Source organism: Oryx dammah, unplaced genomic scaffold (assembly GCF_014754425.2).
Source record: "Oryx dammah isolate SB20612 unplaced genomic scaffold, SCBI_Odam_1.1 HiC_scaffold_29, whole genome shotgun sequence".
In the NCBI taxonomy this organism is placed as follows: Eukaryota; Metazoa; Chordata; class Mammalia; order Artiodactyla; family Bovidae; genus Oryx; species Oryx dammah.
The window spans coordinates 51,118,625-51,406,982 of NW_024070213.1; the positions used below are offsets into that span (position 1 = coordinate 51,118,625).

General features: G+C 40.6%; 1 protein-coding gene and 2 non-coding genes across 3 annotated transcripts; all 3 read left to right on the forward strand.

The window, feature by feature from the left end:
- The first annotated feature begins 95,244 nt into the window (after nucleotides 1-95,244).
- CUNH12orf42 (chromosome unknown C12orf42 homolog) lies at nucleotides 95,245-219,714 on the forward strand. The gene is made up of 2 exons (XM_040233919.1): nucleotides 95,245-95,371; nucleotides 219,410-219,714. The coding sequence occupies exons 1-2, from the start codon at nucleotides 95,245-95,247 to the stop codon at nucleotides 219,712-219,714; spliced, it is 432 nt and encodes a 143-aa protein (XP_040089853.1).
- TRNAK-CUU lies at nucleotides 137,720-137,792 on the forward strand. The gene has a single exon. It is a non-coding gene; the product is annotated as a tRNA-Lys (tRNA).
- TRNAS-GGA lies at nucleotides 188,355-188,426 on the forward strand. The gene has a single exon. It is a non-coding gene; the product is annotated as a tRNA-Ser (tRNA).
- Nucleotides 219,715-288,358: the final 68,644 nt, after the last annotated feature.

The window sequence follows — 288,358 nt, forward strand, 5'->3', positions numbered from 1 at the left end:
ACTTTAGACTTTACAGTAAAGAACAACATGAGAAATAATGAAGGTTGCTATGCAATGAGAGAAGTTCCAGTTTATGAGAAGAATACAAAAATTCTAAAGATAATTTGCCTAGCAACCACACCCTCAAAATACATGAAACCAAAACTAGCTACAAGAAAAAACTGACAAATCTCTAGGGAGATTTTAGTATATCTTTCTCAGTAATGGATTGATCAAGGGGACAAAACTATGAAAGAGTTGAAAAGTGAAAAGAATGTATATGATCTCATGTTCAATAAAATATAAGGTGAAATACTGTTTCAGACATGTTTAGCATGTCAACTTTTAAATAATCCTACAATTTTAGGAATACACACATATGTCTTAAGACTGTATTTTAAAAAGTAAAGCTTTTGTGAAGACAAGATTCAATAAAACCATTTCAGATGGGGAGAGGTACGGGAACAGAATTGAGGATGCACATAGGTAAATGTAACTTGTTAGTATTCAAGTTCATGTCTTGGATTCTGGGTAGATAGGTGATTTTCCTTATTAAAGTAATAAACAAAAAGGAAAGATCATTTAAATAAAATTCAGGGAATTTCCCCAGTGGCTAAGACTGCATTCCTGATGCAAGGGGCCCAGGTTCCATCCTTGGTCAGGAAACCAGATCTCACATGCCACAGTTAAGATGGAAGTTCCCACATGCTGCAGCTAAGACCCAGCACAGTCAAATAAATAAGTAAATATTAAATCAAATTCAGTACAGCTGAGTATCTATGTCTGTATCTATATCTGTATCTATATATGTATATTTGGAGATGGACTTCCCAAGTTAAAATTCTGGCTCTGCAGTCAGTCTCTCTGTATCTTAGTTCCCTTCTGTGCAATATGGAAGTATAATAATTATATTTATTGCATCATGGTGAACACTGAATGAGCTAATAGATTTAAAGTCCTTAGATCATTATTTGACGTAGATTAAGGGAGCAATTGGAGAAGGCGATGGCACCCCACTCCAGTACTCTTGCCTGGAAAATCCCGTGGACAGAGGAGCCTGGTGGGCTGCCATCCATGGGGTCACGAAGAGTCGGACATGACTGAACGACTTCACTTTCACTTTTCACTTTCATGCATTGGAGAAGGAAATGGCAACCCACTCCAGTGTTCTTGCCTGGAGAATCCCAGGGACGGGGGAGCCTGGTGGGCTGCGGTCTATGGGATTGCACAGAGTCAGACACGACTGAAGCGACTTAGCAGCAGCAGCAGCAGCAGCAGGTGAGCAATACATGGTAGCAATTAATACTATTGCTCCTGAGAGAGAAATGACTTTCTGGATGTCCCACCCTTCTTTTCTCTCTGGTTTATTCATACTCACCCTTGTTTCTTTCTCTTCCGAGATAATTAAGATAGTTCTGATCTCTTTAAGGCCCACTCCTTTACTCAAACTCTGAATGCTATCCTTGTCTCCCCTGCCTCCCTGTCCTCTTCCCATAAACGATCCTGTCCTTTCTTGCTTCTCCAAGCTCTTTGTATCAGTAAGGTTTGGACCAGAAAAACAGAAACCACTCTAGGTATCTCAAACAGTGAGGGGTATAATATAAGGAGCTGGAGACTCTCAAAGCTGTTGGAAGAGCTGAGTGTGGGGTGAGCAAAGATCAGGAAAGTCATTTCTGGATTTCAGGAAAATGGAATATGCACACCATTCTTTCACCTGAAGCAACTTTCCTTCCCCTTTGATAAGTGAACTCTATCCAGCCTTCGGGACTTGGCTCCTCAATCCCTTCTTTTGGGAAGACGACTTGAAAATGTTAATAAATGTTAGCTTCCCCCAGTCTCCTAGCTTTTGGCAGAGGACACAGACTTCTGAGTCAAAGACAAAGGAAGGCTTATTACTCACAGCAGTAGCAGTTGCCAGAGTAGCATCATTTCTTGTATTGGCTCTCTGAGTTCGGTTTCTACAGAGTGAGGTAAGGAGGGCTGACACTTGCACTTGGTGGGTTACATTACAGCGGCGGGATCCTGGTAGAGAACCTGAAACTTTTCTAATGGGTTGCAAGAAAACCTGCCCAAAATTCATCCCAGGGAGAGCCTTTATCTTTATTTTACTGGACAGTAAAAAAAAAACTTGCTCTTTCTCTGAAGGGAAATACTATTTCTAGTTTCCAAGACTGTTTGCTCTGCAAATATCCATGAAAATTTCATCTTACCAAAAATGCAGTAAATGTTTCTGCTCACAAGTCAGGCAGAAATTTGAGAGACCATGGAAAATTTGTCTCATGCCACTTATTACAGTTTATTCTAAGTGCTTGTTCATTTGATATTTTCTCTAACTGTACTGTAAGTTGCTTGAGGGCAGGGTACAATCTCTTTTCATTGCTTTATCCCTAGGATAGTGACTGAGTGTGTGTGTGTAGTTGCTCTGTTGTGTCCAACTCTTGGCAATCCCATGGACTATAGTCCACCAAGCTCCTCTGTCCATGGAATATTTCAGGCACAAATACTGGGGCAGGTTGCCATTTCCCACTTCAGGGGATCTTCCTGACCTAGGGATCGAACTGGAGTCTCTTGCGTCTCCTGCGTTGGCAAGAGCCAATGAGCCACCTGGGAAGCCCAGGACAGTGACTAGTGCATGGTAAAGGAAGTAAATATTTGTGGAATGAATGAATGCCCTCAGTTCTATGTGTAACACAGGGTTGGGAATGGTGCTTCATGTCTAGCTCTTCTTATCTAAGGCTAGAGCAGTATCCGGGAAGCAGTGCTGGGATTCTCTGAAAGGGTCATAGCATCTCTGGATCATGCTTGGTCAACTATTTGGGAATGTAATTGCAGGAACAGGAGGATATGATTATGAGGTACCCCAACATTCTTCTCCTTTCCCCTCTTCCAGAGCATGTAAGTTGACTGTACAGAGCCTCAGGAAAATTGCTGTGATATTTATTTGAAATCTAATGCTATTTCTAGGCTGGTGAGTGAAGTGAAAGTCGCTCAGTCATGTCCAACTCTGTGCAACCTCATGGACTATACAGTCCATGGAATTCTCCAGGCCAGAGTACCGGAGTGGGTAGCCTTTCCCTTCTCCAGGGGATCTTCCCAACCTAGGGATTGAACCCAGGTCTCCCACATTGCAGGCAGATTCTTTACCAGCCTTGCCACAAGAAAAACCCTCTAGGCTGGTAACTGGCAGGTATTTCTGGTACCAGGAGAATCTTTAAACAATCCTCAAGGAATTTTGATAAAACAGTAACATCCACTGGAATGTAAGCTCCATGGGGGTATTTTGGAGATAATAGATCCTTAATATATTTTGTTGATTGCATTAAAGAAGTAAATGTATTGAGTGCTCACTATATGCCCAAACACGCAACCAGGCATGGAGCTAAGCATTTAATATATTTCGCTGGCACAGTGACACTATGAAGTAGGTCCTATATTAGCCCCATTTAGCTGACAAGGAAACTGAGGCTTAGAGAAATTAAGACTGACCCTGACCACGTTATTTGCAAGTGCTAGGCTGGTGTTCAGACCTAGGCATGACTCCATGCAATACGTCTTTACCCACAAAGTGCCAAGGTTGGAGAGTTATCATTTATGGAGGAGGGTGGTAGGATGTTAACACATACTATGTTTTTCACTGGATCATTTTCTGATCCTATGATTTGAAAATTGTAGCTTGACAAGTATTGTGCACTTGAATAAGATTAAATTGCTGATCTGTGAAACTTTTTGCCCTATAAAAATGGTATTTAATACTTTCACATATTTTCATCTCAACTGTGTGCTGTAAACATCTCAGAAAATGTGGTTTTCAAAAAGTAGCTTCAGAAACATTAATATTCTGAGTACAGGACATGCTTTGGTTCCCCAAACATGCCTGGCATCATAGTTTTACCTAGACCCTGAGGTCATCCAGAGGACGTTTTCATGGAAAATGGGGACCAGGGAGAGGATATTTCTCACCTAAGACCTGTGAGGACCAAAAAGCACAGTGGAACAATAAAGACAGCAGCTGCTGAAATCATTGAGCTAGCGAATTTGAGATTAGCCGGGCTCTGCCAAATATTAAAACTTTACACTGTCAGAGTGAACTCCTGGCTGGAAATCTGAAGGGACAATTTAAGAAAATTCAAGTTCCCCAAAACGAATTTGCTGCTTTCAGCCATGACAAATCACCACCGTATTCAACAAGCTCAGTGATTACTGAGTTAGAGGACATAACCAGCATTGTTACTCCAAGTTAATATCCGAGGCTAAATATTCATTTACATCGTTAGTGTTAGGAAACGCAGCCAGAAAATATTCAGGAGCCTGCTCTGTTGGCCGAGTCAGCCTGAAAGGAATCACATCCTGTCAAGGGCTGAACTGAAGGCTGGGTCTTTGTGTGATTGGCATTGGTTCCAGTCCTGCCAGCAGACACACAATTCCCCGTTGTCCCTGTGATCCAGGCTTCACCTTGCCTGTGGGGCAAGCGTGGTTTGATGTGACCTCTTTGAAGACTCAATGCTGTGCCTCACCCTGTTGTTCGGAGGAGGCTGGCAAGCCCGGAGACCACTGGAACTGGGACAGCAGTCATCCTCATTCTCCTGCATGCGGTCACATAGTTAGTAGGTCACATGTACTAATGATAATTTAATAAGCATAGCAGTCTGACGGCAGATGACAACGTTTGATTTTGCCATGGAGGTCGGAGATCTGAAAGCCAAGAAGTTTCCATGTCATTGTGTCAGGAGTTTGTGGAGAATGAAACAAAATTAGATACAGCTACTTTCCTTTCTTATGAAATTTTCTCTCATTGAGAACAAATACATATTTTTTCTCCCTGATAGACAAAATGACTGTTTTATGAGCTTATGGTATAAACTGTTTTAAATTCAAAGTAGAGATAGAAAAAAAAATCAGTGACAACCACAATGAATATTTTTAGTACATCTTTTTTTTTTCTTTTTAAGAGAGATCCTCTAATAACTGTGATTTTTATTATTTTTAGTTACTTTTTTCTATTCTTTTTTATTGGGGTATAGCCACTTCACAATGTTGTGTTAGCTTCCACTGCATAACAAAGTGACTCAGCCACATGTATACGTATACATGTATACATGTATACACACACACACACACACATATATATGTATATATACTCCCTTTCAGGCCCCTCTTTTTCCGCACGTAATCCCATCCATCTAGGTCACCAGAGAGTTGTTTAGTTGCTAAGTTGTGCCTGACTCTTTGGCAACCCCATGGACTGTAGCCTGCTAGGCTCCTCTGTCCACGGGATTTTCCAGGCAAGAATACTGGAGTTGGTTGCCATTTCCTTCTCCAAGGAATCTTCCTGACCCAGGGGTGGAACCTGTGTCTCCTGCACTGCAGGCAGATTTTTTAACCGCTGAGTCACCAGTGCTTCCCATTTCTAATTTAAGTATAAGTCCATTTTATAAAACAAGTTGGCCTCATACTAGACACACTTTTGGTATCGGTTTTTTTTTTTTCCATTTTGTATGCTGTAAATATTTTATTGGCTTTTAAAAAAAGGATTCATTGGAGTATAGATTTACAATGTTGTGTTAGTTTCAGGAGTACAGAAAAGTGAATCTGCTCTACCCATGTGTCTATTCACTCTCTTTTAGATTCTTTTTCCATACAGGCCGTTACACAGCACTGAGTACAGTTCCCTGTGCTGCACGGTAGGTCCTTATTATTTTGGGTAAATAATCATCTCTTACTTGTTTCTTTTTTTGTGGCTATTTTATATTCTGTGATGCAAATGGGCTTTTCATATACAGGGTGTGGAGGACAGACACAGGTTTAAATCATAGCTCTGTGAAGGCCTCAGTTTCCTCAGCTGTAAAATGGGAGTACGAACATTTGCCTGGCAGCCTTGGAGAGTTGTCATGACAGTTTAGTTTCTGTGAAGCCTAGAACATGCTAAGCTCATAAAGAATTCTTGTTTATAGATATGTTTATGGAACATTTGGGTAGCATTTCAGAGATAGACCATAACACTGGAATCTGTCTTCATCATTTGGTCTTAACCCACCAAACATCAGAACCCAAATTATGTCAAAACTATAATCCCTCAATTCTTCCTAAAGCAGATTTTAAAGTTTTGGGTAAAATAAAACTTTTAAGGAATCACCACACACTTTTATGAAGTTGTCTTCTTTTCAACAAAGAACTGGTGTGACTGACTCTGCTTTCCTTTGAAGGTCCTGTGAGGGCTTTAGCCTTCAAACAGAATCACTGATGGGCTTTGATGCGAAGTGAAAGTTGCTCAGTCCTGTCCGGCTCTTTGCGACCCCATGGACTATGCAGTCCATGGAATTCTCTAGGCCAGCGTACTGGAGTGGGTAGCCTTTCCGTTCTCCAGGGGCTCTTCCCAAGCCAGGGATCAAACTCAGGTCTCCCACATTGCAGGCGGATTCTTTACAATCTGAGCCACCAGGGAAGCCCAAGAATACTGGACTGGGTAGCCTATCCCTTCTCCAGCAGATCTTCCCAACTCAGGAATCGTTTGGGGTCTCCTGCATTGCGGGCAGATTCTTTACCAACTAAGCTACCAGGGAAGCCATGGACTTTGATACTGGGTGGGAGTTCAGGGGAGCCTCTCAGGGTCCAGGAATTAATATGTTTTCATGAATGCTAAGTTTTAGTAGTTCCCTGGTTAATATTCTTTTACTTAAAATATAATGATAAGAACTTGCCACTCAAACCACTGAAATCATGCGTGTGTGCGTGCACAGTCACTTCAGTTGTGTTGGACTCTTTGTGACCCTATATGCTGTAGCCCACCAGGCTCCTGTGTCCATGGGATTCTCCAGAGTTGCCATGCCCTCCTCCAGGGGATCTTCCCGACCCCGAGATGGAACTCTCATCTTTTACGTCTCCTGCATTGGAAGGCGGGTTCTTTGTCACTAGTGCCACCTGGGAAGCCCACTGAAATCCAGATCCTTCCATATTTCTGGTTCCAAGACCCAATTCTGCTTTCCTTTGACAACAGAAAACCCTGTTTAGACCAACTCCTTCCAAGATGAGTAGCCCTTGACTGTTCATGTCCTGCTGCTACAGAGGACCCTCCTGGGTTATCCTAACCTCCTGACAAGAGGGTAGGGCTGGCAAGCAGTTGTGCTCTCCTTCCTACAATATGCAGAGAAGGAAATGGCAACCCACTCCAGTATCCTTGCCTGGAGAATTCCATGAACAGGGGAGCCTGGAGGGCTACAGTCCATGGGGTGGCAAAGAGTTAGACTGAGCAACTGTTGCTCACTCACTCACTCCTACAGTGTGCAAAATGTTGATCACCATTGTTGTTGATCACCATTGTCATTCAAAATGTTGAAGCTTTAAAATGTCTCATGTTGATCACCACATGAGGTGAGGTGAGGCAGGGTTTATTTTGTTAAAAAAGGAAAACTAAAAGAATTCAACTTCATTGATTGCTGCCCAGACTAAACGTTAGCCACTGCACCGTTTTTCATGGTAAGGAGAAACTCTCTGATGGGGAATAAACATCTGATCAACTTGTGTTGCCGAGAGAGGGATGGTTTTAGGAAGAGGTTATACACATCCTTCCATTTGGAGGAAATGAACTTGGCGGATTGCGCCTCTTTATTGATACAGTTTTCTCCCCCCTTTTCTTTTCCTTTTCGAAATAAGTTCCCTGGAATGGTCGGGCGATGTGGGAAAATATTGTGACACTCAGGCCTGTTTACGTTTGCGGGGGGGTGGGGTGGGGGGCGGCTGTTTTGTTTGCATTGCTGGCCGCTGGGCCCCTCCTTTTCATGGTCGGCTGTCCCCCGACAGCTCGGATTCCTCCGCTGACATCTGCGATAATGAGAACCCTGACGGGAATAGATTTGCAAAATGATGGGCCCACAATAGGACGGCGCTGTCCCCCAAACTTCGCTGGAGATAAGCAGATGGGGTCTGAAAACAGAGCGTTTGAACCGATTAGGTCGAGGTGACCGCCTTTATTCAGCGCACACTGGAGCGCTATTCGGTGCCGGACCCCACCCCCCACCCCAACCCCGACTTCCCTGCCGACCCCCCTTCTCCCCCCAGCCCTCACCTCCCCTGGTTTGAAGCCGGGAGGGCCGCTGATGGCCGCCTTTCTCTGCCTCCCGCGCACTCGCCTGGAGCCCGGCCCTTCCCGTCCCCAAGCGGAAGCCTGCTGGGCACCCACCTCGTGCCAACCGACTGAACGAGAGAGAAAAGCCACCCCTCACGCCGCATAAAGAGAAGCTGGGGCAACACATGGGGCTTTCCCACTCGGCACAAATGATGGCTGTTTGTGCTAGTTAACCTTTTTCGGAGCCCGGGTCGCCCCTGCTGGGAGGCAGGGCCAGGCTGCAGGGAGCGCAAAGCCTGGCAGAGCCCGGCGTCGTCGCCAGCGCGCCGCCCCGGGCCCCCAGCACGCGCCGCCGCCTCCGCAGAATACCAAAGCCCCGGCCCCGCTCTCCATAAGTCAGCCGGCCCCATGTGCTGCTGACAGCTTGGATTCCAGAAGAGAAGGGCCTCCAGGAAAACTCCACACACAGTTCCTGGTGACTCGGATTGCCTGGCACGGTTTACCTTCCGAAGCCCTGAAAAGGAGAACATGGAAAGGTTCCCACCCCGGGCTTTGTGATGTTCAGTGTCTCCTCCACTAGCTGTGTCAGAGGCAACCTCCTTTGTACTGTGCAAGCCTAGAGTCAGGTCGTTAATACACTTTTTCTTTTCGCTGTATATTTGTATTTTTTAAAACCTTTTTTAAATCTTGTATTGGAATACAGACAGTTAACAATATGATAGTTTCAGGTGAATAGCAAAGGGACTCAGCCATACATATGTATGTATCCATTCTCCTCTAAACTCCCCTTCTGGTCCGAGTCCCTGTGCTATACCGTAGGACGCTGTTAGTTATCCGTTTTAAGTACAGCAGTGTGTACCTGCCCACCCCAAACTACCTAACTGTCCCTTCCTTTCACCATCCTCACCCCTCAACTGTAAGTTCTGTTCTCTAAGTCTGTGAGTCTGTTTCTGTTTTGTAATTTCATGCGCATTATTTCTTTTTAGTTTCCACATTATCTCTGTACTCATACTACTCTGTACACTCTGGATCTCCTCTGCTAATACTTTTTAATAACTTGTGCCCGGAGCTAATTGACTGAAGCAAAACCAAGACAGGGTGATTGTACAAATGTGTTTCTAAGACCCATTCTCTAGGTCTCTGGGGAGAATTTTGATGGTGTCAGAGCTGTAATGCTAGCTAAGGAAGAATGAGGACAAAAGGTGATCATTTTGTGAAGGAAATTTTTGGAAGTAGCTTTTCAGGGCAGGGGAAAGTGGGGGGAAGCAGAAGTTTAAAACCAATGGGAGTTCCATGCCCAGGTGGAGGGCTGGTAATGCTGCAACACTGAAATAGCCAAACGTAGTAAAGGGAATCAGATTTCTGCAAATTGCAGGTTGAACTAATCAGTGGAAATGCATTTATTCCAGCTGCCAGGGTTCTGAAGAGCGGGACTCCTACCCTCCAGTACACTCCAGAGAACAGTCTGTAGATGTCATGTTCTCAAACCCTCCATCCCTGACTATCTCCTGCTGCCAGCCCAGACCTGTGGGTTTTGTGCTAACTCAGTGCAGCTCGTTTATGAGGTGGTATTGTTCATAATTGGGTGTTCACCTCGCATTGACTTTCCTGAGAACGGAGGGTTTGCTCAGGCACAGTTGAAATAGTTCATTAACCAGGAAAGCCATCACAGCAGTTCCACAAATAGGTCAACAAAATCTAGCATGGTAGATATCACATTCTGAGGAAATCCACCTCAGAAACAAAGGTTTTAATAAACCTTTGTTTATCAAAAGAAATCATAGAGGATACACTAAAACATAATATTTGTGGCCACCAGTCGTGGTAAAGAGAAGAGGGAAATAAGAGGATGCAAAGGTTGGGACCTTGAGCTACTTTTTATTGGGAATGTTTGAGATGAAATAAAGGTTAAGGACATCAATCATCTCTATTTTTTAAGTCCTATCTTTCATGGAAGCTCTCAGGTACTTGGAGGATGGGCATGTTTTGATTTTCATAAAACCATAGGATGAAATATTACATTTAGCTTGCAGTGGTGCTTTTTTTTTTTTTAAAGGTGCAAGCTCTTATAATCCTTTAGAAACATAAATGGTTGAAAGAACATTTAGTTTTGGGTTCACAACATTTGAATTTTGTCTCTGCTAGTCATTGGTTGTGTGATTTTGAACACATTTGTTAACTTCAGTGAGTCTTGGTGCTGCTATGGACTAAATGTTGTGTCCCCCTAACATTCATTTAATTGAAGACCTAACCCCTATGCAATAGAAATCAGAGATGGGGCCTTTAGGAGGTAATAACGTCATGAAGGTGGAGGGCTTAAGGATGGAATTAGTGCCCTTAGAAGAAGAGACATGACAGAGATGAGCTCATCCTCCACCATGTGAGAATATATGGCAAGAAGCTGACTGTTCCAAGCCAGGAAGCCAGGTAGCTTCAGTTCAGTTCAGTTCAGTCACTCAGTCGTGTCCGACTCTTTGCGACCCCATGAATCCCAGCACGCCAGACCTCCCTGTCCATCACCAACTCCCGGAGTTCACTCAGACTCACGTCCATCGAGTCAGTGATGCCATCCAGCCATCTCATCCTTGGTCGTCCCCTTTTCCTCCTGCTCCCAATCCCTCCCAGCATCAGTCTTTTCCAATGAGTCAACTCTTTGCATGAGGTGGCCAAAGTACTGGAGCTTCAGCTTTAGCATCATTCCTTCCAAAGAAATCCCAGGGTTGATCTCCTTCAGAATGGACTGTTTGGATCTCCTTGCAGTCCAAGGGACTCTCAAGAGTCTTCTCCAACACCCCAGTTCAAAAGCAACAATACTTTGGCGCTCAGCCTTCTTCACAGTCCAACTCTCACATCCATACATGACCACTGGAAAAACCATAGCCTTGACTAGGCGGACCTTAGTTGGCGAAGTAATGTCTCTGCTTTTGAATATGCTATCTAGGTTGGTCATAGCTTTTCTTCTAAGGTGTAAGCGTCTTTTAATTTCATGGCTGCAATCACCATCTGCAGTGATTTTGGATCCCAGAAAAATAAAGTCTGACACTGTTTCCACTGTTTCTCCATCTATTTCCCATGGAGTGATGGGACCAGATGCCATGATCTTCATTTTCTGAATGTTGAGCTTTAAGCCAACTTTTTCGCTCTCCTCTTTCACTTTCATCAAGAGGCTTTTTAGTTCCTCTTCACTTTCTGCCATAAGGGTGGTGTCATCTCCTGGAATCAAGATTGCCGGGAGAAATATCAATAACCTCAGATATGCAAAGGTATCTTGGTAATTCTATTTTATTGTTGTTCTGTTGTCATTCAGTCACTAAGTTGTGCCTGACTCTTTGCAACCCCATGGACTGCAGCACACCAGACTCCCCTGTCCTTCATTTCTCCCAGAGTTTGCTCAAATTTGTGTCTATTGAGTCAATGATGCTGTCTGACCATCTCAACCTCTGCCACCTCTTTCTCCTTTTGCCTTCAGTCTTTCCCAGCATTGAGATCTTTTCCAATGAATTGGCTCTTTGCATCAGATGGCCAGAGTATTGAAGATTTAGCTAAGAATACTATTATGGATTCTTTATCATTCTTTGTTGAGGACTAAAAGATGTAAATTGGAAAGTTCTGCATGATTGAAAAATAAGACACACTAGGCTTCTTGCAAATAGCATAGCTGGTTGAGAGAGCAGTCTCTGAAGTTAGACTGCCAGGGCCACATGTCCAGCTCTGCTTCTTACTGGCTGTTTAATATTGAGAAATTAATTAACTGATGTTTCAGTTTCCTCATTTGTAAAGTGGTAACAATACAGCACTTACATGTGGGGTTGTTATGAAGATAAACTGAGTTAATATACAAGAAATGCATAGACCAGTGCCAAGATTGATCTCCTGTTTTCTCCATCATCATCATCATCATGGTCACATTTTGTAGTGAAATGTTTGCATGCATTAAGACAAATTCCTGCCGATTCTTTATTGTCTGAGCCAGTAGGAAAGCCCTAAGGTAAATTCCTAGAGGAGCTGAATTGCTGAGTCAAAGAGCATTTCCCACATGGCTCCTTTAAGACTCGAGTTCAGTTCAGTTCAGTCGCTCAGTCATGTCTGACTCTTTGCAACCCCATGAACTGCAGCGTGCCAGGCCTCCCTATCCATCACCAACTCCCGGAGTCCACCCAAACCCATGTCCATTGAGTTGGTGATGCCATCCAACCATCTCATCCTCTGTCGTCCCCTTCTCCTCCTGCCCTCAATCTTTCCCTGCATCAGGGTCTTTTCAAATGAGTCAGCTCTTCTAATCAGGTGGCCAAAATATTGGAGTTTCAGCTTCAACATCAGTCTTTCCAATGAACACCCAGGTCTGATCTCCTTTAGGATGGTCTGGTTGGATCTCCTTGCAGTCCAAGGGACTCTCAAGAGTCCAACACCACAGTTCAAAAGCATCAATTCTTCGTCACTCAGCTTTCTTCACAGTCCAACTCTCACATCCATACATGACCACTGGAAAAACCATAGCCTTGACTAGACGGACCTTTGTTGACAAAGTAACGTCTCTGCTTTTAAATATGCTGTCTAGGTTGGTCATAACTTTCCTTCCAAGGAGCAAGCGTCTTCCAATTTCATGGCTGCAGTCACCATCTACAGTGATTTTGGAGCCCAGAAAAATAAACTCAGCCACTGTTTCCACTGTTTCCCCATCTATTTGCCATGAAGTGATGGGACCAGCTGCCATGATCTTCGTTTTCTGAATGTTGCGCTTTAAGCCAACTTTTCCACTCTTCTCTTTCACTTTCATCAAGAGGCTCTTTAGCTCCTCTTCACTTTCTGCCATAAGGGTGGTGTCATCTGCATATCTGAGGTTATTGATATTTCTCCTGGCAGTCTTGATTCCAGCTTGTGCTCTTCCAGCCCAGCGTTTCTCATGATGAACTTTGCATAAAAGTTAAATAAGAAGGGTGACAATAGCCCCTCCCATCTAATAGGTCCAGTAGGAAATTTGGCAGCTGGGCTAGGTGTGCTTTGTCATTAGCCTTTCTTGGACACCGGAGGAGGCAACGCAGATCAAAACCAGATGCAGGTACTGCAATGCTGAGCTTCGCCAGTCACGGTGACAACATAGGTGTCCCTGAGAACATTTCCTGGAGGGTGTCTTGTGGGTTTCTTGGCACTTAGCTCACCCATGTCCTGTCTATTGATGGATCTGGGAACAGTTCTGTTGGTTATGCCCCTGAGCAGCCATTCATCATGAGACACCCTGTCAGGGAGTGATCAGAGCCACTGTGAGAAATAAATGTACTTAGTGAGTTATATGGTTCAAATAAATCAGAGTTGATTTGGTCTGGCCTCACTGTGTCACTGGGCTGACAGTCATTCTGATAAGTGGCAAGGTTGATGACCGTCTGGGTTTGCTGGGTTCGTTCATGGGTAGTGTTTTAAAGGGAGCATGTATCCAGGGTTAGCTGTTGCTTGGTGTGAATGGGGAGCATGCCTGGGGGAGGGGCAAGGGAAGCGTGTCTCCCTCATTTGGGCACATTGGGAAATGTGACTGGGCATGTCTCTCTTGTCCCCTCTCTGTGCCCCAAGGAAGCATGGCTGAACCCGAGGGGCCCTGTTCTCACCCACTTTTTGGTTCCTCGCTGTAGACCCAAGCTCTCCTCCCAGACAGAAGGAAGGAGTGGGGTGGTGGGAGAGACTCAAATCACTGGGCTGATTTCCTCTTTCATCTTCCTTTGTAGGTGAGCTAAAGGCCAGAGAACAAACAGATAATACAAGAACAAGAAATCCTTGAAAAAGGAGAGGCAGAGTGGGTCTTAGGGTTTGTGAAAATAAGCTGAAAGGGAAGATCAGATTCTGTTATCCTTTCAATCTGCTTAAGCTGAGTAAAAAGAATAATTGAATTAAATTGGCAGAAGGAACATTTTTGGAGGAGCAGGGGTTGAATAGGTTTCCCAGGTGGCGCTTGTGATAAAGAACCCACCTACCAATGCAGGAGCTGTTTAAGAGACTCAGGTTCTATCCCTGGGTCAGGAAGATCCTCTGGAGGAGGGCATGGCAAGCCACTCCAATATTCTTGGCCTGAAGAATCCCATGGACAGAGGAGCCTGGCAGGTTATGGTCCAGAGGATCACAAAGAGTTGGACATAACTGAAGCAACTTAGCACGCATGCACACAGGAGTTGAATAACCACTATGTTTACCCGAAGTTTATAGCACATGCCATGTACCCAAACATGCCTGTCACTTGAGTGGATGAATGAGTGATGGTAACAATAAGGTCTTGTAGACCTGGATTTTTATCTTAGATTCAGCAGTTATTTTCTCTGTGGCCTTAGGCAAGTCCTATACCCATTCTGACAAATCTAGACAGCATATTAAAAAGCTGAGACATCACTTTGCTGACAAAGGTCCATATAGTCAAAGCTATGGTTTTTTCCAATAGTCACGTACAGATGTGAGAGCTGGACCACAAAGAAAGCTGAGCACCGAAGAATTGATGCCTTCACACTGTGGCACTAGAGAAGACTTTTGAGAGTGCCTTGGGAAGCAAGGTGCTCAAACCAGTCAATCCTAAAAGAAATCAACCCTGAATATTCGTTGGAAGGACTGATGCTGAAGGTGAAGCTCCAATACTTTGGCCACTTGATGCAAAGAGCCGACTCACTGGAAAAGACCGCAATGCAGGGGAGGATTGAAGGCAAAAGGAGAATGGGGTGACAGAGAATGAGATGGTTAGATAGCCTCAGTGACTCAATGGACATGAGTTTGAGCAAACTCTGGGAGATAGTAAAGGACAGGGAAGCCTAGCATGCTGTAGTCCATGGGGTCACAAAGGAGTTGGACATGACTGAGCCACTGAACAATAGCAACATTGATACTGAGCCAAGTCAGATGTAGGAAATAATCTTGCTCTACAAAGATAGTCCTTCAGACTGACATATTTCAGAGCTGGGGTTATTTTCCTCTCTGGGAGTGAGAGGGGTGTGCTTATCCGGCCACAAGAGCCTGCTAGATGTCAGCTCTTTCCATCATCCTCTTGACAATGAGGCTTGTTTCCAAGCTGCCTTGCCCAGGAGTTGGGGGTAGTTTGTTTCCGTCATCAGGTGAACAGGACATCATGGTTTTCTGGTCTTTTGTGATCCCTACCCTGGGTCTTGTGTACTCCCCACTCACTCCCCTGGTTAGTCAAGCAGAGCTTGTCATTCGTCCCTTTGAAGGCTGTCTGGGCCACTTCAGTGGCCATGTCACTCCTTTCCACTGCCAGGTGGTCCTCTGTGGTGCCATCTCCTGCCACCAGAAGCCTGTGCAATGTCCTGTGCCTTCCGCCCTTCTCTTCCCATACCACTGCTCTCAGAATGGGAACTCATAACCCTCACTTCTGTCTCAAAGTAGGTTATTCAAATCCATGATCTTGTCAACCCCATTTCTTATGGTTGGACCCTGCTCCCCGACTTTATAGTCATCAATGAGCAGTTTGCGTGAGTGCACGTGTGTGTGTGTGTGTGTGTGTGTAGGGGGCCTGGATGAGGGCTGGAAGGGCTTTCTGGGACCCTCGTAATCATACAGATAGGCACCTACTTACTCCATTAAAGCATAATGCTTGTTTTTGTCTCCTTGATGTATGGACCTGATATTCATTGTGTCTATTCTAGTCCAAGTTTGTGCCCTGTTTCCAAAGATGTCATTGCATCAACTGCGTGAGAAACTCTCATCATTTCCACTTTGTGGACGAGGAGACAAATTCAGAGGGTTAAGTAATTTGCCCAAACATTACATAATTTCTAGGCGGCTGATCTAAGACTCAGTTGCAAGCATTAAAAATGTAACAGTTAAAAAAAAAGTAGCAGTTGAAGTGAATGAAATTGCTGTCTGCTTTGTATCTGGTACTAAGTAGTTAATACAGAGAACTTGGTATTTGGGAACAATTTGAAGAGTAGACTTTAAATTTACTCTTGGTACATGACAGAGGCAAACCTGGGATGTGAGAATAGACTTGGTTTCAAATCCAGATTTTTTTGCTTCATCATTGTGTGTTCTTAAATAAACCTCATATTCCAGAGCTGGGAAGTAGGATGTATGGGAAATAATAACGAGATCAGGCTGCCCAGAATGTGGGGTTTGGAGAGAAGAAATATGAATGAAAAAGGTAAATTGGGATTCATATTGGACTTTTGTCATTTGTGGCTGTCATTTGTTAAATGAATGACTTTGAATATTCTCTCTACATTTTGATGGTTTCTCACCTTGCAAGTCCAGGTTCCTGGACTCTCTGACACCTGGGATGCCTGTGTGTGGACAGGTTCTGTCAGATGGGACCACCACATGAAGTCTGATTTAGAAGACAGGAGTGAGAGGAGCTGGCCACACGTGGGGGTGAGTCAGTCTTTTGGGTTTGGTGGAGCAATGATACACTCTTCATCTGGGGCAACAGTGGGAGCTTCTGGTACTGGGTCCCAAGAGAGGATGTTGAGCAGAGTTGGCAGTAATATTTCTTTAGAGAATCCCGTGGGGTGGCTGCTTTACATACCTTTTAATAAATCTCTCTCTGCTTAAACCAGCCAAGGTAGATTCTGTTGTCATCAGGGACTCTGACAAATATGTCACACTGAAGCAAGCCTGTGAGCCAATTTATTGCTTAGAGTTCAAAAAAACATCTGTGCATCTCTCTCAAAAGTCAAAATTTCTTTAACCTTACTATCTAGACAGAAGTGTTTTTATTTCTGCTGGGCCTTCATAGGCATTAAAGTATTTCTATTGCCTTTGCAATGCTGCTTAATGTTTTTCTTTTTTTTCTTTCTGATTTATGGTGACAAAAAGGAAGAAAAAATATGGAGGTAAAATCTGCAGACATAGCATTATTTTACATCTTCTTTCAGAAGAAACTATTTAAAATGATGGTTCAATGAATTTTCTTTCAAATCCCAACTATGTCCTCTGTGGCTCTTAGTTCTTTCCCCTGAGCAGAATCTTGCTAAAGACTGTCTTTAAAAGCTAAATTCCAGGGGTAACAGAGATCCACTTTGCAAGAAAAGACATTACCATTAAAAATTTGATAGTTCAAAGCACAGCTCAAGTAATACAGTTCCCAGAGTCCAGCCTCTCTTGTGGCACTGGCCTATCTTAGGGGTATCTTGAAATCTGAAAATGCCAGAAAAGAAGTTTTAGCTCACTGAACTCTCTAACCACTCACCTGAAATCGTCTGTTTAATTTATGGGTCATCCATCAAGCGGATCACATCACTCTTGAACTTCAAGCAGGCTGATGCCATTTCCTGATTGACATCAGCAAAGACGTCCCAAAGCCCTCCTTCACATCCCACTCTCAGTGCTATAACCTTGACTGTGCTGTGCTTAGATTGCTCAGTCCTGTCTGACTCTTTGTGACCCCATGGACTATAGCCTGCCAGGCACCTCTGTCTATGCGGATTCTCCAGGCATGAATACTGGAGTGGGTTGCCATGCCCTCCTCCAGGGGATCTTCCCAACCCAGTGACCGAACCTAGGTCTCCAGCACTGCAGGCATATTCTTTACCATCTAAGCTACCAGGGAAACCCATGACCTTGACTACTTCTATCCAAATCTCTTGCTGCAGATTGCAAGCTTCCCAGTCCACAGTTTTGTTGGTACAGGAATGTTGGCTTGCAGTAAAGGCAGGGCAATATGGATATACAGCTCCATGATTAATTAATTATACTGTTTTGACAGGAGCCAGCAGAAGCAGCTACTTGCTTGTCTCACCCAGAGGATTCTTAAGCAAAAAGAGTTGGATGGATATATATTTACAAAAGGGACACACACATATATAGGGTCTGTCGTACTGTGTCACCAATCTGGTTTGCCCAAACTTCTTCCTTCCATTATTGTGTTACCACTGTATAGGGAACAGGCTGACTGGACAGCCTGGTCTTTCCTGGCGGTCCCTTCAGTAGATCTGTAACTGGTTGGTTCCTTCCAGGGGCTGTTGCACCATGGCATGTGCTTGGGGTCAAAGCTAAGCCAGAATCTGTGCTCTCTGTTAAATCTAGTAGATACTAGTTGTGTTAAATGGATGTGTGTTTTCTCACAGCTTCTGTCATTTGCTTACTCCTTTATCGTAGAGCCCTGTTTTTTTGTCAGATGTTTAGCTCTACCTATTTATAAAAATGGTGCTCGAACTTGAACGTACATTAGATTGTGTGTTTTGGTCCCTATCAGGCTTACCTCCTAAATTCTTTGTATGTGGAATTTTTGTTTTATCCCTTCTTTGAGAAAATACTAATTTGAATAGAAGTAAAAACAAATTTCCATCTCTTCCACCTTTATCCTATTTAAAAATGCATATATTTATTTATTTTTGGCTGCACTGGGTCTTCAAGGCTGCGCAGGCTTTCTCTTGTGGAGCATGGACTCCAGGTGTGAGGGTTTCAGTAGTTGCAGCCCGCTGGCTCACTAGTTGCGGCTCATAGGCTTTAGAGCATGGCTCAATAGCTGTGGTGCACAGGCTTAATTGCTCCAAGGTATGTGGGATATTTCCCAACCAGGGACTGAACTGATGTCCCCTGTATTGGTAGGCAGATTCTTAATCGCCAGACCGCCAGGGAAGTCCTAACTTTATGCTTGTTCATTTTTAAACCTCAGTATCAGGACCTCCCTGGCAGTCCGGTGGTTAAGACTCTGTTTCCACTGAAGGGAGCACGGGTTCTGTCTCTGTTTGGGGAAGATCCCACATGCCTAGAAGCACAGCCAAAAATAAGTAAATTTAAATGGTTAGTTCTTTAAAAAAAAAAACAAAACTCAAATGATACGGGCTCCCTTGAATGATTGCCTAGCCACAGGTTGCTATATTATGTTCTTTATGATGAGAAAATATTAAGTAGTTCATCAAGTCATGAATTTCTTATGTTTGCAGAACTTCTATTAAGGTTAATGTTTCTCCAATTTAGTTTAAAACAAGTTTCCAAGGACTAACTGCACAATGTTGCATTTCTATAACCTAGGAAAAAGCTTGTTCCAACACGCATATGTACTCTCACCTCTCACATATCTTTCTGATATATAATGCTGGCTAGAGCACAAATATAAAATTATTTAGTCTTTCTCTAGGTACACCCATCAGTGAGTTAAAAATCCAGAAAGTGTTTCTTCTCACCATATAAAATGGAATTTAAGAGCCTTCCTTTTATTTTAAGTAGATTATTGCTCCATTGTACATAAAACATCACATATGATAGTTCGCTTTCTTGTTCCAATGAAACATCTCTTTTTATTACATACAGTTAGCATATCATTAGAAAGCAGGCAGTTTGGAAACATCATATTTGTAGTTCACACTCTTTTCTGGAGCCACCGCTTCTGTAGCAGTTAAAGGCCTTGATTTGCACTTCACTGATGAGGGGCCAGAACACTGAGGGATTTAGCTTTTCAAGCTCAGATTCAACTCCAATGTGCTGGAATGGAATACAAAGTACAGCTCTGCATTCATTATCACTTAATTATGCAACTAGTTGGGTTTTCAAAGGCATTTTCCTCCCCAAAGCAAAATCTGTGCCAGGTACTTTTGTTTCTCTGGAATGACATTTTCATATTAAAAAAAAAAATTATGTTCTCTTCCATTGCAAATTTAGGAATACTCTTATGTCACTTTTACCCCCAATGGTCTATTTGAGAACATGGGCCACTGTTAATTTTTTTTTTAATAAGTTGTTCTTAAATGTAAAACAGCAACTATAATCTTTGCCTTTCAAATGATTTAGCCACGGAGGAAAATAATCAAATCCATCTTGTGCTTCTCTGATTTCATATTTATTGCCAGTTTAAGAGTCACTAACACAAAAACTAAGAACAATGAATCTTTACATCCTCCAGACTCGGGTTTTTCATCCTCAGCTCTATTGACATCTGGGGCTGGATAGTTCTTTGTCAGTGGGGGCCTGTGCTGGGCCTTATAGATGTTCAGCAGCCTCCCTGGCTTCTATCCACAAGCTTCCAGGAGCACTCTCTCCCCTCCTTGCCTGCTGCAAATCATGACAATCCCAAAGGTCTTCAGATATTGTCAAACGTTCCCTTGATTGAGAGCCACTGGTCTGGAACTGTGAGAGACTGAAATAATTATTTCTGCACTATGGCTTTGAACTCTTTACTGGCCGGTATAATTGTGAATCATTTTCAGTAGTCTTAATTTCTTCATTTTCATTTCATTCTTCATACCAACAAACTACTTGGATTTGGAGGTTTTTATACTATTTCTGTCTAAAAGCTTTAGTGGGATTACCTAGAGACTTATCTCTCAGCCTCTGTCTTACCCTGCCCTGCCCATCCCCTTACTCATTTTCTAAAGTGAAACTATTTGATTCTTTCTATGATGTCAGGTCATATCTCTTCTCTTCTCAAAACCCTCTAGTGGTTCCCATCTGAGCCAGAGTCAAAGTATAGTCTTTCCAATGCCTTGGGGGATCCCAGGATCTGGCCTCTCTCCTAACTCTGACTTTACTTTCTCTGGATCCCTCCTTACCTGTCTCAACCACATCAGTCTCCTGGCTGATTATGGGTACAGCCCAGCACATTCCCACCTTTGAGTTTTCCCTGGTGCTCCACCCTCTGACCTGAACCGTTTCCCCTCCCCCCACCTCCCCCCTCCACCCCCACACTCAAAGAGCTGTGTGTGTCCCTCCACAGTGTCTCCAGGTTTCTGCTCAGATGAGAGGCCTCTCCTATCAACCCATCCCCCATTCCCTACCATTTCCTATCCCCCCCACAATCCCCATCCAGCTTTATTTTTCTCCAAAACACCTGTCACCACGTGGCATAGTACTTACTCATATTCTGGCTTCCTCCCGGGACTGTGAGCAACAGGAGAGCAATGCTACCTCTCTTTCAGAGGCTGTCCCAGTGTTGGGCACAGTGACTTATCCAGCAAGCATTTAGTGCTCAATAAATGCTTGTTAAAGGACTGAATGCTCTTTCTGTTAATGCATTTAGTTCAAGTGGGTTTTGGTTCTGTTTTAATTTTCTTGCAAATTAGAGATCCAGATCCAGAGATGGACTGTTATCCATCCTCAGAGAAAGACCTCACCTCCTAATCTGAGCGTAAAATCTTAAAATAATTTTTTTTTGTTGTTATGGAGGGAAAGTCTGATTATAGAGCCTGCTTTTATTCAGACTTTTTTAGTTGCAAGGGACCAAAAACACCTAACTCAGATGGGTTTAAGCAAAGAAGGGAAGGTATTTGTTCGTATAATTGATATTCTGGGTCATAACTGGCCTTACACATGGCTAGATCAGTTATGAAGTCATGGCCTCAGAAATCCTTTTCTTTCTGGAATCTCTGCTCCCTCCCTGTGGCTTCATCTTTCTTTTCACATGGTGGCCGGAAATGGCCAGATGGAGCTCCAGGTTTCCCTTCTACCAGTTTTCCAAACCTCCTAGAAAGAATTCCCCTTTGCTGAGGGTTCATGCAAACATCCTGACCTCCCAATCGGTTACTGTGCCATTTTTGGGACACATGCCCCATTGGACAGATGAATTGAAAGTTGGGGGTGGGCATTTTCCTAAAGGACTGTTAGCAAACTCTTGCCTGAAGAAACTGGAATGGATGCTGGGCAGACAGCAGTAGGTGTTTTAGGTGTCTGTACACAGTCAAGGCCAGCGTCCTTCCCATCCCCAGCAACGACAGTCCCGAAAGTTTCCCAAAGTCTCACTGGAGGGCAGCCCACTTGGGCTCTTTGCTATAAATTCCATGAAAGGAGCCAAAATATTACTGAAAATGTAATGCGAGGGAGAAAATATGTACTTCCAGTTGAGAACCATCGTGATGGGAAAGAAAATATGGCTCATCTTCTTGGGAAGGGACCAAGATTCCCAAGGAGCAGGTGCAAATCTGAGCACTCACTTCTCAAACTGCTCTCAGGAGACTGGTCAGGGTGCCTCCTGGACTTCTGGTTTGCAGAGTAGATTAAAGCACATTTGAAGCAAGAGCATATAGGTAGCTTCCATTTCCTAACAGTGAAGCTAGGGCTTTAAATATGTAAATTTTAAAAGCATATTTGTATATTTCAAGACTTACACTAATGTAAAGAAATGTAAAAATTTAAATACTTAAGGAATAGCAGTTAGAACGGAGAAGGCAATGGCACCCCACTCCAGTACATTTGCCTGGAAAATCCCATGGACGGAGGAGCCTGGTAGGCTGCAGTCCATGGGGTCGCTAAGAGTCGGACATGACTGAGCGACGTCACTTTCATTTTTCACTTTCATGCATTGGAGAAGGAAATGGCAACCCACTCCAGGGTTCTTGCCTGGAGAATCCCAGGGACAGGGAAGCCTGATGGGCTGCCCTTTATGGGGTTGCACAGTCGGACACGACTGAAGCAACTTAACAGCAGCAGCAGCAGCAGCAGCAGTAGTTAGAAAGGCATCAACCCATTACTGAGTTCATCAGGGATGTTACATTATTGGCCAACTTAGAGACCAAGGGAAACGTGTCTACTTGCCCTGGTTTTAGCTGTACAAACTTTTTGAAGATGCACGAACACATCAGTGGCTCTTTTGAATAAGTGAATATATGTATGTCTCTAGAAAGTGTGAGAGCAAAGTTAGGAGAAACAAGAGAAAGGAGAGTTGAGTGATGGAGTGAACCAGTTTGAAATGCCTTACACCCCAAAGTGAGGATAAAAGGGTGTTTTTATAGTGATAATCTTTGTTACATCTCACATATGAGATGTATGTATATGTGTGTATACACATGCATGTCTATAATGCGTGTGTGCTTCACTGGTGGCTCAGCCGGTAGAGTCTGCCTGCAATGCAGGAGACCTGGGTTTGATCCCTGGGTTGGGGAGATCCCCTGGAGAAGGGAAAGGCTACCCACTCCAGTATTCTGGCCTGGAGAATTCCATGGATTGTATAGTCTATAGGGTCACAAAGAGTCAGACGTGACTGAGCAACTTAAAAAAAAAAAAAATATATATATATGTATATATACATATGCTATATATACATACATGTATTATGTAATTTTATTATACACATTTTATAATGTAGTTATATAAATGTATACTATTAGGGCTTCCCAGGTAGTGCTAGTGGTAAAGAACTTGCCTGCCAATGCAGGTGACCTAAGATACACGGGTGTGATCCCTGGGTGGGGAAAATCCCCTGAAGGAGGTCATGGCAACTCACTCTAGTATTCTTGCCTGAAGAATCCTAAGAACAAAGGAGCCTGGCAGGCTATGGTCCATAGAGTCACAGAGCCAGACATGACTGAAGTGACTTAGCCTGCATGCATACTATTATTGATATAAATTATATAAAATATAATTCTACTAAATATATATTAAACATATAAAATATTTGTTTTGGTTCTCTTTTACTTCAACTTTTTAAACCTCACTGGGGCTCCAACTGAAGGTCATAATGAGACTCACATCTTTGGTGAATGAAATTCTCTTTTCAAAGGCCTCTCTGCCATTTCTTCTTTGGGGGCTTTAAAAATTGGAACTCTCACCTGGGAGCCTCTTGAGAGTCAGGATGGAAAATTTTGTCACCCAGCCTCATGGAAGGGTACCTTGACATCTCTCCAAAGTGGCCAGGCAATGTCTGTCACTTCCTAGCTGCTTGGGAAGTGTTGGGAGAAGAGGGGGTTGGGCCTGATGTACAAGGACAGGATACAGAGGAGAAGCGCAGTGTGCAGAAGTGCAACAAGGACTAAATTAGATGGGCCGAAACCCAAATTGCAGTCGTTCATTAGAAAAGAGGGCAAACATACGATTATTGATTTCACATCAAAGTTTTCTGTCCTCGAATACTTATGACCCAGCTTCTTTTGAGTCTATTGCACAGAGGAGGGAGTGAGTGTGATACTGTAATTTTATCACAGATGAAAGGATTGCTTCAGAGGGATTTAAAGAAAATTATATCTCCATGTCAGAACTCCCTGGGTTCAGAAAGTTTAAAGGTCTAAGCTGAAACAGGATGTGGAAATTGTTATTATGTGTTTAGAGAAGAAAAGAGAAAATGTCTGTTAGGATTTATTATATACCACCTGTAGGTGTGACCTCTGAAATCTTGCCGGGTTATACTGCTCAAAACAGGAATTCAGAATAAAAACGTGAGTTGGTTAGAGTCAAGGTCCCCAGGTATAATATCCAGTACCTGGTCTGCTCAGAAGTGATGCTAAATTGGTTCAGGCTTGGAAACTCACTGTGATTTACCATTTTCGCTCCTTTGACAGTCTCATCTGTATTTTGTACAAGGATGCTTTTTTTGGTTATTGTTTAAATTGAATGTTCAAATCTGTCTACAGGTGTTCGGTCTTGGCTCAGGGGCTGAAATTTATTTATTTTTTCCTTTGAAAATGGCAGATTTGGAAATGTTCTGGGAAAATGGTTCTTCCTTGAACTTCTTAGTTGGGTGGTGATTAACTTCAGAAGGAGTGAGATACTTTATAGACTTACTCTTGTATCCTTCCCTGCCGGAGGCCACCATGGGAGATCCCACCCATGACAAAGGTCATGTGGAAGAGAACTGTTAAGCAAGGCTTCAGAACTCAAGGGGCTCCCTAGGCTTTCTCGAGCATCTACCCCAAAACCAGAATCTGTCTGTTTTACTGATTCATGACTTTCACCAACTCCTCTGACATTAACAGGGGGCTAACCCTGACCACTTTTCTCTGGAAAAAATCAACTTAGGGCTACAGCTAATAAGTCTCCTGGACATGAGAGGAATATTTCAAATCAAACCCCCTCTATTAGCATTCTAGCTTGCTTGGCAGGTTATCCAGACTCTTGCAGCTATACATACAATTATTTACAGCCTCCCAACTGTGAGAAGCACGGAAAGCCTAAAACATAGAGCCTTTGAAAGAGTTAAAAGTTATTAGAGTAGTGCTAGTGCTGATGTAGGATTTCATTATTGGGCCAATGCTTGTTGCTAAGTTCCCATATATCTTATCCACTGTACACCTGGGAATGCATTAGTTAACATAGTAAGAATGCAAGAAAAACACGTGTAGCCTTGAATTTAACCATATCAGACTTTTGAGCTAATTGGTTCTTTCTTGTAACTCACTGCACCTTTGCTCTGTGAAAAACCTAACTCTGTTTGGCATTTTCTGAGGCTGACATAGATTAGAAATATAAAGAAAAAACACTTTGAGGGAAAATAAGTTTTCTGGTTGAGCAGAGACGGTCATAAAATGTTCACAGGCCTCCAAGGCCAGAAGATACTGTACACAACATCTTTTGTGGAAAAGGTATGCAGAAAAATCATGGTTTCGATAAGGGCAATACTGCTGGAATGTTGGGCTGACTCTGTATGACCTTGCATCTTTCATTTCCCTCTATGTACAAAAAAGGTATATAAGTACCGTTTAAAAATAAAGCTATGGGTCTCGCTCATCAAAGCAGCTTGATCTCCTCGTGTCAATCATTTTCCTCCTTTTACTCTCTCTTTCAGGCTAGTTCCCATCTGGAATACAGAGATCCGCCGTGTCTACTTATTCGCCTGGGTTTCTAAGACCTGAACGGGAAGGTGCCCTGCGCCTTCACTCCCTTGGGAGACCGGGAGGGCACCTGTGGCCTCACGTAGACAGTGCAAGTCTCTTGTCTTGAGACTTTATTGATTTTCTGTATAAACCAAGGAACACCAGCCTCTTTTCTTCTCTCCTCTATTTTCTTGTCTACAACGTTCTTAACTATCTCTCCCTCTCTAAATCAATTGCAATTGCCGACGCTGTTTCTCCTTCGGGTTTCCCTGGATCTTGCGGGGACAGGACCCTGGCACTTCCCAATTCTTCAGCAATAAACATTGCATACTTTGGAGCATAAGGTAGTATAAGATTAATATCTACCAAATGGTGCAGATGGGGAGGGGCATGAGGAAACGCTAGTGTGAAAAGACCACTCGAAGCATTCATTGCTGAACTGAGTGCTTTACAAATTATTTCATTCTGGCATCAGATGGGCTAAATGTAAATAGCATCCTAATGAACAGTATGAAAAGGCAAAATGATAGGATACTGAAAGAAGAACTCCCCAGGTCATTAGGTGCCCAATATGCTACTGGAGGTCAGTGGAGAAATAACTCCAGAAAGAATGAAGAGATGGAGCCAAAGCAAAAACAATACCCAGTTGTGGATGTGACTGGTGATAGAAGCAAGGTACGATGCTGTAAAGAGCAATATTGCATAGGAACCTGGAATGTCAGGTCCATGAATCAAGGCAAATTGGAAGTGGTCAAACAAGAGATGACAAGAGTGAACATCGACATTCTAGGAATCAGTGAACTAAAATGGACTGGAATGGGTGAATTTAACTCAAATGACCATTATATCTACTACTGCGGGCAGGAATACCTCAGAAGAAATGGAGTAGCCATCATTGTCAACAGAAGAGTCCGAAATGCAGTACTTGGATGCAGTCTCAAAAACGACAGAATGATCTCTGTTCATCTCCAAGGCAAACCATTCAATATCACAGTTATCCAAGTCTATGCCCCAACCAGTAACGCTGAAGAAACTGAAGTTGAATGGTTCTATGAAGACCTACAAGACCTTTTAGAACTAACACCCAAAAAAGATGTCCTTTTCATTATAGGGGACTGGAATGCAAAAGTAGGAAGTCAAGAAACACCTGGGGTAACAGGCAAATTTGGCCTTGGAATGCAGAATGAAGCAGGGCAAAGACTAATAGAGTTTTGCCAAGAAAATGCACTGGTCATAGCAAACACCCTCTTCCAACAACACAAGAGAAGACTCTACCCATGGACATCACCAGATGGTCAACACAGAAATCAGATTGATTATATTCTTTGCAGCCAAAGATGGAGAAGCTCTATACAGTCACCAAAAACAAGACCAGGAGCTGACTGTGGCTCAGATCATGAACTCCTTATTACCAAATTCAGACTCAAATTGAAGAAAATAGGGAAAACCACTAGACCATTCAGGTATGACCTAAATCAAATCCCTTATGGTTATACAGTGGAAGTGAGAAATAGATTTAAGGGCCTAGATCTGATAGAGTACCTGATGAACTATGGAATGAGGTTCATGACATTGTACAGGAGACAGGGATCAAGAGCATCCCCATGGAAAAGAAATGCAAAAAAGCAAAGTGGCTGTATGAGGAGGCCTTACAAATAGCTGTGGAAAGAAGTGAAAAGCAAAGGAGAAAAGGAAAGATATAAGCATCTAAATGCAGAGTTCCAAAGAATAGCAAGGAGAGATAAGAAAGACTTCCTCAGAGATCAATGCAAAGAAATAGAAGAAAAGAACAGAATGGGAAAGACTAGAGATCTCTTCAAGAAAATTAGAGATACCAAGGGAACATTTCATGCAAAGATGAGCTCAATAAAGGACAGAAATGGTATGGACCTAACAGAAGCAGAAGATATTAAGAAGAGGTGGCAAGAATACACAGAAGAACTGTACAGAAAAGATCTTCAGACCCAGATAATCATGATGATGTGATCATTAATCTAGAGCCAGACATCTTGGAATGTGAAGTAAAGTGGGCCTTAGAAAGCATCACTACGAACAAAGCTAGTGGAGGTGATGGAATTCCAGTTGAGCTGTTTCAAATCCTGAAAGATGATGGTGTGAAAGTGCTGCCTCAATATGCCAGCAAATTTGGAAAACTCAGCAGTGGCCACAGGACTTGAAAAGGTCAGTTTTCATTCCAATCCCAAAGAAAGGCAATGCCAAAGAATGCTCAAACTTCCACACAATTGCACTCATCTCACACGCTACTAAAGTAATGCTCAAAATTCTCCAAGCCAGGCTTCAGCAATATGTGAACCATGAACTTCCTGATGTTCAAGCTGGTTTTAGAAAAGGCAGAGGAACTAGAGATCAAATTGCCAACATCTGCTCAATAATGGAAAAGGGAAGAGAGTTCCAGAAAAACATCTATTTCTGCTTTATTGACTATGCCGAAGTCTTTGGCTTTCCACAATAAACTGTGGAAAATTCTGAAAGAGATGGGAATACCAGACCACCTGACCTGCCTCTTGAGAAATCTGTATGCAGGTCAGGAAGCAACAGTTAGAACTGGACATGGAACAACAGACTGGTTCCAAATAGGAAAAGGAGTACGTCAAGGCTGTATATCGTCACCCTGCTTATATAACTTCTATGCAGAGGACATCATGAGAAATGCTGGGCTGGAAGAAGCACAAGCTGGAATCAAGATTGCTGGGAGAAATATCAATAACCTCAGATATGCAGATGACACCACCCTTAGGTAGAAAGTGAAGAGGAACTAAAGAGCCTCTTGATGAAAGTGAAAGAGGAGAGAGAAAAAGTTGGCTTAAAGCTCAACATTCAGAAAACGAAGATCATGGCATCCGGTCCCATCACTTCATGGGAAATAGATGGGGAAACAGTGGAAACAGTGTCAGACTTTATTTTTCTGGGCTCCAAAATCACTGCAGATGGTGATTGCAGCCATGAAATTACAAGACGCTTACTCCTTGGAAAAAAAGTTATGACCAACCTAGATAGTATATTCAAAAGCAGAGACATTACTTTGCCGACTAAGGTCCATCTAGTCAAGGCTTTTTCCTGTGGTCATGTATGGATGTGAGAGTTGGACTGTGAAGAAGGCTGAGCACTGAAGAATTGATGCTTTTGAACTGTGGTGTTGGAGAAGACTCTTGAGGGTCCCTTGGACTGCAAGGAGATCCAACCAGTCAAATCTGAAGGAGATCAGCCCTGAGATTTCTTTGGAAGGAATGATGCTAAAGCTGAAGCTCCAGTACTTTGGCCACCTCATGCGAAGAGTTAACTCATTGGAAAAGACTCTGATGCTGGGAGGGATTAGGGGCAGGAGGAGAAGGGAATGACCAAGGATGAGATGGCTGGATGGCATCACGGACTCGATGGACGTGAGTCTGAGTGAACTCCGGTAGAAGGTGATGGACAGGGAGGCCTGGGGTGCTGTGATTCATGGGGTCGCAAAGAGTCGGACATGACTGAGCGACTGAACTGAACTGAACTGAATCACCTTTTGCCTGTGTGGACTTGAGTAAATTACTTAACATCCTTAAGTCTCAGTTGACTTCATCCATAAAATGGGGAAAATATTGTAGCTACCTCAAAGGGTTCTTGTGAGGATTAACTAAAATATTGCATATATATATATATATATATATATATATATATGATCCTAGGAGAGATTCTATCAAATTGGGAAATGAGGGAACTTTCAGAGAAGAGTGATATTTCTTCTTAGCAGGAGGGTGGACAACTGCAATACTGTCAGTCTTATACTGACTGAATTGCATTTCCGGTTATTGTCTGTGGGCTTTCAGATTTGACTTGGGACATTTTTTTCCTATTTAAGTGTTAAATGGAAGCTTGTCATGGAAATGACATACCAAATGTCATCAATTTTGCTAAGAGAAACTCAAAAGCTTGCAAAGCTGCTGGGAAATAATTTTTCTGTGACTCTCATGTTCACCCTGGCAGCAAAACAGTCCCTCTACTCACAAGATTTATTCACATTTGCTAATCACATGGGCACTTTCCATATCTTTCTTTTCCTTTAGGCTTTGTATTTTCATCACCATTAAGTATGATTTTAATCGCACAATTCTTCGTGACATTAGACACTTTCCCGTCAATTCTTGAGCACCGGTGGATTCTGTGGCTTTCTTCCTAACACATGTCTGTGCTTATTTCATCCTATTAGCTTGCTGAGTTCACCTCTAGGTGTCCATCCTACACTCCATCCATTCCCTAGTATGATCATAACTGTTCTTCATGGGGACTGGAGGAATTTGTGGTTTTGTTTCTAGCAAGTTCTGTAGGATTTTGATGATGGAAGAATTAGAAATCACTAATAAACAGACAGGGAACTGATGATAATAAAAGCATGCTGGGTTTGTGGTATCATACCATCACTGCGGTACTGAACTACAAAAACTCAGAAGGAACAAATCACTAACAATGAGCCACAGCAATGCTCAACATGCTTGGTACTTTTTTTTCCCTCACCTATTATATTGGGTTGGCCAAAAAGTCAGTTCAGGTTTTTCCATAACTTTTTGGCCAGTTCACTTCAGTTCAGTTCAGTTGGTCAGTCATGTCCGACTCTTTGCGACCCCATGAATCGCAGCACCCCAGGCCTCCCTGTCTATCACCAACTCCTGGAGTTCACTCAGACTCACATCCATCGAGTCCGTGATGCCATCCAGCCATCTCATCCTCTGTCGTCCCCTTCTCCTCCTGCCCCCAATCCCTCCCAGCATCAGAGTCGTTTCCAGTGAGTCAACTCTTCGCATGAGGTGGCCAAAGTACTGGAGTTTCAGCTTTAGCATCATTCCTTCCAAAGAACACCCAGGACTGATCTCCTTTAGAATGGACTGGTTGGATCTCCTTGCAGTCCAAGGGACTCTCAAGCGTCTTCTCCAACAGCACAGTTCAAAAGCATCAATTCTTCAGTGCTCAGCTTTCTTCACAGTCCAACTCTCACATCCATACATGACTACTGGAAAAACCATAGCCTTGACTAGATGGAACTTTGTTGGCAAAGTAATGTCTCTGCTTTTCAATATGATGTCTGGGTTGGTCAAAACTTTCCTTTCAAGGAGTAAGCTTCTTGTAATTTCATGGCTGCAATCACCATCTGCAGTGATTTTGGAGCCCAAAAAATAAAGTCAGCCACTGTTTCCCCATCTATTTGCCATGAAGTGATGGGACCAGATGCCATGATCTTTGTTTTCTGAATGTTGAGCTTTAAGCCAACTTTTTCTCTCTCCTCTTTCATTTTCATCAAGAGGCTTTTGAGTTCCTCTTCACTTTCTGCCGTAAGGGTGGTGTCATCTGCATATCTGAGGTTATTGATATTTCTCCCGGCAATCTTGATTCCAGCCTGTGCTTCTTCCAGCCCAGCATTTCTCATGATGTCCTCTGCATAGAATTTAAATTAGCAGGGTGACAATATACAGTCTTGACGTACTCCTTTTCCTATTTGGAACCAGTCTGTTGTTCCATGTCCAGTTCTAATTGTTGCTTTCTGACCTGCATATAGGTTTCTCAAGAGGCAGGTCAGGTGGTCTGGTATTCCCATCTCTTTCAGAATTTTCCACAGTTTATTGGGATCCACACAGCCAAAGACTTTGGCATAGTCAATAAAGCAGAAATAGATGTTTTTCTGGAACTCTCTTCCCTTTTCCATTATTGAGCAGATGTTGGCAATTTGATCTCTGGTTCCTCTGCCTTTTCTAAAACCAGCTTGAACATCAGGGAGTTCATGGTTCACGTATTGCTGAAGCCTGCCTGGCTTGGAGAATTTTGAGCATTACTTTAGTAGTGTGTGAGATGAGTGCAATTGTGTGGAAGTTTGAGCATTCTTTGGCATTGTCTTTCTTTGGGATTGGAATGAAAACTGACCTTTTCAAGTCCTGTGGCCACTGCTGAGTTTTCCAAATTTGCTGGCATATTGAGGCAGCACTTTCACAGCGTCATCTTCCAGGATTTGAAACAGCTCAATCGGAATTCCATCACCTCCACTATAGCCCAGGCATCCCAAGTTGGTGAATCAGAACCATTCACAGCAGCTTAATACAAGTGCTGATCGACAGATCCACCACCAGGAGTTGTGATCTGGAGGTGCTGGGTGATATCTGAAAAATGCAACAAAGGGATGTCATGAAGAGTCATTGCAGGGAGGCTGGGAGGGAAGAGGGCTGCTCATTTATATAGATGACTGAGAAGCCTCTCTGAGAACATGCAGGTGATTGGCTCTGAGACCTGAATGATAGGAAGATATGGGCTCTATGAAGACTTGGGAAAGAGAATTCCAGGCAGAGGGGGCAGCCAGAGCACAAGTGCAGTGTGCTTGTGAAGGAGAAAGGGGAACAGTGTGACGAAGAATGGAGAGAGGTCCAAACCTCACAGTAATTTAAAGGTCATTTTAAGGAGTCTGTGTTTCACTATAATTGCACTGTGCTATGATATACATTTTAAAAAGGTCACTCCAAGTGCTCTGTGGCCCACGGCCTGGGTACAAGCAGGTTGGAAGCTGTTAGGAAGTCCCGGTGAGAGCTGATGGTAGAAATTGTGTCTAAATTGGAAAGGAAGGATGAGTAGGAACTGGCCAAGTGAAGAGGGTGGAGAGTGGAGAGTTTCAGAAAGAATGGCAGGTGCAAGGTGCCAAGGTGGAAAGACTATTCTAGAAACGGAATGAAGCTAAAAGAGGAGCTGCAGGGAAGAGAGAGTCCGGATGACATAGATTCCAATGGATTATTGTGGTAAAAGTGGTAAGTATTCAGGATGACTGAAGGATATTGATATCTTTTGAATGACAACCTTGTTTTAGATGTCAGAACTTTCCATATGTTAATAATAACAGCCTGCTCTCATTTTTTCAAGAGAACTTAGAAATTTGGGGACTTGTTTCTTTATTTTTAAATTTTAGCAAGGTAGTTAAAAAATAAAAGAAGCAAGCATTTTTTAAACCCAGCAAATCTGTGGGCTGGATTTGGCTTATGACTTGCGGTACGTGGTCTTCGAGCAGCACGAAAACCAAACGATGCCTTTGTGCAAATTAAGGAAGGCATCTTGCTCTATATTTCTCACTATCTGAAGGGTAACTGTCCTATTACACAGACATACCAGTGAGGACTGTGATGAACATGGCACTACCACGGTGTGCAGTGTGGAGTTTGCACAAGTTGGCAGCCTCATCTTTGAACAAGAATACAGGGTGGGAAGAAGAGACAGGAAAACATGAAATAGTAAGGGCAGTGGTGTTTGTGAGTCAACTTGCACTGACTCCTCAAAGCTGCTTGTGCATATCTTTCCCCAAATCTGCTCTCCCTAACGTCATGTTGGAAGCTGGAAATCAGTCGTGTTTGGTTGGAGTATCTACATCAAGGAAATTGGCAACAAATCAGGACTTTATCCTCCCAGAGAGCTGGTTGTTAAACACTGGTGAGGGCACAATGGGACAAGATCATATGGAGGGCTGAGATAACCCTGAAGGATGTGGATTTAGACTGTAGGCAAGTAAGAGACAACACAGTGACCTAATCAGAACTCCTCTGCATTCCTGGCCTCTTCATTCAAAGGTCCCTCCACTTCTGACCTATCTAAAACTTGTTTTCCTTTGACAGGATGACTTCCTTTGCACCCCCCTGGGGCAGAAACTGTTCACCCTCACTTATCTTTGATCAGACACAGAAGAAAGAAGGGAACAATATTCTTTTGTCCCCCTACTGGCTCTTTCAACCATTAACAATCCCCTCTTCTTTGACACACCTGGTATGTTGCCCAAACATCCTTTGCTTGACCACTGAAACTTAGTAGAGTTACTGTTCATTTTCCCAAATGAGAGCTTTGGTGCCTCCTTCCCACCCTTCTCCTCGACTCTAAGGTCATCAGTTTCCTGGGAGACTCAGTGCTCATGTGGGTGATCTGGCATTCTAATCTCATGATTGATGTGGGTGATCTGGCATTCTAATCTCATGATTGTAAACTTTGTCAGCGTCAGGGATATCTCACTTTAGCTCCACTTCAGACACACTCACCTGCAGCCATATCCTGGATTGCAAGGCCAACTTAGGAACTGCTGTATCTTTGAAATGTGGTTATGATGACACCTTGTCTGCAAGCTTGAATTAAAAGGATTAAGTGACATAATGTATGGAAAGCATCTAGAAGATACCTGGCATTTAACAGGTACCCAATGAATATTACTTTTCTTGCCTTTTCAAGACAGAAGCATAATTTTGAAACTCCGGTATTTCTTCTCCCTTTATTTTAGAGTGTTATTTGAATTTGACGTAAATGTCTGATGCTTATGTAGTAAATCCTCTGCTAGGTGACATCCTTAGAGATCTGTGTTCTAGCACTCAGGAGCTGCTGGCATCCAATATTATGGGTGGCAATTGTGCTAACATGCACAACACAATGCCCACTCTTTTAATTACAGAACATTCTTGCAGTAAAGTGACACTGATTCTCATCTGATTAATATTTATAGTTTTCAGTTTTGGCTAAATGCCAGCTATCTTCATCATGTGAATTTCCTCAGCTTCTCAGCTCCCCTTTGCTATGTCTTTTCCTTTAGCTTATTTGTGTGAGTATATATCTTTGTTCTTACCCAGTTCAAGAGTGCTGTGGATTCTTTAAATTGCAAGCTTTCTACCCATGAGGAATTTTTAATGTGCAGTTGTAGCTAAATTTAAGTAATCAGTGATGAATTTCATGTGACTTTTAAGAAGACCACTTGAATGCTTACATTTGTGGGGGTGCAGGGAAGTGTCACTATGCACCATAACTTTGATTGTTGCTCAGTAATTGGTTCTCCCGATTAATAAGTTAAAGGAGCATTAGATATTGCTCATCTCTACCCTCCTTTTGGTTATATTTACAAATCTTCCATTTGCTTATCTTAAGACTCAAAAATCTATATTCTGACATATGGGTCACATCTGAAGCAGCTAGTACTAAGGAATTTATATTTTTTCCAAAACTTCTGCAAGTGTGGGAATGTGTTGGACATAGTAATAGTTATGATGCACAGTTTGTTACATATTACTACTGAAAAATATCCAAATTCAGACTGTACCAGAGGTGAAATTATTTTCCCTGAAGCAGAAAGACCATTCATATTAAGGATTTCATCTTCAAAATCTCTTTATCATCCATTTCACTACCAGTGGCACCTATCTAATATGTCCTCATTATTTTGTGCTTTGACAATTTCAATAGCAACCTAAATGCTTTCCTAGACTCCTTTTCATCCAGACTCACACTCTCATGCTTAATGCTGTTCAGTGATAGCCCACTCCCCAGGGCACTTTTCTAAAAAAAAAAGTATTTCAAGGGGAAATAGTAGGGTTCCCCAGCAGTGCCTTGTGGGCAGGTTGTGAACAGGAAGCAGGATGTCAGATCCTATTCCTCTTTGAGCCAGGGCAGCTGTATTTTGGTCAATTTCATTGTATTTGAATTTCTTACAAGATTCTGCTTAGAACAAGTGTTCTGCTCCTAAAAAACTATTGGTCTTCAAGACAAAGTCCACATTCTTGGCGTGATATTCATGTCTCTTCTCCACATGCCTCCACACCACCGGTCCATCTTTCTCTTTCTTCTCCCTTGTTTTGCCCACAGTGAATTGTTCATTCATTCCTTAAACAATATGTCTTGAAGCCTTTGCTCATGCTGTGATTTCTTCCTCTGGAATTTCTTCCTTACTTGGAGAATACATCATTCATTTAACAACTATTTTAGAGCATCTGCTCTGTGCCAGGTCCTGATCTGGGTGCTGGGGATGCCTACTAACTCTTCATGGTCCAGTTTATGACATCTGTGCGGCTCTATCTACACAAAAATCATCTGATGCTGTCTCTATACTTCCATGACACTTTGTTCTACTGATAGTATTTTCTAATTAATTACATTATGCTCTGATTTTTTTTCTGTGTTTTTCTTTTTGAGAGAGATATCTTACTTGTGGGTATATTTTCCCCTATCTAAATTGTCAGTTAGGTGCTCAAGAACTGTTTGTTGGGGAAAAGAATAAAGAGTTAAAAAAAATCAATTTAGGACTTCCCTGGTGGTCCAGTGGTTATGAATCCGCCTGCCAGTGCAGGCGACACAGGTTTGATCCCTGCTCCAGGAAGTTTCCACATGTTGTGGGGCAACTGACCCCGTGTGCCACAGCTACTGAGCCTGCATGAGCTGCAACTAGAAAAAAGCCTGGGCGACACGGTGAAAGGTCCCACATATTGGAACTAAGACCTGATGCAGCCAAAAATAAATAAATATTAAAAAATATCTATGTACCCCTGTCAAATAGTGAGTACCATGAGCGAGGGGTCTTTGTCTAGTTTGCCTTACACATGGCAGGTGTTCAATGATTATTTGTTGAACTGGTGAAGGGTTCTCATCTCTGTCGTGAAGCCAGCAGCTGTTGAAGTGGGAATAGAGCAGATTAAGAGCATTTTGAGGTGCTCTTGGCGGGGGAAAGCTGCTCTGCTGGGTGGTTGGTGGGGTTGAAGGTGCCCTGAACATCCCCAGCCTCAGTCTATAACAATCTTGGGGTACTTATCTTTTGGTTTCAACTATCAGAATCCCAGGGAAGGGGTAGCCTGGTGGGCTGCCGTCTATGGGGTTGCACAGAGTCGGACATGACTGAAGTGACTTAGCATAGCATCTTTTCTATAGTGGGAATGATGCCATGATTCTGTCTATTTGGAAGTACCTTTTGAGTCAAAGAGCATGCCTTCTAAGAACTCTTACCTTTAATTCTGGAAAATTAAAAAAGCAGTTTTGGATGGGTAGATTTAAAAAAAATCTTTTAAGCAAGTTTATACATTACACACTTGTTTTTCTTTTTCCTTCATCTCATGAAAAACACATAGATATTTTTATGGTTGACTTTTTTCTCTTACATTAAATAATAGGAACAACAAATAAATGTAACAGTAAATTTTGAAATTTTAATCACAAAATTAGCCTAATTCATGGTGTTCATATCTAGAAATCATAAAAGTGTGGGAGAAACTTATTTGATGAATGAGATTTTAGTTGGAGAAATTATAGGGGGTCAATATCACAAACCTGATTTAGCCTAATTTAAAATATGGATTTTATTAAAGAAAAGAAAAATGTAGCAAAGGACTGGGGAAAATTTGAGATTAGTAGACAATGTAACAATTTCTTCAATACAAAGGGTTGACTTGAAAAGAAGACAAATTCTGTTTCTTCAGAAAGCAGAACTGCAGGAAGTGGGTTTGAATTACTGTTAGTCAAACAAAGACTGTTGGTCCCTCAAGGGTTGCCAGCTTCTGGAATGAGATCTATTCTAGAAAGATTTGGGGTATTCTTGACTCAGAAAGCTTTAGAAACATGCTGGGATTTTACCTGGCTGAAAGTGTTTTAGATGGTGGTCTGGGAGGGAATGGGGGCATCCAGCTTGGGACTCACTGAATCCCAACTTTCTACTGCTTCTGTTATTCTGCAAAGGAATAAAAGCAGCTGGCCTGCACAGAAAGAAGAAAGAAAAACAGATATGAGTTGTGATGAAAGCTGAACAACTCCTTGGCTCTTTGTGGGCCGGGTTGGGTTTAGGTGGGGCAGTCAACTGTCCCTTGTTTATGACTGACCTCTGTTGGTGCAGCTGGTGTCCTTGACCATTTGCGGGATGGTGTGGAGATGGGCAAGGACACAGCACAGATTTTCCTGGAAGTTTTTAAACCAGACAGCATGACTTGGATCAAATATAATCCCAGTGGCCCTGTTCTCATCTGCAGCCTAGCTCTGCCCCCTGCTGTCGGCTGCATCACTCACTAAGCTTCTGCTGTCTTCAAAAATTATGTTGAGTGCAAGGAATAGGAGTGGGTGGAAGAGGGATTTCAGGACTTCTTGGGGTTTTTATCTCCAGAACTATCCCCTCCATGGAAAAGCAGCCCATTCAGGTAAGCCCAAAGAGCAGGTATCACTCATATTCTGATCTCCAAAGCTCCCCCAGTCTTGGCGATGATTCGCAGACCAGACTGTCAGAAGAGGGGGCGAGGTGGGGGGAGTTATCTGTGACTTGGATGGTAGGCTGGAGCCCAGGAAGTTCTACCCGTGACACTGACCCCATTGTGGCTGCCCAGAAATTGCAGGGCTCTCTGAACTGCGCTGCGCCCGCAGGGACGGGCTGAGCGGGCCAGCTCCCAGGAAGAGGAGGAGGGCGGAGGGCGGCACTCACCGCCCCCCATTTCCCGCCCCCGGACCTGGCCCGCGCAGCTCCAGGTAGACGCGAGGGTCGCAGTTCTCGCCCTCTGGGTGAGTCTGCTCTCTGCCCCACCTCGAGATTCCCGCCACCTCCTCGAGTGGAGGCGGCTCGAGTGCCTTTGCAAAGCTCGAGGGGCAGCGGCGAGCGCTCGCGCCCGCCACGGTGATCGCCGGGCCCCTCCGCCGGGCGGACCTGTCCCAGGGCTGCCGGCAGCAGAGGAGCGGGCAGCAGAGGAGCGCCCAGCTCTCGCCCCCGCCGCCGCCGCCGTCGCGGCGGGGACGAGAAGCACACGCTCCTTAATCCCCCGCCCCCCGTTGCCCCGGCGACGGCCCAGACGAGCAGGTGATGCATTGACAGCGAGCAGATGGTCCCCCGCGGAGGCGAGCGCGGCCCACAATGAGCCCCGCGCGGCGATCCCACTGCTGCCCTCCCCCGCCCGGCCGGCCCGCTGCGGCCCGCATGCTAATGCGGGGGCTGGGGGTGCTGCGGGTGCTGCGGGGGCGGGGCCATGAGGCCGGCGGAGAGCACGCCCCACCCTGCTTTTGCAGGCTGGCTCACCTCATGTTTCTGAATGCCCTCCCCAAATCCCGTAGCCAGAATAGACAGGCTCCCCCGCCCAGCCCGCTCCAGCTCTCTTCTAATTCTCCCCAAGTGGTTAATTTCTACTGAACTAAACGCTTAACCCCCTCCTTCCGTGGCTCTTACCCCCATTCTGCAGCCCTACCCACATCTGCTCCCTGCTGGCATTTAATATTCAATTTTGGAAGACCAGAGGAATGGATTTAGCATCGCACCCCCTATCCCCACCCCGCGCCCGGCCCCTGATTCTAGAGTTGCCCTTGACACTTTCTAGATGTGTACAAACCTATCATTTATCTCACATCCTTCACCCTCGTGCTTCAGGACGTTTAGGCAGATTCTCTTGGCTTTTCTATCCGAAATTTCAAAAATAAATCACTCTTCTCTTGTAACTACCGTGCTGCTCCCTCTAGGGAAACCTTCCCCATTCACAATCCCTCCTCCTCCCATTCATTTGACACCCCGCCCTCCTCCCCCTATTCACCGCTGTGTGGCAAATTGAGGCGATCTCATAGTAAGTGCATGAAAACTGCTAGGCACTATTCACAATTTTAATACTAACTTCATAGCTGTCACATAAATTCATTCCCGAGCCTACTCTATAATGGCCAAGAAGGAACTCTGAGGGAAGAGGAAAAAAAAAAAAAATCTGAAGACCTTGTTCTGGTGTCTTTCTTTGATTTGCAGGTGTTTCTTGAAACCATTACTACAGTAACTGCAGATAGCTTTTTCTAGCTGCCACATAGGGTGCTGAAAGAAAACAACAACAAAAAACCAACGTCCTCCTTTTCATTTTACAGTAGATAAAAAAATGCCAATAAAGGCTTAAAAAAAGGGAGGGAGGGAGAAAGAGAAAAAGAGACTAGTGAATAAAGTTGGGACAATAAAGGGTCACAGAGCTGTCGAACCAATGTCATAGTGTGGCTGTCGGGCAGGAGTACAGAAAACTTCTTGTTTCTTGATTTTTATGGAGATTTGGTCTAAGGCATGTAGCACTCTCTTAACAGGTTTAGAACAAGTGGCAAAGAAAGAACTCTTCACAATAAACTCCCTTCTGATGGGCTTTATGCCCGCAAACACCTGGGATTTACAAAGAGGCATTGCAGAGGAAAAAAGGAGGCGAGAGGGCCAGGCTATTGTGGGGAAATGATGCCTCATGTACCCGTGGTCCTAAGAGAGGGTCGTTTTATTTTAAAACTTGTCTTGGATGCTCGCTGTGCAAACTTACAATGACAAAAGAAGCATTAGACTCTTCTAGTGGCTCATAATGACTTTTTCAAATGCTTCTAACTCATTTTGAGGCTTCATTTTGATAAGTTTTCAAATTAGAGAATTTTGTAGTCACCAGAATTCAAGGAAAATCGACTTATAGGATTTTGAAGGCAGAAAAGCTGGGAACCATTACATAAGACTTAGGGGGAAAAGTGGTTAGAATGTTCACTTGTGGCACATACAACCTTTACATTTATTTAAAAATTTTATGAGCTTTTTTTTCTCCAGGAAGGTTAATAATTTTATGCTTATTTCCTTCCAATTTCTTGCTTTTCCTTCATTTTTCTTTTTGAAGGTTTTTTTAATTGTTATTTTTGCTTCTGTTTTGGCTTTTTCTTTTCTTCTACTCTTTGTAGTTTCTTTTTCAATAATTTAGGGAGATAGGTTTAAAAAAATGAAAACATAAGGCAATAAAATAAAGAATTATAATGGGAGAAATTTCCTTTGGATAAGGTGGCCAAGTAAAGATATTTGGAGAAGATCTAACCTGTAAAGCAAGTGAAGGAGCAGACAGAAGGTCAAGCAAAAAGAAGCATGTGTGCAGAGATCCTAAGGCAGAGAAGAGCTTGAAGGGTCCTGGGTCTCTGAAAGAAGGTGTTGTGGCTGGAGTACTCTAAGTGGGAGAAGCATACATGAGATGACATAGAGAGTTTAGCCAGGACCAGATCATGGAGAGCTGTGTCAGGCATAGGAGAAGATTGTATTTTATCCGAGAAAAAATAGGGAGCTATTGAAGGCGTTTAAGTGAGGGGGCTCTTTGATTGAATTTATGTTTTTAGAAGGTCATTATTGCTGCTCTGTGGAGTATAGTGAGAAGAAAGGAAGGAATCGGGAGTGAGGTGACTGGTTAGGAAACTGTTAGGAGGCTGTTGTAATAATCCAGATAAAAAATAATGGTGTCTGGATGAAGATAGCATTAATGGAAATTAAGAGATTGGATGGATTTGGGATCTAGTTTGGGCAAACAACGATGGGGCTTGATGGATAGGAGCATGCAAGTGAGGTGATGAGAGAAAGGGAGGAACCAAGAGGAGAGGATGTAGGGCTGAAGAACTTGGAGACAGTGATCGTAGTGTGGAAACAGGGGAGAGAACAAAGATGGGAGACAGGCTTGAATAAGGGTGTGAGTCAAGAAATCTGTTTCAACATGTTTTTTTTCTGAGCTGTTATTGAGGAGGTCAAATCAAGATGATAGGCTTAGGGACAGACACTTAAGAGGCCCTAGGCCCCCTGTTGGGCTTCCCAAGTGGCAATAGTGGTAAAGAACCTGCCTTTCAATGTAGGAGACTTAAGAGACATGGGTTTGGTGTCTGGGTTGGGAAGATCCCTTGCAGGAGGGCATGGCAACCCACTCCAGTATTCTTGCCTGGAGAATCCCAGGGACAGAGGAGCTTGGGCTACAGTGCATAGGGTGGCAAAAAGCTGGACACAACTGAAGTGACTGAGCACGGGCCCCCTGTCATTCCTTAGCTTCCTTGGGATCTTTAATGTTTCTTGGCAGGAAGGCATGAGCTGAGCTGGGAAGATTCCCTACCTCCTGAATCTGAACTGGGAATACTGAGCATCAGAGGATGAGGTGAAAAGTATTGAGCTAGGGAAAGATCCATTAAAGATCATAATCAAATGGTGACTTGAATAAGCAGAAGCTATGAAACATACTTGAAGGGGAGAAAATTATTTGTTAGAGGAGAAAGTGACAGAGAGAAGTAAGTTTATGTAAAGAAAGTGTGCCATGTGACTACAGTAACATTTGAATGAAGATGTATAAAGTCATGAAGTTGAGGTCTTTACAGTCACTTTTGACTCAGACTGAATCTCTTAGTTTAGACTGTGAAATAACAATAGTGACATGCAAATTGCTGGAAAGCCTATTTAAGAAAAAAACAAAACAAAATCACAAACACATAAAATTGAGAATGAAAAGAGATGTATCTAAAAAATTAGGGGTTATGTTTAGAAAATCATTCCCTTCATTCCTTCATTCTCTTCAGTCCTGTTTCATAGGGTAAGGGCTGATGTTTTGCATCAAGCTAATCATTTATATTAACACAGGCCAAATTACTCTCTGAGTAAAGGGCTCCTGATAGAGATGAAATGGGGACTGAGGCTTGAGTTCAAACCAGAATGGAATTCCCACTCTCTCCAGTCTGAAATGACTGATTATAGCTCACAAGAAAAATAGTAATTGGCAGGCCCATTGCTAAGGTCTATGAGGTATGCTTATCATATTGACCCCAGGAACTTGGCTTGTAGAAACCATACCTGCTATGTCCAGGCACAGGAAGGCAGAAGAGGAAGCAAGGTGAAAACACAGAGTGAGAGATATACCTATATTACCTATATTACCTTTTTAATGGTGTAACTCTTGATAAATTTAGCCCTGTAGATATAAGCTTTTCTCCAATCTCACCAATTATCTCTTGAAGGGGGGACCATTTCTATATTTTCCCTTGAGGCATAAAACAGAAGCTAGTATACCTATAATTCCAAGGAAATAAAATCCATGAACCAGAGTTTCCTCTTAATTTAGTACATATAGAGATTTAAAATATAAGAAACCCCTATGTAGAAAAATTTGGGGGGGATACATTTAAAAACCTCAACAAAATTATCATATTGAAATGCAAAAACAAAATTCACTCAAGAGACATGGAGGGCTTAACTTAAACAGTAGTCATGAAAGAGATGAAAAATGCTTTCAAATAATTAACTCTAAAAAAGGATCTAAGTCCAGACAGTTTTAAAAGCAAGCTCTTTCAATGTTTTAAAGAAACAGAAGTTCCACATTATAGAAACTGTTATAGTACATATAAACTGGTGAAATTTTAAAAATACATATGACAGCCAAATGGACAAAAGTAGTGTAAAAAAACAAAGTCAATAAAATGTTTTACTTGTGAATATAGATGCCAATATCCTAAAATACCCATGAACAAGTGTTGACTATGGGAGGACTACACAGAAGAAATATATAAAAAGATCTTCATGACCCAGGTAACCATGATGGTGTGATCACTCACCTAGAGCCAGACATCCTGGAATGTGAAGTCAAGTGGGTCTTAGGAAGCATCACTGCAAACAAAGCTAGTGGAGGTGATGGAATTCCAGTAGAGCTATTTCAAATTCTAAAAGATGATGCTATGAAAGTGCTGCACTCAATATGCCAGCAAATTTGGAAAACTCAGCAATAGCCACAGGACTGAAAAGGTCAGTCTTCATTCCAATCCCAAAGAAAGGCATTGCCAAAGAATGCACAAACTACCGCATCATTGCACCCATCTCACATGCTAGTAAAGTAATGCTCAAAATTCTCCAAGCCAGGCTACAGCAATCGTGAACTGTGAACTTCCAGATGTTCAAGCTGTTTTAGAAAAGGCAGAGGAACCAGAGATCAAATTGCCAACATTTGCTGGATCATGGAAAAAGCAAGAGAGTTCCAGAAAAACATCTATTTCTGCTTTATTGACTATGCCAAAGCCTTTGACTGTGTGGATCACAATAAACTGTGGAAAATTCTGAGAGAGATGGGAATACCAGACCACCTGACCTGCCTCTTGAGAAACCTGTATGCAGGTCAGGAAGCAACAGTTAGAACTGGACATGGAACAACAGACTGGTTCCAAATAGGAAAAGGAGTATGTCAAGGCTGTATATTGTCACCCTGCTTATTTAACTTCTATGTAGAGTACATTATGAGAAACCTGGGCTGGAAGAAACACAAGCTGGAATCAAGATTGCCAGGAGAAATATCAATAACCTCAGATATGCAGATGACACCACCCTTATGGCAGAAAGTGAAGAGGAACAAAAGAGCCTCTTGATGAAAGTGAAAGAGGAGAGTGAAAAAGTTGGCTTAAAGCTCAACATTCAGAAAATGAAGATCATGGCATCTGGTCCCATCACTTCATGGGAAATAGAGGGGAAACAGTGGAAACAGTGGCTGACCTTATTTTGGGGGGCTCCAAAATCACTGCAGATGGTGATTGCAGCCATGAAATTAAAAGACGCTTACTCCTTGGAAGGAAAGTTATGACCAACCTTGATAGCATATTCAAGAGCAGAGACATTACTTTGCCAACAAAGGTCCGTTTAGTCAAGGCTATGGTTTTTCTAGTGCTCATGTATGGATGTGAAAGTTGGACTGTGAAGAAAGCTGAGTGCAGATGCTCTTGAACTGTGGTGTTGGAGAAGACTCTTGAGAGTCCCTTGGACTGCAAGGAGATCCAACCAGTCCATCCTAAAGGAGATCAGTCCTGGGTGGTCTTTGGAAGGACTGATATTGAAGCTGAAACTCCAATACTTTGGCCACCTGATGCGAAGAGCTGACTCATTTGAAAAGACCCTGACTCTGGGAAAGATTGAGGGAGGGAGGAGAAGGGGATGACAGAGGATGAGATGGTTGGATGGCATCACCGACTCAATGAACATGAGTTTGGGTGAACTCCGGGAGTTGGTGATGGACAGGGAGGCCTGGCGTGCTGTGATTCATGGGGTCACAAAGAGTCAGACATGACTGGGCGACTGAACTAAACTGAACTGAAGGGGATGTTCCAAACTATAAGACCAACAGCACTGAATCAAGAATCAAAACTGTTGGCTAAAATGAAGCAAACCTACTGACATAAAAATATGTAAGAAGATGCATTACCTCTCATACACTACCTGCATCCTGACTGCAAAGGGTCTGATTTAGAGTCAGTGAAAACGCTTCTTCTCCCATTGCTTCCTGCTATATCTCTTTAGACATTCGTTCCATGAGTTCAACTCCCTATAAACAGCGGATGGAGAAATAACAGCTTAACAGTGATGAGACAATGAGAAAAATGACATTTTTAAGATACTGAATCATCCTAACTATGAACATATTTCTTTTCGGTGACTGTCAATAAAATTGTATACTTTTCTACATAAAGTTCTTGATTGTCTTTTGTAAGATGTAACCTTAGGTACTAGTGGGATATTTTTTTGTTTGGTCAGTTTTACTTATTTTGCATTATAAATGGTATCTTTTAAATTACATGTTTTTCTAATTATGTTAAGGGTTAAAAAATGTGATTTAATTTTATATACAGTTTTAAAGCAGCAAGTTAGCTAAACTCTCATATTAATTCTCGAATATACATCTATAAATTATTTGGGGTTTTGGTGTGAACAACTGTATCACTTGCTAATAGTGACACTATGTTTGTTCCTTTCCATTTTTTTATTGTCTTATTGCACTAGCTTACATCTCTAAAATAGCACTGAACAGCTTAGTGATAGTAGGCACCCATGTTTTTCCCCAAAACAAATTTATTGTCGATATACTGAAATAAATAAAGCTTGCATGCACAGGCCCCTCTGAGTTCTAGGAATTACTAGGATTTGTACCATATTCAATGGCAACCCACTCCAGTACTCTTCCCTGGAGAGTCCCATGGGTGGAGGAGCCTGGTAGGCTGCTGTCCGTGGGGTCGTGAAGAGTGGGCTGCGACTGAGTGACTTCAATTTCACTTTCATGCATTGGAGAAGGAAATGGCAACCCACTCCAGTGTTCTTGCCTGGAGAATCCCAGGGACAGTGGAGCCTGGTGGGCTGCCGTCTATGGGGTCGCACAGAGTCGGACAGAACTGAAGCGACTTAGCAGCAGAAGCAGTACCATATTCTAGATAGAAAGGGCAAGGCTAGAGAAAGTGGGAGGCACTTCTGATAAATTGCTTTAAAAGGTCTCAAAGTGACAAAACTAAACACACTCTTCCCATATGATCCAGCAACCATGCTCTTTAGTATTTACCCAAAGGATGTGAAAACTTCAGTTCAGTTCAGTTCAGTCAGTCAGTCATGTCCGACTCTTTGCAACCCCATGAATTGCAGCATGCCAGGCCTCCCTGTCCATCACCAACTCCCGGAGTTCACCCAAACTCATGTCCATCAAGTCGGTGATGCCATCCAGACATCTCATTCTCTGTCGTCCTTTTCTCCTCCTGCCCCAATCCCTCCCAGCATCAGAGTCTTTTCCAATGAGTCAACTCTTCGCTGAGGTGGCCAAAGTATTGGAGTTTCAGCTTTAGCATCAGTCCTTCCAAAGAACACCCAGGACTGATCTCCTTTAGAATGGACTGTTTGGATCTCCTTGCAGTCCAAGGGACTCTCAAGAGTCTTCTCCAACACCACAGTTCAAAAGCATCAATTCTTCGGCGCTCAGCTTTCTTAACAGTCCAACTTTCACATCCATACATGACCACTAGAGAAACCATAGCCTTGACTAGATGGACCTTTGCTGGCAAAGTAATGTCTCTGCTTTTGAATATGCTGTCTAGGTTGGTCAAAACTTTCCTATCAAGGAGTAAGCTTCTTGTAATTTCATGGCTGCAATCACCATCTGCAGTGATTTTGGAGCCCAAAAAATAAAGTCAGCCACTGTTTCCACTGTTTCCCCATCTATTTGCCATGAAGTGAAGGGACCAGATGCTATGATCTTCATTTTCTGAATGTTGAGCTTTAAGCCAACTTTTTCACTCTCCTCTTTCACTTTCATCAAGAGGCTTTTGAGTTCCCCTTCACTTTCTGCCATAAGGGTTGTGTCATCTGCATATCTGAGGTTATTGATATTTCTCCTGGCAATCTTGATTCCAGCTTGTGCTTCTTCCAGCCCAGCGTTTCTCATGATTTACTCTGCATAGAAGTTAAATAAGCAGGGTGACAATATGCAGCCTTGACATACTCCTTTTCCTATTTGGAACCAGTCTGTTGTTATATGTCCAGTTCTAACTTTTGCTTCCTGACCTGCATACAGGTTTCTCAAGAGGCAGGTCAGGTGGTCTGGTATTCCCATCTCTCTCAGAATTTTCCACAGTTTATTGTGATCCACACAGTCAAAGGCTTTGGCATAGTCAATAAAGCAGAAATAGATGTTTTTCTGGAACTCTCTTGCTTTTTCTATGATCCAGCAAATGTTGGCAATTTGATCTCTGGTTATTTTAATCCCCTCGTAAAAATGTTTGCCCCCCTCAGGATACATTACATCTCTGCTAGGAAAACCTGGAGAGACAGCCCCTATTTTCTCTGCCATTCTTTCTTTTGTGCACTTATTATATGGCTCCAGATCATTAGGGTGGGGCTTATCTCCTCACTTCAAAGCAACTGGTTTACTCCTGATAAGTTGAGTAAGTCAAGGCTTTCAAGAAAAGACAGAGACTTTTCACTGACACATAACCATCTGGTAATGTTAAGAATGATACTATGTTCATTGCCTTTTGCTGCTGTAACAAATTATCACACACTGACTGGTTTTCTGCTGCTGCTGCTGCTAAGTCGCTTCAGTCGTGTCCGACTCTGTGCAACACTATAGACGGCAGCCCACCAGGCTCCGCCATCCCTGGGATTCTCCAGGCAACAGCACTGGAGTAGGTTGCCTTTTCCTTCTCCAATGCCTGAAAGTGAAAAGTGAAAGTGAAGTCGCTCAGTCGTGTCTGACTCTTTGCGACCCTGTGCACTGCAGCCTACCAGGCTCCTCTGTGGATGGGATGTTCCAGGCAAGAGTACTGGAGTGGGTTGCCACTGTCTTCTCTGACTTATTGGTTTAAAGCAACACAAATCTGTTATTTGTGGTTCTGCAGGTCTTATGTCTGATGTGGATCTCACTAGGAAATAAAGGTTGCGTTCCTTTCTGGAGTCTTTGGGGGAAGTTCTGTTTCCTTGCCTTTTCCAGCTTCTGGAAACTGCCTACATCCCTTGATTCCTGTCACCTTCACTCCAGTGACACTGGGTTGACTCTTTCTCATAGTGCATTTCTGACCTTCTCTTCTGCCTTCCTCTTCAACTTTTAGGGATCCTGGTAATGACGCTGGGCTCACCTGGATAATATAGGCCAAAGCCCTCACCTCAAGGTCCTTATATTAATCCCATCTGCAAAGTCCCTTTTGCCATGTAAAGTAACATGGTTGTAGGCCTCTTAGAGGGTGGCCAAGCTGTCTACCATCACTTCCTATCCCCATCACCTTGCTTGCTCTGCTCTGGGTACGTTGCCCCACATCCAGACTCAGTACTCACCATTCTCTCTTTTGCTTGGGGGAAAGCATTCTCATAGCTCCTTTACTTGGTTCATGTCTCTGTTCAGATGCCATTCCTCAGAGGGCCTGGCTCTATCTGAAATCCATTCTGTGCTTTTTTCCCCTTTTATGGTGCTTCATTTTCCCCTATAGCTTGTCTCTCTGGCTCCCCTGCTGGAAAGTCAGCTCCCTGAGGGCAGAGACTTGGTCAGTTTTGCTTCCCTGGGTCACCCAGCATCTAGCTCAGTGACTGACACATAGGAGTGCAAGTAAATGCATAAATAAATCACATTCTTAATTGCATTCTTTAACACAACCTTTTCTTCAGTGAGCTGGACCAAAGTGAAATCTCTGCAACTAGAATTAGCTAAATTTAAATTTAAGTATGATAAGTATGACCATTGCAGTTAGCTTTTTCACTGAGAATGCTATTTGGGCACACAATCTGAGTAGCCAGACTTAAAACTGACATCAGGAAGTGATGAACTCAGTACGAAGCATTAAATATCTTTCTGTGAATCACCCTCCTACTGATTGTACCTTTTGAGAATGGAGATTGATAATAATACCATCACTTTTGCTACCATCTATGGAATACTACTATGTACCAGTTACTAAGCTCTTTGCATGTATTATTTTATTTACTTTTTTCACTCCATGTGGTTTTAGAGCACGCATTTATTGTTTTGTCTATCCCAGGAAAGTATTTTCACCAATCAATACTTCTTTTGAGAAACTGCTCCTACCACTGTCACCGGGTGGTTCTCAGGATAGCCTGAGCACAGGACCTTGGCAGTTGACCCAGTCTGGACCAATCAGAGTCCCCACAGTGGGAGTCCAGTGAGTGACACAACTCAGTCAAGCCAATTAGAATTCTTTTTCTCAATTTTTAAACTCCAGGTGGGAAGAGAGGGTTCTTTTTCCTCTTGGGTCAAAAACTGCAAGGATATGAACCCAAAGATGCCTCTGGTCTGTGAAGTAAATAGCTGGAAAAAATGGAGCAGGGACCAGAGTTGAAAAGTCCTGACTTACGTATTATACAACCCGGTTTTCTGTATTTGATGGATGAACAAACATATCACAGAGCAGACTTATATACTTGCCAGAGATTGAGTAGCTAGTAAATAGTAAATGGGGGGAATTTGAACCCCAAGTCAGCCTGACTTCAACAGCCATATTTTCTTTCACTTTGTTGTACTACATCCCAGCCTCTCAGATGCATGAATGCCTCTACATATTCTTCCCATCCGGTGTGATTTCTGAAAACTCACAAGAGGGAAATGCATGCCCTGCGTTACTACCAGAGAATGTCTTGGACAGTTGTTGATCATCTACTCATCTTATATTCTGATGAGTTTGTTTACTTGATACTCCAGGGCTGGAATGACTTATTTGCTTCATCTTTTGTGCCAATCCTAACAGATTAAAAATGGCCACCTAGAGCTTTGTGTTGAGAAGGATTCTGAGGCTTCCTCTTGGCTAACAGAAAAGGAGGAAAGTGGAGTGAGGAAATGAGCTACTAAATTCACTTCAACTGTTTGATAATTTGGATTACATTTTGGAACTGTGGAGCTATAATATTTTAGTGTTCCAAGAGTGTTGTATCAACAATGAAATTTTCCATTTCAAAGAATGTTTCAGTTGTTAGCCAGAGGCTTACCTGTGTGCCAAACCAAATCTAGTAGTCCCATCACTAAGAGATGATGGCATCTCACTCAGAGCACCTTCCTCTCCAAAAACGCCCTGACAGTCCTATCCCACAGTGATAGGAACAGAGACATGACCTGAATTTAGATTCCAGAATGGAATGTCATTAATGAGACCACTTTTCTGGTGAGAGAGATGTTAAATCACAGCCACCCTGAAAAATTGTCATGCCCCAGTATTGTTGAACGTTTTCTAACAGCCAAATTGGGCCTCACATTTTGTGGGTTGGAAGTTCCATTTCTTCATCTTTGGCCCAAGTTACTTAGCAATGGCCAATCAAACTATGCGCCCACCATATTGTTTTGCGTGTTTGACTAGAACACTGACAGATTAATAGGAAGGGTAAATAGCAGAGCACAACTGCAGGGGCCCAGTGTGGGGCGGCAGGATTGACTGCTCTGGACTTTGTTGTGTTTGCTCAGAGGAAGCCGCAGCAAAAGCCTGCTGGGATGAGGTGACCTGGGTCACAAGCATTTGTTTCTTGTCTCTATAGAAAACAATTGTCTTCTCAATGGAAGATGACTTTTTCTGAATCTACATGGTTCCACTGATGAGGAAGCCTCTGCCATTCCATGGTGCTTGCAAAAACACACACATACGAATAAAAAGGCCACACAAAAGTTCACATTTACTGTATTCCCCGAGATGCCATTGATTTAGGTTAACCATGAGAGAAGCCTAACTTTGGAAAGTTTATCTTGAGGGTCTCTATAAACCTTCACTTCTTCATAGCTAACTTCCAATCTTTGATCTTTATGAAGTTTTTAAATGGTCCAGCTACCTCCCTGTACCCCTGGTTCATGAGGGCAGAATCCATTAACATTTAGCACTGTTGACTTTGTAAACTCCAGCTTTGGTGGAAAGACATTTTGATCTCAAAATTGCTCTACTCTGAATTGGTAGGAATGAAATATGTTAATAATGGAAAAAAAAAAAAAAAAACAAAAACCCCACATTGGGCAAGGTTTAATCGACCCAAAGTGATGGCTTTATCTCAAAGTGAGAAGTATGTCTTTAGTGGATAGATTGCTTTGAATTTTTTCTTTAGAATTACATTTAATTTTAATAAAAGACTTCAAAGAATTCTACACCAATTTTTTCACTAATCTTTCTTGATCTCTCTCTTTGCTTCTCTCTCTAATATATATATAGTGAATAATATTATATTAATAAATATGTGTATAATTAATTAGAAAATGTATTGAAGTGTTATTGGTAGTTGTGGGAGGAACCATTTTAGTTCCTGGGTCTCATTGTGTCTTATGCATTTCTTAAACTGAAAAAAATCACCATGGAGGGGGAACCCCACAAACACAAGGAATAAAAATCTCTCAGTGAACTAAAAACTAAGACCAACCTGAATGTTAAGAAAAATCAAGGCATTTGCATTGATATAAGAGCCTGGTGGTGCTAGTGGTCAAGGGCCTGCGTGCCAGTGCAGGAGACAGAAGAGATGTGAGTTTGATCCCTGGGTTGGGAAGATCCCCTGGAGGAGAGCATGGCAACTCACTTCAGTATTCTTACCAGAAGAATCCCATGGACAGAGGAGCCTGGCAGGCCACAGTCCATGGGGTCGCAAAGCATTGGACATGACTGAGCAACTAGCACACTGTGCTGCCCTGAGGAGAGTTCCTGTCCTTAGGGAGCTGACGGTCTTGGGTGAAGAATGGGGACTGAAAATTATTCAAGGAATTACAACACAGTGTGCCTAGCACCATGGTGTGGTAACCCTAGGAGGCTATAGATGGGTACAGGGGAGGAAACTCTATGATTTCTCAAGATAGCAGAAGATGCATGCCTTTCTAGTCTTGTGGCTTTTTCTTATTAGAGCTTAATTTAATCTTATTTGTAGAGTGTAAAAAAAGAACAACTCTCTAGTTTGATGCCTATATTATAGAAACATAAGATGTGGGGAAGGAATATTTTGCTGTAACTTTTCTGGAGGCAAGAAATGCATCTGTCTCATTCACTGTGATGGTGTGAGCCTCGCACTGATCCTCGACTCCATAAATATCTGTGGAATATTTATGGATGATGCGAAACCCAAAGACCTCTGTTATCACTTTTTAGCTGTGTAACCTTTAGCATGGTCTGAGGTTTCTGTGTGTGCCCATGTCTTCACCTGTCATATGTAATACCTTCCCATGTCATAGTATTTTCATAGATCAAGTCCTATTTACTGAGCATCAACTATGTGGAAAGTCTTAATTTAAGGACTTTTCTTGTGTTTGCTTATTTCACCTTCCACAAAAAATATGAAACAGGTAAAAATTATTATCCCACTTTACAGATTATTTTGTGGGATATAAAGTATTGTATGACTCAAATAAAAGGCATTGTAATGAAGATTTTTAATATTCCAGAAGACAAAAGCATAGGAATAGTCCTCTATAAATCTTGTGTCCATGAATCTCCTGTCTGCGACTCTGTGTTTGTCCCACTCTGCCCTTCTCTCAGATTCTTGCTGTGAGAATATTTCAAGAGCCCATTTAACTAAGGAACTTTGTGTTGTAAAGAACTAAATGCTTTACAAATTTCCAGAAAGAAAAATGTATGTTTTTGTTGTGAGTACACAGCACTGGATTTGAAACCAGAAAGCCCGTGGGACTTGTCCTGCCTAGAGCGAGCAACTCCTCTTTGTCTGGGGTCACAAGGCGTCTGTGTACTCCTCTTCACACGCACTCATCCTCCTCCTGCTTTGTGTGGCCTTTTTGGTATCATCATCGCTGTGGTATGCCCATCGTTAGCACGGCCTCTCCAGCCCCATCCTGCCACATGACCCTTCAGTGTCTACTCTCTCGACTCTTTGGATTATTTACCCATCATTCTCACTTTCATGGGCTTCCTAGGTGGCACTAGTGGTAAAGAACCCACATGCCAATGGAGGAGATGTAAGAGACGTGAGTTCAATCCCTGGGTCGATCCCCAGTTTGATCCCTGGATCCCTGCATGGCAGGGAGGGCATGGCAACCCACTGCAGTATTCTTGTCTGGAGAATCCTGTTGACAGAGGAGCTTGACGGGCTATGGTCCACAGGGTCACAAAGAGTCGGACATGACTGAAGGGACTTATCATGCCCTCACTTTCATTCCCCACATGGTCCAGCTCCTTTTCTCATGCCAGGCACATCATCATTCTCTACCCGGCTAATGGTCCAAATAGCAGAAGCAGAGGGGCAAATGGGATCCTGTGCTGTGGCGCCTGGTTGGGGCTGTGGCCCTTGGGAAGGGCTTTGAGCAATGAGGCAAATGCAGGGTGAATATCTTTCCTGTATCTTCTATTGCTGTCCAGAAACCAGATCTAGTATGGAACTGAGATATCAGTTTGTTTGTTAAATTTATCAAATAGAGGTTTTCATTAAATAGTCTCATGTTAAAAAAGAGAAGAGGTTGATAGAAATGATAAAGTTTCTTTCTAATTTTAAAAAAGGTTGTATTAAAACATTTTGTGTTTAGCTCTTTGGTGAGTAATCTTTATCTTTTTATTTTTTATTTTTTAATAATTTTTTAAATCCAACTTTATTTTAGAACAGTTTACATTTAATAAAAATTGCCAAGATCATACAGAGTTCCCAAGTACCCAAATATCCAATTTCCTACTATTGTTAATATCTTACTGTCATATGGTATGCCTGTTACAATTAAAGAGCCAATATTAATGCATTCTTGTTAACTAAAGTTCATACATCATTCAGATTTCCTTAGTTTTTACCTAATGTCCTTTTTCTTTTTATCTTTTGGTTACACTCCACAGCATTTGGCATCTTAGCTCCCCAACCAGGGATCAAAGCCACATTCCCCAAATTGGAGGGTGGATTCTCAACCACTAGACCACAGGGAAGTCTTCTACCTAAGATCCCAGGACAGAAAAAGGACGTTAGGTAGAAGACTTCCCTGTGGTGAGTAATCTTTAAAGCAGAAAAGGGTTTTGGAGTAATGACCTCCCAGATTATAAGTCAAGTTGGATAAGGAATGTAGTGATTTTTTTCAGTCTCTGTATTATGATCAATTAGCAAGAAGTTATGCAATCAATTTGATGGGCTACTAAGTACATTTTGTCACAAAGAGTTGGATATGACTGAGCGACTAACACACACACACACACCTTGGGCTTCCCTGGTAGCTCAGATGGTAAAGAATTTGTGTGCAATGCAGGAGACCTGGGTTCAGTCTCTAGGTCAGGAAGATTCCCTGGAGAAGGGAATGGCAACCCACTCCAGTATTCTTGCCTGGAGAATCCTCATGGACAGAGGAGCCAGTTCATGGGGTTGCAAAGAGTGGGACATGACTGAGCAACTTGAAGGTGGGAGGAGAAGGGGATGACAGAGGATGAGATGGTTGGATGGCATCACCGACTGAATGGACATGAATTTGCGTAAACTCCAGGAGTTGGTGATGGACTGGGAGGTGTGCTGCAGTCCATGGGGTTGCAAAGAGTGGGACACAACTGAGCAACTGAACTGAACTGGGCAACTAAGACACACAACTAAATTTTAAAAATGAGAACTAGACCAAAAAGAATAGAGAAGATCAATATGTTGTATACCTGGTAAGGTATTTATTGCTTTCCTGACACTAATTCATGTGTGTCGGTGTTCATTGGATATGACGTAAGATGCATTATTTTTTTTTCCCACCATGGGGCATGGCCTAAAGGCTTGAAAGCTACTCATGCAGGAGTTGAGAATTGGATTTGAAGTCATATGACCCTGGATTCAAATTCTAGCTTTACCATGCAGGAGCCGTGTTACTCTTTAAGTCACAGTTTCCCCTTCAGTAAAATGGGTTTAATAAGACTTACCTCGTATGGTTATGATGCTAAAAAAATGTGGTTAAAGTGCTTAGCACTACACTCAACAAATGGTAGCTTATTTTACTATTTTAACTGAAATTGACCTCTGTTAATTGTTTATTTGATTGAGTAATAGAATCTTCTGGGAATTCTTTACATTCAATATCTGGATTCACTTTGCTATACAGCAGAAAGTAAAGCAACATGGTTAACCAACTATCAGTTCAGTTCAGTTCAGTCACTCAGTCGTGTCTGACTCTTTGCAACCCCATAAATCACAGCACGCCAGGGCTCCCTGTCCATCACCAACTCTCGGAGTTTACTCAGACGCATGTTCATCGAGTCGGTGATGCCATCCAGCCATCTCATCCTCTGTTGTCCCCTTCTCCTCCTGCCCCCAATCCCTCCCAGCATCAGAATCTTTTCCAATGAGTTAACTCTTTGCATGAGGTGGCCAAAGTATTGGAGTTTCAGCTTGAGCATCAGTCTTTCCAAAGAACACTCAGGGCTGATCTCCTTTAGAATGGACTGGTTGGATCTCCTTGCAGTCCAAGGGACTCTCAAGACTCTTCTCCAACACCACAGTTCAAAAGCATCAATTCTTTGGCGCTCAGCCTTCTTCACAGTCCAACTGTCACATCCATACATGACCACAGGAAAAACCATAGCCTTGACTAGATGGACCTTTGTTGGCAAAGTAATATCTCTGTTTTTGAATATGCTGTCTAAGTGGGTCATAACTTTCCTTCCAAGGAGTAAGCGTCTTTTTAATTTCATGGCTACAGTCACCATCTGCAGTGATTTTGGAGCCCCCCAAAATAAAGTCAGCCACTGTTTCCACTGTTTCCCCATCTATTTGCCATGAAGTGATGGGAACAGATGCCATGATCTTCGTTTTCTGAATGTTGAGCTTTAAGCCAACTTTTTCACTCTCCTCTTTCACTTTCATCAAGAGACTTTTGAGTTCCTCTTCACTTTCTGCCGTAAGGGTGGTGTCATCTGCATATCTGAGGTTATTAATATTTCTCCTGGCAATCTTGATTCCAGCTTGTGCTTCCTCTAGCCCAGGTTTCTCATGATGTACTCTAAATAGAAGTTAAATAAGCAGGGTGACAATATACAGCCTTGACGTACTCCTTTTCCTATTTGGAACCAGTCTGTTGTTCCATGTCCAGTTCCAACTGTTGCTTCCTGACCTGCATATAGGTTTCTCAAGAGGCAGGTCAGGTGGTCTGGTATTCCCATCCCTTTCAGAATTTTCCACAGTTTATTGTGATCCACATAGTCAAAGGCTTTGGCATAGTCAATAAAGTAGAAATAGATGTTTTTCTGGAACTCTCTTGCTTTTTTGATGATCCAGCAAATGTTGGCAATTTGATCTCTGGTTCCTCTGCCTTTCCTAAAACCAGCTTGAACATCTAGAAGTTCACAGTTCACGTATTGCTGAAGCCTGGCTTGGAGAATTTTGAGAATAACTTTACTAGCATGTGAGATGAGTGCAATTGTGCAGTAATTTGAGCATTCTTTGGCATTGCCTTTTTTGGGGTTGGAATGAAAACTAACCTTTTCCAGTCCTGTGGACACTGCTGAGTTTTCTAGATTTGCTGGCATATTGAGGCAGCACTTTCACAGCATCATCTTTTAGGATTTGAAATAGCTCAACTGGGATTGCATCACCTCCTCTAGCTTTGTTTGTAGTGATGCTTTCTAAGGCCCACTTGACTTCACATTCCAGAATGTCTGGCTCTAGGTGAGTGATCACACCATCGTGATTATCTGGGTCATGAAAGTCTTTTTTGTACAGTTCTTCCATGTATTTTGCCACCTCTTCTTAATATCTTCTGCTTGTGTTAGGTCCATACCATTTCTGTCCTTTATCGAGCCCATCTTTGCATGAAATGTTCCCTTGGTATCTCTAATTTTCTTGAAGAGGTCTCTAGTCTTTCCCATTCTGTTCTTTTCCTCTATTTCTTTGCATTGATCTCTGAGGAAGGCTTTCTTATCTCTCCTTGCTATTCTTTGGAACTCTGCATTTAGATGCTTATATCTTTCCTTTTCTCCTTTGCTTTTTACTTCTCTTCTTTTCACAGCTATTTGTAAGTCCTCCTCATAGAGCCATTTTGCTTTTTTGCATTTCTTTTCCATGGGGATGATCTTGATCCCTGTCTCCTGTACAATGTCACAAACCTCCGTCCATAGTTCATCAGGCACTCTATCAGATCTAGGCCCTTAAATCTATTTCTCACTTCCACTATATAATCAGAAGGGATTTGATTTAGGTCATACCTGAATGGTCTAGTGGTTTTCCCTACTTTCTTCACTTTAAATCTGAATTTGGCAATAAGGAGTTCATGATCTGAGCCACAGTCAGCTCCCCGTCTTGTTTTTGCTGACTGTATAGAGCTTCTCCATCTTTGGCTGCAAAGAATATAATCAGTCTGATTTCGGTGTTGACCATCTGGTGGTGTCCATGTGTAGAGTCTTCTCTTGTGTTGTTGGAAGAGAGTGTTTGCTATGACCAGCGCGTTCTCTTGGCCAAACTATTAGCCTTTGCTTTGCTTCATTCCGTATTCCAAGGCCAAATTTGCCTGTTATCCCAGGTGTCTCTTGACTTCCTACTTTTGCATTCCAGTCCCCTATAATGAAAAGGACATCTTTTTTGGGTGTTAGTTCTAAAAGGTCTTGCAGGTCTTCATAGAACTGTTCAACTTCAGCTTCTTCAGTGTTACTGGTTGGGCATAGGCTTGGATTACTGTGATATTGAATGGTTTGCCTTGGAGACGAACAAGAGATCATTTTGTCGTTTTTGAGATTGCATCCAAGTACTGCATTTCGGACTCTTTTGTTGACAATGATGGCTACTCCATTTCTCCTAAGTGATTCCTGCCCGCAGTAGTAGATATAATGGTCATCTGAGTTAAGGTCACCCATTCCAGTCCATTTTAGTTCGCTGATTCCTAGAATGTCGATGTTCACTCTTGCCATCTCCTATTTGACCACTTCTAATTTGCCTTGATTCATGGACCTGACATTCCAGGTTCCTATGCAATATTGCTCTTTACAGCATCAGACTTTACTTCTATCACCAGTCACAACCATAACTGGGTATTGTTTTTGCTTTGGCTCCATCCCTTCATTCTTTCTGGAGTTATTTCTCCACTGATCTCCAGTAGCATATTGGGCACCTACCAACCTGGGGAGTTCTTCTTTCAGTATCCTATCATTTTGCCTTTTCATACTGTTCATGGGGTTCTCAAGGCAAGAATACTGAAGTAGTTTGCCATTCCTTTCTCCAGTGGGCCACATTCTGTCAGACCTCTCCACCATGACCTCTCTGTTCTGGGTGGGCCCACAGGGAATGGCTTAGTTTCATTGAGTTAGACAAGGCTGTGGTCCATGTGATCAGATTGGCTGGTTTTCTGTGATTATGGTTTCAGTGTGTCTGCCCTCTGATGCCCTCTTGCAACACCTAAAGTCTTACTTGGGTTTCTCTTACCTTGGGCGTGCGGTATCTCTTCAGAGCTGCTCCAGCAAAGCGTAGCCGCTGCTCCTTGCTTTGGATGAGGGGTGTCTCCTCATGGTCGCCCCTCCTGATCTTGAACGTGGAGTAGCTCTTCTCGGCCCTCCTGCGCCCACGCAGCCACCACTCCTTGGATGTGGGGTTGCTCCTCTAGGCAACTATACTCTAACAAAAATTAATTGAAAAAAGATGTGGCTCAGCAGCAGGATCTGGGATAGGAAATAGACACAAATGGAAAAGGGCAGAGAAAACATCACAGACATTTAAATGTCACTGAGAAATCCATTTCTAGATATTCTCATGTGCTCCGCAGTGACTTCCAAGTCTCTTTGTCAATGCAGTCCTCAAAAATATTAATATTCAATATTGTTATGAATGCCCCGATCCAATGTTCAGAGATTTTTGAAAGAAAAGTAGGAGACCTGGTAGCTCATGGGCTGAAGATGGAAAAGGAAAAGATGGAGAATAATTGTCTTAATCCATTCAGGCTGTTAAACAAAATACCATAATCTGGGTGGCTTATAAGCAGCAGAAATTTATTTCTCACAGTTCTGGAGCCTGGAATTCGGAGATCAGGCTGCCAGCATAGTCAGGTTCTGTGGAAAGCCCTCTTGTAGGTTGCAGACTGCTTACTTCTTGCTGTGTCCCCATAGGGTGGAAGAGGACCTCTCTGGGGCCTCTTTTATGAGGGCATTACTGCCATTCATGAAGCTTCACTCTGATGACCTAATCACCCCAAAGGCCTCACATCCTAAAACCATAATACGGGGCATTAGAATTTTAACATGTAATTTGGAGGTGGTGGTGGGACACAAAGATTAGATGATAGCAATAATGCAATGGAACAGGAAGGTGGAGAGGATGAGGGATAGGGGAGTGGAGAAGAGGTATTCCAGCTTATGACTGGAATTAAAAAAAAAAGATAGCAAAAAGATAGCATTAAGTGGTGTCCAACTCTTCGATCCCATGAACTGGAGCCCACCAGGCTTCTCTGTCCCTGGGTTTCTCCAGGCAAGAATACTGGAGCGGGTCACCATTTCCTTCTCTAAGGGAACTTCCTGACCCAGGACTTGAACCCAGGTCTCCTGCATTGCGGGCAGATACTTTACTGACTGAGCTATGCAAGCAGCCTCAATTATCTTATTACTGGAATAAGGTATGACTCATTGCTGTATAACCAACTGCCCTTAACACAATGAATAAAAGTGTCATTTTATTACACTCGTTGTGTGAGTCAGGAATTCAGCCGGAGCACAGTGGAGATGGCTTTCTTCTGCTCCATGAAGTTTGGGGCATTAGCGGAAAGTCATGAAGACTGTGATTGACTCAAATGGCTGGGGTCTTCAGTGGTCTGAAAGTTCCTCCCTCACATGCCTGGTGCCTGTCTGACTGGAAGACTGGGTTAATCAGGAACTGTCAATCAGTGCATCTCCCTGGGGCTTCTCAATAGGATGTAGACTTCCTCAATAGGGGTTCTGTGCAGTCAGGCTTCTTACATGATGGCTCCAAGAGTAAGTGTTCTCAGCAGACCAGGAAGTAGCTGTACAGCCTTTTATCAGTGGTAAAGAATCTGCCTGCCAATGAGGAGGGCATGGCTACCCACTCCAGTATTGTTACCTGGAGAATCTCATTCACAGAGGAGCCTGGCAGGTTACAGTCCATGGGGTTGCAAAGAGTCAGACGACTGAAGCTGTTTAATACACAAGCCAGTCAATGTAAAATGGTGCAAGAGATGTGGATTCAATCCCTGGGAAGATCCCCTGGAGAAGGAAATGGCAACCCACTCCAGTAATCTTGCCTGGAAAATTCCATGGACAGGAGAGCCTGGCAGGCTACAATCCATGAGGTCACCAAGAGATGGATATGACTGAACACGCATGCACAGAGGCAGAGAAGACTCATTTGTATTTGATTTTAGATTGTCATGAGGTATCTTCAGGCTAGACTGAGTTTCCTAATGACACTACTGTGCTTAATTCTGAGACATAAGATTTGCACTCTGTGACTCCTTTCCTCCCAAAGAACCCTCTCTGAGAGCTGAAAAGTGATGACTGGTGAACTGCTGGGTAGCAGGCTTGCTGGTCTGGGGCAGTGCTGCAAAGATATGAAAATTCAGAGAGGAAAAAGTTTATTTACCAAGCAAGAATAGCATTGAAACGTGTATATTACCATATGTAAAGATAAATGACCAGTGCAAGTTCGATGCATGAAGCAGGGCACTCAAAGCTGGTCCTCTGGGATAACCCAGAGGGGTGGGGTGGGGAGGAAGGAGGGAGGGGAGTTCAGGATGGGGGGACACATGTACACCTGTGGCTGATTCATGTTGATGTGTGGCAAAACCCACCACAATATTGTAAAGTAATTTGCCTCCAATTAAAATAAATAAGTTAATTAAAAAAATTATTTACCAAGCAGCAATGAAAAGTATCTCCTATTTCCCCATTCTCTCCACATGTTAAAATTGGTTTTATTTTTACTGAAAGTCGCTACTGCTTAGGAACTGGGTTGGGAATTAGAAGAATTCTTGGTTTTTAGTCCCAAATTCATGGTTAAATGGTCAGATGACCCCAGGCAAGCTGCTTTGCTTTCAGCATATTGTATGCTCTTGGAGGTCACTCTGTTTCATGTGGCTTTCCAAATACATTGACTTTATAGCAAACCAAAGCCATACGTAATGTATTGTGTATGCATAAAGTACAAAAGTGAGTTTTGACGTGAAATTACCACAGATTAAAAGCTGGAGGTTGATGAAAGTACATTAATATGAGACTCTTACTTTGCTGTTGAACAGATTGTCTAATTGTTACAGCTTTTCTGGAAAGCAATTTGGCTCAATTTTTATTATTTTTTATTTAATCTCGTTCAACTTTTAAGTTTTTAAAATTTATTTTTTAAATTTTTGGCTACTCCATGAGATTTGTGAAATGTTAGTTTCCTGACCTGGGTTTGAATCTGTCAGAAAATGAAAGCATGGCGTTCTAGCCACTGGACTGCCAGGGAATTTCTGTCTCAGTTTTATGTATCAATTATATTGAAATGTCCATATCCATCGATACCTTTCATTGCTTCTGAGAATCTTTCTTAAGAAAATAGAGTGTGAGACCAAGATTTCTGTACGAAGATTGTCACTATATTGTTATGTTTAATTATGCAGTAATTGAAACCACCTATATTGTCTAGTAATATGAACATTCTGTAACTTACAGGTGCCCAGAGATAGTGATATTCTGTGACTAGAAGAATCATGTTTTCAAAAAAGTACTTATATACAGTAAATTTGCATGTGTGCAAAGTTGCTTCAGTCGTGCCCAACTCTTTGTGACCCACTGAACTCCTCTGTCCAGGGGATTCTCCAGGCAAGAATACTGGAGTGGGTTGCCGTGCCTTCCTCCAGGCGATCTTCCCGACCCAGGGATTGAACCTATGTCTCTTATGGCTCCTACATTGACAGGCAGGTTCTTTACTCCTAGTGCCACCTGGGAAGCCCAAAAAGTTGCATAGAGTAATTAAAATCTGCATTGAGAAAAACTGGAAGGAACTGTATCTGGATAAAAGATACCTGGGTAAAAATATCTGGATAAAATTACTGATGATTGTGTCCCTTTTGAAGTCTTTCTGTTTTTTAAAAATCTATAATGAACGTGTATTTTCTTCAGAATCAGAAAAGGAAGTGAATGGTACTGATAGATGTCTTTTACAATTTGCTTTTTTGTTTTAGTCTGGTTTCTGCTCAGAAATATAGCTGTCAGGTTAAGGCCTCTCAGAGTTTGACAATCATTAATACTGTGTCTTCAGTCCCTTTCCTCCCCCATCTCACCACTCCCTCTAACCCCAGTTGGGCTTCCCATACTGGGCACTGGCTTTGAAATTGTGACATGGAAAAAGCAGGCCTGGATGTTCCAGGGGTTCAGTCCTAGACAATATATTAAAAAGCAGAGACATCACTTTGCCAACAAAGGTTCATATAGTTGGAGCTATGGTTTTTCCAATAGTCACGTATGGGTGTTCAGTTGGACCATAAAGAGGGCTGAGCACTGAAGAACTGATGTTTTCAAACTGTGGTGTTGGAAAAGACTCTTGAGAGTCCCTTGGGCTGCAAGGAGATCAAACCAGTCATTCCTAAAGGAAATCAGTCCTGAATACTTATTGGAAGGACTGATGCTGAAGCTGCAATACTTTGGCCACCTGATGTGAAGAGCTGACTCATTAGAAAAGACTCTGATGCTGGGAAAGATTGAAGGAGGAGAAGTGGACAACAGAGGATGAGATGGTTGGATGGCATCCCCGACTCGATGGACATGAGTTTGAGCAAACTCCGGGAAATAGTGATGGACAGGGAAGCCTGGCTTGCTGTAGTCCATGGGGTCACAAAGAGTCAGATGCAACTTAGTGACTGAACAACACAGTTCAGCTTGGAATTCTTGAGTGGTGATGGAGTCTGCAGGCACTAGACAGCAGGGTGGCGTGCATGTGGCCTCCTGGAAGAAGGCCTCAAATCTACAGGGCTATTAGCTGGATTTTGCTGGAGTAAATTACCATTGCTTTGCAAGAACATTGACGAATTACCATGAAAATGCTGTCATCATCAGCACAAATGTTTCTCAAAACCTCACTTCAGTGGGATTTTTTTGGTCCAGATTCATAAAATTCACTTATTAGTTCTCAGAAAAGGAAAGACTGGGCATTGAGGTTATTTGCACTTTCCTTGAATTCACTGGACTCTTTTTTCCTATAGGGCTTGTTTTGTATCCAGGCTTATGCACAACTTTTATAAAAGGCAGTAGCAGTTCTGTGTGCACTTGAAATGGGAGAGAATTCCCAAGCTGTTGCCTCCTGTTAAACACCGAGGAGATTACCTCCTAGTCAAGAGTAAAAGAGTCTGAATTAGGGACAATGGGGGGGAGGGATTTCACCTTTAAAAGTCTGATCCAGGAAACAACTGTGGGTTATAATTTGTATGCAGTTTGCAGTTTGAAGTTTAAGCTTCTGGTTAATAAAATGACATAAGCAAACTATAAATGTGACTGTCACATGCATTATGTTTGCAGTTCCTTGGATAATAAGTACCTTTCTTAAACCAGAGTCCTAAGAAACTGCATACAGGGGATTTAGAAGGGCAGGCCACCTTTATGAGGATGAAAACTGTATTTTGTCCATCGACTACTCTTTGAATGCTAGCATTTTATACTTGTCTGAACACTTTTTTGTTGTTGCTGTTTAGTCGCTAAGTCCTGTCTGACTCTGCCACCTTATGGACTGTAGCCTGCCAGGCTCCTCCGTCTATGAGGTTTCCCAGGCAAGAATACTGGAGTGGGTTGCTAGTCCATTCTCCAGGAAACCTTACCCACTCAGGGATTGAACCCATGTTTCCTGCATTGCAAATGGATTCATTCCTATCTCTGGTTAAAATTTAAAAGCAGGCTAAAATCAGAAGAGTGGTTAGCAAGTTTATTAAATAATATAGTATTCAACATAAATATTTATAGGCTGAATTTATACTACCAGTTAGAATTATAGAACTTATAGTAGAATTAGAACTTAAACTGCCAATTTTGTTCTTACAGTGTGATCACATTCAGAAATGTTATTTTTCCAAGGTGCATTGTATGAAACTTTACCCATTTTGTATTTACTAATTCAAGTTTGCTGTTGGTATTGATTTCATTTTAAAATGAGTGGACCTGGCTCAGGCAGACTGAGAGGGCCAGGTAGGAAAAAAAAAAAAATCTATCTTCCTGTTTTTTCCCCCTAATCTGCATATAGATAGATTACTTAACACAAGGGTTACATATATGCTTTTTCAACCAGCAAAGTAGACAGAAAAACAATCTCTCATTTCCTTGGGGAAAAAAAAAACAACTAAATAGAAATCCACTAAAATACAGAAAAGTTTGGCTTTTTGTATTTGGGTTGGCCAAAAAGTTCATTTGGGTTTTTCCATACCATCTTAGCAAAAACCTGAATGAACTATTAGGCCAACCCAATATTATATCAGGAAGTTTACAATCAGAATAGCAACATCCCAGCATACAAGACATTTTGTGTCATTAAAAAGCACATATTATTTTGAATTACATATGGCAGTGTTGATGCTCTGAGTATCAAAATATCTTTCTCCAATCCTGCCCAAATACACAATGTGAGTTTAAGCCCTTATGATATCTAGACTTTTAAAACAGAAGTCATTTTTTGCAGTGCAATGGCTGAATGGAAATACAGGAGGTATCCTATCACTGGAACTCTGCAGGCTCATGATCCCTTGGTTGCAGAAAAGAGCAGCTATGCTGAAATATACTTACTCAATCCAGCGTTTTCCCCCCTGATCATGGAGGGCCCCACAGTTACTCCTTCTGAGGAAGCACAGCAGAGGATGTTTACTTCTCAGCCAGGACAAGCCAGTGTCTTTGGCAAGTTAGGGAGAAATTCTCCATGTGAATTCCAGTTGCTTGATTCGGGATGCAGTTAGTGAAAGTGAACGTGAACTCGCTCAGTCCTGTCTGACTCTTTGCGACCCCATGGACACCAGGCTCCTCCGTCCATGGAATTTTCTAGGCAAGAGTACTGGAGTGGGTTGCCATTTCCTTCTCCAGTGAACTTCCCAACCCAGGGATCGAACCCAGGTTTCCCACATTGTAGACAGACGCTTTATATTCAGAGATGAGGAGCAGTCTCAGAATGCACTGTGAACAGAAATTGATATCCATCCAATCATTTAGCAGAAATCCCATTTCAGGGAGAAGACACCACCCATCCACCTTCATACTGTTTTCAGATAGGGACATACTAATTTATAATCTCACCAACAGTGTGTTGAGGGTTCCCCTTTTTCTATATTCTCATAAACATTATCATAAAGCCATTCTGACAGATGTGAGATGATATCTCACTGTTGTTTGGATTTCATTTTCCTGATGGTTAGTGATGTTGAGCATCTTTACATGTATCTGCTGGCCATCCATATATCTTCTTTGGAAAAATATTTGGTTAGGTACCCTGGTCATTTTTTAATCAGATTTTTTTTTAATATTGAGGTATATGAGTTCTTTGTATATTTTGTATATCAATCCTCAATAGGATATGTTGTTTGCAAATATCTCCTCTCATTCAATAGTCTGACTTTTTGTTTTGTTGATAGTTTCCTTCACTGTGCAAAAGTTTTATTTATTTATTTATTTTTTTAGTTTGATGTAGTCTCATTTGTTTAATTCTGCTTTTGTTTCACTTGCCTAAGGAAGACAGATCCAAAAATATATTGCTAAGACTGATGCCAAAAGAACCTACTGCCTGTTTTATTCTAGAAGTTTTATGATTTTAGGTCTTGAAGTCTTTAATCTATTTCGAGTTTTTTTTTGTGTATAGGTGGTCCAGTTTTTTTTATTTTTTGCATATAGCTCTATAGTTTTCCCTATACCATTTATTGAAAATGCTGTCTTTTCCCTATTGTATATTCTTGCCTCTGTTATTACAGATTTGTTTTTGTGTGTGTGCTCAGTTGTGTTTGACTCTTTGTGACCCCATGGGCTGTAGCCTGGCAGGCTCCACTGTCCATGAAATTTTCCAGGCAAGAATACTGGAGCGGGTTACCATTTCCTACTTCAGGGGAACTTCCTGACCCAGGGATCAAACTCATATCTCTGGCATCTCCTACATTGTCGGGTGGATTCTTTACCACTGCATCACCTGGGAAGCCCCTATTGTAGATTAATTGACCATATATGCACAGGTTTCTTCCTGGGCTTGCCATTGTATTCTGTTGATCTATGTGACTGTTTTTGTATAACATTTTTTTTTTGATTACTGTAGCTTTGGAGTATAGTTTAAAATCAGAGAGTATGATACCTCCAACTTTGTTCTTTTTTCTTAAGATTGTTTTGGATATTTGGGATCTTTTGTGGTTCCCTACCAACTTTAGGATTCTTGATTCTAGTTCTGTGAAAAATGCCATTGATATTTTGATAAGGATAGCATTGAGTCTCTAGATTGCCTTGAGTATTATGGCCATTTTAACAATGTTAATTCTTCCAATTCATGAACACAGTATATCTTTCCACCTGTTTATGTCATCTTCAGTTTCTTTTGTCAGTGCTTTATAGTTTTCAGTGCACAAGTTTTTCATCTCCTTGGCTAGGCTTATTCCTAGGTATTTACTTTTTTTGATGCAATTGTAAATGGGATTATTTTCTTAATTTTTCTTTCTGATAGTTTGTTATTAGTGTATAGAAATACAACTGATTTCTGTATATTAATTTTGTATCCTGAAAAGTTACTGAATTTATTTATTAGTTCTAATAGGTTTTTGATGATGTCTTTAGGATTTTTTCTATGTAGTGTCATGTCATCTACAAACAGTAGCAGTTACTTCTTCCTTTCCAATTTGCATTCTTTTTAATTTTTTGCTTGTCTGATTGCTCAGTCAGGACTTTCAATATTATGCTGAATAAAAGTGATGAGAGTTGTCATCCTTGTCTTGTTCCTGATCTTAGAGGCAATGCTTTAACTTTTTGACCATGGGGTATGATGTTGGCTGTGGGTTTTTCATATATGACCTTTATTATGTTACACACTTTGTTGAGAGTTTTTAGCTCATAAATAGATGTCAAATTTTGTGAAAAAATTTTCTATATCCGTTGAGATGATCATATGATTTTTAGTCTTCATTTTGTTACGGTGATGTTTCATATTGACTGATTTGCAGGTATTGAACCATCCTTGCATCCCTGGGATACATCCCTTTGATCATGATGAATAATCCTTTGAATATATTATTGAATTTGATTTCCTGATAATTTGTTGAGCATTTTTGTGTCTATGTTCATCAGTGATATTGGGCCTATAATTTTCTTTTCTGTGGTGTCATTGACTAATTTTGGAATCAGAGGTTGTGCTAGCTTTGTAGAATGAGTTCGGATATGGTCCTTCTTCAGTTTTCTGGAATAGTTCAAGAAGAGAGGTATTAACACTTCTTTACATGTTTGATATCAGATCTAATCCCTTGAATCCATTTGTCACTTCCACTGTATAATTGTAAGGGATTTGATTTAGGTCATACCTGAATGGTCTAGTGGTTTTCCCTACTTTCTTCCATTTCAGTCTGAGTTTGACAGCAAGGAGTTCATGATCTGAGCCACAGTCAGCTCCTGGTCTTGTTCTTGATGACTGTATAGAGCTTCTCCATCTTTGGCTGCAAAGAATATAATCAATCTGATTTTGGTATTGACCATCTGGTGATGTCCATGTGTAGAGTCTTCTCATGTGTTGTTGGAAGAGGGTGTTTGCTATGACCAGTGCGTTCTCTTGGCAAAATTCTATTAGCCTTTGCCCTGCTTCATTCAGTTCCTATTACTCTAGGCATTTCTTAACTTTCTACTTTATGCCAGTCAAGAAGCAACAGTTAGAACTGGACATGGAACAACAGACTGATTCCAAAGGGGGAAAGGAGTATGTCAAGGCTGTATACCATCACCCTGCTTATTTGACTTATATGCAGGGTACATCATGAGAAACACTGGGCTGGATGAAGTACAAGCTGGAATCAAGATTGTTGGGAGAAACATCAATAACCTCATATATGCAGATAACACCACCCTTATGGCAGAAAGCGAGGAAGAACCAAAGAACCTCTTGATGAAAGTGAAAGAGGAAAGTGTAAAAATTGGTTTAAAACTCAACATTCAGAAAACTAAGATTATGGCATCCAGTCCCATCACTTCATGGCAAATAGATGGGGAAACGGTGGAAAGAGTGACAGACTTTATATTTTTGGGCTCCAAAATCACTGCAGATTTCTAGGAATTTATCCATTCCTTCTGAAAGAAAGTGAAAGTGAAAGTGAAGTCGCTCAGTCGTATCCGACTCTTTGCGACCCCATGCAGCCTAAGAGGCTCCTCTGTCCATGGGATTTTCCAGGCAGGCGAGAATACTGGAGTGGGTTGTTATTTCCTTCTCCAGTAGACCTTCCCGACCCGGGGATCAAACCTGGGTCTCCCGCATTGCAGACAGACGCTTTACCATCTGAGTCACCAGGGAAGTCCATTCCTTCTACATTGTCCTATTTGTGGCATGTACGAGTCATAGTAATTTCTTATAATCTGTTGTATTTTAATGGTATAGGTTGTAACTTCTGTTGCACTTCTGATTTTATTTATTTGGGCTCTCTCTTTTTTTTTTTTTTTCCTTAATGAGGTTTGGCTAGAGGTTTGTAAACTTTGTCTTTTCAAAGAATCAGCTTTCAGCTTAATTAATCTTTCTTTTTTTTTCAAAAAAAGTCTTTATTAATTTATGCTCTCATCTTTATTATTTCCTTCCTTGTACTAAACTCTGGGCTTTGCTTTTTTTTTTATTTTAATCTTGTTTCTTTAGGTGTTAGGTTAGATTATTTAGTTAATATTTTCCTTATTTCCTGATGTGTGACTATGCCTTAAGTTTCCCTCTTAAAACTGCATTTGCGGTCCTGGCGGGGTCTTATGTTCCAGTTTTTTGAAGACATACGGATGGCCAACAAACACATGAAAAGATGCTCAACATCACTCATTATTAGAGAAATGCAAATCAAAACCACAATGAGGTACCACTTCACACCAGTCAGAATGTCTGCGATCCAAAAATCTGCAAGCAATAAATGCTGGAGAGGATGTGGAGAGAAGGGAACCCTCCTACACTGTTGGTGGGAATGCAAACTAGTACAGCCACTATGGAGAACAGTGTGGAGATTCCTTAAAAAATTGCAAATAGAAATGCCTTATGACCCAGCAATCCCACTGTTGGGCATACACACAGAGGAAACCAGAATTGAAAGAGACACATGTACCCCAATGTTCATTGCAGCACTGTTTATAATAGCCAGGACATGGAAACAACCTAGATGTCCATCAGTAGATGAATGGATAAGAAAGCAGTGGTACATATACACAATGGAGTATTACTCAGCCATTAAAAAGAATACATTTGAATCAGTTCTGATGAGATGGATGAAACTGGAGCCGATTTATACAGAGTGAAGTGAGCCAGAAAGAAAAACACCAATACAGTATACTAACACATATATATGGAATTTAGGAAGATGGCAATGATGACCCTGTATGCAGGACAGCAAAAAAGACGCAGATGTGTATAGTGGACTTTTGGACTCAGAGGGAGAGGGAGAGGGTGTGATGATTTGGGAGAATGGCATTGAAACATGTATAATATCATGTAAGAATCGAAATGCCAGTCTATGTCTGATGCAGGATATGACACGCTTGGGGCTGACGCACGGGGATGACCCAGAGAGATGTTGTGGGGAGGGGGGTGGGAGCGGGGGCTCATGTTTGGGAACGCATGTACACCTGTGGTGGATTCATGTCAATCTATGCCAAAACCAATACAGAATTGTAAAGTAAAAATTAAAAATAAATAAATTAATTAAAAAAAACTGCATTTGCCGCATCACATAGATTTTGGATCAAAGTGTCCCCATTTTCCTTTATCTCAAGGAATTTTAAAAATTTCCTTTTTGGACTTTTAGGCTGGAAGTACTAAAAGCTTGTCAAAAATGGAAATAACTCTCAATTTTCGAAATGATGAGTAGATGAATCAACATAGCTGAATCTTAAACTCCACTGTATTGATCCTTGGGTCTAGACTAAATAAGTTTGCAAGAGATTTGGGCATTACAAATGTGCTTATTTTTCTTTAAAACATTCTACATTTGCCTATCACTCTGTAATTTTCAAAGTTCTTATCCATATATTTTTTCTTTTATTCTTGAGAGAGCCCTAAGATGGAAAAAGTGTAGATAATTTTATAGGCAGTTTTCTATTTGTGGAAATGGAGACTCAGAAAGGTTAAAGATATACTGTATGTGGGGGAAGTCATTTAATTAAAATATCAGTTTTACAAAGGAGGAAACCAGAGCCCAGAGAAGTTAGGTAAGTTATTCAAAATTACACAGCTAGTAAATGCAGAGCTGAGTCAAGAATTTAAGAACTCTGGACTCCTAGATCAGAGCTCTTTCTACCACCCCCTGAAATTAATCTCTGATCCAATTTCATGAGAATAAATGCAGACATGGCAAATACAATATCATTTATGTCCATGTGTCTGTAAGTGTTATGGAAATATTTTGTAAATGCAAAGTACATCTGGAAGGCAGTCTTTGCATATTTCTCTAATCAGGATTGCATTGTTCATCTTCTTAGCAGACCTAAAATTTCCTGATTTTAATTTGTAAGCATACGGTATTGTCTATCCTCTAAAATGGACAAGGCAGTGAGGGGGAGTTCAGGAGGGAGGGGACACATGTATACCTATGGCTGGTTCATGTTGATGTATGGCAGAGGCCATCAGAATATTGTAAAGTAATTATCCTCCAATAAATATAAATAAATGGATTAAAAAATAAAATGGACAATGCAATGCAGGATTGTGTTGTTCAGAGATTATGAAAGCTGCTTGTCATCTTCAAAGTAAAAAGCTCTGATTCAGATTTTAAAAAAGATTCTATTGTTTGTTGTCTGAGCTAAGTGGCTAGACTGCCAGCAGTCTTTTGCCTTCTCTCCAAGCATATGTTCAAAATGGCATATTTGCATATGTGTAAGGACATGAAATAAAATTTTACCATAATGCAATAAATGGGGTCCAAAAATTTTATTCTCATAAAACATGTTGCCTCATTGGAGGTTAATGGAAGACAATATTTTTCGTCAGTCTGTACTGTTCCAAAGACCACTAAAGGTCAATGTCGTGGTGTTTTTAACAGATTGTATGTTGCACAAGAAAATCCCCAAATGACCATAGATAGTCACTTCCTAACATGTCTGTGAGCCACTCATCTTATGGTGAGAATTTAATCTTGCTAGAGGATGGGAACCAATTGCCTGGTATCCAGATTCACATTTAATAGATACTTAGAAAAGATATGACCAACCTAGATAGCATACTCAAAAGCAGAGACCTTACTTTGCTGACTAAGGTCCATCTAGTCAAGGCTATGGTCTCTCCTGTGGTCATGTATGGATGTGAGAGTTGGACTGTGAAGAAGGCTGAGCGCCAAAGAATTGATGCTCTTGAACTGTGGTGTTGGAGAAGACTCTTGAGAGTCCCTTGGACTGCAAGGAGATCCCACCAGTCCATTCTGAAGGAGATCAGCCCTGGGATTTCTTTGGAAGGAATGATGCTAAAGCTGAAACTCCAATACTTTGGCCACCTCATGTGAAGAGTTGACTCATTGGAAAAGACTTTGATGCTGGGAGGGATTGGGGGCAGGAGGAGAAGGGGACGACAGAGGATGAGATGGCTGGATGGCATCACCGACTTGATGGACGTGAGTTTGAGTGAACTCCGGGAGTTGGTGATGGACAGGGAGGGCTGGCGTGCTGCGATTCATGGTGTCGCAAAGAGTCGGACACGACTGAGTGACTGAACTGAACTGAACTGATGCTGACACATATATTTAACTCCTAGTTTACGGATAGACTTTCTTGTTTTGTTGATAAATAGGCTGTTTATAACCCCAAATCCACTTTCTTACAGGAATTTTCCACCTAACAACATTTACTAAGTGTCCAAGGCTGAGCCCCCAGGCAACTCACAGTCTTGTTAGGTTCTGAAGCCAACCTCTTGCATGTGCAGTTGCTTAGTTTTTTGCGACCCCAGGGACTGTAGCCCTCCAGGCTCCTCTGTCCATGGAATTTTCCAGGCAAGAATACTGGAGTGGGTTGCCATTTCCTCCTCCAGGGGATCTTCCCAAAGAAAAGCCAACCTCAGAAATCTTTTAAAGCAAATCTTTTAACTCAGTCCTGTTGCACAGATAGATAGTAGCTCAGTTAGCTGAGAGCCTAGTTCTCAGTTCCCAGTGTAGGACCTTAGCAGAAATGACTAGGGACTAACCAAATCTTCTTGATCTGGAGGATATAGATGAATCACAATTCCCAGCCTCCCTTGCAGCTGGATGTAGCTATGGGATTTGTTCTTGTCAATAGATATTTATGGAAGTGATAGGTCCCATGTCCAGGCTTTACCCATAAAAATTTTCCCCCAGTGATTCCAACATTCTCTTAATTTCTATTTACTGTTTGGAAGAGAAGATCCCCAGCCCCTAGGAGTTGACCAAGCAGAGGTCCCTGACTCATTGTGTTGAAGGCTACCTGCTAATTACCTGCATGGATTGTTGGATATACAAAAAATAAATTTCAACTGTGTGAAGCCACTGAGTTTAAACAATTTATCTATCATAGCAGTGAGGATTAACTTATACTGCTATGAGTCCAGTGTCCTTGAAGATAAATCACTTTGGTCTAAATTCTTTGATAAGATGGGATGGCAGCCAAGAGGAGGTTCAGGATACAAGGAGCTCTCAAGGTAGCTGAGGACGAAGGCTTCTTACAGAAAAGATATGGAGAAAGGCAAGGGTATGAGGGGCCTCAATAGTAGGTGTTTGCTCAGCCATGAAAGAATGTCTTCTAGCTGTTGCAAGTGTTCCAGACAGTGCAAAGGCAATGTCATCAGCAGCTCTGCTTGTGCATAGCTTGCTTCATACAAAAACTTTCTTAATTCAGAGATTGGCTTTATAAATATATCTAAGTAATCCTTCTTGAACCATCCAAGTTTTAATTTAAGGCTGTTCTACAGCTGGAGAAAATATGAAACCCAATTAGGGAGCTGTAGAAGTCACTAGATTTCCCCTCTCAGATATGTCATGAGGCCAGATATAGCCAGGATACTGAGATCCATCCTGGCAAATAAGAGACCTCCAATGGCTAATGGTTGAAATTAAAAGATGCTTACTCTTTGGAAGAAAAGCTATGACCAGCCTAGATGGCACATTAAAAAGCAGAGACATTACTTTCCCAACAAAGGTCTGTTTAGTCAAGGCTATGGTTTTTCTAGGAGTCATGTATGGGTATGAGAGTTGGACTATAAAGAAAGCTGAGCGCTGAAGTTGATGCTTTTGAACTGTGGTGTTAGAGAAGACTCTTGAGAGTCCCTTGGACAGCAAGGAGATCCAACCAGTCCATCCTAAAGGAGATCAGTCCTGGGTGTTCATTGGAAGGACTGATGCTGAAGCTGAAACTCCAATACTTTGGCCTCCGAATGCGAAGAACTGATTCATTGGAAAAGACCCTGATGCTGGTAAAGATTGAAGGCAGGAGAAGGGGACCACAGAGGATGAAATGGTTGGATGGCATCAGTGACTCGATGGGCATGAGTTTGAGTAAACTCCAGGAATTTGAGATTGACAGGGAGGCCTGGCATGCTGCAGTCCATGGGGTTGCAAAGAGTGGGACACAACTGAGTGACTGAACTGACTGGCTGACTTTGGCTTGAGAACTCCTTGAAGTTCTAGATGTACTTTCCTTGATTGCATGGCAATCTAGGAAGCTTCCACCCAAACTTCTTTCCTTCCTTCCTTTCCTCTCTCCTTCCCTTGAGGTCAGGCTCGTCCCGCCCCATTTTCCCACAGATATTTCCTTGAATAAACCTCTTCATGTTTAGTCTGTTCTGGTGTTCCCTACTCAGAGGACCTAAATTTAATCCAGAAATCATTCCCATCTTTTTGTTGGAAGTCTGATCCTGTTAAAATGTAAGGAATTTGTGGCTGTCTCATTTAGTTCCTTGATTGGGTGAGATTCCATTATAAACTATGAATATTTCCCCTTGAGCTGTACATGGAATCTTGGGTAAGGTATGGTTACAAAGATCCCAAGAAATGAGAAAATCAAGTTGCAAAAGTCACTAAGAAGATAGCTACTTGCTTTTAAACTCCAGGATTCCTAATAGAGATGGGAAAACAAAAAATGATGAACTAAAGGATTCACTAAAACCATACTAGGCTGAATGTTTCCATCTGGGATCTCACTGGATTATTAAATAAAAATCCATTTCAAGTAGACACTTTTTATCCCAAAGATGGGATAAAAAGGTGAGGTTCTGATAAGAGGCAGAGCTGATATTTGAACCCAGATCTTCTTTATTCTGTAACCCTTCATATTCTTTCTCCTTGACTACATGTTTCTTCAGAAAGCAGTTTTGCAGTGAAGTTTTAGAAAAGTACTTTCTGCTTTCTTCTTATAAGTTGGTGCTAGAAACTTACCAGTTTCAGAGTCCATGGAGGAGGAAAGGCCTCCTTCCACAGTTTGTTGGAGTTGCCCTCCCCAGCCCCCTACGTCTTCTTTTTGTGAAATGTCTCATAATTAAAAACTAAAGATTCTATACAGACACAGAGGCTTTTCAGTATGAACCCCATTTCCAAAAGTGGTTATTATGCATGGATGTGCTTAGAGAATTAGATTTCTGTAGTCTTGACTTTAATTGCCCTGTCTAGATATGCGATTAAGCTTTTGTTCTTTGTTTCAAAATGACCAGTCAATGGAGTTGTGTAGTTTTAATTTTATCTGAAGTGTAGTTAGAGAACAGGCAACAGAGCCTAAGGCTTTTTTTCCCCCTTATCCTTCTCAGTTACTATGGCTATTACTTCAATATTTTCAGATCTTATTAAACTCCAGGAGTGGTATGAAATAACATTATGTGACGGCCAAGTTTACAAGGACAATGTGGAATTTTTTTTTTATTAAAAAGATGTAATGCAAAGTGGGAACAAAGATTGAATCCTATTTGTGCCTTTACCACCCGACACCAGCTCCTTCCCCAAGACAAAGCATGTACATGTGAATCTTGTGGCAAGTTGAGGAAAACATAGTTTAATATAAAACTGTAGGTCCCTGTCTGGAACATCTGTTACCATGGCAACCGATTTAAAAGCCTGGAAGACTAAGCTATTTGGGCAACTTAACTATATGTTTTTGTAAGTATGGGAACTAAAAATATTTTAAAAACAGACACAAGTAGATCCCCATTCAGCTGACCTGGTTGACACTGAAGTAAGGCATTGCTGTGACAACTGGAGGGATTACACAAAAGAATGTGGTTAAGGAACAACAGCTTCTGCCAGGAGACAGTCTGGGTATCATGACTGTCATTTTCTTAACTGCCTTCAGGGAGATGGTCAGCTGGATGAAACTACAGCCCCCCTGCTAAACAAGTACAACGGTACCATTAGCTTCATCTTTTCTGCACCTGTCAACCACAGATAGAGGTGCAAACTAACCATTTCCAGGGTGCAAACACAGAAAAGAGAGAAGTGAATTTTCTCAGAGAAAGACGGGATGCCCGCTGCCAGTGGCTCCTATTCCTAAGTTTATTCAAAGTGAGTCTTTGGTGGGAAAGTGATCCAGAGATTTGGTCTTATGTGGCTCAGATGGTAAAGCGTCTGCCTGCAATGTGGGAGACCTGGGTTCGATCCCTGGGTTGGGAAGATCCTCTGGAGCAGGAAATGGCAACCCACTCCAGTACTCTTGCCTGGAAAATTCCATGGATGGAGGAGCCTGGTAGGTTACAGTCCATGGGGTCACAAAGAGTCGGACACGACTGAGTGACTTCACTTCACTTCACTTCACACATTCATTTGGAACTGCAAATTCCCCCAAATTATCTCCTTCTCATCAGAGGCAGTAGGTTTAAAGTAGGAAAGAAATAAAGGTTTCCAGTAACTTACAGCCAACAGGTTGAAATTCTATGAGCATTGTCGTTCTTCAACACATATTGGTGATCAAGTTAGCTGAGGAGAGATCACAAGAGGGAGATGAAGCATCAGGCTCAGGTGTCCTTCCTTCTGTGCCACGTGTGGACTATTTAATCTTCTACGAAATTGCATTTTCAGAACCAGCAGTTGGACCAGACAATCTCTTTCTTTGAGAAATCTTTTCATCATCCTGATGAACTTTTCAAAGAAGATTATATTACTTTAGAAATCAAAGAATACGTAAATAACCTGAATGGATAAAGGATTTTCCTAGATTATTAATTTATTCGATGTGTATGCATGAATGCTCAATAGAGTCTGACTTTTTGGAAGCCTGTGGACTGAAGCCCACCAGGCTCCTCTCTTCATGGGATTCTCCAGGCAAGAATGCTGGAATGGGTTGCTATGCCCTCCTCCAGAGGTCTTTCTGACCCAGGGATTGAACCTGAATCTCCTGCAGCTCCTGAACTGGCAGGCAGATTCTTTACCATGGAGCCACCAGGGAAGCCCCAATTTATTCGATAAAGAGATACATTAGAAACTGCCTTGAATCTGCGAGGAATTTCTAAATGAAGGAACGCCGATGGGTTCAGATTGAAGAGGGAAGTTGCAACCGAATCTACTGACAAACCTCCACCTTTAAGCAAGAATTTATTTTTTATGGGAATGCATGTAGTACTGTGTACCCAAGGAGATATCAGAGGAAATATTCAGTGTTCAATTTCCAAATGCTTATTTTATGTATTGGTCTTGTTTTTTTCTCATGTGCTGTGTTTCTGTTATTTGCGTAACAAGAATGGTGGATATTGAGTTGAAAGTCTACTTTTTCCTGGTCCAGAGAACACAGCAGTTTTAAAACTGGAGATTTGAGTCCAAACATTAGTGAACTAAGGCAGGGCTGAAAAGTCTTTGACTGACTTGAAAAACCCTGTTTGTTTCCAGTAAATGTCTTACAAATGCCAAAAGCCTTCATACTCAAAGGAGGCCTGTTCTAGAAACATCACTGATACCAACATCAAGTAGACAAAGAAGAATCTGTAGATCTTGGATTCTTAGTAAGTGAAGTTATTAGTATTGGAAAGTTAAAAGGAATATTGTACAAGTAGATGCTTGAAATGTCTCCAGTTTAACTCCTATTTATTCAGAGTTTGACAGGATCTCCTCTCTAAGGAGAGAAAAGGACAGAAAAGTTTATTTTTAAGAGGAAAATCAGTAAAAGTAGAAGAGGACTCTCATAGCTTAAGAGGGGACAAGTGGGAGAGAGATTTGACTTCTCAGTGTTGCGAGGACCAGAGGAAAGGCAACAGAGGAAAGGTGCTGAAGAGAGTTTATTTGAAGGAAAAGACTCCTTCAAAGACTTCTAGGAGAGCAGCAAAGGTAGGTCTTAATTTTTTTGTTTCATGTGTATAGCACAGTGATTCAGTTATACATATACATACATACGTATACATATATAATACACAGTTGGCAAGATCCCCTGGAGAAGGGAATGGCTACCCACTCCAGTATTCTTGCCTGGAGAATTCTATGGACAGAGGAGCCTGGTGGGCTACAGTCCATGGAGTCAGAGTCAGACACAGTTAGTGACTTTCACTTTATTTCACGTTTATATGTATTCTTTTTCAGATTCTTTCCTCATATATGTCATTACAAAATATTGAGTGCTATATAGTATGTCCTTGTTGGTTACCTGTTTTACATATAGTCGTGTGTATATGTTAATCCCAAACTACTAATTTATCCTCTCCAGCACTCCCATCCCCCTGCCCCATTTCCCCTTTGGTAACCATATGTTTGCTTTATATGTCTGTGAGTTTATTTCTGTTTTGTAAATGAATTCATTTGAATCTTTTCTTTTTAGATTCCACATATAAGTGATACCATATGATATTTGCCTTCCTCTGTCTGACTTACTTCACTTAGTATGATAATCTTAAATCCACCCATGTTGCTGCAAATGCCATTATTTCATTCTTTTTAATGGCTGAGTAATATTCCGTGTGTGTGTGTGTGTGTGTGTGTGTGTGTGTGTTACGCATGTGTGTGACCACATCTCCTTTATCCATTCACATGTCAACAGACATTTAGGCTGCTTCCATGTGTTGGCTATTGTAAATAGCGCTGCTATGAATATTCAGGTGCATGTATCTTTTTGAATTACAGTTTTCTTCAGATATATGCCCATTATAAAGGAAGAAACCAAACAACCCAGTCAAAGATATTTTCTAGATATATGCCCAGGAGTGGGATCGCTGGATCATATGGAAGTTCTCTTTTTAGCTTTTTTGTTCTCCATGGTAGCCGCATCAGTTCCCACCATCAGTGTATGAGGGTTCCCTTTTCTCTGCATCCTCAACTACATTTGTTATTTGTGTTCTCTTTGATTACAGTCACTATAGCAGGTGTGAGGTGGTATCTCATTTTGGTTTTGATTTGCATTTCTCTGGTGATTAACCATGGTAAGCATCTTTTTATGTGCCTGTTGGCCAGCAGCATATCCTTTTTGGAAAAATGTTTATTCAGGTCTGCCCAGTTTTTAATCGGTTATTTTTTGATGTTGAGTTGTATAAGCTGTTTATGTATTTTGGATATTGGATCTTATTGCTTATATAATTTGCAAATATTTTCTCCCATTCAGTATGTCATCTTTTTATTTTGTCAATAGTTTCCTTTGCTGTGCAAAAACTTTCAAGTTTAATTAAGTTCCATTTGTTTAATTTTGCTTTTATTTCCTTTGCTTTATGAGACGGATCCAAAAAAACATTGCTTTAATTTATGTCAAGGAGTGTTCTGCCTACGTTTTCCTCTAGGAGTCAACATGACTTCTTATGCTGCCTTAGTAGTCTTTAGGATACCCGTCTCTCTAGTTACCCAGTTGGGTAATTTCAGATGTGCAAAATGTTGCAGAACAGAGGTTTCAAATGGATGTCAGGATTTGATACAGATGTATTTAGTTTTACCCACATAGTGTTTTAAAAGTTTTTGAATTATTGCCAGTTTTAAAAATAATTCAAGGGATTTCACTTAGAAATCCATATTTCTGGCGTAGCTGAGGATTAGATGGGGTCCATGCTCTTCCATTTGCTGCAGTTCTTGTTTTAATCCTAACTCTGTTCCACCAGCAGGGTTGTTTTGGGAAAATTACTTAAACTCCAGAGCTGGTAGGTTTTCTGTTTTTTTTTTTTTTTTTGTAGAGTGGAGAGAATGTTGTGTTTATAAAATGATTGCTAAGGTTAGTGGATATCGACTAAGAATGAATGTGGAAACACCCAGCAGAATTGGAGGGTCCAGTAAAATATCAGTTTCCTCCTTTTACCTTCTGTTCTTTTTTTCTATTATATAAAATAGACACCTGTTACTCGGTCATAGAAACAAGGTGAGCAATACAGTTATCTTGACAACATGTTCAGTAATAACCAACATTCTCTGCTTTGATGTTTGATGTCAGTTCACTCTAAAGTACAGAAGTGCTAGCTAGCACCTTCTCGACAGCCTGTAAACAAACTCAAAACTTCAGTTTCTTTTTACAGGCTCCTTGTCTTCACTTGGCACCCCTCTCCATGGACTGTGAACTCTTTTTAGTCAGATTTAACACCTGCCCTGTTTACTCTTGTTCTTAACACTTAGGGCAACATATGCGCTAATAGGAATTAAGTACATATTTGCTGAATGAATGATTATATGAAAGATAATTATATATAGAGAGACAGATAATTATGCACATATAATTATAATATATCATTAAATATTATTGGTAATTATATAAAATTAAATATAAAGTTACATAAAATCAAATATCAAATATAGTCAATCTATCATATATTTATGTTATAGAGAATTTAAGTATATAATTAAACATAATTATAGAAACATAAAATATATATCTGGGAGAGAAGTAGTGCACATATAACTAGAAGGGCAATTTCCATTTTGAATTATATGAAAAATTGTTTTTTATTCTTTAATGTATTCATGATGCCTGAATTCATTTCTTTTTTATTTTTCTTTTTAAAAGAAAAGCATATAGGAAAGCATATAGGACAGTGTCTGACACATAGAAGATGTTTATTTGTTTATTCAAGAAATTGATCTACAGTGTTCTAATCACAAAGTGCTGTGATTCGAATGATTTGTTTAAAAAATGAAAATTCAATGTATACCAAGATGGAAATAAAAAATGTGCACCTAAAAATATAGTTACAGGATGGAGGGCTGATAGAGTTCGGCAGGAAGAAGCCAGAATGGAGCAGTCTAGGGCTCTGTTTGCCAGACTGGAATGTCAGCAACAGGGTTTTCCTGAGAGAACCTCCTCTTCCTCTGTCTGCTGAAGTTCTTGGGTGCCTCAACCAGCAATCTGTTAACTTGCCCGTCTGTGCTGTCCAGTGCGGGCCAGTGTGGCAGCTCACAGAGTTGTCATCCCGGTGTGACTGTGAGACCTGAAAAGTAGGTATGAGGTCATCAGTCAGTTCTCTCCTTGCTTTTGCAGAGAAATGGCAGTATGGATGCACATTTGTTATGGATAGTGGCTGGCATTACCTTCTTGTAAAAATCTAGCGGAAAATATGTACGCCAGATTTTATAGTATGGAATAGAGGTTAGAGGAGAGTTTTCAAAGTGAGGGAAGAGGAGCTGTGAAAATATGAGTGGAAGTTTTAAAGGTTACCATACAGATTCTTGATTTTTAAGAGGGAAGAATTTGTCTATAATGATTGGGTTTCCTTTAAAGTGGAATGACATTTCTCTCTTTCTCAACAGAAGGTTCTGGTTTTCTTTAGAGAAGACATTTCCTGGTGTCACAGAGGCCCATCTAAAAATTGTACCAGACCTGAAAGATGAAGGATGCTGCCATGTACGTCCTGAAAATGGGGTTTCTTGACATAGCACTTGGCCCTCAGCCCACTGCTATTGCTTCTGAGGACTCTTCTGTGATGAGTTTAATCATTCATTCCTGACTGAAGCTTTATCAGGGGCTTCTCACAGTCTCAGAAACTGTTGCTCCTGGGTGGCAGGTTCACAAAGATGTCTGAATCTGAGATTATGAAAACTTGGGACATCTAGGGGGGCTTCCCAGGTGGCAGAGTGGTATAGAATCACCCTACCAATGCAGAAGACCCCAGAGACCCAGGTTCGATCCCTGGGTTGGGAAGATTCCCTGGAGGAGGAAATGGCAACCCACTCCAATATTCCTGCCTGGAAAATTGCATGGATAGAGGAGCCTGGTGGGCTACAGTCCATGGGATCACAAAGAGTCAGACATTACTGAGTGCACACACACACACACTCACACACACACTCATACACAGGGACATATAGGGGACAGGAAGAGGTGATAAGTTTTTGGTTATGTGTAGAAAGCATTTCTTAAAACAGTTCACTTTGAAATTGTTGCCCCAATTTCCTTTTTCCTTTTCATGATCAAGTTTTAGTTCAAAGATTTCACATCTGAAGAAAAAAAATTAGCTCATTTCTGTAAGCCAAAATCTTTCAATTTGTATTAGTAGTAACTGACATCAAGATGTGTAGACATCTTTGAAAAATGGAAATTTCTTCTCCCTTTTCTATTTACCATTCAAGGAAGAAAATTTTCCAATAAGCTTGGGTTGGGGAAGAGATCCTAGACATCACGCGCTCTTTGGAGACTAAATACTTGGAAGGAAATAATACTGTTTTTGATAGAGTAAAGATAGTTGCTTACCAACAAAAAATGATACTGGTCACATATAATCTACTGTTTTCTTGCTAATGAAATGGATTTATTCCTTTTCCATTTAATGGTATGCATTCATATTCTCAAATTTAAAAAATTATAGCAATATAGTAACATTTCACCCACTGATAACATGGATCAATGTAGCATTTCTCAAAGTGTATTTTGTGGGCATACATGAGGTTAATAGATATTCAATGTAAAAAAGGGCTATGTTCAAAGTTTGGCTAAGGTTAAATGAGGTCATAATGGTGGATCCTAATACAATCTCATTGCTGTCCCTTATTCATGTTGATGTATGGAAAACCAATACAATATTGTAAAGTAATTAACCTCCAATTAAAATAAATAAATTTATATTAAAAAAAGAATAGAGTGGAACACAGGGAAGTACAGAGGGAAGAGCATGTGAGGACAGAGCAACAAGGAGCTGAAATCTAAGAAGAGGGGTCTCAGAAAATAACAACCCTGCTGCACCTTGATTTTGGACTTCTAACCTTCAGAACTTTGAGAAAACAAATTTCTGTTGTTTAATCCAACACTGGCTAAGCCAATGTACATTGCAACTCACCAAGAAGGAAGCTGCCACACTGATTTGGCTCCCTGACCAATGACCTGCAGTCTTCATTTGATTTGGAGGCAGACAAATCTGACTTGGAATACTTTGCTACCCTGGGCAACTCACATGACCTCTTTGAGTTCTGGTTCATCTGCAAAATATGTCTGACAGCACCTATTAAATGGTTTTGTGGTGAATATCAATGAGATAATACACATAGAACATCCAGCAAGAGTATTGCATTGAGACTAAATGGTAATTTAAAATTTATACCTTTACGAACAAAGCTAGTGGAGGTGATGGCATTCCAGTTGAGCTATTTCAAATCCTGAAAGATGATGCTGTCAAAGTGCTGCACTCAATATGCCAGCAAATTTGGAAAACTCAGCAGTGGCCACAGGACTGGAAAATGTCAGTTTTCATTCCAATCCCAAAGAAAGGCAATGCCAAAGAATGCTCAAACTACCGCACAATTGTACTCATCTCACATGCTCGTAAAGTAATGCTCAAAAATTCTCCAAGCCAGACTTCAGCAATACGTGAACCGTGAACTTCCAGATGTTCAAGCTGGTTTTAGAAAAGGCAGAGGAACCAGAGATCAAATTGCCAACATCTGCTGGATCATGGAAAAAGCAAGAGAGTTCCAGAAAAACATCTATTTCTGCTTTATTGACTATGCCAAAGCCTTTGACTGTGTGGATCACAATAAACTGTGGGAAATTCTAAAAGAGATGGGAATACCAGAGCACCTGACCTGCCTCTTGAGAAACATTTATGCAGGTCAGGAAGCAACAGTGAGAACTGGACATGGAACAACAGACTGGTTCCAAATAGGAAAAGGAGTATGTCAAGGCTGTATATTGTCACTGTGCTTATTTAACTTATATGCAGAGGACATCATGAGAAACCCTGGACTGGAAGAAACACAAGCTGGAATCAAGATTGCTGTGAGAAATATCAATAACCTCAGATATGCAGATGACACCACCCTTATGGCAGAAAGTGAAGAGGAAGTAAAAAGCCTCTTGATGAAAGTGAAAGAGGAGAGTGAAAAAGTTGGCTTAAAGATTAACATTCAGAAAATGAAGATCATGGCATTTGGTCCCATCACTTCATGGGAAATAGATGGGGAAACAGTGGAAACAGTGTCAGACTTTATTTTGGGGGGCTCCAAAATCACTGCAGATGGTGATTGCAGCCATGAAATTAAAAGATGCTTACTCCTCGGAAGGAAAGTTATGACTACCTAGATAGCATATTGAAAAGCAGAGACATTACTTTGCTGACTAAGGTCCTTCTAGTCAAGGCAATGGTTTTTCCAGTAGTCATGTATGGACGTGAGAGTTGGACTGTGAAGAAGGCTGAGCACCGAAGAATTGATGCTTTTGAACTGTGGTGTTGGAGAAGACTCTTGAGAGTCCCTTGGACTGCAAGGAGATCTAACCAGTCCATTCTGAAGGATATCAGCCCTGGGATTTCTTTGGAAGGAATGATGCTAAAGCTGAAACTCCAATACTTTGGCCACCTCATGTGAAGAGTTGACTCATTGGAAAAGATTTTGATGCTGGGAGGGATTGGGGGCAGGAGGAGAAGGGGACAACAGAGGATGAGATGACTGGATGGCATCACAGACTCGATGGACGTGAGTCTGAGTGAACTCCGGGAGTTGGTGATGGACAGAGAGGCCTGGCATGCTGAGATTCATGGGGTCACAAAGAGTCAGACATGACTGAGTGACTGAACTGAACTGATCCTGTGTCTTTGTAGTTAGAGGTTTATTGTGAAACACCCATGTGCACTGGAGTAGAACTTAGAAGAAGCAGGTAACCTGACTGAATAATCTTGGCCAACCTCTTAACCAAGAAAATTGTGTTCCCAATGTCTTCAGCTTCAACAACAATAACATCTTCCCTCTTCTGTAGAGCACTTGAGAATCAAGTTAATTTTAAAACTGTTATGGAAATTCTCAAACATCATGCTATTGTATCCATAGATTCTTCAGCGTGCATCATTCATTGTTAAGGATGTCCATATCTATACCTAAATTATATCTCTCTACATTTATACATCAGACCATACTATGATTCGTGGTGTTGTTATTTAGTCGCTAGCTAAGTAGAGTCAAACTCTTTGCAACCGCATGAACTATAGCCCACCAGATTCTTCTATCCATGGAGTTCTCCCAGCAACAATACTGGAATGGGTTGCTATTTCCTCCTCCAGGGGATCTTCCCAAAGGGATCAAACCCACATCTCCTGCATTGCAGACAGATTCTTTACTGCTGAGCCACCAGGGAAGCCCATACTATGATCATACATAACAAAATTAACAATAATTCATCAACAACAGTGAAATATTAGTTCCCATTTCTTTTTCTCAACTTGTCTTAAAAAAAGTCATTTTATGTTTAATAGGATTGAATCAAGATTCAAACAAATTGTACACTCTGAATATGCTGTTATTTCTTTTATGTTCTCTTTAATTTTGTGACACCCTCTCTTTCCTCTTCCCTCCAGCCCACGCCATTGCTTTATTAGAGAAAATAGGTCATATACTTGTAAAATGTCCCACATCCTGGATTTCAGTGATTGCTTCATTGATATACCTTTTAACTTGTTCTCTCAACCTCTATATTTTTAGGAACAGCTGGTGAGATCTAGAGGTTCCATTAGACATTGACACAATTTTTTAGGGAAGGTACTTCAAAGATGGTGCTATGTCCTTGTTATATCATATCATGAGGCATACTAGTCACCCCCTTTTTAGATATTTTAAGATTGATCAATGAACACAGATGGTGTTAACATGATCCTATCATTGTAAATTCCCCATCAGTCATTCACTAATAATTTTAACATCCATTTTTAGTCATTTTAGCATTAATTGTAAAAGCAATCAGCATAGCCCCATTTTTACATTGAGTAACAAGCTGGCAATTGCATAATTTTATCATTCCTTTGGTACTTATTGGCTACAATATTACTATAAAGAAGAACTTTCTGACATCAACTATTTGGTTATCCAAGACCACAGGAAAGGAAGGATAAAACATTTCCTCTGGTTTTACTCATTTAATGAATATCTATTGTGACCCAGAAATAGTGTTAAATGTTGAGGACACAACAGCAACCATATCTGCACTCTACTGTTAGGAAGCCTGAAGTGAAAGTTGCTCAATTGTGTCTGACTCTTTGCAACCCCATGGACTATACAGTCCATGGAATTCTCCAGGCCAGAATATTGGAGTTGGTAGCCCTTCTCTTCTCCAGGGGATCTTCCCAACCCAAGGATCAAATTCAGGTCTCCTGCACTGCGGGTGGATTCTTAACCATCTGAGCCACCAGGAAAGCTCTGGACCCAGTTAGGAAGCTTGTGAACCTAGTAATGCAGATGAGTAAATAAATGATTGCCTTATTGTGTGGAATATTATATAGTACTTGGTTCTGTGGGAATCCTTCTGGGATTGGGTCTTATATTATTGCTTTTAATCTATTTTTTACAGTGCATTAATTTGCTAGAGTTGCTATAACAAAATACTATAGACTGAATGGATTAAACAACATAAATTTGTTTTCTCAAAATACTGGAGATTAGAAGACCAATATCTAGGTGCCGCAGGGTTGTTATTTTCTGAGACCCCTCTTCTAAGCTTTCAGCTCTTTATTGCTGTGTTCTCACATGGTCTTCCCTTTGTAGCTCTCTGTGCCCTGATCTATTCTTAAAAGGACAGTAATGAGACTGGGTTAGGATCCACCATTATGACCTCATTTAACCTTAATTATGGGCTTCCCAAGTGGTGCTGGTGGTAAAGAACACTCCTGCTAATGCAGGAGACATAAGAGACAAGGGTTCAATTCCTGGATGGGGAAGATCCCCTGGAGGAGGGCATGGCAGTCACTCCAGTGCTCTTGCCTTGAGAATCCCATGGATAGAGGAGCCTGGTGGGCTATAGTCTGTAGGGCCGGAAAGAGTCGGACATGACTAAAGCAACTTAGCAAGTGCACAACCTTAATTATATCTTTAAAGGGATTATCTCCAAACACTGTCACATTCTGAGGTAATGGAGGCTAGGACTTCACCATATGAATTTTGTGGGGACACAGTTCAGCCCATAATATAAAGTTGTTGTTGTTCAGTCTCTGAATCGTGTCCAACTCTTTGCAAGCCCATGGACTGCAGCATGTCAGCCTTCCTGTCTTTCACTATCTCCTGGTGTTTGCTCAAACTCATGTTCATTGAGTTGGTGATGTCATATAACTATCTCATCCTCTGCCGTCCCCTTCTCCTCCTGCCTTCAATCTTTCCCACCATCAGGGTCTTTTCCAATGAATCAGCACTTCACATTAGGTAGCCAAAGTTCTGGAGCTTCAGCTCCAGCATCCATCCTTCTGATGAATATTCAGGGTTGATTTCCTTTAGGATTGACTGGTTTGATCTCTTTGCAGTCCAAGGGACTCTCAAGAATCTTCTCTAGCACCACAGTTTGAAAGCATCAATTCTTTGGCACTCAGTTTTCCTTATGGTCCAACTCTCATATCTGTACATGACTCCTGGAAAAACCATAGCTTTCACCATATGGATCTTTGTCGGCAAAGTGGTGTTTCTGCTTTTTAATATGCTGTGTTTGTCATAACATTCCTTCCAAGGAGAATAAGGTAAGGTTGAGTATGCATTGTCTCTTTCACTAGCTTCAAGCCTTTTTAGGGAGCAGGAACCTTCTATTACAACTCATAAATTCCTAATACAGTTCTAGTAAATTTCTAGTAAGAGGTTTCTAGAAAATTAAGTCACAATAGAAAACATTCATTGAAAGCTTGTGTGAAGGAGAAAATAGTATGACTCTTGTTTCCTGGGCACTTACTGTGGATTAGGCTGAGTAGTTTACATATGTTATTTCAGCTTCAAAAGAACCCTCAGTTAACTTTTAAGGGAGAGGAACTTGAGAGATAAGAGATGCTGACTTATCTGGGCAGTCAGAAGGACTAAGTATAGGATGCAAGATGTGAACCCACAGCTCATGGTTTTATCACAATATTATGCCACTCATGATATTTAGGAAAGTGTTTCATAAATGGCTGGCCTTCATAAAAGGTTAGATATAAATGCAGTTTGGTGGAAATAGCATGGACTCTAGGGTCAAAATGGCTTTTATTTAATTCTCAACTCCATCACTCCTCACTGTGTGGTCTTGGACCCTTAGTTTTTCTGAGTCAGAGTTTCCCAGCCTAGAAAATGGAAATAATGATAGTATGACTTAATGGATTGTTGTGAGCATTTGAGAGGCTGTCTACAAAGATCTTAGCACAATGTCTGAAAGATCAGATTCTGGGTGATAACTACTCTTCCAGTCTCCTTACCATCCTTCCTGTGTTTCTATGCTCAGTTATTTTTCTTATTTGGTGATAGGTAGTTACCACAAAGGAATGAAAATAAAGCGGGTTAAGTAACAGATTACATTATTACAGCTGACCTCAGAGCTGCAGATCAAGTTTGTAGATTCATTTATAAGTTCATACCCACAGTATGTATCTTGTGCCCTCTGTATGTGAGAAAATGGAAAAGGCCCTGTCAACAGGGAGCCTGACCTCAAAGGGCTTCACTTCTAGGTGAAGACCGATGTAGATGTGCTTCTTGCAAGTGAAGTGCCAGTGCTTTCCATCCATCTATTTTCCAAAATGGCCCCAATGTCATACAATACAAAGATTATCACAGAAGCATAAACCGGACAAACCACCAGTGCCACGTACTTCCTTTTAAATTCATCTTCCGTTAATAAAGTTGAGTGCATTTTTATGTTAAGCAGATAAAAAATTTCGTATATAAAAAATAGAAATAGAACTTTGAAATCTCAGTAGAATTACCTAGGAATATAATTTTCCACTTGTTATCTTCAGAAGAGTTGCTGAGAGTTTTGACTTCATTTGGAGTGTTCATTTGCTAGTTCTTTTTTGGCAACTCATTAAATTTTAACTAGATGCACACTCTTTCTGCTCAACTTGGGGGGAAAAGCGTAGTTTAACTATCTGTCACGTCCGTCATCCTTGCTCGTAGAAACGTGCCTAATTGTAAGCCTGGAAATGCTGACCTGCTGGGAGGAATGCCACAAATGTCACCCAGCGAACGGGCACATGTAGGAGGAGCCCAAATCTCCCCAGAAGTTTCCTGGTGCATTAATACAGAAGGGCTTGATTTGGAAATTTCCCATTCGACCCTACTAAAGAGCTGGGGGTGGGGTGGGGAGAGAAAACCCACTTATCTTAAAGATTCATGATTGAAGCGCCTGATAGAAGCTGCAGTTTCCATAGCGCTGGGCCCTAGATTTCCCTTTAATGTAATTAAGCCTCAAGATTTATGAATACAACAGGCCAGAACTTGATCCGTGTTCATTTTCAATTACTGCAGTGAAAGGGCTCCATCCAGATGTCTCTATTTACCGCGTTCAGGCAGGCCGGACCGAGGGCTGTGGGGGAGGGCCCACAAATTGTCACACTTGTTAATTCTTCACAGAGGATACTCAGCCGAGGTCCTGGCTTTGACCCTGTGACAAAAGGCCGGGGGCCCCCGGGGCAAGGGCGTCAATGCTTCCAGGGACAACACGGTGACCCACGGGGGTCACTCCCTCGGCTTTGTAGGTATTTGTGTAAGAATGGGGTCCAGTCCTTATTTTTATTTTTGTTACAGTTCTGGGAGCATCCAAAGGAAAAGCCTGGCTCTGATGTGAAAGACAAACACATATAATGAGAGCATCAAGTGTCCCCTGGCAACAGTAACCACGAGAAAATGCTACAGGGGAAATACACAGTATGCAGTGACCCACATAATCGGGCCTATTTGGGAAGCATTGTTTTATTTTTCTTTTGAAGGGTGATGTGTGTGTGTGTGTTTTCTTTTTAATGTTCCCAGGTCTGCAATTTAGTTTTGTTGGGAATATGGGAACACAATGTCTTTTGCTACAGTTACAGTCCTACTTGTTATATAACCACCGAATACCCACCTGCTAGCACAGCCTAAAATATTCCATTTTTTTCCCCTTTATTTTTTTCCTTGACAAAATTTCTGTGCTTTCCGTGACCATTCTACAGGTTTCTTAGGCGTGTGCTAAGTGCTTTCTTATACTAGTGTGGACGTTTGCATTGAGGTATCATTTTAAAAGGAAAATCCCACACAAAAGCCTGAGAAATAAGAGCCCAGCGGGAGACTCCGAACCTCTAATGAAATGTACTGCATCCGTAAAAAGCCCCAAATCCTACCCCACACTTTTCTTCTGCGGCGTGTGTCTAGCCCATCATTTTATTTTCTCAACTCACAGACCAGAGTCGTTACTTTGTGAACAAGAATGAATTGGGATATGGCTTTTGTTGAACAATAATTGGCTGTTATATTAACATGTGGCTCAGTAAAATGGAATTGTTGGCCAATTCTCTTCCATTTCAGAAGGTTGTTTCTTGAAAGTACTGCAAATCTCCTCCTTGATTAGCCCCTTTAAATCAATTTTGGGTTTTTCTTTTTTTGAATCATGGCCTTTACAGACCTTAAATTCATTTTGGTGAATTTAAAGAGATTTGAATAGAACAAGAGATTGTTCAAAAATAGAGCTTTCACTCAGACATATTCCATTCTTGTGCTTCAGAGCAACACTTCTTCTTTTTCCTTTTTAAAGAAATGATTTAATAATTCAACACCAAATCTAATCAAGTGCGTTATACATGAATTTTTCCCTCTGCCTCTAAGGCATGTATTTCAGGTACAAATAGCGTGTTTTCTGACCATCTTATTTTATTTAATTTTTTTGAAAAGTGAACAGACCAAGTATACAGGGCCAGAGAATAGGACTGAGGGTTTTGTGATTAGTCACTCCTCGAAGGCTCTTATACTGGCAATTTTAGCAATTAATTTGTACCTTTTGCAGAAACACTAGTGTAGACTTCAGGAAGCTCTGCAACCTTCAGTTGCTAGAGGGAATTAGAGCCAAGGGTATGTATTGGAACAGTTGTTTTGTAGCAGTATTTAGCCAGTGGCTACTGTACCAGAATATTAGTTCCGTCAAATTTTAGTTGGTTCTTTTGCTACTTCTGGCCAATAGATCATGTTGGTATCAGTATGTGTGTATGCTGTGTTAAGTTGCTTCAGTCGTGTCTGACTCTTTGCGACCCCATGGACTGTAGCCTGCCAGGCTCCTCTGTCTGTGGGATCCTCCAGGCAAGAATCCTGGAGTGGGCTGCCATGCACTCCTCCAGGGATCTTCCCAACCCAGGGATTGACCCCGTTCCTCTTATGTCTCCTGCACCAGCAGGTGGCTTCTTTTACTATCGCTAGTGCCACCTGGGAATCTGGTATCAGTACACTTTATTTTCTAAAGTATTTTTGAGTTTACCTTTATTTGGTCTTAATCTTCTCATTGCCTCTTTATCTCCCTTCTACCTTCTTTTCCTCCCTTCTCTCTTGTCTCATTTCTTATTAGTCTCAGGGGATTTTTCCCCCCGTACCTCTATATTTATGTTTATGGTGATAATGACCCAGTAAAATGTGTGTGTGTGCCCAGGACAATGTGACTTTTCCCCTTTCTAATATTTCCTTTGGATTTAAAAAATGCAACATTATATGAAATGCATATATAATTTTATACGGTTAATAATGATTATGGAAGTTTTTGTTGCAGAAGACTCTGTACAAGTTCAGTTTTGTGGCAGAGAACCGTCTGTGTAAAACCCCTGTAGATGGTAGGTTTGGGTTCTAGGTGGCAGAGCATGGTATCCCCAGAGGGGACAGAAATTGAAAATCCAAAGAACCAAAGGGTGATTCTCATCTGAGCTTCTCTGGAAAACCTGGAGAAGCCAAGTTCAATTACAGGAATGGACAGAAACAGGCCCAACAGACTAATGTGTGTACTGAGCAGAACTGGAGAATGTGGGAGTTCAGCCTGGAGAAGTCATGGAGGGGCCATTCGAACCCCCTGGGATCCTTACAGTCGTGAATGGCGTGGTCCCCTGTCATCACACTGCCCCTGGTCAATTTTAACCCACACAACCTCCAACCTGGGGCCAAGGTGACCCTTCTAAAATGTACTTTTACTTAAAAAAAAAAAAAATCACGCCTTGGCTTGAAACCTTCTTAGACCTCCTGCTCCATTGCCTCCAGAATAAATTCCAAACTCCTTTACAAATGTGCAAGGTCCTTTGCCATCTAAACTCAGTTTCTTCTCCAGCTTTTATCTGCCACCAAAGTCCCTTTCTTCTCTCGGCTGCCATCTCTCTGGACTACTCATGGTTCTCTGAAGTTACCATCATCTTCCCAGGTGTGTGATGTGCGCTGCCTTCCTGCTTATCCAACATTCAGGACCAAATTTGGATGGTGCTTTCCTTAGGAAGCCCTCTGTGATATCCCCGGACTGGCTTGGATGGCCCTCCTCTAATGAAGCTGTTTGAGACTCACCTGTTTAATTCTCTGTTTCACCAATAGACTCAGAGAACCAGAAGCACATGTGTAAAGAATGCCAGACTTTTGTCAGCAGTAGAGACAATATAAGTAAACTGTATGACATGGCTATCAACTCTACTCGCCCTACCCCACCCTCTCGTGCTTAATGACAGAAAGCAACAATAAATTTAATGGACTATTGCATATGAAAAATGAGCTTCCAAAAACAGTTTTTGGACACTCTGGTTAGCAACTGTCTACAAATTATTAGTTCTTACTTGAGTAAAGACACTGGTCTATGCCAGACCTTTTTGCCATATCCAAGTAGCTTCTTGCAGTCTTGTTGGAGATCAAATTATCTCAGCAGCACTGTGTGTTATGTAAGAGTCTGTGGACTTTCTGTGAAGACTGCACACTTCTATCTAAGAGGGGCACATGGCTGCTGGTATCAGACTTTTTCCTATCCTTGTTTTGAAAACTCAGAAAACCCGTGTCCAGAAACCTGAATTTTTCAGAGATGAAGATGATTGTGTTGAGAAAACAATATAAGTTCCCAGTCAGTGAAAGGAGGATCTGGTTAGGTAGTACTTTAGAAATAGATCTGGGTTGAAATTAATTTAAATATCATTCCCATGCTAGCTTTAGAAATAAATAGCTATTCTAAATAGCTCTTGGACGTAAATCAGAGCCCCAAAGTTATCTTTTAAAAATGTCTTTGTGAACAAAGTTGGATTAGATTAGAAACAGAGTTCAACTGCTGTTCTTTTGGAGAAGGCAATGGCACCCCACTCCAGTACTCTTGCCTGGAAAATCCCATGGACGGAGGAGCCTGGTAGGCTGCAGTCCATGGGGTCGCTAAGAGTCGGACACGGCTGAGCGACTTCGCTTTCCCTTTTCCCTTTCATGCACTGGAGAAGGAAATGGCACCCCACTCTATGGGGTCGCACAGAGTCAGACATGACTGAAGTGACTTAGCAGCAGCAGCAGCAGCAGCAGATGTTCTTGTCCAGACATTTTTTCAATTGATTTTATTTGTAACTGTTTTTCTATTTGAATCTCATGTATTATAATAAGATATACCTCATTGGCTTCCCTGGTGGCTCAGACAGTAAAGCATCTGCCTGCAATGTGGGAGACCCAGGTTCAATCCCTGGGTCGGGAAGATCCCTTGGAGAAGGAAATGGCAACCTACTCCAGTACTCTTGCCTGGAAAATCCCATGGATGGAGGAGCCTGGTAGGCTACAGTCCATAGGGTTGCAAAGAGTCGGACACGACTGAGTGACTTCACTTTTCACTTTCATTGGTTCATTTGTTCAACTGTTGAATCATTCATCCATTTATCCACTTATCTGTTCATTCCTCATCCTTCCCTCCACCCATCAGTCCAGTTGTTTCTTCTCCTACCTATGTCTGCATCCATCCATTTATCTACCCTGTAAAAGTTGTGTAAGCATCTACCCAGGATTAGGCATTCTTAGTCACTGAGGGGATTCAGAAATAATCAGGGCAGTCTTTCTTCTCAAAGTGCTAATTTACCATTAGTAAAATGGTCTCTTGAAAGCAAAAGTAAAAGTGTTAGTCACTCAGTCATGTTCGACTCTTTGAGACCCCGTGGAATCAGGCTCCTCAGTCCATGAAATTCTCCCGGCAAAAATATTCGAGTAGGTTGCCATCTCCTTCTCCAAGGGACCTTCCTGACCCAGGGATCGAACCTGACTCTCTTGCACTGCAGGTAGATTCTTTAACATCTGAGCCACCAGGGAAGCCCCAGACTCTAATGGTCTCTTAGAGCATTAAAATTAAGACCTAAATATGGAGGAAAGAGAGCCAAGGAAGAAGACAGAGTGTGATGCTGCTATGCAGCCGGAAAAGTGTGAAGGATGGTGGGGACCCTGAGGTTTGTGGAAGAGGAGCTGAGTGTGTCCAGGGGAGAACAGTGCCCGTGGTTGGAAAGGCAGTTCGGATAAAGGAGTTGCTGCAGCTAAGTCCCTTCAGTCGTGTCCGACTCTGCAACCCCATAGACGGCAGCCCACCAGGCTCTGCCGTCCGTGGGATTCTCCAGGCAAGAACACTAGAGTGGGTTGCCATTTCCTTCTCCAGTGCATGAAAGTGAAAAGTCAAAGTGAAGTTGCTCAGTCGTGTCCGCCTATTAGCGACCTCATGGACTGCAGCCTACCAGGCTGTGGGATTTTCCTGGCAAGAGTACTGGAGTGGGATGCCATTACCTTCCCTGGGATAAAGGGGCAGAGGGTCTTAAATGTCAAACAAAGGAGTGTGGAGAACCTGGGGTGATTTCTGAGCAGGGAAAATAACATGAAGGTTAACTATTCTTTAGGAAGATCAATCCAGGTCAATTTGGGAGATGGATTGGAGGAGCGGGATAAGAGAGAGATAAGAGGCAGAGAGACTGGTTAGTGCTTCGAGATAATTAGGTTTGCTCTGATCCGGGTCACTTACAACACATGGACTGTGTCACAGTTAACTTAGGGGACTTTCCCATTAAAACTCCTTGGGTACTGGTCATATTTCAGGAATAGAGGAGAGCAGTTATGTTTATGTGACTCTTTGGTTTACGTCCAATGTTGACTTTCTCCTAAGTGTTCAGGAGGGTAATTTGTACATTGAAAAGTACTGTTCTTGAGCTGAAACTTTCAGGTAGCTTTTGTTGGAGTGACAGATGAAGGCTTAGAGAAAAGATACAATTATCAAAGTCTAGGTTTGAGATTGGGGAAAAGAGGGGCCTCTTCTTTTAGTAAAATAACATCAGCATTAGAAACCTTTGTCCTACACATACTGGTTGTGATATCTTTTGTGTAACTATCGTGAAAACAAATATTTGACTCATTAGTGATATAGCTTGCTTTGAAACCAATGCTGGGGATATAGAAGACTAAGACAGATGAAGAATTCTAATTCTGTTCTCAAGGCCACCAATTTCAAAGGAAACAAAGTTAGAATCATGCAAAGTATGAACAGCCCATTCCTTTCTTACAGGGTGGATAGAGGGTTTGCAAAGTTGTTTGCTGTTGTTGCTATTTAGTTGCTAAATCATGCCTGACTCTTTTTGACCCCATGGCCTGTAGCCCATCAGGCTCCTCTGTCCATGGAATCCTCTAGTCAAGAATACTGGAGTGGGTAGCTATTCCCTTCTCCAGGGGATCTTCCTGACCCGGATCTCGAACCTGGGTCTCCTGCATTGCAGGTGGATTCTTTACCATCTGAGCCACCAGTTACTTAAGGGCAAGAATCTCTTTGTTTTCTCTGAAGTAAGCTCTGTTTTACCTGCCTGCATGCAGTTGTAATCAGAGCACAGATACAAATAAACTCCTTCATTTTGGGGGAGTGGGCTGCTTTAATGCTTTCTTCCATTTTAAGAGAATATCTTGTCCCTACCCATTGATCATTCCTGCTGAGCCTTGTTTAAAAACAGCCAACCAACCTAAAACTTCATTGCAGAAATGTGCCTTGGTTACCACTAGGTTTCCAGCCTCCCAGGAAAATGTGCCTGTTTCCCTTGTCTGTGGAGCTCTGCCCAGGGCCACACACTGTCAGCTCCCCTTTCCCCCAAAAGTAAACCTTTTGGTTCAGAGGATACTGTTGAATTCTGAGAACTTCAGCTCTTCAAATCAACTGAAAAGCTCTGGGAGTCGATACTTTTTTCTATCTTTCTTGTGTATCACTTTCTGTATTATTTTATATAAATGCACATGCCCCTGTTGAATAACATATATTTTAATTATAATATAAAAGGAACCAAAGCGACACCGTACCACATGTGTGCACACACACTGAGTTGCAAAAAGGCAAGTGAGAAACACTTGGAAACAAAGACAAGGGGGCCTCAGTCTTCACTGCTTGGTCATGTGGACCCATCTCAGATGAGGGGGAGACTGCATAAGAAGGCCAAGGGGTGTTCTCTTCCTGGAAATGGGGGGAAATGAATAAAATTTGGCACTTTCTCTGTAGCAGCTGCGCCTGTCTTCACAAGAAAGCACCATCATGCAATCCGTGAATTCATGTTAAATAATTGCTCTTTGTGTAAGGTGACTATTGTATGCTGTCCCTCATTATGAATTTCTTGCAGTCTAATTTTCAGCACATTTAATTCTGCTCAAAGTGAAATGAAACTCTGAAAGCGTATGTTACTGTAAAGCTCGAGTCACAGACTGTTGTCATATTTTGCAGATTATTCAGCAGCTGTCTTAAAAATTAAAGAGCAGAGAGGTACCTCGACTAAATGCTTATCACGTGGCAGAGGCTGTATTAATGGATTTGTGGACTGATTCAGGGAGGGTGGTGGGCGAGGCATAAGCTTTGCAGTCAAGGGCTTGAGGACTGGAACTCACAGTATCACCTCTTAACTGAGGAGCTGACCTGATGGGGGACAGCATCATTGTTCAGAAAATGCAGGCAAGAGCCAGTGTGGCCGAGCTGCCTCTGGGCAGGCCCTACACCCCTGGGTGGTGCAAGGTGAAGGGAAAGCCCTACCAACAGGCTGCCTTAGGTATGGTGTCACTCTGTGGCTTTCTCCCAGTAGCAGGTTGAGTAATTTGAGGGACAGGTGAGACTATGTGAATGTATAGGTTGTGGTAGTTTAGTCACTAAGCTGTGTCCAACTCTCGTGACCCCATGGACTGTAGTCTGCCAGGCTCTTCTGCCCATGGGATTTCCCAGGCGAGAAGACTAAGTGGACTGCCATTTCCTTCTCCAGGATATCTTCCCCACCCAGGGACTGAACTTGCATCTCTTGTGTCTCCTGCATTTCAGGCAATTCTTTACCACTGAGCAGCCAGGGAAGCCTGACTGTCTAAATAGATAGTGTATTAATTTCATTGACTTGCCCAGAATCCACAAGAAAAGGAAGGGGTCTCTGATACCCAGAAGTTTTCAGACACTCATGTTTGAATTGACAATTTAAACAAGTCACCCTCCTCTAAATATTTACTTTTCTTTTTTGCTTCTTTTGATTCCCACGAGGCACTCTTCCTCAGGGAGATCTGTGCCACATCCAGGGGAGTCTCACAGGGCTTCCTAACTCTCTGACCACAGTGGGCTTATCTATCACCACCTATATAATCATGTCATTACTGCATGCTAGCCCATCATGGGCCATGCTGTCCTGACTCAGCTATAACCAAGCACACACGGCCCTACCATGCCTCTGTGGTCGAGATCTTGCAACAATCATCACCTTAATTCATAATGTCTTATAGACCCATTTGGCAGTAAGCTGACATTCATAGGTTTCCACTGTCCTTTTATGTTTGGTTCTCATGTTTGGTGAAGGCTGGCTCTTCCTCAGATAGTTAAACTAGTTTATTTCTAGACTACAACTTTTCTTGACTATATATATGAACACCGTATATATGAAAGTGAAAGTTGCTCAGTAGTGAGTGTCTGACTCTTTGCAACCAATGGACTATACAGGCCATGGAATTCTCCAGGCCAGAATACTGGAGTTGGTAGTCTTTGCCTTCTTTAGGGGCTCTTCCCAACCCAGGGATCAAACCCAGGTCTCCCACATTGCAGGCAGATTCTTTACCAGCTGAGCCACCAGGGAAGCCCAAGAATACTGGCGTGGGTAGCTTATCCCTTCTCCAGGGAATCTTCCCAGCCCAGAAATTGAACTGGGGTCTCCTGCATTGCAGGCAGATTCTTTAGCAACTGAGCTATCAGAGAAACCATATATATATAAAACAATTAAGTGAAAGGTGACAGTACTAGTCACTCAGTTGTGTTCAACTCTTTCAACCTCATGGACTGTAGCCCACCAGGTTTCTCTGTCCGTGGGATTCTCTAGGCAAGAGTACTGGAGTGGGTAGCCATTCCCTTCTCCAGGGGAACTTTCCGACCCACGGATTGAACCTAGATGTCCTGTACTGCAGGCGGATTCTTCACCATCTGAACAACTAGGGAAGCCCATATAATTTGATTATATTTATATATAGGTATAGGTATCTTTATATCACATCATAAGTTTTACTCATCATTTGAGTCCTCTATTATCAATTGATACTTCATTAGACTGGTATTAGAAGAGCTAACACAGGTAAGATGCCTGGTGCAGGTAGGTGTTTGATAAATGATTGCTTTCGTGATTATCTCCACAGGTCCTGGAGCTAGCAGAGGAGGGATAGGCACAGCAACCCAGGCTGCAGAGCCCACATGTCACCCGCCTCGTTCATGGCACATCCTTCCATATGAAAAGGAAAGCCAAATTCGCTCTTTGGTATGGGAGATGAGTCTCTCTCTCTACCGTTTAATTCCAGTTCATTTGATAAACACTATAACATATGTTTGTGTTACAATTCTATCTGGTTATTACCATTTAGTGGAGGTCTAATAATCTTCATGTTCATCTGAAAGCCTGTTCATTAATAAAGGACCCAGTGTTCAATGTATTTCTCATTTTGATTCCAAAATCTGACATTTCAGTTGTGCTGTTTCAAATGTTAAAACTTGGGACCCAGTGAAAATGTTAGTTAACAGGATAAGCTCCAGAACATATGCCTAATGCTGGGGTATCAGATGGTGTTGCACTGACTTGGTAACCAGTCCAGATGTGGCACCTAAGTGTTTGCAGCATCTATTTAATTGCATCTACAAACTCAGAGCACTGGAGTTAGCTGCCAGTATTCACTGGTACTCATCTGTCACTCAGCCTGTTCCCAGGACTCTTTATGACTTATATTTAGAGTGGGGTTGAGGTGGGGAATTCAAGTCATCAGTTTTAAGTTTCTTGCTCTCTCTTTCTCTGTCTCTCTCTAATTGTCCCTATTTCAGATTTTCTTTCAGTGGTTTCACTTTTGAATAACTGTATTTTATAATACCCAATGATACTGCTGCTACTGCTAAGTTGCTTCAGTTGTGTCCAACTCTGTGCGACCCCATAGACGGTAGCCCACCAGGCTCCCCCGTCCCTGAGATTCTCTAGGCAAGAATACTGGAGTGGGTTGCCATTTCCTTCTCCAATGCATGAAAGTGAAAAGTGAAAGTGAAGTTGCTCAGTCATGTCCAACTCCTAGCAACCCCATGGACTGCAGCCTACCAGGCTCCTCCATCCATGGGATTTTCCAGGCAAGTGTACTGGAGTGGGTTGCCATTGCCTTCTCCGAATATCCAATGATACTATATCAAATAGAAATAGAGAGTTGCAAAAAGCTTAGGTTGCTACAGTTTTTCATATTAAAATTAACAGGAAGTCCTCCTTGATCATTACTTAGGTTAAAACTTTTGCATATTAAGAAAGGTTAATGGGGTTAAATATATAACCCCATTCAGTTCAGTTTAGTTCAGTCACTCAGTCATGTCCGACTCCTTGCAACCCTATGAGTCACAGCATGCCAGGCCTCCCTGTCCATCACCAAATCCCGGAGTTCACCCAAACTCATGTCCATCGAGTCAGTGATGCCATCCAGCCATCTCATCCTCTGTCGTCCCCTTCTCCTCCTGCCCCCAATCCCTCCCAGCATCAGAGTCTTTTCCAGTGAGTCAACTCTTCACATGAGGTGGCCAAAGTATTGGAGTTTCAGCTTCAGCATCATTCCTTCCAAAGAACACCCAGGACTGATCTCCTTTAGGATGGACTGGTGGGATCTCCTTGCAGTCCAAGGGACTCTCAAGAGTCTTCTCCAACACCACAGTTCAAAAGCATCAGTTCTTTGGTGCTCAGCTTTCTTCACAGTCCAACTTTCACATCCATACATGACTACTGGAAAAACCATAGCCTTGACTAGACAGACCTTTGTTGGCAAAGTAATATCTCTGCTTTTCAATATGCTATCTAGGTTTGTCATAAATTTCCTTCCAAGAAGTAGGCATCTTTTAATTTCATGGCTGCAGTCACCATCTGCAGTGATTTTGGAGCCCAAAATAAAAAGTCTGACACTGTTTCCACTGTTTCCCCATCTATTTCCCATGAAGTGATGGGACCGGATGCCATGATCTTCGTTTTCTGAATGTTGAGCTTTAAGCCAACTTTTTCACTCTCCTCTTTCACTTTCATCAAGAGGCTTTTGAGTTCCTCTTCACTTTCTGCCATAAGGGTGGTGTCATCTGCATATCTGAGGTTATTGATATTTCTCCCGGCAATCTTGATTCCAGGTTGTGCTTCTTCCAGCCCAGCATTTCTCATGATGTCCTCTGCATAGAAGTTAAATAAGCAGGGTGACAGTATACAGCCTTGACGTACTCCTTTTCCTATTTGGAACCAGCCTGTTGTTCCATGTCCAGTTCTAACTGTTGCTTCCTGACCTGCATAAAGGTTTCTCAAGAGGCAGGTCAGGTGGTCTGGTATTCCCATCTCTTTCAGAATTTTCCACAGTTTATTGTGATCCATATAAAAGGCTTTAGCATAGTCGATAAAGCAGAAAGAGATGTTTTTCTGGAACTCTCTTGCTTTTTTGATGATCCAGCGAATGTTGGCAATTTGATCTCTGGTTCCTCTGCCTTTTCGAAAACCAGCTTCAACATCTGGAAGTTCACGGTTCATGTATTGCTGAAGCCTGGCTTGGCGAATTTTGAGCATTACTTTACTAGCATGTGAGATGACCCCATTAGAATGATGTTATTACAATAGAAGGTTAATGATTGTTTTTAGAATATGTATATATATATATATATATATATATATACAGCAAATTAATTGCCTATTAGCTTGATGTAATGCAGAAAGCTGACAAGCAAATTGGGAGGTGTGCATTGTGTCAGAAGTGTCGGGGAGGATGGAAATCACTGGAGGGTAGTCTTTTTTTCTGTGCTGCTGTTTTGAAGGGAGTTAGAATAATGGTAAAAGTTATTGGCGTGCATTTGGCAGCATTCTGGGGACAGATTTAATTCAAATCCCCCTTGTTTAGTAGCCAGCAAAGTATCCTTGGGACTATCATTTAAGCTTCCAGGCAGCTTTCTCGCCTGAATAGAGACGAACTCCTCTTCAGAGCTGTTGAGATGTGCTCAGTAACTTCTTTCTCCCGACCCTGTGCTTGATTTTTCAAGAGAGCGGATGGACTTGAACTTACAGTCTATTTCTTTTAACCTGATTTGCTGATCTGAAAGGAGGTCAGTCTCCTCTGATCCCCAAGACTGGAATCATTTTGGAAATAGTTCCTATGTTCTCACCTGCCCCAATCTCCCAGCTGTTCTTGCTGAAGCAAAGTTTTGGTCTCAAGTGTCCTTCTTCTAGCCCTTTCCTAGGCATTACTCAGAGCAAAGGTGGCCAATATGGGAACATGTTCCTCCTCCACCCTGAGACAGGATGCTCTTTCCCATGAAACCTGGATGGTCTCAACGTCCTTCTTAATGCAGCATCCAGATAGCTGCCACCGATGCATCTGAGTTGGTATCCAAGTTGAAGCCAATTCTCTATCCTGACCCAACAGCTCTAGAGGAAGAAAATTTATAGCACACAGATTTGAATGCAAAGAACTTGACCCAAAGATGATCCCACAAATATTTTTACCTTCCTTTTTACACGAACACAGAGAGATTAAATGCAATGGCACCCCTCTCCAGTACTCTTGCCTGGAAAATCCCATGGACAGAGGAGCCTGGTAGGCTGCAGTCCATGGGGTCGCTAAGAGTCAGACACGACTGAGCGACTTCACTTTCCCTTTTCACTTTCATGCATTGGAGAAGGAAATGGCACCCCACTCCAGTGTTCTTGCCTGGAGAATCCCAGGGACGGGGGAGCCTGGTGGGCTGGCGTCTATGGGGTCGCACAGAGTCAGACACGACTGAAGCGACTTAGCAGCAGCAGCAGCAGCAGCAAGATCCTATTTTGGGTTCAGAGCCAGGATTCAAATATGGGGCTCTTGACCTCCAAATTAAGCCTCCTTTTAATCTAGGTGTTCGATTTTCACTTATGAAAGAAAGGGTTGTCTCCCTGGAAATGGGTGGCTGCAGGAAACAGTGAGTTTGAAGTCTTCGTGGAATTATCCAGCCACAGACTGGGTGACAGTGGGGTGGGAATGGGAGGCAGCCATTCACACATCCACTGGGATGTCAGATTAAATTATCTTTAAGATGTCTTCTGGGCCCCTGATTCTAAGATTCTCCTTACGATGTCACTCAAGAATGCAATTTCCTGAACTTCAGATATTTCAGGAAGTAAATTCCATGTCTGGTGCTCATTTGTTACTAGACATTCAAGACCCTAAATGACATTTCGGTTAATTAAGTTTTGTCTGGTTTCATACAACACACTTAGCACTTTTGATCATGTCAGTACATTTGCTGATTATAAGGTTATTGGTAGACTTGTAAAAATTGGGAAATTTGGAAAATAAGGATCGTTACATAAATACCTAATATTTTAAAGTCAAGACACTCCTAAATGCATGACTAGATATCACGTCTATTTTTTTCAGTAGGAAAGAAATCTTATTCATCTGAGCATCCTTTTAAAAAGGATCTGTAAGAGAGTTGATAATTTAAGAGAATTTTAGAATACGAAATTTCAAAAAATGCACATCTGTCCACTTCTGACAGCAATGAATGTTAAGTAGATTTTCAAGTTTTTTTTCTTTTTTAATGGGTATCAAAGTGATGTTCTTATTGAACGTTAAAAGCCATACTAAGCCTCTCTTGTCTCCTGCCTTCCCCTTGCAGAGCCGTAAATCTAACTTCTGCCTGTCCTATTGTTCAGAAAAAAGCAGACATATTGTGCTGATTGCTATTAAATTAAAGCAGAAAGAGAGAGACACAAATGTGGAAGGCCATCCTACCAGCGGGGCTACCTCTATCTTTTATTTTGCATTTTGGGAGGGTCAGAAAGTCATGACAGGCATCTGACCTCTGATAACCTCTTTGGTGCTTCTGTGTGCAGTTTTTTGGGGAAGAACTTAATTAAATACAATTGAATTTCCCTGCTAACACTGCCACTGAAAGGACTCCTTTTAGATGGCTTGGTGTTTGCTGGTGAGGAACAAACAAAGATGCTTCTTTTGTTCCTCAAAGAAAAGTTAGCATACGTTAGTTAAGGATTTGTGATTTCTTTTGACTAGACTGGCAGGTTCCTAAAAATTCAATGAGACTTCTGAAATGGTACCCACAATAAAAGAGGGAACATAACTGACTAAAAGCCTAACTTTTCTTATTCCTGATAATTATTGTTAAGGCTAATATTTTTTTAAAGAGTTTACTATATTTATTTGTCCTCAAGTAGAAATTAGGATTATAGATTTATAATGAGGTTACTAATATTTGACCACACAAAATAAAACTTGTCCATCTCCAGGAATCTCTGGTCACCAGAGGAAGAGAACTGGCAGCAGATGTAGTTTTAGTGCTTTTTTTTTGGAAACTATAATAAGCAGTGCTGACAAAGAATATATAGTTTTTGGTTATGAACCATTTATTATTATGCATATTGTTAAATATGAAGCCTAAGTTACAATTTTATTAAAAACAATAATTACATAAATATGTGGATTAGAAATCCGTTTTCCCATTGTTATTCTTGGGCTTCTGAAATCAGTAGCTGACTCTTAGAAACTGAGGAATCAATTTTATTATGGTGACATATGGAAAGAATAGGTTATTTTATTCAAGTTTAAGTCTTAGCGCCTATTTTAGGAGAAATTAGGTTTACATCTTCTTTGATTCAAAGAACCTTTTAATCCTGAGATGATTTTGTTTTCCTTGAAGAGAGGATTAGAAAAAGGAATGGATGCTTTTGAATTTAAAGTTGACTATTGTGTGTGTGAAGCCTGCTTCCTTGCTTCTTCACCTCCACACCCTTTCCCTCTATTTCTAAGCTTTCCCAGGTCTCTAATTATTTAGGGGAAAAGTCAACACTTGACCCCGTTGCCCTGTCTGGTTTTGGTCTCATCTCCTGTCTTCTATTCATGGCTAAACTCCTAAGGGTTGAGTGTTCTGCACTTAACGGCTCTTGTGTCTGCTTCGCTATCTTTCGGAAATCTAGTTTTTATGTTCACCCTTGTGTTGTGTACTGTGTACTCCAGATGAAGTCACCAGCATTAGGGCCACCATGTAAGAAGGCAGGAAGGGTGTACCCTACTCAAGGGCTCCAGTCCAAGGGGATAAAAATCAGGCTAAAATTCAGCCCCATTTGCTGGCGAAACCAAGTCCTGTCTTGGGACTGTATCTGCCCAGATGGGGCAGGTTTTTTTTTTTTGCAGTTTCCCCAAAGTCTCCATTGGGTTAGCTGTAGCTTCTTTGATGGTATTCTTGTTCCAGTCTCAGCCTTTGCTCCCTGATCTTATTCTTCAAAATCTAAACCTTTTAAAAGATAATAAATAAGCATGCAGTCAAGAGAGAAATCATTAGTTTTTAGAGTCCACAATTCTTTGCCAATTGGTGTCTGTCCAAAACAGTTAAAATCTTAAATCACTATGGGGTTGGGATGAATTATATTTTCTATTTATATAGCAAAATGCTAGTTGAAGGAAGGAAAATTCAAAGCTGGAATCCTTATGAGAAATTAATGTAAGCATCTTACCAGATCAGTCTCTGCCTCACACCCCTTAGCCCGGTCACACTGAAATATTCACGAAAGACTCCAGAACACAGAGAACTAACACAGACGTAGCTACTAGGCAGGTTTGTATTGGACTCTAGCTCCACCGCCTCCTGAATATTCATTGGAAGGACTGATTCTGAAGCTGAAACTTCAATACTTTGGCCACCTGATGGGAAGAACTGACTCATTGGAAAAGAGACATGGGAACGCTGGGAAAGATTGAAGGCGGGAGAAGGGGATGACAGAGGGTGAGATGGTTGGATGGCATCACTGACTTGAAGGACATGAGTTTGTGTAAGCTCCGGGAGTTGGCGATGGACAGGAAAGCCTGGCGTGCTGCAGTCCATGGGGTTGCAAAGAGTCGGACATGACTGAGCGACTGAACTGAACTGAACTCAGCGCCACCGCTTCCTTAGGGATTTTGCCATGCTGTTTCAGTCACTAAGCCACGTCTCACTGCTTTTTGATCCCATGAACTGTAGCCCACCAGGCTCCTCTGTCCATGGGATTTCCCAGACAGAAACACTGAAGTGGGTTGCCATTTCCTCCTCCAGGGATCTTTCAGACTCAGGGATTGAACCCACATCTCCTGAATTGGCAGATGGATTCTTTACCACTGAGCCACCAAGGAAGCCCGAGTCCTGATAGTACAACCTTTTAAAACCAACTACAAAGATTAGTAGATCACTACCTTGCTGTGTGGAAACCAGTGTCACCTGGTAGCTTGTTATATTAAAAACAGAATCTCAGGTCCCACTTGGGACCTTCTGAATTAGGATCTGCATTTTAACTAGTTTCCAAGGTGATGTGAACGCCTTATAAAATGTAAGAAGCACTGGATTAGTAGCAGGTGCCTTAAAGATTAGTCTATTCCCTGACTCTCCTGATATATAAAGAAACATGTTTGTTTATGAAGACTCAGGAAATGATATTGGGGCTGTTGCAAAGAGAATGAAATATTGATGAGGTCTTGGTCAAAACCAGAAAGTAATTTCCAGATGAAGAAAATTTCGAATGAAACACTCCACATTAGATTAGAACTAGGTAGATGATCTAAATATTTAAAATGGTTTTAAACAAGGGAGATAAATGTTTTTCAGTATAACACCTTGATCCTCTGCTTGGAAATAAAACATTTATCTTTTATTTCTTTTTAATTTAAATTTATTTATTTTAATTGGAGGCTAATTACTTTACAATATTGTATTGGTTTTGCCATACATCAACATGAATCCACCACAGGTGTACACGTGTTCCCAATCCTGAACCCCCCTGCCACCTCCCTCCCTACACCATCCCTCTGGGTCATCCCAGTGCACCAGCCCGAGCATTCTGTATCCTGCACTGAACCTGGACTGGTGATTCATGCTATTTTACATGTTTCAATGCCATTCTCCCAAATCATCCCACCCTCACCCTCTCCCACAGAGTCCAAAAGACTGTGCTATACATCTGTGTCTCTTTTGCTGTCTCGCATACAGGGTTATCATTACCATCTTTCTAAATTCCATATATATGTGTTAGTATACTGTATTGGTGTTTTTCTTTCTGGCTTACTTCACTCTGTATAATAGGCTCCAGTTTCATCCATCTCATTAGAACGGATTCAAATGTATTCTTTTTAATGGCTGAGTAATACTCTATTGTGTATATGTACCACAGCTTTCTTATCCATTCATCTGCTGATGGACATCTAGGTTGCTTCCATGTCCTGGCTATTATAAACAGTGCTATTATGAACATTGGGGTACATGTGTCTCTTTCAATTCTGGTTTCCTCGCTGTGTATGCCCAGCAGTGGGATTGCTGGGACATAAGGCAGTTCTATTTCCAGTTTTTTAAGGAATCTCCACACTGTTCTCCATAGTGGCTGTACTAGTTTGCATTCCTACCAACAGTGTAAGAGGGTTCCCTTTTCTCCACACCCTCTCCAGCATTTGTTGCTTGTAGACTTTTGGAACGCAGCCATTCTGACTGGGGTGAAATGGTACCTCATTGTGGTCTTGATTTGCATTTCTCTGATAATGAGTGATGTTGAGCATCTTTTCATGTGTTTGTTAGCCACCTCTATGTCTTCTTTGGAGAAATGTCAGTTTAGTTCTTTGGCCCATTTTTTGATTGGGTCATTTATTTTTCTGGAATTGAGCTGCAGGAGTTACTTGTATATTTTTGAGATTAGTTGTTTGTCAGTTGCTTCATTTGCTATTATTTTCTCCCATTCTGACGGCTGTCTTTTCACCTTGCTTATAGTTTCCTTTGTTGTGCAGAAGCTTTTAAGTTTAATTAGGTCCCTTTTGTTTATTTTTGCTTTTATTTCCAATATTCTGGGAGGTGGGTCATAGGGGATCCTGCTGTGATTTACGTCGGAGAGTGTTTTGCCTATGTTCTCCTCTAGGAGTTTTATAGTTTCTGGTCTTACGTTTAGATTTTTAATCCATTTTGAATTTATTTTTGTGTACTGCATTGTGATCAGAAAAGATGGTTGGAATAATTTCAATTTTTTTGAATTTACCAAGGCTAGGTTTATGGCCCAGGATGTGATCTATCCTGGAGAAGGTTCCGTGTGCGCTTGAGAAAAAGGTGAAATTCATTGTTTGGGGGTGAAATGTCCTATAGATATCAATTAGGTCTAACTGGTCTATTGTATCATTTAAAGTTTGTGTTTCCTTGTTAATTTTCTGTTTAGTTGATCTATCCATAGGTGTGAGTGGGGTATTAAAGTCTCCCACTATTACTGTGTTATTGTTAATTTCCTCTTTCATACTTGTTAGCATTTGTCTTACATATTGTGGTACTCTTATGTTGGGTGCATATATATTTATAATTGTTATGTCTTCTTCTTGGATTGATCCTTTGATCACTATGTAGTCCCTCTTTGTCTCTTTTCACAGCCTTTGTTTTAAAGTCTATTTTATCTGATATGAGTACTGCTGCTCTTGCTTTCTTTTGGTCTCTATTTGCATGGAATATCTTTTTCCAGCCCTTCACTTTCAGTCTGTATGTGTCCCCTGTTTTGAGGTGGGTCTTTTGTAGACAACATATATAGGGGTCTTGTTTTTGTATCCATTCAGCTAGTCTTTGTTTTTTGGTTGGGGCATTCAACCCATTTACATTTAAGGTAATTATTGATAAGTATGATCCCATTACCATTTACTTTATTGTTTTCGGTTCAAGTTTATATACCCTTTTTGTGTTTTCTGTCTAGAGAAGATCCTTTAGCATTTGTTGGAGAGCTGGTTTGATGGTGCTGAATTCTCTCAGCTTTTGCTTGTCTGTAAAGCTTTTGATTTCCCCTTCATATTTGAATGAGATCCTTGCTGGGTACAGTAATCTGGGCTGTAGTTTATTTTCTTTCATCACTTTAATTATGTCTTGCCATTCCCTCCTGGCCTGAAGAGTTTCTATTGAAAGATCAGCTGTCATTCTTATGGGAATCCCCTTGTGTGTTATTTGTTGTTTTTCCCTTGATGCTTTTAATATTTGTTCTTTGTGTTTGATCTTTGTTAATTTGATTAGTATGTGTCTTGGGGTGTTTCGCCTTGGGTTTATCCTGTTTGGGACTCTCTGGGTTTCTTGGACGTGGGTGATTATTTCCTTCCCCATTTTAGGGAAGTTTTCAACTATTATCTCCTCGAGTATTTTCTCATGGTCTTTCTTTTTGTCTTCTTATTCTGGGACTCCTATGATTTGAATGTTGGGGCATTTGATATTGTCCTGGAGGTCTCTGAGATTGTCCTCATTTCTTTTAATTTGTTTTTCTTTTTTCCTCTCTGCTTCATTTATTTCTACCATTCTATCTTCTACTTCACTAATCCTATCTTCTGCTTCCGTTATTCTACTATTTGTTGTCTCCAGAGTGTGTTTGATCTCATTTATTGCATCAATTCATTATATATTGACTCTTTTTTATTTCTTCTACATCCTTGTTAAACCTTTCTTGCATCTTCTCAATCCTTGTCTCCAGGCTATTTATCTGTGATTCCATTTTGATTTCAAGATTTTGGATCAGTTTCACTATCATTATTTGGAATTCTTTATCAGGTAGATTCCCTATCTCTTCCTCTTTTGTTTGGTTTGGTGGGCATTTATCCTGTTCCTTTACCTGCTGGGTATTCCTCTTTTTCCTCATCCTGTTTATATTGCTGCATTTGGGGTGGCCTTTCTGTATTCTGGTAGTTTGTGGAGTTCTCTTTATTGTGGAGTTTCCTTGCTGTGGGTGGGGTTGGATGGGTGGCTTGTCAAGGTTTCCTGGTTAGGGAAGCTTGTGTCGGTGTTCTGGTGGGTGGAACTAGATTTCTTCTTTCTGGAGTGCAATGAAGTGTCCAGTAATGAGTTATGAGATGTCAGTGGGTTTGGAGTAACTTTGGGCAGCCTGTATATTGAAGCTCAGGGCTGTGTTCCTGTGTTGTTGGAGAATTTGCATGGTATGTCTTGCTCTGGAACTTGTTGGCCCTTGGGTGGTGCTTGGTTTCAGTGTAGGTATGGAGGCATTTGATAAGCTCCTGTCCATTAATGTTCCGTGGAGTCAGGAGTTCTCTGGTGTTCTCAGGATTTGGACTTAAGCCTCCTGCTTCTGGTTTTCAGTCTTATTTTTACAGTAGTCTCAAGACTTCTCCATCTATACAGCACCATTGATAAAACATCTAGGTTAAAGATGAAAAGTTTCTCCACAGTGAGGGACACCCAGAGAGGTTCACCGAGTTACATGGAGAAGAGAAGAGGGAGGAGGGAGTTAGAGGTGACCCGAATGAGATGAGGTGGAATCAAAAGAGGAGAGAGCAAGCTAGCCAGTAATCACTTCCTTATGTGGGTTCCACAGTCTGGACTGCTCAGAGATGTTCATGGAGTTATACAGAGAAGAGAAGAAGGAGGAAGGAGACAGGTGACCAGGAATATAAAGGGGGCAATCAAAAGGAGAGAGATCCAGCCAGTAATCAGTTCCCTAAGTGTTCTCCACCGTCTGGAACACACAAAGAGATTCACAGAGTTGGTTAGAGAAGAGAAGGGGGAGGGAGGAGATAGAGGCAACCTGGTGGAGAAAAAGGAGAGCTCAAAGCGGGAGAGAGCAGTCAAGCCAGTAATCTCGCTCCCAAGTAAAAATGGGTACTGAAGATTGGGTTCTTAGAGGTACAAAATTGATAACAAATACCAAAAAGCAAAGATTAAAAATCTAGAGTAGAGGCTGAATTTTCAAGAATACAATATTAAAGAAAAGAAAAAAAAAGTCACAAAAATTATTTTAAAAAAATATATGTTTGCTTTAAAAAATAGGGTCTTTTTTTTTGCAAAATAATAATAGGTTATAAAAAAGAGAATTAAAGGAGTAATAGAGGACTTAAAAATTAAAAAAAAAAGAATGATCATAAAAATAGTAAAAAATATATCTAGGACTTTCTCTGGTGTTGTTGTGGGCAGTGTGGGGTCAGTTCATTTTTGGATAGTTCCTTGGTCTGGCTTATATATTTCTCAAGATCTATAGGCCCCTTCCTATGTAGTGAAGTGAAAGTGAAGTCACTCAGTCATGTCCGACTCTTTGTGACCCTATGGACTGTAGTCTACCAGGCTCCTCTGTCCATGGGATTTTCCAGGCAAGAGTACTGGAGTGGATTGCCATTTCCTTCTCCAAGGGATCTTCCCAACCCAGGGATTGAACCCAGGTCTCCTGCATTGTAGACAGACGCTTTACCGTCTGAGCCATGTAGTTTTAATCTATTGCACCTGTCACTTCCAAGGTGGTCCCCTCTGTTTTAGCTTCTGTTTGCTGGTCTTCAGTGTCTGATTTCTGCCCTGACACAAGCCGGGTGGTGGTGGACACTTTTTTAGGTTCACTTGTTCAGTCGTGCTGTGGGGAGGGACGGATGCTGCAAGCAAATAACACTGGCGTGTGCTCACAGTGTCTCAGCCATACTAGGCCTGCCCCTGCTCACACTACATGTGCCCTCCCTGCCCACACTCCTCAGGCTCTAGGTTGCTCCGCCAGGAACCGTCCGAGGCTGGCCCTGAGCTGCATGCACCTCCCAGGTCTAAGCCGCTCAGGTTCAGGCACTCGGGTAGTCCTCAGAGGTGCAGACTCAGTTGGGCCCGTGTTTTGTGCCCTTCCCAGGTCCAAGCAGCTCAGGTGATGAGGTGTTTGGAGAGCGCGGTCACTGCGACTTGTTGCCTCCTCCGTCCCTGCCGCTTGGTTTTCTGGGTGTACAATTGGCATGCCTTCTCAGGCGGATGTTGACTGTCCAAAACCCCAAGAAGTCTTAGTTAGCAAAGAAGCCTGCTTGCAGTTTGGTAGATAATGTCTCTTTGGGGCTGCGATTGCCCCCTTCCGACTGGCTGCCTGTCCCTGGAGGGGGATGGTCTGCAGCCGACTAGCTCTGTACAGTACTTTGTTCTGTGAGCGGGCCTGGCGGTGTCTTAAGTTAGGGCTTTTCTCGTGGCCCACAGTCTGGTTTCCTAGCCCAAGTTAGTTCCCTCAGATTGCCCTCGGGGCATTCAGGCCCGGTCCTTACTCTAAGCAATGCAGCCAGCGCCTCCCTGCCCAGCCCCCGCTTGCTACTGGCGGGTGCAGGCATCTGCGCTGCTTCTCTGTTGGGGGAGTTACCATTGGGCACGTGATCTGTGGGTTTTAATTATTTATTTATTTTTCCTCCCAGTTATGTTGCCCTCTGTGGTTCCAAGGCTTGCCACAGACTCAGCAGTGACAGTGTTTCCTGGTGTTTGGAAACTTCTTTCTTTTTAAGACTCCCTTCCCGGGACAGAGCTCCGTCCCTACCTCTTTTGTCTCTTTTTTTGTCTTTTATATTTTTTCCTACCTCCTTTTGAAGACAATGGGCTGCTTTTCTGGGTGCCTGATGTCCTCTGCTGGACTTCAGAAGTCGTTTTGTGGAATTTACTCAGCGTTTAAATGTTCTTTTGATGAATTTGTGGGGGAGAAGGTGGCCTCCCCGTCCTATTCCTCTGCCATCTTAGGACCCAACCAAACATTTATCTTTTAAAAGTGAGACCACATGTCTTGAAAGATATGTACACACCATGTCAGGGCAAATACATTTTAAAATTTGGTGTCAGTTAGATGACTATGTAAGGATTTCAAAAGCTTTTCCGTTCCAATCCCGGGGCAAAGCAAGTATTTGCTTTTACCATAGTGGACATCCAAGTTCTTGGGAAATGTTTCCACAAAGCCAGCTGCCCCTTAAGGATCCCCCTGGGAACCATTGTTTCGGTTACTAACTGTCAAGTGCCTACAACCCCCGTTTGCAAAGGTATTTGTCAGATGGGGAGGGCTTATGTGTCTTCAGCTCTTTTTGAGGAGGACACTCAAGACTCCTGTTTGGAAGACTTTGTCCCCTCTCAGACCTTTGGGCTCATCTGAAGACTCCAGCCCAGCCATCCTCTTGCAGCCTGAGGAAAGCAAAATAAATAAACACATCCAGCCAGCGCCTCTGTAATATTTCATGAATGACAATTGCTGGGTTGAAAATTCTGAAGTGCTTTTCACTTTGAAGGCTTCGCTGGATTAAATGTATTTTTGGAGCAAAGTTTCTGTTGATGAATGCTGGGACCACCTGGAATTTTGTCTTTTCCCCTTGCTCTCTAACCAGTTCCAGGATAGAGTTTTCCCTGGGCAGGTCACCTTTGTTTTCCCTACCACTACCCTTCTCTCCTCCTTTTTAAAAGGAGCCTTGCACGCATTTAATGGCTGACCTTTTATGCCATGGGCTTCCACAGTGGCTCAGTGGTAAAGAATCCACCTGCAGTGTAGGAGATATGGGTTTGATTCCTGGGTCAAGAAGATCCCCTGGAGGAGGGCATGGCAACCCACTCTAGTATTCTTGCCTGGAGAATCCCGTGGGCAGAGGAGCCTAGTGGGCTGTAGTCCGTGAGGGCACAAAGAGTCGGACACAACTGAAACAACTGAGCATGCACACCACTTCATGCCGTGTACTAACTTGAGTAAAAAGCTGTAGTCCAGCACTGATTTGGATACTCGAGTTAACAGAACTGCCAGGGACAGAGATCTGGTAACTACAAGCTGAGATGCAGGGGTTGGCCAAGGACTTCACTGAGGGTTCAGCTTTTATGCTTCACACATCTAATAGGTATCTCAAGAATGTAGAATCTGTGTGTGTGTGTGCAAGTGTGTGCACGCCTGTGTGCATAAGCAGAACAAAAACTTGAACTCTGTCACAGACCACCTGTTTTCACATCACTGTGGTCACAAAGGGTTTTTTTTTTTTTATTCTTTCTCTTTTTTAATTAGCTGAGCTGTCCTATTTTTCAGTAACTTGCCTCTTCTCTAACATATGGGCTGTAACCGTATTTCTTTTCATTAGACCTGGGCCTTATTTGTCATTTACACCATACTTTTGCCTTTCTCTTTCATTCTGAAAGAAAGGGAGGTTCTTCTATTATTTTAGAGCAAAGCACCTCTGGTTTATGTGGCGACTCTTGTGGCTTTCTAAATGCACTTGATTTAGCTTTCAATGTGTAATTACTGCCAAACAAGTTAATTGCTTTATAAGTGTCCAAAATCCCCTGGTTTAATTTTGCTTTCATTTACCAACCTTCATTATACATCCACTGTTCAACATAAACACAAATGATTGTTAATGAATGCCTAATGCCATATTCATTAGAAAATCAGGTTAATGACTGGCAATGAATATCCCAGCTACTTTATTCTTTCAAGCCTTTTTTTTTTTTGCTTGTTGATTACAATAGCTTTTTTGTTTATCAAAAAAGTCTACCTGCATTCTAGGCTTGCTTAAAAGTTCAGGATAGAGCTTTTCTAAGGAATCAGATAAGCCCATCTCTAAGTCTTCTTTCTTCTTACAGCTGCTTTTACCCTTTAGAGAGAGTCTCCTATTAAAATGAAACAGAATGCACAGGATTTCCTTGGACTGTTGACTACCATGATGGCTTATTGTTTGGAGAGCAGAAGTCTCAGGATGGCTGTGTATAGATGTTCAGGTGGTGCACTGAACAACCAAAGGGATGCATTGTTTGTATCGCACACTCTGTGAATGATAGTACTCAGTTGTTCCATCTACAACAGGCAGAGCTCTGAGTAGTGGTGTTGAGAAATCTTCATTGATTTAAGAGCAGTGTAGTTTGGGATAGCATCCAGTTCTTAGTGCTGACTGCCCTTGGCAAGAGTTACCTACTCAGAAGACAAGCAGATGTGTGAAGCAATGTGGTTGGAGTGAGTAGTAGGAAGTTCACTGAAGAGGACTGAGATGGAAGTTATGGAACTGAGCCTAACTCTCCATCTGGTGATTCTTGCTTTGTAACTGAGATTCCTTCTCCTTCCTGAAGACAAGGTGTTGCTTTCTCCATCAAACCTAATAGGTGGACTTTGAAGACCAGATGTGCTCATAACTGAATATAGGACTATAGGATAGACCTGGGAGTCCAGTCATTGAAATTTGACTGCTGGCTTGTCATTGCATGTGTGCGTGGTTTTGAGCATTTTTCTCATCTATTCAATGAGAATGTTGGTGATTTAGGATATCTTTCAGTTCTTACACTCTAGATTCTTTAATACATGGGAGAGGATCATGAGAGAGTTCACCTGTATTCTTTTAGGATCATGGGAGGATCCACCTGTGTTCTTTAAATACATTGATAGGATGCTTACCTGGTGCCCAGCACAAAGTTGATGTCAGGGAACAGATAACTCCAATCTCTGGTTCTTTTTTTGCTTTGTAAAAGTAGACTCTTCCTTTACTGTGTAAAAAACACATTTTCTGACCTCGTGAAGAGACAAGTAAGTGGTTTAAATGCCTCCAGCTGCACCTGCCAGGCAGTATCCGGTGGAGTGTCTATGGTACCACTGAGTCTCAGTGCTCTGAAAGCTTTCTAGGCACCTTCCTCCACCTCAGTGGTTTCCTCCTGTCGTTTTACTGTTCTTCTTCCAACTGGAAACTCCTTCTTCTCTTGTTATACTCTTTTAGTCTTGGTTACTTTGATTTCAGAGATGCCACTCTAAGATGTTCCTCCTTCCAGTTTTGTCTAAGTCAACATAATCCGTACTCCTTGGATCCCCACATGCCTGGATCCCATGTATCTCTCGTTTATAACATTTAGTATCATTGAAAATTTGCCTTTATTTATGTGATTCTTTTACCTACCATCTTCTGCTTTGGACTCTAATCACCTTGAGGAGAGGAAGTGGTGGAGTCACAGTTGCCTTCTTTGGTATTTCTTCATATGCTTATGTCCTGGTCATAGCTCGGTTGGGGTCTCTCCTTCTTAACGCCAGGTTATTTGGGCCAATAAAAGGCTGAGGCACAATATTAGCAAACATTGACCAACAAAAAGCCCAAGACTTTGAGGACTGGCTAACCAACAAAAAAGCAGCAAGTTGAAAAACAGAAATATGAAAATAAATCCTGAGATGGTCTTTTTAAGTTTTGGTATTTTAAGTAAAACTACAAGACTCCTTACCATTGTCACATACTCATGGGTGCCTTTCCTGACCTCCATGAATGAACTTACTGTATCTATTGTATATCTGTTTCAGTTATATTTCTGCAATAATGATTCTGCATAACAAGCACCTAAATCAGTAGCTTACCATCATCAGCAGCCATTTTTAATTCATGTTTGCAGGTCTGTGGGTTGGCTTTGTCTCTGCTAGCCACATCTGGGATTAGCTTGAGGCTGTGGGTTAGGTTTGAATCTGTTACATTTGTCTCCTCCTATCTGGGACCAGTAGCTGCCTAGGGCATTTTTTTTTCTCTTGTCAACATACAACTGCAGGAGGCAAAGCCCAACCCTGCACATATATTTAAAACCTCTTCTCAGGTCATGCTTACAAACATGTCATTGGCTGAAACAAGTCATAGGGCCTTTGTCAGCACCAGTGGGACAATGAAACATACTTCATTTACTCAAGTGGGAGATACTTCAAAGTCACATGGCAAAGGGTATACATGTATAATTCTATTTCATCCTAATACATCACTGTGCTCCCAAAATTCTTAGTCTCTCTCATTCATAATATCTGTCATTGTTGAAAATTTACATTTATTTGTATAATTCTTAATTACTACCCGTGTCTTCCTCTGGACTCTTGATGGTAGGAATTGTATCTGTTTGGCCTCACCATTGCTTCCTTAGCACCCTGGGCAATGTCCTGGCCAATGTCAGGCACTGAGTGAGTAAATAGCCATTGTCTGAATTTTTAAATTGAAGAATAATTGATTTACAATATTATATTAATTTTAGGTATACAACATAGGGATTCAGTATCTTTACACTTTATAATCCACTAAAAGTTATTGAGATGATGTCTATAATTACCTGTGCCATATTCCTGTTGCTTATCATTTTACACATAGTAGTTTGTATGTCTTAATCCTGTACAACTAATTTGCCTCTCCCCATTCCGTCTCCCTGTTGGTAACTGCTAGTTTGTTTTCTATATTTATGAATCTGTTTCTGTTTTGCATATGCATTCATTTATATTATTTTTTAGATTCTACATGTAAGTGATATATAGTATTTGTCTTTATCTGACTTACTAAGCATAGTATTTAGGTCCATCTGCATCACTGAAGATGGCAGAATTTCATTCTTCTTCATCACTGGGTGAAGTGAAGTGAACTCGATCAGTCGTGTCTGATTCTTTGTGACCCCATGGACTGTAGCCTGCCAGGCTCCTCTGTCCAAGGGATTCTCCAGGCAAGAATACTGGAGTGGGTTGCCATTTCCTTCATCACTGGGTAATATTCCCTTAAAAAAAAAAAAACGAAATGGTTTCTGATCTTCCCCCAGTTTAACTCAGGAATGGAAATATAGCTTTATAAGAATTATTAAAGTGTTTCAAATTTTTCAGAAATCCTCCAGCTATATTCCCATTGTGAGAAGTGCAACTCTGAGAGAACAGGGTGTCCCATGCACACATGAGTAAGCAAGGTGTCCTTGGCAGGACTGTATCCATTGTGTCATCATTTGGGGTTCAGTTGCTTGATACTGTTGACTTAAAAAATAGTCACAACCTAAAAGTTAAGAGTTATGTTTTATTTGGTGGGAATTTTTAAGACCTCAAGCCTGGGAAACAGCATCTCAAGTAATCTTGAGAGAACTGTTCTGAGGAGGTGTGGAGGGGGAGCAGCCAGGTTATATAGAAGTTTTGCAACAAAGGGCAGATAGTCTGAACATCAAAAGATTATTGTAAATTATAGAAAACCAGATATACCAAGTTAAAGAATTTTGTGCTTTTCTGTGTATGGGAAGATGCAAGAGTCTGGGCTCAGTAAAATCATTCCTTTCATATGCATCTCAGCTATCCTGGTCTGCTATCCTGTGCTTTTTCACATCCTGAGCTCCCTGGGGGCTCACCATACAGAGTGGCTGCAGCCTGATACCTGTTGGATCACAGGTATTCTTCTCCTTCCTGAGCCCTGAGGGCTCACCAGCTCACATTGGAGGGCTGCAATCTCTGATGACTCTGACATCCTTGTTTACTGATATGGCAGGAAAGAGTCCATTTCTCAGTACATAAAAGGATTTGTTCCTTCACTTAAAAAATGTATAACTGGAGAAAGATTTATTTTTTAGATTTCAAAATAAGGAGAGTGCTAAAAGACATTTCCCATAGTACTTTGGATCCCTGTTTGAAAATCATTCTACCCCTTTTTCCTTTACACACAGATATGTGCACTGAGGGGGAAAAAAAAGCAACATGTATCATGAATCAATCTGATGAGCAAGAGTAGAAAGGCAGTACTTGTATTGGTACAACATGCAGAAAAGAGGATAATGATGTTATCTTAGTATAATCAATAAAAAGAAATAACTGAGTTCATCAAGCAAAAGGCTGAGGTCTTAGTCGTGTTCTCCCCAGCCTACCTTGTACTCACAAGTTGCTAGTGATCCCCTCTTGGGAAGAGCATAAGTGACTGTTTGTCCTGCAGCGTGCATATGCATGTCTGCAAATGGCTGTGATGTGCACACGGAGATGGTCGCCATAGCTGGCCCAGCCAGTTGGCGTGGAGCTTTGGTAGCTCCTAGTTTTAGTCCTACCAGAGCTTTTCTTTTCTTTTCTTTTCTTTTTTTTTTTTTACGAAAGCAGGACCAGGGGGGGAAAAAAGAACCTTTCAGCCAACACTGAAATTTACATCCTAGGGCTCTAATTGCCTTCATTTCCTTCCTGTTTACCATGAAGAGAAAGGTAATGTTCTTTAGAGGTGACCACAGAGCTCAGGGGGCTTTAGAGATGACCAGAAGGGCTTCCCTGGTGGTTTAGCTGGTAAAGAATCTGCCTGCAATCCGGGAGACCTGGCTTCGATCCCTGAGTTGGGAAGATCCCCTGGAGAAGGGAAAGGCTACCCACTCCAGTATTCTGACCTGGAGAATTCCGTGGACTGCATGGTCCATGGGGTCGCAAAGAGTTGGACACGACTGAGTGACTTTCACTTACTTACTTACAGACCTCAGAGACACTGATGAAATCATAAAGTCCCAAACCTTAGGGGAGGAGGCAGTTCTAGTTTTATCATCAATTGTTTCCACTTTCCAAAAATTGTGGGCAAAATTGCTCCAAGTTACTGCTTGCTGAAAAGTAGCATATGGTGACTGGAAATAGAAATCAAGAGTAGAAATCAAGTGATGTGGAAAATCACATGTTTAAAGATGAAAGTAAAAGGCCAGCTGAGGGAAGATGCAAAACATAACCTGGTTAAAAAGCATGACCTGGTTTTCTAATTGCTAAAACCCAGGAATATATCTAAATAAGGCATCTATGATATGCTGTTTCATTAGTTATTTTTCCGTTTGGACTTTGAGTAACTCAAGGGGTTCCATGACTCTCAGCATGGACTGTGTTGTGGAGGAAAGAGACTCCAGCAAAATCCCCTGATTTTTGCCACTTCACTCTTCATGCACAGGCCCCGAGAGGTCAAGGCTTTATAAGAAGGGACCACAGGCCCATTCACTTGGCAGAGAGTAGTGCAGGTTGACAGTGAGAACCATGCATTGTAATTAGCTTTTGCTACAGCCATATACAACCTCTCAGGATTACAGACAGGTGCCACACGGATACCCATCACCCCTTTCCTCATGGCAAGGACTGGGAAACAAGTGCAGTCCTGTGAAAGCATCAGCATCAGCTGGGTCCTCTTTCAAACTGTTGAAATCGCCTCCCTTTTCTCCTCCATTCTCCACCTTTCTGCTCCTCTTCTTTCTCGTTCTCTGTGTGTGTGACTTTGGAGGAATTATAGAAGTAGGAATACAAAATTTTAAGATGTACATCTTTCAAAGGCTCTCATATTACTTGTCATTGTTTGTAGTAGATTGACTACTATAGATTTTATTACACAGTATATATTATACATTGTGTATCATGTGTGGTACCTTGTATATTATTGTATATAGAACATATTTCATGTAATATATTAGATGTCATATATAATACTACCATGTATTATGGGCTTCCCTAGTGGCTCAGATCATAAAGAATCTGCCTGCAATTCAGGAGACATGGGTTTGACCCTTGGGATGGGAATGGTTATCCACTCCCATATTCTTGTCTGGAGAATGCCATGGACAGAGGAGCCTGGAAGGCTACAGTCCATAGGGTTGCCAAACAGTTGGACACAACTTAATGACTAAACAACAACAACAATTATACCTCAAATAATTATATGGTGTGTGTTCCAATATTGTACATTATATGTTGTATTCTATTTACCGACACCAGTGGGGGTCAGCTGGCTGTTCTAAAAGCAACAGTAAAAGAAACATCTTTTCCTTCTAGAAACCCATCATAAAGTGAGAAACAGAAATAGTGGAAAATAAGCAGCACAAATCCATAAGGCAATTGAAACATAAGGTAACGAAAATACATAAGGTAATGAAAACTGCAATGGTGTAAAGAAGGTAAATTGGGGTACTGAGGTTGAGGGTGACTTATGGTGCCAGGCGGTTGCTGCTTTAGCTAGGGTGAGGTGGCCGGAGAGGCCCTTTCTGAAGAGGCAGTCTATAAGAGGAAGGCACTCAGGTAAAGCTCTGGTTGGCAGAAAGTCCTTGGAGGCAGACTGCACCTAGCAGAAAGAACATCCTGGAGATGGGCTGGGCTTAGCACATCTAAGAGCTGACAGAATGTCAGTGCAGCTGGAAGCAGATGGAGTAGTGGGCAGGGGCCAGATTATACAGGAACTTGTGTGATGAATTGTGGCCAATGAAGGGAGCTTGTACTTTTTTCTGCTTGTAAGGCAGAAGCCATATGAGAATTTATTCTATGGCTGGGGATGCAATGAACTGATTTGCTTTTTAAGTTTCTCTGGCTGTTTGCATATGATGAAGTGTTGGGGAAATAAGACACCTTGAGTCCCAGCAGAAAGTTACTAGAATACTCCAGTGGTGGTTGGGACTAGGTTCATAGCAGTTGAGTGAGTGAGATGTACAAGAATTGGAGAAAAAGGACAATATTGATATATACTTTGAAAATTATCTCCAAATTATTAACACCAAAGCTACCAATTAGATTGGAATAAATGTAGCAAAATATTTTTGAGACACATATGGAGAGAAGTACAAAATGTTATTAAATACTTAATGATCAAAGAAGGACCTGGATTAAGGAAGAGACACTAGGCTAAGGAATGAGAGATAATCACAGTGTTTTTGGTGAAACTAAAGAGCTGATCCTACAAGTTGTTTGGAAGATCAAAGACTAAGTATAAATAAAAGAGTTATGAAGAAGAAAATATGGGAACTTGTATTAGCTATAAACACTTTTCATAAAGATACAAGACAATGAGCTATTGGATCAAGTATAGACCAATGGAACAGAATAGAATATGTAAATCTTATATATGAGAAGGGACATTAGATACTGGTGGGGAAAGGAAGAATTTCCTAATGCATCTCTCATCTGTTCGGTTCAGGTCATTCACTCAGTTGTGTCCAACTCTTTGCAATCCCATGGATTGCAGCACATCAGCCTTCCCTGTCTATCACCAACTCCTGGATCTTGCTCAAACTCACGTCCATTGAGCTGGTGATGCTATTCAACCATCTCATCCTCTGTCGTCCCCTTCTCCTCCTGCCTTCAATCTTTCCCAGCATCAGGGTCTTTTCCAGTGATCATCTCTCATGGCATATAAAAAAGTAAATCTTGGGTGATTTTGTGACCCACATATGAAAGGAATAAATTTTAGAAGAAAATAAAAATATTTTGTGATATTAAATGCTTAGACAAGCTTTCTTCAGCAAGGAATGTAAATCACAAACTTTGAAATTATGTTGATAATGTATGGCAGAAATCAATACAATATTGTAAAGCAATTATCCTTCAATTAAAAATAAATAAATTAAAAAATAAAAACAGTATAATGATAAATTTACTACATTAAAATTAGAACTTTTTTTTCACCAAGATTTTTTTTTTACTCAGTCTGGAAAGATGAGTTAACAGTAAATATTCAGAAAGTAAATACTAACAAAGGATTGGTATCTTGAATATCCAGAGAATTCATAACAGTTGGTAAGAAAAAGATAAGTAATGGGGTAGAAAAATGAGCACAGAATAGAAACTGACAATTCACAAACAGGAAAGCTGAATATCCAATAAATGTGCTAATTGATGTTTGGGTTTATTTGTGTCCATCAGTTGACATAAATTATAAGATCTTAAGTTAACAAATGTTGGCAAATGTATAGAGAAATAAGAAGTCTTGTACTCACTGCTGTAGAATCATTTGGAGAGCATGTTCATGAGCTAACACAATAATAGAATGCAAACATTTGTCCCAACAATTCCCATCATCTGTGAATTTAGAGACTATGTGTACTCAGGGATACACACTGAAGAATGTTTTTGTTGCCTTAATTTTTGGTAATGACAAACTGAAAAGACATACCTGTCTATTAACAGGAGAATGGATAAATACATTGCAGCATATATATACAAGGGACTGTTGCACTGCTAGTGGGAATGTAAAACAAAATAGCCACTGTGGGGTATAGAACTGAAAACAGAGACTCAAACAGATACAATTATGCCAGTGTCCATAGCAACATTATTTACAATAGTAAAAATGTAGAAGTAACCCAGTGTCATTAACTGATGACTGGATAGTCATAATGTGGTATATCTATACAATGGAATATTACTTAGCTATAAAAAGGAATGAAATTTTGATGTTTGCTACAACATGAATGGACCTTGGAAACAGTGCTGCTGCTGCTGCTGCTGCTAAGTCACTTCAGTTGTGTCTGACTCTATGCGACCCCATAGACAGCAGCCCACCAGGGCTAGGATTCTCCAGGCAAGAACACTGGAGTGGGTTGCCATTTCCTTCTCCAATGCATGAAAGTGAAAAGTGAAAGTGAAGTTGCTCAGTCGTGTCCAACTCCTAGTGACCCCATGGACTGCAGCCTACCAGGCTCCTCTGTCCATGGGATTTTCCAGGCAAGAGTACTGGAGTGGGTGCCATTGCCTTTTCCTTTGCAAACAGTATTCTAGGTAAAAAAAAAAGATTGCATGATTCCACCTATATGCGATATTTAGAATGGGCAAATTCAGAGGGACACAAAGTAGAATTTGTCAGGGAATCTGAGGGAAGGAGTTAAAGGGAGGGCTATCCCTTATTGAATATAGAGCCCCTGTTTGAGATGATGAAAATTTTCTGGGATTAGTCATGATGAGTACTGCACAAAATTGTGAACCTACTTAATGCCACTGAATTATATACTCAAAAGTACCTAAAATGGTAAATTTTTAGTTTTGTATATTTCTGTAATTATAAAAATGATTATATTACAATATAATTATAATTTTTATAATTACAAAAAATTATAAAAATAATATTATTTGTAATCATAAAAAATAAAGATGAAATGATGCAAAGCACTTAAAACTATGCCGGGAACTTGGTAAGTGCTCTATAAGTGGCACAAATGTTAATTTTGTATGAGATACTGAGGATGCAGTTGTAAGAGTGAAAAGACATGTACAGAAGAATGAAAATCAGACTAGTAGTAGAGTGTCTAGCAGCAATGCTGGAGACCAAAGACATTGAAATAACATCTTTAATGTGGTGAGAATAAATTAACCTTGAGTCACTAGTGAAACGATTTTTCAAGGATGGGGATTAAATAAACAGAGTTAAAGTGAAAACAGAGAGATTTTACCACAAACAGACAATAATGAAAGGAATTTCTAAAACTGCTGTTTCAAGAAACAGCAGTATGGCCCCAGAGAGACCTGAGATGCAAGAAGATGTGAAAACAGGGCAGCTGGGAGTGCAGGTGAGTTCAGCATGTGCTGCCTGAGTTTAGACTGAACTTCACAGCCTCTCTGGGCCTCCTGTCTTCAGGGACAGTGGACTCCTCAGCAAAATCCCTGGATCTGAGGTCAACCTCTTCTGTGACCCCAGGGTTAGAAACCGGTTGGATGGCTTGACAAATGAATCCATGAAGATAGGATAGAAATAATGGGGGCCCTCAAGGGAAGGTCTATGACTTTCATTCCATGAAAGACATCCCTATTTGCCTAGGACAGTCCAGGTTTACACCTGTCATTGGTTCCAGAGTAATTCTTAGTAGGCTCCCCTTTCATGCTCAAAAATGTCTCAAATTGTTCAAAGCAGCCATGGTTGGGGGTGGGGGGTGGGGGTGGGAGGTGTTGGTCCTAGATCCTGTTCAGTCTACCAGGAAGTCATTGAGGATAGTACTCTGAATGAGATGAGGAGCCACTGGAGGGCTGTGAGTGGCTGGATGTGACTTAGGTTTAACAGGACCATTCCGGCTGACTTCTTGGAGCTGAAGAAAGAGCTAGCAGGTATGGATTTCCCCCAGGAGATCAGGGTTCTGGATAGGAGAGGTACCTGGGCAGCCCAGTCTGATCCTCAGGACTCCCTACAAGATCTAACATCTGGAGGCTCAGTCAACACTCCAACATGTGTGGAAGTTCAACTCACTTCAGAGCTGGTTCACTTCATGACAGCTGCAGCAAAAACAGCTGAAAATAGTGTGTGAGACTTCAGCTTATTCTGTGTCTTCTAAGTGGTCCCACACTGCAAGAGCGGTTGCCATATTTTGGATCATGCTAACCCTTTTTTGTGATAAACTTTATGCCTAAGGACCAAAGTCATATTCATGACAAGTTCAGGAAGATGATAAGTGGCAGGGACTTTGAACACTTTGCCAGTATTTGAGTAACCTCCCTTACTACAGTGTGTGTAACATTGATCAGATGAGTTTCAGGGCTTAGAGTATTGAGAAAGGAGGAGTAAGTCTGTATCAATAAGCCAGAGATAACCTGGGGTCAGGACAAGATGGAATTTCAAGAGGTCAATTCAGTTCTAGAGAAGAGTTTGGAACTACCACTGAGTTTTGGATTACTGTGTTCCGGATTACTGTGTTCCAGGTTACTTAGAAATGTGATGCTGAGGATACTGGTACCTGTTTTCAGACTGTGGCTTGAGTGAGTGTAAAACTGAATAAATTGTAAAGGATAATGCTTATATAGACAGATTCTGAAGGCAGACATCCTGAGTTCAAATTTGGCTTTGCTGCTTTTTGGCCTGTGACTTGAGAGATAGGTCTCATCTTTCTATGCCTCAACACCCTTGTCTGCAAGATGGGGAAATAATAGCACCAACCTCATAAGGTTATAGTAGGAGTTAAGTGAGCTCAATGTCAAATGCCTAGCACTGTGTCTGGCATGCATGGAAAGCCAGCTACATACATTAGCTTTTACTAGCATTTCTTCTGACTAGTGCGCTTTATATTTGAATCTCTCTTTTTCACAAGGCTGGTCCTTTTTGATCACAGTGATTGGTACATTGTCATCTTTCTGGCTTGAGAAGTAGGTGAATTATTTCCTCTGAGATTCTCTCTAAATCCATCAGCAAATGTTTTTAGTTTTAAACAAAGTCAGGCTTAACATGTATCTCAAGTTTTCATTTTCACTTCAAATATGAAAAAAATCAAGCTAAACTTCATTGGATTTCAAAGTAAAACTGCTTTTTTGGGGTGGCGGGGGATGTTTAAATCTGATTAGACAAATGAAATTTAGTACTGTGGTAAACAGAAATGATGAAATACATTGTCCTCAGAAAAATAAGTCCAGACTTCTCTAATGAAGAAGGTGACATCATTACAGCTAGTTTTAATCATTTAAAACCTTTATTGAGCATTATATGAATTTATTTATGAATCCAGTTTTACCTGTGTGGCTTTCATATTCTACCAACGGGTTACTTATATAACACAAGAGTGAGCACATCTCAAGGAAGAATATATTTGGGTTCATTACTCATCATAAGTGTAATTATTGTTTAACAATATTATGAAGGGTTGATGATGACATGCAGGTGTTTAAACATGCAGTGCCAATAGATTTGACACGGTATTCAGTTCTAGGCGTATACATTTTTAAAGGCTTCTATTCACTGGGGGGACAATAAAGCCCCACACAATGGCAAGTGTGTTTGCTAAAAACATGAAGTGACTGGTTAATTTTTAGTCTTTAGATTTTAAAATGGAGTTTTTTGGGGGGCAGTGATATGTGTTTCTTGACTTGCTGGTCTGTACATTATACTTTCCAACCAGTTTTTAGATGTAGAATTTGGGCTTGCTTTCTTGTGGTACCCACAATGAAGTGGACCATGAAATGATATAGCTTTATTTGGGTTGCACTGTGATCTCATCTGTGTAAAAAAAAAAAAAAAAAAAGAAAGAAAGAAAGTGTGTGTATAATGGCGCTATATACGCATCAAAATTTACTGAAAGCAACTCCAGAACATTTTTGTAGTGTTGCTTGGTTCTTGAGAGTGATAAAATCAGGATGCCCTTCTGTACTGTTTAAGACTTTTTGAGTCAGCATTCATTATTTTTATAGTTTAGAAAACAGATATATTTAGTGATACAGGTTGTCTTTCTTATAAATTGAATAGCAGTATTTCTCTTAAGTGGAGGACTTCCCTGGTGGCTCAGACTGTAAAGCGTCTGTCTACAATGCTGGAGACCTGAGTTTGATCCCTGGGTTGGAAAGTTTCCCTGGAAAAGGAAATGGCAACCCACTCCAGTACTCTTGCCTAGGAAATCCCATGGACAGAGGAGCTTGGTGCAGGCTACTGTTCATGGGGTCGCAAAGAGTCGGGCACGACTGAGTGACTTCACTTTCTTTCTTTCTTAAGTGGAAGAACTGTCCCAAGCAGCAGTTATGTTTCTAGCCTCAAAAGGCTTTAAAATGTAAGATTGTGGAGAAAACTGCTTCTAATGTAATGCCTAACAAGTTTAAATAATTACACTAAGGCTCTTGGAAACGGAATAGTGCACAGATGAAAGGGCAGATCAGGGTTAAGTCACTGCATGGTTTCATTCCTCACAAGCAGTCTAGGTGACATATCAGGGAGGGCTTTTCCATCTTCAAACTGCTGCTGCTGCTAAGTCGCTTCAGTACTGGAGTGGGTTGCCATTGCCTTCTCTGCTTCAAACTGCAGAATGGACATTAGGTCTTCATAGCGTCTGTATGAGTCTAGAGAGCTGGGTTTGGAAAATAGCAACTAAAGTATCTCTATAGGTTAGGAAAGAAAAACCTTTGCTTGGTACCATGTGGCTCAGTGGTAAAAGAATCTGCTTGCAATGCAGGAGATGCTCAGGAGACCCGGGTTCGATCCCTGGATTGGGAAGATCCCCTGGGGAAGAAAATGGCAACGTGCTCCAGTATTCTTGCCTGGAGAATCCCATGAAGAGTGAAGTCTGGTGGGCTACAGTCCATGGGGTCACAAAGAGTTGGATACAACTGAGCGACTAAACAACAAGCAAGGATTGGGCAGAAACTGGAGGGTTTGTCTGCCCCTTTGGTTTCTGCTGGGTGCTGCTTCCCAGTGGAGAATTTCTTCCCCACAATGTGAAGAATTGGTTTGATGCTGAATAGATCAGAAAACAAAAGTGAAAATAAAACCAGGTAAAATAAAACAAACACAAAACTCCAATCCAAACAAAACCAGACAAATGTTCCTACTGGGGGAATCAGAGGAATCAATTTTTTAAAAAATGTTTCCTTTTTAAAAAAATTTTTAATTGAAATTTATTTATTTTGATTGGAGGCTAATTACTTTACAATGTTGTATTGGTTCTGCCACACATTAACACAAATCTGCGAAGCAATGTATAAGTTCTTTTTTTTTTTTTTTTAACTCTTTGCATGAATTTTGAAGCAGGGAGAGAGACAGAAATATTTGCTAAAAGAGGTCAAAACACCAGATAGGGTAGGAATGTGATTTAAGTGTGTGCCAAAAATAGGCTTTGTCTTCAGATTTCCAGAATGGCCGGCTTGCCTGAGGCTCTGTGGTAGCACTTTAATATGACAGAATTTCCCTGTGGTGGGGGACAGCAGATGCTTTCTGAAAACTAACCTCATGTCTAAAGGTGCAGGGGAGCCACATGCATTCCATAGACCCCCAAAGATGAAGGAGGAGTGTTCACTGAGCCAAAGGTATTCAGTTGTTTCCTCCACATTCTCCAATCGGGCAAGGCATTCCACCCTCAGGGGATGAAGAGAGGCCAGGAGTGATTTGCAGGCAGGGTTTTCTCTTCAGGACAAAACAAAACTGGAGGGTATTTTTTGTAAAGAGGGTGAGAGTTTGTAGAAGGAGGACCAGACTCTTAGTATGGGAATTGGTGTCTTAGAATGAAGCCCTCCCGTTCTGACATTTGGAAGAGCTGCAGCCAGCTCACCCATACCGATAAAGAAGCCATTCAGTTCACATGCTTTGACAGTGTCTACTAAGATCATGGTCCTTGAGGGGTAGCCCTGAATCTTCTAATAAGAGAATAAACATTGGCAAAAAGAGAGAGGAAGCCCATTCACTAGGCTTTGAGCCATCATATCAAGGACTGCCAGATTTTAAGAAAAACCAATTGCACAAAGTGTTAGTTGTTCAGTCGTGCCTAACTCCTTGCGACCTCATGCCAGGCTCCTCTGTCCATGGGATTCTCCAGGCAAAAATACTGAAGTGGGTAGCCATTCCCTTCTTCAGGGAAAGATCCTGATGAGGGATCGAACCCTGGGTTGCAGGCAGGTTCATTACCAACTGAGCCACCAGGGAAGCCTGAATTGGAAGCACTGAGGCTGAAGGTGAAGTTCCAACACTTTGGCTGCCTGATGCGAAGAGCAAGCTCATTGGAAAAAACCCTGATTCTGGGAAAGATTGAGGGCAGGAAGAGAAGTGGGCAACAGAGGATAAGATAGTTGGATGGCATCACTGAGCTCAATGGACATGAGTTTGAACAAACTCAGGGAGACAGTGAAAGACAGGGAAGTTTGGCGTGCTGCAGTCCATGAGGCTGTGAAGAGTCAGGCACGACTTAGTGACTGAACAACAACAGCAGCAATTGCGCAAAAGGACCAAGAAGATTCAATAGAAAAATGGGCATTAGAAGACACAAGCATATTTCAGAAACCAGAAAAAAAATTTCACTCTAAAAAGATACCTGATTAATATCCTCTGGGAGATTCTGAGAAAATCCATAAAATACGAATAACTGCGTCTTGGAAAAATAAGCAGTCAGCAAGCAGAAAGAGTTCAAGAATCAAACATATATGTATTGAATGTCAATAATTTAACCGAAAATTGCGAAAAAGTTGTGGAAAATCTCCTAGAGTGTAAAGCAAAATGATAGGAACAAAAAAATGCAAGAGGAAAGCTAAAGTATGGGGAAATCGACTAAACATGACAGGTAAGAGAACTACTGGTGAATTTGCTCTGAACTACCTGTGCCTCCTTAATGGTGCATCACTGAAGCTTCTAGCCACACAATGAAGGGACCGCCATGCCTGGGCACTGATATTGGTCATCTGCTTCTTCAGTCACTGAATCTGAGTCACCCTCTCAACTACTTTCTATCCCATGCAACTGTGCATAGCCACATGACCCATTTTGAACCAGTTTCCCTAGCTTCTTTTTCTTCCTTCCTCTGTTCATTTTCTTTTCTTTCCTTCCTTCCTTCTTTCTCTCTCTCCTTCCTTCCTTCTTCATGTCACACTCATTGGGATGGCTGCCATGAAGGCTTAGGTGCATTTCTGCTATATTTATTCTTCTTCCTTATTTTATCTCTCTAGTGTCAGAGGAAGAGCAGAGGCCATGGGTTTGCGGGCAGGAGGCCCACTGCTCGTCTGTACCTTCTTTCCTCCTTCTTCATGGCCCCTAGTGACTTGACTATTTTCTCCTCTGCTACTTCTGCCTTAGTAACTTCATGAACACCATAAAGCAGTCCTCATGAAATCCTAAAGTCTCAATAGTCTAATATGATTCTACAGTGCTCAAAAGAACATTATGTTATTAAAATGTAAAAACAGAAGTAGATGAAATCAGCCACGTAAATCATGAAGCACAAGTTCCTGTGGTGGAAAAGGTGGAAAAAAAAATCACTAGCTTTTCATCAGGATAAAAAGTAGAAACAAAGAAAAGTCATGACTCTATCTTTTCACTTCCCAGTACAATAACCAATCAGTTGATGGCACCTGTCACTGAACAATTAGTTGTATTACTGCCCATAACTCTCCAATGTGTATAGGTATTAATACATGTTGATGACCCTCCATCTGGCTGTTAGAAATTCTCTATGAATATTGTCATTGAATTGTCATAAATATCAGATGAGAGTTGCTGTTATCCTTATTTTACAGGTGAGAAAATGAAGGCAAAGAAAAGGAAAGCACCTTGCCCAAGCGGTAGCTCCAGGATCTGGCCTGGGCACTTTGGCTCCAGGGTGCGTGCTGTGATCCACTGCACACATTGCTTCTTTGTGCTGATGAGCACTTCTCTTTCTTCTTGTTACACCTGTTGTCATTGTCAACATTGTTGTTACTCCGATTGTGCTTTTGCCTTCCTCCCACCCACCTCAAATATACCGAGATTGCAAGTGAGAGCTCAGGAGCAGAGTGGGGGAGTGCGGGGAATGTTCTAGATTCAGATTGTAAGAGCTTTGTCTTTGACTTTACCTTCACCTGTCATTATCCTGTCAATGACACTACTCCCATTGGACTTAGTTTCAGTAGAGAGTTGGGTGATTTGCTCAAGGATGGAGAGTTGGTGCTTGGAGCCTGAGCTAGCAGTGGAGCTACTCTGATGGGTCTTGACACACCATTTCCTTCAGGTTGGAATTAGAGTGAACATTGCTGTAAAATGCTGTAAAGTGAGCAGCCTGAGTATATATGGAGTTGGTCAAAAAATTTGTTTGGGTTTGCCCATACCAACTTACGGAAAAACCCAAACGACATTTCTGGCCAACCCAGTGTCACATGGAATAGATTTTGGGACCCTGAAGAGGAATATTTGTTTGAACTAGAGTTAGAAGTTTGATATATAAAGCCAAATCTAATTACCAGGATGGATTTCATCAACAAAAAGTTTTATGTAACTTTGAGAGTAGTGGAAGGCAGCTGGGAAATTTATTTAATCTCTTGGTGACTCATTTTCCTCCTTTGTAAAATGGGAAGGATAAAATAATGATGTCATTGGTTACTGGGAAGATTTGAGGCATTTAGGATGTTGAAAGTGTTTAGAACAGGGTAGTAGATACTCAATAAAGTGTTAGTTACTGGTGGCATATAATGAGTAGTAAACAAATTATAAAACATATTCCTAAAAAATAAACTACAGTTATGGAGAATCACACTATCTTTTTCTTCCAAAAGCAATTGTATCTTTATCCTTTGGTGGATCTCGGCATTCTTATTTTGGCAATTTCACAACTTGGTATTTTTTTCATCCTCATAATTAGATCTGCTTTTATCAAACTTTTAATCCCTAGTTCCAGTAACTTTCCGCCCCCTCTGGGTTTCCCAAATTTATTCTATGTGATGTGTACTCAAGTTGCTTGTAACACAGCACTACTCTCTGAGACACCATCCTCTTTGCCAAGAACTGTTTTACATCTTACACATCTTTTGGTGTTGTTTGGTAGGAAGCATTGCATTTATTATCAACAGCACAGGTTTAAGAAATTACACTTTATGAAAAAAGAAATCTCACTGCAGAAGCTTAACATCTGTTTGTGCAGTGACCTCAGTAGGTAACTCTGAATCCCCTTTTGTAAATTTCCTTTTAAAATTCTGGCTCTTCGACTTCTAATTCGGTATAAAAAACTTTCATCAGAGGAAATTGGGCAGAAAACCTTGCCAGCATAGCTAACTTCTTGTCCTTTAAGAAATTATACTTTGATTTTAGAGGTTTGACTGCTAGATAACAAAATTATCATGGTGGAACAAGCCATAGAAATAATAAATACAGTAATTCTTCTTTGCCTATTGTGTGCTTTTGCTATTCATAAATTTTAGGGCCCTAGATATTAGATACACTTACGTAAGGCCTCACGAACGGTAATTATCTTTGGCCAAAGAGAAAACCCAAACGAATGCTAAGCTGCATTATCGCTTGGCTTCTGACATGAGCTGATAATCAGATTTTCTTGCTTAAATCCATGGTGCTCCAACAATGCTACCCACTGTCTGTGCTTCCCGATATTACCCTTAATTAGAAAGAACAGAAACACAAATCTGAATTATTTCAAAATCTGGTTTCCATGGTCAGTGGTTTGAAGGGCTTAACTTTATTATAAATAAACCTGGCTTTATTGGCTAATGAAATCTGAAATGCGAAGCCTGGGATAGAGGGAGTGTAATACTCTGATGTTTACACATCAGAATAGCCAGTGTGGGCAAAGTGTTTTGTAATAAATCATTGGATAATTGAATTATGATTCCTTTGTCCAAGTACAATCTAAACCTCAAACACTAACAGGAACCTGGAAGGAACTTTATATTTTCTTGAGAAGCAATGTTCGTAGGTTTAATAACATATGTACTCATAGCTATCCAAAAGCCACTGACCTTTTATTTAGTGTCTCCTACTTTAGTAATTTTTTTGCTTTTACATACTGGAATATATAGTTACCAGTGTGTGATGGTCTGGCCCTTCACACATATACATCCCTCAACAATTTAATATTAAATATTCACATTGGACTTTTTTTCCACAGAGAATAATGTGTGGGCTGGCATCTGAGTGAGGCAGATGATAAGATGGGAGATGGGTTGTACTTTTATTTATAGTCTTGTAAAAAGAGAGCTAACAATAAGAGAGAATGCCTGACCTCATTTGAAGGGCTAATTAATAACCAAGTGGAGATAGTAAATTTGTTCCTCTCCTGAAAACAAGCTAACTCTTAGAACCTCTGTCACATAAAAGGAACTCAGATACTATTGACAAATATATATTTGTATGTAAGTGTGTGCAGTGGCTCAGTTGTATTCGACTCTTTGTGACCCCATGGACTGTAACCTTTCAGGCTCCGCTGTCCATGGAATTTTTCAGGCAAGAATACTGGAGTGGGTTGCCATTTCCTTCTCCATTATATATGTATATATTCTTTTTAATATATTATATATATATATTTATACACATATCCTGTTTTATATATTATATATCTCTATCCATCTGTTCTGTATTTTCATGGATGGTGGGGGCCTAAGGATCTATGTATTTGTAAACTGTGGCTCTGATCCCTTTTATTCTCTGTTTAATGTTTTTTCCCTAAGACTCTATCTTTTTTCTTTGTGAATGTTGTGTTTTTCATTTTAACCCTTATCAGTATTTCCTCCACTCATTATTTCACCAACTCTGTGCTAGGCACTTTGCAGTTACATTCTCCCTTAAACATTCATAGCAACAGGAGTTACTCTTAAATCCTGTTTTCCAGATGAGGGCATTGACATCAAGAGAGAGAGAACAATTTCCCTAGGATCAGAGATGCAGTAAAAAGTGGAGGGCAGGATTCCAGCTCAGGCACTATGGTCTTCAGTGCTGTGTTATACTGTCCTGTGTGTTAGTTGTGTGTTAGTTTCTTTTTAGATTATTCCCTTTGACTTCACTGCAATTTTGTTTCATTGGCTGGGGTAGATGCTCCTTTTTCTCCAGTCACCAGGGACCAGGATGAATGTGTCTGGGGTTCAAGCCTCTGTGACTTAAGTGACTCATTATGGAGGCATTCATCTTAGGTGGGGAGGATGAGGGTAAGAAGAGTTGCCTTTACTACTTTCCAACAAATGTTATATGTTTTTTTTGTCCCTTGTGACTTTGAAAAAATTGGGAAGTACTGCTTTAAAACAAAAACATTCACCCACAGGGATAAAAACAAAGACAAAGAGAGGAGACAATATCAAGTAAGCATTTTCAACAATTTTTTGAAAGCTGTGAAGCTGGTTAAAAAGTGGTCACAGGAGGAGTGATTTCCCAGTGCAAGTCTACACAGGGGTCCTACAAGGAGAAGTGAGTCAATTCATTTACCTCTGAGAAAACTGGAACTTGAAGGTTTCACATACTTTCTAAAGCAGGGCTAAAATAAGGGGCTGGTGACAGTCTGGATGCAGGGCTCCGCTTTTCCTTAGCTCAACCTCCAGAGTCAGGAGAGAGATTTTGTTGTTGTTCAGTCACTAAGTCGTGTCTGACTCTGAGACCCCATGGACTCTAACATGCCAGGATCCTCTGTCCCCAGCCATCTCCTGGAGCTTGCTCAAATTCATGTCCATTGAACCAGTGATGCTATCTTATCTCATTCTCTGCTGCCCCCTTCTCCTTTGTCTTCAATCTTTTCCAGCATCAGGGTCTTTTCTAGTGAGTCGACTCTTCACATCAGGTGCCCAAAGTATTATTGGAGCTTCAGCAACGGTCCTTCCAGTGAATATTCAGGGTTGATTTCCTTTAGGATTGACTGGTTTGATCTCCTTGCAGTCCAAGGAACTCTCAAGAGTTTTCTCCAACACCACAGTGCAAAAGCATCAATCCTTCTGCACTCAGCCTTCCTTATGGTCCAACTCTCATCAATGCATGACTGCTGGAAAAACCATAGCTTTGACTAGACAGACCTTTGTTGGCAAAGTGATCTCTCTTCTTTTTAAAATGCCATCTAGGTTTGTCATAGCTTTCCTTCCAAGGAGAAGAGATTTGTTATCCAGTAAAATTAAGTTAGAGAGGGACACTGGCCTCAGAGATAAAGTGGGATCTCCAAACAGGGGTTTCCTGAAATTTAGAAAGTGACACTTTCTCCTGTTCTGTTCCCTGAGTGCCATCAACCAAGCAACAATTTCCCAGGCTGGGATTTGGAGGACTCTTCCCTGGAGAAACCAGAGAAAAACCCTCACATTCTGACACTGAGGAGTCTTTCAAGGAAAGGGCAGGATAAATGACTCATGCCACAGTGAAGCCCAATAATCAACAAGGCTTCCAGTGAGTCCAGAGTTTGCAGTCAGCCTCTTAGTGCCTTACTATTAAATATGATTGGACAGCAAAGATTGCCAATAACTTTTGATAAATTTCGATTTTCAGGAGAGTTTTTCTGCTGATGCAGCTAACAACTGTGTATTTTATGGAGGGTGAAATACGAAGATACATTTATGATAGATTATTTTGAAACATAAATTTTAGTACATCTAGAGTTGATGATTTTTATAGAATAATTTTCCTAAAAATATTTGACTCTGTGCAAATCCATTCTATGTAAATCAGAATTTCATTTTAAATTTAAATTTAAATAGTGGCTTTGTCATGTTTCCTCTGATATTTCTTGTAATTTGTGGAGGCTTTATAAGAAAATGATGGAGAAAGCAATGGCAACCCACTCCAGTACTCTTGTCTGGAGAATCCCATGGATGGAGGAGCCTGGTAGGCTGCGGTCCATGGGGTCGCTAAGAGTCAGACACGACTGGGTGACTTCACTTTCACTTATAAGAAAATGAAAGTGGCTTAATGATTTTCGTATAATTCAGAACACTTGTTATGTAATTCTTTGGTGATCTTCCTAATCCAGCCCCCAAAAGGAGGCTGGTTTCAGCTCCTCTGTATGTTGCCAAGACCAAAATATCTTTTTATTTTAATTGTAAGGGCTTGTAGTTTATCTTTCACTTTTGGAATGAGTAACTTACCTAGGACTTTTTGGCTCAACTGGTTAGGGAATGTGTCAACAAGGTGAAGTGCACATCATTCTTTATTAGTACAACCCTTATCAGAACTGATCAGTTTTCCCCAAGGTGAAACAGACTATTCTATGACCACAGACTGCATTTTGATCCTCATATCACAAATACAAGTCTCTAAGAACCAGACAGAATTGGCAAAGTAGTAGAGCTCACACAACTCAAGCTGTCTCACCAAAAAGTAATTTAAAGTCAGCAGACACTTGTCTTGTGTTTATGAGATGGCTGCAGCCACTCCAGACCCTGCAGTCTCTTGCAGTCAAACCTTGACCCTGGTTGCCCCAGTGAAATCTCATTACATCACTTTGGTTCTGAACTTCAAACCCTGCAGCTCTAACAGCATTGTAATGTGCTGGTGTGTCAGATCTGAGCATTTGTTTTACCCCTGAAGTTTAGGGAAGCACTCACTTAACTGTATGGAACAAGATTTTGAGTTGTCAGTTTAGTTCAGTCACTCAGTTGTGTCCAACTCTGCGACCCCATAGACTGCAGCACGCCAGGCTTCCCTGTTCATCACCAATTCCTGGAGCTTGCTCAAACTCATGTCCATTGAGTTGGTGATGCCATCCAGCCATCTCATTCTCTGTCATCCCCTTCTCCTCCTGCCTTCAATCTTGCCCAGCATCAGGGTCTTTTCCAATGAATCAGTTCTTCGCATCAGGTGGCCAAAGTATTGGAGTTTCAGCTTCAGCAAGAGTTCTTCCAATGAATAATCAGGATTGATTTCCTTTAGGGTTGACTGGTTTGATCTCCTTGCAGTCCAGGGGACTTTCAAGAGCCTTCTCCAACACTACAGTTCGAAAGCATCAGTTCTTCGGTGCTCAGCTTTCTTTATAATCCAACTCTCACATCCGTACATGACTACTGAAAAAACCATAGCTTTGACTAGACGGATCTTTCTTGACAAAGTAATGTCTCTTTTTTAATACACTGTCTAGTTTGGTCATAATTTTTCTTCCAAGGAGCAAGTGTCTTTTAATTTCATGGTTGCAGTCACCATCTGCAGTGATTTTGGAGCCCAAGAATATAAAGCCTGTCACTGTTTCCATTGTTTTCCCATCTATTTGCAATGAAGCGATGGAACCAGATGTCATGATCTTAATTTTTTTAATGTTGAGCTGTGCAGATTCCCAATAATTGTTTCTGGAAGTAGAATAAAGATATATAGGGAATGAAAAGTAACAAATATCCTTCCCATTGTTAGTATTAACAGAGGCTGCAACACTTTGAGAAGTCGGCTTTGGGTAAGAGAAAAGCTAAAGCTTTACACCGACCATTTGTCCCTACATCCACTTTGTTATCAATGCTAACTTGATCACAAGGTTTGGTTGAAGTTTACTTAACTCTAATGCTACCTTGAAACGTAGCTCAGTGAAGAGAGATTAAGAGCAGCAATCAAGATCACATGGGGCATCATCCTACTCCATTGAATGGTGGGTGATGCTTAATGTCAAATAGTAGCTTTATTCAGTATTTGTATTTAGACACTTGGGGTAATATTCTAAGTGGCCACCCTCAGTCACAATTTGAATTTCTGCTTGCTGAAATTCCATACTTATTTCTGATTGCAAGTCTTCATGCTCAGTGGTTAAGAATTCTCTCTTCAATGCAAGGGATGTGGGTTTGATTCCTGGTCAGAGAACTACGACCCCACATACCTCAGAGCAACTAAACCTGCGTACCACAACTCCTGAGCCTCTGCACTCCAGAGCCCACAAGCCACAACTGGAGAGCTGGTGCACCATAACGGAAGATACCCATGACGCAGTGAAAGATCCCAAGTGCTGCAACTAAGACCCGATGAAACCAAAATAAACTCATTAATTAAAAAAAAAAAAGAACGGTTTTGGATTTCAGAAAAACCAGGTTTAAAAATTTCTCTGCCAAATACTAAGGCTATTGAGGAAATCCAGTCCTTTCTTTTTGATCTGCAACGGTGGCCCATTTCTCATCCTCCTAGGAGACAAGTGCTCAGACTGAGGAGTTCTAATTTTTGTATCCCTCTTCCCTTGCACTCTAATAATAGTTGCTGCTAGGTGTCCTGAAGCCCATGCTTCCCCTACAGATTGCCAGGAGAGAAAGAAAACACACCTTCATTGGCTACTGTACTTATAATGGTTCCTAAAACCAAGCAAGGAAACCACAGCGATCTTGGCAAGCAAACAATTGAAAGTCCAGGTGCTGGCAGTATGCAGAGCCCCAGAATCAACATGACTTGGGAGAAGAGGGGGTTGAAGAACAAAGAAAGGTGCTTTCATTCAGAGAAATTTATTTCTTTTAAATATTTGCGATCTGCAGTCGCTCAACACAGGAGGCCACTTGGCACGATTTCCCCACAAAGGGGAGGGCTGGGTGGTAACGAGCAGATGCTTGAGTGGCCTGTGGTGTGAGGTGTACCATCCGTCAAGAATATCAATATTTGTTGTTCTTGTATCTTTGTGGTGAAAGTTTGCTCTTCTTAAACAAAAGAAAGGTGGGGGTTGTGCTTTAATATATAGAGCACGGGTTTGACTTCAGGCAGTAAATTAACTGAGAGCAGCAAGGATTTCACAGGCAAGACCACGTCCCCCCCTCCCCTGGCCCATGATGCCCTCTTCCATGTTTGAAGCAGTAAGATGCCTCTAGGTCATGACACTGACTGTCTTTTCTCCTTGCATTGTTTCTTGTTCCGGTTAGACCATACCTGGATGAAAGATGCCATATGAATGTAGTACTGTATTATTTCAGAAATCTATGTTTTAAAGGGTTCATTGATCCAGTTCAGTTTGACTCAGCATGTGTCTTGTGAGGTAGGGACAGTGCTAAGCTCTAGGGTGGCCAGGATGGAGAAGATGGGGAATTGCCTCTTTAGATTTTTGATGCCTCAGGTTCCTTAATTTGTCAAACAGATCACAGAGAGAGCCTTGTGAGATCAGGGGTTGGGAAAGGGATAAATAGATGATGGGTCATGATCAGCCTCCTATACCATGGGAAAGATATTTTATTCTTTAGATAAAAGTGTGTTTTATGTCTTTATTGTATATACAAATCATCTGGGAATTTTTTAAATTAATTTTTATTGGAGTAGAGTTGCTTTACAATGTTGTGTTAGTTTCTACTGTACAGTAAAGTGAATCAGTTATATGTATACATATGTCCTCTGTGTTTTGGATTTACTTCCTATTTAGGTCACCACAGAGCACTGAGTTGAGTTCCCTGGGCTATACAGTATGCTCTCATTAGTTGTCTATTTTACGTGTGTGCTAAGTTGCCTCAGTTGTGTCCAACTCTATGCGATCCCATGGATGGTAGCCAAAATCAAAATCAGCCTTTGATTTTCCATTTCTGAAGCATGATCATGAGAGCAGATGCCAGGCCCAGGATGATGGTAGTGATGAAGAAAGAGTTTTTGGAGCCTCGACTGGCTTCCTGAGCAACTGGGACCTTGCCTCAGCTGACAGGTGGAGTGTTCCTCTTGCAGCGTGTGTTAACCCTTTGGTTAAAAGTAACAAATATACCTTTAGTTAAAATAACAAGGAAGGATTAGTTTGCTATTTTTGCCTTAAATAAACCAAACCCAAGTGGCATGAGGAGAAAAGACACTGGACTATCATAAAGCTAAACCAAATTTCTTATCAGCTGAGCAGAAGTAAACTCCAGGAGTAAACTCCGGGAGTTGGTGATGGACAGGGATGCCTGGCGTGCTGCGGTCCATGGGGTCGTAGAGTCTGACATGACTCAGCAACTGAACTGAACTGAGCGGAAGTTAGGAAAGGAGACCATTCTGCGCAATAGACCTTAGCAGATACAGATATTGATGTAGATCTGTATATAGAGCTTTTATTTGTTTGTGACCTAGAATAGAGGTCTGAGCTTGAGGAAAAGGTTACGGAGTCATACAGGGGTTGTAAGAAAGTCTTGAGAGTGGATGAGATGATAAAAAGAGGGGAAAAGAAATGAGAGCTGAGACTGGAACGCAGAGGGATAATATTTCAGGGACACGAAAGGAGGGGGAAACTGAGAAGGCATGCGACCAAGAAAGGTGAGAAAGAGGCAGGAGCTGACAATTGTGGAGGAGCAAGAGGAGGAGGAGACCAGATGATCTGTTCTCTGTTTTTGAATATTTTCAATCAACCGATGAGAACCCAGAGGTCAGTCAGCAGAATCTTATAGAAATATATACTAAAAAAAATTGCAGTTAGTAGGGTTGGTAAGTAGCCAAAACTTGTGGTCTCCCACTTCTCATTTTCCTTGGTACTTCCCAGCTGTGGTGGGAAGTACCCAATCCACAGGCTGACTTTTGAGTTTAAATTTCAAGTTAACCATGGATGAATTGTGTGACCTTGGCCAAGTTCATCATCCTCACTTCTCCTAGCATTCCTAAGTTAAAATAGGGACAATCATGGGACTTTCCTGGTGGTCCAGTGGTTAAGACTCTGCTCTCTTAATGCAAGGGGGCCAGGTTCAATCCCTGGTCAGGGAAGTAGGTCCCATGTTCTGCAACTAAGACCCAGCACAGCCAAATAAATTTTAAAAAATGAGGACAATCATATATCTGACTGCTAGAGTTCATTGTGGGGAATAAGGGTCACAAAATAGAGTTCTTGGAATGTGCTTGTTCCCCATCACATGGCCAATGACCATTAGCATGACTGTTAGCAGCGTTTAAAGGAGGTCATGGGTTTCAGCTGGAGGGAGAGTCTAGTTGGCATAAAATATTAAAGAAAGAAAAAAAGAAATGTACTAGGGATACTCATTTAATTTGACAACTAGGACCATTTGGTAACTTTAACAAAAGTAGGTTTTCAAGAGTCATAGAGCTCAAACTAGGCTGCTGAGACTCAAGGAGGTGAGACGATGTGAGGCCCTGGCTCCATCATCTGCTGTGTGACCTTGGGCAAGCTGTTTAACCTTTCTGGATCAGTCTCCTGAGCTATAAAGCAAGAGGAGAAGGAGACTGGATGATCTATTATCTGTTTTTGAATATTTTCAGTCAACTGATAAGAACCCAGAGGGTCAGTCAGCAGAATGTTATAGAAATATATATTTTTTTAAAATTGCAGATAGTAGGGTTGATAACTAGCCAAAACTTATGGCCTCCCACTTCTCACTTTCCTTGGTGCTGCTCCTTTCAGAGCAAGATATGTATATGATCTGATGGACTATAGCCCACCAGGTTCCTCTGTCCATGGAATTCTCCAGGCAGGAATACTGGAGTGGGTAGCCATTCCCTTCTCCAGGAGATCTTCCCGAACCAGGGATTGAACCCAGGGCTTCTGCAATCCAGGCAGATTCTTTACCATCTGAGCCACCAGGGAAACCCCACATGTACACCAATACAGATGTAAATGCAGACAAGAGTATGTGTCTGTCCATGCACACAAACACAAACACACACATGTGCAAACACAAGTCATGCTGTCCAGCGATCCCTATGACAAGACTGCATGTAAGGAGATTATGCCACAGACCACAGAGTCAACCACCACTTACTAAAACCTTACCATGTTCTGGATGTTCTGCTAGGTGTTGGCAGGGGAAGGGGGACACATGGATTAATCTGTCAATGTGATTATCCTTGAAGATCTTATAATTTAGTAGCGAGATTAGGAATTTATCAAAGGGCAAGAGAGCTGGCTGGTATGAGTTCTATGGCACAGTTCAAACATTTATTAAATGCTGACTCTGCACCAAGCACCATGCTGGGAACAGGGGAACAACAGTGAGAAAAGTCAGAGGAGTGTAAAATTATTTCTACCGATGAGGCCTCATAAACTTTAGCTTTTTTATGAACCCTGGTGGCTCAGATGGTAAAAAGTCTTCCCCACAATGCAGGAGACCTGGGTTCAATCCTTGGGTCAGGAAGATCCCCTGGATAAGGAAATGGCAGCCCACTCCAATATTCTTGCCTGAAGAATCCCATGGACAGAGGAGCCTGGTGGGCTATGTCCATGGGGTTGCAAAGAGTAGGACACAACTGAGTTACTAACACATTCACTTTCACACACTGACTAATAGTAGCTGGTTGACTTTGGCATTCAGCTGGGAGCTCTCCTTCTGCTGGCCTTAGTCTTGGCAGTAGCTTAGGGATCATGGCCTGGAGAACTATAAGAAGGGTCAGGAAGGGGAGAGCGAGAGCTGGGGTCTTGTTCTCCTCACTCAGGTCACTTCACTGGCAAACCATGGTTCTCTCTTTTTCTAGAACTGAGAGTGAAGTCCTTCTCTGTCCCTAAACATGCCCTGGGAAGCTTCCTGTGACTGCTACCTCTCACCACCATTCTGCTGCCACTGAGGGTGGCTTCAGCACAATCCACTGGCTGGAAAAGTCTTCCCAAGGTTGGAGACTCCTGTAACATAGACCCCAGAAGCTTCCAGGAAAAGACTTATGTTTGCTCCTCCCAAGTATAATTTGGCTTCCCTGATAGCTCAGTTGGTAAAGAATCCGCCTGCAATGCAGGAGGCCTGGGTTTGATCTTTGTGTTGGGAAGATGCCTTGGAGAAGGGAAAGGCTACCCACTCCAGTATTCTGGCTTGGAGAATTCCATGGACTGTGTATTCCATGGGGTTGCAAAGAGTCAGACACAACTGAGCCATTTTCACTTTCACTTTCCCAAGTATAATTAGGAGAGATGAAATGGCTTCAAAATATCATTGTTTGCTCAGATGTAGCTCACGTCAGTCTTCAGAATTACCTCATAGCCCACCAGAGGTGGATGAAGCCTGACTAGGCCTCGCCCAGATAAGTTTGCATTTCCTGGAGGCTTTCTTGCTCTTTCCCTGCCATTTCCAAAGGCTCCCGTTCTCGGCTTCTGACAGGATGCTTTCAGGCTACTTTCCCTCCTGAAGAAGCTGCGATTCCCACTGGAACCGTGAAAGCTTTTGCGCCATTCTTGCCGCTGTCTTGCAAAGAGCTTGGGGTGGGATCTGCCATCCACCCAGGCCTGGGTGAAAACCACTTTTCATGGGTTGACAGAAATCTGCACTTGGGTGGAGGAGGGGTGAAATTTTCAGTCGTTTGGCTTTTGGAGGAAATGATGCAAACACAATCCCTGAGCCTAGTTCTTGGGAAATTCAGGAAGGGTCTCCCAGAAGGGGTGGGGAAGAAGGACGTTTGTCAACGTGCCCTTGCTCCCCATGGTCACAGAAATGCTTCTTCCTTTGTTCCTACTGGACTCCGAAGAATACAGCTCTAGCACGAAACCAAGGAGGCACTGGCAAGTAAAAGCAACACTGTTTTCTAACCTCCCCGGATCAAAACCACACAAGTTTTGATTCTGTAAAGATTCTTCCTTAGCATGCTGGATTAATCACACGGATTAATATTACAAGTCGCTTTTACTCATGGTGCCTTGTAGGCTTTGTGCTGGGCCCCCTCCCTCTCTGGCCCCTCACTCCCGCCCCCACCTCCCGCCATTTAAATTCTGTGGAAGTTTGAGAGAACAGAAGGACTGGAATCTTCTATGAGTGCCCTGGCCATTGGGTCCATTGGCCCAGCCCCTCTGGAAGGTGGGCTCCTGTAATCTCTCAGTGTGCAAAGCACTTGTTTGTACATCTGTGCCCCAGGGGAAACTCATGGCGTCTTGTGGGCCCTACCTTCTGCATGCTTTCCTGTGAGTGAAAAGTTGCACGTTGCTGTCCTTCACATGTAAACCAGAGCAAAGACTGAATGAAAGCCAGTTAGGACATGTTGAGGGGTATCCGATAAGGCCTTTGGCTAGATAGATACGCAAATGTTGGTCCCAACCCTTTTTGGCCTGTTTGTCTTTCATTAACCCACACTTCCTTGTTTTCTGGGATAAGATCAGTCAGCCTATGTATGATTCAACAACAGCCATGACAACAGCTAAAGTTCGTTGAACTTGACTATCTGCCAGGTATTGATTTAACACTTCACCTGAAGTATTTATTCCACCCTCAGAGAACCCCTCTGGGGCAGCATATTATCCTTTGCATATCCCGACAGAGTAGCTGGCATCAGGGATGCTCAGCATCTGGATAGGGGCTTAGGCCACTGCTTAATGGTGGGACTGAAACAGCTCAGTCACTCTCCAGAGCCTAGGACCCTAACCTCTGCTGCTACTTTTTCATATATTGCAACTTGCCGGCTTTCTCTAGTTGCAGTGAATGGGGACTTCTCTCTAGTTGCAGTGTCCAGGTTTCTCATTGTGGTGACTTCTCTTGTTGCAGAGCACAGACTCTAGGGTGAGCAGCTGTTGCACATGGGCTCAGGGGTTGGGCTCCCAGGCTCTAGAGCACAGGCTCAGTAGTTGTGGTGCACAGGCTTAGCTGCTCCGTGGCATGTGGGATGTGAACCCATGTCCCCAGCTAAGGCAGATTCTTAACCACTGGGCCGCCAAGAGAAGCCCTCATTTAAGCTTTTTTAAACCATTACCTTCGACAGTGAGATAAATACTTCTAGGCTGTGTTTCAAGTTTCTTACTGACTTGTGCCTTCGTCAGAGTGAGGAAGTAAAATGGCAGTTTCTGTTCTGAGCCCATAGTGCATAGTTCTTATCATTCATAGGCTGGAAAACCCTGATTGAAACCTTATAGGACAAAACAACAGAGAGGGAGAAACGCATGGAGGACAGGGGAGTGGCTAGGGAGGGGAGAGAAAGCTGTGAAACGAACCGACGGGTACAGTTACAATGGCATCTTGTCCTTGTCTGTCCGAATGTCACTGTGAGGTGGGGAAGGGACTTGTTTTTGCTTCTTGTCACCTCCCTTTTACACGGCGTTCTCCCCTCTCCTCTTCCTTCCAGGGTGAGCATCCTTTCTTGTGCCTCCACCCACTTGGCCTCCTCTTCTAACTGACCAGCAAGGAAGATTCTGCCCTCTCCCGGGAGCTTCTTGGCCTTGTATATCAGAGCAGGGTGATGGGAGAGCAAAGAATCAGAAGGAAAAAAAAAAAAAGAATCCAAAATGTATGCAGAGCAAGAGAGGAAGAAAAATGACAATGTCAAGGAGGGCAGAGAAGAAAGGGCGAAGGAGCCTGTGGTGCCAGCTGGTGTGGAGGAGGGCTTTGGGGGCTTGTTGTGGGGAGAAATGGAGGACTGTGTTGCAATATAGGAGAGAGCAGGAAGGGGAGAGAGTAAGGAGAAGCGGAGAGGGAAGGGGAGAAGATGGGACAGGAAGTGAGGGGAAAAGGCTTTTAAGGAATTTGCTGTGTGAGATGATTAGTTAGCATCACTCAATGGGCAGGAGTTTGAGCAAACTCTAAGAGATAGTGAAGGGAAGCCTGGTGTACTACAGTCCATGGGGTTGCAAAGAGTTGGACACAACAACAGAAATGAATCTAAACCTTCTTCTGTCTTTCCTTAACAGACTGGAATTAAAGATTTGTGTGAATCTTTTAGTCTGAACAATTTTTGGATACCAGTTAAATTTGATTTTACTAAGACTTATAGGCATATCTGGGTAAGAAGGGGCCACAAGTGGGCTCCTGTTTTTGGAGGTTACATACCCCAGGAGGTTAAAATTCCCAGGTTGTGAACATAGGTGTTATCTTTTTCTTGGTCCAACTTCAGCCCCATCACTAAAATATTTGGACCTGCCAGTTATTTCTCCTTGGATATATAAGGGGTAGTAGATCTATTTATTCACTTTTTGTTCATAATGATATTTGCAGACAGCCAACTTTGTGCAAACCAGTAGTGAACAAGGTATGGTCCCTGCCCTTGAAAGCTGGCTCCCCAGGGAAGGAAGCAGAAAAGAAACCACTAAAAACCTATAAACAACATCAGTACAGATTGTGAAAAGATCAATAAAGGAAATAAAATTAGAGCTACTTCCTGCAAAAGTAACAGTTAAATCATGACAGGAAAATAAGAATCTAGTTGTATATATGGGGTCTCACAGAGTTGGACATGACTGAAGCAACTTAGAAGCAGCAGCAGCAGCAGTTGTATATAGAGCTTTGGAAGAAAAGTATGTTATGAATTTTCAGGGAAATGCCTCAGATATATATTTCTAATAAGATTTTTTCACATCTCTCTCTCTCTCTCTTTATTATTTATTTATTTATTTTTTATTTTACTTTGCAATACTGTATTGGTTTTGCCATACATTGACATGAATCCGCCACAGGTGTACATGAGTTCTCAATCCTGAACCCCCCTCCCACCTCTCTCCCCATATCATCTCTCTGGGTCATCCCAGTGCAATCTAAGTATTCAGACAGATCAACAGAATTTCCCCAGTCTGAACAAGGGAGAGAAAATGGACTGAAGAAAACAACAACAAACCTCTGGGGGACACACACGATGATAACCAAGGGTGGCTGGAGTCCCTGAAGGAGAAGAGACAGAGTAACACAGAGAACTATTTGAAGAGATAATGACTGGAAATTCCCCAAATTTGGTGAAAGACATAAACCCACATGTTCAAGAAGCTGAGAGAATCCCAGGTAGATAAACCCAAAGAAATCCAGGCTACAACACTTCCTAAAGAAATGTCTGAAAACACAAGATAAAATCAAGATATTCCATTAGTTGCCCTTAAAGTGCTGGTGTAAATTTTAAAAAGTGAAGATTTCGTGTTTTCAGGGCAGGGGAAAATATGATTGGAGAATCATATAGTGATAACTGGTCTTATAACTAGGATCCAGAAAGAAATATTTGGCACATTTAAAAGAGTCTCACAGGGACTTCCCTTCTGGTCCAGTGATTAAGACTCTGACCTTCCAATGCAGAGGCTTGGGTTCAGTCCCTGGTTGGGGAACTAGGATCTCTCAGTCAATAAATAAACAAGTAAAACATCAGGATATTTTAAGAAGTGGGTATCTCACAGAAAAGAATTCAGTAAAGGAGCAATATGCTGAGAAGTAGGGAGGATTTAGGCTCTATAACTTGAGGCATGAGGGAGTTAAGATAAGGAGGCGGGAAGGCAGTGACTATTTCTAGGTGATGTTACCAGCGCCTGGTGGAAGTTGGAGCCGTCTGCTGACAGAAATTATAATGTAGAAGGATGTGCTGGAGCTGTGGTGAAACACAGTGGGAGAATTAGACACCTTTCTCTTTCATCCCCTCAGTCTCTCAGTGCCTCCTGAAATCCAAACCCAACTGGGAGGCAAAAGAAGAGGAAGACTGGTGATACACTCAGTGGAGACAAGCCACCTGTGGCACAGATCTTGCCAGAAGAGAGAGGAAAGTAATTGTAGGTGGGGCGGAGGTAAATAGATAATAACCAGCACCCTGTATGTTGAAGTTGAATGATTCTATGAGATATACAAGACCTTCTAGAACTAACACCCAAAAAAGATGTCCTTTTCATTATAGGGGACTGGAATGCAAAAGTAGGAAGTCAAGAAACACCTAGAATAACAGGCAAATTTTGCCTTGGAGTACAGAATGAAGCAGGGCAAAGGCTAATAGAGTTTTGTCAAGAGAATGCACGGGTCATAGCAAACATCCTCTTCCAACAACACAAGAGAAGACTCTATACATGGACATCACCAGATGGCCAAGACCAAAATCAGACTGATTATATTCTTTGCAGCCAAACATGGAGAAGCTCTATACAGTCAGCAAAAACAAGACTGGGAGCTGACTGTGGCTCAGATCATGAACTCCTTATTGCCAAATTTAGGTTTAAATTGAAGAAAGTGGGGAAAACCACTAGACCATTCGGTTGTGACCGAAATCAAATTCCTTATGATTATACAGTGGAAGTGAGAAATAGATTTAAGGGACTAGATCTGATAGACAGAGTGCCTGATAAACTATGGACAGAGGTTCATGACATAGTACAGGAGACAGGGATCAAGACCATCCTCAAGCAAAAGAAATGCAAAAAGGCAAAATGGTTGTCTAAAGACGTGTTAAAATAGCTGTGAAAAGAAGAGAAGCAAAAAGCAGAGGAGAAAAGGAAAGATATAAGCATCTGAATGCAGAGTTCCAAATAATAGCAAGGAGAGATAAGAAAGCCTTCCTCAGTGATCAGTGCAAAGAAGTAGAGGAAAACAATAGAATGGGAAAGATTAGAGAGCTCTTCAAGAAAATTAGAGATACCAAGAGGACATTTCATGCAAAGATGGGCTCCATAAAGGACAGAAATGGTATGGATCTAACAGAAGCAGAAGATACTGAGACAAAGTGGCAAGAATATGCAGAAGAACTATTCATGACCCAGATAACCATGATGGTGTGATCACTCACCTGGAGCCAGACATCCTGGAATGTGAAGTCAAGTGGGCCTTAGGAAGCATTACTACGAACAAAGCTAGCAGGGGTGATGGAATTCTGGTTGAGCTAGTTCAAATCCTAAAAGATGATGCTGTGAAAGTGCTGCACTCAATATGCCAGCAAATTTGGAAAACTCAGCAGTGGCCACAGGATTGGAAATAGTTAGTTTTCATTCCAATCCCAAAGAAAGGCAATGCCAATGAATGCTCAAACTACTGCACAATTGCACTCATCTCACATACTAGTAAAGTAATGCTCAAAATTCTCCAAGCCAGGCTTCAGCACTATGTGAACTGTGAACTTCCAGATGTTCAAGCTGGTTTTAGAAAAGGCAAAGGAACCAGAGATCAATTGCCAACATCCTCTGGATCATAGAAAAAGCAAGAGAGTCCCAGAAAAACATCTATTTCTGCTTTATTGACTATGCCAAAGCCTTTGACTGTGTGGATCACAATCAACTGTGGAAAATTCTGAAAGAGAGGGGAATACCAGACCACCTGACCTGCCTCTTGAGAAATCTGTATGCAGGCCAGGAAGCAACAGTTAGAACTGGACATGGAACAACAGACTGGTTCCAAATAGGAAAAGGAGTACGTCAAGGCTGCATATTGTCACCCTGCTTATTTAACTTATATGCAGAGTACATCATGAGAAACGCTGGACTGGAAGAAGTACAAGCTGGAATCAAGATTGCCAGGAGAAATATTAATAACCTCAGATATGCAGATGACACCATCCTTCTGGCAGAAAGTGAAGAGGAACTAAAAAGCCTCTTGATGACAGTGAACAAGAAGAGTGAAAGAGTTGGCTTAAAGCTCAACATTCAGAAAACTAAGATCATGGCATCCAGTCCCATCACTTCATGGCAAATAGATGGGGAAACAGTGGCAGACTTTATTTTTTTTTTTGCTCCAATATCAGTACAGATGGTGATTGCAGCAATGAAATTAAAAGATGCTTACTCCTTGTAAGGAAATTTATGACCAACCTAGATAGCATTTAAAAACCAGACACATTATTTTGTCAACAAAGGTCCGTCTAGTCAAGGCTATGGTTTTTCCAGTAGTCATGTATAGATGTGAGAGTTGGACTATGGGGAATGCTGAGCGCCCAAGAATTGATGCTTTTGAACTGTGGTGTTGGAGAAGACTCTTGAGAGTCCCTTGGACTGCAAGGAGATCCAACCAGTGCATCCTAAAGGAGATTGGTCCTGGGTGTTCATTGGAAAGACTGATGTTGAAGCTGAAACTCCAATACTCTGGCCACCTCACACGAAGAGCTGACTCATTTGAAAAGACCCTGATGTTGGGAAAGATTGAGGGAAGGAAGAGAAGGGGACGACAGAGGATGAGATGGTTGGATGGCATCACCGACTCAATGGACTTGAGTTTGGGTAAACTCCGGGAGTTGGTGGTGGACAGGGAGGTCTGGCCTGCTGCGGTTCATGGGGTTGCAAAGAGTCAGACGTGACTGAGCAACTGAACTGAACTGAACTGTATGCTGACTCAGGAGTGAGGACTTTTGTTTTCACTATTAATCAGCTGAGTGAATTTGGAAAAGTCACCTGTATTCTTTGAGCTAAAATATACTTCTCTGTTACATAAAGGCTTGAGATTAGAAAATCTTGAACATTATCTTTCAGCTCTATGTCTTCTGTAAAAGTTCCATGTCACAGCTGCTGGCACATGCCATCTGGGTTTCAGTTATTCCAAAACTGAAGTATTTAAAGATTAAATACTCCCAGATGACAGTAAATATTCTCTTACAACCCCCAACTTAACTGACTTTCTACTTCCTCCAGATTCACCAACTTCCCCCATCTCCTTAGCAGGACATTATGTGGGTGTCTATTTTATCCATCTAGTTCTCTCACCGGTGAGCATTATGTTTGTCAAGAATCCATTGTCTTTTCTCTAACGTGTGTCTGCCAGTTGTATATGTATTATGATCCTGTGACAATTAAATATTACATGAGGGCAAAAGAGTTGTTTCTTTGAAAGTGCTAACTTGAATGCTTCAGAAATAGTTTTAAATTAGGCTTACAATTATTAATAGTAGTAAGAATATAAGAGGAAATTGCTAAATCTAGAATGAATTTGCATTTAGCTCATTCTAGAAGCATCCCACTCTACTTTAGGAAATGGAAACCAGAAACTGCAGGTAGGTAATTGTAGATGTATATTATGAATGCAGCCTATGCAAGAAAGGAAACTTGAAACTCCATCAGCTCTCTTAGACCCATGCTTAAAGAAAAGGCCTTGACCCTACATCAAAAGTTTGGTTAACAGTATGCAGACATATGCAGATGTATGTTTTTTTTTTTTTAAAAAACACAATATATAGGAAGAATATTTGGATTTCTTGCCTTTTTTTTATTAACTGATCATTTATTAGATATAATCAAATTGGATTAGAAGGCTTATACTATCCTTGATGTTTAGCATGTTTTTCTTCTGTAAGAAATAACTGTCACTAAACTTACTTCATAAGCTACTAAAAACAGCAGCCTGTGGATTAAGACTTCATAGACTGTTAGGTAGTTAATTAATACTTCTGAGTCTAGGCTAGTACCTTGTGAGATTAAACAATTTTCTTTGAAACCAATGCATGTGTCTTGAGATTGTGAAACTGTGTTTATCCAAGAAATGCTGGGTGGCCTGGGGGTATGAGTTATGAAATGGAAAGATATTTGCTATTGAATGACTTGCTGTTACCACTTGAGAGTTGAAATTCTATGGTGTCCTCTACAGACAAATGCTTTTTAAAAGGAACTCTTTTTTTCTTTTCTTTTTTTGGGAAATGGTGTGTGTACTCAGTTGTGTCTTGTGATACCATGGACAGCGCAGGATTTTCCTGGCAAGAATACTGGAGTTGCTGTTTCCTCCTCCAGGGGGTCTTCCCAACCCAGGGATCGAGCTGACATCTCTGGTATCTCCTGCATTGGCAGGTGCATTCTTTACCTCTGAGCACCTGGAAAGCCTTTTTGAGAAGAGTGAAGTCGCTCAGTCATGTCCGACTCTTTGCAACCCCGTGGACTGTAGCCCACCAAGCTCCTCCATCCATGGGATTCTCCAGGCAAGAATACTGGAGTGGGTTGCCATTTCCTTCTCCAGGGGATCTTCCCGACCCAGGGATTGAACCCAGGTCTCCCGCATTGGAGGCAGACGCTTTAACCTCTGAGCATAGTCCTTAATTTATTTCCAGTGTGTATGAGAACTAAAGTCCTTTGCTTGGTATCTGGCTGCTCCTTTGGAGACATAGCGTTGCTTCGTCATGACAAACAGTCACTTCAAGTGTCAAATACACTCCACTGTCTCTCCTGGAAGTAACAGAAGATCTCTAAGACCTGTCTCTCTACATGGTAGACAGTATGAGATGATTGATGTAAGACTGGATTTGATAGGAGACTGGAAGGAGAAGGAGAACATGGGAGACGGAAAGAGCTATGGCTAGTTGACAGTTATTACGAGTTATGATTTAAAAAAAAAACAAACCCATGTTCTGCAAAATCATATACCAAAATGGAAAAAATAAAGTTGGACTGATCACTCATAGCATATGCAGTTTTGGAAAGTTACAGAAATAGTAACAAGACAAAAATACTGATGCTGTTAAAAAGATATGTTGAATTTCTGCTAAAGAACCAGAGCACTAAATACAACATTTAAAAAACCTTTTAATTTTTGTTTATTGCATTCCCAAAGTATGGGAAATTCCCTAAATGGCTGAAGAGTACAAAGAACCATATGACCCATCAATCTCACTACAGGCATATACCCTGAGAAAACCGTAATTCAAGCAGACACATGTACCTCAGTGTTCATCACAGCACTATTTACAATAGCCAGGACATGGAAACAACCTAGATGTCCATCAACAGATGAATGGATAAAGATATGGTCCATATATACAATGGAATGCGACTCAGCTATAAAAAATGAATGAAATTGGGTCATTTGTAGAGACGTGGATGAACCCAGAGTCAGTTATATAGCATGAAGTAAGTCAGAAAGAGAAAAACAAATATTGTATATTAACACATGCATATGTATTTATCTATATCAATACTTATATGGAATCTAGAAAAAATGATCCAGATGAACCTATTTGCAGGGCAGGAATAAAGATGCAGATGTAGAGAATGAACTTGTGGACAGTGAATGAACAGTGGGGGAAGGTGCGACAAACTGAGATAGTAGTCCTGAAATATATATACTACCATGTGTAAATAACTAGCCAGTGAGGAGCTGCTATATAGCACAGATTGCTCAGCTCAACTGGGAGGGGATATATGTGTACTCATAGTGGGTTTACATTGTTGTACAGCAGAAATTAATACAACATTGTAAAGTAATTATACTCCAATTAACTGGGATGACCCAGAGAGGTGATATGGGGAGGGTGGTGGGACGGGAGTTCAGAGTTGGGAATTCATGTACACCTGTGGTGGATTCATGTCAATGTATGGCAAAACTAATACAGTATTGTAAAGTAAAAAATAAATAAATAAATAAATAAATAAATAAATAAATAAATAGCAAGTTTCCAGACCCAGCAAGGTAACCCCTTTTAACAGCTTTTTCTGTCATTTTTACAGCTTTTTAAAAAATGTAAAAGCAGGGCATAATTTTTAACTTTTTTCTCCTTTTTGGATGCAAAAGAGAGCACATTGTGCAAGGTGTCTGCATCTTTCATTTTTCAGTTAATAATCTATCTTGAAGTTCTTTCCACATCAGTACATTTCCTTTTTATTGCTAAATGTGACTCTTAAAGAATCTTAAGGTAGTTTAATGTCAGAAAATACAAGGAAGTGTTGAGGTCGCTAAATTTTGTAGGCAAGGGCAAATGCATAATGATTTGGGAGATTTCCATGATTAATTTTGCAGGACTGAGCTGCTGGTCAGACAGAGTAAGAAGGGTGTGATGGTGCATCCTCCGTAATTTGCTGTGTTCAGCTATATTGCTGTGCTGTGCTTAATTGCTCAAATAAGCATGAGCATGTCTGACTCTGCGGCCACATGGACTGTAGCCCACCAGGTTCCTCTGTTCATGGGGATTCTCCAGGTAAGAATACTGGCATGGGTTGCCATGCCCTTCTCCAGGGGATATTTTCAGCCCAGGGATTGAACTCAGGTCTCCTTCATTGCAGGTGGATTCTTTACCATCTGCTGCTGCTGCTAAGTTGCTTCAGTCGTGTCCGACTCTGTGCGACCCCATAGATGTCAGCCCACCAGGCTCCTCTGTCCCTCAGGTTCTCCAGGCAAGAATACTGGAGTGGGTTGCCATTTCCTTCTCAATTGCATGCAGGCATACTAAGTTGCTTCAGTCGTGTCCGACTCTGTGCGACCCTATGGTCAGCAGCCCACCAAGCTCCTCTGTCCACAAGATTCTTTAGGCAAGAATACTGGAGAGGGTTGCCATTTCCTTCTCCACTTTACTGTCTGAGCCACCAGGAAGCTATATTAGGGCAAGTTAAATTCAGCTGCTTTTACTAGTGGTTCAAACATTAACACATTGGCAAAGCTAAATATGAAAAAAAAATGTGATTTTCAAATGACTGCATTATATTGACCTCATCCCTTATTTACCAATGACAAATGAGCTAATTTTCTTTATAGAAATGCACACTGTAACAGGCCATATATGAAGAATTCGAGTAATATTTAATTGTTTATTATGATCCATCTGCTTCACAGATTATGCTTTTCAGGGAGAAATTAACTTCTTATTCCATAAGGTATTAATAGCAAAATAACAGAATAGTGTTATTACATTTTTTGGCCAACATATTTGAAAATTCTTCACATAAAACAGGGGCTATAATCTACATCTGGTGGGTAGCAATTTATTCCAATATTGGAAAGATTAGATAGAAGCAATAATAATTGTAGGTAACATTTATCAACCGTTTAGTGGTGTCATTAACTCTGCTTAGCATTTTGATATGTTATTTTATTTTAAGAACACACAGCTTGTCCACTGCAGAGCTAAAATTTCAAACCAGAGTTTGATTTCAGAACCTCCTCTTACCCGAACACTAACTATTGCCTTCCGTAATTGTTGCATATGATGTGTGAGACCATTTCGTGCAGTCCCTAAAGAGACTGGGCTTTTCACAGGGATGTGACAAGAAGACTTTATTCAAAAACCACAATTATCATGCCAAGAAAATCTTGCCCATCTTGAGATAAATGATACATTTATCTGTCTTTTCTTCTAAGGGTAGATACTAACTCTAACTTTTACTTCCACTGAAACATGTGGATAATAATACTGTCATTTCTTAGGGGTTACATTTAATAGTTTCAAATAAATCCTTCAATATGTATTTGTAGTTGAGAACATTTATGAAAAAATGTATTTGAAACAAGGAATTTAGCAAGCTATGCCCACATCCAGTACCTCTTAACTTTTCAGTCTTCGTTTATATAATCTAGGATTTGGGATATTCAGTTCAGATCAGTTCAGTCACTTAGTCATGTCCGACTATTTGTGATCCCATGGACTGCAGCATGCAGGCCTCCCTGTCCATCATCAACTCCCGGAGTTTACTCAAACTCATCCCCATTGAATCTTTGATGCCATCCAACCATCTCATCCTCTGTCGTACCCTTCTTCTCCTGCCTTTAATCTTTCTTAGCATCAGGGTCTTTTAAATGAGTCAGGTCTTCACAATAGTTGGCCAAAGTATTGGAGTTTTAGCTTCAGCATCAGTCCTTCCAATGAACACTCAGGACTGATTTCCTTTAGGATTAACTGTTGGATCTCCTTGCAGTCCAAAGGGACACTCAAGAGTCTTCTCCAGCACCACAGTCCAAAAGCATCAATTCTTCAGTGCTCAGCTTTCTTTATAGTCCAACTCTCACATCCATACATGACTACTGGAAAAACCATAGCTTTGACTAGATGGACTTTTGTTGGCAAAGTAATATCTCTGCTTTTTAATATGCTGTCTAGGTTGATCATAACATTCCTTCCAAGGAGTAAGCGTCTTAATTTTATGGCTGCAATCACCCTCTGCAGTGATTTTGGAGCCCCCCAAAATAAAGTCTGCCACTGTTTCCACTGTTTCTCCATCTTTTTGCCATGAAGTGATGGGACTGGATGCCATGATCTTAGTTTTCTGAATGTTGAGCTTTAAGCCAACTTTTTCATTCTCCTCTTTCACTTTCATCAAGAGGCTTTTTACTTCCTCTTCACTTTCTGCCATAAGAGTGGTGTCATCTGCATATCTGAGGTTACTGATATTTCTCCCAGCAATCTTGATTCCAGCTTGTGTTTCTTCCAGCCCAGCATTTCTGGGCTGGATGTACTCTGCATAGAAGTTAAATAAGCAGGGTGACAATATACAGCCTTGATGTACTCCTTTTCCTATTTGGAACCAGTCTGTTGTTCCATGTCCAGTTCCAACTATTGCTTCCTGACTTGCATACACGTTTCTCAAGAGGCAGGTCAGGTGGTCTGGTATTCCCCTCTCTTTCAGAATTTTCCACAGTTGATTGTGATCCATACAGTCAAAGGCTTTGGCATAGTCAATAAAGCAGAAATATATGTTTTTTTTCTGGAACTCTCTGGCTTTTTCCATGAGCCAGAGGATGTTGGCAATTTGATTTCTGGTTCCTCTGCCTTTTCTAAAACCAGCTTGAACATCAGGAAGTTCATAGTTCATATATTGCTGAAGCCTGGCTTGGAGAATTTTGAGCATTACTTTACTAGTATGTGAGATGAGTGCAATTGTGCGGTAGTTTGAGCATTCATTGGCACTGCCTTTCTTTGGGATTGGAATGAAAACTAACCATTTCTAGTCCTGTGGCCACTGCTGAGTTTTCCAAATTTGCTGGCATATTGAGTGCAGCACTTTCACAGCATCATCTATTAGGATTTGAAATAGTTCAACCGGAATTCCATCACCTCCACTAGCTTTGTTCGTAGTGATACTTCCTAAGGCCCACTTGACTTACATTCCAGGATGTCTGGCTCTAGGTGAGTGATCACACCATCGTGGTTATCTGGATCATGAAGATCTTTTTTGTATAGTTCTTTTGCGTATTCTTGCCACCTCTTCTTAATATCTTCTGCTTCTGTTAGGTCCATACCGTTTCTGTCCTTTATGGAGCCCATCTTTGCATGAAATGTTCTCTTGGTATCTCTAATTTTCTTGAAGAGATGTCTAGTCTTTCCCATTCCTTTGTTTTCCTCTATTTCCTTGCACTGATCACTGAGGGAGGCTTTATTATCTCTCCTTGCTATTCTTTGGAGCTCTGCATTCAAGTGGGTATATCTTTCCCTTTCTCCTCTGCTTTTTGCTTCTCTTCTTTTCACACCTATTTGTAAGGCATCCTCAGACAATCGTTTTGCTTTTTTGCATTTTTTTTGGTGGGGGGAGATGGTCTTAATCCCTGTCTCCTGTACAATGTCATGAACCTCTGTCCATAATTCATCAAGCACTCTGTCTATAAGATCTATTCCCTTAAATCTATTTCTCCCTTCCACTGTATAATCATAACAGATTTGATTTAGGTCACACCCGAATGGTCTAGTGATTTTCCCCACTTTCTTCAATTTAAGCCTGAATTTGGCAATAAGGAGTTCATGATCTGAGCCATAGTCAGCCTCTGGTCTTCTTTTTGCTGACTGTATAGAGCTTCTCCATCTTTGGCTGCAAAGAATATAATCAGTCTGATTTTGGTGTTGGCCATCTGGTGATGTCCATGTGTAGAGGCTTCTCTTGTGTTGTTGGAAGAGGGTGTTTGCTATGACCAGTGCATTCTCTTGACAAAACTCTATTAGCCTTTGCCCTGCTTCATTCTGTACTCCAAGGCCAAATTTGCCTGTTATTCCAGGTGTTTCTTGACTTCCTACTTTTGCATTCCAGTCCCCTATAATGAAAAGGACATCTTTTTTTTGGGGTGTTAGTTCTAGAAAGTCTTGTAGGTTTTCATAGAACCATTCAACTTCAGCTTCTTCAGCATTACTAGTTGGGGCATAAGCTTGGATTACCGTGATATTGAATGGTTTGCCTTGAAAACAGAGATCATTCTGTCGTTTTTGAGATTGCATCCAAGTACTGCACTTTGGATTATTTTGTTGCCTATGATGGCTACTCCATTTCTTCTAAGGGATTCCTGCCTGCAGTAGTAGATATAATGGTCATCTGAGTTATATTCACCCATTCCAGTCCACATGGATGTGACTGGTGATAGAAGCAAGATCCAATGCTGTAAAGAGCAATATTGCATAGGAACCTGGAATGTCAGGTCCATGAATCAAGGCAAATTGGAAGTGGTCAAACAAGAGATGGCAAGGGTGAATGTTGACATTCTAGGAATCAGCGAACTAAAATGGACTGGATGGGTGAATGTAACTCAGATGACCATTATATCTACTACTGCAGGCAGGAATCACTCAGAAAAAATGGAGTAGCCATCATGGTCAACAAAAGAGTCCAAAATGCAGTACTTGGATGCAATCTCAAAAACGACAAAATGATCTCTGTTCATCTCCAAGGCAAACCATTCAATATCACAGTTATCCAAGTCTATGCCCCAGCCAGTAACTCTGAAGAAACTGAAGTTGAACGGTGTTATGAAGACCTACAAGACCTTTTAGAACTAACATCCAAAAAAGACGTCCTTTTCATTATAGGGGACTGGAATGCAAAAGTAGGAAGTCAAGAAACACCTGGGGTAACAGGCAAATTTGGCCTTGGAATATGGAATGAAGCAGGCAAAGACTAATAGAGTTTTGCGAAGAAAATGCACTGGTCATAGCAAACACCCTCTTCCACAACACAAGAGAAGACTCTACCCATGGACATCACCAGATGGTCAACACAGAAATCAGATGGATTATATTCTTTGCAGCCAAAGATGGAGAAGCTCTATACAATCAACAAAAACAAGACCAGGAGCTGACTGTGGCTCAGATCATCAACTCCTTATTACCAAATTCAGACTCAAATGGAAGAAAGTAGGGAAAACCACTTGACCATTCAGGTATGACCTAAATCAAATCCCTTATGATTATACAGTGGAAGTGAGAAATAGATTTCAGGGCCTAGATCTGATAGATAGAGTGCCTGATGAACTGTGGACAGAGGTTCATGACATTGTACAGGAGACAGGGATCAAGACCATCCCCATGGAAAAGAAATGCAAAAAAGCAAAATGGCTGTCTGGGGAGGACTTACAAATAGCTGTGAAAAGAAGAGAGGAGAAAAGCAAAGGACAAAAGGAAAGATATAAGCATCTGAATGCAGAGTTCCAGAGAATAGCAAGAAGAGATAAGAAAGCCTTCTTCAGTGATCAATGCAAAGAAATAGAGGAAAAGAACAGAACGGGAAAGACTAGAGATCTCTTCAAGAAAATTGGAGATAGCAAAGGAACATTTCATGCAAAGATGGGCTCCATAAAGGACAGAAATGGTCTGAGACCTAACAGAAGCAGAAGATATTAAGAAGAGGTGGCAAGAATACACGGAAGAACTGTACAAAAAAGATCTTAACGACCCAGATAATCATGATGATGTGATCACTAATCTAGAGCCAGACACCTTGGAATGTGAAGTCAAGTGGGCCTTAGAAAGCATCATTACGAACAAAGCTAGGGGAGGTGATGGAATTCCAGTTGAGCTGTTTCAAATCCTGAAAGATGATGCTGTGAAAATGCTGCACTCAATAGGCCAGCAAATTTGGAAAACTCAGCAGTGGCCACAGGACTGGAAAAGGTCAGTTTTCATTCCAATTCCAAAGAAAGGCAATGCAAAAGAATGCTCAAACTACCACACAATTGCACGCATCTCACATACTAGTAAAGTAATGCTCAAAATTCTCCAAGCCAGACTTCAGCAATACGGGAACCGTGAACTTCCTGATGTACAAGCTGGTTTTAGAAAAGGCAGAGGAACCAGAGATCAAATTGCCAACATCCGCTGGATCATGGAAAAAGCAAGAGAGTTCCATAAAAACATCTGCTTTATTGACTATGCCAAAGCCTTTGACTGTGTGGATCACAATAAACTGTGGGAAATTCTGAAAGAGAGGGGAATACCAGACCACCTGACCTGCCTCTTGAGAAACCTATATGCTGGTCAGGAAGCAACAGTTAGAACTGGACATGGAACAACAGACTGGTTCCAAATAGGAAAAGGAGTACGTCAAGGCTGCATATTGTCACTCTGCTTCTTTAACTTCTATGCAGAGTACATCATGAGAAACGCTGGGCTGGAAGAAACACAAGCTGGAATCAAGATTGCCGGGAGAAATATCAATAACCTCAGATATGCAGATGACACCACCCTTATGGCAGAAAGTGAAGAGGAACTCAAAAGCCTTTTGATGAAAGTGAAAGAGGAGAGTGGAAGAGTTGGCTTAAAGCTCAACATTCAGAAAACTAAGATCATGGCATCCAGTCCCATCACTTCATGGGAAATAGCTGGGGAAACAGTGGAAATAGTGTCAGACTTTATTTTTTGGGGCTCCCAAATCACTGTAGATGGTGATTGCAGCCATGAAATTGAAAAACACTTACTCTTTGGAAGAAAAGTTATGACCAACCTAGACAGCATATTCAAAATCAGAGACATTACTTTGCTGATTAAGGTCCGTCTAGTTAAGGCTATGGTTTTTCCTGTGGTCATGTATGGATGTGAGAGTTGGGCTGTGAAGAAGGCTGAGTGCCGAAGAATTGATGCTTTTGAACTGTGGTGTTGGAGGAGACTCTTGAGAGTCCCTTGGACTGCAAGGAGATCCAACCAGTCCATTCTGAAGGAGATCAGCCCTGGGATTTCTTTGGAACGAATGATGCTAAAGTTGAAGCTCCAGTACTTTGTCCACCTCATGCGAAGAGTTGACTCATTGGAGAAGACTCTGATGCTAGGAGGCATTGGGGGTAGGAGGAGAAGGGGACAGCCCAGGATGAGATGGCTGGATGGCATCGCGGACTTGATGGACGTGAATCTGAGTGAACTGTGGGAGATGGTGATGGATAGGGAGGCCTGGTGTGCTGTGATTCATGGGGTCGCAAAGAGTCAGACATGACTGTACGACTGAACTGAGCTGAACTGAACTGAACTGATTCCTAAAATGTCGACGTTCACTCTTGCCATCTCCTGTTTGACCACTACCAATTGACCTTGATTCACGAACCTAACATTCCAGGTTCCTATGCAATATTGCTCTTTACAGCATTGGACCTTGTTTCCATCACCAGTTCCATCCACAAGTGGATGTTGTTTTTGTTTTGACTCCATTTCTTCATTCTTTCTGGAGTTTTTCTCCACTGATCTCCAGTAGCATATTGGGCACCTACCAACCTGGGGAGTTCACCTTTCAGTGTCCTATCTTTTTACCTATTCTTACTGTTCTTGGCGTTCTCAAGGTAAGAATACTGAAGTGGTTTGCTCTTCCCTTCTCTTGTGGACCACATTTTGACAGAACTCTCCACCATGATCCATCTGTCTTGGGTGGCCCTACACGGCATGGTTCATAGTTCCATTGAGTTAGATAAGGCTGTGGTCCATGTGATTAGATCGGTTAGTTTTCTGTGATTGTGCTTTTCACTCTCTCTGCCTGCTGATGGAGAAGGATAACAGGCTTATGGAACCTTCCTGGTGGGAGAGACTGACTGAGGGGAAACTGGGTCTTATTCTGATGGCCAGGGCCATGCTCAGTAATTTTTTAATCCAATTTTTCTATTGACAGTTGGAGCTGTGTTCCCTCCCTGCTATTTACCTGGGGCCAAACTATGGTGGAGGTAATAAAGATAATGGTGACCTTCTTCAAAAGATCCCATGCATGTACTTCTGCACTCAGTGCCCCCAACCCTGCACCAAGCCACGCCTCTGCTGGAGACTCCCAGACACCCACAGGCAAGTCCAGGGTCCTGTGCGGTCACTGCTCCTTTCTCCTGGGACCTGGTGCACAGGTTCTGTTGTGCCCTCCAAGAGACTATCTCCCAGTCCTGTGTAAGTTGTGGTAGCTCTATGGTGGGGGTAATGGTGACCTCCTCCAAGAGGGCTTATTCCATACCCAAGTCTGCTGCACCCAGAGGCCCTGCCCCTGTGGCAGGCCACTGCTGACCCGTACCTCCACAGGAGACACTCAAACACAGTTCTGTCTCAGTCTCTGTGGGGTCCCTGGTTCCTGGTGCGCACAAGGTTTGTTTGAGGCCTCTGAGCTATTGGGATTATTTTTAGTAAACCCTTAATTTAATTAATCATAGATCCATTGACTAATTATATAGCTCCTTTCATGTATTTGAATCATATTATTTATAATAATCATTTCAGGCAGGCCAATCTATGTTTAAATTTTTTCTATGTTTACCATGGCTTTTTATATTGATTAAACTTTCAGTTTATTAAGGACATTTTTAAGTAAATTTTAAAGATGCACATTTACTTGGTATATCTTCTGATCCCTTGCATATCTTAACAAAGCATTTTTTTTCTGTTGTCTTTTCATATGAATGAAAACTAAAAGTAAAATTATTTGGTGTTTGTAGATGATAATTCATTGTCTTTGGTATTTAAAATTGCATAAGAAGCAGGATACTAGCTTAATTCTGGTACTAAGGTGTATGGATGTCTGTTCTTTTTCTATGAAAATGCTTGCATAGTTTTTATTTATCCTTGAAATGAAAAACAAAATTTGCTATTATAAGCCTATATGACACCCTTAAAATTAATTTTATTTAAAACACAGTGAGTGCTTTGGTCTGAACTACCAGGATGTTTTCATCCCTGGATCATTTTTACTTTAATTAATTAATTAATTTTGGCTGTGCTGGGTCTTAATTGCTGTGCAGGCTTATCTCTAGTTGTGAGTGGGGGGCTGCTCTCTAGTTGCAGTGCACGGCCTTCTCATTATGGTCGCTTCTCTTGTTGTGGAAGAGCACGAACTCTGGGGTGTATAGGCTTCCGTAGTTGGGACTCCTGGACTCTGGAACACAGGTTCAATAGTTGTGGTGCCTGGGCTTAGTTGCTCCATGGTGTGTGGAATCTTCCCAGAACAGGGATCAAACCTGTGTCTCCTGCACTGGCAGGGTGATTCTTTACCACTGAGGCACCAGGGAAGCTCTCATTTTTCTTAAATTATATCTTTGCTCATTGCATGATTCAATTGTTCTCTAGTTTTACTTGGGAACTCCTTTAATTACTAGGTTTAATTTGTGTTATTTGTCTTTATCCCCCTTACTTACTATTCACTGATGGTTTTCATTTCTTTGTCCTTTCCCCCCGCCCCCCCCCCCAGAATGGGTGCACTTTTCAAGTTTGTCCTGCATATCAGGATTCTTTTAAATACACATAACAGAAGCCATGCCCAGGGTGGGGGCCCTGCCCTTGAGTTAGTAATGTAGTCTCGCATTCCAGAAGAAAATCACTGTATCTGCTGTGTCATCACCATCCCCAGTGAACTCTTCTCTGAAGCCCCCAGCAGACTTCCCTCAGGTCTCTTTGACTTTACCCAAGTCTGCCACTCTCCCCTGAACCAATCGTGGTAAAAGGAATGAGGCGCTCATTCACAGGGACTTCCCCCTGAACTGAAGAATTGGACTCTTTCTGAGCTGTGGGTACTTGAATCAAAGGTGGTTTCTGTTTGCAGAGATTATGGTTTCTGTTTGTACCAGCGGTGTCTGCTGCACCTTCCTTGCTAGTGAATTGATTTTCTTGCAGTGTTGCTCATTCCATTTACTCATCCATTTACTTGATGTTGCTATTGGACATTTAATTTCCGTGGAATTGTTCCTTATCTCGCTCTGCTCTGCTTTGTCTCTGCTTACGGGTCTTTGCTGGTCATCCTGATGTTTTTAAACCATCTAATGCTCTTGTCCTTTCATCTTATTCTGTTCTTTTGCAGGTTCCTGTTTCATAAAGCTCTGTCTTGTATCCTGTTAAGGATGCCAAACTGTTTTCTAGAATTTCCAAAATGCTTGGTTGCAGCAGGTTTTTCTGAGCTTTTGGGATGATGTGTTCTCTTCCTCAGTTGGCTCTATTGTGTGTAACTACTTATCCATTTATACATAGCATTGTATAAGTTCATATTTTTTCCATCTTTTTAAAAATTTGGCTGTACCTGGTCTTAGCTGTGGTGTGTAGGATCTAGTTCCCTGTACAGGGATCAAATCCCGGCCCTCTGCACTGGGAATGTAGTCAACCACCAGACCACCAGAGAAGTCCCTCATATTTTTTCATCTTTGAGTGGGCAGCAGTATATTTTCCTTGAGGCTTTCTAGAAGGCACAGCATGTGCTTTGCTTCTGTTCATTATCTACTTGGAAGTTATTTGTTCTTTTTTATGCTTGATGCTGGGAAGTAGGTTCTTAAGAGCCAAGTCTGTTCTCAGGGAACAGCCTAAATCCTTACCCTAACCCTCAGTTCAGTTCAGTTCAGTCACTCAGTCATGTCCGACTCTTTGCGACCCCATGAATCAAGGAATGCCAGGCCTCCCTGTCCATCACCAACACCTGGAGTTCACTCAGACTCACGTCCATTGAGTCAGTGATGCCATCCAGCCATCTCATCCTCGGTCGTCCCCTTCTCCTCCTGCCCCCAATCCCTCCCAGCATCAGGGTCTTTTCCAATGAGTCAACTCTTCGCATGAGGTGGCCAAAGTATTGGAGTTTCAGCTTTAGCATCAGTCCCTCCAATGAACACCCAGGAGTGATCTCCTTTAAAATGGACTGGTTGGATCTTCTTTCAGTCCAAGGGACTCTCAAGAGTCTTCTCCAACACCACAGTTCAAAAGAATCAATTCTTTGGGACTCAGCTTTCTTCACAGTCCAACTCTCACATCCATACGTGACCACTTAAAAAACCATAGCCTCGACTAGATGGACCTTTGTTGGCAAAGTAATGTCTCTGCTTTTGAATATATTGTCTAGGTTGGTCATAACTTTCCTTCCAAGGAGTAAGTGTCTTTTAATTTCATGGCTGCAATGACCATCCGCAGTGATTTTGGAGCCCCCCAAAATAAAGTCTGACACTGTTTCCACTGTTTCCCCATCTATTTCCCATGAAGTGATGAGACCAGATGCCATGATCTTCGTTTTCTGAATGTTGAGCTTTAAGCCAACTTTTTCACTCTCCTCTTTCACTTTCATCAAGAGGCTCTTTAGTTCTTCTTCACTTTCCGCTATAAGGGTGGTGTCATCTGCATATCTGAAGTTATTGATATTTCTCCCGGCAATCTTGATTCCAGCTTGTGCTTCCTCCAGCCCAGCATTTCTCATGATGTACTCTGCATAGGAGTTAAATAAGCAGGGTGACAATATGCAGCCTTGATGTACTCCTTTTCCTGTTTCGAACCTAACCCTCACCCAGCCCTAAGCCAGGCCTACCTTCACCTCTATCTCGTGCTGCTCTTCCTGATATAGTGAGACCTCCCTCTCACTGCCTGATTATCTGGTACTCATGGAATATAAGAGGGTTACAACTCCAGTAAGCACTGTTACCAGGAAACTTTTCTTTGATCTGACACTTGATGTGGAGGGTCTGTATTTTCTGGGATAGACTGCACAATTGCCACTCTCTCCTCTATATCCAGGCAGGGCTCTAGGGCAGGGAGTGGAGTACATGCCTTGCCTCAAGAATCAGTGTCTACAATATGTACAGGAGGCTCTGCCGTTTAAATTTTTTAATTTCTATTTTTGACCACAAACCTTGTTCACTGGGCCAGGAGGTAGAGAGGGGCAGAGGAAAAAGTCTCTTTCGTATTTTCCAATCAGCTTGGACTCCTTTGCTAATTATTTAGAGATTGATTGGATATGGCACTGATGACTGTTCTCATTCCATCTCATCTGGATATAAATGCCTCTTAAAATCTAGCCTAGGGTGTCTCTGAGGCTTAGATTTTAACAAAAAGTAAAGAGAGGCTGAGCCTGGAATGATGGCTAGACATTCACATTATTCTTCTAATAATGTTACTCTCTCTCTCTCTCTCTGGGTACCTGATCCTTCACTCTTCTCTTTCTGTAAACCAGCTTTCTCTTACTGCTTGCACTTAGACAATCATGGACCTCCCTAAATGTGCCTGTATTCCCTAGATCCACCAGAATTTTCCAGCCATTTGATTTATTCCCTGTGTCTGAATTTCAGGTTTCTGAGAATGGAGTGTCTGAGTGGTCCAATTTGGCCCAGGATTTATCTAAACACCTGTGGGGGTGTGTGTATGTGTATGTGTCTGTGTGACATGGTACCAGGCTGTGGGTAGTTCCCTTTCTCTAAGCAGGGGCTGACATATTTATTATTGATTGAAATGAAATAGGCAAAAACCTGAGCTCTCCCAGTAGAGGAAAGGGACAGTGTGCTCCTTGCCGCCTTGGAGAAGGCAATGGCACCCCACTCTAGTACTCTTGCCTGGGAAATCCCATGAATGGAGGAGCCTCGTAGGCTACAGTCCATGGGGTCGCTAAGAGTCAGACACGACTGAGTGACTTGACTTTCACTTTTCACTTTCATGCGTTGGAGAAGAAAATGGCAGCCCACCCCGGTGTTCTTGCCTGGAGAATCCCAGGGACGGGGGAGCCTGGTGGGCTGCCGTCTATGGGGTCACACAGAGTCGGACACAACTGACGTGACTTAGCAGCAGCAGCAGCAGCTCCTTGCCACCTACTAAGCCTTCACTGATCAGCTCATACACAGAATTCTCAAGTGAAATTCTGCATGGAGGGATTCAGTGTCCATTGGCCAACCCTCTGGTATCATTGTGGTCATTTCAGCAGCTGCCCCCTTTGTGCCATGAAAACACAGCCTCGAGAAGTTTGAATTAGACCAACTCTCATCTTTGTGGATGAGTGAGGAGGACTTCTTTATCTTGATCCAAGATGCAGCTGCCCCCCCCCTTTATTGTGTAACAAAGATGAAAATGGCTGAAAACCACTTAATTTTGCACAGATATAGGAGCGCCTTCAGATGCATGGCCTTTCCCTGTTTTGATCGCATTAGCTGACGTCTGGTAACGTGCGTGAGCTTGGCCACTGTTTCTGGTCTGGGTTAAAGATGACAAAGATAAAAATCTTTTTTTTTTTTGGATATATACATGCAGGGCATGTGGCTAGACTAATTGGTAGTGCTTATTATGGTAACAAGTCAATAAATTTGTACTATTAAAGCTAGCAGCCCTGGAGAAAAACGTTGGACTTTATCCCCATGTTTCAATTCAAGCATTACTAAAAATTCTGCCTTCTGAAATACCATTAAAAGGCATGTCAGGAGGTATTCCTCGGCTGACTGTATTGCTTCATTTAAGATTATTCAACTACATAATTCCTTTCATAAATATTCTTTAGGAAATGGAGAACTGTGTCCACAATTTTTCAAAAAATCATTGATTTTAGCATCCTTCTCTTTTTAAAGAAATCCTTTAATTTCACTTTCCTGAATTATTTTTTTTCTCAGGGTAAAAAGAACTCAAACTGAATCGATTTTTTGATTCAAATACCTATATAGAAATAAGCTAAAAGAGGATATTAAATATCTCAATTTCTGTGGGAAGACTTTGTGTGTATTTGGTATAGAAGAGTTTTGCTTTCCTTTGTGAACATTAGAATTTTTTAATTTTGTTAACTACATTGGCAGCAACATTTTTACTTTGAAAACAGATCATTCCAGTTGGATTTGTACTAAAACTCTAACATATACATATTTTTATTTTTATTTATTTATTTATTTTTATTGTATTGGTTTTGCCATACATCAACATGAATCCACCACAGGTGTACACGTGTTCCCCATCCTGAAACCCCCTCCCACCTCCCTCCCTGTACCATCCCTCTGGTTCATCCCAGTGCACCAGCCCCAAGCATCCTGTATCCTGCATCGAACCTGTACTGGCGATTCGTTTCTTATATGATATTATACATGTTTCAATGCCATTCTCCCAAATCATCCCACCCTCTCCCTTTCCCAGTACAGTATACTAATGCATATATATGGAATTTAGAAAGACAGTAACGATAACCCTGTATGCAAGAGAACAAAAGAGACACAGATGTATAGAACAGTCTTCTTTTTCTTTTCTTCAATGTTACAACAGCTCCGACAGGTCCTCACAATGCTCTGCATCCTGGATGTGGAGTGCAGGTTGTAAACAGGGTAAACAGGCAAAGGGTTCTTGAACAACACCCTTGAATTTACCCCTGTACTTGTCTGGTTATTTTCGTTCTGACATCTGGAAGGGCAACAGAGACCTGGTGACAGGACAATGAGGTTTTCCTATCAGTGCTGACCCTCAGAAACTGACATCATCTCTGTAATTTAATTCAGTCCCATCATCTCTGCATGTTGTAGCTTCTGTCACGGGGTTTTGTTTAAGAGTAGATTTGTTTTTCTAGAAAGAGAGGGGGGAAATGCATATGTAATCTTCGAATTTTTTTAACATAAAAAAGAGCTTGGATTTTTTGGTCATTTACAAGCTCTCTGATTAACTTGCTTAAACTTCTTAGAGAGTTTATAGGGTGAAGTCATGAAGCTATACTTGCGCAGATTGGAGGTCTAGAGGTTGTGCCAATAGGGCACCTACTACAGTGCTGATTTCACTTATGTGCAGAGTACATTATGTGAAATGCCAGGCTGGATGAAGCACAAGCTGGAATCAAGATTGCTGGGAGAAATATCAAGAAGTGAAAGAGGAGAGTGAAAAAGTTGGCTTAAAGCTCAACATTCAGAAAACTAGGATCATGGCATCCAGTCCCATCACTTCATGGCAAATAGATGGGGAAACAGTGGAAACAGTGGCTGACTTTATTTTCTTGGGGTCCAAAATCACTGCAGATGGTGACTGCAGCCATGAAATTAAAAGATGCTTGCTCCTTGGAAGAAAAGCTATGACCAACTTAGACAGCATATTAAAATGCAGAGACATTACTTTACCAACAAAAGTCCATCTAGTCAAAGCTATGGTTTTTCCAGTAGTCATGTATGGATGTGAGAATTGAACTATAAAGAAGTCTGAGTGCTGAAGAACTGATGCTTTTGAACTGTGATGTTAGAGAAGACTTGAGAGTCCCTTGGACAGCAAGGAGATCCAACCAGTGCATCCTAAAGGAAATCAGTCCTTAGTATTCATTGGAAGAACTGATGCTGAAGCTGAAACGCCAATACTTTGGCCACCTGATGTGAAGAATTTACTCATTTGAAAAAACCGGATGCTGGGAAAGATTGAAGGCGGGAGGAGAAGGGGGTGACAGAGGATGAGATGGTTGGATGGTATCACCGACTCAGTGGACATGAGTCTGAGTAAGCTCTGAGAGTTGGTGATGGACAGGGAGGCCTGGTGTGCTGCAGTCCGTGGGGTCACAAAGCGTCAGACAGAGCTGGGCGACTGAACTGACTGACTGACTGACTACAGTGCCTGATACACAATAGGAACTCAATACGTATTCATTCTCTTCTGCCACCTCTCTTAATGTGAACACCGTTTGTAATGAGATCCAAAAAGGCATCATTCCTTGCCTACATCTCTATTAGAGTAGCAGGTCATGTGTGAGTGCTTAGTTGCTCAGTCATGTCTGACTCTTTGCAACCCCATGAACGGCATGCAGGGCTCCTCTGTCTATGTGATTTTCCGGGTAAGAATACTGGAGAAGGTAGCCATTCACTTCTTCAGGGGCTCTCATCAACCCAGGGATTGGACACGGGTCTCCTGCATTGCAGGCAGATTCTTTACCATCTGAGCCACCAAGAAATCCCATAGAATGCCATATCCCAGACTTAATGGGAAGAGAGAGGAAGTCTGTTACTGTCTCTTGATATCCTTACAACCCTTTTAGTCTTCAAAAGTTGTTTCTTCAGTTAAAAGGAGAAGGTTGTGGAGGACTATCAATTAACTTGAGTATCTGCTGAGTCTTTGAGGCCCATCACATGCCAAGGGTGTCCAACCCAGTACCCCTCTACCTTGAAAGTCTGTAGAAATGCAATAAACATCCATCCTTGTCTGTCTATCTTTCTCCTCCTTCTCCATCAACATCATCACATATTATTTATTTGAAATATTGATTATACAACATACCCAGTGGATGCATTGTAGGTAAAGAATGTTATAGATAAGGAAGAAACTGAGAAATGATAGGCATATAACATCAAAGTGTACTTTCCCTCTAGTTCTAAGGGATCTTTCTTTCTTTTTAAAATGTAAAATAGACTTAAGCTAGGCAACTCTTTAATCAAGACATAATGGATATAAAATATACTGCTCATATTTAAGGGACACAAATACAAGATTTAACATATATACACCTGTGAAACCGTCACCACACTCACAATAGTGAACATAACAATTACCCCCCAAAGTTTCCTCATTTGCTTTTGTAATCCTTCCATCCTATCTCTCCATGCCTCTCATCCCTAGGCAACCACTCATTGGTTACTTTTTTGTCACTGTAGATTGGTTTGCATTTTCTAGAATTTTATGAACGTGAAATCATGCAGTATATACTCTTTTTTGGAGGGAGGGTCAGGCTTCTTTCAGAATGATTATTGTGAGATTTGTATATGCTGTTGCATATACCAACAGTTTGTTCCTTATCAGAGCTCAGTAGTATTCCACTGTATGAATACACCAGAGTGTGTTTATTCATTCACTTGTTGAGGGGCATTTGGATTGTTCCCAGCCTAGGGCTTTTATAAATAAAGTTGGTATAAACATTTGTGTACAAGTCTTCATATGGGCATATGTTTTCATTTCCCTTGGATTAATACCTAGGATGGAAATGGTTAGATCATCCCATAGTTTAACTTTCTTCTTAACAACTCTAACTTTTTTAGAAACCGCTAAATTGTTTCCATTGTGACCGATCTGCTTAAGTTCCCACCAGCAATGTCTGAGAGTTCCAGTTGCTCCATCATCTCAGCAACAGTTTAGTTGTTTTAATTAGCCATTATATTAGGTATGGAATGGTTTTAATTTGCTTGTTAATGACTAATGTTGAATATCTTTTTACACTCCAATTTGCTATTGACATATCTTTTCTGGAGAAGTGTTCAAATATTTTGCCAGGGTTGCCCTTCCCTGTGTCATGGCCAAGAATCTCTTAGAAGGTGGTGAGCTAGGCAGTCTTAGCGACCATCTCATTTTTCTCTTGTCTCTCTAAGTTCACTGTCCTTTTTGATTTCCATGTTAATTTTTTTCTAGGAAATTTTAAGAAGTTTTTCCCACTTTCTAAGAAACACTGTTAAATGCATTTCATAATAGATGATTTTATTTAAATTCTGAGTGAATTATTTGAGTACAGATGATCTTTTGAATATCACTGGAAATTCTGAAATACCATGACCTTACTAGCGTACAAGTAACATGTAAATGAAATATAAATTCAAATTTGAATTTACCCAATAATATATATATCTTAGTATGTCATCCTGTCTTCGACACCCAAAATGCAAATACAGCTGACCAACCCTTCTGCACAGTCTAAAATCCATGAATGACTAATAGCCCTCTGTATCCATAGTTCCCTCAGATTCATGGCACCTAATCTATGTATTCAACCAACCAAGAACTGTGAAGTACTGTAGTATTTACTCATGGAAAAAAAAAAAAAACTCGGTTTAAGCAGACCCATGCAGTTCAACTCTGTTGTTCAAGGATCCACTAGAATATTTATGTCTTGAATTATTTTTATTGTGAAAGTTAAGAAAAAAGTCATCTAAATGTAATCTGTTTATAGTTTAAAAATCAGTCAGATGATGAAACAGCATGTTTATGTTGAATGTGAATGAATATTCCAAGTTGTTTTTATAAAAATGTGCTTCTATGTATCTTCATGACAAAGGAGAGATAGATTCGTCCCTTGTGGCTCCATGGTTGTGTCTCTACGGAGTTGGATTCAGCTAATACGCTGGAAAAAACTGCTGAGATCAGTCTCAGGTTCTTGCCTTCTTCCTCCTCTCCTGCCCTCCCCCTGCTGCTCTGCTCCCCATTCCAGCCCCTTTCTGCCAGTTCATGGCTCACCAGCCCCTGTGAACCAGGAATCAGCAAGAAACCCCACAGAGCATCTCTTTCATTTGACAAGTGTCAAATCCTGGCAACAACAGGATGAAGCTGCAGTCTGAAAACTGAAAAGGATAAAAGTGTCGGGGGAAAATAAAAACCCTTCTGGAAGCTCATACCTTATGGAGAAATCTGGACTTGGAGGAGAGGATTATAAAAATTGAACACAACAGAACCATTTCAAGTGACCAGGAAACTTTTCTTCAGACCTCCTTAGAAGAGTTTGCTGTCCAGAAGCCAGATGCTACTGTGAGCTGTCCCTGGATGTCTTCCATTTCAAGTGTATCAGTATAGCAGTAAAACACAGAATCTGAAATGCTGAGTTCTAGATAGTGGTGAAGAATTCGTATAGATTTTCAAAAGGAACCTGGAAACATGGTCTGTTTCTTTGCCCTGTGAGGATGCTTTGGTTTTTCTCTGTGTAGGAAAGATAGGGCAGGTGCTGGGAGAGAGTTCCTTGAGAGAGGATGCACACAAGAAGTGACAAAACTTTATGTCTGCACTGCTTAGCATGCTAGCCGCCAGCCCCATGCAGCAGTTCAAATGTAAATTACTTAAAATATTAACTTTAGTTTTTCAGTTGCACTAGCCACATTTCAAATATTTACTAGCTACATCCTGACTGGTGGCCACTACCAAAGCACACATCTAGAACATTTCCATCTGTGTAGAAAGCTCTTAGTCAGTGCTGTTTAAAGGGATACTTACATTTTAGGGGGTTCCCTGGTGGCTCAGTTGGTAAATAGTCTGCCTGCAGTGCAGGAGACCTGGGTTCAATCCCTGGATTGGGAAGATCCTCTGGAGAATGGAATGGCAATCCACTCCGGTATTCTTGCCTGGGGAATCCTATGGACAGAGGAGCCTGTTGGGCTATAGACCATGGGGTCACAAAGAGCTTTCACCAGTTTACATTTTAGAGAGGTGGATGATTAAGCAGAGATGGTTAAGCAGTAGACAGAAAAGAAAATCAGAAATATGGATGGAGAGCCAGAGAGGGCAACATCTAAAGAGACAACGTGAGCTACAAAAGTAGGGAACATACCAAATAGAAATGCTGCCCAGCAGACAAGGAGGAAAAGGATTCAGAAGTAATTATTGGCTTAGGTGATTAAGGCTTGGTGCTGACTATGTGGAGAGCAGTTTCAGTAGTGGAGACAGAATTCAAATAGGAGTTTGGAACAAGAAAATAGAGGTGATCAGGGTAAACTATACTTACTTTTTCCAAAAGTTTGGCTGTGTAAAGGGAAAAGAAAAATAAGATAGAAATAGTAGAGCTAAAAGGTCTGACTCACTTTGGGGTATAGAAGAAGAGATGGAAATTCCCAACAGATACAGAAGCATGGACAATTACTACAAAGTTGTATGGGGAGAAGTGACAAGGGCTGAAACAAAGAGGCCAGGTCAAGGCTGGATTGAGTTTTTTGGTTTTTTTTGTGTGTGTGTTTTTATTTGTTGTTGTTGTTCTTTTTTTCTTTTTTATGTGGATCATTTTAAAAGTCTTTATTGAATTTGTTACAATATTGCTTCTGTTTCATGTTTTGGTGTTTTGGCCCCAAGGCATGTGGGATCTTAGGTCCCCAACCAGGAATCAAACCCATACCCTTGGCATTGAAAGGCAAAGTCTTAACTGCTGGACCACTGGGGAAGTCTCTGGATTGAATCTTAACAAAGGAAAGAGGACAGGAAAAGTTGGGTGAGTGGGAAGAGAGAGGAAGACCGTGAAGGAGTTCATGGTAGATGGCTGCATCAGCAGTGGTCATGCTGGGAATGGCTCCTGAGGTTGTGGAGATTGGAGAAGGTTCGTGTGGTTACCCTGGCAGGTCCACAGAGGTGAGGAAATGAGTGCTAAGGGAATTAATGTGGTATTCCCTTCTAAGTACCATGTAGGATTTTACATGGAGGACTTCTGGAGACAACATCTTAACACCAAATCATGACTACATGAAAGGGTAAGAATTTCTGGGTAACTTAGTAATGACATAAGTTGGGAAAGGAAGGGAGACTCTATGGCACACCTCAGCTCACTCCAAGGATGAGTCTATGCCACTCTCCACAGGATTAATATTGATTGCCACTTCCTGTTTGCCCAGCCAGCTGGAGAGTCACTTCAAGCTGTTTATTTTTCCCAGTAATGCATTTTTAGTGTTTTATGAATTGATATTTATGAGAAAATAATATTTTGCTCAAAATAAGAGGGTAGATCCATAATCAGCTCCTCTCATGTTCCAGGTTAGTGTTTATTAATGATTCCTTCAAATTGGATGCCCCAGGATTAAGTAGATTGGATAATTTGAGGATTTAGTCATTGATTGTAACTAAGAATAACCACATTTCATAGATGATAGACTTTGTTAAGAACCATATTAGACAGTTGCACAGCTTACCTTTTAATCCATAAAATGCTGCAAAGGAGATATTGTCCTTTCTCTTTCTCTTTACCTTTTATAAACACATGAGGGAACTGAGGCTTAAAGGAACCGGGTGGTGACTGGATGGTGACGTCTGGCATGAAGCTCGGGATGTAGGACTTCCAAATTATTCTGTTGCCCCTACCTTTTCTGGACAAAAGTACATGGAAAACACCATGGCAGGTGCTCTTTGACCAAAAATGGAAGTGTAGGAAAAAATGAAATGTTTTTCCTACAGTTACAATTTTAGAGTAGAGAGAAATGATGACAATTACAGGCCAGTGGCTGTCAAAAAGATAATTCTAATTAGAAGGAATGGAAGATGCCCCTAGTTACTATATTCAAGATCAACTTCCCGTGCCCATGGGCAGGAACTCTCAAACTATGATCTACCAAAGTTCTCATGGTTCCTAGACTGCTCTTGTGTAATATTCAAGGCAATTTAAAGTAGTTCCTTGACCTCTGCATGCTTTAAATTTATATTCTGTAGTTCCAACCATCTCAATGCTGCTAAGCTCTAGGTACTGAGGACACAGTAAATAGCAGATAGAATCCGCCCATGTCCTCAGTGAGTTGATAGTCTAGCTGGTGATGTAGGTATTTTCCTAAATGATTAAAAATATAAAATGAAAATGACAGTTGTTATTTTATGGCACTGACTCTCTTTTTGCTTGTGAGACCTCTCTTGACTGGCTCATTAAATCAGCTCCTCCTCTGCGGATTTATTCCAGTGAGGCAGTTCTTTTTCAGCCATGAATAGGAGGGAGGATCTTGGGGGACTTGGCTATGGTAAAATGGTCTGCAAACTAAAGATATTTGGGAACCACTGACCTATAGCAAGGCCCCAAGAATTGCATTAGAGAACATTTCAATTCCCCATCTCTCTTTCTCAGAGTTCATACATTTGCATGCAGAGAACATGAAGGCCAAGGTCAGAAAGCAGTTTGATGTAAAACCTCTCAGGAGCAAATCAGCATTGCCTTATCCTAGAAAATGCAAAAATAGATGCAAACTTAGGTATTTTTATCTTGTGCTGTATGTGGAATAAATGCTTATTTTCTGACTGCACAGAGATCTTTCCCTCTTTTGAGAGAAATTATCTGCTGATTAAGCCTTCTACTTTGGGGACAGTGAGCTTGAAATTTTGACTGGGTTTTTAAATCTTCATGCTAAGAATACCAAGCATATTTTCTGATGGAATGATAAGGTATTTATTTAAAGAGATCAAAAAGTTCATCCTGCTTGGGACAGCACTAACGGTACTCAGTACAAATTTATGTTCACCTCTTATGCATCAAGGGCAGAGAGCATCCTGGCACTTGGCTTTGACGAGCCATATTCACATGGATTAAGTCACTCATTTTGAGAAAAAGAAGATGGAAGCCAGTTTATTTAGAGAAATGCATTTGGTTGTGAAAACTGGGCATTTCACATTGGGTTGCAGCCTCTCAGAAGAAGAAAAAAATAATTACAGTTTGCTTTAAAATACTACGGACTCCCTATCATCACCTATCTGAAAGGAGGCAAAGAAAAAGGGACAGAGCTTGAAGCTGGCAAAGAAAAAAAAAAATCCTAACTTTTGTGAATGTATAGGCATTCAACTCACACTGTTCATTAACACACATATTGCTAACGTTTGGCAATGAAGCAGACATTTTTCTTGAGTAGGGTCGAAAAACTAATTATTCACCATATGGTGGTTGGCGCAGCAACAATTGCTAAAGTCGTGGAAGCAAAGGGAAGTTGGCTGAGTGATTTCTTTGGGCAGTTTGCACAGCTCTGACTCTCTTGACATATGCCATTCATGTGGCCTCTGGAGAACAGATGGGCCAGGGCTGGGAACGGAGGGGACGTCGTGGCTGGGATCTGGTGGCAGCCCTTGTCTCTTTATTCTTCAGAATGACTTGGAGTCACATGGCATGCGAAAATAACAAGTAGGGGATTGTACTCAGAGGATTTCCCTGCCTTCTTTTATAAAGCCACAGCGTAATTTTGACTGCCTTTTCGTATTTTGTTTATTAAAGGGATCAGGGTTTTAGATGAAAGAGATTCCTTGGTTGTGGGTAGAGTCTAGCCTGTGCCAGTGACCCTTGCTCATTGTCAGCAGGAAAAATGCTGGCAGTTTGATAAGGGATAAGAAAATAGAGGGTTTTTTAAAATTAAAATTTAAATTACTCCTTGTTTGTTCTCCCATTTGTAAATCTCACATCAGCAGGTTAAGATAAGAGCTGGTTCAGATAGGATACTCAAACCTTCTGAAGCGAGTTAGTATGGGTTATTATTATTATTATTTTCTCTTCAGAGGATCCCAGGCAGCAATGTTGAGAGTCAGATGGGCACTGAAGAGATACAGCTTGGGTGCTTTCTGGGTATTACATTGTCCAAAAGGAACAAGATAGAAGAAGGAGGAAAAAGTCACCAGTTACAGAGTAGCTGGGTATTAATATGCATAAAACAGATTAAACTGAAATTGTTCACTCAGTAACTTCAATTTTAATTAAGAAGCACTAGCAATTAGGGAGGGCCTGCAAGCTACAGCCTTGGGAAGGTACTTAGGCTGCCATTCTTGCTTTGCAATGATAGCCCTGGAACTCACACTAAGTATAGGCCTTTGTTCTTGGTCATAATTCTGGACTTTGACTTCCAAAGCTGACTCCTCACAGAGAGAGACATCTTGAATGACAACTACTGTGTTTCACATTTCAGAGCTTTTAAAAGCAAATTTTCTTGGTGGTTTGAAATGAAAGAATTACAGGCATTTTTTCTTGTCTTCCTACATTTTGAAATTTTATCATTGAAAATTTGATCCTAGTACAAGAAGACGATCTTGAAACCAGGTGGTTAAACAACAGAAAAGTATTTTCTCATAGTTCGGGAGCTGGAAGTCTGAAATCAAGCTGTGGGCAGGGCATGTTCCCTACAGGAGGGTTCTCCCTTGCCCCTCTTGTGTTGCTGGTCTTTGCCAGCAATCCTTTGTGTTCCTTAGTTTTCAGCTGCAGCATTTGATCATCATCAAATGATGTCTGCGTTGTCTCTGAGGCTCTTCTCCCCTTCTAAGTACACTGGTCATTCTAGACTCAGGGCCCACTACTATTCCAATTGGCTTCATCTTAACTTACACCTACATTTCATCCTTAAAGACTCTTTTCAAATCAGTCACTTTTACAGGTACATAGTTAGGACGTGAATAGCTCTTTCTGGGGACAAAATTCAACTCATAGCAGGTGCCTAGCATGGGACAGGCATGGCTGAGAAGACAGTAGCAACCAGCTAGACCTAATCCTGCCCCTGGGGAGCCTCCATGAAATAGACGGAAAGACAAGCACATACAGTATTTTTAGGTAGTTGTTGTTCAGTTGCTTGGTCATGTCTGACTCTTTCGATCCCAGACTGCCACACGACGGGCTTCTCTGTCCTTCCCCATCTCCTAGAGTTTGCTCAAACTCATGTCCAATGAGTTGGTGATGCCATCCAACCATCCCATTCTCTGTCATTCCTTTCTCCTCATGCCTTCAATCTTTCTCAGTATCAGGGTCTTTTCCAATGAGTCAGCTTTTTGTATTAGGTGGCCAGAATATCGGAGCTTTAGCTTCAGCATCAGTCCTTCCAATGAATATTCAGGGTTGATTTCCTTTAGGATTTTCAGGTAGGGATAAGTACTATTTAGAAAATCAGACAGGGTAAAAATATTAAAATACAGGTGGCTATTTTAACTGGAGCAGTCAGTAAAGGACTCCTTTCCGCCCCCTCAGATTTATTGAGGTGTGACTAACAAATAAAAATTGTATATACTTAAAGTGCAAAAGATGATATTTTGATATATGTGTACATTGTGAAATGATTCCCAAATTCAAACTAATTAACATATTCATCACTTCACATAGTTACCATATGTTTATTAACTTTTTTTGTGGTGAAGACACTTATGACCAACTCTTGTAGCAAATTTAAAGTATACAGTGCAGTATCCCAGGGGCAGGGGAGCCTGGTGGGCTGCCATCTGTGGGGTCGCACAGAGTCGGACACGACAGACGCGACTTAGCAGCAGCAGCAGCATTGTCAACTATAGTCACCCTTTAGTCTCCAGAATTTATTTATCTGATGACCAGAGTTTGTACCCTTGGACCAGCATCTCACCATATTTCCCCCCCACCTAGCCCTTAGTAACCATTTTTCCACTCTGTTTCTGTGTGTCCAACCTTATAGATTCCACATGTAAGTGAGATCACACAGTATTTGTCTTTCTGTGTCTGGCTTATTTCACTCAGCATAATGTTCCCCAGGTTTCCATGTTCATCTATGTTGTTGCAAATGGCAGATTTCCTTTTTTTTTTTAAGGCTTAATATTATTTATATTACATAATATTAATATTTCTATTCATATACATATATGCACTTTCCTATCATTCATCTGTTGATGAACACTTATTTCCATATTTTAGCTATTGTGAACAATGCTGTACTAAACGTGGGAGTGCAGATATCTCTGAGATAGTAATTTCCACTCTTTGGGTATATATCCAGAAGTGGGATTGCTGGATGACACAGTAGTTCTATTTTTTATTTTTTGAGGTTTATCCATTTTGTTTTCCATAATGACTATATAAATTTACATTATCACCAACCAGGTTTAAGAGTTGCCTTTTCTCTACATCCTTGCTGACACTTATCATTTGGCTTTTTGATAATAGCCATACTACCAGGTGTAGAGTGATATCTCATTGTGGTTTTTTTTTTTTAAATTTATTTATTTATTTTTAATTTTTACTTTACAATTCTGTATTGGTTTTGGCATAGATTGACATGAATCCACCACAGGTGTACATGCGTTCCCAAACATGAGCCCCCCTCCCACCCCCCTCCCCACAACATCTCTCTGGGTCATCCCCACGTGTCAGCCCCAAGCGTGTCATATCCTGCATCAGACATAGACTGGCATTTCGATTCTTACATGATAGTATACATGTTTCAATGCCATTCTCCCAAATCATCACACCCTCTCCCTCTCCCTCTGAGTCCAAAAGTTCGCTATACACATCTGTGTCTTTTTTGCTGTCCTGCACACAGGGTCATCATTGCCATCTTCCTAAATTCCATATATATGTGTTAGTATACTGTATTGGTGTTTTTCTTTCTGGCTCACTTCACTCTGTATAATCGGCTCCAGTTTCATCCATCTCAGCAGAACTGATTCAAATGTATTCTTTTTAACGGCTGAGTAATATTCCATTGTGTATATGTACCACAGCTTTCTTATCCATTCATCTACTGATGGACATCTAGGTTGTTTCCATGTCCTGGCTATTATAAACAGTGCTGCAATGAACATTGGGGTACATGTGTCTCTTTCAATTCTGGTTTCCTCTGTGTGTATGCCCAACAGTGGGATTGCTGGGTCATAAGGCAGTTCTATTTGCAATTTTTAAAGGAATCTCCACACTGTTCTCCATAGTGGCTGTACTAGTTTGCATTCCCACCAACAGTGTAGGAGGGTTCCCTTCTCTCCACATCCTCTCCAGCATTTATTGCTTGCAGATTTTTGGATCGCAGACATTCTGACTGGTGTGAAGTGGTACCTCATTGTGGTTTTGATTTGCATTTCTCTAATAATGAGTGATGTTGAGCATCTTTTCATGTGTTTGTTGGCCATCCGTATGTCTTCTTTGGAGAAATGTCTATTTAGTTCTTGGGCCCATTTTTTGATTGGGTCGTTTATTTTTCTGGAATTGAGCTGCAGGAGTTGCTTGTATATTTTTGAGATTAGTTGTTTGTCAGTTGCTTCATTTGCTATTATTTTCTCCCATTCGGAAGGCTGTCTTTTCACTTTGCTTATGTTTTCCTTTGTTGTGCAGAAGCTTTTAATTTTAATTAGATCCCATTTGTTTATTTTTGCTTTTATTTCCAGAATTTTGGGAGGTGGATCATAGAGGATCCTGCTGTGGTTTATGTCGGAGAGTGTTTTGCCTATGTTCTCCTCTAAGAGTTTTATAGTTTCTGGTCTTACATTTAGATCTTTAATCCATTTTGAGTTTATCTTTGTGTGCGGTGTTAGAAAGTGATCTAGTTTCATTCTTTTACAAGTGGTTGACCAGTTTTCCCAGCACCACTTGTTAAAGAGATTGTCTTTACTCCATTGTATATTCTTGCCTCCTTTGTCAAAGATAAGGTGTCCATATGTATGTGGATTTATCTCTGGGCTTTCTATTTTGTTCCATTGATCAATATGTCTGTCTTTGTGCCAATACCATACTGTCTTGATTACTGTGGCTTTGTAGTAGAGCCTGAAGTCAGGCAAATTGATTCCTCCAGTTCCATTCTTCTTTCTCAAGATTGCTTTGGCTATTCGTGGTTTTTTGTATTTCCATACAAATCTTGAAATTATTTGTTCTAGTTCTGCGAAAAATATCGCCGGTATCTTGATAGGGATTGCATTGAATTTGTAAATTGCTTTGGGTAATATACTCATTTTCACTATATTGATTCTTCCGATCCATGAGCATGGTATATTTCTCCATCTATTAGTGTCCTCTTTGATTTCTTTCATCAGTGTTTTATAGTTTTCTGTATATAGGTCTTTAGTTTCTTTAGGTAGATATATTCCTAAGTATTTTATTCTTTTTGTTGCAATGGTGAATGGAATTGTTTCCTTAATTTCTTCTTCTACTTTCTCATTATTAGTGTATAGGAATGCAAGGGATTTCTGTGTGTTGATTTTATATCCTGCAACTTTACTATATTCATTAATTAGCTCTAGTAATTTTCTGGTAGAGTCTTTAGTGTTTTCTATGTAGAGGATCATGTCATCTGCAAACAGTGAGAGTTTTACTTCTTCTTTTCCAATTTGGATTCCTTTTATTTCTTTTTCTGCTCTGATTGCTGTGGCTAAAACTCCAGAACTATGTTGAATAGTAGTGGTGAAAGTGGACACCCTTGTCTTGTTCCTGACTTAAGGGGAAATGCTTTCAATTTTTCACCATTGAGGATAATGTTTGCTGTGGGTTTGTCATATATAGCTTTTATTATATTGAGGTATGTTCCTTCTATTCCTGCTTTCTGGAGAGTTTTTATCATAAATGGATGTTGAATTTTGTCAAAGGCCTTCTCTGCATCTATTGAGATAATCATATGGTTTTTATTTTTCAATTTGTTAATGTGGTGAATTACATTGATTGATTTGCGGATGTTGAAGAATCCTTGCATCCCTGGGATAAAGCCCACTTGGTCATGGTGTACGATCTTTTTAATGTGTTGTTGGATTCTGATTGCTAGAATTTTGTTGAGGATTTTTGCATCTATGTTCATCAGTGATATTGGCCTGTAGTTTTCCTTTTTTGTAGTATCTTTGTCAGGTTTTGGTATTAGGGTGATGGTGGCCTCATAGAATGAGTTTGGAAGTTTCCCTTCCTCTGCGATTTTCTGGAAGAGTTTGAGTAGGATAGGTGTTAACTCTTCTCGAAATTTTTGGTAGAATTCAGCTGTGAAGCCGTCTGGACCTGGGCTTTTGTTTGCTGGAAGATTTCTGATTACAGTTTCAATTTCCGTGCTTGTGATGGGTCTGTTAAGATTGTCTATTTCTTCCTGGTTTAGTTTTGGAAAATTGTATTTTTCTAAGAATTTGTCCATTTCTTCCAGGTTGTCCATTTTATTGGCATATAATTGCTGATAGTAGTCTCTTATGATCCTTTGTATTTCTGTGTTGTCTGTTGTGATCTCTCCATTTTCATTTCTAATTTTATTGATTTGATTTTTCTCTCTTTGCTTCTTGATGAGTCTGGCTAATGGTCTGTCAATTTTATTTATCCTTTCAAAGAACCAGCTTTTGGCTTTGTTGATTTTTGCTATGGTCTCTTTTGTTTCTTTTGCATTTATTTCTGCCCTAATTTTTAAGATTTCTTTCCTTCTGCTAACTCTGGGGTTCTCTAATTCTTCCTTTTCTAGTTGCTTTAGGTGTAGAGTTAGGTTATTTATTTGACTTTTTTCTTGTTTCTTGAGGTATGCCTGTATTGCTATGAACTTTCCTCTTAGCACTGCTTTTATAGTGTCCCACAGGTTTTGGATTGTTGTGTTTTCATTTTCATTAGTTTCTATGCATATTTTGATTTCTTTTTTGATTTCTTCCGTGATTTGTTGGTTATTCAGAAGCGTGTTGTTCAGCCTCCATATGTTGGAATTTTTAATAGGTTTCCTCCTGTAATTGAGATCTAATCTTAGTGCATTATGGTCAGAAAAGATGCTTGGAATGATTTCGATTTTTTTGAATTTATCAAGGTTATATTTATGGCCCAGGATGTGATCTATCCTTGAGAAGGTTCCATGAGCACTTGAGAAAAAGGTGAAATTCATTGCTTTGGGGTGAAATGTCCTATAGATATCAATTAGGTCTAACTGGTCTAATGTATCATTTAAAGTTTGCGTTTCTTTGTTAATTTTCTGTTTAGTTGATCTGTCCATATGTGTGAGTGGGGTATTAAAGTCTCCCACTATTATTGTGTTGTTGTTAATTTCCTCTTTCATACTTGTTAGCATTTGTCCTACATATTGCGGTGCTCCTATATTGGGTGCATATATATTTATAATTGTTATATCTTCTTCTTGGATTGATCCTTTGATCATTATGTAGTGGCCTTCTTTGTCTCTTTTCACAGCCTTTGTTTTAAAGTCTATTTTATCGGATATGAGTATTGCCACTCCTGCTTTCTTTTGGTCTCTATTTGCATGGAATATCTTTTTCCAACCCTTCACTTTCAGTCTGTATGTGTCCCTTGTTTTGAGGTGGGTCTCTTGTAAGCAGCATATAGAGGGTTCTTGTTTTTGTATCCAATCGGCCAGTCTTTGCCTTTTGGTTGGGGCATTCAATCCATTTACGTTTAAGGTAATTATTGATAAGTATGATCCCGTTGCCATTTGTTTTATTATTTTGGGTTCGGGTTTATACTCCCTTTTTGTGTTTCCTGTCTAGAGAGTATCCTTTAGAATTTGTTGGAGAGCTGGTTTGGTGGTGCTGAATTCTCTCAGCTTTTGCTTGTCTGTAAAGCTTTTGATTTCTCCTTCGTATTTGAATGAGATCCTTGCTGGGTATAGTAATCTGGGCTGTAGGTTATTTTCTTTCATCACTTTAAGTATGTCTTGCCATTCCCTCCTGGCCTGAAGAGTTTCTATTGAGAGATCAGCTGTTATCCTTATGGGAATCCCCTTGTGTGTTATTTGTTGTTTTTCCCTTGCTGCTTTTAATAATTGTTCTTTGTGTTTGATCTTTGTTAATTTGATTAATATGTGTCTTGGGGTGTTTCGCCTTGGGTTTATCCTATTTGGGACTCTCTGGGTTTCTTGGACTTGGGTGATTATTTCCTTCCCCATTTTAGGGAAGTTTTCAACTATTATCTCCTCAAGGATTTTCTCATGGTCTTTCTTTTTGTCTTCTTCTTCTGGGACTCCTATAATTCGAATGTTGGAGCGTTTCATATTGTCCTGGAGGTCTCTGAGATTGTCCTCATTTCTTTTAATTCGTTTTTCTTTTTTCCTCTCTGATTCATTTATTTCTACCATTCTGTCTTCTATTTCACTAATCCTATCTTCTGCCTCCGTTATTCTATTATTTGTTGCCTCCAGAGTGTTTCTGATCTCATTTATTGCATTATTCATTGTATATTGACTCTTTTTTATTTCTTCTAGGTCCTTGTTGAACATTTCTTGCATCTTCTCAATCCTTGTCTCTAGGGTATTTATCTGTGATTCCATTTTGACTTCAAGGTTTTGGATCATTTTCACTATCAATATTCGGAATTCTTTCTCAGGTAGATTCCCTATCTCTTCCTCTTTTGTCTGGTTTGGTGGGCATTTCTCCTGCTCCTTTACCTGTTGGGTATTCCTCTGTCTCTTCATCTTGGTTATATTGCTGCGTTTGGAATGGCCTTTTTATATTCTGGTAATTTGTGGAGTTCTCTTTATTGTGGAGCTTCCTCACTGTGGGTGGGGTTGTATCAGTGGCTTGTCCAGGTTTCCTGGTTAGGGAAGCTTGTGTTGGAGGTCTGGTGGGTGGAGCTGGGTTTCTTCTCTCTGGAGTGCAGTGGAGTGACCAGTAATGGGTTATGAGATGTCTAAAGTTTTGGAGTAACTTTGAACTGCCTGTATATTGAAGCTCAGGGGTGTGTTCCTGTGTTGCTGGAGAATTTGTGTGATATGTCTTGCTCTGGAACTTGTTGGCCCTTGGGTGGAGCTTTGTTTCAGTGTAGGTTTGGAGGCATTTGATGAGCTCCTATTGCTTAATGTTCCCTGAATTCAGGAGTTCTCTGATGTTCTCAAGCTTTGGACTTAAGCCTCCTGCTTCTGGTTTTCGGTTTTATTTTTACGGTGGTCTCTAGACTTCTCCTTCTATACAGCACCAATGATATAGCATCTAGGCTAAAGATGAAAGGTTTCTCCACATTGAGGGGCACCCAGAGAGGTTCACTGGGTTACATGGAGAAGAGAAGAGGGAGGAGGTAGTTAGAGGTGACTGGGATGAGATGCGGTGAGATCAAAAGAGGAGAGAGCAAGCTAGTCAATAGTCACTTCTTTATGTGCGCTCCATAGTCTGGACCTCTCAGAGGTATTCACGGAGTTATACAGGGAAGAGGAGAGAGAGGAAGTAGACAGAGGTGGCCAGGAGGGTAAGAGAGAGGAATGAAAAGGAGAGAGACAGGTCCAGCCAGTAATCAGTTCCTTAGGTGCTCTCCACCATCTAGAACACACAGAGAATCACTGAGTTGGATATAGGAGAGATGGGGGGGGGGGAGAGACAGAGGCCACCTGGTGGAGAAAAAGGAGAGTCCAAAAGAAGGAGAGAGTGGTCACGCCAGTAATCTCGCTGTCAGGTAAGATTGGGTTATGAAATGTACAAGATTGACAACAAAAACCGAAAAGCAAAGATTAAAAACCTAGAGTAGAGGTTAGATTTTCAAAAATACAATGTTAAAGAGATGAAGCAGAAGGAAGAGAGAAAAAAAAGAGAAAAGATTAAAAAAAATAATAATGTTAAGAAAAAGAAATATGGAAAAAAAAATAAGGAAAAAAAATATATATATAAGAAAAAAAAAAAAAAACCAAGATTAAAAAAGAAATACCAACAACAACCACGCGAAGACTATATATGGTGTTTGCTTTAAAAAAGTAGAGTCTTTTTTTTTTTTTGAAAAGTAATAGTTATAGAAATATAAAGTATTGAAATAGAAGACTTAACAGTTAAAAAAAATTTGAGAAAAAAAAGAAAAAAAAGAAAGCAAAAAAAAGCAAAAAAAAAAAAAAGGGCAAAAAAAAAAAATGATTGTAAAAATCGTGAAGATATATCTGGCCCTTCTCTGATGTTGTGGGCCGTGTTGGTCACTTCCAAGGCATTTCCCTCTGTTTAACTTCTGTTTGCTGGTCTCTTCAGGGTCTGAATTCCGTCCTGACACATGGGGGCGGTGGTGGACACTTTTTTTTTTTTTTTTTTTTTTAGGCTCACTAGTTCAGTCGCGCTGTGGGGAGGGGGGAATGCTGCAAACAAATAGCACTGTCGTGGGCACACAGCGTCTCAACCCCGCTGGACCTGTCTCCCCCCACGACGCACAAACCGCTCCGGCTCCACGGAGCTCAGCCAGGAACCATCCAAGGCCGGCCCCAGGCTTCGCGCACCTCCCCGGTCCAAGCCGCTCGGTTTTGGCGCCCAGGTAACCCTCAGAGGCACAAACTTGTTTGGGACTGCGCTCTGCGCCCCTCCCGGGTCTGAGCAGCTTGGGAGCTTGGCGAGCGCGGTCGCCGGGACTTGTCCCCTTCTCTGTTTCTACTGCTCAGTTTTCTGGGTGTACTGCTGGCGCTCCTTGTGAGGCGGATGGTGACTGTCCTGCATCCCCTGAAGTCTCAGCTAAGAAGCCTGCCTGCCGCTTTTTAGGTAGTCTCTCCGGGGCTGCGATTGCCCCTTTCCAGCCCTTACAGCTCTGGCTGCCTGTCCCCGGCGGGGGATGGTCTGCAGCCGGCTATTTCCGTTCAGTCCTTTGTTCTGTGCGCGGTCCTGGCGGGGTCTTATGTTCCAGCTTTTCGCGTGGTAGCTATCCCCCAGCCTGGTTTGCTCGCCCAAGTTCGATCGCTCTGGTTACGCGTGGGGCGTTTCTGCCCGCTTCTTACCGAGCACGGCAGCCCGCGCCTCCCGCGCTTCCCTGCCCTGCCCCCACTTGCTAGCGGCGGCTGCAGGCGTCTGCGCGGCTTTTCCGCTGGGGGAGTTACTGTTGGGCTTGTAATCTGTTGGTTTTAATTATTTATTCGTTTTTCCTTCCTGTTATGTTGCCCTCTGTGTTTCCAAGGCTCGCCTTAGACTCGGCAGGTAGAGTGTTTCCTTGTGTTTGGAAACCTCTCTTCTTAGAATTCCCTTCCCGGGACGGGCTTCCCTTCCCGGGACGGAGCTCCCTCCCCACCTCCTTTGTCTCTTTTCTCGTCTTTTATATTTTTTCCTACCTGTTTTTGAAGACAATGATCTGCTTTTCTGGTTGCCTGATGTCCTCTGCCTGGATTCAGAGGTTGTTTTGTGGAGTTTGCTCCGCGTTGAAATGATCTTTTGAGGAATTTGTGAGGGAGAAAGTGGTCTTCCCTTCCTATTCCTCCGCCATCTTAGGACCGCCCCTCCCTCATTGTGGTTTTGATTTGCATTCTCTGATGATTAGTGATATTGAACACCTTTTCATATACCTCTTGGCCATTTATATGTTTTCTTTAGAAAAATATCTATTCAGGTCCTGTACCTATTTTTTTTAATAAGATGATTTCTTTTTTTTGTTATTGAATTATATGGGTTTTAGGTATTAGCCATTTTTCAGATATATGGTTTGCAAATATATTTTATCATTCTACAGGTTGCATTTTCATTTCACTGATTGTTTCCTTTGCTATGCAGAGGTTTTTTGTTTGTTTGATATAGCCCAACTTGTTTACTTTTGTGTTTTTTTTGTCTATGCTTCTGATATCATATCCAAAAAATAATTGCCAAGACCAATGTCATGGAGTTTTCCTCTGTTTTCTTCTAGATGTTTGACATTTAAGTCTTTAATCAATGTTGAGTTGGATTTTCTATATGGTGTAAAATACAGATTCAATTTCATTGTTTTTCATTTGGGAATCTAGTTTTCCCAACACTATTTGTTGAAGAGACTTTCTTTTCTCCTTTGCCTTTGTCCTGGTGCCTTGGTCAAAAATAAGTTGGCTGAATGTGCATGGGTTTACTTCTTTCTCTGCTCTCTGTTCTGTTTCATTGGCCTATATATCTGTTTTATGCCAATACCTACTGTTTTGGTCACTGTACCATTGTAATATAATTTGAAATCAGGAAATATGATACCTTTAGCTCTGTTTTTCTTTAGGTAGGCAGGGTATTTGGTAGCTCCATACAAATGTTAGGATTTTTTTTTTCTATTTCTGTAAAAAAATTCATTGAAATTTTGATAGAGATTGCATTGAATGTGGATTCATTGCAATAGAGATTGCACTGAATCTGAAGATCACTGAGGGCAGTGCTCTGAAGATCACTTTGTTGGAAGTTTGTTAGAACTGAAGATCAATTTGTTAGATAATAAGGACATTTTGACAATATTAATCCTAACTCATGAATACAGGATATCTTTTCATTTATTTGTGTCCTTATTTTCTTTCATCAATGTTTTATAGTGTTCAGTGTATAGATATTTAACCTCTTTGGTTCAATTTATTCTTAAGTATTTTATTTTTTGAATTTTTTTTAATAAATGGGATTGTTTTCTTAATTTTTTGGAAAGTTCATTATTAGTATATAGGAACATGTGGAATTTGTATGTTGACTCTTGTATTCTATAACTTCACTGAATTTATCTATTAGTTCTAACAGCTTTTTGGTGGAGCCTTTGGGCTTCCCTGGTGGCTCAGAGGTTAAAGCATCTGCCTCCAATGTGGGAGACTGGGCTTTGATCCCTGGGTTGGGAAGATACCCTGGAGAAGGAAATGGTAACCCACTCCAGTATTCTTGCCTGGAGAATCCCATGGACGGAGAAGCCTGTAGGCTACAGCCCACAGGGTTGCAAAGAGTGGGACAGGACTGAGCAACTTCACTTTCACTTTAGGATTTTCTATCATGTAATTTACATGTAAGATAAGATTGTGTAAACTACAAACAGAGAGAATTTTCCTTTTTCTTTTCTAATTTGGATTCCTTTAATTTCTTTTTCTTGCCTAATTGTTGTGACTTTCTAATACTGTGATTAACAACCTTGTCTTATTCCTAATCTTAGAGAAAAAGCTGAAAACCATTGTGTGTGATGTTAGCTATGGGTTTGTCTTGTATGGCCTTTGTTATGTTGAGGTGCATTCCTTCTATACCTAATTTATTGAAAGTTTTTATCATGAAAGAATGTAGAAGTTTGTCAGATTTTTTTTTCCTGCAGCTACTGAGATGATAATATTACTTTTATCCCTCATTATGTTAATGTGGAGTACCACATTTACTGATTTGTGTATGTTGAACTATCCTTGCAACCCAGGGATGGGTCCCATTTGATTGCAGTATATGATTCATTTATTGTGCTGCTGAATTCAGTTTGCTAGTTCTTTTTTTGGGGGGGGATTTTTTGCCATCTATGTTCATCAGTATTTTGGCCTGTGATTTTCTTTCCTTGTAGTGTCCTTACTTGATTTTGGTATCAGAGTACTGCTGGCTTTGTAAAATGAACTTAGAAGTGTTTCTTCCTTTTCAATTTTTTTGGGAGAGTTTGAGGAGGATTGGTATTAATTCTTCCTTAAATGTTTGGTAGAATTCACCAATAGAGCCAGCTGGTTCTGTACTTTTCTTTTGCGGGGGCGGGGGGGGGGAGATTTTGGATAGTTCAGGACTCTTAATGGCGAAGTCAGCAACTTCCCTGTGCTGTTCTTAGTCTTCCATTTCAAATTCACCTGCACTTCATGGCCTAAAGGGTTTTCCCCAAACACTGCTTTCACCACTCTGACTTGGTGCTTCTGGAACAGAAGAAAGTTACTTTAGAAGAACTCTTCAGTGCTGCTCTTAGTGGGATGAGATGATTGTGAGAGTGAAATGAGCTAGTTTTGAGGAAGGTACTAAGCTCAGTACCCAGCATACACACAGGTCCTTGAGAAGCAAATGCTCCAGTGTGTGAGGTTTTTCATTTTCTTCTTTTACTCCTTCTTTCTTTATACTTCTTTCGAACAAACTTTTTTTTTATTGTCATTCTCTTTTCTTCCTCTGTGTATTTCTTAGAACTTCCCCTTCCCAATTTCTGTTAATTGAAATCCTCACCATTTTCCAGAGCCCATTTCAAAGACTGTGCATCTCCCCACTGCATGGGGTGGGAAGGTTAGAACCCATCCACTTAAGACTTCTCTGTAGCACTTTACACCTCCAAGCCTACACTTCTACGCTGTGTCCTAACTCATCTCCCCTGGTTGGCAAGGACTATTTCTATGTCCAGCTCTTTTGTTTAATTCCTTATGTTTAGGATGCTGACACATTTAGCTGTTGTTCATAGTTTTTTTTAAGATAAATATTTATTTGTTAATGGACTTGAATTTTATTAACCTAAGATTTGCTGAGGGTCAGAACTGTATTTGGAGCAGTGGATTGGACATATGGGTCTTATGCTCTTTTCCTAAGAAAGGTACAGTTTAAGACAGCAGTTCTACAGGCCAGTCTGGCCTTCAGATGTGCACAGTTTTCCTTGGAAAGAAAATTAAAAAGAAAGAAAGAGAAAAAACTCACTAGAAAAAAGTATAAGGGGTGACAGAGGATGAGATGGTTGGATGACATCACTGACTCAATGGACATGGGTTTGGGTGGACTCCGGGAGTTGGTGATGGACAGGGAGGCCTGGCGTGCTGTGGTTCATGGGGTCGCAAAGAGTCAGACCAAATGAGTGACTGAACTGACTGACTGAACATCTGGTCTACAGGTAGGAATGTAATATTTGAAAATGAATCAATACGTGAGAGCAATGTGTTCCATGATTTATCAGGAACTTTCTTGCACATTGTAGTTGAATCTTGTATTAAGTTCCTGAGATAGAGGGAAATAGTTATCCTTGTTTTATGGGTGATATTACTAAGGTTCAGAGAGTTTGATTTCTGTTCACCTGCCATGAAAGAGCTAATGTTGCAGCTGTGTGTGTGCTTAGTCATTCTTTGAGACCCCATGGACCATAGCCCACCATTCTCCTCTGTTTATGGACTTTTCCAGCCAAGGATACTAGAATGGGTTGCCATTTTCTGCTCCAGGGGATCTGATCTTCCCATCCCAGGGGTCAAATCTGGGAATCTCTAACTTCTCCTGCATTGGGAGATGGGTTCTTTACCACTAGCACCATCTGAGAAGCCCAAATGAGCTAATATTCACCCCCAAATCTTCTGTCTCTACATTTAGTTGCACCTCTATAGTCATGAAAATAGTGCATTATTGTTCAAAACATTTATTGCCTTGAATTATGGGAGGATTTTACTTCTCTGCCTCATTGACATCAGGGTTGGCCATGTGACTTGTTTTGGCCAGTGAGGTATGAAGAGAAATGAATCACTTCTGTGCAGAAATTGTGAGAGCTGTGTCCTCTTTTCTCTTTGCTCTGATACCAGCAGTGTTCCACATAGAGCCTGCTCCTCTGCAGGAGACCCAGGATGAAGTTGATGTGGAGCAGAGCTAATGCCAACAGGTAGATGAACAGGAATAGAGAATGAGAATAATTCTTTATTTCTATTAACTACAAAATTAGTGGATTGTTTGTTACTGCAGCATAAGTGAGTCTTAAACTGACTCATTAATATAGCTTGAAACCAAGTGCTAGATGATTTCTTATGAGCAGCAGATCTAGAAGAGTGGTTCAGATAATCCTACTTACATGGCTGGAGCAATCAGTCGTAAACATAACACAATAATGGATGACTACTTTAATCATCCTAGCTTCCCTCCCCTTCTAGAAAAAGTCAGGTCTTGTGTTTCTGCAGAGGTACCATGCTGTAGACATGTAATAGACCTGAACCTTTTCTGATTCTAACTATCTTGTGCCATATGCCAGAGAAACAGGTTCAATCTCTAGGTCAGGAAGATCCCCTGGAGGTAGGCATGGCAACCCATTCCAGTATTTATGCCTGGAGGATTCCATGGACAGAGGAGCCTGGTGGGTTACAGTCCATAGAGTCACAAAGAGTCAGACACGAATGAATGGACTTAGCACAGCACAGCACAACCTTCAGGAACCTGATGTTTCTGAGCTTCAGTTATCTCATCTGTAAAATGGGAATATTAATGTTTACTAACCCTACATGCCAGAACTACTGTGAGATGCTCCTATCCCATTGGTGCAGGTTTCCATGACAGCTTTTGTTACACTATGTGGCAACAGTATGTTTACTTATTTTGCTCCTTCAGGACTGGAGTCTCTAGAAGGTAGAGATGGGATTTCATTTAGTTATTGCTATAAGACCACTCTTTGGGGCTTCCCTGGTGGCTCAGAGGTTAAAGTGTCTGCCTGGAATGCAGGAGACCCGGGTTCAATCCCTGGGTTGGGAAGATCCCCTGGAGAAGGAAATGGCAACCCACTCCAGTACTCTTGCCTGGAGAATCCCATGGATGGAGGAGCTTGGTAGGCTACAATGCCTTGCACAGAGTAGATGGTAACAATGAATTGTTAGGTGAAAGTTGTAAGTCTTCTTTGAGAGTGAATGATGCATGGAGCAAAGGCCTTTCCAAGAGGTGGTAGATGTCTTGTTGACTTTCATGAAATCATACCCAGTCATGTCTGCCTCTGTGCACTCTGGAGAAATGGGGGTGCTAAAAGTTTGTAGAAGAGTAGTCATTAATCCCTCCCCATCCAAGTGACAGTAGACATAAGAAGACAGAATAGAATCAAAGCCTAAATTTTACCAGCTAATGGTAAAGCTGGATGGAAGAAAGTGGCAGTTTTGCCTGGTGTGCTTATAGCATGAGCATTGAAAGGACCAGGTAAGTCCATCCTGCAGAAGAGCAGCAGGCATATAAGAAAACAGGAGCATGACAAAAGGAAAACATAATATTTTCCTGCTTTGGGGAACAGTGATTCCTGTAGCTGGCAATCTGGCCAGTCTGATCCTGGGAAGAGGAGGAAGCTTGGTGACGGGAGAGAGGACCAATGAGACCTGGACATTGAGCTCCTCCTACACTTAAATATAAACACATGGGAAAAAAATAGATGAGGAAGGCAGGTCATCTTTGCAAACAAAGGAGTCCAGTAAGGAACACAGATAGCTATAATTCATGATGATACAAGTGGCAAGAAATAAAGCCCAAGGAAGGTTAGAATAGAGAAAAATGATGAAAAAGGACACAACTAGAAAGCAAAAGATGAGGATTTAGGAATAGAAATGATAGACAAGCACAAAGTTGTGCTTGTCTTGGCCAACTATTGAAATAAATTCAGACCATATTGTGCCTCTATTCTGTGGGCTTGAGCAGCCAACCACTTCAGTTTAAAGTTAATGGTTACAGATTATCCAGAGTTTGACACCAAGAGACTTATTGATGCTAATGGGTCTAATCCTATTAGAACTCCCTGTGCACTCCTGGGAGCGATTCCTTTACCTCCAGTGGAACTACTTCCTCATTCTTGAATTTACAAAATAAGACAGTCTGAAAATCATTAGTAACATTAACACAGATATAGGTCTGCAAAATTAAGAACCACATCTGTGTATAGCTCGATCTTCAATAGGATTAACCCATTAAATTTTTAAATGGAGTATTAAAAGTATAATACTCATCCCAACCCAACAGTGTAAATAGAGAATGCTTTGATATTGGTCTGAGTGTAAGGGAGAGTATTATAAAATCACATGAGGGTTGTTTGTTACTTATATTTTGTCATTGCTTCTATCATTGGAAAGGTGAATGAGCAAAGGAAGTACAACAACATTTTATCTCTTTTAAAAGTTTATGGCACTTTAATTTTCTTAAATTTTGGAGTTATAAATCACAGTCTGTTTTGCAGTCTGACATCTTTGCCTGCCCAAATGAGTCATTTCGCTTGACAATTTCTTTTTATTGCCTTTGTCAAAAAGACTGTCCAGAATGAACAGTGATATTATCATACAGCAATATTAGAGTCATAAAAAAGTCTTCAAAGAATATTTATTGACATGGAAAATTTCTAACAGCGGAGAGTTAGGTTAAAGACACATAAACATAAAGTCATCTGTATTATTCTAGGTGTTATATATGTATGTGTATGTGTGTGTATATATATCTCCATGGCTACATATATACATTATACATTTTACATATATTATGGTAATATATATTACAATTATCTATTTGTAAAGAAAGAACAGAGAAAAACCACAATAAAAATAGCATGAAAATGCTGATAGTGATTATACATTTTTCCTTTTTAATACTTTATTTGCCAAATTTTGTGCCATGAGCATGTATGCTTTTATATTGGCAAATTGAAAGCCTTTCTGTTTTGAAAAGACCTATAGCATCATTTGGTTTAGTCTCTTTTGGACTATCTTAGTAGCCACTGAAAGAGCAAGGTGACAAACTAAAAGATGTTAAAAATTCTTACACACAAACCTGTGACCCCTTGTGAAAAGGCAGTGACAGGAGCCCTCTGTGTGTCTCTGTTGGGTTAAGTGGCACCTCCTGTGATGCCTCGGCCCCGAATGCCTATCTACCTCACTGTCCTCATCACATCATTTCACAGTCTCCTCTGCATTTTCCCCATCTCCCTAGGTCAGGATATTCTGAAGGGCACAAACCATGCTTTAGCTATCTTTGTATTCCTAGCTTTTGGCATGGTAGCTAGAACATACTAGGGGCTCCATAATTGTTTTCAACTCAGAAATGGTCAAGAAATACAGAGGAGGACCAGCTCCCTTTCCTTCCGAGGCACTGATTTCATAGTGTTGGAAGAATCTTTGGAATTGGAGTCCTCACCCAGGACGGACTGCCCCCTCCACATTCATTCCATTCTGTTAGCACAATGGCTTGCCTACTCCTGGAGCTAGGAAACCAGTGCTGGGAGAGGAAATGCATTCTGTCACGGCCTGCCTGTACTTATTGGAAAGGTGGTCCATCTAAGTGGTAGTGACTCAGTCATGTCCAACTCTTTGTGACACCGTGAGCTACAGCTCACAAGTTCCTCTGTCCATGGGATTCTCTAGGCAAGAATACTGGAGTGGGTTGCCATGCCCCCTTCCAGGGTATCTTTCCTGACCCAGGGATCAAACCAGGATCTCCCACCTTGCAGATTCTTTACTTCTGAGCCACCAGGGAAGCCTTCTAAAGAACTGAAATATTTTCAGTTCAATAATTGTTTCCACTAAATAGAACTGGACAGTGGGTAAAGGATTGGGTTTGCGGGAGGGGGAGAGATGCATTCTGGTATTGCTGTAGAAATACTGAAAGCATAGCTGGAAGAGGATGATTTTAATAAAAGCGTGTTAGGGTGTATGATACTTTTTATATAGCTGGCAGAGATTGAATTTGGAATATAAGACTCTGATGTTTTTATCTGCTCTGATTTCCCTTTTCTTCTGGTAAAATCACTGTCCCCCCCCCTGCTAGTAGTTTCCTACAACTTGGGTGGGGCGACCCTACTCCAAATTTCCAGGAATGAATGAGTCCATGATCGAAATGAGTTAAATACTCATCAGAGCATTTAATTCTGCTGGGCACTGTGAAGCGGGTTTGGGGACTGGCATCTGATACAAGGAGAGACCATGACATCATGTCCTGGTGATTTTACTGAAACTGATGAGAAAGAGGAATGCTTTCTCCTGGATGAGATTGCTAACCTGTTAGGATATCAGCCTGGAGCATGGGTGACCTACCTTATCCTTATCTCCACCAGAGGAGACTGCCTGAGAATGGAGCTGATGCAGGGAAAGTAGTGCCAGAGATGGATCTGAATTCTGAGGGCATCATTTCTACACACTTCAATTCAGTTATTCCTGAGTCAAGATCTTTTTTTTTTTTTTCACTGCAAAGTAATAAGTTCATTTTTTTTTTGCTTAAGCCTGTTTGAGTAGGTTCTAGTCCTTTGCAATGAATGGAAACCCATCTAATACAGAGGTCTGTTTTCATTCCTCTGTAGGATTGAATTTCTAGCACTGGAAGAATCTTTGGAACTGATCCACCCTCACCCAGACCACCTTTCTCAACATTCACTCAATTCTTTCAACAATATGGGAATGGAAAACCAGTGCTGGGAGAGATAAGCCATTGCACTCTTGCCTGCCTGTATCTACTGGAAAGACGTCTTAAACATCTGGTCTTCATCTGTCCTCTAGAGTAACAGAGGTTGTTTCCCTTCAGCTTGAAAACCAGGTTCCTTTCTCAATCAAACTTATCTTCTCCAGACTAAATATCATCTCTCACATTCAGTTTAGTTCAGTTCAGTCGCTCAGTCATGTCCGACTCTTTGCGACCCCATGGACTGCAGCGTGTCAGGCCTCCCTGTCCATCACCAACTCCTGGAGTTTACTCAAACTCATGTCCATTGAATCTGTGATGCCATCCAACCATCTCATCCTCTGTTGTCCCCTTCTCCTCCTGCCTTCAATCTTTCCCAGCATCAGGGTCTTTTCAAATGAGTCAGCTCTTCACATCAGATAGCCAAATTATTGGAGTTTCAGCTTCAACAGCTGTCCTTCTGATGAATATTCAGGACTGATTTCCTTTAGGATGGACTGTTTGGATCTCCTTGCAGTCCAAAGGACTCTCAAGAGTCTTCTCCAACACCACAGTTCAAAAGCATCAATTCTTTGGCACTCAACTTCCTTTATGGTCCAACTCTCACGTCCATATATGACCACTGGAAAAACCATAGCCTTGACTAGACCGACCTTTGTTGACAAAGTAATGTGTCTGCTTTTGAATATGCTGTCTAGGTTGGTCATAACTTTCCTTCCAGGGAGTAAGTGTCTTTTAATTTCATGGCTGCAGTCACCATCTGCAGTGATTCTGAAGCCTGGAAAAATAGTCTGTCACTGTTTCCACTGTTTCTCCATCTATTTGCCATGAAGTGATGGGACTGGATGCCATGATCTTAGTTTTCTGAATGTTGAGCTTTAGGCCAGCTTTTTCACTCTCCTCTTTCACTTTCATCAAGAGGCTCTTTAGTTCTTCTTCACTTTCTGCCATAAGGTTGGTGTCATCTGCATATCTGAGGTTATTGATATTTCTCCCAGCAATCTTGATTCCAGCTTGTGCTTCATCCAGCCCAGCCTTTCTCTTGATGTACTCTGCATATAAGTTAAATAAGCAGGGTGACAATATACAGCCTTGACGTACTCCTTTTCCTATTAGTACAAGGTTTTTCTCTAAGTGTGGTCTGCAGTGTTTTCAGATAGGATATAGGACACTCAGTTTATCCTTCAGATCATTTTTAGTGGTATGAGCATGTCCCATGCAATACATTTTTGTTTATCTGAAATTCAGGCCTACCTAGGCACCCTGGAGTTTTGTCTGTTAAATCTGACAACTCTAACCACAGAGAATCTGGGTCAGAATCACCTGGGTGCTCCCCACCCTAGAGGTCCCGATTCAAAAGGTATACACTTGTTCACTGAAGCTTAAGAATGACCACTTTATTTCTCATACTCCTACTTGTCTTTCTCAGGCATGCTCTTCTTGAATAATGTTCCACACTTTTGAAATGCTCAAAAGTAAAGCAATCTTAAGCAGCATCAAGGCTCTGGAGTATTTTGTGAAACATATCAAGTGCTTTTTATATACCAGACACAGGTCTAGGTAATGAGCAAGAGTACATAGGACCCTACCTTATGGAATGGACACTCCAGTAGGAGAGCAAGGCAGTAAGCAAGTGAACAAATAGATTTTTATATCACTTCAGGCAGTGATAAGTCCTATGTCATTTTCTTCATGTCATATTTCTCCAAGTCAAGATAAGGAAAAAGTACTGAGATTTGAGAGATGATATCTTAGATAATGTGATCAAAGAAGGCCTCTCAGAGGAGGTGAGATTTCTGCAGAGTCTGAAGGAGGCAAGAGGTTGAGCCAATGTCAATGTCCAGGGGAAATAACATTCTAAGCAGAGGCAAGAGCAAAGGCATGGGATCTAGGAGGGAATAATCTCAGGCAGAGCAAGAGGCTAGAGTGGACCTAAAAAGATGGAGTGTAGTAAGGTGGTAGGTTGGTATGGAGGTAAGAAGGAAGTAGACCACGTCAGATCTTATGACCGTGATTTGTTATTGTTTAGTTGCTCAGTCATGCTCGATTTTTTTGCAACCTCATTGACTGTAGCCTGCCAGGCTCCTTTGTCCATGAAATTTTCCAGGCAAGAATACTGGAGTGGGTTGCCATTTCCTTCTCCAGGGGATCTAAGTGGTTTTAATCTTTCCGTAAGTGCAGGGGGAAGTCATTGGAAGAGTTTGGACAAAGAAGATTTAATTTAATCTGATTTAATCTTTAAAAAGACGCCTCTGATGGCTCCATGGAGAATAGACTGAGGAGCACAAGGATGGACATTGACCCTGATGTTGAGCTTATTGCAGAGTCTTGGTTCCTGTCTTTGGCAACCTATTCTTGTCTTACTGACTTTCTCCCAGTCCTCTCTAGAGCTCCATAGCAAATCAGTGGAAGAATATGAGCTCCAACACCCAAGGGCCTTGGCCAGCTGTGCCAATTAGTATCTGTGGAATACTGGCCAAGACTCTTAACTACCCGGGGCCTTGTTTTCTTAATTAAAAAAAAAATGAGGATAATAATTATACCTACTTCATCAGGTTGTTGTGGGAAATTAAATTAGTAAGTACACGCAAAATGCTTGGAACAGGTCCTGGCGTATCACAGTAAATAATAAATGCCCAAATAAATATTAGATACTATGATGACTCAGCACAGCACTCTTGTTTCTTTCCTTAGGACAATATTGCCCACTTCCCCCTATTCATCTGGCTAATTTCTGCTCATCCTTTACACTTCCTGTTGTCATAAGAAGTCTTCCCTATCACCTTTGCCCCACTTAATTGGACCTAACAAGTCACAAGTCCAGGGGTAGGGAGACACACTCTCATTTTGTGATGGCGCAGAGTTGTATTCCAAAGGAAGGGTGGAGAATTAGGGCTATTTTTGGAATCTTCCACCACAGAAGCCAAGAGAAGCATTGCCAAAAGGTGCTGAAACACACACTTTTGGTCATTTAAGTACCCCAAGGGCCTTGATCCAAGATAACTTAAGCATCATGCTGTGACCTTCAAGGGTGATCTTATAAGAACCAGTTTCCCTGCTGCCCAGAGTGCTGGCTCTTCTCTTGGCTTGATTTGCTACTTTCTAAAGGGAAACGTTGCAAAAGGCAGTCTGGGGGGATGAGAGCCTGACAGGGCTGTGAAGGAGGAGGACCTGTGTGCCACTGGACACACACACTTTGAGCCATATAATGATCTTTCAGTGAAGACAACTCCAGTTGGATGGTAAAGCTTGGGGCCACGGGGCTCGGGGTCTATAAACATCAGATCCTGTTAACCCTGTTGTTCTGGCTTTGCCACAGAGTTGGTGCTCAGAAAGGGAGTCCCCACACTCTGCCCGTGAATGAGGCCTGCCTGCCAACACCAGTTCCAGCTGTGAACATGTAATCAGCTCTTCTACGGCCCCGAAAGGAGTCCCCGAGGCCTAAATTTAATTTTCATGCATATTTGTCATCTCGCTCTACTTTATGCAAACACAGTTCTGTCGCCAACACAGGCGCCAACTGTTTTGTTTGGATAATTGCTCCAAGTCAACCCCAAACTACAGGGAGCTCCCTTTTTCAGAAAAAACGTTTTGGTTAATTTTCCGTTCACCAAATGATACCTTCCTTTGGCACCTCCTTCAGGGGTTCAGCGATGATTTCTGTAGGCATTTTCTTCCTTTTGAAGCTGTTCAACGCCGTCAGGTTTATTATCCTCCGCGCTGGGTTGGTTGGAAGGAGCAAAGAAAACAGGGGCACCCCGGCACCGCGGATCATTTGCGGCTGCTGTTTTTCTTCCAAATAATTCTCTATTCATCTTGTCACAATTGGCTGGTCCTAGAGTGGCTGAACTAACCCGAGTAGAGGTTTATGGCCATAATAGAGATGAGGAGAGAGAGGAAAATGAACTCTTGGAAAACAAAGGTCTTATTTTCATGGAAATGAATAGAAACTCTGAAATAAGGATGAGACATATGGAAAAGCATAAAATATGAACAGAACATTTTAAAATAGAAGGTCCTCAGAAATGCTCCATATGGCCCAGCGGTATTTAAGGTAACAGAAAACAGTCCATGGTGCAGCTGCAAATGTTCATTCCTGGGGTGCAGGACTCAGTTCACAAAACTGTACTTTCCACTTTGTCTTGAAGAAGGCTTCCTTTGTCTAACTCCTGGGACTAATTCTTTTAGGGTTAGGGGGAGAGTTGAACTAATAAGTTATTAATTAAGATCTGCAATTTTAATTAATTGTATTTCACTCTTAATGAAGTGATACATTACTCATAAGTCATCATCATTTCTCATCCTTTCCTACTTAGAAGTCAATAGTTATGAAATAGTTATGAGTCAATAGTTATGAAAACTTCATGCAATTTTAGAGTTTATTGAAAGCTTATGGACTCTATATATTACAGCAGTAATACTGCAGGGTTTATAATTGAAACATCAATCTAAAAATGATACAGGACATTACAGTGACATCCCCTAAAAGCACCATTGACATACACCGTTAATGCTAGTGAATTATTACTATTCAAAGAGTCAACAGAGGATTTTCTGATTTTTGCCATAGTATTAAAAATGATTTGGGGAAATTGATGTGAACATCAAACAAGTTTTGTTATTTAGAATTCTCCGTAGACAGTATGCATTTCAGTATTCTTTTTGCCCTGTAGAAAATGAAGATAATATTTGATCTACCAAATATGAAGCTAGGCCACATAGAATGATCACATCAGAGTCTGTCATATGACAGACTTAGCAAAAGAGAGTGCTTCTTTTTAATATCCTTAGTTGGGGTGGAACTCAGATCTCTGGATACCAGCTTTGTTTTTTTTCTTGATTTGCATCTTAAGCTTGAATTTTGAAAATGAAATGTAATCAAGAGGAAAAAGAGAGAAATATATAACCCCATACAAAATTGATAAATCTGTTTTTGTATATTCAATAGCACCTCTATATTTCTGACAGTGAGCATCAAAAATCTTCCTCTTACTTATTATCCCTTTTAAGTCTATAATCTCCACCAGCGCTTTAACCATGCTATTGTACTGACCTTTGTTTCTTCATTTTATGTTGTCTGCACAGTCCTGATCAACTAATTTAATTTTTCCTGTTGCTAAACTGTATTTTTTTTTTTTTTTGGCTGAGTTGACTGGATGTTTGGCTTTGTGTAGACACAGCCTCACTGTAAGTTGGCCCCCTAATTCAATAATTCACCATGAAGACTGGTTTTTATCCTCAGTGTGTTGAACAGGCATCTAATCAACCATTAATTTCCTTTTTGTTGGATGAACATAATAACTATTTCTGTCTTTCTTTCTAATGGGAGACAGAGGCAAAGAGGCTTAGTGGCTGCCCTAAGTCAGAAATGACGGTTGTGGAATTCAGCTTTATGAATCCCTATAGTATTCGGGATTGATGTGGTGAGAAAAGGGGGAAAAAGAGATGGAAGAGAACTCATGGATATGTATACCTATTGGGTGCTAACCATTTTGCTAAGTACTTTAAGTCAAGCCTAGAGGATTGCTTCTGCCGATGAAGAGTTTGGAAGAGTTTGGGACAAGCCTCTTAATTTCACTAGGTCTATTTCTTCATTATCTGTAGAGTGCAACAGATAGAGTGGAACTGAGCAATATTTCATTTTTTCATGATACATAAATGCAATATTTCCAGTAGAAAATGAGCAATTATTATTGTTATCGGCAGCCTTGTCATTATTGTTCTTGTCTTTTGAATTTATTAAGAGGTGGTAATAAATGTTACTATATTTATGAGGATCAAAATTCTTCATAACTCATCTAAGTAACTTTTTAAAATAAATATCCCATTTATTTAAGAGAAACAGCAGATGAACTTAATAGCATTCTTATGAATTTATACATTTGTGATGGAGAGATCAGTTTAAACTTATAAAGAAGCACAGTTTCAGTTAACGTGATACAATAATAGTGACTAGTTTTATTAAAACTATTTGAATAGACATGGAGATCAGTCAGAATTGCATTGGTCAGAAAGAGAGGTATCTTATACATCTAAATTAAATGGAATTTGGGGGTGAGTCAGGCCTCAAGGAAAGTCTGAACCAGGGAATATGAGCTTCCTTAAGACCCTCCATCTTGTGCCTCTCATTCTCTCTGCATGTCGCCTTTATTTTCTCAGAGCAGCTTCTTCAGTGAAAGCTGAAAACATGGCCTCCAATAATTTTCATTTCACATGTCACAGCATCCCCTCTGGAAAGGAACTGAAATAGAGTCTCTTCAATTCAGTTCAGTTCAGTTCAGTTGCTCAGTCGTGTCCGACTCTTTGTGACCCCATGAATCGCAGCACGCCAGGCCTCCGTGTTCATCACCAACTCCCGGAGTTCACTCAGACTCACGTCCATCAAGTCCGTGATGCCATCCAGCCATCTCATCCTCTGTCGTCCCCTTCTCCTCCTGCCCCCAATCCCTCCCAGCATCAGAGTCTTTTCCAATGAGTCAACTCTTCTCATGAGGTGGCCAAAGTACTGGAGTTTCAGCTTTAGCATCATTCCTTAGGTCCTAAGAACAAAAACCCATCGAAACAGTCTTATTGTCCAAGCGTGCATCAATTGCATGAACCTGGACCCATCAACTCTGGAAAGAAAGTAGGGTACCATCTTGAGTGATTTTGTCATTGTAGTGAAATCTAATAATTACAAGACTCTCATTCAAACCACTTAGAGCCGTAGAATCATTGTCCCGAGTGTATGTCTGAGTGGTCAGACTAAAATATGATTATATGTAAACAAAACATTGCCAACAGAGATTTCTTTAGAATTTCCTTACATACTTAAATGCTTGTCCTTATAAGTTACTGCATTTATTTTGAAAATATTCACTCACAGAGTGCAACATGGTAGTCAGTGTGTTGAATTCAGAAAAGTATAACTATACAGATTCTTCCCTCAAATAATTTATATATTTTTTTGTTAAAAAATGCACAGTTAAAAAAAAAAATGCACAGTTATCTAAGACTTTCAATTACAGTGTGGTTCATGTCCATTGGGAATACAGAAAGAACTAGAGCCATTCAGGATTCAGGGAGAGGGCTGTGAGCATGAACAGCAGATGGTAAGCTTCATCAAAACAGTAGTACATATCCTGGGCCTTGAAGGCTAATACACTGTCAACAGGTGGACTGCATTCTACATGGAGGACCTGCTAAGTGGAATTGACACACAAAGGGGGAAAGAAGACCTTAATGCCAAAACATGTAGCTAAGTGTTGTCATTGATATATTATGTATGTAAGTACTTTGCCTAGCAAACACCCTTTACAAAGATGGTTTAAGCTGACTTTCTCCTATCTCTTATCTGGTTATGCTTTGTTCTAAAATAATGGATTATGAATTGGTGAGGCTTCACTGTAGTTGCTCAGTGTCTTCTCTATAGTACAATAAAGGTGAATTGCTCCAATGCTGAATCCTTCCTTCATGGGCACAAAAATTTCTTTTATTTAACAGAAACTTGTTATAAGTCAAGAGATGATAAATTCAGACTTTGTTACAGTTTTGTTATTGAAAGTTACTACTTATGTACAAAAGTTTGTGGAGCACCTATGAGGGTGAAATTGACATATCCTGTCTCTCTTCTTATGAAGTTTGGAGTAATTTTGAAGACAAGTTGATTCAATAAGCATTTTAAAGTGTTGAGTGTTATGATAAAGCAAGTCAGAAGAATGATGACAACATACAGCAGAAGGATCTGAGCAGACTGGGAGTTGTGAAAAACTATGGAGGGAGCAGAAAGAAACTAGCCAGAGGAACAGGGGCTGTGGAAAAACACCAGATAGAAAGAAACTGTCTAAATGTCAGGAGAGAGTATGAGAGTATGATGCATCCAAGGAACTAAACAGAATTCTCTCTTTTCTTTCTTTCCCTCTTTTCTTCCCTCCCTGACCCCTCACATGACTGTGATAGTAAGGTCAGAGTGAGGGAGCTGAGATATACACTTATTCACTAATCATTCTCTTGATTATATTCTTTCAGCTTTCTTAAATAATTTTCAACTTTTACTTTAAAATGACGTTTAATAAGCAGAACACCATATTTCTAGTATTGAACATAGAACAGTTTCTGATCAAGACCATCAAGTAAGAAAGCTTGCTACCTGCTCTTTGCTGTTGTTTAGTCACTCAGTTGTGTCCAACTCTTTTCGACCCCATGGACTGCAGCACACCAGGCTTCCCTGTCTTTCACTGTCTCCCAGAGTTTGCTCAAACTCACGTCCATCAAGTCAATGATGCCATGAAAGCATCTCATCCTCTGTTGTCCCCTTCTCCTCCTGCCTTCAATCTTTCCCAGCATCAGGGTCTTTTCCAATGAGTCAGCTATTTGCATCAGGTGGCCAAAGTATTGGAGCTTCAATATTTCGTAATGGTTACTAAACCTGCTCTTAGATTTAGTATTAAATGCATGTGCTACCATCTAGTTTTATTCAGTTCTGCTGTCATACTTTATGTAGGTTTTAACCAAGATGCAGTGTTGTCCTCATTCCCAGATCTTTGAGTTCTTTGGTGCCAATTGTATTAAACCTTATTGACAGAATTTTCATGAACTTGTTGGTCTTCACTATTAATAAGACCGTTCAAGACTCTAAGCTGTTAAACTATGTGATTTCTCTTCTTAGTGTGGAAAGTTATGCCTTTAAGAAGGAGATGCCATTTGGTCTAATGATTGCATGTTATTAAATTAATATTTTAATTGGGTTGCCTGATTATTCTAACCCCCTGCAGCCTCGAGGTATATTTCTTAAACACAATCTCTCGCCATAATGTCTACTGCTTCAAAGAAGTGAAAGGAGATTTGTTAAGAGAGGAGATCATCACTCAAGATCATTGCCTGTTGCTGTCACCTGTCAGACTAATACATTTATGTGGACAACAGTAGTTTCTGACAGTTTACAAAGTTCTCTTTCTTGGTTGTGAAATATGATGGATGTGCCATACCAGTGACCTTTACACAAGGCCACATGTTAATATTCAGGACCTTCCTTTTGTTGGCCTCAAACAAAGGCTGTCATTAAGAAAGCTTGGCTTGCCAATATGCCCTCTGTTAGGATGCTGGACTACTCCTGATTGGTCACTAGGAAGTATCATGTGCCTTTGATGGAAATGACATGGAAGATGTATGGTCGAAGTGCTGTGCTCAGCACCACTGCTGTGCAGGGGAGAAAACCACTATGACCCAAATAGCCCTGCCTTCAAACAATGTCGCACCAACCAAAGACAACATATTGGGAAGAAAAATGCTTGTAAACTGCGTGTGTTAGAAGATGTATTGGCCAGACGGCCATAGGGCAATCTTTGAACTATTGAAATCTTTAGAAATATTGTTTGGTTCTGAAACAATACTTACAAACCTAATTAATCAAGCATAGATGGTTTATTTTCAGGCTTTCCACAGTGTGTTGCTTTAATGCAAGAATAGGGTCTGTTGGGTTCTTTTTGCTGTTTCATAGAGGCATGCAAAAACTCAGCATGGGCATTCATGTTCATACAAGTTGAAGCTCTAAATTTCAAAATAATATCTACATAGATCTCTGGTGATCCCTTCAACAAAGGCCGGGGTTGGGGGTAGCCTGGATTCCTTTTTCAATTGTTTCTGATTCTATGTGTGACTTTTTCTTCCCACCCTTCTTAATGTTATTCATCAGCATCATTTAAGAAAGATCATCATTCCCATTGCATTCTTTGGCTTGAGGGGAAAACACTTTTGCCTTTTTTCTTATAGAATAAATACAATAAAAGTTTTCTTTCCTGAATATGTGCCGTTGAATGGTGTGATTTAAAATGTTTTCCAGTCTTAGTATCTCATTTTAAAAAGGGTCACAGAGAAACTGCACATTTTCAAGGGGGAAAGGGTGAGCAACTTAAAAACCATTTCATGTAAGAAGGCTGGGGTGCCATCTGGAGTGTTATAGATAGGCAGACAGGTAGCAGAAGCCCTTTGTGTCTCAAGCAAGCTGTGGCTGAAATAGCTCATCATTCAGATGAAAGAATTGTCCAAGTACTTGGTTGCATGCAAAACAATGCTTGGCCAGAGTTTTAGCAAAACATGAAATATTACACTGGGTCATGGCAGTTGAATTGCGTGAGTACAATCCCCAAGAGTCAACTCCTGGTTATTTATTTTGAGGCAAATTATTGACTTTGTGGATTATCCATGTGCTCCCCACTGTGTCCTCCAGGGCTATGCCGCTATGTATCAGCTGGTTAGAATATCACAGGCAGGAGAAAGGAAAGGGGTGGAAACTCAACCCACAGTCACATTGCTTGTAAGCAATTCAGATTAAAGATGTGGTGGGAGGAGAGATGCTATTGGGAAAATGAAAAATTAAAATCACTATGCAGTCCTGTTTTATACCCATCAGAATGGCACACACTGAAAAACACAATAAAGAAATAGCAAGTGTTGACAAGTATGTGGAATAATAGGAAGACTTATACACTGCTGGTAGGAGTGTCAGTTGGTAAAACCACTTTGGAAAACTGTAATATCGAAGACATGGATACCCTAGGACTTGGCCATTCTACTCCTAGAGAAACTAGAGTACATGCAACAGAGGACATGTATAAAAATGTTTATAGCAACCTTTTTTGTAATATTAAGACCAAAACAAAAGCAAATTTCTTGCATATACTCATCAGTAAGGGAATGGATGAATAATTTATGGATATTTGTATAATGAAATTGAGTTGGTCTATGGCTATTTGTTTCCTTTAAACAATATGTATATGTCATCTATGGGCTTCCTAGGTGGCTCACTGGTAAAGAATCCATTTGCCAAGCAGGAGACATGGATTTGATCCCTGGATTGGAAAGATCCCCTGGAGAAGGAAATGGCAACCCACTCCAGTACTCTTGCCTGGGAAATCCTACAGACAGAGGAGCCTGGTGGGCTACAGTCCTTGGGGCCACAAAGAGTCGGACACAATTTAACAACTAAACAGTAGCATATGTCACCTATACTCTTATAACCATGATATTAAGTTATAAAACTTGAAATTCCCTACATATAACAATTTTTATCCTACAAAACAGCAATTTTGTATGGTAACATAATGTTTCCAAAAATAAAGTAGTTAAATAAAAGATGTTTCATGCAATGAAAAATAACCTCAGAGACTCACAGAATTATTAGGGCTAGAGGATACTTTAAAGGTCATTTTAATTCTTCCATCACTGAAGAAATCAAGGCCTTCAGACAGTTATTTAATGGATCCACCAGAAACCAAATGTAGTGGCTCTTAAATTATATCTCATGTTTAAAAAATATAAAAACAAAATATTTGGACATGCATCTGTGTCCCTGGTCTGAAGACTCTGATTCAAATGCAACTGCAAAAGGTGGATGGTGTCATGGGAGAAGGGGAAGTGTATCTGGATGACCTGGGTGACCTTCCAGTGTTCTTTTACCTGAGGACTCTGATCCCTTGCATCCTTTTACTAGAGGAAGACAGGTGGTTGAGTGACCCAGGAGAAGGCACATCCCTCCCCCAGAAGGCAGGGAAGGCACCCTCTTACTTAGCAGAGTCCCTCAGCTGGGACAACTGCTGCCCCTCTTGTGGTCATTTCATCCTCCCAGATCCCTGGCAGACATCAGTAATTTCCCTTAGAGTGAGACACAGTCCTGGAACTCTTGAAAAAATTGAAGCACAAAGGGGTACTGGTGCCCAAAATGGAAGCTTCTTTGTATAGGATATGACACTAGAGCCAGAATGAATGATTGTGGTGAACTGAGCAACATGGACTAATCCTCCAGGAAAGACTTGCCTTGCTGCACCCAGGCAAGTCTGCAGAAAGGGAGGATGGAGGGGGATAAGGTGGACAGAATGAATAAAATGAGGTAAACTCTGGTTGAATGAAAAGGTATTATTTTCCACTTGAGTCCTTATTGCTGAAAGAGTCCATTTAGGAGCTACAGAAGGAGAGAAAGGAAGAACATTTTCCAACAACAGCAACAACAATAATAGCATCTAAGGCTTACTGAGTACCCCCTATCTGTCACACAGGGCTCTAAACTCTTGTTTATTAACTACTTTAAAATCTGCACCTCAACCCTAAGTGGTAGATATGATCATTATTGCCATTTTTTGAATGGGAAAACTGAGGCATGGGGCACTTAAGTAGCTTGACCTTAGGCAGCATAGCCCAGAAGAGGTGAACCAGATTTGATCCAAGAAGTCTGGGCTCAGAGCTTGTGCACTTGGCCTCTAGGCTCTACAGTGTTCAGGTCAGGGCTTGATGCCTTCAGCCTCTTCCCATGGACTTAAAAAACTGTCACTCTGCCCCTAGGGGAAGTGGTGACATTGAGGTGGCAGACTTCATTCAAATCCACTGTGTGGTCTAAGAATACTTTAAAAGCATATGTCATTAGAGTTTTTAATATTAAATGAAGACCTAGTTAAGGTTGAGGTTTGATGTTAGTTATGTAGGAGATGGGTTTTCCTGGTGGCTCAGCTGGTAAAGAATCTGCTTGCAATGCAGGAGACCTGGGTTCCATCCCTCAGTTGGGAAGATTCCCTGGAGAAGGGAATGGCAATCCACTCCAGTATTCTTGCCTGGAGAATTCCATGGACAGAGGAGCCTGGAGGGCTACAGTCCATGGGGTCACTAAGAGTCAGACATAACTGAGCAACTAACACACTTTCATGCAGGAGATGAAATAAATTATTTAGCCTCTATTTTGAGCTTCCCTGGTGGCTCAGCTGGTAAAGAATCTGCCTGCAATGTGCAAGACCTGGGTTTGATCCCTGGGTTGGGAAGATTCCCTGGAGAAGAAAATGGCAACCCACTCCAGTCTTTTTGCCTGGAGAATCCCGAGGACAGAGGAGCCTGGTGGGCTACAGTCCATGGGGTTGCAAAGAGTTGGATGCAACTGAGTGACTAACACACACAGCCCCTATTTATGCATACAGTTCAGGGCAAGATGAGCTTAGGGAATGAATTTCCTCTGGATTTTTATTTCTCCTTCTAGGACAAATGCCTCTAGTCTCTTCATAACATGCTGGAGTTAGAAGCCCAAGAGAGCAAAAGACATAGGTCCAGGACTCAAAGACTTAGAAGTTCTGTGTTGAGGGGGAAATGCCAGGAGTAGGTGTGAGGAGTATGCCACCCTGCTCCGTGGCAGCCCAGAGGGACGCAGCGTGCAGGGGGCTACCACAATTGTCTTTTCCTAATGAATAGAAAATGAATAAATCTGCATCTGTCATGATGTATCGTGAGCTATTTTGCAGCTCAAGAGAAAGATGAATTGTTTCTGTGAAAAAATAACACTCAGCTCTGAGGTTTATCTTATTTGCGTTGAAATCTCCTGTCTGCCACAATATTATTTCAAGAGAAATAGCAACAGATGGAACACCTGTGCTACAGCTTAAGAGGCAGAGTTGCCTACTCATTGAAATAACCTGCTAAACTTGAATGTCAGGAAGAATTTCTTAAGATGAGAAACACCCAAAAACAAGTAGTTGAGAAAAGTAGAGTCTTTACATCAGTGAGTGAGCCTGGGGAGAGGTTTGGGTTAGACTGTGGGCTTTTGTGGGACCTGATTTCAGTCACCGGTCTTCAGGCAGAGTACTTAGCCTAAAGTGCCCTGCCTTCTTTTGCACAGAAGTCACATGCTGGTTGCATCAACTGCTGGCAAAGGCATGTCCAGAGAGGTGGTTAGCGCTCACTATTTGCAAGCTGTTGTCACGGACATATGTATCCCTCCCTTCATTAAGCCGCTTCCTTGGTGGGTCTGTGGTAAAGAATCCACCTGCCAATACAGGAAACGCAGGTTTGATCCCTGGGTCAGGAAGATCTTTTGGAAAAAGACATGGCAACGTACTCCAGTATTCTTGCCTATGAAATCCCATGGACGGAGGAGCCTGGCGGGCTACGGTCCATGGGGTCACAAAGTGTTGGACACAACTGAGTGACTTAGCACCTCATCAAGCCCAGTTCACGGTAGTCACATGTTTCTTTTCGCACCACTGGCATTAATGGGGCAGTAGAAAAAAAAAAAAAACAAACTCCTTCAAAATCTAAGACATGTGTCCCAACCCCAGCTTCTCTGGTGCTTGATTCATGATATAGACAGATACTTACTCTTCAACCTCAGGTTCCTCCTGAGTGAATAAACTGAAGAGTTGTGGTCTGAATCAAGTGGGTGATTACTGGTATGAAAGCAAATAGCATAAGGACTATCTAAGCTGTAAAGTAGCAGATACTTCTGGTATCTGTCATGAGGACTGTTCACAGGGAGATAATGCTTGGAGGCGAGAGACATCCCTGAGGTCATGGCTCTAGCTTGTTCGTGACTGTTTGGGATGTGTACAGTTTGTAACAGTACCTGACACTTCTGATAACTGAGACTGGTGGCTCTACACATCATAATCCCCAAGGGGCTTACTAACTACAAGACTGGGACCCTGGGACCATGTGCTTGTATTTTTCAGAGCCTGCCAGATATTGGTGCATGAACAGCTAAGATTGAAAAATACTGAAGCAGACTCAAGAGCCAAATAATGTAACAAAGAGCACTGGGATTTCAATCCTGAGCAGTGGATTTGGGCTCAAGTTCTGCCACTGTCTTGGTAGGGAGATTTGAAAAATTGAAAAAAATAAAGACACAGCCATTGGAAATTGAGAAAGGCCATTGCATTTCTATCAATACTCTCTGGTTGTTCAATGCCCAGACTACTAGTGAGATCAAGATTTCCAGGAGAAATCCTGGAAACCTGGAATCAAGATGGCCTGGAGAAATATTAGTAACCTCAGATATGCAGATGACACCACCTTTATGGCAGAAAGTGAAGAAGAACTAAAGAGCCTCTTGATGAAAGTGAAAGAGGAGAGTGAAAAAGTTTGTTTAAAACTCAACATTCAGAGAAAACTGAGATCATGGCATCTACTCCCATCACTTCATGGCAAATTGATGGGGAAATAATGGAAACAGCATGAGACTTTATCTTTTTGGGCTCCAAAACTACTGCAGATGATGACTGTAGCCATGAAATAAAAGATGCTTGCTCCTTGGGAGACAAGCTATGACCAACCTAGATAGCATATTAAAAAGCAGAGACATTACTTTGCCAACAAAGGTCCATCTAGTCAAGGCTATGGTTTTTCCAATAGTCATGTATGGATGTGAAAGTTGGACCATAAAGAAAGCTGAGCACCCAAGAATTGATGGTTTTGAACTGTGGTGTTGGAGAAGACTCTTGAGAGTCCCTTGGACTGCAAGGAGATCAAACTAGTTCATCTTAAAGGATATCAGCCCTGAATATTCATTGGAAGGACTAATGCTGAAGCTGAAGATCTAATACTTTGGCCACCTGATGTGAAGAACTGACTCATTGGAAAAGACCCTGGTGCTGGGAAAGATTGAAGGCGGGAGGAGAAGGGGACGACAGAGGATGAGATGGCTGGATCGCATCACCGACTCAATGGACATGTGTTTGAGCAAGCTCTGGGGGTTGGTGAAGGACAGGGAAGCCTAGCGTGCTGCACTTCATGGGGTCACAAAGAGTCAGACATGACTGACTGAACAGAACTGAGCTGGTGAAAGTGAAAGCGGTTCAGTCGTGTCTTACTCTTTGCGATCTCTGTCCATGGAATTCTTCAGGCCAGAACACTGAAGTGGATAGCCTTTCCCTTCTCCAGAGGATTTTCCCAACCCAGGGATTGAACCCAGGTCTCCTGAATTGTGGACAGATTCTTTACCAGCTGAGCCACAAGGGAAGCCCAAACTACTGGTGTTTCTATTCAATTCAGGCAACCTGGCAGTTGTATCATAGAGGAAACCTGAAATTCACGCAGGTGAAACTGGGAGGGTCTGAGTTCCTGTGCTGAAGTCCATTTTGCAAAAAATCAGCTGATCAATTTAACCTCAAAATGATGGACTCTGTTGATGTGGGTAACATTTTGCCTTTGTTGTGGTACCTTAGTATATCATAGGAGTTCAAGGAATATTGGTTGAATAACTAAACAAACATAGTCACCAGCTGTCTCAACATCATATAAGTTGACTTTGATAATTATTCCCTATGTAAAACTTGCCTATTTTCCTATCTATCTATCTAAATGTGCCTTTTTATGTAGCAAATACAAAGTTACTTACTTGCTTTTATGATAAGCAGTGAAATCTCTGATGCAGAGGTAGTGAGACTGAGGGCCCTGATGGTATTTAAACAGAAGTGGGTGATGATGGATGGTGAAGGTCAGCCTCAGATGGCCTTTAAGTTCTCTTTCAACCCATAACTTCTGGAGTGTGAGGGTACTTAAAGTGCTTTCAGGCCTTCCAATCTGTTCTTGATATTTGAACAAAAGAGAGGGCAGATCAAATGCTGTGGGTTCCAAGGCTGTAGATTTTCCTTTGGGATCAAGAGTCCCATAGCTACTCTTTTCAAAGATTCTAGAAGTTTCTCTGCATTTGGAAAAGACTATTAGATTTGTTTACCATTTCAAATTCTGGGCTTTATGTTGAAAAGGACGAGACAGTTAAGATTTAAATGAAAAGCTAGGTCTTCCTAAAGCGTTGGAGGAAGTTGAGACTTCTAGAACTTTATAGCCTGCTTAGGCACAGAGCTTGCAAACAAATCCCCATGGCTCCAAGCCAAGTATTTAACAAATCATGTTCTGAGATGAAGATGGTATGAGAGGAGGTAAATGATGGTGTGACTTTTATAGGGCTGGCTGCAGCTCAAAGATGCACACTGGTGGCCTGTGATGATTCAAAGAGCAGGTGTTATATGGAATCCAAACCATATATGTTTCTAAATTGAGTTACCAATATTTAAAAATCAGAAGCTTTTACATATATAAAAACCATATGTCTGCTTCTCCTGAAATCCAGAAAAATCTGTCTTCACTGGGCCCACATTCCCTCAGGACAATAAAAGAAGGTCTGAGAAGTGACTGCCCCTTCTGATGGAATATACTCCCAGGGTGCTCCCACTTGACCTCTTCTCTCATTTCTAATATTATATGTGGTGCCTCTGGAGGCATTTCTTTTGATTCCCTACTGAAGACAAAGCTGTGGTTTAGGAATGGTGTGTCCTGGTACCTAACATGGTGAGTGTCTTTGCCACTTGATTGAACCTTGAGCATAGGGAATGCAAGTCTTTTTAACAGTTGGTACACCCTGGGAGAATTCTCTGGTGGTCCAGTGGTTAAGACTCCGCCTTCCCCTTGATCTCTGGTCAGGGAAATAAAATCTCACATGTCTCAAGGCCAAAAAAAAAAAAAAAAAAAGTAAAATATAAAGCAGAATCAATATTGTAACAAATTCAATAAAGACTTTAAAAATGGTCCACATTATAAAATCTAAAAAAAAAAAAAAATTTTTTTTTCTCAAAAGGGAGTTGTATCCTGGCAGAGTTTCTGCCACACAGTAGGACTGAAGAAATCCACTTCATTCCTCTTTCCACTCCACACTTCCTTACCTCTTAGGTTTTATTCTTTCCTATTCCCCAAATCTAAACAATTTTTTTTTTTCAGTGAAAAGGGCTGCTGTTAATAATTATTCTTAGATAACACGTGTGAGTTGGACCCTTTGTGGGTTTATTAGTTTCCAAGGACTGTCATAACAAAAACCCCAAACTGGATGACTTAAAACAGAATTATTATCTCACAGTTCTGGAGGCAGAAGTTGGAAATTCAGGTGTCATCAGGCTTGACCCCTCTGGAGGTTCTAGGGGAGAATCCATTTCATGTCTTTCTCTTAGTTTCTGGAGGATGCTGCAGTCCTTGGTTACCTTGGCTTGTAGCTACGTCACTCCACTCTCTGCCTCTGCCATCACATGGCATTCTTCCTGTGTGTCTGTTTTTTCTTCTTATAAGGACACAAGTCATATTGGACTAAGGTCTTAACACTAACAACCTCAGGATTTCGCTGATGCTTTAGCAGGTAATCCCTCTGCAATGCAGACACAGGAGATGCTGGTTTGATTATTAGGTAGTCGGGAAGGCCCCTGGAGGGCAGTATGGCAACCCACTCCAGTATTCTTGCCTGGAGAATTCCATAGATAGAGGAGCCTGGCAGGCTACAGTCCATAGATTCACAGAGTCAGACACGACGGAAGAGACTTAGCACAAAAACACAGCAACCTCATCCTGATTTGACTGCATCTACAAAGATCCTATTAACAAATAATGTATGTTCACTGATATAGAAGGTTAAAACCTCAACATATCTTCTTGGGGGACTCAACTGCTGGGGTCCAGCCCCGGTGGATCCAGGGTAATTCGAAGGTGGGGACGGAATCGGCGTCCTGGAAAAAACTTATTTAATTACAGATATATAGAGAGATTAGAAATGGATAGTGTAGTAGGAAAATTAATGGAGAAAAAGAGGTTGAATAACTGGTTTACATGGAATACCAATCACCACCTACGTAGGCCACAGGCGTCTTTCCATTCTCCCGAAGGAGAGGAGGCACTGAGGCCTCCCCGGTCCGATCTCAGAAGCCCAGGCAGAATTAGCAGGCTTGGTGAGTACCCACATTTCAGATGGGAATTCAGCCAAGAAAGCGGGGAGCAAGAAAGAAACGACATGAGGGAATCAGTCTTTCCAGAAACGGATCCGATTTCTTTATTTTTCAGGTTTGTTTATATACCTTTTTGTTATACATAGAGATGAATACAGAGTCACGCGGGGGTCAGCAGACCTGACCCTGGTCACAATCAGGTGCTTCATATAAAATTATACAAAGGACTTATGGGTTTTTACATCATCTTCTAGCCATGAAGTCTGCTGACATTTTATGGCCCTTTCTGATACTGGTCAGTTAACCAGAAAACTTATTTTTCCAGGGGTGATTTTTTCTTAAATCAGGCGCCACCCTCCAAATAAAGTTGCATTCCTATAGGGTGAGGGTGTAGTGAGTTACAATCAAGAAAAGAATTTACTTAATCTAAGGTTTAATATGATTAATCTTAAAGGTTAATACTTATTTCTCCTATATGCTAGTTATATTCATTATAAGGGCAGGAATATGGAGATTTAGCAGCAAATATTGGCTCAATAAATGTAAACCCTGCACCAATGTTCCCCTTAAGATCTATTTTGTCTTAAGATAGTGATAAAGTTACATTTTTACATAGCATAGTGATTTATAACAAAGTACAGTGGTTTATAACAAATAAGAAAATTCATTAACTCAAAAAGTCTAGTATTGCTAACATCAAAAAACTACTGTATTTCCTTTTCTATATTCCAAATACATTGATTAATATATTCCCAGGTGCCTAAGGATATGGAGGCCTGGTGGCAATCATTGACTCATCAATGAAAAAAGCCCTATGCTAATACTCCAAACTCTGTGCTGTTTATGGTTGAGAGGTTGTCACACAAGCTAGTCTGTCAGCAGAGAGGTTTGACCTGAGACACCCTTGTCACACCCAGGGCAGGGAATTAGCAGTAATTATTGGCAGACAAATGAGAAAACCCTTCACCAATATAATTCCTAATCAACCCACTAATACTATACTAATGATCTTCTAACTTCTCAAAAGAGTCTGTATTTAGAAAGTTTTAAAACATCCCGTGCCTCTCACAGTTGGGAGGCTGTAAACAACCATATGTGGCCGGACGAACCTGATCAGGCAGGCCAGAGAACCTTCAGAGTTCGTAAGTTGAAACACTCTTGTCATGCCCAGGAATTTTTATTAACTTGGAGCTTCAAGTTAACTCCTTCTCTGAGAGAAATGGTTATGGGGGAGAGCCCCCCGTAAAGTACTCTGGTTTTGGGGGTAGATGTTCGGGAACAGGGGGTTTCCTGAGGCTTGATCACGCCTTTGCATATGCCAAGCTTCCTTCCTCATGACCTTTGCCATGGGCGGAGTTCCTCACACTGGCCCCCGGCACTCAACTAAACCCATAAGCTTCAAACTAGCTTTCTGACCTGAAAAAAACAGAGCCAATGATTCTGTTTGTTAGATGATGTTCTGATGAGGCTAAATGACCAGCGTGCCCAGGCTCTCATTCAGCACCTGCAGCATAGCTTGACCTCCGTAAAAGCACGGTCCATGTCTTTTCTTCCAGTCCACGTGTTTTCTCTCCTCTTCTTTTGCTTGGCCACCTGGATCCTCGGCTTCTTTGTCATTTGTTTGCTCAGGAGAGAAACATGAAACAAACAAAATCCATCCATGACTTGATTTCACCCTTCCTGCCATTAATTTAGTAGGTGGTATCGAAGTGTATTCCTTCAAAATAGTTTACCTTTTATAGTATTTAGAGAAAGGATTCAGTCTCCAATGGCATATAGAGGACTGCTCTACATTCACCAGCACCCCCTGGGCCTCCTGCTGCCAGCATAGCTTCTTGCAAAGAAGAAAGCCATGGAGAAGTGAGTCCCTCCCCAACACCACCCAGCGAGTGGGAAGAGACCCACTCATCTTCACTGTCAGGCAAAACATGAACATGGGAGCCAGAGGGACACCCAAACAGACCTGGGGTAGTTTATTTCTAGAACAGTGAATGACAAAAACGTGTGTTCAGGCCCACTTGGTAAATCCTATGTACCTGGAGTCTATAGGGACACACATCCAGGGGCCAATGAGACTTCAGAACCTGCCCTCTTGCAGTTCCAAGGGAGATTCTGTCCCATTGGTTGAGTATCAGTTCGTGGTTTCTGTGTTTTACTTCTTTTCATTTGGCCATATTTTGCTTTTAACTTCAATAGAAACAAGCAAAATTATTTGACTCAGTGGCAGATACTGTTCTGCTGCTGCTGCCACTGCTGCTGCTAAGTCACTTCAGTCATGTCTGACTCTGTGCGACCCCATAAACGGCAGCCCACCAGGCTCCCCTGTCCCTGGGATTCTCCAGGCAAGAACACTGGAGTGGGTTGCCATTTCCTTCTCCAATGCATGAAAGTGAAAAGTGAAAGTGCAGTTGCTCAGTCGTGTCCGACTCTTAGCGACCCCATGGACTGCAGCCTACCAGGCTCCTCCGTCCATGGGATTTTCCAGGCAAGAGTACTGGAGTGGGGTGCCATTGCCTTCTCCGAGATACTGCTCTAAAACATTCTATAAAAACGGTAGTTGCCAAGTTTTCATGGAAATCCACTTGTTGCCACATATTATATTGGAGGAGAGAACAGGTGTGAGCTAATGACACATGTTTGATGATTCAGTTATTGTACCTGATAATGGTGATGAGGGCAATTGTCATCATCAGCAACCTAGCCTGTCACCAAATGCCAGATACTGTGCTGAGCATTTCACATTATTTTATGAAATCCTCATATAACTCTCCTGGGCAGTTAATGTTATTATCCCCAGTTTACAGATAAGGAGGTGGTACTAGTGATAGAGAACCTGCCTGCCAATGCAGGAGTCATAAGAGATGCAGGTTTGATCCCTGGTTCGGGAAGAACCCCTGGAGAAGGGCATGGCAACCCACTCCAGTATTCTTGCCTGGAGAATCCCATGGACAGAGGAGCCTGGCGGGCTACAGTCCATGGGGTCACAAAGAGTCAGACATGACTGAAGTGACTTAGCATGCATATACAAACAGATAAAGAAGGTGTAAATTCATAGCACAAGTTAATGTATATAAAAATTAACTATAAAACTGCATAATAGGCTGAATGAAGATGGACCAGAAAGAATAAGCTTTGAAATCATGGAAACCTGAGTTCAGAACCAGAAAGACTTGACCACAAATTTCTGCTGTCTCCAGTTTCAGTTCTTTAGCCATTATCAAGTCCCATAAATGTTCTTTGAGCCTGGTATTTTCTGCAAACTGACAATCACTGCCTTGATGAGATGTTGTTGATATAAAATTCCCTGAACACAGCAGGGCTGACTAAATGGTGGTTGTGAGGATAGTGGTGGTGTTCTGACTGCAGGAGAGGAAATGTAAGGAAACAACGTGTACCTCCAAATATTCTAAAAAGTGTCATGTAGAATAAGGATTAGTCTCATTTTATGTAGCTCCTTTATGGTTTTATAATGTGCTAGTTTCTGCCATACAACAAAGTGAATCAGCTATAAATATACATATATCCCCTCCCTCTTGGACTTCCCCAGCATGGCATCCCTCTAGGTCATCACAGAGCACCAAGCTGAGCTCAGTTATGCAGCAGGTTCCCGCTAGCTATCTGTTTTACACATGGTAGTGTATATATGTCAGTCCTAATCTCTTGATTCATCCCACCCTGCTCTCCCCCGACTGTGTTCTTTACATCTGTATCTCTATTCCTGCTCTGCAAATAGGTTCATCCATACAGTTTTTGTAGATTCCACATTTATGCATTAACATTAGACATTTGTTTTTCTCTTTCTGACTTACTTCACTCTGTATGACAGACTCTAGGTCGATCTACATCTCTACAAATGACCCAATTTCATTCCTTTTTATGGCTGAGTAATATTCCATTGTATGTATGTCCCACATCTTCTTTATCCATTCATCTGTCGATGGACATTTATATTGCTTCCATGTCCTGGATATTGCAAAGAGTGCTGCAATGAACATTGGGATGCATGTGTTGTTTTGAATTATGGTTTTCTCAGGGTATATGCCCAGGAGTGGGACTCTTGGGTCATATGGTAGTTCTATATCTAGTTTTTTTTTTTTTTTTGAGAAGCTTTCATACTATTCTCCATAATGGCTAAATATCAATTTATATTTCCTCCAACAGTGCAAGAGTGTTCCCTTTTCTCCACACTCTCTCTAGCATTTATTGTTTGTAGATTTTTTTTGATGATGGCCATACTATTTTTTAGGTAACTTTATGGGTTGATTTGGAGAAGGAAATGGCAATCCACTCCAGTGTTCTTGCCTGGAGAAGCCCAGGGACAGGGAAGCCTGGTGGGCTGCCATCTATGGGGTCGCACAGAGTCAGACACGACTGAAGCGGCTTAGCAGCAGCAGCAGCATGGGTTAATTTTGATGCAAATATTTGTACAGTTTGTTGGAATTGACCAATAGAAGAAAGAGAGATTTTGAGAGCCTTCCTTGAACTAGAGGATAATGTCCTTCCTGGGCTGTAAATTGTAAGGTTGGTGCTGGGAGACTTCCACCAAAGATGTTGAGTCAGAGATTCTTCTTTTCTGGGGGGATGGGCTTGATGATGGGATGTTGAGGATGCTGGCTAGTTAATACACTTTCAGCCTTATGTATAAGGCAATATAATAAAATCTGAATATGCATCTGCAATTATGGTCCATATGGGTACCTTCTGAGAAAAGAACTGTTATCTCCCCATGGCTTAGATGAGGAACTAGAGGCTTATAGAGATTCTGTTATTTTAGGGAGGGAGGAGCCAGGATTCAAGCCTCCATTCTGACTCCAGGTCAGAGCACTCCTATTTTAAGATTCTAAACACGACACTAATAGCACTTGGGTACTGAGCACCGCAAAGAAGGTTGAGCGCTGAAGAACTGATGCTTTTGAAATGTGGTGCTAGAGAAGACTCTTTGGAGTGCCTTGGACTGCAAGGAGATCAAACCAGTCAATCCTAAAGGAAATCAACCCTGAATATTCATTGGAAGGATTGATGTTAAAGCTGAAGCTCCAATACTTTGGCCACCTGATGCAAAGAACCGACTCATGGGAAAAGACCCTGATGCTGGGAAAGCTTGAGGGCAGGAGAAGAAGGGGACAGCAGAGGATAGGATGGTTAGATATCATCACCAACTCAATGGACATGAATATGATCAAACTCTGGGAGAGAGTGGAGGACAGGGAGGCCTGGTGTGCTGCAGTTCATGGGGTCACAAAGAGTTGGACACGACTGAGAGATTGAACTCCCAAAGTTCACCAGAACCCATGTCCATTGAGTTGGTGATGCCATTCTACCATCTCCTCCTCTGTTGTCCCCGTCTCCTCCTGCCCTCAATCTTTCCCAGCATCAGGGTCTTTTCCAGTGAGTCAGCTCTTCCCATCAGATGGCCAAAGTATTGGAGTTTCAGCTACTATATCTGTCCCTCCAATGAACACGCAAGACTGATCTCCTTTAGGATGAACTGGTTGGATCTCCTTGCAGTCCAAGGGACTCTCAAGAGTCTTCTCCAACACCACAGTTTAAAAGCATCATTTCTCCAACACTCAGCTTGCTTTATAGTTCAGCACTCACATCCACACATAACTATTGGAAAAACCATAGTCTTGACTAGATGGGCCTTTGTTGACAAAGTAATGTCTTTGCTTTTAAATATGCTGTCTAGGTTGGTCATAACTTTCCTTCCAAGGAGTAAACGTCTTTTTATTTCATGGCTGCAATCACCAACAGCAGTGATTTTGGAGCCCCCCAAAATAAAGTCTGACACTGTTTCCACTGTTTCTCCATCTATTTCCCATGAAGTGATGGGGCCGGATGCATGATCTTCGTTTTCTGAATGTTGAGCTTTAAGCCAACTCTTTCACTCTCCTCTTTCACTTTCATTAAGAGGCTCTTTAGTTCTTCTTTACTTTCTGCCAGAAGGCTGGTGTCATCTGCATATCTGAGGTTATTGGTATTTCTCCCAGCAATCTTGACTCCAGCTTGTGCTTCTTCCAGCCCAGCATTTCTCATGATGTACTCTCCATATAAGTTAAATAAGCAGGGTGACAATATACAGCCTTGATGTACTCCTTTTCCTATTTGGAACCAGTCTGTTGTTCCATGTCCAGTTCTAACTGTTGCTTCCTGACCTGCATACAGGTTTCTCAAGAGGCAGGTCAGGTGGTCTGGTATTCTCATCTCTTTCAGCATTTTCCACAGTTTATTGTGATCCACACAGTCAAAGGCTTTGGCATAGTCAATAAAGCAGAAATAGATGCTTTCTGGAACTCTCTTGGTTTTCTGATGATCCAGCAGATGTTGGCAATTTGATCTTTAGTTCCTCTGCCTTTTCTAAAACCAGCTTGAACATCTGGAAGTTCACAGTTCACATATTGCTGAAGGCTGGCTTAGAGAATTTTTAGCATTACTTTACTAGCATGTGAGATGAGTACAATTGTGCAGTAGTTTGAGCATTCTTTGGCATTGCCTTTCTTTGGGATTGGAATGAACACGGACCTTTTCCAGTCCTGTGGCCACTGTTGAGTTTTCCAAATTTTCCAAGTTTTCCAGTTTTCTATATTGAGTGCAGCACTTTCACAGCATCATCTTTTAGGATTTGAAATAGTTCCACTGGAATTCCATCACCTCCACTGGCTTTGCTTGCAGTGATGCTTCCTAAGGCCCAGTTGACTTCACATTCCAGGATGTCTGGCTCTAGGTGAATGATCACACCATCGTGGTTATCTGGGTCATGAAGATCTTTTTTATACAGTTCTGTGTATTCTTGCCACCTCTTCTTAATATCTTCTGCTTCTGTTAGGTCCATACCATTTCTGTCCTTTATTGAGCCCATCTTTGCATGAAATTTCCCCTGGTATCTCTAGTTTTCTTGAAGAGCTCTCTAGTCTTTCCCATTCTATTGTTTTCCTCTATTTCTTTGCATTGATTGCTGAGGAAGGCTTTCTTATCTCTCATTGCTATTCTTTGGAACTCTACATTCAGATGCTTATATCTTTCCTTTTCTCCTTTGCTTTTCACTTCTCTTCTTTCCACAGCTATTTGTAAGGCCTCCTCAGATAGCTATTTTGCCTTTTTGCATTTCTTTTTCTTGGGGATGGTCTTGATCCCTGTCTCCTGTACAATGTCATGAACCTCTGTCCATAGTTTATCAGCCACTCTGTCTATCAGATCTAGGCCCTTAAATCTATTTCTCACTTCCACTGTATAATCATAAGGGATTTGATTTAGGTCATACCTGAATGGTCTAATGGTTTTCTCCACTTTCTTCAATTTAAGTCTGAATTTGGCAATAAGGATTTCATGATCTGAGCCACTGTCAGCCTCCGGTCTTGTTTTTGCTGACTGTATAGAGCTTCTCCATCTTTGGCTGCAAAGAATATAATCAGTCTGATTTCGGTGTTGGCCATCTGGTGATGTCTTGGGTTGTTCCAAATAATTGAGCCATCTGCATTCTATTCAAAGTCCTTTAAAAGCTCATAAAAAGCAATTTAAAGCATGTAAGTTATCCTAATACACTACTGAAGAATTAGATTTTAATTTGCATAGGTCAATGGACAGGATTTCTTACATAAAAATGATTTTTTGCCCTTGTTACATGGGATGTTAGTTCCCCGACCAGGGATTGAACCTGTGCCCCCTGCAGTTGAAATGGGGAATCTTAACCACTGTACTGCCAGGAAAGTCCCCCAAAAATGTTTTTATATGTATGACATATATTGATTTGACATATATATATATATCTACATACAAATGCATGTGATATATACATATATATTGTTTAAATAAAGAAAAAATCAAATCTATTATTAGTGTATATGTATGTATTGTGTAGAGCCAACATCAGATTAAAACACAGTTTTAATTTTCACATGGTTTGACATTTCTAATAAAACTCATGAAATGATTGCCTCTTGGATTTTAAATTGTCAGTCATAGTCTAAATGGGCTGTAAAATTGCTTGTTTTTCCATGATCTCTAACTCCAGAATAATTTCTATTCAAAACCTTTCCCCAAATTTCAAATATGAGGCTTTATTTTAGTCACTCATTCTTCCCTCTCTTTAGAAGTTTTGAATTGTTTTCCTTGAAATTAAAAGTTTTAGGAGGATTCTGTAAAAATTGTTTTGGGAGGAGGAGGTTCTTTCAAATAATAGGAAAGGAATGCTGCTGCTAAGTCGCTTCAGTCGTGTCCGACTCTCTGTGACCCCAGAGACGGCGGCCCACCAGGCTCCCCCGTCCCTGGGATTCTCCAGGCAAGAACACTGGGTTGCCATTTCCTTCTCCAATGCGTGAAAGTGAAAAGTCAAAGTGAAGTCGCTCAGTCGTGTCCGACCCTCAGCGACCCCATGAACTGCAGCCTACCAGGCTCCTCTGTCCATGGAATTTTCCAGGCAGGAGTACTGGAGTGGGGTGCCATTGCCTTCTCCAGGAAAGGAATAGATAGCACTTTATTTTCTTAAAGAAACATGGGAAGCACATGAGCATAATGTCAGGGGATTTAATTTTTTTTCTCTCAGCTTGATACAAACGTCGTGGATTTCTGAAACATCCAGTTATCAGGAGAGTTTTCTTCTTTTTTTTTAAGTTTTAGCGGGGGCGGAGGGGCGGTCGGTGTAAATTCCTCACACTTGAGCGCCACCTTGGCTCTTCCTTGCCTTCCAGGTCTTATTCTGAGGCCTTATACTGCCATTGGTCTCTTCCGGAGAAGCCAGACCCCCTTTGCATCGCCCAGGGTCTCCTGGAGTTCCTCAGAACTGGAGCTGGTGGAGAAGACAGCAGCCCTAGTAGGTGCACCGACCCGCAAGCCTAGATTCCCTAAGCCGGCTCCCAGGCGCGCCCGGAAATCCAGTCCGAATAGGCACAGTTGCCATGGCACCAAAGATGCTCCCCAAGCATCCTCATTCCCCCGAGGAAAATGGGCCCGGGGCAGACGCCTCCCTCCACAGTAGTCTGGCAGGAGCGCCCCTTCCTGGATTTGCCAGTACTCCTACCCGTCTCCTCTCCAAGAGGTTAATCAAGGTTTGCTGCTCTCCCCACTCCCGCCCACCCCCGCGTTTCCATACGGTTTGTTCACAGGCCCCTCCTAGGCCGGGGGTGAATGCTCACTTACACTGACCGCTGCGAGGGAATTGTTCGGTGAGTGCTGCCTATCTTCAAATCAATGCCTGCCCAGAACAACAGAAAGGGCCTCAGATGTACTGGTTTCCACAGAACCATTGTCAGGCTTCACAGAGACCGTTTTGAACCTAATAAATAATGTCAAAAGTCTCTATCGCAGCCCAAAAATGTTCCTTTTGAAGCATTTCTAATAGTATTTTTGTTCTGCGGTGTCTCCCAGTGTCACAAAGAATTTGCCCCTCACAATGGGGATGGGGTACATCGCGTGCCGCTTCACCGTGTGCCGCAGGGATGGGCCCGACCCCGCTTTGTTCTGCTCTCGCAGGTAAACGGTTTCACTTGCCAACTTGGGCTTCAGTTTAAGGATGTTTTCTAAGGGCCTTTTGAATCTCTAAACAGAGGTTTGGAAAAACATAATTGAATGTCTGTAATTTAATAGTTAACATGAAATTTTAACATGGATTACTCTCCATGTGCCTAGGGGAATTCTTCAGGCTATATTAAGGTTTTTCTGTCAGAAACCTGCAGCTAGAACCTCTTTGGAGGCCCCTGAAACACGTGGAACTAAGGTTAATGCAGAAGAGACACTTAGGGAACGTTTATATCAACTTGTGGTTTTAGGCAGTGTTTTCGATTTTGGTTTAAGGTCAGTTAAACATAGCAGCTTTTCACTGTGAGGCAATGCAGAAACTAATTTAGCAAATGATTCTATGAGTTTAGTTTTTTCTCTTTTTAATGTACTGTTTATTTCACAGAGTGAAACACAAATCAATATTACCACGACATTCACACGCAGTTTGAATTGCAGGTTCTTGCAATTTTTCCACAAATTTGGATTTATAGAATTTGATACATGGAGGCTGTAAAATCCTACTGCATTTTCCCCTTCAGTTCAATATATATAAAATATATATAAAGCATATATACTACCATATGTATACTATATGTAGTATGTCTACATTTTTGTGATCAGGGAACTCTGATGTGGTGTGTATTTTTTTTTTAAATATAATGCCTATAAATACCTTGGACACTAGTGTCTTGTGGAATGCATTTGAGATAACATGACTCAAAACTCTATTCTAAATATACTAGAATCCATGTAAACTAGTAGAGGTCAAAGTAAGGGCTTCTTTAAAAAAAAATGAGGATCAAAGCTAAAGAGAGCAGTCCTTCATAAATACTTCGAGAAACCCGTTCTTCCTTGGAGGAAATGTAATGAGCTGTCTTAATTTACCTCATTTTGGATGCATATGGTTGGGAGTTTAGTTGGCCTAACTATGACCATAGTTTAGATAGTGATGGTAAAGAACATTTGCAATTTTGACTGTCATAGTTATGGGGTACGGGTGTTCAGGTCTTTCTGAGAGGCACTAGAACTTAGACAAAAATGGCCCAAGGTAAGCATAGTTAAATCTTTCTTACTGTCATTTTTTCTGAAAATAATGTTGATTTGAACAATTGTAATTGAGTACGAATCAATTTTAAGAAATAAATAACGTGTATTTGCATTGGAGTGTAACTGAGGACTAGAACAAGGTCCTATAGTATAAAATCATTGTTGCTAAGGTTTTGGGTTACAGCTTGCTTTTATTTTTTCAGGGGTATGTGATTTGACTTAAGGGATTTTTTTTTTTTTACTTTATTTTACTTTACAATACTGTATTGGTTTTGCCATAAGAGATATTTATTATCACACACTATAATAGTCTTCCTAAGAAGATAATGTGTCGCTTTAGGGAAAAAAAATGTTTTTCTGAAAGTTTCATTGAAAAATAGTGATAAAACTAGTACATGGAAGAAACAATATTTAACAGCATCTCTAGTGAACAATGTTTACAAGTGAGGAATCCTTTTTAATATGTAAGATAAGTAATAGTTATGACAGATAATGTTTCCTGAGTGTGTATTTTATATGAGACTGTTCTAAGCATTTAGAATATATTAATTCATTTAAGTCCTCACAGTGGCTTCATGAAGTAGTTACTATTGTCATTAGTGCCACTTCACATATGAGGAAGCTTTATTCTTAACGATTATATATACATTTGTATATTTTGAAGCTTATAATTATACATGCTAACTGACTCATTTGTGTCCGACTCTTTGCCACCCCATGGACTGTTGCCCCCCAGGCTCCTCTGTCCATGGGATTCTCTAGGCAAGAAAACTGGAGTGGCTTGCCATGCCCTCCTCCAGGGGATCTTCCCAGCCCAGGGATCAAACCCAGGTCTCCTGCATTACAGGTGGATTCTTTACTGTCTGAGCCACCAGGTAAGCTTTATATGTGATATTATCATATACTAAACAATATTTTTTTGTATATAAGCCATATTATTGTATACTGTGTCATTAGAACTATTATGTAAGCACAATGAATATATGTGTATATTCTATCTATATAGATATCATATATAAATTAGTTTTTATTTCATGCTTTTGGTACCTAAGTGAGGTAAGTCTAGAAACTCTACTTATATCCCTCTCTTCCTTGTAACAAAGTGGAGAGTGGGAGGTGAGTTGATGACATATATGTCTGAACACTTTGAAGAGCAGAGATGGTCGTCACATAGTTCTTTTTGTGTGAAGCAACATCATATCTGTGAAGGAAGTCTCAGAAACTTAAGAAAGGGAAGGTGGTTTTGAGGTTTGTTAAAGATGGTAGCACTTTCCAAGATTACTAGAGCTGACCTGCATCAAAGTGGTGGAAGGGACGGGACATCGTAGAGGGAGAGGTAAGGAAGAGCCCAGGAGCTGGGCTGACTTGGATCTGAAGAGCCGGGAGTACGTTCCTGTAAATCTGATCTGAACTTAGCATCTCGTCTCTCTATCTTTTGGCTGCAGTATCTTCTCAGTTAAATTGGGGTAACATTTTGTTTACTGCAAGGGATACTTTGGGGATCAAGTTTTTACCAAATCAAAGCATTTTGAAAAGCACAACTGCAGTGCAAATGCGAATAATTATTTTGTGACTAGTACAGACAATGGTGGTGGTGGTTTAGTCACTCAGTCATGTCTGACTGTTTGCAATCCCATGGACTGTAGCCCATCAGGCTCCTCTGTCCATGAGATTCTCCAGACAAGAATACTGGAGCAGATTGCCATTTCCTCCTACAAGTATCAACAATAATTAGCGCAAATATCACCATCAGTTATGCAGGGCTAATGGAAGGCTTCTAGATACAGCTGCCTTACACTGACAGTGAGTATTCTTTCTGGTGACCAGGTGATCATGTCTCTATATTCTTTACCTTCATCAGAGCATTGTGGGGTTAAGTAGTACTATAGTATCTCTTTTATTGATGAGGAAACAGACAAAGCAATTTGTTCAGACAGTGGCTTTCTCCAACACCCATGCTCAACATTCTGTATTTTAGAAATGAAGTAAATAGTTGATGAATTAACAAAATATTTCATTAAGAACCTTCAGTTTAGAAGAGTTCAGAGTACAAAATGATAGTCGGCAGTATCTACCATCACAAGTAACTTTTTTTTTTAAAGGTGGTTTTAAACTTAAAAAAAAAAAAAATTCTTGGCTGTGACACATAGCTTGTGGGATCTTAGTTCCCTGACTATGGTTTGAACCCATGTTACCTGCATTGGAAGGTGGGTTCTCAATCATGGAACCACCAGGAAAGTCCCCCCAAGTTTTTTTTTTAAAGAATGATTCCAGTTGTAAGTGTATTTCATAATGAAAGAACTTTATCACATTTCTCATGTTTTGACTCTGTAGTTAGTCAGTTTCCAAAGCTTAAAGAAGATTTGACAATCACAGATAATTTAATATACTTACAAAGCAAACTCATTAAAGAGGAGAAAGGGCTGCATTTCATTTTGAAATTTGCCTTTCAAGTAGACTACTTAGGAATGGATTATCTTTAGATTTCAGGGGGATAAGGTTGAATTTTGAAATATATTTAAAGATTAATCTTTTAAGATTAAAGTTGAAATTTCAGTCTTACTTTTAGTCATACTATATAACAGTACTCTTTTTTCCAAAGCTATTCACAATGATTTATACTTACTCATAAAAATAATTACTGATACTCAGTGTTTATTGAGCCCTTACTCTGTGTCAAGCACACTTCTGATTCTTTTATTATAGTATTTTTCCACCCTCCTTTAAAAAAAGTATTTTGTTCTGTTTTTTGCCACAAAGGTTTGTCCATCATTCTTGCTTGGTCTCTTTTGTTTATTTTTAGCAACCTTATTGAGATAATTTGTACACTATACAAGTCATCCATTTAAAGTGTACAATACACTGGGTTTTAGTATATTGACAAATATATGTGGCCATCATCACAGTAAATTTTACATTTCACCTACTCAAACAGAAATTTTATCCCCTTTAGCTATCATCTTTCTATTCTCTCCTTCTCCACTCTCCAGCTCTGAACAATCACTGATTTGCTTTCTGTCTCTAAGGATTTCCCTATTCTGGGAATTTAAAATGAACAGAATTATATAATATGTGGTCATTTGTGACTGGCTTCCTCCACTTAACATGGTTTTTCAATATTCTTCCATGTTATAGGATGTCAGTATATTATTCCTTTTTATGACTGAATAATATTCCACTGTGTGGCTAGACCACATTTTGTTTTTCCATTGGCATTATTTCCACTATTTGACTATTATGAATGATGTGGTATGTACATTTTTATAATGAAAAACTTGTGTGTATAAGCTTTTGTGTAAACATATGTTTTCATTTCTCCAGGATGCAGTCTCTCCTTTAATCCTCCCAATATTTCTGATGGCCTGTTGTTACCTCTTTTTACACAAGTGGAAACTGACAAGAGGGAGGTCAAGTTACTCATCCAGAGTCACATGGCCTAAACAAGGCAGAATCAGGCTGTGAATATAGGCATAGAGTTGGGCTGATTCAGATTTTCCTTGTTACTTCTCTTTAGGTCATCTTTGCTCTGATGGGTTCTGAGACTTTCCTTTTAAAGATATCTAAGAAATTGCACAAAAGAAATAACTACTATTTAAATATATCCACCCATTCAACCTTTACCTATCATCTGACTACATGCCAAACACATTTCCCAAAGTGAATCTAGGAAATAAAACTCTTAACAAATGTAATAGCCAGCATGGAATTAATACCACTAGCACAAATTATTTTTAGAAAAGTCACTCACTTTGCCCTAAATTACACTTATCTTCTTAATACACAGTGTGGATGGATATTTGGAATGGCAAAGACCATCCCCAAACTGTGTATTAATTAATCCTCTTGGGGTAAATCCCTTCCTTTCCGAATTCCTCTTTGGGATAAAACCAGTATTGCATGTTAGTTTCTTCCTTCCCACACCTCCTCTAGGCTAAAGTTGAATTCTTTGAGATAGAGATTTTTTTTGTGTGTGTGTGACTTTAACAATGTCCTCTTCGCATGTCCTTGCATAGGGCCAACAATTGCTTGTTGACCCATTTTAACCTCTTTTGAGCGTCATCTTCAAAGTGTAACTGTCCTTGACAATGAAAGAGACCTTCCTATTGTTTGGTCCTTCCAGGCAAGCTATAGCATGGAGCTAAATGGCTTTCAGATGGAGGAGTTGACCAGAGGAAGGAGACAAAGTAAGCTGTTGTTCCTGAGTGACTTTGCGAAAGTTTCCCTTTTCTCTCTTAGAATGGTGCCTTTCTATAGAAGATGACAGACGTTTTGACAGGTGCAATATGCTTTGAACTACTGTGTCCGAAAATTCTTTTGTCTTGGATTTTCCCAGCAGAGTGGTACATCTTGGGATGCTGATATGCATATTGTTTGCTTTTCATTTACTGTGGCGAAGTCTTCCTTCTCGCTTCCCCTCCACCTCTCTTTTTAGGCCCTTTGCATGCATGTCACTAACCCAGATGGGAAGACAAGTATTGGTGCAGAAACCTCTCCCTAACCTCCCCCCAGCCCCCTTTTTTTTCTCAAAATGGAAATCACTTCTTGCATAGTTTTCTCATTATTGTCAGAAAAAAAGAAAAAGAAATTACTTAGGAGACAAAAAACAGTGACACATCAGAGGCAATGACTGATAAAACCCTAATATGAATAGTACCTAATATATATGGACCATGTGTCAGATACTATGCTGAGACCTTAACATGAATTGTCTACTATGGAAAAAAGTGAGAATTGTCTATGGCCTAATAAACCCAGTCACAATCACTGTTTACATTTTGGAGCATATCTTTTTAATACTTTTCTTAACATATTGCATCTTTGTACTCTTCTTGCAAAAATGAGCTCATACTGCATACATTGCTTTATAAGCTGATTTTCCTCCTTATCACACTGAATTGTGGCTATCTTTGCAATATCAATAAACAGTGACCTTTATTGCTGTTTCAAAGACCTACAGAGAATTTCATTGCATAGTCATAATGCAATTCGCCAATCCGTTATTTGGGGACATTTTAGTGACTTGCAGATTTCACTATTAGCAAATATTTTTTGTAATTAATATGATGAATATATCTTACATGTTCTTATTTGTATTTCTTTGATTATTTTTATACTATAAATTCCTAAATGTGGAAAGCTGGTTGAAATGCATGCAAGATTAAACTTGCTTCTCTTTCGCCCTTGTCAGAAAAATTCTAAAGTATTTCACTGGACATGCTCTCTGACTTCTAGAACTTAAAGAACTGGTATTAGAAAAGATTTAGCCTAAACTAAAAATACACACCAGAGATCCTAAATTAAATCATTTTGTGTCTTCATCTTTTGTCATGGTAAGTTTGATCTGCACAGATTTTTCTGCTTTGGTATAAGTGTAGGAAAGTTTTTATTTGACAAATTAGAGGACTTCTCTTATTTTAGGAACTAAACTGGGAACTTCTAAGCACTAACTCTTCCATATCTAAGTGGATATGGAAACAGAACCTTAATATGACCCAATTTGTTTCTCTGGATGGTATTTTGGGTATTTCTGTTAAACGTGGTTGTTGCCCAGCATCTTGTCCCAAGTATGACTAAAAAGAACAGCCTAAACCAATGTAGGAGGGAATTGTTTATTAAATAAAATTGCCCTGCCCTCTGTAATACATGATTTTATATTTTAATTTATATTTTCCTTAGTGCTCAAAAATTTCTAGGATCAGAGGAAGAATGTACTAAATCTCCCTTTTTATTTAGAGAGGGAGTTTTGGATTTTACTAACGTAAGAATACTTAAAGGTAATGTTGAGATGTTCAGTTATCTACCTTTCAGAACCATCTAAAGATACTCTTACAAATAGCTAAAGCACCTTAGCATATAAGCAGTAACGAACAGAAGTCAAAGAAGGTCAAGATGTGTCCAAGTCTGACATAATAATGACTATTTAGGTTTACAGAGCATCTGAAACATCAAAATACTGTGCCCTGTGGAAAATGGTGAAACACAGCATCTATGATTTAGACTGAAAAAAAAAGGGACAAGAATAAATTTAAATGTGTATGGAAATAATGAGTAAAGGTACTTGTAATTTTCAAATAAGGACACATAAAGTAAAACTGGATAATCTGCTAAAATGTGATTTTTATTTCCAATTTGTTTTTCTTGTTAATCTTATGGCCACCTTATCTTGTTTACTTGGTAACACCGCCCCTGTCAACACACACACACACACACACACACACACACACATACTTTCCCACCCATCTCTGGGTTTTTTACTTTATTTTACTCAGTGGCTCTCCACAGTCTAAACTGAACCCTGGCTATAAAAATCAGCATAAGTTATGAATTCGGCTAAGTGGGAAGAGTTACAAAGACACTTCTGCTTTCCTTTAAGCAGCAGGATGCTGGCCATTTGGCTGGCTGTAGGTCATGTGATCTGCTGACCTCTATCTGGGTTCCGTGACTCTGCCTAGTAACAATTGATTAATGGTGTATGGTGACTTTGAGAGCAGATCTCATCAGTTCCCTTGAGTTTGAAGACTTCCTCATTATCTTAGACCTTTCACTGCTGCCCTTAGGAAATTTTACTCACAAATTAGGTGGAACAAAGTCTTCTCAAAGAAAATTATTTTCGGTGTTTGGTCATCGGGGAGCAGAAGGCTTGATGGTCATTTACTGCTTTGAAAAGGGGAGTGGGAGGCAAGTGATAATTATGGGACCCAGACAGCATTCAGGCTCCCTCCCTCTATGCTCCAGGACTGGGTTTTTAGAAGAAGCTATGTAAAAACAACAACAACAACAACAACAACAAAAACTTGTCACTCCAGTGACGAGTTGGCTTCAAACAGTGTTTTGGTGGGGAACGGTGGGATAGGATATTGAAGTTCGTGTTGGCATAGAGGTTATGAGCACATTTATTTCCTGAGCTTTAATGTCCAGTAGCTGCCTGGATTCAGTACGAGGACTGCTGGTTGTCTACCCAATCTCTCTACTTCTCAGTAACAGAACCTGAGTTTTATTTAGGGCAACAATGTCCTAGGTTGTGTGTTCACATCTCCATACTTCCCTGCAGCTAGAGTAGTTGTGTCAACAGCCTGTTCTGGTCAACTAGTCATAAATAGAATTCTACTGGAAAAGCTACCATTTTCTTGATAAAAAAGGAACAGATTTGGTTACATGCCCTTTGTCTCTCATGGGCTGCCCTGGCGGCTCAGATGGTAAAGAAGCTGTTGCAATGCAGGAGACCCGGGTTCGATCCCTGGGTCGGGAAGATCCCCTGGAGAAGGGAACGGCAATCCACTCCAGTATTCTTGCCTAGAAAATCCTGTCGACAGAGGAGCCTGGTGGGCTACAGTCCATGAGGCAGCAAAGGAGTCAGACACGACTGAGCAACCTTTGTCTCTTGCTTTTCTGCTTCTTCCTGCTTCCGGACAGATGCAGTGCCTGGAGGTGCAAAAGTCCACTTCTGATTGGGCAGACAACAGCCACAGGTTAAGGGTGGTGCCTGTGGAAGCAAGAAGGCAGCTGGGTCTGTGGGTCTTTGATGACTTCCTGGGCTGGTTATGAGCCCTGAGTTCTCTATGCTTGAATTCCTTGTTATGTAAGAAAAATTAAACCCTTATTGGGTTAAGTCACTGAAATCTGGTTCCTATTACACACAACTGAATACAGCCCTGATCAATGCTATTCAAATCTTGGCTCCATCATTTTCCACTTGACTGATGCTCTCTAAACCTCAGTTTCCTCATCTACCAAGTGGGTGTTGACAATAGCCATTCCTGCCTCAGAGGCTTGTGGTAAGGATGAAATGCAATAGACAATCCATGTCAAAATCATAGCATAACATCTGATTGTGGAAGATGCTGATATAAATTAGGTATTATTAGAGATTTAGCTCTGGCTGCCATCTCCTCTGATGTGCCACTATGTTTTGTCTCTCTGATATTCAAGTTAATACCATCTTTTTAAGATCTAGATGATTAGGTATTTATTAATGTTGGGATAGCATTTGACACATACTTATTTCCCATCTACTGTATATGTACCCAGTCCATGGACAGATTGCTGAATCAAGAAACAAGGTAGAATAAAAGTTGTTAAATATAATGGGATTATGATCTGAGAGGCTGTTTCTATTTCCAGAGGGACAAAGAAACTAGACTCTTAAAAAACTGAAATATAGTTGATTTATTGTACAATGTTGTGTTAGTTTCAGGTATACAGCAAAGTGTGTATATATATATAGTTTGTGTGCATTTTTATATACATAAATACACACATATATGTTTGTATTCTTTTTCACATTCTTTTCCATTATGTGTTATTACAACGTATTGAATATAATTTCCTGTGCTATACAGTAGGTCTTTGTTGTTTATTTTACGTATAGCAGTATGCTCAGTCATGTCCAACTTTGTGGTTCTATGAACTATAGCCTGCCAGGCTCCTCTGTCCATGAGATTTCTCAGGCAAAAGTATTTGAGTGGGTAGCCGTTCCCTTCTCCAGGGGAATCTTCTTGATTCAGGATTGAACCCGCATATCTTGCATCTCCTGCATTGGCAGGCAGATTCTTTACCACTAGTACCACCTGGGAACCCGCTATATAGTAGTGTGTATCTGTTAATTCTGAATCCCTGATTTATCCCTTCCTCCCCCCTTTCCACTTTGGTAAACAGAGTTTGTTTTCTCTGTCTGTGAGTCTTTTTCTGAGAAGCAAGAATCCACCTGCAATGTGGGAGACCTGGGTTTGATCCCTGGGTTGGGAAGATCCCCTGGAGAAGGGAAAGGCTACCCACTCCAGTATTCTGGAGAATTCCACAGCCTATACAGTTCATGGGATTGCAGAGAGTCAGACATGACTGAGCAACTTTCACTTTCTTTCAATCTGTTAATTCTGAATCCCTGATTTATCCCTTTCTCCCCCCTTTCCTCTTTGCTAACCATAGTTTGTTTTCTCTGTCTGTGAGTCTATTTCTGAGAAACTAAGCATTTTCAAGGGGACACAAACCATGATTTGATCCCAGATCATTTATATTTTACTGAATTAGAGATTTCTCTTTGTTTCCAGGGGTAAGGAATCAAAAGTTCAGCTTGTGACTAAGCACACACTTTAGATTATGAAATCTTTTGAAAGCAAGGTTTGTTTATCAGGTTTTTGTGCCATTCAGAAAAACAAGGAAACTTTGGTATTTTCTGTTGTTTACAACCAGAAAACGCTTGCTTATTAACTCTTTTTATGCCAGGAAAGGAGGGTAAAATTATGGCAGATGGGCAGTAATTGACTCCACTAATAATGAGAGTTTATTTTAGGCATTTCTTTCACTTTAGATTGCATTTTTTGGTAACAAATTTTTTTAAAAAAAATTATAGGCTTTAGGAGACCTAAGTTCTAATTTAAATTCTGTGTTACCTTGAGTTAATTATTTACCTTCTCTGGGCCTTGGTTTCAGAGAAGACTCATTCATTACTCTGGTAATGAGAAGGACTTTCAGGGATCATGTTTTATGATTCTATGCTATTTCTAATTTTACCAACCTCCCTGGTATACCCACGATATCCTATTTTATCTACTTCCATTTGTTTGTGACCTTCCTTTTTGCTCTCTCAAGCAATACGTTAACTTAGTCCAATACGATTCTGTATTCTATGATTCCATCTCTTTATATCAGACCTTAGAAGAGAGTGACAAATGGATCCAGAAGTTGACAGATGGTCTTGATTATAAACATAAAGTACATGTGTTTTGCCTCTCTATTGCATCATCACCACCATCATCACAATCACCACCACCATCATCATCATCACCATGACCACCATCATCACTATTGTCTAATAGCTAAATTGTACCAATTAGTTAGTAGATGCCAGGCCCTGTACTATGCACTTAATACATATTTCTGGCCAATGGAGCATATAAGAAAGTCTCTTGGGATTCTTAGGAAAGATCTACTTATTGCTGTCAAAAGAGAGGCACTTGGAAAGCAGCAGGTGTTTTTACACTGTGAAGGCAGGTCAGGAGAATTCCGGAGATGCAGGGCCAGATGCTCATCATTGCTAAACAGTTCTGTGGATCGCCCACCCCAGGCTGCTTGTTAACAGAAAAATAAATACATGGTTTAAGCCACTGCTGGTCAAGTTTTCTGTCTCTGGTAAGCAAAAATGTTCCAACTGATATAAATGACTATGTGCCAGACACCAAGGTAAGTCTTTTACGGTCATCATCCCATTTAATCTCACAGCAATTCTAAGAGGTAAGTACTGCCATTTCCCTAATTTTAGAGATGAGGAAACAAGTTGAAAAAGCTTATGTACCACATCCAAGGCACAGACTGTTAGTGACTCTCTGATGACGCCCTGTCTTCCCTGGAGGCCCTGAGCCACCTGTGGTCAGGGAATGTCAGTATCATATCTGCGTACCTCTAAGTAGCAGGTGGACCTCCATAAGTTGGTGGGATAATTATTGAGTGAATGCTCTGCTTTTCATTTCCAGTTCATTCTACCCTCTTTTCATGTTGGCCTCAAGTCAATAAAAGGATCACCATCAAGGGATGGTGCTTATTAATAAAACATTCTATTTTTCCGTGTTTCCAAATAGGCATGATGGAGTAAGAAATAAAAACTCCAAATAGTTATTTATATCATCAGCAGTGTTGCCATTTCATTTTACGTTCTTAGGGGAACTGCTTAGATTAGGAACATTCAGGCATCAAGACTCAACGAGATTCATAAATTCTGTCTCAAGTCTTTGAGGAGATTCTGTCGCTTACTTTTTCCTTATCCCCAGAGTTACCTGAAAGGTGTCTTGGGTGGAACTGGAGCAAAGCTTTCAGTCTAACATTTTTTTGTTGTTGTTCAGTGGCTAAGTCATGTCCAGCTCTGCGACTCCATGAACAGTAGCACACCTGTCCTTCTCTATCTCCCAGAATTTGCTCAAACTCATGTCCCAACTGAATCAGTGGTGCCCTCCAATTAAAATGGAATTTTAACACATTATTGACTGGGGGATTTTTGCAGAAACTTATACTTGTGGAGTTAATACATCTCTGGTCAGTGATGTGCTAACAAAGTATATATTGCATTAGAAAATTCTTTAAGTTACTTATTTTCTTTCAGCTTTAGTTTTCTGGACTTGTAAGAAGATGAACTCTTCACTAGCTCATTCTTTCCTTCTGTCACAAAACATTTATTGAACAGCTACTATGTGTCAGGGAAGGTGTTAGGTGCCAAGAACAGATAGAAAGAAGACATTACATTTCACTTTGAGGAGCTTGGTGCCAGTGAGTGGGAAATATGAGGAGCTGTCAGAATGTAGAATAGGAGAAAATGGATTTATTAGGGAGTCAAAACAAAAATAAGGGTTAAAGGAAGAAGGTTTAAGGAGGAGAACTGGTTGGTCTAAGTCTGGGGAGAGGAAACAGACTAGCAGGCTTGAGGCTGTATTTCTGGAGCACAGAGAGCGAGGAGATCATGATCAGAGATCAGGTTGAATAAATTGGTGGAGGCCAGACCCAAGAACCTGGAGGCCTTGATAAAGATTCTGATTTTCTACTGATAGTGATGAAAAGGTGTGGAACGGTTTTTGTTGGTCAGATACACTCTGAATACAGACCAAATAGTGGAAGCAGGCAGTCCAGCTTAGAGGCCCTACAACCTTGGTCTAGGAAAAGAATAGTGGTAACTTGGACTAGTGACTTCCCATGTAGCTCAGTGGTAAAGAATCCTCCTGCCAAAGCAGGGACTCATGTTTGATCCCTGGCTTAGGAAGATTACCTGGAAAAGAAAGCGGCAAGCCACTTTTTGCCTGGGAAATCCCATGGACAGAGGAGTCTGGTGGGCTACAGTCCATGGGATTACAAAAGAGTCAGACACGATTGAGCGACTAAACAACAACTACGATAGTGGTTGTGGAAATGGACGAGTGGACAGGGTCTGAGGTTACCAGCCACCAGATCTCGTATTCTTTGTCAGCACCTCACTCTGTGCCCGTGTAATATGCTGATTGCAGAGCAAGGTACAGGCTAAAATGCTAGGAAAATTTTCAGTTCCAGATGGCAATATAAAACATTGTTTTACATTAAATAAGAGAAAATAAAATCAAATGAAACATTCATATGACATTTTAAAGCCCCGTCAGGAGACTTGAAAGACATTTTCTGCTTAGGCCAGGATGTTTTAGGCTCTACCTTCTGGTTTCCTGGAGTGTTTGTGCACTTGTCATTGCCTCTAAGAAGAAAGGTGCTTCTATGGAATAATTTGAAAAATACTGTCCTAGGGTTTTACTGAACTCTCCCTCAGGGTGGTTTCCCCATGTAGAGCCCTTGTGACATGTCCACATTGCTACAGGGAACAGGCAAAGAGGTGGCATGTGCCATTGATTCACCAGTAAGGACACTAGTGTGCCTGCTCTTTTGCGTGGCAGATAAGATGGGGCACCTCACCCCAATACTGACTGACAGATGAAGGGAGCTCAGTGTGTGGGCAGAGGTCAGCATGAGAATCCCAGCATCACTCCTCAAAGTGGAGTCATCACTCCTCACTGCCTTCTGCATATACGACTGGACAGACCTCATCTTGACAAACCACACAAGCTTGGCCTGTAATGTTATGTCCTTGGGTTTTTTTTTTTTTTTTTAATCTCTTTGCTTCTTTTTTCATAGTGGAGGAAAAAGGATGATTCTTGAAAAGCATACTTTTATCAAGTGGAGGAAAAATTAATTTCTGGAAGCATATTTTGAAGTGAGTTAGTTTTATTTTCCTTTACTGTAGGAAAAGATCCGATCAATAATCAAAAATGCCTCCGAGACTTTCTATAGAAAATGTGTCCTTTTTTGTTCTGTGTAAACAAATGTATCATCTGGCCAAGGGTAGTGCTCCAGTGAGAGCAATGAGAGACGTGAGAAGCTGACTTAAACCTAAGGTGTATCCTGGATATCTCTTGGAGTCAAGTCCAGCTGAGCTCAGCCACACCCAGCAGACCCAGACTCCATCTACAAGTGTTATTCAGTCACTTAGTTGTGTCCCACTCTTTGTGATTCCGTGGACTGCAGCACACCAGGCTTCCCTGTCCTTCACTCTCTCCCAGAGTTTGCTCAAACTCATGTCCATTGAGTTGATGATGCCATCCAACCATTTCATCCTCTGTTGTCCCCTTCTCCCTCTACCCTCAATCTTTCCCAGCATCAGGGTCTTTTCCAATGAGTCAGCTCTTTGCATCAGGTGGCCAAAGTGTTGGAGCTTCAGCTTTAGCATCAGTCCTTCCAATGAATATTCAGGGTTTATTTCCTCTAGGACTGACTGGTTTGATCTCCTTGCTGTCCAAGGGACTCTGAAGAGTCTTCTCCAACACCAAAGTTTGAAAGCATCATTTCTTCAGTGCTCAGCCTTCTTTATGGTCCAATTCTTACATCTATACATGACTACTGGAAAAACCATAGTTTTGACTATATGTACCTTTGTCAGAAAACTTATGTCCCTGCTTTTTAATACACTGTCTGGGTTTGTAATAGCTAGTCTTCCAAGGATCAAGCATCTTTTAATTTCATGATTGCAGTCACTGTCCACAGTGATTTTGGAGCCCAAGAAAATAAATTCTGTTTCTACAAGCTGGAGAGTGAAAGATATTGATTGTTGTAAAACATTGTGATCAGGGTTGTTTGTTACCTGACATTGTCACAGCTGCCTGCTGTCATCCTGTTTGTCTAATCTATATGCTGAACACATCATGAGAAATACCGGGCTGGATGAATTACAAGCTGGAATCAAGATAGGCAGGAGAAACATCAACAACCTCAGATATACAGATGATACCACTCTAATGGTAGAAAGCCAAGAGGAACTGAAGAGCCTCCTGATAAGGGTGAAGGAGGAGAGTGAAAGAGCTGGCTTAAAACTAAATATTAAAAAAACTAAGATCATGGCATCTGGCCCCATTGCTTCATGGCAAATAGAGGGGAAAAGATGGAAGTAGTGACAGATTTCCTCTTCTTGGGCTCTAAAATCACTGCAGATGGTGACAGCAGCCATGAAATCAGAAGACTTTTGCTTCTTGGCAGGAAAGCTATGACAAACCTAGACAGCATGCTAAAAATCACAGACATTACTCTGCTGACAAAGGTCTGTATAATCAAAGCTATAGTCTTCCCAGTGGTCATGTACAGTTGTGAGAGCTGGACCATAAAGAAGGCTGAGCACCGAAGAATTGATACCTTCAAACTATGGCTCTGGAGAAGACTCCTTAGGGTCCCTTGGACAGGAAGGAGATCAGAGCAGTCAATCTTAAGGGAAATCAACCCTAAATACTCCTTGGAAGGACTTATGCTAAAGTTGAAACTCCAGTATTTTGGTCATCTGATGTGAACAGTTGATTCATTGGAAAAGTCCCTGATGCTGGGAAAGATTGAGGACAGAAGGAGAAGAGGGCATCAGATGATGAGATGGTTGGATGGCATCACTGATGCAATGGACATGAACTTGGGCAAATGTCAGGAGATGGTGAGGGACAGAGAGGCCTGGTTTGGGGTTGCAAAGAGTTGGACCTGACTGGGAAACTAAACAGCAACAACAATTGTCACAGTATACCTTACTAATCCTCATGGATGAAGGGGTAATTTTTGATGACTGACCAATTTTAGGACTATTGGTCAGGCATTTTGTAGAATGTCCCCCAGTTAGGGTTTGTATGATGTTTTGCTTAAGATTAGACTAGGATTGTGGGTTTTGAGGAGGAGGATCACAGAAGTAAAGTCCCATTCTCATCACATCATGTCAAGAATAGATGCTATCAATATGATTTAACAATGTTGATGTTGACCTTGATCACTCAGCTGAGGCAGTGTTCATCAGTGGTCTCTGCTGTGAAGTTATTCTTTTTATTCCATTTTCCAGACTGAACACTTTGGTTGGAAATCACTATGGGCAGCCCACACATAAGAATGGGAACATACAGTCCACTCTTTTAGGGTGAGCACCATTTCTAGGTTTTTGCTAGTGTAACTTACTGATGTTTTAATTGTTTTTTATATGCAACGACTTATAATTGAAATTTGTGAGTTCTAATAGTTTTTTGCATTTCTTGGGTTTTTATTATAAATCATAATACCATACAACTATGAAAATTCTGACTTTTCTCTTTCAGCCCTTATATCTAATTTAAAAAAAATGTTTATGTTGGAAAAGATCTCCAGGACTGTATTGATCAACCCTCATTCAGTTCAGTTCAGTCGCTCAGTCGTGTCTGACTCTTTGCGACCCCATGAATCACAGCACGCCAGGCCTCCCTGTCCATCACCAACTCCCGGAGTTCACTCACACTCATGTCCATCGAGTCACAATATGATAAGAAATACTATCAAATCTCAGAGGTTTCCAAAATCAAAGACGTGATTGCATCTACCCATTGGTAACAATTGGCTGTGAATGGATGCAGTCTTGCCTCCTTTCTTTTGGGATCCAGTGGAAGAAGCAGCTCCCATCTGAGAAATAATAGCCTTCTGATGGCATAGGGGAAAAGGCAGAACCACGTTGTAACTCTTCAGTTCAGTCACTCAATCATGTCCAACTATGCATCCCCGTGGACTGCAGCACGCCAGACTTCCCTGTCCATCACCAACTCCTGGAGCCTACTCAAGCTCATGTCCATCACTTTGGTGATGCCATCCAATCATCTCATCCTCTGTCATCCCCTTCTCCTCCTGCCTTCAATCTTTCCCAGCATCAGGTTTTTTTTCAATGAGTCAGTTTTTTGCGTCAGGTGGCCAAAGTATTTCAGCTTTAGCATCAATCCTTCAAATGAATATTCAGGACTGATTTCCTTTAGGATGGACTGGTTGGATCTTGCAGTCCAAGGGACTCTCAAGAGTCTTCTCCAACACCACAGTTCAAAAACATCAATTCTTTGGCACTCAGCTTTCTTTACAGTCCAACTCTCCCATCCATACATGACTACCGGAAAAACCATAGCTTTGACTAGATGGACCTTTGTTGACAAAGGGATGTCTCTGCTTTTTAATATGCTATCTAGATTGGTCATAGTTTTTCTTCTAAGGAGCAAGCATCTTTTAATTTCATGGCTGCAGTCACCATCTGCAGTGATTTTGGAGCCCCCCAAAATAGAGTCTCTCACCAAAACCTTGTGTGCACCAGGACCCAGGAGAAAGGAGCAGTGACCCCACAAGAAACTAATCCAGACATGGTAACTCTTAGAGCTTCTTGATGGATGCGGCAGAGCCAGACTTGATAACAATGCCCTGGGAGGTCCACTCTGCTAATGGGAGGGTCGCAGGGGAGAGCTGGCTAAAGATGAGCCTGGTAGAGAGGACAGGGGGTAGTTAGGAAGGGTATTATAAGATTGTAAGCTTCCACAAACACTAGGGAGAATGATAATGGCAATCATCACCCCTGTCTGTCTCCAATGTCTAAGAAAATGACTGAAAATGTTTTTCATTAAATATAATGCTTGCCATAAGCTTTTGGTAGCTTGTTAGCATGTTATCAAAGTTCTTTCCTATTTGTAGTTTTAAATTTTTTAAAATTTGGCTTGGTATTGAAATTCATTAAAAATTTTTTTCTAACATACACTGAGGTGAACATGTAATTTTAAAAAAATGTCTATCTTGATTTTTATAAAAAGACAACTGTTTGATCATGATACATTCCCAAAAAAATTTTATTTGAGAGTTTTGCCTCTATTTTATTAAGTGAAATTAATTCTAATCTTCATATGTCTTTACCTAATTTGGGGTATAAACTCATAGCCCCATGAAACGAATTGGGTTCTTTCTGTATTGTTTTTAGCTCTGTAACAGTTTATCTAAGATCGGGATTATTGGTTCCTTTGAAGTTTTGCATAGAACTACCTGAGTTTAGGGTGTTAGGGAGCAGAGGGAAAGGCTCTTAGGCATACAATGTTAATATCTTTAACATGTTAGTGCATTAGTTTTCTTTTTATTCTTGCTTCAATATTGACTTTTTATATTACTTCTCAAAACTTAATATGGTTAATATATGTTTCAAAATTACTGGTATATAGTTATTTGCGGTATTCTTATATAGTTTAAAAGGTATCTGTTACATTTTTTTTCTAATTCTGTTAACATGTTTTTTTTTTTTTATGTCAGACTTTCCACTAAAATAATTATTCCTGAAGCTTGTAGATGAAATAACCATAGAAACAAGTTTCTTCTTTTCTGGATGATCAGCCACAGGAAAATGGAATGTAGGAGATGCTGATAAAAATATGGAATTTAAGGACTGAAATCCAGCTGAACTTGGGTAAGGCATTTACTTTAAATTTTAGAAATAAACTATAGATGGGAAAAATGAGTGATTTTTTTTTCTCTGAAGATCATCTCCTTTCTCATGAAAGAAAACTCCAAAATGGAATGGAGCAATTAATATAGACCCAACCAGTTAAAATATCAGGAGGAAAGAGAGTTCAACACTGGCATATCAATTAGGACCTTGGAAACTAAAGGAGATCAGTTTTGAATTGAGCATAAAGTGTTTGACTAGATCAAAAGAATAGCAGCTGAAAACTTCTGTTTATCAAATTTGAAGAGGGTGTAATTCTGTTTTTTTTTCTTCCAGACAGAAAATGCTAAACCTTGAGAAGATTCATTTATTCCATCCAAATGAAAAAATAGTTTAAAATAAGTGCACACACGCACACGCACCCATACAAACACACACCTCAGAAAAACAAATACTTCTTTCTGCTTTCGAACTTTAACTTTCTAGTTCAAATAATCAGTATCTGGAGGAATTCTGCAAGTGTGTTAGTCTGAAACTGCACATACATTAGTGCTGCTTCAGACCCATGAAATAATCATGTAAGAGGCAAGAGCTTCTCTTCCCCTTTCCATTCCCGCCACCCTCCCCACCCACCTCTTCCTTATCTCCCTTCTCCTCCTTGTTCTCTTTCTTCTTTTCCCTAATTTCTGTTTTCTTTAATTATCTTATTCCCATACCACCTCCTTATTCTTACCTTTTAGACCTTTAGATACAGCACCCTAATATATTAGTAAACTAGACCTATTTTTAGTCATGACACTAAGAATGAAAGAATCCAGACCTTTCATTCCGTAGATGAGAAAATAGGCCCTGAGAGTTAATGATGTGCTCAAGATTACAGAGTGGATGATGGAGTTAAAGTTACAGTTAAGTTGTGTCCTCCAGCAGAGTGGTACACTCTCCATTATCATAGGTTATGCCCAAACATAACGCTATGTTCATTTTTAAACTGATTATTAAAAGCCACCATTTATGTCTATTGAATTTCACCTATAGCTTTAGTTAGTGTATAATGTATGCAAAACACATTCTTGTTCTTTTATTGCTTTAAAAAACAAAAAACAAAAAAAACCTTAGTGATTCTACATGAAAGAGGAGGGTCATAGTCTTTCTCTTATCAAACTGAACCTGGGCAAGGTTTCCTAGTTGTCACCTAGTGGGTCAGTGGTGAGTCTAAACTGGAAACACGAATTCCAGCTCCCAGATGGTCTGAGACTGAGTCACACCGGCATAGAAAGAATGACTAATGTCCCAACAGCTACGCTTCATCAGGTGTTGGGGCAAAATAACCTGTGTTAAAAATATTCCTCTATTTCATGTCTGCTGAGAACACATAGGTAGCATAAAAATAAACTGGAACAAACGAGCAAACTAGACTTTACCTGTGCACATAATGAACGTGTGACTTATTGGAAGCACACAGCCTGGAAAAGTATCTGAGGAAAAGGCTTGGGCGACTGTTGACAGAGAAGAAGGTCATGCTAGGTTAGTCAAGGGGCCTGCCCTGTCTTCCCTGTGGCTCTCACGAGGTGTGTCCCTGGGCCCTAAGTCACTTCCCCTCCCCGGGCTTCAGTTTTCTCCTGTGTAGAAGGAGGAGTTCAGACTCACTGCTCTCTAAATTCTCTTTAGAGCAAGAGAATTTCAATGGTTCAAGGCCTACAAGCCTAAATACTTGACCTTGTACTATTTCCTGGGAGTCTGTTTTCTGTCATTCTGTATCAGATATCAGAGGCAGTACAGTAGAGTTCTTCAAAGCTCTTTTGAAATTTTTTTCCCTTTCTCTCTCTTTTTTCTTTCTCTTGATAGCCTTTCAGTAGACAGGCTGTCTATTCCTTTTGTGTCTGGTGAACTCCTACTGATCCTCTAAAACCCATCTTCAGAGTGACCTCTTGGACTTACCTCAATCCATTCCCACAGTAAATAACTGCTTTTCTATGTTTGCACAGTACTTACATCATGTTTCTATCAGAGTGCCCACTATATTGTATTGTAAATATTTGTTGCCAAGTGCTGATATATCACATAACTCCTCTGCTCAAAATCCTTTAGGGACAGCTCATTAATTTCAGAATAAATTCCAAACTCAATCTGAAATCCAGAATCCTTTGTGGTATAAGCTATGAGAACATCTCATTTCACATCTTGCCAGCCAAAACGCTTTCATTCATAAAGCTGGAGTGTTGAAAAGGGCTACATCTCTAGCTCATTATTTCCCCAATGCCTTGAGTAATTACCCACCTCCGACTCTTTCCCACTGCAGATGTCACCACTCCTAAGAACCTTACCTGAGCCTGCCTGGCTTCCCAGGGGCCCTCCCGTGGTGCTCCATGGATCATTACCACCCTACTGAGGCCCCTGCACTGGATTTGTTTTTCCCCCACTAGATCATGACTTCAGACGTTCTGGATCTTCTATCTGTATATCCCCAACACCCAACTGAATGCCAGGGACTTTCTAGGTGCTCAGTAAATCTTGTTGAGTTTAATAAATTAAGAACAGCTATGGCCAATGGTGATTCTGATAGATATTGCGTGAATATTAAACACTGATTTATAAACCTATAACAAGATAGCAGAAAAGATAACCTGTAGAGCAGGAGATTTTCATGGAACAGACATTCCAAAAACCGTGATTATTTATGGTCATTACTATTGCTATTGTTTGATTCTTCCTAGTTTTGGAGGGTGAAACCCAGCCTCAACACACTGCTGTGCAGTTTCACTTGGGGCAGAGGTCTTCCCAGGGATTCGGCCCAGATATCCCTCCCAAACAAAGCTGCAGCCATGCAGCACCTTGGCTTTACCATGTTATTTGTCTATTTAGGGCATTTATTTGCTGTCACTGAGCTGTGCTTTCTCAATTCTGATTTTGTATTTGACCTCAGCAGCTGTAATATAATGTTTTGAGGTGGTGTACAGTTGTTTTAAAACAGCACTTCATTCTGCAGGTTACAAAACTAACAGAGACCCTTAAAATACTGCAAAGATAATGAGGACAAAAAGCAAACACCTCCACAGTTGTAGTCAGAAGTTATGTCCCTCCTCGTTTCTGGTTACTCTCCCTCTTAATTCCTGGCAGCCCTGCATTCATAGAGCTCTGGTCGCCAGCACCAAATGGTAATTTATCATCTTTCTTGGCAGGCTTCCTGCTTCATCCTGCACCTGCCTTCTTGAAAGAAAACAAGACATCAGATACTTACTCAAATAATGGAATAGCTGATCAACTAGGTTTCCACACAATAGTGAGTTATCCATGATAAAAGAACAACTTTTTTTTCATGTGTTATATGTGACATATGCATCCTTTCTCTTAAGATTTATGAACCCATGACTTTGAGTATTGTTAATATAATCAAACCTTTTACAGCCTCACTCTGAAGCTTAAACTTACTATCAATTGGCTGCTAGAGGGGAGTCAATCAATTTCATAAATGCTTAAACACCTGCACTTTCTTTGGATCAGGGGGTAAAAATCAATACCAAGTCCTGATTTTTATCCAAGTATAATGCAACCAAATCTTGCTTACAAGTTCAGGAGGACTTGTAATTCAGACAGCCGCACTTAAAAGACATTGTGAGCCTAATCCTGAGTGGTGGTGTTGTTGCTGCTGTTGTTATTTTTAATCACTGCTTTAAAAAAAAATCCTGAATCCTAATGAAAGAGCAAGACTCAGGAAAAAATAAGTGAAACGGGTACTGCTACTACCATTTAGAATTAAGTTCCCTGTTCGTATGTGTGTGTATATGTCCTGTAACAAACATTTATTACTATGTGCCTATTATGTAAATGTGATACCACTCCATAAAATATGCAAGACAGACAGATATGAGACAGAGGCCCAGGCTTCAGGATACTTTAATCTAGGAATGAATGAAGATACTTAAACAACTTCCTCTAATTGTTATATAAAACAGAATAACCTAATTGCTGAGTATCCGGGAAAAGAAAAGAAGGATAAAAAGCAAAGGAAAGGAAAGAAAATGAATAAAAAAGAAAATAAAAGGAAAGGATTGTTTGTAATGCTTGTTGCTACTAGCTAGGCTAGAAGCTTCATTTCTGTGATCACATTTAATTTTTGTAATATGTGGTGAAAACACAGAGGGAAGTATAAATATTCTTACTTACTTACTTAAAGTTGCTCAGTCTTGTCCGACTCTGCAGCCCCATGGACTGTAGCCTACCAGGCTCCTCCCTCCACGGGATTCTCCAGGCAAGAGCTTGAGTGGGTTGCCATTTTCCTTCTCCAGGGGATTTTCACGACCCAAGGATCAAACCCGGGTCTCCCGCATTCCAGGCAGACGCTTTAACCTCTGAGCCACCAGAGAAGCTACTCCTTTTTGTGGCCTATTTCTCCTTTTTTTAAAAAAAGATATTTCAAAATGCAGAAAAGCAGAGTCTCATAGAGGAAGAACTGTTTATTCATCAGAAAGTATTAATTAAAATTCACTTTTTTTCCCTTCTGCTTTGTGTTTTATTTAAATAGTATAAATAGAATCTTGAAGATAAACTTGAAGTCACCTCCTTTCCCTTTTCCCATCCCACTCCTTACCCTTCCTGGGTCTCTAGAGGTAACCCCTCCTGGAATTTAGTGTTTCCAGTTCAGTTTGCATGTTTCTGAGTTGACCCCACTTGCTTACTCCTTGTACTTGTCATCTGTGAAGTAATGTTATTAAACTAGCTATTTTTCCTACCCCACTGGACTTTTTTGAGCATTGAATAAAATCCCGATGTGAAAGTGTCTTGTAAGGCTGTATGTTACTACTGAAACATTATTTATTGTTATTCTTGGAAATAATTCTAATTCTTTTCATAAACAACTGCAGTACCCTTTATACGCTTAGAGTCTGCATAAATTCACACACATACAAATATTGCAGCTATCTTTTTGTTCCTCAGTAAATTAATCCACCTGCAATGTGGGAGACCTGGGTTTGATCCCTGGGTTGGGAAGATCCTCTAGAGAAGGGAACTCCAGTATTCTGGCCAGGAGAATTCCATGGACTGTATAGTCCTTGGGATCAAAAAGAGTTGGGCATGGCTGAACAACTTGCACTTCACCTTTCCCCATGTGACTGGGCATTGTTAGAATCATGCCTGGCCCACACTGGGTACTAGATCCATTTGTTGTTCATAGAATGCCTGGCATCTCTGTTTCCATGAGATGCTTGGCAGCTTGAGGCTGTCTATTTTCATTTCTATTGACCCCTCACTAGCTGGCACAGTGTTGGTGAATTGACTGGAACCAGATGTCCTTCCTTCCTGGAAGGGATGATGTCTTTTTGGAGCCTGGAAAGTTATCCAGTGAAGCATGGATGAACTGGAGAATAACAAGAGAAAAAGCCAGTGATGCTGAAAGCAACTACTCCTGCCTTCTCTGCTTTTTGCCAGCTTCTTCCTAGATATGAATTTGGAATTGTCCCTTGTTAGCTTATATCTGTTTCATAATCATATTTTCTTTGTGGTCAAGTTGCAAAGCAAAATTGCTGCCAAGGGTTAGGAGAATCATTGTTTGGCCTTCCTTGGAATTTTCCCCAGATACCCTAGAAGGTTATTTTTCCACTTTTTGTACTTGGTGCGCTGTTTGATAGTGTGACACCTGGTGACTGGAGTTTTCTAGCTCTCCACCTGCTCACAAAATATGGTATTTCTTTGATCTAAAAATACTCTTCTTGTAAGATGTAGAAGAGAAAAAAACAAACTAAAAAGTTTAAATAGTCAAATTAAGCAAGCAGCATTCAAGATTAACCTGGGCTCCATCTGACGGCTGCTTTTGTTCCCCCCTCCCCCAGATCCAGAGAGGAAGAGGAAGAGACAGCCCCTACTTTTGCACACGCTTATCTTGACCAAATTGACAGTCCCTTGCTTTTTTCTTTGTTATTTCTTTGAATTTCTTCGGAATTTAAAAACCACAAAGGGATACAAACGTAACTACTTTAATCAAAGAGAGAAAAATATCTTGCTGATCCGACTAGATAACCAAATAGAAATTAGCCATTCTGACTCCTCTGGTAACACAGTGCATACACATGCTCCTGAATGGCGGTCCTCGGCTGGACAGTCCAGGGGTGGGCCAGCTGACCAATAACATAAAGATCCAGACATAAATATGACCAATCCTGCAGATTTTGTTCCATGGCATTTCCTCCTCCTATTTTGGATATCTAGTTTTTAGGACTTTGGTCTCCTTTCTATATAAAAATATATTCTCCTATGTAATTATCATGATTTGACATTGTTTTAGAAGTATTTTATTTATTTATTCACTTGGCTGCCTTGAGTCTTAGTTGTGGCACACGGGATCTTTGTAGCTTCATGCGGGGTCTTCTGCTGTGGTGCAGACTCTTTAGTTGTGGCACTTGGGCTCAGTGGTTATGACACGTGGGCTTAGTAGCTCCATAAGCAACATAGGATCTTAGTTCCCTGACCATGGGTCAAACCTGTGTCCCCTGGTTTGCAAGATAGAGTCTTAACCACTGAACCACCAGGGAAGTCCCCATGATTTGACCTGAAAGAGACCTCTTCAAGAATGCACTTGTTATATGCTTTTAGAAGCTTTTTCTAGAAGTTCATTAAAAAGAAGACATAGTGTCTGTGTTCAAGGAGTGTAAACACTACTGTAGAGAATGCTGGTAAATTTGTCTGGGCAAAGATCTTATCCTTTACTTGCAAGGTTGGTAGGTTTCCTGGTGAGAGGGATCTTTTGTCGAAGGCCAGTGAGAAGGAGAGTTGTTTAAGATGAGCATCAAAGTTGGCCTTGATCAACAGACCTCCCAAAGCAAGAGGTTCAGGATGGAGATAAATAGAATTGTTGCACAGCATGGGTCCCATAAAAGTCAAAATGAATACATAAACTAGCCTAAGAAATTTCCAGACAGTGATGGTGGGCAGTGTGTATCGACTGTCTTTTCTCTGCTAGCTCCTGCTCTCTCCCCTGCCTTGTCCCCATGTGAGTCTCAGTCCCTTAGAAGCAATACCTGCTAATGTCATTATGTTCAGTGTCTTGACAGTGTCATCTGTAAAATAATATCAGTAAAACTAGTTCCCTTTCCTTCCTCATAGGATGTTTTTTCATTTGAAGTATAATTGATTTACAATATTTGTGTTAATTTCTGCTGTACAGCAAAGTAATTCAGTTACACATACATATATATTTTTTAAAAATACTGTCTTCTATTATGGTTTATCACAGGATATTGAAATGTAGTGCACTGTGTTATAGAGTAGGATCTTGTTGTTATCTGTTATACACACACACACACACACATATATATATAATAATTTGACTCTGTTAATCCTAAACTCCTACTCCACCCTCCCCCTTGGCAACCACAAATCTGTTCTCTATGCCAGTCAATCCGTTTCTGTTTTGTTGATCAGTTCATTTGTGCCTTATTTTAGATCCACATATAAATAATATCATATGGTATTTGTCTTTCTCTTTTTGATTTACTTCATTTGATATGATAATCTCTAGTTCCATCCATGTTGCCACAAAAGACTTTTTTTTTTCTCACTTAGTCACTCAGTTATATCTGTCTCTTTGTGATCCTATGGACTATAGCCTGCCAGGCTCCTCTGTCCATGAGATTTTCCAGGCAAGAATACTAGAGTGGGTAGCCATTCCCTCCCTTTTTCAGGGAATCTTCCTCACCCAGGCTTGAACCTCGGTCTGCTACATTGCAGGCAGAGAGATTATTTCCTTCTTTTTTTATGTGGCTGAGTAGTACTCCAGTGTGTGTGTGTCTGTGTGTGTGTGTGTACCATTATCTTTATTCATTCCTCTGTCAGTGGATATTTAAGTTATTTCTGCATCTTGTCTATAGTGAATAGCGCTGTTATGAACACAGAGGTGCATGTATCTTTTGAATTAGTTTTGTCTGGATATATGCCCATGAGTGGGACTGCTGGATCATATGGTAATTCTATTTTTAGTTATTTGAGAAACATCCATACTGTTCTCTATAGTGGCTGTACCAACCTACATTCCCACCAACAGTGTAGGAGGGTTCCCTTTTCTCCTTTTCTCTACACCCTCCCATGGAGTTTTCTTGAACCTCAAATAAGATATTGGCTGTGAAACTACTTTATTAACTAAAAATGTCTATTGAAATAATATTTATTGTTTTATTATATAATTCTAAGTCTATTAGAATAGAACAGAATGAAATAGAATCAAAATATATAAAGCATTTACCTACCATTTTGGTAGAAGATAAACAGGGCAGGGACATTATCTGTGCTGTTTATGGCTGCATTCCTAGCACCTAGCATAGTGTCTGAAACATAGAAGGAACTAGATAATTATTTGCTGAAGGAAACCAAATGTTTCAAAAAATGAGTGAAAAAATGTTGCTTGGGGCCATTTGCATAGGTATATATGGAGATATAAAGATAAATAAGGAGAAACTGTAAGAGATAAAAGTAACCATCCAATCAAATGAAAGCCCCATATGATTAGAGAGTGCTTTAGCTTCAGACTTTGATTTTGGAGTTATAAATAAACATAATTCTTTTTGCTTTTAAGTCCACTCATATTCTATTTTTCTATGGGTTAGACCCTACAAATCCCTGACTTTAAGTAAACCAGTCAAATCAAAAAGATCAAGTCACGTGCTAAATTTTAGACTGTTGAATGGGAAATGTCAGGCTATAGAAATTTGTAGGCTAAACTAATTTGGAGCATATGGAATAACATTAAAAACCATTATTCAGTCAGCTAGTAAGTACGTCAGAGGGTCTGCTGTGTGCCTGGACAGTGCCAGGGACCACGGCTGCCATGGTCCATAGGGCTTTTCCTTTGTCCATCCTGGATGGTTGGCTCATTTCCTTCCTTCATCCTTTGTGACACAGTAGTCAAATGGGTAGTATGCTCTGAATTAAACCTCTCTCTTTTCTAACCATTTCAGCATCATCTATGGGAACATTCAGTTCATTTTACAAAGGACAACAATGACAGAGTTCATTTTACAGCCACAGGGCTGCAGCACAACTGTGACCTAAAGCCAGGTGAACCTTTTAAGTGTGGGTTTACTCTAGGCATGGCAACCCACTCCAGTATTATTGCCTGGAAAATTCCATGGACAAAAGAGCCTGGCAGGCTACAGTCCATGGGGTTGCAAAGAGTTGGACATGACTGAGCAACTAACGGTTTACTCTAGGTATACGATTTAGAAGCATCGTCACTCTCAGATTTGAAGCTAACAGTGCAGAACATTAAATAAATATATTTCCATGATAAGATACGTTTTGATGGCATGAGCTTCACGAGAAGTGGTTTTTATAGAGAAGGGGAGGACAGCATTTTGCAAGACATATAACCCACCTCAGGGTGGTAAAGGATGGGAAAGAAACTCCTATCCTTCTCTATCTCTTCTCTGGAAATGGCCCCAGGAGACAGGTTTCAGTTCAAAAGCAAAGTGTGGGAGATATTCAAGGAAGAGATTGGCAATGTAGAATACTGACCAGGCAGCACTCGCCAGGCTGTACTAGAAGGGTTTGGAGTCACAAAGGAGTGTGAGAAATGAGATCAGACTAGAGGACGGACAGAGACATACAGGAATCAGAGTCCAGGTTATATGGGATGTCCTGGGATGGATCCTACATAGTTATGAAGGGGCATGATGGGGTTCGCCTTATAATCCCAAATGCAGGCTAGATAAGGTTGAGAGTGTGTGGCAGGGAAGGAGAGGGACTCCTGGCTAGAAATGTGACCAAGCTACCGAGGGTTATTATCCTTTAGGAACTTTTCTTGCTCTGTGGGTGCCCTTCAGGTTCAGTCCGGAAAGGAAAGATAACTATGACAAGTGAAAAGAGCTCATTAAAAAGTTTAAAATAAAGAGGTCTTATGGCTTCATTTAAACAACTATTTCCCCCCTGTGAATGTCAGTTCAGCTTGGCCACTTGCTGGGTCTACCTTGACTGAAACGTATTCTTTTTACAGTAACATTTATTTTCACTCCCCTTAGTATACCTGCATACAAGTTTGTTTTATAAATTGGATACACAGAAAAAGTAAAAGAAGAAAGTTAAAATCACTGATTTCTTACTCTAACGTAACCATACTTATGAGTCTGCTTTCTTCAGACTAGAATGGACTGCTGCACACATCTAATTTCATTTTACTAAACTGTGCTATCTTACCTTTTCAAAACTTAGTATTATACTAAGTAAGTCCTGTTATGTAACTGTACCTCATTTGAAACTGTATAATATTCTGCCATATAGGTGTCACATAAGTTATGGTTAGGCATTTTGATAAAAATCCTGCCATAGAGTCTTGTATCTGAATATTTGTGTGTACCTCTGATGATTTCCCCAGGATAAATCCCTAAAAACTAGAATTACTGACACAAAAGGTACAAATACTCTTACGTTTCTTGACTGTGATTATAAGCATTCTTCAGTTCAGTTGCTCAGTTGTGTCCGACTCTTTGTGACCCCATGAATTGCAATACGCCAGGCCTCCCTGTCCATCACCAAATCCCGGAGTTCACTTAAACTCACGTCCATCGAGTCAGTGATGCCATCCAGCCATCTTATCCTCTGTCGTCCCCTTCTCCTCCTGCCCCCAGTCCCTCCCAGCATCAGAGTCTTTTCCAATGAGTCAACTCTTTACATGAGATGGCCAAAGTATTGGAGTTTCATCTTTAACATCAGTCCTTCCAAAGAACACCCAGGACTGATCTCCTTTAGGATGGACTGATTGGATCTCCTTGCATCCCAAGGGACTCTCAAGAGTCTTCTCCAACATCACAGTTCAAAAGCATCAGTTCTTTGGCACTCAGCTTTCTTCCCAGTCCACCTCTCACATCCATACATGACTACTGGAAAAACCATAGCCTTGACTAGACAGACCTTTGCTGGCAAAGTAATATCTCTGCTTTTGAATATGCTGTCTAGGTTGGTCATAACTTTCCTTCCAAGGAATAAGTGTCTTTTAATTTCATGGCTGCAGTCACCATCTGCAGTGATTTTGGAGCCCCCAAAAGTAAAGTCTGACACTGTTTCCACTAATATAGGTTTATTTCTCTTCTATTAGAGTCACTGTGTCAAGAGGAACCAGTAACCATTTCTAGGTACCATGAATGTCATATTGTGATGAATTTCTCATCTATAAACATATTAGAAAATTTAAAAAGTAACTTCTGAGGGAGGAAAGTCCTGAAACCAAAGTCAAAATATCTAGCTGTTATTTTCCACTGTGGCAGCAACCAGCTATTTTCCCTTAGGCCTGATACTACTTCTATAGACTCTTGAAAAATCCCCTCATTGTCTCTGAAATCAGTGTGTTGAATTAGTAACCCTCAAAGTTCCTTCTAGCTATCAAATTCTAATAGCTTATTTTTTTCATAATTCTGTAAAAAAGCTGTTTTAAGAGAAATAGAGTAATAATGTGTAAAATTCAGTAAACATTTGTTGAATGAGAGGAAAAATGAAAGTTACAAACTTTGACATAGAAAGTAGTTAAATCTTTAAAAGTTAAATTAAACAAGTTTTATTCTACCCAAAGAACAAATTACTGCCTGTCTTCTCTGGGTAATAATCTTTGTTAAATTTTATGGAAGACAAAAAATACAAACAAAAGATTTGCAGAACTTTTACATGAATCAGTTATGAATTTTGGTGGGAGAATTTAAAAATAAATAGGAATTACTATAACATTTACCCTTAAGGTGATTGTAATCTCATAGAGATAGTTTGTGGGCCCAGGTGACATAGCTCAAATAAAATGGTTAAGAAAAATTTTAAAGTGTAAATGATACCACTAAGAAATTGTATAAGAAAGTGTTATGCTAATCCCAAATGCAACCCTTAAATTTCTTGAAGACAAATATCAGAAGAAGTCATATTATGTTTTTAGGAAAACTACCCTCACTTTTGTTAAGGTAGGAGAGTTCAGGGGAACACTAAGACAAATATGGAAACGACCTGAGTTTGACAGTGTTACTGAGACCAAAGATATGCCTTCAAATTCACCGTTATAGTAAGGTGGCAAAACTCACCTTAACTTCTTGGAAATGGTTTCTGAAAAAGCCATGCAAAAGCAGATATCCATTTGGGATAGTTTGCCTGATAGTTTCATATTTTGGCAAAGCACTAAAGATCTCTTTGTCCACCTTTAGTGAGAACCATGTGGTATCCAGCAAACTAATCTCTTAGATCTTGTTATTTGGGCACTTGTTCTTTAATATTATTACTGTTAAGTTTTAATTTGCTTGGTCACCTTGTACTCTCCTCCACTGGTTAGCATATCCTCATTTTCCCAAAGAGCACTTGAGTTTAAAACCATTTACTTAAGACAATTTTTAATGCCCATGACTTAGAAAGTTCATTCAAAAGCCAAAAAGGCAGAACTAATATACAAAGCTCGGTGTATCTGGTTGCCTGGGCAAGTCGACTTGCCTTGCATATGTGAAGATATTAAATTCCTAACCAGTTAATTAAAAGAGCTTCTTCATGTGTCAGTGTAAGACCTGGTCTATAAATGGGGCATTAGGAGTTGACTCTTGTTTCAGGAAACAGCATCCTTTCCAAGTTTCTCACACTTTAAAAAATTTGTTTTTTAGAAGTGCCTACTAGTCACCTGTGCATTTCTTGGCAACAGGCTAAATAGTCTATTAAAAAATAAAGTTGACCTAGTTCTATAAAGATATTTTGGGGAGAGATAACTGGTTGGTTTTAATTAATTCAGATTATATAATTTTCCTTTTACTCTGATTTTAATATTGAAAATGTACCCATTCAGTTTCAAACAGAGCAATAACAATATTCTACAGAAAGACTGTGGAGGAGTCATCAAGAGATCAAGCGCTGCAGTTCAACAGACATAAATGTAAGTCGTCCATGCTTCATTACTTCCTAGCTAATTAACCTTGACCTTGGGTAAATTACTAATCCCTTGTACCCTCAAATGCACCAAACATAAAACAAGGGTGATACACTGTCCTTGTAAGGTTGTTTTCAGGATGAACTCCTACAATTCATATAATACGTTGAGTAAGAGTGTCAGATTATGATAAAGGCTGTAACATAATTATAGTTGGCCTTGAGACAGAGGGATATCTGAAAATTTTTGAAGTGCTTTATGAATATTATTGCATTTTATCCTCAAATGAGTTAAGATGGGTGAAGTCACTAGCCACTGACAAAAGACAACACTACAATTGACTTCTACCTTCCATGCCAAAATTTTTTCACTCTACCTTAATGGAAAATAAAAAAAAAAAAAAAAAAAAAGCTTATACTATTTGGATTGAACATTCTAAAATTTAAATTTATTTATAACAAAGTTATGATTCCAGGAGAGCCGTAAGGTCTTTTTGAGTTAAAGATCTCTGAGTCAGGAAGATTGATCCCCTAGAGAAAGGAATGTCTACTCACTCCAGTATTCTTGCTTGGAAAATCCTATGGACAGAGGAACCTGGTGAGCTACAGTCCATGGGGTCGAAAAGAGTTGGACAGGACTGAACGGCTAACACTTTCACTTTCAAGGTCTTATAATAGTGAAATCTGAGCCCTGATATAATGCTGGATTCCAGACTCTAAAACAAAATCAAGTAAGTCAATCATGACTCAGGATTCAAATTCCCATTTATGTGTTTCTGTTTTGGATTCTTTGACCTATTCAATTGGTCTATTTGTCTATTATGCTACCCAAACCACCACTATCCTAATTACTACAATTTTGATTTAGGAATTATAATGTCTGGGAGGTTGAGGACACTAGCTTGTTTTTCAAAACTGCTTGGCCATTTAATCTCTCATGTGAATTTTAGGATCAACTTTTTGTAGGGTTTGAATTGAAGTTATGTCAAATTTATTGATTAATTTGAGGAGATGATATTTTTATGATGTTGAATCACGTCATCTATGAGCATAGTATATCTCTTCTTTTATTTCAATCACTTTTTGAGTCTTGCAATAAAGTTAGGAAAGGCCCAATATGATGTTTCAATATGCAGTTTCAAATCCTTTTTTTTTTTTCTTAATTTAAGGAAGTTTTCTATTTTGCTTTGGTTCTGTTCTTCAGGAACTCCTAGTATCTGTATATTAGATAATCTTTGCTCATCTTTGTATTTGTCACTTTCTCTTGAAATTTTTTAAAAAAGTCTTTCCATTGATTTTAAAAAATTCCCTTTTCACCTTCTATCCTTTAGCTCATTAGCTGAATGTTTTTTCCAAACTGTATCTTTCTATTCTTGTCTTCATTTCTTGGAGGATATTTTATTTCTAGTTCTTTCCTGAGTTCTAGCACTTAGATTCTCAGCTTTAACAATTCTGATATATGTTCTTTTATCATATTCAATGTCATCTTCTTAATGTCTTTTAACTAATTTTTAAATAGTAAGTTGCGTTTTGTGGACATATCTCTCTAGCATGCTTTCATCATCTCTAAAAATGTTATTATGCTCCATATTATCTCATTTCTTACTATAACATATGGGATTTGAACTTGATACTTCTCTGTTGTTCAGTTTTTATGTGAAATTAGTTTTCCTGACCCTTTATATTAAGGCAGAATTTAGGAAAGCTCTTCTAATGTCACAAAGCTCCTCTTTTTTTGTTATTTTTATGTAATGTTTAAAACAATGGTCTGTTGCTTCCCAAGATTTCCTTTCTCCACTTGGGTGGAAATATTCTCTTTTTTAATCTTAATTTTCTATAATTGCTCAATTTTATTCAACTTCTAGTAATTTCTCCAGAGTATGGTTCCTTAACTGGAAGGAGATCCATTTATATTTTGAGACTTCGTAAGGATTGTTGTTGTTCATTTGCTAAATTGTGTCCAACTCTTTTCGACCCCATGGACTGCAGCACGCCAGACTTTCCTGTCCATCACTGCCTCCCAGAGTTTGTTCAAACTCTTGTCCATTGAGTTAGTGATTCCATCCAACCATCTTACCCTCTGGCATCCCTTTCTCCTCCTACCTTCAATCTTTCCCAGCATCAGAATCTTTTCCAGTGAGTCAGCCCTTTACATCAGGTTGCCAAAGTATTGGAACTTCAGCTCCAACATCAGTCCTTCCAGTGAATATTCAGGGACTCTGAATATTTGATGTCCAAGGGACTCTGAAGAGTCTTCTCAAGTACCACAGTTTGAAAGCATCAATTCTTCAATGCTCAACCTTCTTTGTAAGAATTAAGCTGCTTCAGCCCTTTCAGTCCCTTACTTCGTGCTCCTTGAACTCACTTGGTATTAGAGAATCCATTCTCAGTTTCATCTGGTTTCTCAGATTGACCCACTGTGCTCCCCACCCAGCAAATGACTCTTAGCTGTTTGGGATTCTGCTCATCATTAAATACAATCATATTTCGTTCCTCCACTTTCTCTTACACAAGTGCCAATACCATGTGATTCTTATGGCTGTTGCCTAGTTTTTTGGTAAATTTAAATTTATCTTTGGTTTTGCTATTTAATTTGTTATGTTTGCTTTAATGTGGAGATTAAATAAGATTAATTGGCATTGAAACATGTATAATATCATATAAGAAACGAATTGCCAGTCTCGATGCAGGATACAGGATGCTTGGGGCAGGTGCACTGGGATGACCCAGAGAGATGGTATGGGGAGGGAGGTGGGAGGGGGGTTCAGGATTGGGAACACGTGTACACCCGTGGCGGATTCATGTTGACGTATGGCAAAACCAATACAGTATTGTAAAGTAAAATAAATAAATTAAATTAAAAATAAATAAATAAATAAGATTGAAAACCACACTGTCACTACCATCTGCCTATTATCTCTAGATTGGACTTTAAAAGCAAAAGTGATAACAATAACTAATTCAGTAATTTTTTTTTTATAGTAGGTATACCCAAAAATATTTATTGGGTTTCCTAGATGGCTTTAGTGGAAAGAACCCTCCTGCCAATGCAGGAGATAGAAGAGACACGGGTTCCATCCCTGGACTGGGGACATCCCCTGAAGGAGGGCATGGCAAACCACTCCAGTATTCTTGCCTGGGAATCCCATTAACAGGGGAGCCTGGCGGGTTATACTTCATAGAGTTGCAAAGAGTCAGACATGACTGAAGTGACTTACACGCAGGCACACAAGACATATTTATAAGGAAAATTTTAACATAAAGGAATAGGAAAAGATTCACCATGTGGTTAGAAATCAAAATGTAACTGATATAAGGCTATTTAAATTAAATAGCCCTTAAGACAAAAAGCATTATTAGCAAAAAGAAAAACACATCATTACATAGAAATAATTCATCAGGAATATATAGTCAGAAATTTGTATTCTTTTAAGAAAATAATCCTCAAATTATATAGAGAAAAACTGAATAAACTACAAGGAGAAATTGACCAATATGTAATTTAAATGGTAATTTGTAACATATTACTCCCATATACAAAACAATGATTAAAGTTGATCCAATAAAAAATATATTTAGAATCATGCATAATACAATTACAGAATACCTTTTTCAAAGATATATGGAAATTTCCAAAATATGAGTCTGTTGAAAGTTACAAATGAAAACTCAGTAATTGAATTGAAATTACACTGACCACATTCTTCAATCACAAAGCAAAATAATTAGATGAAAAGATTATCTCTCTCCCCATATCTACATGCTTGAAAACTTTAAACACTCATAATGTGTTCTGAAACAAAGAGGAGATCTAATGAAAGTTTAAAATATTTAGAACTTGAGAAGTGAAAGTCACTCAATTGTGTCCAACTTTTCATAACTCCATGGACTATACAGTCCATGGAATTCTCCAGGCCAAAATACTGAAGTGAGTAGCCATTTCCTTCTCCAGGGGATCTTCCCAACCCAGGGATCGAACCCAGGTCTCTCACATTGCAGGCAGATTCTTTACCATCTGAGCCACCAAAGAAGCAGAACTTGAGAAGAAAAACACTTATTACAAAACTTACAGATGCAGCTAAAGCTGTAAATGCATATGTCCAAAAGAAAGAGAAAACTAATGAACTCAAGAAAATTTAAATCAACTCAAGAAAATTTAAAAAGAGAACTACAGAATAGACTCAAGAAGGAAGAAGAGAATATTTTGACAGTAACACATATTCACAAAATAGAAGAAAAGAGTGGATTTTTAAACGATAAAATATGTTTCTTAGAGGAGAATTATCAAGTGGGCCAAACCTAACAAGATCACAATTGCTTTAGAGTTTGCATAACCCTTGAAGTGTTTAAAGTGTGTTAGTTGCTCATTCATGTCTGACTCTGCAACTGTGTGAACTGTAGCACCCTAAACTCCTCTGTCCATGGGATTCTCCAGGCAAGAATACTGGAGTGGGTTGCCATTTCCTTCTCCAGGGTATCTTCCTGACCCAGGGATCAAACCCGGTTCTCCTGTGTTGCAGGCAGTTTCTTTGCAGCAACTTTTAAAGATTCTATTTTGTACCTTGTATACAGTAATGTTGGCTTCCCTGGTGGCTCAGTGGTAAAGAGTCCACCTGCAACTCAGGACACACAGGAGACGTTGGTTCAGTCCCTGGGTGGAGAAGATCCCCTGGAGGAGGGCATGGCCACCCACTCCAGTATTCTTGCCTAGAGAATCCCATGGACAGAGAGGCCTGGTGTTCACAGGGTCGCAAAGAGTCGGACACAACTGAAGTGACTCAGCATGCACGCACACCTACAATAATGTAGAAAAATCTGTGGCAGTTTTCTGAGACTCTTTGATGCTTTGCTTCCCTAAAGGCTGTGTTCCTCTTGCACAAAGATATCCTTCCATGAATTTGCTTCTTCTGCTATCAGGAAAACAAATATTGCATGCATAACATATGACAATTTTTAGAAAAGCAGTTCAGTCAAACACAACATGGAACAATCCAGTCTCTGGTTAATAATAAATTTTTCTCTAAAGAAGTCTTGGTTCTGCAAATGCATTCACAAGTTAATTCCCATAAGAAAAAAGTTCCCCTAGTGTTTTTTTTTTAATCATTCAATTCATTTTATTCTTATAATTATGAGGGGCAGTATTAACTGAAAAATCCTCTCCTATTGGTTTAAAGCTGTAATTCAATTTTTAAAACTTTTGAGGAATAAAACTTGTACAGAAAATAAATTACTCTTCGATACTTGAGAACTTCCCTGATGACTCAGATCATAAAGAATCTACCTGCAATGCAGGTGACCTGGATTCAATCCCTGGGTTAGGAAGATCCCCTGGGGAAGGAAATGGCAACCCACTCCAGTATTCTTGCCTGGAGAATCCCACGGACAGAGGAACCTGGTGGGCTACAGTCCATGGGGTCGCAAAGAGTCAGACATGACTGGGTAACTAACACTACACTATTACAAATGGTGTGCCCAGCAGGAATTCAAATGCTGAAATCTTATCCCTGCAGATTTTTTCTTCTTAAAGCCATGGACAGATGCACTCAGATGATCTTCAGTGTGAGCACCTCCTTCAGCTTTGAGCTCTATGGACCTCATTCTTTTCATCCTGCTTCTGGTTTGGGGTACATCTTTTCTAAAGCCACTCTTAACTGTGGGGTAGTCAGCCAGGGAGCAGAGGGAGTAGTTGTGTTCGCTGAGCACAGTCTTGAAGGTGGTAACTCTCAACAATTTTCTTGGCTGCTTAAGAGTCTGATGAATGTGTTGTGGAGACATGGAGGAGGCAGTGGATATCCTGGATTGTGTGATGGGATATCAGTGCTAGGCTGTGATGCTTGCATTGATATTTACGAACACATATACACTCAACGTGTTTAAACGTATTGACTCATGCAATCGTCACAATGTTATAAGAGTGATGCTCTTATTATTTCATCTTACAACTTGTTCAAGGTCACAAAACTACTAAATGGCAAGGCCTAGATTGACACACAAGCCGTCTGTGCTCTCAAATTGCCTGGCCCAAAGGTAGAGTCTACTCCATGCTCCACTAACCAGAGTTTCAGGTCCTGCACCCAAGCCAGGTGTTGGAACGTGGCTACCCTTAATTAGAAATCTAGGGTCCAGCTTAGATCTCCATTGTCTGGAGTTGAGCTCAACTTCTTTCCAGAGTTTCTCAGCGTCCAACCCCATGACCTCTCCTGGTGGGAAGTTGTGTGTCCTTTAATTTATCCACGTATATGTCCTGCCCTATCCAGTCAGCCCAGAAATATGATTATTCTGTGTTCTCAGTGCTAGAGAAAATCAACTCACTCCAGTGAAGTTTGCATGCTCTGTATCACCAAGGGCAGATACTGTGAGGACACCAGCAGGGCTAGGCAAAGATCTGTGGATAAATAAATGAGTGAATGAGTTGATAGGGCACCAGTGTGCTAGGTACTGTGCTTGTAGTAGTGATAAAGATTGCAAAGATTAATCAGACCCCACTCATCTCCTTCAAGAGCTCATATTCTCATGAGGAGTTTTTGAAGGTTCATCATCCTCTCAAAATAATTCAGGACATGGATTTTGAAATCAGATAGATCTGATTCACCTGACTGATTGTGTGGCCTTTGACAAGTTATTTTACTCCATTTATTCATCTGTAGAATTGGTATGATACTGTTACCTGCCTCATAGATGTGTCATGAGGTTGTTCATTTGCTCAATTGTGTTTGACTCTTTGCAACCCCATGGACTGCAGTATGACAGGTTACTCTGTCCTCTACTATCTCTCTGAGTTTGCTCAAACTCATGTCTATTGAGTCAGTGATGTTATCTAACCATATTATTCTCTGCCTCCCTCTTCTCCTCTTGCCCTCCATCTTTCCCAGCATCAAGGGTCTTTTCCAATGAGTCAACTCTTTGCTTCAGGTGGTCAAAGTATTGGAACTTCAGCTTCAGCCATTAGTCCTTCCAATGAGTATTCAGGGTTGATTTCCCTTAGGATTGACTGGTTTGATCTCCTTGGTGTACAAGGGACTCTCAAGAGTCTTCTCCAGCACCAGTGTCATGAGGATTAAATGAGATAATGCTTGAAAAATTACTGTGTTCCCCAAAGCAGCTGCCTCTGGTTTTATTCTTTGCTGAGGACCTGCAGGGACACCATGGGAACTGTCTTTGGCTGGATCAACCACAGAAGTCAGCAGGCATTGCATCCCACTTAAGCATCTGGCATGTTCACCATTCCCTGTTGTGTGAACCTGGATACTTGGGGAATAAAACCCCCATAATTAAGAACAGAAGTCACCTGTGTGGGGTAACTTTGGAATGAATGGTGAAGGTGACTCTGGGCATTAGGAATACATATGAGCATATGAGAAAGCAGGAAAGACAGCATTTTATTTTATAAATATTTATTTGGCTGCGTCAGGTCTGAGTTGCTGAGGGATATCCGTTGTCTCATGTGGATCTTTCAGTGAGGCATGAGGGCTCTCTAGTTGTGGCAGGAGGGGTCAGTTGCCTTGAAACATGTAGGATCTTAGTTCTCCGATCAAGAATTGAACCTGAATTCCCTGCATTACAAGGCAGATTCTTAAGCACTGACCACCATGGAAGTCCCAAGACAGCATTTTAAAATACAGCTTGATACTGAAGTAGTGTGACCTTCTGCTATAAATTACTGTCTACCAGGATGCTGACTCTGTCTCTCATGTCGGCCTCTCCCTCCCCCGGATTATCAACATACTGCATTTCTGTGGCTGTAATGATTAGTTTCTTCCAGGGTGGGTGGAGTCCAAAGCTATACCAGTTGGATTTTATCTCAGAACTACATGTAGGAGCTTTTGGGAAAAAGGTTCACCTTTCCTACTACATGTGAAAGTGAGATGTGTGAGATTTAGGGGCAGAGTTAGGGTTAAGCTAAAGCCATTTTACAACAACAAGAGGAGAAGGGAGCAAAGATGGAAAAGAGAAGAATGGAGAGTCAGGAAAACCAGGGCCTGGTGACGTTTGAGTGCTTATGGTGACATGCCTAAATCCAGCCTTGTTTCTCTTTTATGAGCTGATAAACCTCTTTGCATTTTTATCTCGAAGACTCTTAAACTGACTTTCTTAGAAGTAAAATATGAGTCTTTTATAAAATTAAACACACCTACATTTAGATATATTTGATTTTTGTAACTGGGGAAAATGTTTTTGTATACTTAAACACCAGATCATGACCCTAGCAATGCAGAAGCTGATGTTCTATAGGGAATATTGTCATAGCTTGAACAAAAACCTTAGTGGGTGTAACATAGCTTTCTTTCTAAATGGCAATGAGCCCTGCTGAGTCAATGTTGACACATGTAACTCTTTCCTGGAAGGCAAGAAAATCTGAAAATTGACTGGTTTGCTCACTTACCCTGGCTTTTGTTTCCTAATGAACAGGTAATATTAGTCTTTCAGTATGATAACATAAAGCCAACCGATTTGCATCACTGGGTATTGTCCACCCTGTGTGTTTGAGTTTGTTCTCTTATTTAATATAAGCTGTACTGAAACTGTGTAGTCTCTGTTTGTTCAGCAGCCTCTTATGAGAGCCTGCCTTCTCTCCTGGTTTGGACCAGGGAAAAGATAGATGTGGGAAATGTCTGAGGAGGTTTTCTTAGCAAAATGAACTTTCCCCAATTTTTCATTGGGGATTTTTCACTCCAAGGGATTTCAGTAGGACCTCTGATATCTTTAGAAGTCTAGTCACTCCAGCTTGGAATAGATTGATGTTAGTCTCTTGCTTCACTTGTATTGAGATCCTGGCCCAGCTGGTCTTAATCAACTACCCGCTTTTGCTGTGTCTTTGAATCATGACATCATATGATTGTCACGCTCATTTATTATCTGATGTTCATACTTTTAAACATTGATAAGCACTCTCCAGTCTCTGCTATTTCATTGTCTGAAAAATGGGAATATTCGTAAGTAACTTGCAGGTTTGTTTTGAGGTTGAAATGAGAGCAAAAATAGAGAACCTCACTGTCAATCTCCATGAATATTCCTAAGCCTGAATTGCTCTCCCTAAACTCACCCTAGTTCTCCTCTGACCTGTTAAGACCCCCTTAAATACATCCCCTCCTCATCCCCATAACAGGCCCCTCCCCAACCTAGTTCTCCCTTCAGTCTGTGCTCATTTCTATCCAGCACAATGTAGTGTTTATTTGTAGGTTTCTGATCATTCTTATCCACTAAAGTGTGGACTATTTTGGAGGGTAAATTGTCTTCTACCTCTATATTCCCAAGGGATGAACCATGTCTAGAACATTAGTGTGCTGTGCTCAGTTGGGTCCAACTCTTTGCAACCCCCATGAACTGTAGGCCACCAGGCTCCTCTGTCCATGGAATTCTCCAGGAAAGAATACTGAAGTGGGTTGCCATTTCCTTCTCCACAGTATCCAGTTCAGTTCAATCATTCAGTCATGTCCGACTCTTTGCAACCCCATGAGCCATGGCACGCCAGGCCTCCCTGTCCATCATCAACTGCCAGAGTCCACCCAAACCCATGTCCCTTGAGTCATTGATGCCATCCAACCATCTCATCCTCTGTTGTCCACTTCTCCTCCTGCCCTCAATCTTTCCCAGAATCAGAGTCTTTTCCAGTGAGTCAGCTCTTCATATCAGGTGGCCAAAGTATTGGAGTTTCAGCTTAAACATCAGTTCTACCAAGGAACACCCAGGACTGATCTCCTTTAGGATGGACTGGTTGGATCTCCTTGCACTCTAAGGGACTCTCAAGAGTCTTCTCCAACACCAGGGTTCAAAGGCATAAATTCTTCAGCACTCAGTTTTCTTTATAGTCCAACTCTCAAATCCATCCATGACCACTGGAAAAGCCATAGCCTTGACTAGGCGGACCTTTGTTGGCAAAGTAATGTCTCTGCTTTTCAATATGCTATTTAGGTTGGTCATAACTTTCCTTCCAAGGAGTAAGTGTCTTTTAATTTCATGGCTTCAATCACCATCTGCAGTGATTTTGGAGCCCGCCCAAATAAAGTCAGCCACTGTTTCCACTGTTTCCCCATCCATTTCCCATGAATTGATGGGACTGGATGCCATGATCTTAGTTTTCTGAATGTTGAGCTTTAAGCCAACTTTTTCACTCTCCTCTTCAACTTTCATCAAGAGGCTTTTTAGTTCCTCTTCACTTTCTTCCATAAGGGTGGTGTCATCTGCATATCTGAGGTTATTGATATTTCTCCTGGCAATCTTGATTCCAGCTTGTGCTTCTTCCAGCCCAGCGTTTCTCATGATGTACTCTGCATAGAAGTTAAATAAGCAGGGTGACAATAAACAGCCTTGATGTACTCCATTTCCTATTTGGAACCAGTCTGTTGTTCCATGTCCAGTTCTAACTGTTGCTTCCTGACCTGCATACAGGTTTCTCAAGAGGCAGGTCAGGTGGTCTGGTATTCCCATCTCTTTCAGAATTTCCCACAGTTTATTGTGATCCACACCGTCAAAGGCTTTGGCATAGTCAATAAAGCAGAAGTAGATGTCTTTCTGGAACTCTCTTGCTTTTTACCATGATCTAGCGAATGTTGGCAATTTGATCTCTGGTTCCTCTGCCTTTTCTAAAACCAGCTTGAACATCTGGAAGTTCATGGTTCATGTATTGCTGAAGCCTGGCTTGGAGAATTTTGAGCATTACTTTACTAGCATGTGAGATGAGTGCAGTGGTGCGGTAGTTTGAGCATTCTTTGGCACTGGAATGAAAACTGACCTTTTCGAGTCCTGTGGCCACTGCTGAGTTTTCCAAATTTGCTGGCATATTGAGTGCAGCACTTTCACAGCATCATCTTTCAGGATTTGAAATAGCTCAACTAGAATTCCACTACCTCCACTATCTTTGTTCGTAGTGATGCTTTCTAAGGCCCACTTGACTTCATATTCCAGGATGTCTGGCTCTAGGTGAGTGTGAGTGATCACACCATAGTGATTATCTGGGTCGTGAAGATCTTATTTTGTATAGTTCTTCTGTGTATTCTTGCCACTTCTTCTTAATATCTTCTTCTGTTAGGTCTGTACCATTTGTGTCCTTTATTGAGCCCATCTTTGTATGAAATATTCCCTTGGTATCTCTAATTTTCTTGAAGAGATCTCTAGTCTTTCCCATTCTATTGTTTTCCTCTATTTCTTTGCATTGATCACCGAGGAAGGCTTTCTTATCTCTCCTTACTATTCTTTGGAACTCTGCATTCAAATGGGTGTATATATTTCCTTTTCTCCTTTGCTTATCACTTCTCTCCTTTTCACAGCTATTTGTAAGGCTATCCTCAGATATCCCATTTCTTGGGAATGGTCTTGATTCCTGTTTCCTGTACAATGTCATGAACCTCCGTCCATAGTTCATTAGGCACTCTGTCTGTCAGATCTAGTCCCTTTAATCTATTTCTCACTTCTACTGTATAGTCATAAAGGATTTGATTTATGTCTCCACAGTATGTCTATACATAAACATTTGAAAGAGAGACAAGTCGATTTTCAAATTAAAAATGCCTTCTTCATATGGAACTCTTAAATGAATAGTTGCCTTGCCTTGACTTATTTAGCTATGAAGACTCTGCTGGAAAGAGTCTAAATCAGATTATTTTGAGTACTTTATTGTTGACTTACTGTAATATCAGGTCATGATATTTGAATAGTGAGTGGAAAACATCATGTTGATTTCCATATATGTAAATGAATAATGGAAATGTGTATTAAAAATTCCTCATATAATGGCTACGTATTTAATAAGAAAGCCAGTACATTGTTTTAAAAAGACAATGAAGTTGTTTTCTCCTATTAAATGCTGCTTCTTATAAATTCTGCATTTACATCTCAAAGGAGTTTTTGATGCTAGACATAGAATAAAATCCTGAGGAAAGTATGTACACCAGAGCAATTAATAGAACAGATTTTATAGTCAGAAAGACCTGGATTGAAGTACTGTCTCACTGAAGATTACTTGCAGCATGACCTTGGGAACATTACTTATCTTTTTTCAAGTTTCATTCACCTTATCTATAACAGAGGGCTTATAATAGTGTAAGTCAGAATTGTTGGCAAATTGAAATGATGATACACTTAAAAGGGCTGAATACAGAGCTTGGCAATCAATGAACACTTCAGAGCTATTAGCTATTTTTTCTCTTTTAAACTTAGTCTTGTTTAGTTCAGTTATGGCTGCATGATCATTTTATTTTATTTTATTTTGGCGATTCATTTCTTATATGATATTATACATGTTTCAATGCCATTCTCCCAAATCATCCCACCCTCTCCCTCTTCCACAGAGTCCAAAAGACTGTTCTATACATCTGTGTCTCTTTTGCTCTCTCGCATACAGGGTTATCATTACCGTCTTTCTAAATTCCATATATATATGTATTAGTATACTGTATTGGTGTTTTTCTTTCTGGATTACTTCACTCTGTATAATCGGCTCCAGTTTCATCCACCTCATTAGAACTGATTCAAATGTATTCTTTTTTAATGGCTGAGTAGTACTCCATTGTGTATATGTACCACAGTTTTCTTATCCATTCTTCTGCTGATGGACATCTAGGTTGCATGATCATTTTAATACAAGCTTTACATTTCTGACTGGTACAGCCAAATCCACCTGCTAGAGAGAGATATATACAGAGTAGTGAAGAAGCTTGGCCCAGCTGGACTGGAGAGAATCAGGGAGAGTCCCAGGGGGAAAGTGATGGGAAGGGTTAATCTTAAAGGGGGGGAATCTCATGGGGAAAAGGAAGGATTGGGGTGGGTATCAGGGGGACAAATTTGCCTGGAAATATTCATGGGAAGTAGAGGATCAGAGTTTTATTTCTGCTTTCTCATTTCAAACTCACAGCATTCAAACATTTTATTCCTGAATGGAAAAATAAAGTTACTTCTTGGAATTGTGTAAGAAATATTGGTTTCATAAATTATATACTCAAAAAATTTTCTTTGACATAAAGTAAATAGAATATTAGTCAAATTTCTTCACCAGAGCTCAAATTATTATATGGTGTCTGGAACAAATGAAATGTTTCATTTTTATTCTATTTTTTTCAAGCAAAAATGAGTCTGAGAAACTGCAAAACATTTAGCTATCTTATGTTCCATTGCAATACTTACATTTCTAATATATTTTTTCCATGTCATTTCATTAAATATTAACTCAAAATATCAACTGATGAGACTATTAGTAACAATTTTTTTGTGTGTGTAGAAAATGGTACTTGTTACAGTGAAAAAGAGGCTTTCATTTTAGCAAATTAAGAAGTCATGGGTTTAAAATTTGTTATCAAATATTGATTTTATAGTTTTGATTTTCTTTTGAAGACCATAAAAATTTTTTGTTTCTTTCAAAGCATAGTTTTACCAAGATAAAATATTAAAGGAGCTGAAATAAATTATTTAAAATAAAGCAAAATAGAATAGTCTTAGTTAATCAATTAAAAAAATTAACTATGCATAATAAAAATTAAGCATACTTCTTAATGAATAAAAAATAGGCTGAGAAATTTCAGACCCAGAGGAGTTTTATGTTTTCTTATACTTGTAATAATGAGCCTCTGGGCTCACACTGAGTAGGAAAGAAGATTTTTAAAAACAGTCCAAATGGTCATTTTAAGCTTTGCATTTTTATTCTTCTCTGCTTCCTCTTCCTCAGATTCAAAGCCTCCATCTGTTGGGCCCAAAAGTGGGTTGTTTACTCTGACCATATGAACAGATAATCCCTTTCTCCCAGGTCTATGTCTTTAAAAAGATATTAAATCTTTGCACGGTTGAACTATTTTTATGACTTCATTTCCAATATTTGGAATGTTTAGGTTCCAAGGGTTATATCCACACTGTCAACAAATAACGACATCATTTAAAAAAATCAGTTTAATTAACTTTGATCACATATGGTACAGAGTCATATGGCATAAGTTCATTAGAATATATTCTGACATTCTTCCAAATCATTTAAATCCTAACCCCTTAAAATAGAATTAATTGCTAAAGAGGTAAATAAATGTATGGTAAATATTTATCCAATGAAATTTCCCTCAGTAAAATCACTTCAATTTCCAGTTATGTTCTATTAAAACAGACTGTCAAACTGATTTTATCTGGTGTTGAGAGGGTTGGTGTCTTCAATTGCATGGCATCTTTCTGCTTTAGTTTTTCTTTTTTAATTAAGTTTTTTAACTTTTATTTTACTATGTTATTTATTTTAAAATTTTATTTATTTATTTTATAATTGTATTTATTTATTTATTTTTTCAATGCCATGTGGCCTGCAGGATCCTAGTTCCCTGACCAGGGATTGAACTCATGCTCCTTGCATTGGGAGCACAAAGTCCCACCACTGGACTGCCAGGGAAGTCCTTGCCTCAGTGTTCTTAAAGTGATCATTTCTTAGAGTTTACAGAATGCTTCCAGGTTTTAGCTTTTAAAATACTAGCTTATTTTGGGTTTACTTTGAGTGACTCTGCAAACCTGAAACCAAATTGACTATTTTAGAATAACTCAGTAATTGGCTAGCAATTGGATTACTGCTGATCATTTCTACTCTGTTAAAAATATGGACAAATTAAATAAATGCTGTCCATTAATTTGGCTGTTTTATTGACTGATACCTATCTGTCTCACCTGAATTTCCTTCACTCACATTTTGGCCCATGCAGCTCCTTCAAGACCCAACTCAAAGGCTACCGCTTCCCTCCAGTCTCCAAATTTCTCTCCTGGACTTCTCCTCTACTGTCTTAAAGAACTTGATTGAGGCAGGTATTAGGCATTGAGCTGCCAATAGCTGTTTTTATATGCCCCTATGTCTTATCTAAATTATTACTCATTGAGTGCCGTTAGTTTATTTTTTTAAATTTCTTTACATAGAGGCATAGGTGTCTATGCATTCAGTCAGTTCAGTCGGTCTTTGCGAACCCATGAATCAACTCTTCACATGAGGTGGCCAAAGTACTGGAGTTTCAGCTTTAGCATTAAGGCTCAGTAAATATTTATGGAACAAATTTATTTGGGGCCCAGTATTTGGCTCTTACAATGACTAATCTTTGCAGTAGATTCCACTTTATGTGAAATAATAATTACTATTAATTTTAAAGTGCTTAGAGTGCACCCAGAATTTAACTAGGCTCTTAATTCATGTTATTTCTTTAACCTTTGCTATTACTGTCCATATTGGGGATTGTTTTTATATTTTTTTTATGTGAAAAATGTGAAGCTCAGAAAAGTTAGTTAACTTGCCTATGATTGCTCAGCTAGTATTTGACAGAAATGGGATTCAGTGACACATCTTTCTGACTCCAGAGCTTGTGCTCTTCTGTGAAACAATTATGTCCCTTGAGAGTTATTATCTTTGGGCGGGTAATAACATTGGAGTTAAGACAGCTTAATAATCTTGCCTAAGACTTCAGTTGTGTCTGACTCTTTGGACCCCATGGACCATAGCTCACCAGGCTCCTCTCCATGGTATTCCCCTTGCAAGAATACTGGAGTGGGTTGCCATTTCCTCCTGCAGGGAAACTACTCAACCCAGGGACTGATCCTGTGTCTCCTGCATTGCAAGCAGATTCTTTACTGCTGAGCCACCAGGGAAGCCCATATAACAAATAACCACTGCTGAAATTTCTCTAGTAGATGCATTTTCCAATGTCTGTTTCTGATTATTTTTTCTTATCTCAAGGTAATTGTATTAGATGCTTTTTATACTGTTGGAGTGGGGTTCAACTTTTGAAGAACATACTCTTTATTTTTTTAATCGCTCCTCTGGGATTACTTAAACAATTCTATTCATTTCAGACATTTATTGGTTGCGTTTGTCCCTGAAACTTGGAGGAAATAGGATAATACAATAATATCCACTTTCCTTTTTTTCCCCCTTTGCTTCAGTTTACTGCTTCCCATTAAATATGTTCTTTTAAGAGATGAAATAATATATTAACTTCTAAAATCACCTCAAGTAAAGGCCTACAAAGATGTCCATGTACTTTGGAATCATCATTGCTTATTTAGCAGGAATATTAGTTTATATATATAATATATATGTTTATATATATATATAAAGTAAATTATGTCCAAGTAAAAGATAAATTGCATTTATGACTTTGGAGTCAAGATAACAAAGAAGGACATTTCGTGTATAGTTATTTATAATATACTTTTATATGTTATTAGCACCATCTTTGGTCAATTCTGCCTTAACACTAACTTAGGGATTTTTCACCTCCATTTCCTCCTTTCATAGAATGCCAGGCATTGCTTAGATGAAGAGATAGTTTATCCTCGAACAAAAGACATTAAAATTGCACAGGTCCACTTATACAAGAATTTTTTTCACTCAAAAATAGTATAACACTATATGATCCCTGGTGTGTTGAATCTGTGGATAAGGAACTGCAGATAAGGAAAACCACATGTATGGAAGGCTGACTATAAATTATGCCTGGATTTGGGGCTGTTTGGGGGGTTGGTGCCCATAACATCCTTCCTCCTACCCCCATTGTTCAAGGGTCAACTGGATTTAGAATGGACAGATAGTAGTTGTCAGAGCAGGTCTTCAGGTACTGAGAATAATCATGTGGGAAGATCCCTGTAGTCCATGGGGTGAATACCATTCCCACACTCATCTAAGCATTTGTACATGAAGCAACTGCACACAGACCCAGTCACACTAAGCAGGTGACCTCAGAGGGGATACCATGCTGCTGCGGTGGGTGCCTGGAGCAGAGGGACCTCATCTTCTCAAAGGACATCAGCTCTTTCCTAGAGGAGCCCTTCATAGGTTGACATCAGCCCAAACCCCAGGAGGCCAGGGAATGGGGCCTTTTCCTTTTCAAAAGGGAGGACTTCTAAGATCAAAAATTCTAGGTGGTTGAATGTTTCGTTTGGTGATATCAGAAACGTGATCTACTGGAAATGAGAGATATGAAAGCAATCAGAGCTCAGATTCTTTTCTCCTCTTGTCTCTTCTATATCCCCAGTTCTCACCTTGGCTGCATGTTGGAATCAACTCTGGGTGCTTTAGTGAATATGGAAAATTGGGCTGCATCCCCAGAAAGTCTGATGTATAGGCATACCCCCTTCTACTGTGCTTTACTCTATGGTGCTTCATAGATTATTTTATTTTTTTATAAATTGAAGATTTGTGGCAACCCTGCATTGAGCAATTCTACTGGTGCTATTTTTCTAACAGCATTTGCTCACTTCATGTCCCAATGCCCCATTTTGGTAATTCTAGCAATATTCCAAGCCTTTCCAAAATTATTACATTTGTTATGGTGACCTGTGATCAGTGATCATTGATGTTACCATTGTAATTGTTTTGGAATGCTATCAACTGCATCCATATAAAACAGTGAACTTGATGAATGTTGTGTATGTTCTGACTGATACACTGACCACCCATTTCTCCCCTTCTTTCCCTCTCCTTGGGCTCCCCTCTTCCCTGAGACACAACAGTATTGAAATTAGGCCAGTTGACAACCCTACAATGGCCTCTAGTGTTCAAGTGAAAAGAAAAATCACACATCTTTCATCTTAAATCAAAAGCTAGAAATGATTAAGCTTTGTGAGGAAGGCATGTAGAAAGCTGAGATAAGCCAAAAGCTAGGTTGGCCTCTTGCACCAGTTAGCCAAATTGTCAATGCAAAGAAGAGTTCCTAAAGGAAATTAAAAGTGTTACACATACATGACAAGAAAGTGAAACAACTTAACTGACGGAGAAAGTCCAAGTGGTCTGGATAGAAGATCAAACTAGCCACAACATTCCCTTAACCTGAAGCCTAATCCAGGGTAAGATCTGAAAATTCTTTTCAGTTCTGTGAAGACTGAGAGAGGGGAGGAAGTTGCAGAAGAGAAGTCTGAAACTATCAGAGGTAGGTTCATGAGGTTGAAGGAAAGAAGCCGTCTCCATCACATCAAAGTGCAAGGTGAAGCAGCAAGTGCTTAGGTAAATGCTTCAACAAGTTATCCAAAGATCCAGCCAAGATAATTAATGAAGGTGATTATGCTAAACAATAGGTTTTCAGTGTAGACAAAATAGCCTTCTGTGGGAAGAAGATGCCATCTAAGACTTCTATCATCAGAGAGCAGAAATCATGCCTGGATTCAGTGCTTTAAAGGATAGTCTGGTGCATTAATATTTGTTGAAATGCAATATTCATTTACCATTCTGAGAAATCTTAGGGCTCTTAAGAATAACATTAACTCTACTCAGCCTATCTTCTTTTAATGGAACAACAAAGCCTGAATGGTAGCACATCTGTTTACAACACAATTTACTGAATAATTTAAGCCCACTGTTGAGACCAGGAACAAAGACTTCTTTTCAAAATATTACTGCTCATTGATAGTACACCTTGTCACCCAAGAGCTCTAATGGAGATGTGTAATGAGATTAATACTGTTTTCATGCCTGCTAATGCAACATCCATGCTGCATCCTATGGGTCAATGAGTAATTTCAATTTTCAAGTCTTATTATTTAAGAAATACATTTTGCTAAGCTACAGCTGCTATGGATGGTGATTTCCCTGATGGATCTGGATAAATTAAGTCTTCTGGAAAGAAAAAAAATATCACTGTTCTTAGATGTCATTAAGAATTTTCGTGATTCACGATAAAAGGTTAAAATATCAACATTAACAGAAGTTTGGAAGAAGTTGATTCTAACTTTCATGGATGACTTTAAGGAATCCAAGACTTCAGCAGAGGAAGGAACCACAGGTGTGGTAGAAATAGCAAGAGAAGTACTGAATTAGAATAGAACAGAGGTGGAACTTAAATGTATGACTGAATTGCTGTAATCTCATGATAAAACTAAACAGATAAGGAGTTGCTTCTTATGGCTGAGCAAAGAAAGTGGTTTCTTGAGATGGAATCTAATCCCAGTGAAGGTACTGCAAAGATCATTGAAATGACTATAAAGGATTTAAAATATTGTATCAATTTTGCCAAAGTAGTGGCAGGGCTTGAGACGGTTGACTCCAGTTTTGAAAGAAGTTCTGCTGTGGATAGAAACTGTCAAACAACACTGCATGTTACAGAGAAATTGTTCATGAAAGAGGAGTCAACAGATGGGGCAAACATCATTGTTGTCTTACTTTAAGAAATTGCCACAGCCACCCAAACCTTCAGCAACCACTACCCTGATTAATCAGCAGCCATCAGCATAGAAACAAGACTCTATACCAGCAAAAAGGTTATGACTTACTGAAGGTTCAGATGATAGTTGGCATTTTTGAGCAGTAAAGTATTTTTAAAGTAAGGTATGTAAAAAAAAGTTAAGATATTGACAGTCTAGGTTCAATACAGGATACAGGATGCTTGGGGGTGGTGCACTGGGATGACCCAGAGAGATGGTACTGGGAGGGAGGTGGGAGAGGGGTTTGGGATTGGGAACATATGTACACCCGTGGCAGATTCGTGTTGATGTATGGCAAAACCAATACAGTATTGTAAAGTAAAATAAAGTAAAAAAAAAAAAAGAATTATATATTTAAAAAAAAGAGAGAAGCATTGTAAAACACTGGAAAAAAAGTTAAGGTATGTACATTTTTCTGACATAACTGTTATTGCACATTTAATAGACTACTGTGTAGTGTAAACCTGACTTATATACACATTGCATGCATGTTATGTTAAGTCACTTCAGTCATGTCTGACTCTTTGCAACCCTATGGACCATAGCCCACCAGGCTCCTCTATCCATGGGATTCTCCAAGCAAAAATACCGGAGTGGATTGTTGTGCCCTTCTCCAGGGGATCTTCCCAACCCTATGGGATCGAACCCACATCTCTTGAGTCTCCTGCATTAGCAGGTGGGTTCTTTACTACTAGCGCTACCTGAGAAGCTATATATGCATTGGGAAACCCCAAAATTCATGTGCAATAAAACAGACATTGTCTTATTGAAGTGGGCTGAAAATAAGCCCACCATATCTCTGTAACTGGAATAAATGTAGCCTATAGAATGGGATTTTTAAAGTTTCCCAGATAATTCTATTGTACAACCAACACTGAAAGCCATTGCTTTGAAGTACCCATTTCTTGCTGATATAATGTATTTATTTTACTTTCTTCTTTTTCTGGCACTGCCATAGATAACACCCATGTTTCTTTAACAACTAACTTCACCTTATCCTCTACAGCTGGGAAAAGGAGACAAGCCTAGGTACTTTCATAAAATTAAATCTAGTGACAGAATAATTACCAATATATCATTAAGCTTATTGTGGCTAGAGGTTTGCCAACAAAAAGAAAATTTTTCTAATTACCAGAAGGGCATGATAAATCATTAAATGTGTAATTATAACATTATTAATAATGTGCCTTTCGGGAAGATTTTTAAATTGCAGATGGTAGGACACTGAATAAAACAGGGCATTTGTCCTGAGTACCTAATTGGAATTATTTTAATGATTATAAAAAGTGTACTGTAAGGCATTAAGAGCATGAGAACATTTGCCAACTACTGTTTTTTTTTTTTTTTAAAGCTAACTTGTCTTCTTCATCTTCACTTAATTTCAAATATGTAATGCAGTAAGATTTTCCATAACATTTACAAATTCAATGATTTCCCATAGACATCCAGAGTTTATTTCTTAAAAATATTTATTTATTTGGCTGCATAGGGTCTTAGTTGTGGCACAAAGACCCCAGTGCCTACAGATTTCAGTAGTTGTGACATGCAGGTTTAGCTGCCCTGCAGCACGTGGGATCTTAGTTTCCCAAGCAGGAACTGAACCTGAATCCTCTGCATTGCAAGGCGGATTCTTCATGACTGGTCCACCAGGGAAGTCCCAGAGTATTTAATTATGATTGATTATATGACAGTAAATGATAAGTAGTAAAGAATGTTATAATGCCAGAGATCATGATTTCCATAATAGATAAGTGCCACCAAAATTAGATTTAAGTATAATTTATGTTAATAAACTTCCTTTTAATGTCTTAGAAAAATTTAATATTAAATGCAATTTTATGGTGAATCTTTATGTGAAGTAAATTATTACAAATATATGTTTTGTATATATTTGGATTTCCATATGTTAGGTTTTTTTCCAAAGTAGCTACTAAAATATTGCTTTTCATGTCTTAAAAAAGATGTTTAATCAGCTAATCTAAATTGATTGCCATATATTTCTACTCCAGATGTTAAGGTGGCAATATCTTGTGAGCACACATCTGATGCTTGCTTTATTGCAGATGGTTAGTGGGATAAAATGACGTCTCAGAAATTAGAATTTTGGTGTTTAGTGACCTTTTAAGACTTTTTTTTAGCAGAAAAGAAGTCATTTGGAAACTGTCATAAACATTTTAAAGTATGGCAATATTATTAAAAATAATATTTCATAGGCTAGTTGAACTTTTCTATGCAAAGTACTACTATAAGAAAGATATTGTTATGGTTATATCAGTGTAGAAAATATAATCTAGCTATTATCTGGAGTTTCTGCTGTATAAATTAAGACTGATATGAAATCTAGAGAAAAACTTCACACCACCAACTGAGAGATAATAAATTTAGATAAAGCACAAACACAGTCTACAGTATCTTTACATTCAGAATGGGGCTTCCCTCATAGCTCAGTTGGTAAAGAATCCACTTACAGTGCAGGACACCTTGGTTTGATCCCTGGGTGGGGAAGATCAGCTGGAGAAGGCTTCGGCTACCCACTCCAGTATTCTTGAGCTTCCCTTGTGGCTCAGCTAGTAAAGAATCTGCCTGCAATGTGGGAGACCTAGTTTTGATCCCTGGGTTGGGAAGATCCCCTGGAGAAGGGAAAGGCTACCTACTCCAGTATTCTGGCCTGGAGAATTCCAGGGACTGTATAGTCCATGGGGTTGCAAAGAGTTGGACATGACTAAGTGACTTTCACTTTCATCTCAGAACAGGTGGGTCTCAGAGCTGAGTTCTGCTGGTGCTGAATTTGGAAAGCTTCTGAGAAAAAAGTTAACATTTAGTTCTTTTGTTGGCTTATTAGAGTCAAGAGGTTGGAGAACTTGTGTGAATCAAGTTCTAAAAGTGGATGGGAATTCCCTGATGATCCAGTGTTTAGGACTTCCCACTTCCACTGCAGTGAGCTCTGGTTCTATCCCTGGTCTGGGAGCTAAGATCCCACATGCCAAGTGGCTCAGTTAAAAAAAAAAAAAAAAAAAGGAGACCAAGCCAAACCAAACTAAAACAAAAGTTCTAAGACATGAAATAGTAAACTCCATGAGCCAAATGAAGAAGGATGAGGGAAAACAAACACATCCACCATGAGAAAATATTTACCTCTTCAATTGTTTTTGGAAGAGCTTACCAGATAACAAGATTCAGCAAGTCTTTAGTTAAATATATAGGTACAAAACTGTGGGACTTAATGAAGATCGTTCCTTGAAAAAGATTTATAACATAGGCTAAGTAGCCTTGAAAAAAACGAGTCTAAGGGACTTGCTTGGTGGTCTAGTGGTTATGAATCCACCTTCCAATGCAGGGCACATGGCTTTGATCCCTGATCGGGAAACTAAGACCCCACATGCTGTGGAGTGACCAGGCTGGGGCACCACACATGGAGAATCCCTGTGCTTTGATGGAAGATCCCACATGATGCAGTGAAGATCCTGTGTGCTGCAACTAAGAGCTGACACAGCCAGATACTGATATATAAATAAAGAAATAAAATTTTTAAATGAGTTTAATATATACCTCAAGCTTGTTTTTGATCCTGGGTGTTTCAGTTGGGCTTCCCTGGTGACTCAGTGGTAAAGAATCTGCCTGCCTTATGCAGGAGACACAGCCTAGATCCCTGGGTCAGAAAGATCCCCTGGGGAAGGAAATGGCAACCCACTGTAGTATCCTCGCCTGGGAAATCCCATGGACAGAGGAGCCTGGTGGGCCACAGTCCATGAGGTCGAAAAAGTATTGAACACAATTTAGTAATTAGAACAATGACAAAGCACTTGTTAATGTCAAGCCCTGAGGGCAGAAGCCATGCTGTCTATACCTCCTTGGCCCTGCAGTGCCATGCAGAGTCTTGAACTCAGAGCAGATCTTGCTGAATATTTATTAAATGAATGAATGTAGAATTGTAAGATGGGAAAGACTTTTAGAGGTAATTTTGTCCAACCGTCTCTTTTAAAGACCAGGAAAATGAGACCCAGAGAGAAAAGTGCCCAGCCAACAATGGTCACGTCGCTCTTAAGATCAAAACTCTGGCTGGGGCCTGAGATTCCCAAACTCATGTTCCAGTGCTCGTTCTATTTGGCCTTCAGAGGGTAAAGAATTCTGCCAGCTAGTTTTCAAATTGCCCATGGAAAGTGGTCCAAATGGCAGGTGCAGCCACCGGACATAGTTACTCGATCTGTTCAGTTGTATTTACTTTTCAACATGTTTACTTTCTGAACCGGAGAGGCCAGCTCCATTAGGTGAATGACTAATCCACTAAAATGGAGTCTAAATAAATGAAGTGGCATCTCGGTGGCAGGTGATGTGAAGAGGTAGGGAAATGGAAAGGCAAGAACAGGAGAGGGAGGATACAGGAAGAAATGCCTAATAAAAATTATTTAAAAGCTAAACAGCTACTTTTCTCACCAAGATTTAAAAGCAATGTCATTATACATGACTATTAATTTTATATTATCAGAGCCTAAGACATTGACTCATTGGAAAAGACCCTGATGCTGGGAGGGATTGGGGGCAGGAGGAGAAGGGGACGACAGAGGATGAAATGGCTGGATGGCATCACCATCCATCGATGGACGTGAGTTTGAGTGAACTCTGGGAGTTGGTGACGGACAGGGAGGCCTGGCATGCCGTGCTTCATGGGGTTGCAAGGAGTCAGACACAACTGAGCGACTGAACTGAACTGAACTGAAGACATTACCTAAAATATAATTGCTATTCAATAATTTTGTTGTTGTTTTTTAGTCGCTAAGTCACGCTAGATGCTTTGCGACCCCATGGACTGTAGTCCTGCCAGGCTTCTCTGTCCATGAGATTTCCCAGGCAAGAATACTGCCATTTCCTTCTCCAGGTGACCTTCCTGACCCAGGTATCGAACTTATGTCTCCTGCACTGGTAGGCAGATTCTTTACCACTGAGCCATCTGGGAAGCCCATCCAATAATTGAACTTTAGAATATAAAACACTTCTGAGATAAGCCTATTTTTTTATATACATTTTATCTCATAACGTTTTGCTGAAATAACTGATTGAAAAGTAAAAAAAATAAAAAATCAATGTACTAACTAGGAGTTTGTAGTTAACTAAAACACAATGCACTTTTCCAGTATTTTTTTCCCACTGCATTGATTGGTATGTTAACTAATTTATTTAATTAATTTATTTAACTAATAAATTTAACTAATTTATTTAATTTCTAAATAATTTTAAAATAATGTTTTTGAAAAATTTCAGAATGCAGAAAAAGAAAGTTATTAACATATGAGTGACTTCTGTGTTGGAAATGGTATTTTAGAAATACTTCCCCATGTATATTTCCTTTCAGTAAACCAGTTTATCTTCCTGCGTATCAGAAAACATTATCATCCATTCATCTGAAAAATATGTATACTCATGCTGAATTAAAAAAAAAAATAAGAACAATGCCATTGTGTATTTTGAGGCCAAATAATTTTTATAATCCTTGTCAATAAATTTGATCGCTTTTCCCAAAATACAGTAGAATATAGGAATAAATAATAAAGAAATGTAATAGAAATCTAATTAGATATTTACATTTCTGTAAGTGGTTTTTGTCTCTTCACAATGATTGAAAGATATAAGAACAGCATTCTACCGTGAGCAGTTGGTTATGTCATTCATTCATTCATTCTTTTATCCATTCAGTAACATGTATAAGGCATCTGCTCTGTCCCAAATGTTAATATTAGATAATCCAGACACAACGATTACTCAAAAAAGTAGTAATCTTGACATCCAGGAACTCACAGTCTTCCTGGAAAATTGTACATATAAGTAATTTCAATACAACATAAGATATGCTTTGATAGAGGTGTGTACACTCTGCTCCTATACCAAGGAAGACGTGACTCATTCTGTATATGGAGCAGGGTGGGGGAACTCAGGAAAGACTACAAGGAAAGCATAATGTTTGGAGTGAATCTTGAAGTAGGGATTGATTGTGTGTGTTAGTTTCTTAGTCCTGTCTGACTCCTTGTGAACCTATGTACTGTAGCCCACCAGGCTCCTCTGTCCGTGAAATTCTCCAAGCAAGAATATTGGAGTGGGTACTATTCCCTTCTCCAGGGGATCTTCCCAATCCAGGGATCAAACCCACGTCTCCTGCATTGGAGGCAGACTTTTTACAGTCTGAGCTGCCAAGGAAGCCCATAGTATTCCTGTTAAAGCAATGATTTTACTTAATTTACAGTATTACATAAAAATTGCTGTAGGCCATTACACTACAGTCCGACTACTGTTGTGTCTGATTGTATCGTTACTTAACTCTAGTTAACCAGGAACATGTGTGACACTTCTGAGCTCCAGAGTTGGTAGGTAAGGATGTGAGAACTCTGGAATTATATGCCTCATTTCAAATATCCAGCATCCAGACTTTCCAGCACATCTTTCCTTCTGTGTCTTAGTTTTCCATTTACCAATGGTGATAATAATAGAAGCTACCCCTAGAGGTGACATTAAACCCTGCATGGTCTCACCAGTTACTTCTGTTTGGCATCTGCTCATGTCACTTTATGTCTGGGTCATCGAGGCTGTGAGGCATTTTGACGGTCTGTCTGACCCAGAGTTGTTGAAATGGCTAAATAAGAATGGTTATATGTATATGTATGGCTGAGTCCCTTTGCTGGTCACTGGAAACTATCACAACTTCATCGATTGGCTATACCCCAATAAAACTTACTTTTTTCACTTAGGAAAAAAGAGAACTTCATGCTGTACATGTCCAGGACTTACCTTAGTGCCTGGTACATGGGGCATCGTGTGTGCTGAGTCACTTCAGTCGTATCTGACACTTTGTGACCCCGTGGACTGCAGCCTGCCAGGCTCCTCTGTCCATGGGATTCTCCAGGCAAGAATACTGGAGTGGGTTGCCATGCCCTCTTCCGGGAAACTTCCTGACCCAAGGATCAAATCCGAGCCTTTTATGTCTCCTGCATTGGCAGGTAGGTTCTTTACCACTAGTGCCACCTGGGAAGTCCTGGTGCATGGTAACACTCAGAAAACACTGACATTTTATTAATGAAGTATCTGAAGGGTTTTTGCACATGATAGAAGATCTATAATGGTAGATTGAACGCTTTAGTTTTCAGAGCTGTATTTACTGGTAATATAGCCTCTTTATTTTTCCTGACTTCTTTCCCCAGTTCTTCCTCAACCATTGCTGGAAGTTCAGGCACATTTTGTCTCCAGTTCCTACCTTCATCCTGATAAAGCAACAGTTTTTGCCATCTGCATCCTCAAGGTTTCCTTCTCAATTCACCAGACCAATATGGTTTGGAAGAGTACTGAGAAGACCAGTCTTATTTATACCCCCCAGACCCCTTTCCAAGAGAAATCACCCACTTTTCTCATCCACAGCTGATTGGACCAGAGATGGATATCTGATCCAAGGAGAGTCAATCTTAAGCTGGTTATCTAACCACCTATGGCTAATGCAGAAAGATAAGCTGGACTAATCAGCTTCTTTCATGGTGGGAAACATGAAGTGAATTTTCCACCTGGCAGTACAGCTGAAGGTGAGTGCAAACTTAGCATGGCAGCCCTAGGGATATCTGCACTTCAAAATTGTGAGAAACCAAAAACATGTGGAAGATAGTAGGAGGAAACCAATGTGTAGAAAGAGAAAGATGTCCTGAAAGCGATGCAGAGAAGAGAGGCAGATGAGAGATTAGATAAAAGGAAGAGGAGAAACAAAGGCCAAAGCTCTTCCCAAGGACTTCCTGGGACCCTGATGACATTTTGGTCCTGTTCTGATGATGATGATGACAATAATGACAATATGTAGAATTTCTGGAGCATTTTGTATGTTTTAGGCAGTATTTTAAGCATTTATATGAAATTACTCAGTGCTCACAAGAAATTCACAAGGAAGGTTTTATTTTATCCCACTTTTATAGAGTACCTATTTGCAGTCTAATAGAAATCCCTCGTGTGCGTTTATTCTCACCTATATGCTTTTGAGAAAAAATACCTAAAAACTCAAGGAGTCATCTTGAGTGCTCTTTCTAAAGCACTCAAGAGAGGAGACTCAACCACCACCTCCAGGGGTTGGTTTGCTACACAATGAAAACAAACTGATACACCTACTATGGAATAAGCACATTCATTATCAAGAATCTTTCTAACTACCATATGAGTTAAGCATATGTCCATTTTATAAATAAGGAGTCACAGTTCAGCTAGTGAACCTGCCCAAGGTAGTAAGTGGGTAAGTGAGAAAGCTGGGTTGAAATTGGTTCCAGGGCCTGGGCTCTTTTCACTGAACCAGTGTTGTCTCTCATTTCAGTTTGATTTGATCCCCTTTTTCATCTCCCCTGGCATCCCCAACCTCTCCCTACACACACACACACACACACACACACACACACACACACACACAGAGAGAGAGAGAGAGCATTGTAGAGGACTTAACATGTGAGGTTCCAACCCAGCCCACCAGGAAACACCAGCTAACATGTTTGCCAAGGAGGTTCTGTCATAACAAATCTATAGGCTGTGTGATTGCTCTCAGGACAAGTTGCACATGTTACACTTCAGAGCACACGAGATTTAACTCCAATATATCCAAACCCATATGTCAACAAGCCACTTAAGGAATATTGATATTAATGCAGCTGTTTAAAATTAAAAACTATATTATTGTTGTTCAGTCACTAAGTTGTGTCTGACTCTTTGCAACTCCATGGCTTGCCTGTCCTTCACTATCTCCTGGAGTTTGCTGAAACTTATGTCCACAAAATCCATGATGTTCTCCAACCATTTCATCTTCTGTTGCCCCCTTTTCCTTCTGCTCGCAATTTTCCCCAGCATCAGGGTCTTTTCTAATGAGTCGGCTCTTCGCATCAGGTGGCCAAATTAATGGAGTTTTACTTCTACATCAGTCCTTCCAATGAAAATTGTATGGTATTTCCTTATCAGGAATAATGTACATTTTGCAGTGTCTGAGCATGGGATGAAGGGTGACGTGTCCCTGGACGCTCTCGATTGGACACGTGCTTGCATCTGCCAGGTCTACAGTCCTTTTGGTGAGCATGATTTTTTGGTCTCACCGATTTAATGAAAGATTGATTTTCTTCCTTCCTGGCCAAAGATAAACCTCATGAAATGGTGATTTAATTCACAACACAAAGGCGTGAAAGCCCGCCTTAAAATTAAAAGGAGTCTTCACACAAAAAAGAGCACATTCATTCACAGTAATAGACCACTTTATTTTTTCTTAAAGGCAATAGAACTTTGCTAATTCTCGCTAATGACAGAGGGTGCCCATTGTAGAAGAACCAATTTTACTGATTACTGAATCGTATAAAATATTCTGAGAAAGAAATGAAATCTTGGTCATTCAAGACCCTGTCGTGGATCCATGTGTCTTGCTGAGAAATAGGCAACCACTGCTGTTTTAATTGGGAGAATAATCAGGTTTGCAGTTTAGTGAACTGAGATAATCACAAATACCATCCAAGTGAAAACGTACATTTCAACGATGATTAAAGAAGACACTTTCAGGTGATAAAAACCGGCAGATCCCATGGCACAAATCAACAACTCATTGACTTCAAGGTAAGTGTTTTTAGAGGTGTGTTTAGTTTTCAGGCCATTAGAGGAACTAGGTTTCCAGTTACACTTGAAAGAGTCTGTTCATCTGGCAAAATCCGACCCAGTAATTTATTATCTTAGCATATACTTAGAATTCCCATATTAAAATGCATATTAAAATGTCTCATTTGACATGAAAGGTTAAAAGCAGATGTGAAGTTAGAATACAGACCTGGCTCACAAATGCATATAATGGATGACTAAGATGTTGAAAAGTAGTGGTTAATCAAAATGTTTAAATCAAGTGAATTTGTTTATAAAATGAAGAAAAACAATAAAGTGTTCAGGATTTCATAAAATGTTATCTCAGAGCTCTTTAACAATGGCAACTGGAAAGTGGATTCTCCAGAGAAAGTCTTGCATTTGACTGAGAAAAGTTTCTTATTCTTTTTCCAGGGTCACTATGAGCATTTCTGAACTTTTTTGCTGACATACGGCACCACCAGAATTGGCAAGAATTTTAAACAAGCTGTTTCAAAGATAGTGCAGCAGGTATACATATTTTAAGTTCAAATTTCTTCATTACTTTATTTTTTAAAGCACATAAATTCATCATGTAAATGAGAGATTGTTGTAGTTGGATATCCAAGCACAGTATTAACCTTATAGGAATTCACTTGTCATGTGTCAAAGGCATTCCTCTAAAAACTTTGCATTTATGAGATCTCAATGCTTGCATCAACACTGTTAGGAGTTTTCCAGGTGGCTCAGTAGTAAATAATCGACCTGCCAATGCAGCAGATGCAGGAGACACGGGTTCAGCACGGGACACAAGAAGACATGGACAGACTCCCTGGAGGACAGCATGGCAGTCCACTCCAGTGTTCTTGCCAGGGAGATCCCATGAACAGAGGAGCCCGGCGAGATACAGTCCATGGGCTCCCAAAGAGTCGGACATGACAGAGCGATTGAGCATGCACACACAACACTGTTAGACAAGTTCTAGGATTAAAGCCACTTATAGATGAGGAAAGTGAAGTACAGACAAGTTCCATAACTTGGTTAAGCTCTCATGCTAGTAAATGATGGAGTCTGAATTCAGACCCACGTGATGTGGCTCACTCTACTGCCTTGATACCATTACAAGGTGCACCAATATACGTAGGCTTCCATAGGAAAAAAAAATTCTTCTGGAAATCATTATAAACATTGTTGCTGTTCAGGTGCTAAGTTGTGTCCACTCTTTGTGACCACATGAACTGCAGCATACCAGGCTTCCCTGTTCTTCACTGTCTCCTGGAGTTTGCTCAAACTCACACCCATTGAGTCAGTAACGCCAGCTAGGTATCCCCTGACACTGTCTAAGTTTGTCATAGCTTTTCTTCCGAGTAGCAAGTGTCTTTTAATTTCATGGCTGCAGTCACAATCCACAGTGATTTTGTAGCCCAAGAAAAGAAAGTCTGTCACTGTTTCCATTTTTTCCCCATCTATTTGCCATGAAGTGATGGGACCAGATGCTGTGATTTTAGTTTTTTGAATGTTGAGTTTTAAGCCACCTTTTCCAGTCTCCTTTTTCCCCTCATCAAGAAGTTCCTTAGTTCCTCTTTGCTTTCTGCTACTAGAATGGTATCATCTGCATATCTGAGATTGTTGATATTTCTCCTGGCAATCTTGATTCCAGGTTGTGAGTCTTCCAGCCCAGCATTTAGCATGATGTACTCTGCATAAAAGGTAAATAAGCAGGGAACATAACATAACTTTGTCTAAAGAAAGATCATCTTAATTATTAATATTTCATGAAAAAAATCAAATTAGAAAGCAACTTCTAAAATGATGAGTATCTTATTGTTTTTTTGATCGTAACATTGAGCCTCTCTTGATGCTCTATCTTTAGCCATTCAGTTACCATATTGGAGAAAATGCTGACAAATCTAGCTAAGTAGGAAATGGGATGTGATGTGTCACAAAGCCTGCCAGGGGTGTGAAATGAGCTGCCAAATTGATTCAAGTTGTTTTAGTACAACAAGTCTGGAACATCTGGGTCTTGAATTACACAACAATTAGTGTAAAAATGTCAGTAGTATTTATGGAAGTCTATTCATGTTCTATAATTAGTTTGCTTTATCCCAGAACATTTATGATGTTTAGGCAGACAGATTCTTTCAAAGTGATTTTTAATTAGTAAACTTATAGACATGAAAATTTCTGCATTTGAATATGAAAATTTGCCTTCTTTCCGTATTTATATATTGATACTTTCCTAGGTAGTGTTGGGCTACAAAAATGATCAAGTTGTAGAACTTATGGCTACCAATGGGGAAGGGTCAGGGATAGTTTTGAAGTTTGGGATCGACATGTACACACTGCTATATTTAAAAATGGATAACCAACAAAGACCTACTGTATAGCACAGGAAACTCTGCTCAATAGTATGCAACAACCTAAATAGGGAAAGAATTTAAAAGAGAATAGATACAAGTATATGGAATATTCCCTGGAGGAGGGCATAGCAATCCACTCCAATATTCTTGCCTAGAGAATCCCATAGACAGACAAGCCTGGTGGGTTACAGTCTATGGTGTTGCAAAGTGTCACAAAGAATATATATGTTCATGAAAATATCATGTAATACAAAATAAGGCAATTAAAAACTGAGAAATACAGTGAGTACTATTGATTTTTAGAGAAAGGAGGAATCTAAGATTCTTAAAGGACATAGGGGTTTTTATTTTATGATTTTTGATTAAAGTATAATTTGCAACATTACATTATTTTCAGGTGTACAGCATGATGATTCAGTATTTTTATGATTATACTCATTATGTTATTATAAGATGATAACTATAATTCCCTGTGCTATATAGTAAAGCCTTGTTGCTTGTATATTTTACATACAGTTGTTTGTTAATCCCATATCCCTGTGTGTCCGTCCCCTCCCTCCTCTCCTCTTTGGTAACCACGAGTTTGTTTTCTGTATCTGTGAATCTGTTTCTGTTTTGCATATGCCACATCCTCTTCAATGTTTCTTATTTATAGATTTTTTGATGATAGCCATTCTGACCGGTGTGAAGTGATATCTGTTGTTTTGATTTGGCTCAGATGGTAAAGAATCTGCCTGCAATGTGGGAGACCTGAGTTTGAACCCTGGATTGGGAAGATCCCCTGGAGGAGGGCATGGCAACCCACTCCAGTATTCTTGCCTGGAGAATCCCCAAAGACTGAGGAGCCTGGCAGTCTATAGTCCACGGGGTCACAAAGAGTTGGACATGACTGAATGACTAAGCACACAAGAATTTGTGATGTTGAGCATATTTTCATGTGCTTATTAGCTATCTATGTGTCTTCTTTGGAAAAAAAGAAAAAACATCTAGTCAGGTCTTCAGCCCATTTTTTGGTTGGGTTGGTTTTTTTTTTTTTGATATTGAATTATAAGAGCTGTTTATATTTTTTGGATGTTAACTGTTGTTAGTCACATCATTTGCAAGTATTTTCTGCCATAATATTTTCATTTTGTTGATAGTTTCCCTTGCTGTGCAAAAGCTGTTAGTTTAATTAGGTCCCAATTGTTAATTTTTGCTTTTATTTCCTTTGCCTTTGGACACCAATCCAAAAAAATATTGCTATTGTTTATGGCAGATTATGTTCTGCCTATGTTGTCTTTTGCTGTTAGTTTAATTAGGTCCCAATTGTTAATTTTTGCTTTTATTTCCTTTGTCTTTGGACACCAATCCAAATAAATGTTGCTATCGTTTATGTCAAATTATGTTCTGCCTATGTTGTCTTCAAGGATTTTTATGGTTTCCACACTTGGGTCTTTAAGCATTCTGAGTTTATTTTTGTATAATATGTGAGGGAATCTTCTTTAAAAAAAATTTATTTATTTATTTGGGTGCACCAGATCTTAGTTGTGGCCCTCAGAATCTTTGATCTTCATTGCAGTATACAAACTGTTAGTTGTGGCAAGTGGGATCTAGTTCCTTGACCAAAGATTGAACCCAGGCCTTCCTCTTGGCAGCAAGAGTCTTAGCCACTGGACCACCAGAGAAGTCCCTGAGAATGTTCTAATCTCATTGTTTTACAAGTGGTTGTCCAGTTTTCCCAGCACCACTTGTTGAAAATGATGTCTTTTCTCCACTGTATATTTTTTTGTTTTTTTCCATCGTATATATTCTTGTTTGTTGTAAATTAATTGATTATAAGTACATGGGTTTATTTCTGTTCTCTCTATATTCTGTTCCACTGATCTTTGTGGTTTTGTGTCTGTGTGTGAGAGAGAGAGTTGATGCCATGCTGTTTTGATTACAGTTGCTTTGTAATATAGTCTGAAGTCTTGGAGGGTTATATCTCCAACTTTGTTATTTTCTCAAGATTGTTTTGGAAATTTAGGATCATTTGTGGTTCAATATGAATTTTAGAATTAATTGGTCTAGTTCTGCAAAAAATATCCATAGGTATTTTGATAGGGATTGCATTAAATCTGTAGATTGCTTTGGATAGCATAGCCATTTTAACAATATTAATTTTTCCAGCCCCCAAACACAGGATATCCTTTCATTTCTTTGTATAATCTTCAGTTTTCTTCATGAGTATTTTATAGTTTTCAGAGTATAGTTCTTTCACCTCCTTGGCCAAGTTTATTCCTAGGTATTGTATTCATTTTGGTGCAATTTTAAACAGAATTTTTCAAAACTTTCTTTTTCTGATATTTCATTATTAATGTATAGAAGCACAACAGATTTCTCTATGTTAATCTTGCAGCCTGAAACCTTGCTGAATTCATTTTTAGATTTGATAGTTTGGGGATGGAGACCTTATAGTTTTCTATATAAAGTATCAAGGGATGTGGGGGTTTTAATATGTATATGTGGATTAGGGAAGATCATTAAAAGAGAAGGGAACAACAGGAGCAAAGGCAAGCCATGACAAGGAAACAGAGTAAGTGATCTAGTGTTCTAGTAATATTAAATATGTGAGAGAACTGGGGGAAAGGTTCAAGAAAAGAAGTAAAACATAAAGTTGTATAGAGACCTGTCATCTTCCAGCATGCCAAACAGTTAAGTGGGTTATGATATGCACCAAGGAAGTGGGTGTGGGCAGGGTGATATAATATCAACTGCTCTTTCCTCACTCTTAACCACAACCATGCTGTGCTCTTCCTCAGCAGCCACAACCCTCAAAACTTACCATGACAAATCTCTCCAGAACAGTAATCAAACAAGGAAATTATATAGAAGACTTGATGAATAAAACTAATGAGTATTCTAATAAGCAAGTATGGAATACTACCTAAGCATATCAAAAGGTTATAAAGATGGACTGTATTGTATATCATAAATATCAACAAATTTAAGAAATAGTGTATATAAGACCACAATTAAATTAAAGATTGATATTGAAAAGATAACTTTTTAAAACTATACATTTGGAAATCTAAAGCATACTTTGAAATGATTATGAATTATAGAAGATATGATACTGGAAAGTATAAATATCATGTGAATAATAAAAAAGATATTTATAAAACCTGTGGGACACAGCTATAGTAGAGAAATTCACAGCCTTGAATGGTTTCATCTAGAAAAAAGAAAGGTCAAAAGCTAATGAATTAAATATCTAATGTTAAGTTATACAAAGAACAGCATAAGAAATCCAGAGAAATTAAAAAGAAATCTGATATATTAATATAACAGCAAAATAGATGAAAAATCAGATAAATATAAAACTGAGAAAAATCAACAAAGAAATCAACAAAACCTAATTCATTTAGAAGACCAATACTCCTGCCTTTGGTAGGATCAATAGAGAAAGAGAAGAAAAACTTGAGTGATTTTAGAAAAGAAAACAAGGACATAATTATGAATGCAACATAAATTTAAAAGATAATAAGAGAAAATGACAAGTATCTTTAATAACAAAATATTCTGAAGGCAAATCTCTAGAAAATTATTACAAATAACCAAGGTAGATTCAAAATAATGTAGAAATCTGAGTGGTCTTATAATCATTAGAGAAATTATATCTGTAGTTTAAAATCTTCCTGCAATAAAAACAGCGTGTCCACATGATTTTTATAAACTCTAGAAAATAGTCAACAAATAGCTAATCCCAATCTTAGAACTTTCTCCAAGGGGAAAAAAAGTTTTACTATCCAGCTTATTTTGGGAATTTGTGTAAGCTTGATACCAGTAGACAGGAGAACTATGAGAGGAAAATTAAATATAACTCATTCATGGAGATTTCTCTGGTGGTCCAGTGGTTAAGGCTTTACATACGAGTGCAGGTGGTGTGGGTTTGATTCCTAGTTGGGGAACTAATATCCCACATGCCTCATGGCCAAAGAACCAAATCTAAAACAGAAGCAATATTGTAATAAACTCAAACTGTCTGAGCCACCAGGGAATCCCCCAATAAACTCAATAAAGACTTTTAAAAAATAGTCCACACCAATAAAACTTTTAAAAAAGTGAGGGATGGTATGGAGAGGAAGGAGGGAGGGGAGTTCAGGATGGGGAACCCATGTATACCTGTGGCAGACTCATGTTGATGTATGGCAAAACCAACACAATATTGTAAAGTAATTAACTTCCAATTAAAATAAATAAATTTATATTTAAAAAGTATAACTCACTCATGAATGTAGATGAAAAATTCTAAAAATTATTAGCAAAGCTCCTTTAGAAATGCACTCTGTAATTTGAGCTCATCCCAGAAATGGATGTTAGGATCATCATTAGAAAATTTATTATTATAATTCATCATATAAAGAGATATAGAAAAATCAATACAATTAAAGCACATTTCCAAAAAAGTTCTCCTAGCAAACTAGAACTAGAAGAAATATGTTTCACCTGGCAAAAGATAGCTAATAAATATTTACCACAAAAACTAAAGTCATTCCCTTATAGCTATGAAATAAGGCAAAGATATTTACTATCACCATGTCTAATCAATCCTATATCTAAGACTCTAGACAGCAATGACAAGAAAAAGAATTGAAAATTATACAAATGGGAAAGAGAAAAACAGATGTCATTCCCAGAGAGTATTTAAATAAAATCCAAAGTGATTTACAATTTAAGGATGAATGGATTAAAATGAATTGAGCATGTTTGTAGACTGAGTGAAAGAAGATGATGGAGAGGAGGAGGCTGGTGGTACAGTAGAAGATGAGAGAAATGATAGAGCAAGTTTCCTGAGAAAGAAGCACGACAGGTAATACTCTTGGGCTTGATCCAGCCCCATCCTGGTACCCTACACAAGGTAAGTTCACTATTGTGTTCCTAATTTGAGGTGGGGCATCCAGGTAGGGACAGGAAGTAGATTCATTCAGGGATGGGAGAAATTTTCCTTGTAAGCAAAATATATTTACACAAGGGAAATGGGGAAAGTCTCATTTGTAAAGCTAGTATTTCAAGCTCTACCAAGACTATGGCCTTCCCTTTATCCCTGGTCCCATTCCTATAGTACATTATTACCTGGAAGTACTCAACAATTATCCCCTCCTGTCTGTAAGACCCATGGACATGCTGTTGCCTCAAAAGTTACCACATATAAAGTTGCATCTGCTCTAGATCTTTCCTATATCTTGAGTCCTAGGAACTTGCTGAAGCTACTTTCACTGCTTCCTTTTCTGCTTCATAGACTTTTGACATAAATTTCAAGCATGTCAATCTTTATCACAGGCCACTGTGTCCTTGGGGATTCAGTGAGATAAATTCTGCCCTCAAGTTGCTTAATATCAGAAAAGATCCTTAAACTGTGCTATTCAGTCTCCTTGCCCCAAGGTCAAGGAATCGTAGACATTGGCATTGAAAGGGAGGATGGAAAGGGGTGTCCCTCTCCTTCATTATAAATGCAGAAAGCCAAAAGGACCCACTGATTAAGGGGTTTGTCTATGTCCACAAAATCAATGAGAGCCTGAGCCTCTGACTCTCTATTAGTACCTTTCCCTACATCATGGCACTACCTTGAGAAACTACTATTTGGAAGATTGGTGTAAAGTATAATAGAATAGGGGTCCCCAGCCTCCAGCCCACAGACCAGTACCTCTTGTCAGATCATCAGTGGCATAAGATTAGAAATAAAGGGCACAATAAATGCAATGCACTTGAATCATCCCTAAACCATTCCTCCCCCTTCCTGATCTGTGGAAAACTTGTGTTCCACAAAACTGGTCCCTGGTGCCAAAACTACTGGGGACCACTGTTAGAGGATATAGAAGATGAAAGTATAGTCCCTGACCTTCAAGGTTGTATAAATAACATAGCAGAGCCCCAGGTAATTATATTACTGAGGGTTTTTTTTTTTTAATGATTAAAGTGTATGTAAGTGAGTACAATAGACAACTCTTGAAAACTGGGAACGGATTTTATTCTTTTCATTTCTTTATTTTCCAACACAGTACCTAGCACATAGTAGGTATTCCAAAAATGAATGCTATA

Excerpts from the sequence above, each read along its gene's own strand:
- CUNH12orf42 (XM_040233919.1), top strand. The coding sequence starts at position 95,245 with ATGGGGGACAGCATCATTGTTCAGAAAATGCAGGCAAGAGCCAGTGTG. Across the intron at positions 95,372-219,409 it reads CTACCAACAGGCTGCCTTAG|ATTCCCTAAGCCGGCTCCCA; the intron begins GTATGGTGTCAC and ends CCGCAAGCCTAG.